The 288358-nt window shown below is 46.5% G+C and overlaps 2 protein-coding genes across 5 annotated transcripts; both read right to left on the bottom strand.

The window, feature by feature from the left end:
- Window positions 1-33867: 33867 nt before the first annotated feature.
- Window positions 33868-39638, bottom strand: CDKN2D (cyclin dependent kinase inhibitor 2D). Of its 3 annotated transcripts, none has more exons than XM_086961780.1 (3): window positions 39398-39638; window positions 36502-36685; window positions 33868-36098 (listed from the first exon to the last, which is right to left on the bottom strand). In XM_086961780.1, the coding sequence occupies exons 2-3, from the start codon at window positions 36643-36645 to the stop codon at window positions 35739-35741; spliced, it is 504 nt and encodes a 167-aa protein (XP_086817906.1). In that variant the 5' UTR covers window positions 36646-36685; window positions 39398-39638; the 3' UTR covers window positions 33868-35738. The 3 variants fall into 3 exon arrangements, with proteins under 3 accessions (XP_086817906.1, XP_086817914.1, XP_086817923.1); XM_086961788.1 differs by having other exon boundaries at window positions 39388-39559; XM_086961797.1 differs by having other exon boundaries at window positions 39403-39553.
- An 81519-nt stretch (window positions 39639-121157) lies between these two features.
- AP1M2 (adaptor related protein complex 1 subunit mu 2) lies at window positions 121158-224538 on the bottom strand. Of its 2 annotated transcripts, XR_015309342.1 has the most exons (13): window positions 223957-224110; window positions 183954-184110; window positions 180801-180868; window positions 179835-179965; window positions 179497-179644; window positions 175338-175464; window positions 172123-172265; window positions 171370-171441; window positions 168367-168525; window positions 131409-131534; window positions 128059-128134; window positions 124298-125883; window positions 121158-124033 (listed from the first exon to the last, which is right to left on the bottom strand). XR_015309342.1 is itself a non-coding variant. In XM_086961764.1 (12 exons), exons 1-12 carry the CDS (start codon window positions 223996-223998, stop codon window positions 125861-125863), a joined length of 1272 nt encoding a protein of 423 aa, XP_086817890.1. In that variant the 5' UTR covers window positions 223999-224538; the 3' UTR covers window positions 121158-125860. The 2 variants fall into 2 exon arrangements, 1 of the variants encoding a protein (XP_086817890.1); XM_086961764.1 differs by having other exon boundaries at window positions 121158-125883; window positions 223957-224538.
- Between the last annotated feature and the right edge of the window lie 63820 nt (window positions 224539-288358).

Genomic DNA, 288358 nt, shown 5'->3' with positions numbered 1-288358 from the left:
GGTCTCAATGCAGTCACTAAGACTGATGCCCATCCAATACCCAGAGCAGATGAGCCCATAGATAAGTTGGCCTCTGCCAAATTTCTGACCACATTTGATCTAACAGCTGGCTACTGGCAGATCAGACTAGCTAAGCCTGCAGAGCCAAAAACAGCATTTTCAACCCCTAGTGGACATTGTCAATTTGTGGTAATGCCCTTTGGTCTGAAAAATGCGCCTGCCACATTTCAAAGGTTGGTGAATACAGTCCTAACAGGCCTGGAAGACTAATGTGCAGCTTATCTTGATATTCCTGTCTTTAGCTCCACCTGGGAGGATCACCTGATCGACCTGAAAAATGTTTTGGGGGCCCTGCAAAAAGCAGGCCTAACTATGAAGGCTACTAAGTGCCTGATAGGGCAGAGTCAGGTTGTGTACCCGGTCCACCTAGTAGGTGGAGGGCAGGTTCAACCATTGCAGAGCAAAATCCAGACCATAATGGACTTGGTTGCTCCAACCACCTAGACTAACGTCAGAGCTTTCTTGGGCCTGACTGGGTACTATAGGAGATTTGTAAAGAGGTATGGTTCCATAGTGACACACCTGAATGACTTAACTTCTAAAAGAATGCCTAAGAAAGTTCAGTGGACAGTCCGCTGTAAAAAGGCATTTGATGACCTGAAGCAGGCCACGTGCACTGCACCAATTCTGCAAAGTCATAACTACTCCAAAGAATTAATTGTACAAACAGATGCTTCTGAGTTGGGGGTAGGGGCTGTGCTATCACAATTGAATGATGAAGGCCAGGACCAGCCAGTAGTTTTTATTAGCAGAAGGCTGACCACTAGAGAGAAATGTTGGTCAGCTATAGAGAGGGAGGCCTTTGCTGTGGTTTGGGCTCTGAAGATGCTGAGGCCATACTTGTTTGGTACTCACTTCACTGCTCGAACAGACCAAAAGCCCCTCTTATAGCTAAAACAGATGAAGGGTGAATATCTCAAACTTCTCACGTGGTCCATTTCCCTACAGGGGATGGACTATACAGTGGAACATAGACCTGGGAGTAACCATACCAATGCAGATGGACTTTCTAGATATTTCCACTGGGGGGGGATGGTTGTGTAGGAGAGTAGGGTCTGCTTCCTATGGTTACCCCCACTTTTTGCTGTGTTTCACTGGTTTTTCAACTTTAGTCTGGCTGTGGTCCTGCTAATCAGCACCACGGCCTAGCTGTTCTCTCTCTAAATTGATACCATGTACTTTAGGTACATATCAGATTGGTTACTGGGTCACCCTCATGAGTCCCTGTGTAGTGTAGTTCCTATTTTCCCTATAGGCCCTGCACATTGGAATAACATAAACAGTAGTATAGACGTAGAAGTGCGGTCTTCCAGGTCTCTACTGACTATGCTAAACTTAATTGGGTTTGTTACCAACTAGCTCAGAGGTCACTGGAAACTTTCTTGACTGAATAGGAAGTGATCAGCTTCCCTGGTACAGACAAGATGGGATTCAGTTTTCCAACAACCGCATAAACATGACAACTTTGCTTCTTAGAATAAGAGTCAATCTCTAGAGTCGTGTGAAACAATAAACAGTTATTTTACTCAGTCAGTTGTGCAGATTACTTTCACCAAGATGCAGAGAAAAGAGAGACAGGCGTTTTCAATAAAAGGTATCATTTATAGAACAGTCTTTCTTCTCATGCAAGAGAAATGAATTGCCACAATTGCAAGACTAGTTATTATAAAAAGTGCGTACAGTAAAAAGAGGATTGCGAAATAATACTGTAAAAGCATTGATATGGTTTCTTAGCCATACAATGGTTAAAATGAATAAAATATATACATTCATATATACATTTAGCTAACGTACTCAACTGGTGCTTCTAACTACGCCTACCCCAGTGTACCTGACCTAAGCCTAATACTTGGGAGGGAGTAAGTAAGTAGCAGTTTTAGTTAAGATGGTTTTGCCAAGGTTTGCTTCAAGAATTCTCTCTAAGGGTTTAGTCAACACCATACCTCTGGAATAGAATGTTGGAGGTCTTGTATCTCCTTCCAGGACTCGATATCCCAGTCACTCGCAAGAGTGGGCTGGAAACGCCGAAGCTGGATTTTCTCGGCAGGAGAAAAGACAGCGTCTCTCTCAGCGCGTCAAGGAGGAGGAGGGGCAGCGTCCGTGGGCTGCTTGCATCTGCTGGGCTCTGCAAGGGACAGCTGTTCTGCTCCTGTATTCACCACACCATCGCTATCATCGATGTCGAGTTTGCTTAAGGCAACGTTGGTAATATTTATACCTGAAAGGTGCCTTGTTTGACGTAAGTTTTTGGACATAAGATGTCAATAAAGATGTCACTAGGAAGTGATTGTCCTTTCAGTGCTCATTAGAGTTCTATTACTAATCAAAACATAGCAAGCGGGGCTTTCCCAGGTTGCTGAGTTTTATCTTGTTGAAGAACTCGGAGTGTAATCTAGGAATCTTAGATAGTGGCTTCTGCTGTGTCATGTACTGTAATGAGCTGCAGAGGCGAATTTCAGAAATATGGCTGAAATATGGCTGTGATCGTTTATGCCATTATAGGGGCATGAATGGATTATAGCCGTATGGGGGCATAAGGTCACAGTATTGATAGGGGTCCTAGATTAGAACACGACACCCACTCCACGGATTTATGTCCATCAAATTACTAAAAACTAAAGCAATAAGATGCATGTGTAACATTGCCCACCCCAAAATAAATATTTACATTTGAAATGGCGTATTTTGAAATACATGAAAATATAGGTACTGTACGTCTTTAAGCATAGAAATCATTCAAAAATTATAGCATATTTAATCAGTGAACGATTTTGCGAAAAAATTACACATGAAATATCTCTTTATACAGAAAAGAAGGGCGAGATAATTTCATCACATATAAATGCATTTGTTGTAACATGTGCTAGAGGCTGATGTAAAGTTATTTAGTCTCTAGATCTACCTAAAAATAGAAGTTCTGTTCTTTATGAATAGGTCTACTTTAAGCAAAGAATTTCGTGCCAGAAAAAAGGTAAATATTTTGAAAATGTGTTCAATTTGAAAAAAAAAAAATTCTTGGTGAACGGGGGAATAGAGTTCCAACGCTTTTCAGTAGTTTTTGTTGATCAAAACTGAAGGCCGAATTCAGAGTTCATGGGAACGCTGTGTGTCGGAATGCTTTTCAAAAGTTATTGTTTCTGTTCAGGGAGAACATCATATCAGACAGGCTCTCAAAAAATTGGTCTACAAAATCAGGTGACAGTTCGACCAAGTTCGATAACGCTGTAACTTGGCAGGTCTGAGAATGATTGCTATCATCAAAGTCTGGATCAGCAATGCTCACAGAGGGTCGTACCTGGATGATGTCGCTTTTATTTCTCGCTCCACTGTTACTACCTAGTCGTACCACAGGAGTCTCAACGAATGCCGTCATCAGGATTGGTAGCCGCTGGGGACAACACAATGCGTGAGCCGTTACAGGACTTAGCAAAGTATCGATATCCATTGGTACTGCTGATGGAAGTGCAAGACAGGTGTCTAACACGCATTCATCTCCGCATAGCATACATCGAAGCACAGGTAAGATGCAGGTCTGCCATATAGGTCTGAATGAAAGAAACCAGGTTATGTTCAGATCTCTCAGCCTGGCCAATCCAAGGACTCTAGTTATTCGGTCCAGGTAGCGTATTGCTAGGATCGTTTCTTCCATTCCTGCCGGAGTCATGTCTGTATTTTGGCTTGCCATATCGGAGCAGGAGAGTCAAAAATAAAATGCCTGCTACAAGTCCCAAAGTAGGGGTATGCCACTGTGGGCTGGTGGGGGTAGCAGACCGGAATAACAGGCGTGGAGGCCGTATGTAGTGGGCTATTTCGTAGCCGGTGTTTATTATTGTACAAAGGTGCAATGGTATAATACAGGGAAGTAGAGAGTTCCAAAAGGGTTGGGGTTTCCGGTTCCGAGGTAGGGAGTCGTCCGGGTGTGGTCTTCCAGGGACAGCCGTTGGTCTTGACGGTAGTCGGGCCAATCCTCGAGGTGTCAATAGGCTCAGCTCCCGGACGGTGGTTCCTCGGAGGGGGGGAAAAGGAGAGAGAAAATATGGCTGTTAGCTCTGTCGGTGGATCTAAGGACAAGATCCTGTTCCTTCACCGGAGTGTTGGGGCTAGAACGACTGTGAGGAAAGGGACGGGAAGGTAAGAGGGGTGGAGATATAGCGCGGACAGGGAATAGGGTGACGTTGGTGTCGGGACGTGCAAGGGTATTTATCTACAGTCGTGATAGTGCCACTCTCACACGTATATACAATCTATACACAGTGCACGGTGAATCGTGAGGAGGGAACTATTTTATACACGGGGATATGTACAGACTACTTATTTACACACTCTCGTAACGCCTAATATTTACACACACATGGAACTGGTACTCACTTGGCCCGCCGCAACTCCGTCCTTGAGTTGCGGCCGCTCTCCAGCGTCCTCCTCTGGACTCCACCAGTCCTCCGTCGAGACCTCGTCTCCTGGTTCCGGATCGTCTCTCTTCTCCGGGGGTTCTTCGCACGCCGTCTCCTGCCACGAGTCTTCCTGCTTGAACGCTGTGTTGTTGGTTCTTCCGACTTTTCTGTGATCCGCCTCCCGAAAGGGGGAGGGACTTCCGGGGTCGCGGGGATGTACTTCCGTTGTGTCCCGCGTTGGTACTGGTTCCTGTAGGGAAAAAGAAAGGGGTGGAGTCCGGGTTGTTTTGGTAGTCCGGGCAACAGGGGATTGTGGTGGTGATCGAGAGGGGTGACGTGATATCCGTGCTGAAGAGGCCGTGCTCCCATCACAGCCACCAAAGACTGAATGGACAAAATTGGGAATGATTCCCAGAATTGCTTTGAATGGTGTTAACAGTCCCATAAAAATCGTCTTAAATATGCCTGGGATACCTACGGCATCTGACATGTTTAGAATTTGGCTAAGAATTTCTGTGAAATGCACGGGGCAATTTGTTGATAAAAGGTCATGTATCTCCGAAGCCGTCCTTGCAACTTGGAGATCATACGTCTCTTTTGATGACGTGATGGGCACTGTTGTCTGCAAATGCACAGACTTCATTCTGCTTAAAGTATCAATTCGTATAGAAGAGACATTCAAACGAGGCCATATGGGAGTCTCGGAGTCTCCAGGGCCGTTTGGAAACAATGCTTGCATACAGCATTTGACCATGGAAGTTACTTGTACGAGATATGCTTTCCCTGGCAAAAGGCCACAACAGCTGTGATCCGTTATTAGAATGTAACTCCCGTACGAGAGTTGCTTAAACAAAGGTTCTATCTGCGTTGCAGGTGTGACATGTTGGTGGCATGAAAGGTTGTTTGAAGTTCCTTCACAGGCCCCGTGTAAATTAATACCCTGGCACAAAAGTATACCGCTTAGTGAATGTTTGGAGTTTTCACCACTGAGAAATAAATTTTTGTTGCTGTCACTATAGCATGTGTGTGTATATGGTAATTTCCATGTTGACTTAATGTACCCTTTACCCAAACGTTCATACTGGCCAGTCGGTATGTATTCAAGGCAATTTTTAAATCGGAAAGTTGTTATCGGAATTGTGATAATCCCGTGTATTATCCATTCAATGACAGGACTTTCTGACATTGTCAATGGTAATCTCTCAAGTTTTTCGATGCTCAGGATTGTATAGTCTGCTCCTTTCTGTGCCAAGCTGATTTGTTTATCAGTAAGGTTAAAGATGGAAAACAATGACGTTGTGTTGATTAAACGCCATGGCACATAGCCTGAACGAAGATTTTGCAGCGTCCAGCCTAACTGTACAATAGAACGCAATTGTGACTGGCCATGCTGTAACATTAGCAAGTCTTTGTCTATTATATCTATGGCAGATGATACAATACTGTCCAGTGAATATATTCTGGAGGACAGAGTCATTAACCCATTGTCCACTACAGAAAGTGATTTTTCCAAATTAATACGATCAATTTCTCGTATTTTTTCAGCTGTTTCAATTTGTGTGACTTTCCTAGCCTCGTTGTAAGCCGCATATATACTGGTTGCTATAAAACGTTTTTGACGCTGTTTGCGTGGTCCCAGAATGAAATCGCGCAAATCAGCACCATCTTTAAGTAAAGATAAGTGTTGCTTAATTTCTGCCAGTGTGGATGTTTCTAGCCATTCGAGGCACAGTTTCCCTACACTGTATGTTGTTACTATCCCTGGATGTTGTCTCTGGGAGTATCTAGGGTCTGGTCTGGTCATTGTTAACCCCTGTGTTTTATTCAGGAATCTATCTTGACAGTTATTCGTGTCAGAAGGCCAGATTAACCACTTTTTCCAATCAGGATGTGTTCTGTTTAGATGTAAAATTTTAGATACGTCTATTTCAATATCTGTGGTTGCATTATCAGGTATTGGCTTTGGAATAGACGGTTTGTTAAGGTCTTTAATCTTAGCTAGACCAAGACAGGTTGTTTGGTGAATTGTGTCATTTAACCACATCGATGCTCATGACGAGCTCAGCTCGTCATGAGGCACAGTGGAGCTGTGCTGATGACGAGCTGAGCTCGTCATGTATAATGGGAATGAAGACCCTTCAGCACAGCAGGGGAATTGTTGTAGCAGCGATGTGGTTAAGAACATTATTTGTTCTGGGATCATGCAGGCTCAAAATAATGCTTCTAGGCCTTGTACCTGCCAATCTTTTGTACCCCAGATGGTTTTTGTTTCAATGTTATTTCTCCAAAAATCAAAACCAAATGTCATCATTTTTTCATAAAATGCTTCTGAATATATCAATTTAGTATTTGTCAGCATTGTTTTCAACCCTGTTTTATCCAACAGTTTATAATAAAACGTTTCTGCATTACTGGTGTTAAACCCTGAGAAGTACTGGAATTTCTCATAGAATGTTTTAGAACTGCTTTTAGGTGGATAGCACAATGTTCCCATTGGTTATATTTAAAAACATTTCTAGGTTGTGCAGATTTATGTAAGTAATGGTCTCCGTAATGTGAGAAGCAATACATTTGTTCATAACTAGACGAACCTTGTAATTAATCATGTTCTGTAAATCTCGGTGACAACACTAAATCAGACATCATATTATTAATACTTTCAAAATCCCAATCATCAGAAAATGTACTTGGTTTTACAAAGTCACTTAAGGAAACCTTGAACTGGTGAGGATATTTCAGGATTTCGACCGGACCATATACTTCATAGTCAGTTTTGTCCCATACTACCTCGCCGGGTATTGGAATGGCTGTGACATTTACTGTTGATAGTTCTCTTTTCTTCACGTGGGATGATCTGTGTGGTTTGAGGACTAAGTTGATGTTCTGACTTGCTGTGTCCATTGACCTGTATTTTTCCTCAATGAATTTTCCCAAACAAAGTACCATGATGAGCCAAAGCAAGAGTAAAAATACACCTAGACCAAACCAAAACTCTAACCATGGAGAAACAAGGTAAATTTCCTTGAGTTGATGAAAGAGTTCTGTTGCTTTTTCTTTAAAAGTCTTTGTTTCTGGCATCACTTCGGGGTCGTTTTGATTTTCAGAAAAGGTGTCGAAATTGATGAAGTAGCCAGAGGCAGTTCTGTCAATTGCTGGAATTGTTTTCTCAATTTGTCTTTCGGTAGCACATTCTGATGCCACATCATTGTAGACTGGTGTTTCTTGACGAACTGTTTCAATCTGTGTTCCAAGTGGCACGAGTTCCATGGCATTATTGCATAGTCCCTCTCTTTGCACTGCAGGTTTATCAAATGTGATTACTCTTTCAGTTTGAACCTCTTGGATTGTTGCAAGATTGGGTATTCTGTTGTTTCTCGGGATTCCACTGGGCCTACTGTTGATTATAGGCCACATGCTTGTGGTTTTACCAGGTCGATTGATACAACTCTGTTCTCCTTTTTACCAGCAAGGGGCGGTAGCACTACTGATCTTGTTCCGTTGATTGCTAAGACAGGTACTGCTTTTCTGTAAGAAGGCCCAAATTCCTTCTTCACCGCTATTTTTTCTCTGACTAGATCCCCAATCTTTGGAATCCAGACAGGTCTTGCTGGGGCTGGTGGTGCCTCGTCAGTGGTAGCCGGCTGTTGCTTTAACTTTATGTTGCTTAAGGATTTTCTTGTTTCATTCAAGTCCTGTAAAACAGCCAAACGATCTTTGATGTCAAAGTCTCTATTCTTATCTTCTACCACTGATACCTGACTATCTAAGTACTGAATGTGCATTCTAGTTCCGAACAATAGTTCGTATGGGCTGAAACCTTTTAGAGAATTTCTTGGCAAATTGTTAAGACTGAGCTGGACACTTATTAAATGTTTGACCCACCCATCACCCAAACCTAATACCTTCGCTGTTATAGATTGCTTTATGCCCGGTTTTTCTTTCCACTACACTGTTCCCTTCGGGGTGTGATGGACAAGAGTATCGCAACCCAACGCCCATGCTGGCCATGGCCTCCTTATAAGCTCGAGAGCTGAAAGCAGGACCCTGGTCAGAATGGAACATGGCAATTGCCTATGTGCCGATAAAGACTCGCAGATCTTTTATAACCGTTCTGGCGTCAGCCGAGCGCTGGGGCCACATTTTTTTAAGTGAGTTTTAGTCTTAATAATTAATAGGATGCTGGATGGCATGTAGACAGCATTACCCTGTCTATAAACGGTAACTGGGCAACAGACTGGACCCGTTCATTACTGCGATCCCTGTCACAGTCGGGACAGTTCTTTACATATATTTGATGTTGCACGCTCATCCCCGGCCACCAGTATACTGATTGTAATTCAGTCAGAGATTCTTTGATCTTTTTGTGCCTCGGACCCAATCCCATGTGGGCGTCTGCTATTAAAAAGATTCTCCTGTTCATGTTTGGAATTACCCTATCCCCTACTCCAGGGATTCGAGCAAAAGGAACTGAGTTTTCATCAATTACGTACGCATAATTGAGTAGATAGTTCACGGGTAGTGCTGCACAGTCGCCTTTTAAGGACGTTTTTACTGCCAGCATAGTTTCCCCGTCTATGTATTTTTCTGAACGCTTTTTTGTGGCTACGGAAGCCGGTTTAGTTGCTTCCGCTATGGCTGTATTAGCCAATGAATTCCCTGCAACGTGAACGCCATCACGTTGATGACTCAGAGTGTGTATCATGTGAGTCTTTTGTAGTTCTTTCTGTAAAAGAACTACCTGTTTCCAAAGCATTTTATGCTTGATTGTGGCACCTGTGTCATCTTTGTAATCATTTTGAACCCAGCTCTGTATATTATTATTGTAAGAGTTGACGCAAAAATGCGAATCGCACACGATTAGTATCGGGAATTCACGTTCTGCATTTTCAAGCGCCATCTTTAAAGATCTAATTTCAGCTCTCTGAGACGAACATTTTCTCAACGATTCAGTTTTTGTTATTTTCGGTCTGAATTTACCGCACAGCCAACAACCTTTAACAATCGCACAGGCTGCATCATAGGATTTGTTTTCTACATTGTAGTGCTGTACAAATCTGTCTGTATAGATTATACAGGCGTAGTGTGGGAGAGGCAGAAGTTCGATTGGCAGAGGATATTCTTCTTCATAAGTCAAATCATTCAGTTTTTTGAATTGCGGAGCAAAATAGTATTTCACATCGTCCGCGGCAAGAGAATTTCCCCCACTGTATCCATTTCGGATCCAGTGACACTGTAGGCAGGTTTACTGGGCTGAATAGAGCCTCGAAGACGGATTCCGCTGTGAGGACATTGATCCTTTTGCCATGTGCTAGTTCTCGTTCATTTGCTATTGCAGTTTGTACTGCTTTTACAGTATTTTCTGTGAGACTGAATGTTTTTTCTGCTTGTGTGTACAAGTGAGATTTGTAAGCTATTGGTACCTTTTCTCCCTCATTAGAGGTTAGGTAAGTGAATCCGCATCTTCCTGGGATGACTCGGATTACAAGGTTGCGTGTGTTATCACGTGTTTCTAATTTTGTTTTTGCTAACATGTCTGTTTGCAGTGATTCCAAAATTTCTGTGTTTTTGAGTCCAGTTGATTGATTTAAAATCAGGTTTAAATAATTCGTAGAGAGGTTTAACCCTCTCCGCATAATTTAGAATGTAAGTTCTACCGAAATTCAGGAAGCCTAGAATCGATTGTAAGTTCTTCAGCGTTTTCGGTGCTTGGAGTACAGCGCACTTCTCTAAGAAGTTGTCCGCTAGGCTTTTTCCTTCACTTGATAATTCGTATCCTAAAAATAATACAGTCAGATGGGCAATTCTAGACTTTTTAAAGTTGAATTTGTAACCCTCTGCTGCGAACCCAAGTATAATGGTGTTCACTCTTTTCAAGTGAGTATCCAAGTCGTCGTCTGTTAGATATATTTCATCGACATAAGATAATGCCTCATCATCATACATTTGTAGTAACTCTGTTACTCTGGCTGAGAATAGTCCTGGGCTGTTCTTGAATCCCTGTGGGAGCCTACAGAAATTTTTCTGAGACCCCATTACTGAGAAAGCGGTCAAGTATCTGCTTTCTGGTGCAATATTTTGACAAAAGAAACCATTAGATATGTCTAATGTCGTTTTATATTTTTTTCCGAACTATGTTATTCATTAGTGCAGCACTATGCGAATTCTGTACTTCAAATGTTTTGCAACATGAGTTAAGGTGTCTGTAGTCCAAAACTAGACAATATGAATTGTCTGGTTTGGAGACAGGAAACAAAGGATTGTTCATTTGAGAGGTGCATGTTTCGATCACCCCCTGGTATTCAAGTTGATCTAAAATCTCCCTGACTTGTTTTTTAGCTTCTTGCTTAATGGGATACTGCCTTTGTACAGTTGGTTGACTTTTTAACTGGATTTTGTGAGGAGGAGAGTCCTCATCCCATCCTACATGATTTTTATATAATGCTGGTGCCTGGGCTACTGCCCATTTCCTTGCATATATATATTTAGTGTGAATCAGAATGTGATTCGAGAAGGCAGGCATAATAATTTCTTCGCCACGAGGGCACTCCCTGACAAACTCTGGGGGCCAATCTTTTTCAGCTAACAGGATGTCATAGCCTTTTGAGAGTTTATCCCAAAATAGACCCCTTATTTTCCTAGTCTTATCACCCTCTATACGCAGTGTTACTTCGTATATCTTATGAGGTTCGCTAACTCTGGTGTCGGCAGTTTCTACTTGAATGTATTCATTCGTGTCCACTGTCTCCAGATGACTCATCAGGATCTTGCGAGCTATGGTGATTTCTGCTGCACTGTCTAGCATTGTCTGTGCCCACTCCCCGTTTTTCAACTGTGTCCTCAGTATTCTCTGCATGTTCGATTATTCTAATACTGGCTACCTTCTTTCTTGGAAATTGTGATTTTTTACTTTGAGCAGGTTCCTTGTCTTTGGACTTGGTGTGCTCTCCTGGGTCTGACCGTCCTCTTCTTTCCGATTTCTGCGAAAAAGATTGAGAGGGACGTGTATCAATACTTTGATATCTGTCAGGCTTCTTCAAATTATCCCTATTTCTAAGGTTATATCTTTTCTCAGAGGGCTCCCTCTGGGGAGACTGGTGTTCTCGAGTCGGAGTTCTTTCCCACCGTCGAGGAGACCTTCCTCTGGACTGGAAAACTTTTTCTTTGGGAGTGGATTGTTTATTTCCATCCCAGCTCTTTTTAGGAGTGTTTGAATTATTTTTAATAAATAATTTATCAGGATTTTCGAGCAGTTGGGGCTTTACTGGTTTTCCACCCAAGCTGTCTCTACCTAGTTCTTCATAACATTTTTCTATAATTCTGGCAAGCTCAATTGGTTGATCTGTTATATCTGTTTCCTTCAACTTCTGGCGGTTCGTTTTATCCTCTATTGTCAATTGAACAAACTCTCTATATGCCTTTGTTAATTCTCTTATTTTAACTAAGAGTTCTTCACTTGACATTTTATCAATGTCTGGATGTGGTGTGTAGCTGGCTAGAACCGGCCACATTGCTCCTGGTCTACCTAGTGGACCGAGCCTGGTTATATGATCATTATGTTTTAGGGCGCCTTTAAACCAGAGCAGGTGCTCTTGGTTTTTTAATGGGATTTCAATCTCCTCAAAAGGAGCGTACTCTTCCGGTGGATTCCCTATTTTGTAATAGTGGAACTTGTGTGTTGCGGTGTTTGCCGCTGGAAATTTTATCCAAGAATAGAATACCTCTGTCTGCCGATATTCATGTGCCTCTATCACGAAGACGACTGTGCCACCTTGTGTGGTCAGTCCATTTTCTATAAGTTTTGACGTTATAGTTTTTCTTATGTTGACCGGGATGATTATTGCACCCGGTTCAATAGTCCCTGTACCATCGGGCCCCTGCTGAGTCGCTTTTACTGCGGCATCAACGGTTCCGTTTTCAGTGTCTGACATTTTATTGTCAGAAAGGTTTTTGCAGAGCAAGTCTCCAAGGAGACAAAGATTAGGTGCACAATATTTTGGAACACTGTATCCTTCAACATTGAATAAACCAGAGCTTTACATCGGAATCTCTTCCTACTAAGTTCGGGCAGATTTTAACCTTTCACCCACTCCAGACGTCTATTGGAGTATTTACGGGAGAAAGGGTCTGTGTGAAAAATGCACGACTGAGTTACTCTACCGTCTTGCGTTAGTTTTATCGCATTACCAAACGTTGGGCGCCATGTAGTGTAGTTCCTATTTTCCCTATAGGCCCTGCGCATTGGAATAACATAAACAGTAGTATAGACGTAGAAATGCGGTCTTCCAGGTCTCTACTGACTATGCTAAACTTAATTGGGTTTGTTACCAACTAGCTCAGAGGTCACTGGAAACTTTCTTGACTGAATAGGAAGTGATCAGCTTCCCTGGTACAGACAAGAAGGGATTCAGTTTTCCAACAACCGCATAAACATGACAACTTTGCTCCTTAGAATAAGAGTCAATCTCTAGAGTCGTGTGAAACAATAGACAGTTATTTTACTCAGTCAGTTGTGCAGATTACTTTCACCAAGATGCAGAGAATAGAGAGATGGGCGTTTTCAATAAAAGGTATTATTTATTGAACAGTCTTTCTTCTCATGCAAGAGAAATGAATTGCCACATTTGCTAGACTAGTTATTATAAAAAGTGCGTACAGTAAAAAGAGGATTGCAAAATAATACTGTAAAAGCATTGATATGGTTTCTTAGCCATACAATGGTTAAAATGAATAAAATATATACATTCATATATACATTTAGCTAACGTACTCAACTGGTGCTTCTAACTACGCCTACCCCAGTGTACCTGACCTAAGCCTAATACTTGGGAGGGAGTAAGTAAGTAGCAGTTTTAGTTAAGATGGTTTTGCCAAGGTTTGCTTCAAGAATTCTCTCTAAGGGTTTAGTCAACACCATACCTCTGGAATAGAATGTTGGAGGTCTTGTATCTCCTTCCAGGACTCGATATCCCAGTCACTCGCAAGAGGGCATAGGTACCCCAGAGGCCTACCAGGGGATGAAACATGTATTGTGCCACCCCTGGTTAGCCTTCCAAAATGGCACCACAGGTCTGCACTTGCAGCCTGGGTAAGGTGGTGTAAGCACTCCTTACTTATAGTATACCTATATCTACCTTTACATATAGACACATATTGACCTATGCGTCACTCCTACGGCAGGCCTTGACAATTATGAAGGCAGAATGCTTGGATTTGTGTGGGAGGGTGCCCTAGCATGAGCTGAGCGCCTCTGCAGCTTTTGGAACCATCTCCTCATAGCTGTCCTATGATATAGCCATACCATATACTCTTAAGTGCATTATAATCCTCGCGGTTAATGCTAACTTTGGTTTGGCTTTATCAAAACATGTTGTGTTTGGTGTCAAACACTTTGGAATACTACCCCCCCTGCCCCCTCCCCCCACCACCAGTTCTGGTGGTAGGGGTAGCGTAGCATTCCACCCTTTTAGAGGGAAAAGACATGTCCACACTGGTATGCCTGGTTAAAGTTAAACGGAGCTCCAGCATCACAAAATGGGTGCTGCTGCCACAGACACGAGTCTGCCCTCCTGCTGCTGGATGAAACTCCAGCAGGGAAGGCCTGGACAATAGGTTTCCTGTCCAGGGAGGTGCTAGCACCTCCCCAGACAGGTTTTAGTGTATTGGGGCAGGGTGGGTTGCATTCAGTGAATGCTTTTCAGACACTGCCTAGGGCACACAAGGTGCTCCATGCATTCCCCAGTTCAAACCGGTTGCTGGGGCACGCTCCCCCAGCTCTGGCGTGAAACTGGACAAAGGAGAAGGGGGTAACCACCCCCTCCCCAGGTCCTCCCATAGGTGGGACCCTAGAGTTAGTCCAACCCCTAAACTTACTATAAGAATAGGATCCCAGTCCCTAGGACTTAAGATTACCCTGAACGAATCTCTGCAACATATATCTTGGACCTTCGCCATTCCATATCGACTGGAAGACAGAAGAAATCCCCCTTGTGGTCAAGGAGTGACCACCCTGTTCAAACAGGCAACAAAAGCATCTTTGCCGGTCTGCATTTTCGAGGCTCTCGCCTGATCCCGAAGAATCTGCGACACAGGACATGGACTTCTAGACATCTCTGAAGCTGGCCCGAGATCCCAAGCTGAGACCCGTAGCTGAAATGAGAGACGTGGAACCGGAACTCTTGGACATCCTGCTTTTTTGTGACTGCACCTACTTCTCGAGGTATCCCGAAGTTGTGCATTGGGGTATTTGAAGCCCCTGCCCTGAGCACCTTTTGCACCGAAGTACAGAGGCCAGCACTCCACAAGTGACCATTAGTCCCCTTTCTTCTCCGAAGCTTGAGGCCCCTTCGCGGTTCCTAGCCTGTTGGCTAGTGAGCCCCCACGATGGCAAATCCTTTGTTTCTTAAGCGTTCCTGGTTGCTCTAGATGTGCTCCGACTCCGCTCCAAAGGAGGGGTCCCCCAGACCTTGCTGGTCTGAACCGAAGCCAATCTTATCATTTTTTGTGGGTTGCTGTTGCCAAGGCTTGTTGGGTCCAATCCAGAATCTGATGCTGGAGCATTCGACATCCTTCATGGGACAGCTCGAATCCAATTCCTGGTCATCGTTGACACCTCCTGGTCCTCGTGGCTGAAGAGTCAAGCTTCACCTCTTTCACCTGAAAACACCCGACATTGGTTGGCATTGTCCCATCGCCATCCTGGTCACTGCCTAGTGACCCAGACTCTGTCCCCTCTGCTTTCAGGTTCTTCACATCTCCGATCCACCCGGACACTTTTCCTCTGGTTGCCTGCAGCAGTTGCCTCGCAGCTCCCCATTGGAATCGGCGACGAAACCAGACACCAAAAGACACCTATGCACCTGGCTTCCCTGGATGAGGTAACACGAATACTCTGGTAGTCCTGTGGGTGTTGACTCTCGAAGTGTCTAAGTCTAAAAGGGTTCCATTGTAGTTCACCTCTAAGTACCGTTATTCTTGAAAATTGTAACTTGTTCGTTCTCCATAGAAAGTCAATGGTGATCCGCGGCTGTGTTTAGATACTGCACGCGACCCCCGTGGGCCTCCTGCATCCCTACCTTGGATGTTTCCTGCTTGCCCCCATGGTTCTACAGGCCCTAGGCCTGCTTTCTAACCCTCACGTTGTTCTTATACCACTATTTTAGTATATGGTTTGTGAGGCCCCTAGGGCAAACGAATACTGTGCAACTCATCGTATGCTAATTAAGTTCTTTGTATTGTACTTTTACCTCTGACCTCATAAAGAGTCCAGAGGGGTTATGTTATGTTTAGATTAAATACATGTATATTTGATAAATACCTTGTGTGGTGTGCTTTCATTTGGTTATTCAAGAGATTACAACTGGTAAAACAACTTGCTTAACTCGCTTCCAAGTCTTAGCCTGAAGGCTGCTCTCCACAGTTACCACTAGGATAGCTTTCTATAAAGGTTGACTTTAAATCTACCATCAATAAGGGTCGTTTGGACTGGTGCAAGGTGCCCACTAGAATATTGGACATCATATGCCAGGCCAACTTCTCACACCAGCTTCCTACAAACTGGTACTAATGAAGTGCACATTTACCCAGACAGTTTTAATAAGAGTACAAATAACAAAATAGTTCTGTCAGAATCTGCTACATTATGCTGCATACTTTGCTTTTTTAGGCACCTAGGCCTAGATGTATCAAGATTCCATTTTGCGAATCTTAAATAGCGATTTTTTGCGAATCGCCATTTAGAATTCGCAAAATGGAATGTATGTAAAAAATTGCATTTTTTTTGCGATTCCTTATTTTTCTTTATTTTCGAATTCGAATTTTGCGAATTCGCAAATAAGGAATAATTCCCCATGCATTCCTATGGGCCAGGAGGCACATAGGAATGATTGTGCAGTAATTCTCAAATTGCGAATTCGCAATTTGCTAATCGCAATTTGAGAATTATTTCAAGGGTGCAGGGGTGTCTCATGGACACCCTGCTACACCCCTGAAACTTACATGTGTGTGCATATGGCACACATACATGCCCTATGGGCATGTATGTGTGTCACATGCCACCTTCAAAATGGTCATATTTTGTTTTTTAAAAGGATTTCGCAAATTAACACGAACTTCAAATTGGTGTTAATTTGCGATTCCTTAACCCGAATTCGCAATTTTAAAAAGTTTCATACATGCCATTTAAGGAATCGCAAAATTGCGATTCCTTAAATGCATAAGCAAAATAAGGAATCGCATTTTTTTGCGATTCCTTATTTTGCTAATTTCTGATACATCCCAAAAGATGCTAAATGTCCGTTTGCGATTCCTTAAGGCCGAAATTCTGCGAATTTCGGCCTTAACGAATCGCAAAAGGCTTGATACATCTAGGCCTTAATGTTTCTAAGCCATCCACATATTTTGGTCCCCATTGCCAGATAACTCAATTGGCCCTGCTCTCAGATGTTTATGGAACCGATTCTGATAATTGTTGTCTGAAATCGAGATTTGTCAACAGTATGCATGCTTACAGCATCAGAAAGATGAACAAGACCATCAAGCCCCGTATAAGAAGGAGAGGACCAATCTTACCAGCAACTAGACAGAATGGGTATTGTATTGTAGCATTTGTATAGCCCTTTCTACCCCTATTTAGTGTGATAATGTGATTATCCAGAAAGAAAGTAAGCTACACCTTGTAGGGTTTGTGTTTGGGTGTTGTTTTCGTTTCGAGTCTATATTGGAAATGTTTTCATGTTGTGTGATGACAACGTTGCTCTTATTATGGGACACAGTGCCTGGCGGTGTGATGGGTGATGGTGAGAGACAGACACCAAAATAGTAATAAGGACTAAAATATACAGTCAGTTGCAACAGCATATCCATAGAGGCAGCGGGGGTGCTGTGTGTGTGTAAAATATAGGGGTAATTATATGGCATGCATATGGCAAACTGTGCCCAGCAGAGATGCTGTAGAAAGAGTAAAGCACTGCCAAGGGCAACAATAAGAGTAAGTTGTTATTGTTAAATTACTTTTGTATGGCACACAGCTACCCAAAAAGGGTTTCCCGGCGCCAGCCAGATTGGGAGTAAGTATGGAATTTATTGGTTAAATAGCCATGTTTTTCAATTCTAGCGAAAACTTGTGAAATTTGTTTCAAGCCGAAGGGATGCAGGCAAGGTGTTCCACAAAGTAGGACCAAGAAAGGCAAAAGATCGACCTCCCATCCGAGAGAGTCTAATCATGGGCACCAAAAATGTTCCCTGAGTAGTAGATCGCAGTTGCCGTGAAGGATAGTAAGGTTGAGCCAAGGCCTGCAGATACTGCGGAGCCGTGCTAGACTTGATCTTAAATAAAAAAGCTCATTGCTTTAAACTTAACACGACTTTCCACCTTTAGCCAGTGGAGATCGCGTAGGTATCTGGTGATGGAAGTGAATTTGGGAATACAGCATAGTAATCTCGCTGCCACGTTTTGCACTACCTGTAGCTTCCGCACTATGTCTTTGTTGGCCCCAAGATAGAGAACGTTGCCATAGTCCATTCTTGAGGTCACAAGTGCCTGGACCACTGTTTTCTGAGTGGAACAAGGAAGCATCCAACCCACTTTTCTCAACCACTTCAATACAGTGAAGCAGGTGGCTGCCACTTTTACAGCTTGCTGTCTCATGGTCAGCTGATCATCAACAATAAAACCCAAGTTGCGGGCTTGTTGAGTGGGATGGGGGACAGTACCCAATTCAGTAGGCCAGTGACAGGGACCCCAAAGTTCTTTGTTATTTCCAGAACTTCGGTCTTGTCACCATTGAGTTTAAGCATGTTCGTTTGCATCCATGCAGCAACTTTCCTTAAGCCATCTTGTAAAGCTGACGGACCGGATTCCTTCTCAGAGGAGAGGGAGAAGATGATCTGGGTATCATCTGCGTAAGAGAATAGAGATAGCCCAGCTTCTTCTACGCTGGTTGCCAATGGTTTAACATAAACATTAAAAAATAGTGGGCTAAGAATGGAGCCCTGAGGGACTCCACACTCAGATGAATAAACTTTAGATGTGGCCGCATCAGAAAATATTTGAAAAGTGCGGTTGGTCAAGAAAGATACCAGCCATTTCAGGGCTGCTCCTGAGATGCTGAGGGCTTGAAGGGATCGTATTAGCATGTTGTGAGACACCGTATCAAAAGCAGCGCTTAGATCAAGTAATATAAGGGCTGCTGTGTCCCCCATATCCAGGCGGTGTCTCAACATCTCAGTCACGCCTAGCAGTCGTCGTCTCTGTTGAGAAACCGGCTCTGAAACCGGACTGAGAGTCATGCAAAAATTTTGAGGATTCAATAAACTGTGACAATTGGTCATTTATATGCTTTTCCAAAATTTTAGAAACGACTGGGAGAAGAGAAATAGGTGTAAAGTTGGAATGCTGGGCAGGATCAGCGTTGGCTTTAGATCAGCCCCCTCTGCACTGCACTTAAAAACCCTGAAGAAAAAAAGAAACGCCTATTTCAGGAAAATTAAACGCTCAAAATCAGAGTTCTTCAGCCTTCAGCTTGACCAAGCAAAAAAACGTCAGAGGAAACTGTTTGAGCTAATCAGAACACAAGCCAAGGAGCAACCCCAACCACCTAGCACGGTGCGCGAAGCACCCTCCTGTGAAGACTTCTCCGCCTTTTTATCCAAAAAACTGATAACATAAAGAGCGATCTCCTCATTGATGCAAGCCTCTACCCCAGACCCCACTGCACAACATCAACTGAACCAAAAAACAATGCTTCATGGTCATCCTTTGACACCTACTCCGAAGAAGAAATCAGCAAACTACTCAGCACCTTGAAACCATCCAATCACCTCTCAGACCCCCTTCCAGCTGCCGCGGTAAAAGACTTTACCCCTCTGATTCTCCCACTCTGGACTAAAATTATCAACAGCTCACTACAACAAGGAATCATACCCGACTCCCTCAAAGTTGGACAAGTCACACCCTTACTTAAAAAACCTACAGCCGACCCATCTGATCTGAACAACTACCGCCCCATTACCAATATTCCCACTCTCGCTAAACTGCTGGAAAAATGCGCACAGCTACAATTGACTAAACACATTGATCAGTTTGAGCTACTCAACCCTCATCAATCAGGCTTCCGAGCTGGGCACAGCACAGAAACTGCTATGACTCACATAATTGACGACGCACTTCAAATCCTAGACCAAAACAACACCTGCCTCCTCATCCTGCTTGATCTCTTTTCAGCATTCAACACCGTTAAACATGAGAAGCTACTCGAACTTCTAAACACAAGAATGGGTATATCTGGAACTGTTCTCAAATGGTTCACGTCCTTCCTACACAACAGATCGCAGAAATTCAAGAGCAACAACATGATGTCCTCGCCAATACCTGTATCGCTAGGCGTCCTCCAAGGATCCTCTCTATCCCCGACTCTGTTTAACCTAGTTATGGAACCTCTCACCACGCTACTACAAGCATCCAATGTTCTCTTTCACATGTACGCCGACGACACCCAACTCTATCTCAAACTACAATCCCCCAAAGACATTTTGCTCCTGAACTCAACGATCAGAAGCACCCAATCCTGGCTTGCCGACAATCACCTCAAACTCAATGCTCTGAAAACAGAGTTCCTTTTGATCGCACCTCCAGAAAAGATCTCTACCACCCAAACTTGGCTTAAACACTTAACCGCACTCAATGTCCAACCCACCATCGTGGACTCAGCTAAATCTCTAGGCATAACACTTGACACTAATCTCAACATGCAGCAACATATCAGCAAGGCAACTAAGGGAGCGAACTTCCAAATCAATACCTTGAGGAAACTCAAGCCCTTCCTCCCAGCTAAAGACTTCCAAACTGCAGTACAAGCACTAGTCATCCCTCGAATAGAATATGGCAGCATCGCACTCTGCGGTCTCCCCCTTACCACTACGGCACCCCTAAGAGCTTCCCTAAACGCTGCAGCAAGACTCATCAAGGGGTCAAAAAAGCACTCTCATATCTCCCCTGACCTGAAATCCCTAAACTGGCTGCCTTTTGAAGACAGAATACACCTGAAAATTGCCTGCATGACACACAAGGCGGTTCACCTTAACTCCCCCGGCTACCTCACTCAGAAGCTTACAATCTCTGGTGGCTCTAGAAACACCAGAGGCACAAACAATCTTCTGCTGAAGCCTAGGAGATTCCGGAAGGAAAAAAACTTATAAACGCTCCTTCTCAGGAATGGCACCCAGAATCTGGAACTCACTCCCTCCTGAAATCAGGCTCATCTCCTCCACTATTCCCTTTAAGAAGGAAGTAAAAGCTATCCTCATGGCTAAATACACCTGAACTAACACTTTAGACTCTTAAAGAATCTGCACAGATCTCTTCTACCTGTTCGACCTCTTTGCTTTTTGTATTATTTGTTTTATTGCCTTACACCTATTTGTACTGTTAGCTCTACCGACTTACCTGTTTGGCTATGATCATGTACCCACCCTCTCTTTGTAAAGCGCTCTGATATCTGCAAAGATCTTGTTCGCGCTATATAAAACTTTCAAATAAATAAATAAAGCAGAAGGAACGCTTGCCTCCTAAATAGAGGCATTAAGCAGATTCATAATTAATTCAAGGACAGGTGTATCAAGTTGTTGCAGCACCCTAGAGGGTAAAATGTCCCGGGGTGAACCTGATTTTATACTGCCCAGATATTTAGTAAAATAACTCCTATCTAGTAGTCACCAAGATTCTAATTTATTAGTGGATTCGGTTCTGTTGACAGCCTCCAGTTCAAGGCTTTGTTTCATAGTTATGGCTGTTCGAGCGCTCCCCATCATAGTGTGAATGTTTTTAACTTTGTTCACAAAGAAGTTGGCAAGATCATTACATTGTGACTCACCCAAAGCAGGGGCCGTGGGTAGAGTATCTGAACCTGAAAGTTTTTTTACCATTGAGAACAGTGTTCACGGGCAATTCTGTGCCTTAGAGATGGTTTGTGCGACGTAGTTAGCACGCGTTTCTTTGCATAGTGCTTGATATTTTTTTAGGGCGTTTTTGTAATTTATTTTGGACTCAATGGTATAGTTCCTTCTCCAATGTCCTTCTAAGTTTTTACATTTACTCTTTTCTTCTTTTAGCTGCTCTGTGAAGCAAGGTGCAGGAGAGCAGTGATTATATGCTTTCTTCTTAGAATTCGGAAGGCAGTAGTCAAGTGCTTTAGTGATCCATCCTTGGATAATAGCTAGGGAGGAGGTAGAGACGTGGGGAATAGAAGGAAAACTGTGTGAAAGATGCTCATTAAGAGCTTCCATGTCCAATTTATTCCAATTTCTAGATTTCTGCTGCGAGACGGCGGTCATTAAGGGTGAGTTGTTTGGATCAGTGCACTGAAATGTAATTGCATAGTGATCTGACCAGCATAAGGTAAGAGGTGGAGAGCATTGAATATCAGACAGATTAGAAAAAAATAGAATCTAGTAAATGGCCTGCCTTGTGAGTAGGGCCTGTATTGCATAAGGGCAAATTAATTGCTGCAAGATCTGAGATCAGCATGCCGCTGGTAGAGCATGATGGGTTATCCAAATGTATGTTAAGGTCACCCAAGACCGTGATATTGGCCGCCTTAAAAATATGAGGAGAAATTAATTTGGGAAAAGAGGACACCCAAGAAGTAGGCGCTCCAGGGGATCAGTAAACAAGCAAGCCGGACAGAGTAAAATGAGGGGTCAACACAAGTTTAAAAAGGCCTGCTTGACAACCCTTATAAGCGAGTTCATCTAGTTTGCACGATAGGATTTTTTAAATATTATAGCAATTCCACCCCCTATCTTAGGTTCCCTGTCAACTCTAGCTATAGTATTCTTGAGGGGGAGGGCCAAGGCTATATCTGGAACGGAGCTCGGGTGTAGCCATGTTTCTGTTAGAAACATAGCATCAGGCTGTTCACTACTTAAAAAGTCAAACATATCCAGTTTGTGTTTGGAAAGAGAACAACAATTAATATTCCAAAAAGTAAAATTCAAAACAGTGGGTTTACTACAAGTGGAGTGGCGGTGTGTAAGGGGGTCATTTACACTGTACTCTCCATTGGAACATGATTTGTCAAATTGAAAACTACAACCATTGCATTTGGAAAATTCATCCAAAAGATCAAAGCACTCACATTTGGTTTGAGGGGGCCACAGTAATTTTCTAGCTGTGCAGACGTATATATTATTGGGGCAGTCTTTTGAAGAGTTTAGGCCAGGGATTAGGGCCCCTGGTCCCGTTTGGGTGCGGACAGGCGCAGACGGGCTTGCCTTAGGTGCGCCCTCTGCGCATTCTATGCTGCATCCGGTTTAATCGCGGGAGGTAGGGGCCACTAAAACACCAACCTCCTCGCGACCGGAAGTGGTGCAGAGTAAGCAAAGTCCCTCCACAACAATCGGGATATACCCACGGTGGACCGGGAACCAGCCTTTAGGCAAGTGCAAAATGGTGATGTACTTTTTAAAATTATGGCGAAGACACAGTCATTACAAAATAACAAAAACAATGCAGGCAAGACTATCGCTAGATAACAACAATTTTGACCCACTCAGGCTGAGAGCAGCGAGCACTTAAGTCTTTCCACTCGCAGTAACTGTGCACTAGGTAATATTATTATTATCTAAAGGCAGCGATATTGCCTACTCGTAAATAAATCCAACCCAGGTAGGACGTAAAAGTTCAATCAAGGATAGCAACCTGAGCAGAAACTGCACAGTCTTTAGAAGATACATATACCACCTACTCCTGCTAAAAGAACAATTTATGGACAGAATGCTGAACAATGTCAAACACTCACCCCAAGTCATAGATTTGGGCCCAAATCCATAGTTTTTGTGCTCACCACGCCATTCCAGTTTGGACTCACCCATATGCCTTGACCCAGCTTTCCATGGGAACAGTCTAGCCTGAACTGCCAGGCCAGGTCCTGCCTGGACCAGAAACAAGCATCTTAGGACTGGTTTCATGGTAATACCCGTCATCAGCCTGGATAGCTTGAATATGATAGCATGGCGAGCAGGACGGAATGCTGAACAATGTAAAACACTCACCCCCAGTCAGAGATCAGGGCCTAAAGCCTTCATTTGTTTTGCTCACAGCGCCATTACTGTTTTTACCAAGCCATATGTAGTTTAGCCTTGACCCTGCTCCCCATGGGAAAAAGAGTCCAGCCCAAACTTCCAAGCCACGTCCTCCATAGACCAAAAACAAGCATCCTAGGACTGGTTTCAGGATATCACCCCTCATCAGCTAGGATAGCTTGAACCCAGTGGCATGATGAGCATGAGACCCACGTCTGTGCATCCCTGTCCCACTTAGGATGAAAAATGCAAAAAGAACAATTGATGAACGGAATGCTGAACAATGTCAAACACTCACCCTAGACAGAGATCTGGGGCTTAATCCATTGTTTTTGCTCACTACGCCATTCCAGTGTTGGCTCAGCCATATGCTAAACAGTCTTGGCCCTGGCTCCCCGTGGAAATATCAGCCAGAACTGCCAGGCCAGGTACTCCCTGGACCAGAAACAAGCATCCTAGAACCGGTTTCAGGGTATCACCTCTCATGGGGATTAGGGTAAATGCTGATTTGCATTTGGCTGGGTCCAAACTAGAATGCCGTGGTGAGCTCAAAAACAATGAATTTAGACCCAGATCTCTGACTGGGGATGAGTGTTTGACTCTGTTCAACATTCCACCTATCAATTGTTCTGTAACGTGGTGGGTGCGCCTGCCATACATGACTGGTGGGACCCTCGCAATGCTGACCATCCACCGACTCCTTCTTTTCAGCCAGGTCAGCGGAACGAAGGACGGAGCTATCCGGAAGAAGAAGATAACATCAGCGGCTCCTTTAACTGGGCGTATGCTGAGAATAAGGAGGACCTGCCCCAGAGTGACGTAGGGGCGACGGGATTGGAGAAAAGCCGGGAAGTCCTGTTTGTCGGGTGTGCAAGCACCCCGGAGGAGGAGGAGAGAAAGGCGGAAGTGAGCGGAACGGAGGACGGAGGCGGCGAGGAGAAGAGCGAGGAGAAGAGCGTGAAGAAGCCCAGCCCAGACGACCAACCCGGAAAGGACGGAGAGAAGCCAGGAGGCCAACGACCCTGCGGACCGCCGTGCCACGCTCCCGAGGGAGGAGTGTGGCTGTCACAGGTACGGCGGCGTTGGGCGGCTTGGCTGGGGAGGCGAAGTGAGAACGTGTAGATCGTGTACAGCCCCAGTTCGTACCTACCCTGTGTTGTGTTCCTTCCCCTTCCGCGCATCCCTACCCACCCCTACTTCTACCTAATTTTCCCCTCCCCTTCACGAGCACCGAGAGCACTGTAGAGTGAAGCGGCACTGTACACTGGGTTTCCCTCACATCCCCCGGACCCCCCTGGTGCGACCTCATTGAGGATTGAACCCTAACGGCTCCCTTTTCTGTTGGTTCCCTTACATGCACCGGAGCCTGAAGCCACGGAGAACCGTCCATCTTCCGGAGCCACGGCAGAACCACCTTAACCCCTTCCACGACCAAGGAAAGGAGAAAACAGACCACCGCCACGGACCCCAGCGTGTTTGCCCGTGAAAGACTGACTCTGAGGAACAGAAAGACTTTAATGTCTAAACCTACCAGGGTGATAAAAATAAAGCCATCGTTAACCCCTCAACTTGGTGTCACGGTCGTCCCTAATCCCACGCCTACACTGGTGTCAGAAGTGGGATCTACCTCCACAGAACCGACCATGGCAATGGAACAAGTAATCCAGACCCTCATAGACGGGCAACAAAAACTGGAATGGGCAATAGGTCAGCAAATCAACACGGCGGATGCCGACAGAGAGTTGTTCAGAACGTCCATGACACAACAGATGGACAATCTCCATAAAGTTGTACAGGCCCCAAGCGCAGCGGTACCCCGACTAGGAGGACATCACCCCTCGGGAGTGGCCCTGCAGAAATATGTGACTGGGGAAGATCCGGACGCATTTCTACTGAACTTTGAGCGGGCGGCGAGGGCATGTGGGTGGCCTGAGGAGAAATGGCCGTTCTTCCTGGCTCCCTTGTTGACAGGAGAAGCCCAGGCCGCATATCAAGTGGCCAACCATTCCGGTACGACCTCATATGTCGACATCAAGGCAGTGATTTTAGACCATCTAGGCATGGATGCGGAGGCATACAGGCTCCGTTTCCGAAAAGAGAAAGGAATCACCGGTGAGAACCCCAAAACCATGTACCTGAGGGTGAAAATGGCGGCAGAGAAATGGCTGAGACCCGACATCCATACCAAGGAAGAAATAATGACCAGTGTTATCCTTGAACAGTTCATGGAGGTACTGCCATATGGCACCCAAAGATGGCTCAGACAGCATCCGGGATTAACGGCCGCACAAGCCATTGAGATGGCCTCCAATTACAATAGGGCAGCTCCCAGGTCTTTTACATGGGATATGGACAAGAGCGGCAAGCCGAACCCGAATACTGCCAAACCGGAGAAAAAGAAACCAGTCCCCGAACCTCCTAAACCCCGACAATATCGACAGGAAGGACCTTCCCCCATGAGAGGGCCCCAATGCTATGAGTGCGGAGAGTGGGGACACATAGCCAGAATGTGCTCCCATCGAAGAAACACCGAGGAACCTATGGAGGTCGGCTACATACCTAAAGCCGTGATGTACTCGGCCGAAATGGGTCCTTCATTTTACGTACAGGTATGGATAAATCACAAACAAGTAAAGGCCCTCCTAGATTCAGGGTGCCGGCAATCGGTAATACAGGGGAAATTGTTACGTCCTGACCAGATAGGCCGGAAGGACACCGTGCATATTAGATGCGTACACGGTGACGTTAAGTCGTATCCTCTAGCCCACATAACCATACACCCGATAGGTAGAGAGCCCTGTTTGGTGAAGGTGGGGGTGGTGGAGTCCTTGCCCGAAGAACTCATATTGGGAGTGGATAACCCTGATTTTTTGTCCCTTTTCAAACGGGAACTTGAAGACCACCCGGCCGAAGCATACCTGTCGGTCGAACCATGGGTTTTGGATAGGGGTTTTAAGTTTGCGCAATCTAACGACCCTACCCTACTGAATGCGTGGGAAGCGGCTCATGTCGCGCAAAGTACCCCTACCCAGGGGTTCCCCAGGTTCAGGATAGTGAACGACTTACTGTACCGAGAAGGGAAAGCGGGCGATCCATCCCAGCTAGTCGTACCAAAGGAGTTCAGGGAACAGATCCTGTTTTACGCCCACACTCACCTTACGGCCGGACACAGTGGGGCAGAAAAAACAACCCAGAACATAGTACGCTTATTCTTCTGGCCCGGGATATACAAAGAGGCGGAGACGTACTGCAAGCAGTGTGAAGTCTGTCAGAAAAAGAACCTGACACGACCCCCAGCGGTACCCCTACAACCTCTGCCGATTATCGGCAACCCATGGGATAGAGTAGGGATGGATCTCATCGGTCCATTACCCCGGACCACCAGAGGGCATACATACGCTCTGGTGGTGGTGGATTACAATACACGGTTCCCTGAGGCCTTTGCTCTCAGTGCACCGACCACAAAGAACGTAGCGGAAAAACTAGTAGAGCTGTTTTCCAGGGTGGGGTTTCCACGTGAGATCCTAACGGATCAAGGTACCCCATTTGTTTCTCGGATGATGGGGGAGGTGTGCAAGTTGCTGGACCTCCACCACATCAGAACGTCCGCCTACCATCCCCAAACGGACGACCTCGTTGAGAGGTACAATAGGACACTAAAAACCACTCTAAAAAAATTGTTGAGCGCGGAAAACAAGGATTGGGATAGGATGTTGCCCCTAGCCCTGTACGTAGTGAGAGCCCAAGTACAGAGCAGTCTAGGGTTTTCACCTTTTGAGCTCCTCTATGGACGGCAACCAAGATCCCTCCTTGAAATCACAAGGGAAGCCTGGGAGAGGGAGGAGGCGGCCGAACAAAGGAGTCTTCTGGAGTATACTCAACAACTGAGGTCCAGACTGGGAAAGCTCAGAGACTTAGCGTATTCAAACCTGGAAAAAACCCAGCGAGTCCAGAAGCAATATTATGACAAGGGCAAGAAGTGGAGAACCCTAGTAGTAGGGGACTGGGCCCTCGTACTCCTTCCTTCTTTAACACAAAAGTTTAAAAGTGAATGGAAGGGTCCCTACAAAGTTCTAGACACCTATGGGAAAACGACCTACCGGCTACAAATGTCTCCCTCTCGAAGACAAACTTTCCACATCAACCATCTTAAACGGTGGCTAGGACCACCTCCTAGAACCGCACATCTGGTGTTACCCTCCAGCGTCCCAACCACCACCTTGGGGGATCTCCCGGTAAACACCGAGCTGAAGGAAACAGAAAGAAAGGAACTGTTCCAAACGTTGAGCCCTTTTGCTGCTATATTCTCGGACACCCCGGGATGTACACATTTAGCAGAGCACCGGATCAAAACCAAGGAAGGACAGGTAGTGAAACAAAGGGCCTACCGCATACCGGCTGCAAAAAGGGCAGATGTGAGGAGGGAGGTACAGGACATGCTAAACCTGGGGGTAATAAGACCTTCCAGGAGCAACTGGGCTTCTCCCATTGTCATGGTCCCGAAACCTGACGGGTCCACCCGTTTTTGTATGGACTTCCGTGCTTTGAATGCTATCTCGTCCTTCGATGCGTTCCCCATACCCCGGGTGGACGAATTGATCGAACGGATAGGGGAGGCTCGTTTCATCACTACCCTTGACCTTACCAAGGGTTATTGGCAGGTCCCATTGAGGGAGGAGGACAGGCACAAAACCGCCTTCGCAACAGAGGATGGACTCTTTGAATTTAATGTACTCCCTTTTGGACTGCACGGTGCCCCTGCCACCTTTCAAAGGCTCATGAACAAGGTGTTAGCTCCCCATGTCCGATATAGTTCCGTATATCTGGATGATATAGTCATTTTTAGTACCACATGGGAGGAACACCTAGGACACCTGGCCAATGTTTTGAAGGCTCTACAGGAAGCGGGGTTGCACGTGAACGCACGAAAATCAAGAGCTGCTTTCCCCAAGGTGAAATACCTTGGATTCATGCTTGGGGAAGGAGTGATAGCCCCACAAGAGGAGAAAATGAAAGCCATCACCCAGACCCCCTTTCCATCTACAAAAAGGGAACTACGAGCGTTTCTAGGCCTAATTGGGTATTATCGACGCTTCGTTAAGGACTTTGCTGCCCTGTCCAGTCCCCTGACTGACCTACTCCAGAAAAACGTCAAAAACTCCCTACCGATGCCTCCCACCGAAATGGCCCAAACCGCCTTTCAGGCGCTAAAGACTGCTATGACTACCAGTCCGGTCCTCATACCCCCGAATTTCGAAAAAACATTTTCCCTTGCCACTGATGCATCCGATTGCGGTATTGGTGCAGTGTTGTCCCAGGAAGGTGAGGATGGTGTGGAACACCCCATACTGTTTGTGAGTCGGAAACTACACCCACGGGAACGTAAATATCCCACGGTGGAAAAGGAGTGCCTGGCCATCCGCTGGGCAGTCGACAAACTGCGTTACTACTTGGAAGGCAAGGCCTTCGTTCTCTTCTCAGACCATGCCCCACTGCAATGGATGCAGAAAAACAGGTCGCAGAATGCAAGGATCCTGAGGTGGTTTCTGTTTCTGCAACCATTCTCTTTCACAGTGATACACAGGAAAGGAAGGGACAATGGGAACGCAGACTTCCTTTCCCGGATGCCGATTCCCCCCAAACGGGAGAATCCAGGGGGGGGAGGAGTGTAACGTGGTGGGTGCGCCTGCCATACATGACTGGTGGGACCCTCGCAATGCTGACCATCCACCGACTCCTTCTTTTCAGCCAGGTCAGCGGAACGAAGGACGGAGCTATCCGGAAGAAGAAGATAACATCAGCGGCTCCTTTAACTGGGCGTATGCTGAGAATAAGGAGGACCTGCCCCAGAGTGACGTAGGGGCGACGGGATTGGAGAAAAGCCGGGAAGTCCTGTTTGTCGGGTGTGCAAGCACCCCGGAGGAGGAGGAGAGAAAGGCGGAAGTGAGCGGAACGGAGGACGGAGGCGGCGAGGAGAAGAGCGAGGAGAAGAGCGTGAAGAAGCCCAGCCCAGACGACCAACCCGGAAAGGACGGAGAGAAGCCAGGAGGCCAACGACCCTGCGGACCGCCGTGCCACGCTCCCGAGGGAGGAGTGTGGCTGTCACAGGTACGGCGACGTTGGGCGGCTTGGCTGGGGAGGCGAAGTGAGAACGTGTAGATCGTGTACAGCCCCAGTTCGTACCTACCCTGTGTTGTGTTCCTTCCCCTTCCGCGCATCCCTACCCACCCCTACTTCTACCTAATTTTCCCCTCCCCTTCACGAGCACCGAGAGCACTGTAGAGTGAAGCGGCACTGTACACTGGGTTTCCCTCACATCCCCCGGACCCCCCTGGTGCGACCTCATTGAGGATTGAACCCTAACGGCTCCCTTTTCTGTTGGTTCCCTTACATGCACCGGAGCCTGAAGCCACGGAGAACCGTCCATCTTCCGGAGCCACGGCAGAACCACCTTAACCCCTTCCACGACCAAGGAAAGGAGAAAACAGACCACCGCCACGGACCCCAGCGTGTTTGCCCGTGAAAGACGGACTCTGAGGAACAGAAAGACTTTAATGTCTAAACCTACCAGGGTGATAAAAATAAAGCCATCGTTAACCCCTCAACTTGGTGTCACAGTCGTCCCTAATCCCACGCCTACATGTTCCTATTGCATTTGTCACCTACTCCTGCTAAGCTGAAGGAAGGCAAAATTTTGACCAGGGTTTGTGCCCCAGTACCAGGGGTTAGCTTAGTTAATGGGATTCATGGGGGTGAATCTCAAATTTTCAAACTGAAAAAACAGTGGACTGAAGGGTGGAGGGGTGAGATGACGAATGTTCAGGATGGACAGTCATTACTTATTTGCATTTGGTGGGCCTAGGTTTAGAGCGGCACAGTGGGCGTAAACCACTAGGTTGAAATGCTACCCCAAGCAATTGCACTGGTTAGACTACTTTCAAGCATTCATCCTATCACCTGTTTGATTGCCAATACTACTCCTGGAAACTTGAGTGGCACAGCTTTCCACGCCTACTACTGCCAAGGTTTGTGAATTCCAAGAAAATTGTAAATATGCACCCATTCATGGAGCAGTTGTATGGGAGATTTACTACTTTTTAGGTAAGCTGGTATCTATTTATATTTCTGATGCACAAAATGAACAAGTTAAAGGTTCTTAGTGAAATGAGAACAAGAAAACCCGGCACAGACTAGCAGACCCGACTCGGAGCCCGCACACCTTACTATCAAGCTAAGAAAGCATTTGGGCAATGTCGGACTAAAAAAAAACCTCTAAAGCAATGTCCCCGTCTGTCACACCTAAGAATGGTAGTTCTCCCTGGTAATTCATGACTATGGTCACGCACAACACAACAACCTGGATACCCTGCCCTGGGATCACTTGCTTAAATGTATTTTTACAGCATCCATTCTTCTTCTTCACTACTGCAAGAAGCCTTGATGATTGAGTTGTTCAATCTGTGGTTGTGGATAGATCCCCATTGTTCCAGTCTTCTGACTTTGTAAATCATTTTACTGAGTGACTGACTGAATCATGTACTAACACCCTGCCATCCTGAGTCACAAATGTAGGAGGGCATGCCAGCAAATGAATGGGGCGAGCCAAGGGCCAGGACTTGGCTCCAAGAGTTGGTGCACGAGCCAAGCCATCAAAACATTTGACCTGTAGATCATGCAACAAACAATGTAAAATACGATAGGCTCTTCAAAATGTAAAAAAACACTTCAGCATTTCTCCTTAGTACATCATGTCACTGCATAGACAGACATTTATTAAAAGCGAGTTTTTAAACATGATCTTAGAAACAATAATGGCTAGTCTCAAACAATTCCATTAGTGAACTAAGCGGCAAGAGTGTAGTCATGTAACTCTCCACAAGGCCTACTTGCTTATTATGTAAGGAACAACATTACAGTATTCGGAGTTTCGGTCTCTCCTGTTGTCCATGAAAGGTCACTGTTTTGTCTTTTATTATTGTTACACAAAGCGGAAAATCGGGCTTAGAAATAGCAGACCAAATACCAAGCCCTAAATGCATTATTTGGGGGGTGGAGGGCAGTCACACCATACACCCCCCCTCCCCCCCCCCCCCCAAACAAAAAAGTTACATCCATGCCAAGTCCCTCTTGAGATCATGATGGCTTCCAATGGCAGATGATCATCATTCTGGCAAGCCTAAGTTGGGTCATGGCTCAGACCCTAGCCAGACTGCTTCCCTGCCATGTTATCTGTTCTATGTGCTGCAACCTCTCTTCCCGGGGAAAGGTGCACAGACTGTGGTTATCCACCATTGCTCCAACAGATTCTATGGCTTCATAGGGAAGCAGAGAATACTTCTGGGAGTTATTGGAGTGGCATAATCTTTGCATAAGCATGGTCACAGATTTGAGTGCTGCACTGTCATGTCTGGGTACAATGCTTTCACAAGCCAGTCGTCCAGTTGTGGACACAGGTCAATACTCTGATGATGCCAATGAGCTACTGCCACAGCCATCACCTGTGTCAACACTCTGGGGGTAGAGGAAAAGCCAAATGGCAGTGCAACAAACTGGTAGTGTTTACCCCTTGCCACAAATCTCAGATGCTGTCCGCTACCATGTATGGGTAAAAGCGTAGATATGGCTGCATCACAGGCTGAGACTGTTGGCACTGTTTGTGAGCCTGGTGACCATCACTGGTACAGAGATTACACTGGTAGCATGATTCCCACGCTGAACATGACAGGAGGGCCATACCCACACCGGCACAGCAGCCACTGGCAGACGATCCCTTGTGTGCCTGGTGGAAAGTGTGCCCTACAACAGGGACTACATGGACACAAGAGACCTGGAGCTCCAGAGGCCATGGAGATCCCCTTGCTGGAACAGGACAGCAGACCCATACCAGCACAGGTGCTAGGAGCACATTGGCTCAGGGGATATCATGTGCCAGGTCACATGGAGTGCACTGGCACGCAGGTGAGGCTCATGTACCAGGGAGATTCCTCCCCTCCACACACACAAACTAGACCTCATGGGGCTGGGAGATTCCACCATCGGGAGTACACTAACCCAGGAGGTCTGGCGTGCAGGAGTAGGGAGATTCTTCACAAGTAGTAGGTTGGCATTGGGGACAGGGAACCAGCATAACTCTAAGTAATGTGGGCGAATGACTGGGAGACTCCTGCACCGGGGCCGAAAAACATGCACACGGGTCCTTGAGAAGGCCGACTGGATGTGGTTAAGGAAGCTGATGCAAGGATAAGGAAAGCAACACTGGGACAGGAACAGCATTGGCGCAGAATCCGAAGGGACAATGACGCCATAGAGGCCTGGGAGAAACGGACTCACGCACATTTAACAACCAACACACCCGCGTGGGAGGGAGGAGGCAAGATCCGACCTCGCCGCTCGCCTAGAGCGCCCCACAGAGCCCTACATCTGATCCCAGGAGAACTTTAAACGCTCTAATGCTTCCGCGATATGATTTTGTGGAGATTTACGAAAAAACTTAAATAAAAAAAACACAACTGCTGACGCCTGTTTGCACGCCCCGCCGCCATCAGTGCCGAGAGCCCAAAGACTTCGCGCTCAGCCAGCTATGAAAACACGCACATCACAGCATTACGGCTTTCTGTGACATATTCGGGAACCCTCAAACCATCACCTTATGCCGCCTTTAAACGGGGTCTTGATGGCAAGTGTCAGTAAAACAACCATAAAAGAGACTAGCAATGTGCACAGGCAACTGTCGTGATGATCACGCGACGGGTATACATATGGAACCTCGAGGCACCTCCCCCCTTACTTGTCAATATCGTGATATTGTGCCGTACAAAGTTCTGCCATTGAGGCAGTAGATGCGCCCCAGATAATCTCTGCCTATATTCAAAGGTTAATGAGTCGTCCTCAATTCTTGGAAAGAACGTGGGTGACGGCGGGCAGAATCCACATTTTACTTTTGGGCAGTTTCATATCGGGGGAATCGTGGCCACGGACCTCGGAGAGCTTCATAACAGTCACATTTTCGGTTTTCTTATAACACTGGAACTTTCGCCGGGATTTAGATATCCAGTGCAGGCACGGGGTCGAACCCGATATCCGCGTTATATGGTTGGTATTTGTAGCCACATCGCCTAACGTGAAAGCTAGGCTCGTTTCGGGCTCGAAGTTCCAGAAAGTCCTCGCGCCAAGCCAGACCTAAACATTTGGCTCGAGCTTTCTGTGGCTCGCCCACCTCTATTAAACAATAAACACAATATGAGAACTTTCTATCCTTAAGTGAAATGTGGACTTTTTTTCCTGCAAAAGAAAGATAGGTCGGAGCGCACATTCAATAAAACAAACTTAGAAGCGTGTGTTAATCAGTACATATTAATTTAATGCTTTTAAAAACTTAAATTATGACATACAACATCCTTCAAAAGCATAATAAATAGACTTTAAAAAACTACTATGTACAGTCGAAATTAACAAGTTATGCAATTCATTTATGGGGAACGTTGGTGTGAGAAAGAACAATTAACAGGGACGAGTTACACCAACAGTACAACGACTATGCTTCACAAAGAGGGGAGTGCCATGTTTTGGGATTTGTGAGCCACACCTGCGGGGCACAGCTTGCCCAATCGCAACGTACCACACCCTAGCGCTTCGGAATTACTTGCCACCGAGGGAGAGGCAACACTTATGCAGCAGGTTTTCCCTGCCAAGCAAAACCAGGAACAGCGGCTGACTAGACAGGCAAGCACAGCTGGAGAAGCAACTCGCTGTCGCAACTTGTGTCCCCATAGTGGCAAGCTAGAGAGTTTCTATTTTTAAAGTATTCTCTGCCACAAAGCGATTTAGCAAGCTCTGCTGTTTAAATGCAGAAATTGGTTAATTGAAATCACTGACATGGTTATAAAGGGAAGTGATAAGGTTTTTCATCGCAAACTAAATGCACAGAAAAACTTTAATTGGCAAATATTCTATGCATTGCCCGAAAGCCGTTGACATATTGGCAGTGTTTCCTGTGGTGCATGCATTTGCAAGCATTTCGAGAACATGGCATCGAGTATAAGTGTGTGCTACAGTGGGGCAGCCATGTTGCTTTTGTTTTAGTCAATCTATGGAAGGCACAAGTGCTGCGACGGCAGGCTGCACAGGAGGGCAAGAGGCAGCGTTGTAAGTCAGGTAATTTCTTCCACGAGGACCGACCTTCAATCAGAGCGCCAGCTCCTTACGTCGGCAAAAAAGCGCATTGATAACTCAGCGAGCAGACAAGGATTACCTTCGAAGGTTAAAGGAAACTGTACCTTTTATAGGAATCAACTGAGTGCACTTCCTATTACAAGCACGTAACATCCAAAGTGCTCTTCATAAAACACAAACACCAAGATCACAGTGCAAGGTCCAGCCCTACCCTGTGGCCTTCCAAAGCCATCCTCGTCGTGGACTTCAAACCAAGTGACATGGCATCGGCCAGATCAGGACTAGGATAGAGCATCTTCTTGCCAGGAAGTACCTCACCGGCAGCTGCCCCCACTAAGTAAATACAACGTAGGAGGTAAAATCTAGACGAGCTCACGTGGCAAAAATGTTTATACATTGGCTGGAATTCATTTACACCAATGGGCTGTTGTACGAATAACTTATTTTAAGGCAACTGGGAGTGGGCCGTGTAGTTACACATATTTTAAAGGAAGTGTTGACTTAGAAAGCGGACACAAGGGAACTCGTGGTATCAGGGAAGTCAAGAATAATTTTGGAGACCAAGTTGGATGTAGGGTGAGGCAGAGAAATGGGCTAGCCTGATTGTATAAGTGCCATGCATGCAGAGCACTATTGAAACGTGGACACAAACTAGGCAACACATTTTGTTCAGCATATAATACAGCATCGTTGTAGCAGGCTGTAGGAAGTTGGAAGGCTGATATCACCTTTGTGGGTCACTGTAACGGTTAACATTAAAAAAACACAAACAACAAAAACATGAACATGGAAAAATACAAAGAAACAAGAACCAAAGGAGAGAAGGGAACCGTTAAACCAGGAGCTGAACCAAGCTAACCAATGCATGGGGTGGCGGGCCTACTGTGAAAACATAGCAGCAGATACCAAGACCTTCTTAATGCTCTGCCACCAAGTCCAGACACAGGCTTGTCTCCAAATGGTTATGCAATACAAGAGGAACATGAGAATAGAGGCCGTACAAAACACAAAGCTTCCCTAAACCCCACTCAACTTCCACTACGTTAGCAAAGAGAGGTGCTGCTCCAAAATGGCAACCACCCGGGGCCCAGCAAAACGTCTCGCTAGATCAAGTGCAGTCAGACCCTCAGTGTCCTGTTGCTGCAAGTTGGAGTCTGCTGACAGAAAAAGAACAACATCCTCGTGGCCTTCACGGACGGCCAAGTGGATGGGCAGTGAGCCATGACAATCTGGCACATTGATGTCGGCACCATGCTCCACCAGAAGCTGTAGTGTCTCAAGGAAGCCAGTACGCGCTGCATCGTGGGCTGGAGTGGTGCCATTGTAATCCTGGATGGTGACACTAGCCCCCTGTTTCAATAGTTCCCTGGCTACAGCAGGGCTGCCGAACATCATCACCTGGACATGAGAAGGAAAAAAGAGGGGTGATTAAAGGGGAATATCCAGTTTATATTGCGTAGTATAAATGCACTTGCAATCTTTGTGAGTGATGTAAGTGACACACAAAGACATACTTTGATTTTTCTAACATTTGATATTTCTTAGACTTTCACACCTAAAATAGTCTTCAGATTGAAGATGGAAATGATTTGTGCACATGAATAAACTAAAAAACAATGCTAAAGCTCTAGTCTGAATTCACTTCATTACATGCCTGTGCCATCCCCATCTCACCCAGACCAATGGCATCCGGTCTTCCTTGTATTTACTTCTGGCACCTACCTACACCCTGCCCTGATCCATCATAAACCACGCCACCAGAACCTACAACCCACATCAATGACCCACCCTGGCACCTTACCTGAAGAGCTGTCTTCCCAAAGCGGTTGATGGAGTCTGGATGCACCAGTTCGTCGTACAGCAGTCGACGAACCTCAGGGACATCACCCCGGGCAGCTGCACTGGTCAGCTGGTCACCAGCTGTAATCTCCCCGTCCAGCAGCATGGAGAGCTGTGGCCACCGGAGCCCAAGACCAAGAGAGAACCTGAGACGGAAGAGATGAGCAATGAGTGAACGACTGATCAGAACCACAAATTCAAAAATAATGGGCCAGGAGCTACATTTTCCTTCTCTGGCAATGCATCCTAAGTCCTAAGCATATGTACTGGACAGTAAGGCTGAGGGATCTCTGAAGATAGTTGAGAGGAGAAGTCATCTCCATCAGGATCCAAGATTACATTTCCCCAACTTTGGTATAAGGGACATCTTTAAAATGTATTAGATTCATACACCTTAAAACAAGACACTCAGTCCAAATAAGCGGCAGAAAATCCACATTTTGCAATTCATGCAGACCCTAAAACACATAATGACCAGAACTGGCAACTTTGGAAATGGGAAACCAGGTTTGAGTCCTGTGTCAGCTCTACATCCTGTGTTCTAGGCAAATCACTCCGTGTCTACCAAAAATGAATGTGTCCATCTGTAATGTAACTGGTGGTCATGTAATGCGATTCAATACCTTCAAGTCGAGTTTGTGCTATATTAAACTGCAAAAAGCAAAATATAAAAAATAAATATTACATCACACTACCCAAAACATTAACCTGCTCAACTTCCCACAATTAAACCAAAAGCCATACAAACTCTTCCCTGGCACGAACACATACACCAGTCATCGCTACCAAACAAGGCAGCCTGCCAGCCCTCGACTGGGCAATCAACTTTCCTCCACCTAGCACTCCAACCAGCTCTGTTTGGCAGCCGCTCCCCTGAACAAACCAACCAGCACTAACTCATTTGGCAAACAAACCACCTAGCTGCTCCGAACACCCTCCAACCAATACCCCTACAGGCAAATTAACCAGCTTCCAACAGGTAAGCCAAAACCTTACCTACCCTCAACAGACAACACAACTAGCTGCCCTCAATAAAACCAGCCAGCATCACCCCGTCCCAAATCGGCAAATGCATGCCAGCTCACAACTGTCAGTCCAACTAGCTAGCTGGCAAATAGCACCCTTGCTCCCTTCAATTATTCCCCACTGGCAAGTTAACCAGCTAAACATCAGACCACTAGTAAAATCAACCGGCCTTCTCATTGTAGGTCTGTCAAACTGTAAACCATCGTGCTCTCATATGGCAAACTAGTCAGCCACAGCCACACAAGGCAAACCAACAATCCAGTCCGAACCACCCGCGAAGTAAAGTGGCACATAAATGACAACAACACACCAGTCTTTTCGAAAGTCATTAAACGGAGTAACAATGTGCTATTTACAGAAACAAAGTGCAAACAAATGAGGCAACACACGAAGACTCGAAATTTGAAAAGTAAATTTTAAGAACGCCCCAGTCTCGGCTGTATATATATCAATGAATCCCTGCTACCGTCCAGTTTCAAGGCAAACGGTAATCGCCGCTGACGGGTAACTGCGGAGTGGTGGGCTTGAGGAGGAAATCCCACAGAGCGTTGTTTCGGGAAGAAGCTGTCACTATCGCCTGCAATGTGAATCACCCCACTGTGGCAATTGTCAGCTTATGCTGGGTGCGGCTTATTGGTGCCTTTAACCACCGAGGCATTCAGGCAACATGCGAACGGGATGTAAACGATCTCTATTCGGGTGGGAGTCCGCGAGGAACCCCTGCTAGGTACGGGAGGGGGAAAAGTTTTAAAGGGAAAGGGTCAGCCTATAGTGGGATATCGAGTCACTGACACAAGCTGGATGAGGTACCCGCATATCATCTGCTGGAGTGAGGGTGTGGGTCGGGTAAAGCCCTAATAAGGGGGTCCTCATTTATTTTTTGCCGTTTATGCTATATAAAACGAACTAGACCCGAATACATGAGCTCCAGTTACATTACACCAGGTCATATTCATTTTGTTTTTAGAGAGACGGGGATATGAAGTGATTTGCCCATAATTAGAGGGTGTTGAGCCGACGGCGAGACTCGAAGCCTAGTTCCCCAGTTCCAAAGTCCGTTGCTGTGGCCGTAACGACACATCCTTTCCTCATTTTGTTGGCGGTCTCATGCGACCCCCGTTTGGGGGAGGGGTTGGCGAAGAAAGGTTCTTGGTATCTACTGTTAGGGGCTGTCAGGAGAAAGCTCTGCTGGGGTTGTCCTCGCGTTAATCCCTGCTAAGAAGATATCGACTAAAGCAGGTTGGAAGCTCTTAAATTAAATGACCCCTTTGCTGGAAAGTTGAAGGGGACGGCGGGTCAAGAAGAATATCCTGGTGACCACTAAGGAGCGGTCTTCTAGACCCTGCTGGGTGGGGCTGGTAGGTGTGGTGGTATCTGCTCGGAATGGGTGTGGGGCGATCAGGAGGTATCCCACGGTAGATTTTTTTTTTTGGTGGGGGGGGGGGGAATATTCTTTGGGTTGTCAGAAGAAAGCACTGAGGAAAAGTCTCGGGTAAAGTCTCGGATTTACGCCTAGAAGCATGTCGTAAATAAATAAATAATTATTTCAAAAACTGTGGAGAGTTTCAGATGCATCCCCACCCCAGCACAATAGGGTTTCTGTCACAACATATCCAAATTGAGGAGTAAAAGAAGATCTGCACGGGGAGAACTCCCTAGGCTGTCAAGTGCATTTGTTGTGCGAGGCTATCACACAACTCCTGCTAGTAAGAGTGCGGGGGGGCTTGTTATTAACATCTGTAGAGGGTGGTACACCGGGAAGGGTCTCGGCGACTCCTCTAGTAATGCGATCATTCACTCAAGTCAGCCAGCGTCACCTCACCTCCCCTCACCTTACTTGCACTCCCTCGGAGCCCCGCCCCCTTCGTTGGGGGCTTCCAGAAGACGCCCGTTATCGCCAACGCCGCGGGTGTTCGAGGATTCCGACGGACGCTCGCCCCTTCGGCTCCAAGCCCCAAGGGTTGTCCGTGAAGTGCAGCCTCTTGTTGTCTGTCAGCGCGAGCGGAGCCGGCTTCTCGCCCTATTGACTCGGGCAGGGTGCCGCATCACGTGACCTGTCACACCCACGTGGGGGAGGGTTGACAGGTTCCCCGTGTGCCTTTTGTTATTTTACGAAACAGATACTAAGTAGCCCAATGGGAGGCCGACCTCGGGCCTCGAGGTGAAGGCGGGGACACACCATCCCCAGCAACCAATCGCAGGATGTCTCCATGGCTTGCTTGTTTTTCTGCGTTTAAAAGGCTTGGCGGGCAACATAAAAGAGGGACTGGGAAAGGCGGACTGATAGGCGGAAATGAATATAAGAGCCATCTTGGAATGTGCAATTCGCTTACGAATAGACAGGAGAATTGTGTACATATTAAACTATTTTGCAGCATTATTATCACAATAAGCTCTAATGAAATACTTAAAAAATATGTCACCATTTTAATGATTTAATTACATGTATTGTGACGCAAATGAAAGGATTAGAACCTACTTTTTGTTGTAACTAACCGGCGTCTGCTGAAAGAAATAGAGAGTTTGTTTCGCTTTCGGGAGAAAATCCGTGATCATTATTGGTCTTTACACTCGTGTTAAACTCGGAATACGTTTTTTCTTCGAGGTGGGCGCCGTCTGGCTCATTCAGTTGGTTATTGGACAGTGCACTAGCCAATAGTAAGTGGGACCGCGCAGGCAGCGTGATGGAGGTGGAGTTTGCAACGGTTTTTGAAAAAGGGAAAGAGCGGGAAGGAGGGCAAAGGGTTGAGGTGAGGTGTAGGCAGTGTTCAGGTCGTTTGGAGGCTCGCGCTCTATGCAGGCGGTTGAACCTCCGCTGACTTTGGAAACTACTCATTTTCTCCACGCAGAGAAAATGTGCCATATTGTCGCAACGTTTCGTTACCTGAGAAGGCCGTTAAGTTATTAATTTCAATTATGTTAGTACATATTTGATAGCAAGAACGGCTATTTCACTTAATTTTGAATTTTCCTTTCTTCTCTCCATACTCATATAATTCTACCCGTTCCATAATATGCTGCATGTCCCCCTACCAACCTGGCTCACATTTTGATGATCTTGCTTCATATTGTAATGTTCAGGTCAAAATTTAAGGACACTGACAAGGTAGATTTTCAGACAAATAGTGAATATTTAATTAACTATTGCTTCCCAGACGTTTTAGGACCATAACCCAATTATTAGAACAGCGAACTTTCGCTGCACATCTATCTTTAATGGGCAAGAGGTGAGGGGTATATTTGTAGGCCACTAAAGCACACTGCTTTAAATGGATATCTAGACGTGCACTAGTCACTCTTTAGAGTGCCTGTTTGCTCATACGAAGTGCTGGTGATCTGCCATTAAATGTCTTGTAGTAGTGCTGAGAAGTACAAGTACTCTCCCTCTCAAATGAAACAAGCATTTACAATGCAATGGTTTCGCCTTTGGAAAAGTTAGAGCTATTGGCACTGTAAATGACATTTGTATTTATGTGTTGGTTTTGAAAACATAAATAAATGGCATTGTCATTTACATTACTATATATGAGAACCGCTGCACTCCAAGGTAAATAGGATTAAACTGGGTGGGGTAGGTATTCTGTTAGATAGGTGCGCAGGAAGTCACCTTCCAGGTCCAAAAGGTGCGTTTGATATGAAAGCAGTATGAGCCTTACAGGGGGTAAGGACAAATCCTGGGCACTCTGGTAGGCACCTTGGTGCGTAGATATATTCAATAAAGTTCTGGATTCAATGATGAACACAACTTATGTTTGATTTATTTCAACAAATCTTATTCATGATAGTAGTTTGTTAATCATAGTTCAATGTTTCCATCGTCATATTCTGGTCATATGATCAATAAATTAAAGTTTCAGCATTCTTGCAGAATTATATATTCAACATAATCCCGATGCATTTCGTGCAAAGGTGCACTTCTTCAGGGGGAATCTAGAAGGTAAAAGGAAACATGTGTAGGGCGCTAATACAGGAGTCCTAAATACACAATATACATTAATGGGGAGTGAGTGATAAATAGAAAGTGATACCATGGTTTAAGGTGAACATAGCGATAATATAAGGAGTGTGGGGTCATCACCGGTCTGTGAAGTGGAACGCGAGCAATGGAAAATGAAACGTGATATAGGAGGGTCAAAATGCACTGAGAAAAGATAAGGTGTTCCAGGAAATCCAACCCGAGGTGAACATATGGGAATTGCAAAAACGGCGGTGCTCAAAGATAGGTAATAGATTGTGGTCGGCAGGAGCGTAAAGGAAAATCGTGCCTTCTTACCGAGTATGTGAAGATTAGACAACATTCTACGATGTGATCCAAGGAACCTCCGAGATAGTGTTCGTGAACCCGGAAGACGCCGAGCATGCGCGTTAGAGTGAACTATGAACGCGAGGAGCATGAAAAGTGAGGACAGACTGAGCTGTGGGGGCGGTGAAAAACGCGTGTGAGGCAAATGTGTAGGAACAGGGTGGAAAGTCCGAAAAAAGAATGGATATAAGGAATAAAGGATAAAATAAAGGATAAAATAAAGGATAAAATAAAGAGTAAAAAGAAGTGGTGAAACATATACAAGAAAAGTAAAAATAGGTAATCAAAATGAAGTGAACAGGGAACAACATGCATAAACAGAGGAAAGGTATACATGATAAGGCACCGTTTACCGCCAGTCCATGGTCTCCTGCCTGGCTGCTCTGTGGGGGCGTGTGAGGCTTCAGGGCTGCGAGCGTGAGGCTGAGTCACCTGGCCCCGCTCTCCCTGAACGCCCCGCCCCCACCTTCCTACAATCAAAAGGCACCTGGACTCTCCCCTCGTGGGACGCTGTTTTCTTGCTGGACCTGGCTGGAGCTGTTTGTTTGCTGCTAAGGGCTGCCTTGAACCCACGACTTGCGGAACCCGCTTCGCGGGTCCCGCTGCGGAATTAACCCACCGTTTACCGCCAGTCCGTGGTCTCCTGCCTGGCTGCTCTGTGGGGGCGTGTGAGGCTTCAGGGCTGCGAGCGTGAGGCTGAGTCACCTGGCCCCGCTCTCCCTGAACGCCCCGCCCCCACCTTCCTACAATCAAAAGGCACCTGGACTCTCCCCTCGTGGGACGCTGTTTTCTTGCTGGACCTGGCTGGAGCTGTTTGTTTGCTGCTAAGGGCTGCCTTGAACCCACGACTTGCGGAACCCGCTTCGCGGGTCCCGCTGCGGAATTAACCCACCGTTTACCGCCAGTCCGTGGTCTCCTGCCTGGCTGCTCTGTGGGGGCGTGTGAGGCTTCAGGGCTGCGAGCGTGAGGCTGAGTCACCTGGCCCCGCTCTCCCTGAACGCCCCGCCCCCACCTTCCTACATCACGCCCCATTGGTCTTGGCTCATAAATATCAGAGAGAGACGCTGCGCGGGATCGCGCGGGAGCGCGCGGGAGCGCCTGGGGCTAAGACCGGGCAAAGAGCGGGCCGTTTGAGGCCGTTCGAGGACTGAGTGGACTGGACTGGCCCATCCTCTTTCGCCCCTCATAATATCTTAAGCTCCAATCCAGGACTACTGCGACCCCTTTTTCCTTTCCACTCCTAGCACTACTGGTTTCCTCTTTTCTCCCAAGGTATGAGTTCCAGGATGACCAGGAGCAAAGCCTCCAAATGTGGCCATCCGATTAGTGGCCCTATGGATGACTTTATCACCCGCACCAACTTTGCTATAGATCAGGAAATATCGAAACTTCAAGCCCGGGTATCCCTAGAGTTGGGCGCTGCTAGAAGACTGTCGGAAATTATTGCTACTTCCAAAAAATCTTCCCTAGGCCCCATAGCTGCAGCTGTTACCCCAGAGCGAACTATCATTCCCAGATGCGTAGTCACACAGGTCGAGGTCCATCCGACCCCGCTCCCTCCCACTCCTACTCCACCCCCCGCCCAACTACCCAAACCAAATGAAGTGAGTGTACCCGCCACTTCTTGCACTCAGAATGCTATCACTAAATTTCCACCCCCGGTGACATTTAATGCCCCTAGCGCAATCTTACCTAAATGGAAACATCGTTCTCGTTCCGCTTACTCGCGGAAGAAGGCGAAGATTGCGGTCTCTCATGAATTGGTAAGACTAGATGGCGTAGCTAGCAGCACTCAAGGTGTACAGGTCCCTGTGGTACAGCCCGTAATGGAGGGGGGGGGGTCGGGTCTATCACCAAACCAGCCACTGAGCAGGCCAACTTGATTTCTGAAGATGAGGGCCTGCGGGTGGACGGGTTGGGCAATAACGATAGAGAATTCATTGATCTAGTGTGGGAATCTTTAAAAAAACTCCTCTCTCCTTTAGACCTCAGACTCTCACGGATCGAAAATAATCTACTTGAAATGGAAAAGAGCATTATTGCTCTTGCCACTCTCGGCCTGAGAAGTCTTGAGAATAAGGATGTCCCTGGCACTAATATAGCACCTTTAGTACCAACACCACAAGCCCATCAACCTCTCCCTATAATCCCTACCGCTCGCCCGGTCCCCAGACCAAGGACAGTGCCTGTGGATCAAATTTCAACTGTTACAATCCCCAAGGCCTCTAAACGTGCCCCTATACACCACCCTGCCAATTCCAAACCTGGAGTCACCCCCAAAATTCATCCCGGTGATAAGGGCTACCAGCCTACCCAGGAACCCCCAGTAAAGAGCAACTTTAGAGGGGGTTACATTGACCTTCCACCAGAGGCTAATGATTTTGTGGTTGTCCTGACGGGTGTTCCCCAGATTGGTAACGACCAATATGAGAATCACTGGTCCTTGAAAAATAAAATAATGCATTGGCTCAATGTCAATAGACCAATTCCCAATGGCCATAGAAGTAGAGTCTTGATGGTGCGCAGAACTCCATGGGTGGGCCCAACGAGGAAAAGCAACCCTGGGGATTGTATAGTTGTAACATTTGACGATCCTCACACAGCACAGCATATATGCTCGTGGCCCTGTAGTGAAGGATCCTCTGTTATCCCCAGGCCATTGTCCTTCTTTTATCCTCCACGCCCTACATATAACCAATCAAACAACTGGTCATTAGTTAACCACCAAGCTAGGAGAAGCCGCCCTAACAATCGTGTGGATCCCTACTCGCACTGGAATGGTTTCCCTACTTCAAATAGATTTGGAGGCCTTGAGGAAGTAGATTGACTCCCCAGGGACCCTGGTTTCCAAACACTGAGGAATGATCAACCACTGAAAGCTGAAGGGCCCTCTGATTCTCCTTGTGGCGGTAGGGATCCCTTAGTTACTGACCTCCCTTCTGACCTGGACAGAACATCAAGCAGCCCATCCCGGGAGGGTGGGCTGATAACTCCGAGCAAGGTAGTTCCAGCCGATCTGACTTTAGGTGATTCTTCCCCAGGTGGTAGGGAGGTCCAGTTGGCTCTCTCACATACCTCACCTATGCCTTCCACCCAGGCCACTCCAGCACTAAACCACTCGTTGGAGGATACTATGGCCTCTAACATCCTTCAAAATAAGCCCCTAGATAGTCTTCCTTTAGAGGCTGTGTTTTCCACACTCGAACCTGCCCACTCCGCTGTTCATTCTCCTATAGAGGTACCACTGTTAAAGATTGTAAGCTGGAATGTGGCAGGGCTTGTCCGTAACCTTGACAATCCAGAATGGAATGCGTTTCTTGAACCTTATAACATCTGTATCCTGCAAGAAACATGGTCATAGGAACCAAAACACAGGGTAGGCTTCGCAACCTATTTTGTTCCTGCTCTTCAGCAAAGTGGATCCAAGGGCCGTCCGTCGGGAGGCCTTTTAATATGGGTCAGCATTGCTCTGGGCCTAAAAGTAAGTTCTAGGCCCACTAAATCTTCTGACCTACAGAGAATCTCAATCCACTGCGAAGGGGGAAGGACGTTAGAGGTTTTTAACCTTTACCTGAGAGGCGCCAGAAATGGGTCATCAAATCTACCATCGACAGGCCTAAGTAACGACCTGGCTGCTTGCAAAATTGACTCCTATGTTCTCCTTGCAGGCGATTTCAACTGCTGTTTCGAACCATTGGCAAAGGAGGACATTTTGGATTCTTTCGATGAGGATACAAAAAGAGGAATCCCGATCTTGACTCTCGATCCAATCCCAAAATGGACGCAAAGTGCGATAGACATCAATGCACTTTGCATGGAGCACAATTTGCGCTCTACGAATGGTCGTTCCAAATCGGATCCTGGAGTTGCCCACACATACAACAGGACGGGCTACACCTCCAGAATTGATTTCATCATGCTGAACTACAATCTTTGGCCTCTCCATAAAGACATGGAGGTCATTGTGTCATCTGACAGCGACCACAATCCCCTCTCTCTAACCCTTACTTCCCCGTGGCAGACGAAGCAACAGGATAAGCCCCTTCATATCTGGAAATCATCCCACAATGTTGCACCGACAAACTGTAGCAGGCGCCTGAAGTGGGCTAAAGTCAAAGCAGACGAGGGTAGACTGATGCAAGCTGGGGCCATTCTGTCTGTGGTGGAGTCCCAGCTTGATGCTTTATGCTTATCCAGCCCAAACGTGTTACCTTTATTTACAGAGACCATAGCAGCGCTGAGCGAACTTTTTGTTATCCCTCAACCTAAGGTTAGGTCTGCTGCTAATAGTGTCCCTAAGGCTAAAGATAAATGGTATTCCGCCAAATGTAGAGCTGCGAAGGGGGAGCTCATCTCTGCAGTAAAAAATAGGGACCCAGCGACTATCAGTTCCGCAAGGAAATCTTATAAAAAAGCGGTGACTGAGGCGAAGGAGATCCACGAAAATCACTTTTGGCGGGAGCTAACTGAGGCAAGTAATAGGAAGGACTCAAAGGGGTTTTGGGATCTCTTGAGAGCAAGAAACAAGCCCATTGATCAGCAGTTAACCTGCAACATTCCCGGCGATGTTTGGTTTGTCCATTTCTCCAAATTATACTCTGTTACACCGGGGGAAACTCCTTGTTCAGGCTCCATGATCTGCCCAACAACTATTCCTCTAGTCATCGACGACCCTTTTACCACCCAGGAAGTCGAAAGGGCAATTGGAGGTATTGTTTCTAACAAGGCTCCAGGTCCTGACGGGATTCCCGGTGACCTCCTGAAATCCCACCCAGCAGTATGGGGGAGATTAATTGCCACACTCTTAAACGAGGTTCTACTGGGAGGCTCCTTTCCTGACTCTTGGAGAGGCGCTGAAGTAGTGCCAATCTTTAAGAAAGGCAGCAGGGATGATCCAGCCAATTATCGCCCCATCAGTTTGCTGGATTCAACCCAAAAGGTGGCAGGAAAGGTGGTACTGGGCAGGATTTTGCAGTGGGTTGACGAGGAAAAGATTCTGTCTGACTTCCAGGCAGGATTTAGATCAGGGACAGGCACCATCGAGCAAACATTCCGTCTCCTAATGCTATACTGGAAAGTGGTGGTGCTGGGAGGGGGCAGCCTGTATCTAGTCTTTATAGACTTGCGTACTGCCTTCGACCTGGTCCCACGGGCACTACTTTGGAATGTCCTCGATGGATTAGGCCTACCCCCCTACCTGCTGTCCCTGCTCAGAAAATTCCATGAGGATAATTTCGCCCAGATCAGATGGGGTGTCCAGGGAGAAAAAACACCTCGAATCCCAGTAGACAGGGGCGTCCGCCAAGGGTGCGTGCTCGCCCCCACTCTGTTCTCTCTTTATGTCAACGGAGTGGTGGAGCACCTGCTACAACATCCTGCAGATGCACCTACCCTGGCGGGCATAAAAGTTCCCACGCTCCTGTTTGCGGACGACACCCTTCTGATATCCAAATCACCTGCGGGCATCCAGAAACTGCTCACTTCCTTTAAATCCTTCTGTGACTCCAAGGGACTTGCAATAAACATAGGCAAGACTAAATTCCTTGTCCTCAACCCCCCCAAGAAATCTGTTACTCCTCCTATCTTAGACTCTATCCCTCTGGAAAGAGTCAAAGAATTCGACTACCTAGGAATACGTCTCAGCGATACCATGACCTGGAAAGCACACCACCAGAAGGTATTTCTGACTCACAAAAGGGCTACTGGAGCCTTGCTTAAAGAACAGCGAGCCTCATCTCTAAAACCAATCGGGGCACTGATTGACATCTATAGAGCAAGGGTTGTAAGTGCAGCCCTGTACGGGGCTGAACTTTGGGGTTTGCAGAGAGTGGATACCCTGGCCCATCTCGAAAACAACTTCCATAAAGATCTGATGAGGCTACCCCACAGTACCCCTACAATCCCTCTCTTGTTAGATACAGGCACACGTCCAATCTGTGAGCAAGCAAAATTGCGTCCCTTGCTACTCTGGTCTCGGATATGGAATGTCCCTGAACTGTGTAGCTACGCTGATGCCCTAAGAGACCTTCTGTCGCTTCCAGGTTGTAATAAGGTACCCTGGTTGAGGGAAGTCAAACTCCTGCTCTATGAGCTGGGTTTGGGAGATGCCTGGCTCAACAAAACTGCACCTCCCAAACAGCTACTTAAGAAGGTGTATTGGCTATGGGTAGATAATAAGCGAATGTCCAACCCCAATCACTGTAAATCTGTCGCCCAGTTTTTGCTAGTTAAGGAGTTCCCTTATAGGGAACCCTATCTGGACCTAATTCATAATTCTGGAGACAGATCGCTGTACTTTAAATTTAGGGTGGGTGTGCTCCCTTTAGGATTGTTTACTTCCTCTTGGAATCCTCCGCTCCAAACGCTTCCGTACTGCCCGTTCTGTGTTACAAAGGCTGAGTCTGTCGCCCACTTTTTGTTTGAGTGTAAAATTTATGCAGCGCCAAGATCGAAATGGCTAAAGCCCTTGTGTAAGACCCTGGGAACAAGATCACATGTTGAAGCCCTACGTATATTGCGATCAGATGCACGTCCGTTCTTTGCATGTTGCATGGCGAAATTCCTAGGTTGGGCTTGGCGCATAAGAACCTCAAGGATGTTGCTGCTCCAGTAAAGTTTCCCTTGATAAAACTGTATTTCAAGCTGGTGTACATATGAAGAAGGGTATCATTATCTGCACACTTGTTTTTTTCGCTTTTATTCTTCGAATCTTAAAGTACTATATTGTATATTCTGTACTGTTTTTAATTGATGTTGTATTGCTTTTATGATACGTACTGTATCGAAATAAAGTTATTATATATACATGATAAGGTGAAAAATACAATGGTAGGCATGGTGTATATTACAAAGGATAACATAAAAACAAGGAACAGTGAAATGACAGTGGTCACAAATAAGAAATGACAGTGGTCACAAATAAGAAATCTGAGACATATAAGGAACAAAGTATACACGCGTAAAGGGAATCAACCAAATTAGCAATTCAAGATACAAGTGGAATAATGTGGATGCCGGAACAATCCTTAAAGGTGACAACTGTATTCCAATCTATCATTTAGTCCTTTAGGGTGCATGGCCAGAAGGCGGTGTATCCAGTATAGTTCACGGCGTAGAAAGTTTTTATTGTTATCTGTGTGTGGATGTTTATCCACTACTTCCAAAATGAGGAAGCGAATTTGGCTGGGGTTGTGACCATGTTGGATGAAATGAGCTGCTACGCAGGATTTGAGATTTTTAGTACGTATGTTACTGCGGTGCTCCGTCAGTCTTACTTTGATTTTCCGTTCAGTTTTGCCTACGTATGGAAGGCCACACGGGCATTTCAACATGTATATCACGTTTGTAGAGTCGCAGGTGGCATTAACTCTAAGTCGTATTGGCGTCCCTTGAGTGGGGTGTGATACCCAATTTCCTGGGATGATGCTGCTACAGTGACCACAATTGTAGCATGGTATAGTGCCTTTGTAGGCAATTTGTTCTTTGGTGGGAGATTGTTTCAACATAGACGCAATATTTTTAGAGCGTTGGTGAGCAAAAATCGGTGGTTGGTCAAATATTTTGTTGAAATCCGTTTCAAGTTGTAGCATTTGCCAGTGCCTGCGAATAGATTGTTTTATTTTTGTGGATTGTGTTGAATATTTGGAGACAAATACAACACGGGTGTCTGATTCTGTAGGCTTTTCTCTGGGTTTTAGTAGTTCCTGTCTTGGTTTATTCAAAACTCTGATTTTAGCTGATTCTGTGAGTTCATCTGGGTAGCCCCGTTGTCTGAATTTAGTGATGATTGTGGTACTATTGTAGTCATAGTTCTCTGGTGTGGATGCAATTCTTTTGGTCCGCAAGAGTTGCGAGTATGGCAGATGTTGTTTCAGGCTAGGTTGGTGGAAACTCTTATAATGCAGGTAGTTGTTCCGGTCGGTGGCTTTGGTGTGTATTGAAGTAACAAATTGATTATTGGATAGTATGATTTGTACATCAAGGAAAGATATAGATTTAGAATCAAAACTGTAGGTGAATTGGATACGGTCATCCACGTGGTTGAGTCCACTGATGGCTTGATGAAGTTGATTCTCATTACCTATCCAAACAAGGAAAATATCATCGATGTATCGATAGTAAGCATGTATGTATGGTTGCCACATTTGATGATTCAATATATGTTTGGTCTCGAATGAGTGCATGAACAGATTTGCGTACGCAGGAGCTGCACAATTGCCCATGGCGACTCCTGATAACTGTTGGTAGAATTGGCCGGTAGAAGCTTTGAAATAACTGTGATGTAATGTATATTGCATAAGTTCCATGATGAAAACTTGTAAGTCCGTAGGTTTTTGGCTTTGTACCAGGGCGGTTTCTAATGCTTCCAATCCCAAGTTGTGAGGTATTGATGTATATAGAGAGTTAACATCGATGGTGCATAAGATCACAGGTTGGTTGGGTGGAATGTTGATATTTTGAAGCTTGATTAGAAAATCTGTGGTATCCTGTATGTAAGTGGGCATATTTGTCACGGATTTTTGCAAATGTTTATCAATGTACTTGCCGGTCGGTTCATGAATGGAATCACATGTACTCACTATAGGCCTGAAAGGTGGCTTGGTGGCATGCTTATGAATTTTGGGTACAAGATAAATGTATGGTATCTGAGGATGTTCTTTGACTAGGTATCTTTTGTCTTTTTCGGTGATAGTTCCACATGAGACAGCTTTGGTGACGATGGTAATCAGAACCTGTTTGTATTCGTAGGTGGGATCAGTGTTCAAGGGCATGTACAGGTCAGGGTTGTTCAAATGCATGTCTAGATTTTGGTTGTAGTAGCAGGTGTCTAAAGCTACTAGTGCTCCTCCTTTGTCTGCTTTGCAGATTTTTATGTTGCCATTAGAAGAAAGTTGTCGTAGTGCTTGAAATTCATTGGTAGATAAGTTGGAACGGTGTTTTGGAGAGGTTTTGAAGATGGTATGAATGTCTTGTTGCACTGCTATTTCAAACGTGTCCAACACTTTGTGACTTGTAGGCGGGATGAAGGAACTCTTTGGTCTTAGTCCCATTAGGGTGTTTGATTCTTGAGCGGTTTGTGGGGGACACACGTTGGTGAAAAAGTGTCTTAGACGCAAGGTTCTCATGAACTTATAGAAAGAGATGGTGGTATCAAGCTCATTGGTGTGGTACGTTGGTACGAAATTCATACCTTTCTGGAGTACTTGTTGTTGGATGTTAGTTAGTGGAGTTTGTGAGATATTTATTACTAAATTCTGTGACTCCTGGTGGATTTCGCCGGTGGTAAGTCGGTGGGTCCTGCGGGACCTCCTGGGTCTGTGGTTGATGCTTGGCCAACTTCTAAAAAAGAAGAAGGTGTTGTGTCTGTAAGGTTCCTGGGGTCACTTAGTGAACCTGAAGTTGACGGTTGGTCTGGTCTTGTGCGGTCAGATGCGCTAGGCCTTGGTCTTGGTTGGCCTCTGGTAGGTCCTGTTCTTGAGATGTCCTCGGATGATGAAGTGTCTCCGTCAGTTGATCTGTTGGTTTGTGCGCGTTTTTGTCGCCTGGACGCGTAGATTTCAGCCCAATTGTAAACTTCTCCCAGTTTATAGTCAACTGTGTCTCGTTTAAATTTTCTTATTTTCCTCTCGTTTATTTCTTTCACGTATTTGTCCAATTGGCTATTGATGTCTTCCAATGTTGAGGCAAGTTCCTCTGAGGTGAGTTTTGTGCTTAGATCGTGTTTTAGTTGTTTAACTTCGTTGTCAAGTTCTTCTAATAGTTTGGATAGTTCTTCGACTATGAGCAGTATTAGATCTAGGGAGCACTTATTGAGTATCCCGTACCACTTCTCTGTGAATCAGGGATTGTTTTTGCACAAGGTTGATTTCAATGGAATTCGCAAGCCTCTGGGAATGCGTTGTACCCGGTGGTATCTGATTAGAGTTGAAGCGTGCAGTCTTTGATTGATTTCCCTTTTAGCAGTATATAAAAGTTGTCGGATATTGGCTTGTGCAGATCCAGTACTGGAGGATATATAGTCTGGCTCCTGTATTAGTGCATATATGCGATCAGTATCGTTGGTGTTAAATTCAAAAGTGTCCGCTTTGTTTGTGGTTATTCCAGCAATGTCAGCATAAGACATGGTCAGTGGGTGCACAAGCGGTTTGGACCGGGAGGAAATAGATACTATATATGAGAACCGCTGCACTCCAAGGTAAATAGGATTAAACTGGGTGGGGTAGGTATTCTGTTAGATAGGTGCGCAGGAAGTCACCTTCCAGGTCCAAAAGGTGCGTTTGATATGAAAGCAGTATGAGCCTTACAGGGGGTAAGGACAAATCCTGGGCACTCTGGTAGGCACCTTGGTGCGTAGATATATTCAATAAAGTTCTGGATTCAATGATGAACACAACTTATGTTTGATTTATTTCAACAAATCTTATTCATTTTTTTTTTTAAGACCAACGGTCCCAAACTTTATTCAGTTTCACAAATAAGCCAGTAGTTAATCATACAGTGTCAGAACCACGGAGTATTGTTACAGACATTAACCCAGCAGATAGTACAGGTCGACATTTCAGGTATGCATGAGTGAAAACAAACAGTTGCTGGTGGAAGTGCATCAGTTCATAAATGACGGTGTCAGGAAATGTCACATGGTGCAGTGTCTACGGTTCATAGCACTGCAACAAAGAACCAGCGTGTCCAAAACGAAAAGCCCACAGTCATTGTTTGAAATGAAGTTCCCTGGTCATCGTAGCAGGGGATTAAGGCAGCATCATACCCTCCGGTGTCCAGTGGGTCGCTGGGTGCCCGCTCCCTAGTTCTGAGCACATCGAAGCAGCTTTACATAAGATGCAGACAAGGAAGGGTACTCGGGCGTTATCAAGAGTATAGTATGAACGGCCTCTGTGTCAACCAAAATAATTAACTGGGTAGCCGAAAACAAGGGGTGGGGGAGGAACATTGCAATAACTGTTAGACTAGTATTCGTGTGTGTGGTAGTGCATCTAGGTTTTCAGCTGTGTGTGGTGTATCCTATGTGGGCCGTGTGGGGGCAGAGACAATGGATGAGGCGGTGTCGCCGTGGCTGTGGGGCAATAGGGGGGGGAACTGAGCGGCGGGGGGGGGGCGGGAGTGGCAGGGGACATCTCCATCGCGCAAGACCCCTGTCGCCGGGAGGGGGGGGGGGGCTGGGGAGGTTGGTAAGCACGCGGGGTGGGGGGGGGGAGGGCGGGGGGGGGAAGGAGAGGAGGGGGGGGGGAAGAGGGGTGGTGGAGTCTGCGCCAGGTGTGGACAGCAGTCAGGTGGGCCCTCCCTGTTCTGTGTCGAGTCGGTACTCTATGCCAGCTTGGGTGCATGCGCGGTGATATGCAATTAGGGCAGCGTCCCAGTCTTGGGCGATCGGGTATTTCCGTAGACCCGCGGTTTCCTCTCTATGGAGCGACACACTCTCCGCACAGGCCCAGTTTGCAAAAGAGCGGCGCCAATCTGCAGGGCGCGGCGGAGTGGGACTCTTCCATCGTCGTGTAATGAGACGTTTGGCCGTAATTAGGCCCAAGTCCCAGAAGCGTGCCCGTAGCTTGGTCTGCTTGGTTCTCTTGTAGAGTCCCAGTAGGCATACTTCCCACGTCGTGGGGAGGGTTTCGCCCGTCGCCGCTGTCAGCATATCCGCGATCGCGGACCAGTACGGGGTAAGATGGGTGCAGCTCCAAAGTGCGTGTAGGAGGTCGGAGTCCAGGAGGCCGCATCTGGGACATGCTGATGAAGTGAGCCCGAAGTAGCGGTTCAGCTTGTCCGGAGACAGATATGCACGGTGGATGATATAGTATTGGATAATCTTGAAACGTGCATTACGGGGAATGACCCTTGCGCCTGCTAAGATGGCATTCCATTGTTTGTCCGTCCAGTCTGAGCCGTGGTCAGTCGCCCATTTTTCCCTCAGTGTCTGGGAAGAAAATTGCGTATGGCTGTGCAAGGCTTGTGCGAGCCAGTGCACAATGTGGGACCCGTCTCCCATCACATGCAGGTATTGGATGAGCAGGTGAGTGGATGGCTCGTGGCTAAGATCACCCCACGCTTTTGCCAGCTCACGAAGGAGTCTGGCGTGTGTCAGGAATTGACCAGCCGGTAGCTCTGTGGCCTCAGCCAAGGTCCCGAATGGTAGCAGCTCTCCGTCGCTGTACAGGCCGCCCAGGTCATCCAGGTCTGCTGCAGTCCAGCTGCGCAGCTCAGCTGTGGACAATATGCCCGCGCCCAGAGGTGTCCCTAGCAAGGGCAGGTTCGGAGCATAGGGCACCGTATGCCTGGTGAGCCGGAGGCTCCGTGCGAAGCATCGCTTTGCCACTGCTACATGAACCTGCGTGGGGGACCGGCCCACTGTCAGTGGGTGGAAGAGTGTGAGCGCCTGTACGGGGGATAGGATAGTATCGGCCGTGGCCGTGTCCGCCAGGTTCTTACCGCTCAACCAGTAGGCAACCCACTGTAGCTGTGCCGCTAAGTAATAAAGCTCCTGATTGGGAACCGCTAGGCCTCCAGCGTCTGTGGGTGCATACAGGGTCCTCAGCGCAACCCGGGGTCTCCCCTTATTCCAGATGAGGTGCCTGGTAAGGGTGTCCAGCTCCCTAAATATGCGCGCCGGTACATACACTGGTAAATTAGTATAATAATAGAGAAGCCGGGGTAGCATTATCATCTTGGTCAGGGCCACTCTGGCCGGCACATTTAAAGGGAGGGAGTTCCAGAATGTGACCTGGGCTGTGAGCGAGGAGATGGCCCTCACTAGGTTCCCCTCCAGGAGATCCGCAGGGTCCCGATACATTAAGATCCCTAGGTATCGAAATACCGTCGGGTGCCATCGGAGTGTCTCCCCCATCATACGCACATCGCACTGTGGCAACTCGCCATCGAAAGCGTAGGTCCCCGATTTGGCCCAGTTGACATGGAGGCCCGACATGTCTCCAAACGTCCGAAAGGTGTCCGAGAGCGCCTCAGGTATGCGCGTGAGGTCTCTGACAAATAATAACAAGTCATCGGCGTACAGAGACACCGAGTGGATGCCGTCCGCCAGTGGAATGCCCCAGGCGTCTCCGGAAGTGCGGAGCATCTCCGCTAGTGGCTCCATCGCCAGGGCGAATAAGATGGGGGAGAGGGGGCAGCCCTGTCTGGTGCCCCTCCCAATGCGGATCCTGTCCGAGAACAACCGTCCGGTCCGGACCCGGACCTCGGGTGTTTGATAGAGGAGCCCCACCATCTGGACGTAGGTGTCTCCCAGCTCGTACTTCTCAAGGACTCGGAGGAGATACGGCCATTCCACCGAGTCGAATGCCTTCTCTAAGTCAAGCACGATACATCCCGAGCGTGGCCAGGTCGGGGTCGCATAACGTTGGACCCTGAAAAACCGGCGTAGGTTGTGGGACGTGCTCCGTGTGGGTACGAAGCCATTCTGGTCAGTATGCACCAGAGTGGGGACCAGTGGTGCAAGCCTCCGGGCTAGGGCTGCTGCAAGTATCTTATAATCGGTATTGAGGAGCGCTAACGGCCGGTACGAGCCGAGTTCGTTCGCCTCTTTACCTGGTTTCAGCAGGGAGACCACGTTTGCTTCGTTCAGGGACGACGGGAGTTCGGCGTCTTCCAGCGCCGCCTTGTACATTTTCAGCATTTCCGGTATTAGCACCAGAGAGTAGGCCTTGTAGAACTCCGCCGGGAGCCCATCGGGGCCCGGCGCCTTGCAGTTGGAGAGGGAGAAAATCACCTCTCGCAGTTCCTCACCAGTGAGCGTGGCTCCCAGCTCTGCTTGTTGGGCAGCAGTAGCGGTCGGGAGCTGCAGTGTCGCCAGGTAGTCTGTAATCTCCGCTACCGTGGCTCGTAGTCGCGAGCTGTACAGGGATTTGTAATGCGATGTGAACGCATCATGGATTTGTTGCTGGGTATAGACCTCAACGCCCTGGGCTGTGCGGATAGATAGGACCGATGCGGATTGCGCGTCTTGTCGCACCAGCCACGACAGGAGTCTGCCAGGCTTATCTCCCGTGTTGTGGGTGCGTGCGGAGTGCGCTGCGAAGTTGATATTCTTGAGGCGTTCCATCAAGGTAGCGTGGTCCGCCCTGGCCGAGACAAGTTGGTGGTCATCGCCCCCCATTGCCCCTTGCTCTGCACCCAGTAGCGCCCTCTCCGCCTGTGCCAGATCTCGCTCCACTTGCCTACGCAGGCCCGCTTGTACACTGAGGCAACTTCCCCGGGTCACCGACTTAAAGGCGTCCCACTCGATTCTCGGGGAGGAGGTCGAGTCTGCATTGTCCTCGAAGTACTGTAGGATCTTCCCGGAGATTTCCTCTCGGAATGGGGTGTCGAGTAGGAGGTCCGGTTGTAGGCGCCATGTTGGTATTGGCGGGTGCGGGCGCTTCCATCCATATACCAGCGTGTGCGGGTTATGGTCCGAGTGGGTCCGACCGAGGTAGTCAGTGTCGGACACAGAGGGGAGCAGGTCACGGGACAGCATGAATCTGTCTAGCCTGACATGCAGTGAGTGGGCTCCCGAGTAGTAAGAATACACCCGGGCGGTGGGGTTCCTGACGCGCCAGGCATCCTGTAAGTTCCACTGTGTTGCCCAGTCAAGGAGGGCCTTGGAGGACGCCTGTACCGGGGCTATTGTCGCTGGGAGAGATGAGCGATCAAGGGAGGCATTCAACACGCAGTTATAATCCCCGCCCACCATCATGGGTACGTCCGGCCATGTCGCTATCGCTGTCGACAGTCGTGTGAAGAATTTCCCCTGTTCTACATTAGGCGCATATATGGAGGCTATGACCATCTGCTGCCCGTCAAGCCTGCCCTGTATGAAGACGTAGCGTCCCTCAGTGTCTATGTTGCTGTGTGTTAGCGCAAACGGGACCCCGGGCCGGACCCAGATCAGGGTCCCCCTCGCAAACGCCGAGAAGGCTGTGGCAAATATCTGTCCCCTCCATTTACGGCGCAGTGTGGCTACCTCCGTGGCAACTAGGTGTGTCTCCTGTAGCAGTGCAATCTGGATCTGATGCCTTTTAAGATAGGAATATACCTGGTATCTACGTGAGGGTGTGTGCATGCCCCTGACATTCCAGGTACAAAATTTAAACGTAGCCATCACAGTGGTGATTGCGGCCAAGTACCCACCTCCCCCCCCCCAGGGCCCCACCCGTCCCGCCCACACCCACACAGCAGCGGCGAATAATGAGCATTGTTACCTCACGCCCCTCCCCACAGACCCATAGATGCACACAATAGCAAGTCAGTACCAACACTAGTCTCAAAAGAAATAACTTGAACATAAACATAATACCAAAAGGGCAACAACAAGAACAAGTCGTCGCCCAAACGCTCTATCGAGCTCAATCAATCCGTGAGTTCAATGGGGGGTTGACTAAGTACAGCACTGAAAGTAAACAGGGTAGTTCGTTATGCCGAAAGAGCCGAAGCGGCTCCCCTCCACGGGCAGTGGGCCGGAGGAGCACCAAGAGCCAGTGATAGTGTCTGTGGCCAGTTTAGGGTTCCCAGTGTCACTTGACCCAGAACATTGGTCCCACGGCGGGGCCCCATCTTTCATTCCCCCGGAGGAGGGGCACTCACCTCTAGGGGTCCGTCCACCCCTCCAAAGTCAAGGTCCCGGTAATGTTCCAGCAGAGGAGCCCCGGCCCCCCACCTGGTGCCCCTGTAGTTCCGTGGCAAGCCGGAAAGCGGGGTTCGGCAGCTTCAACAAATCTTATTCATGATAGTAGTTTGTTAATCATAGTTCAATGTTTCCATCGTCATATTCTGGTCATATGATCAATAAATTAAAGTTTCAGCATTCTTGCAGAATTATATATTCAACATAATCCCCGATGTATTTCGTGCAAAGGTGCACTTCTTCAGGGGGAATCTAGAAGGTAAAAGGAAACATGTGTAGGGCGCTAATACAGGAGTCCTAAATACACAATATACATTAATGGGGAGTGAGTGATAAATAGAAAGTGATACCATGGTTTAAGGTGAACATAGCGATAATATAAGGAGTGTGGGGTCATCACCGGTCTGTGAAGTGGAACGCGAGCAATGGAAAATGAAACGTGATATAGGAGGGTCAAAATGCACTGAGAAAAGATAAGGTGTTCCAGGAAATCCAACCCGAGGTGAACATATGGGAATTGCAAAAACGGCGGTGCTCAAAGATAGGTAATAGATTGTGGTCGGCAGGAGCGTAAAGGAAAATCGTGCCTTCTTACCGAGTATGTGAAGATTAGACAACATTCTACGATGTGATCCAAGGAACCTCCGAGATAGTGTTCGTGAACCCGGAAGACGCCGAGCATGCGCGTTAGAGTGAACTATGAACGCGAGGAGCATGAAAAGTGAGGACAGACTGAGCTGTGGGGGCGGTGAAAAACGCGTGTGAGGCAAATGTGTAGGAACAGGGTGGAAAGTCCGAAAAAAGAATGGATATAAGGAATAAAGGATAAAATAAAGGATAAAATAAAGGATAAAATAAAGAGTAAAAAGAAGTGGTGAAACATATACAAGAAAAGTAAAAATAGGTAATCAAAATGAAGTGAACAGGGAACAACATGCATAAACAGAGGAAAGGTATACATGATAAGGTGAAAAATACAATGGTAGGCATGGTGTATATTACAAAGGATAACATAAAAACAAGGAACAGTGAAATGACAGTGGTCACAAATAAGAAATGACAGTGGTCACAAATAAGAAATCTGAGACATATAAGGAACAAAGTATACACGCGTAAAGGGAATCAACCAAATTAGCAATTCAAGATACAAGTGGAATAATGTGGATGCCGGAACAATCCTTAAAGGTGACAACTGTATTCCAATCTGTCATTTAGTCCTTTAGGGTGCATGGCCAGAAGGCGGTGTATCCAGTATAGTTCACGGCGTAGCAAGTTTTTATTGTTGTCTGTGTGTGGATGTTTATCCACTACTTCCAAAATGAGGAAGCGAATTTGGCTGGGGTTGTGACCATGTTGGATGAAATGAGCTGCTACGCAGGATTTGAGATTTTTAGTACGTATGTTACTGCGGTGCTCCGTCAGTCTTACTTTGATTTTCCGTTCAGTTTTGCCTACGTATGGAAGGCCACACGGGCATTTCAACATGTATATCACGTTTGTAGAGTCGCAGGTGGCATTAACTCTAAGTCGTATTGGCGTCCCTTGAGTGGGGTGTGATACCCAATTTCCTGGGATGATGCTCCTACAGTGACCACAATTGTAGCATGGTATAGTGCCTTTGTAGGCAATTTGTTCTTTGGTGGGAGATTGTTTCAACATAGACGCAATATTTTTAGAGCGTTGGTGAGCAAAAATCGGTGGTTGGTCAAATATTTTGTTGAAATCCGTTTCAAGTTGTAGCATTTGCCAGTGCCTGCGAATAGATTGTTTTATTTTTGTGGATTGTGTCGAATATTTGGAGACAAATACAACACGGGTGTCTGATTCTGTAGGCTTTTCTCTGGGTTTTAGTAGTTCCTGTCTTGGTTTATTCAAAACTCTGATTTTAGCTGATTCTGTGAGTTCATCTGGGTAGCCCCGTTGTCTGAATTTAGTGATGATTGTGGTACTATTGTAGTCATAGTTCTCTGGTTAATGCCACCTGCGACTCTACAAACGTGATATACATGTTGAAATGCCCGTGTGGCCTTCCATACGTAGGCAAAACTGAACGGAAAATCAAAGTAAGACTGACGGAGCACCGCAGTAACATACGTACTAAAAATCTCAAATCCTGCGTAGCAGCTCATTTCATCCAACATGGTCACAACCCCAGCCAAATTCGCTTCCTCATTTTGGAAGTAGTGGATAAACATCCACACACAGACAACAATAAAAACTTGCTACGCCGTGAACTATACTGGATACACCGCCTTCTGGCCATGCACCCTAAAGGACTAAATGATAGATTGGAATACAGTTGTCACCTTTAAGGATTGTTCCGGCATCCACATTATTCCACTTGTATCTTGAATTGCTAATTTGGTTGATTCCCTTTACGCGTGTATACTTTGTTCCTTATATGTCTCAGATTTCTTATTTGTGACCACTGTCATTTCTTATTTGTGACCACTGTCATTTCACTGTTCCTTGTTTTTATGTTATCCTTTGTAATATACACCATGCCTACCATTGTATTTTTCACCTTATCATGTATACCTTTCCTCTGTTTATGCATGTTGTTCCCTGTTCACTTCATTTTGATTACCTATTTTTACTTTTCTTGTATATGTTTCACCACTTCTTTTTACTCTTTATTTTATCCTTTATTTTATCCTTTATTTTATCCTTTATTCCTTATATCCATTCTTTTTTCGGACTTTCCACCCTGTTCCTACACATTTGCCTCACACGCGTTTTTCACCGCCCCCACAGCTCAGTCTGTCCTCACTTTTCATGCTCCTCGCGTTCATAGTTCACTCTAACGCGCATGCTCGGCGTCTTCCGGGTTCACGAACACTATCTCGGAGGTTCCTTGGATCACATCGTAGAATGTTGTCTAATCTTCACATACTCGGTAAGAAGGCATGATTTTCCTTTACGCTCCTGCCGACCACAATCTATTACCTATCTTTGAGCACCGCCATTTTTGCAATTCCCATATGTTCACCTCGGGTTGGATTTCCTGGAACACCTTATCTTTTCTCAGTGCATTTTGACCCTCCTATATCACGTTTCATTTTCCATTGCTCGCGTTCCACTTCACAGACCGGTGATGACCCCACACTCCTTATATTATCGCTATGTTCACCTTAAACCATGGTATCACTTTCTATTTATCACTCACTCCCCATTAATGTATATTGTGTATTTAGGACTCCTGTATTAGCGCCCTACACATGTTTCCTTTTACCTTCTAGATTCCCCCTGAAGAAGTGCACCTTTGCACGAAATGCATCGGGGATTATGTTGAATATATAATTCTGCAAGAATGCTGAAACTTTAATTTATTGATCATATGACCAGAATATGACGATGGAAACATTGAACTATGATTAACAAACTACTATCATGAATAAGATTTGTTGAAATAAATCAAACATAAGTTGTGTTCATCATTGAATCCAGAACTTTATTGAATATATCTACGCACCAAGGTGCCTACCAGAGTGCCCAGCATTTGTCCTTACCCCCTGTAAGGCTCATACTATTGTCATTTACATTGCCATTAGCTTAATCTCTCGCAAATGTGAGACCTATTGTACCCTACGGACGAGCTCAGCAGACAGCAATTACTACCACACACACACCCACCCAGAGCCACACACACCCACCCACCCAGAGCCACACACACCCACCCACCCAGACCCACACACACCCACCCACCCAGACCCACACACACCCACCCACCCAGACCCACACACACACCCCCACCCACCCAGACCCCCACACACACACACCCACCCCCACACACACCCACCCCCACACACACACACACACACCCAGACCCACACACACACACACACCCACCCAGACCCACACACCCACCCAGACCCACACACCCACCCAGACCCACACACACACACCCACCCACCCAGACCCACACACACACACACCCACCCAGACCCATACACACACACACCCACCCAGACCCACACACACACACACCCACCCAGACCCACACACACACACACCCACCCAGACCCACACACACACACACACACCCAGGCCCACACACACACACACCCACCCAGACCCACACACACACACACACACACACACCCAGACCCACACACACACACACACACCCACCCACACACACACCCAGACCCACACACACACACACACACACACCCACCCAGACCCACACACACACACACCCAGACCCACACCCACACACACCCACCCAGACCCACACACACACACACCCACCCAGACACACACACCCACCCAGACCCACACACACACACACACACACCCACCCAGACCCACACACACACACACCCACCCAGACCCACACACACACACACACACAGACCCACACACACACCCCCACCCAGACCCACACACACACACCCCCACCAAGACTCACACACACACACCCCCACCCAGACTCACACACACACACCCCCACCCAGACCCACACACACACACCCCCACCCAGACCCACACCCCCACACCCCCACCCAGACCCCCCCACACACACCCCCACCCAGACCTACACACACACACCCCCACCCAGACCCACATACACACACCCACCCAGACCCACATACACACACACACACACCCACCCCCACACAAACACCCACACCCACCCAGCCCCACACACACCCACCCAGACACTCACCCAGACCCACACACTCAGGGGCAGGGAAGCAAGCACAGCGAGGGGGCAGCCCCTGCTACTGAGCGGTTGCCAGAGATGGGACAAAGCCGGCCTCTGCCGCTGAATGGTAGCCAGAGAGATATCACGCTAGCCTTTGCTGCTTCGCAGTAGACCTCGGAACAGACTGGCGTATTGCACTGAGGGCGAGTTAGAGATGGCTTCTGCTGCTGAGCAGTGCACAGAGATGGGAACACACCAGTCTGCATGCGAGCGGTCACTAACTCCATTAAAGCATAGTACGTGTGGGTCCATTAATTCTGTTGTGTGGTAACCAATCCTTCTTTCGGTTCCAACGAGAGAGGGGGAGGGGCATAACAGCAAGTGGCTGACAACAACCTTCCAGTTGTAAAGCGAACTGTTCTGACACTGCCGTCAGGCAGTCCAACATATACAGTGCATGAATTGGACCGGCCATAGAAAGTTAAACAATCTCTCGATTACAGAGAACGGATGCGCCATTTTTTGCTGCGCATGGCAGTAGCAAGTGTTCAGACAGGAGCCTGTTTTTCAGTGGAAACCCGTTCTTTTTGATTATTATTTTAAAACAGTACGGCTCCAAAGCAAATGTTGAAGCGTTCACCAAGCACAGGACTTCAGAGCATGCTCCACAGCCTTCCTCGGCGGGCTTTACATGCTCTTCTGCAGGGAGGGCCCCTACGAACTCAAAAGGTGCACAGGGCCTGCACCTGCCCAAACATCTAGTCCGCACTGCTGTTCTGCAGTAACAGCTCCTAGGTTTTCGGAAAGGGTATGGCAGTCCCCCCGCTGTTGGGAGGTTACAACCCTCGCGTTCGTGTCTGCATCTAGTATTACATTGTAAGGAACCCACCATTTCACACAGCAGAAGTCTGTACTCCACACTCTCGGGCACTTGATATTACGTGGGAAACGAACGCCCAAAACAGATCTGTGAGGGGAGTAGTGCCTTTGTTCACTGTTCAGGTGAAGCCGGCCTGAGGAAGTGGGCATGTGCCTGGTGTTCAGTGATAGGTAGCAATCCCACCGTCCTGATCGGGTCTGAACCTGTTGAGTATATATTGACCTGAATCTGCTGCTCAGTGGTCGGCAATACCTCCTCTTGTACGGGACTGCATACTGACCCGAGGCTAACACTCAGCCCTGGGCAGACGCGTATATTTCAAACTGGGTCTGTGCTGAGTGCTAATCAGCAGGGGTACACGCTGGTCTGTGTCTAATCGTAACTCGACCCACCCTTACCTGCTCCTGCTCCTTCTCTCTTCTCTTCCGCTCTGAGTTCGACGCGTCTATGCGCAGCTCCGATGGCGTCCTGTGACCTCACAGTAGCTTGCCCCACCTACAACGCCCTGCTTTGCGCAATGATTGGCTCAACGGCCTTACTTACCAGCCATCGTTCGAGTATTTGCGCAGGTCACCGATTCTGCAAGCCTCCATTGCCTTTGCTGCCTGTCGATCACAGCCACGGAAACCCGCCTATTGGCCCTGTCAGGCTCCCACGTAACAAAAGGCCATCCTACAACCCAACCCTCAGCTTGACGACGTCACTGTTATGAGGCGGAAACAGCCTACCACCAGCAATCTTGAAGAAAGACTATACAAATAAAAACAAGCGCTAATAAAACAGGAAGAAAACCAGAAAGAAAAATTCTACCACATTCCTGTGATAAAATGTTGGCATGTTTGTTAACCGTAGCCATACTTGTTATCGACTCAGACACACATCACGAGGATGCACAGCTGCCAAATTTTAGGCTTGCACACATGCCAATAAACCCGATTAATGTGGGAGACTCCCGTCTTTGGAGGAAAAAGTGCTTGCTTTTCGTTGTTTCCCGCTTGAAATTGCCTCCTTCAATTGAAGTCAATGGTAACAAGTCAGGTCCCGGGCCGGCAGCCAATCACAGCGCGGCCCGGGAAATGACGTCACGGGGGTGTCCCGGGCCGGCAGCCAATCACAGCGCGGCCCGGGACAAAGGGGCGGGACTTAAAAAAAGCCAGAGAAACGCCCCCGAATCGCGTTTTCCCCGAGAAAGCGTGATTGACAGCCTCTGTCTCCCAATGGCTAGCCTCCATTTATGGAGCTAGCCAATGAGAGACAGAGGCGGGTCATCAAGCCGACATAGAACTCAAGAGGTTTTTTAGCGCATGCGCACTGCGTGCGCACTCGCAGGCAAAACCTAAAAAGTGCAGGTACTTAATACTGGACATTACCTGCCTATTTCAAGTACTGCTAAATCATCATTTGGTAGGGCATTGTCACTTACAGACAACATATTTTCCATAGAAATGGCCACTAAATTTGCACAGACATGGTTTTACTGATAACACATCACACACATAATAATGTGTGGAAATTGTGTTACTGTGAATATTTATAAGTTGAGCATCACCAAGTAATGTTTCTTGGTTTGTTTTTATCCTATTAAAATCTCCGTTTCCATCACACTTCAGAATTACAAAAAATGTACTTCTTTTTACTTTTCTAACTGCTGAATGCATACAGTTTATTTAAAGGTATTAACATTTTGTTGCATGTTGCCCATAAACCCCAACATCCTTTCCTTCCACACTCCCTGTGCGCCCGCAAGATCGTCACACAATTAACTTTAATATCTCCTCTCACTTTGCAGTAAGAGAAAGAAAAGTAAACACAAATCTCCATTTTATAGGAATAAGAAGCAACTTGTAAGAAAAGACATAACATTACATGTAACCTATGTCTTTGAAGCAATGACATATGTGACAAGGGAAACACAGCATTTAAATGCATCTTTATTTATAGCTCAGACTTTCCCAATCGACCACAAATAGGCTTGCGACCGACCCACAGCTTGGTAATCTCTGCTTTAGACTGATGGATATTTTTGAGCGGGAGAGTGTTAAACAGAGGAAACGTAACATTGGTAGTTTTCCTCCCAAATAGCAAAGTATGCACAATTTGCAACTCTTAATGCCTCGTATATATTTGCTGCTTATCTTAGTTTTATTTTTCTGATCTTTTTGTCATCTGGTAGTTCTGGTGAGCCGTTTCTACCTTCGGTAGAAAGACAGAGTTGCCATTCAATTATGTATTTGTAAAGCTTGTTATTAATGTTAGGGAGAGGACAAACAGGAGCAGTCACTATACAAAACAAGTTATTACCTCATAGATTGTTGTTTTCCTTTATACTTTGCTGCTCTCTCTGCCTCATATTTGATACTCTCCTGGCATGTTTTGTTGCTGTCATTCATATTCTTCTTCACAGTCAGCTATCAGCTCTCCCTCACTTATATTTTACAGCTCCCTGTTGCTCTTATATTTTACTGCTTTCACTCACTCATAATTATTTCAACCTATTAGCTCTCATATGTACTTCTCTTTCTTGTTTCATACACTCGGTTGCCTGTGTCTCTCATTTTGTTGTCCAGCCTCTCATATTATGAGGCTCTCCATGTTCTACACTTGCTTTTCTTCCTCCATCAGGTTTACTGTTCTGCTCTCAAGTGTTACTCCTCCCTTCCTTTGCTCCACAATGCCTCATATGATAATCAGATTCAAATTCTGCTTCTCTCTTGCACTCATATTGTTCTGCCACCCTTATCTCAGATGTTGCCGCTCACTTTGTGTACTATCCTCTCTCACATCTTGCTTGTTCAACCTGCCTTGTATTTTGCTGCTCTGGACCTCCTATAATGTATTGCTCTTCTTGCTTCACATTGTGCGGCTCTGCATCCTTCATATTTTGCTGCCATCCCTACCTGTTAGAGTGCTGCTTTTTTTTGCCTCACACCATGCTGCAGCCCCTCCCTCATTTTAGACTGCTTTAGTTCAGTGCTTCACATAAGCAAAATGCAAGCTTTAAAACTAAAATAGTTATGCCACATTTTCGTATGAGACTCTATTTTAATAGATTGGATGAAGATTTTCTATTCCACTTTCTGGTTCAACTTCTTCCTCACAATCTCTCCTTCTTTAAAATCATATCCCTGCAACCTAATACTGTCTAATCTAGACAAGTATATCTATCTCACCAACCATTCACCTGAAACTATGTAGCCTCACTTATGATCACATCTAATTGGTAATAATATGATCCATCACAAGGTAACTTGAGTAAATGCATATCATTTTCTGTTGAGCACACATCACAATGACCACTGGATTAGCCACTAACCTTGGGTTCCAGAGTAGTGTGCTACTCACAGTACAGCAGCTTCAATGCCTTGTAAGAGGTAGTAAGCACTATATAAATACAATTACAGTTAATTGGGCTGAGAGTTTGTCCTCCGGAGAATTTCTTTTTTGTTCAATGGCCACTCCCTGCACAAACAAGCACAATTGTTTCCTAAATGTTTTTAATGAATTGTCTTCCAGGTGGTCCTAAAGGAGAACTAGTGGGTCTTGATTACAAGTTGCATGGTACTGGTGGAAAATGTCTGCCGGAGTAGTGTGAGGTGGTGGAACCCAGGGAAGATGTCGCTTGATAGGGGGAGCTTTACATCATATGCTTCGGAACATGGTCAGGTTTGGGCAGGATACTGAGGCCAGTGTGAAATGCAGCCCATCCCTAAGATGATGGCACCAGCTGACATTTCTGGCTGGTAAGATTGGTTCTGGTGTTCCTGCACCCACGAAATTCAGGTTCAGGAACACTGGCCATTCTGTAATTGTGATGCATGGAATTCCATAGGTTAATTCTGCTCTACATAACTTGTAATCGAAGCTTAGAAATAACTTAGAAAAAAATTAAGTACTTCCAATATTTTATGGCTAGTCTACCCTTACGAGTAATGCTGCTCCATTCCTCTCTATTTATTCCCATTTCTTTCTTTCCAGCTGTTGCCTTTGTCTCTCTATACATTTTTTTTGTTTCCTATTTATCTTTACATTACACCACTTGCCTTTCACCCCAGTATTCATCTTTTTCGTTTCCCTGTCTCCATGCTGTATGTCTTTTGGCAGCCTTCAACCCCCACCTTAGTTCTGTCATAGCATTCCCCTCATCTATGGTTGATGATCTTCTGTTGGAAGAAGGCACATAAAGCACCAATTAGACATTCGGCGTGTCTCAGTCAGCTGGGTGGAACCCCCCTCCACCCTTAGTTTTACTTAGGCAGGAAATGTTCCCCCTCCCATCACCACTAAGCAGGATTTGTATCACATCTGTAGTTTTAGACCACAATAGCCCCCACCGACCTTTGGTCAGCCACACACAGTCCTTCAGAACTGTTCACTTAGTCCATCAGTTCACTGTCAGTATTATAGTCTTCCAGCATTGTGAGCTTCCTCAGGCAGTGTCCATCCATACTATAGCACTCCAGCACACTGATTGGACACCCTCGTGGGACACCTTGTGGGACACCCCCGCGCCGCACGGCCACCAGCTGCTGCGTGTGCCCCTTGCCTGCCCTCTGCCTCGCTGCCTGCCTCGTTGCCGGTTGCCGGCTGCCTCCGCTCTGGTTGTTTTTGCCTTTGTTTTTACTGTAATTTGTGCCTGTTTAGTATATTTTCTTCGTGCCTGTGTTTTGGTTGTTTTTTCCTTTGTTTTTACTGTAATTTGTGCCTGTTTTGTAAATTTTCTTCGTGCCCGTGTTTTGGTTTCCTTCCTTGTTGTCCGCCTACCTCGCCGCCCCCCGCTCTCCCTTCCCGCCACCGCCGCTTTTCCCCGCCCCTTTTTCTATTCTGTACCCTCCCCGCTCCCGCCTCCCAGCTGCTCCGCCCACCCGCGCACTTCGCCTTAAATGGCGACCGTGCGAACGCGCAGCGGTCACGCGCAGCGGGCGCGCCGATTGTGCGCCGAAGGCGCGCCAAAGGTAAGCCCGTCTGCTCCCGTCCGCGACCGGATCGCGACCAGCGCCAGGACCCCTGGCCCACGAAGACCCCGACCTACCCGCCTGAAGTACTCCGCCGCCTCCCTCATCGCACTCAACACCGGCCGACTCCCAGAATGCCACCAAGCCACACCACGACGCACCCACGGACCTTTCAGCTGCCACGCCTGCAAGTTCACCTGCATCCGGACCTGCCTCGCACCAGCACCCGCCAAGACGAACACCAGCAGCACCCACCTCAAGTGCATCCTGCTCAACACCCGCTCCGTCCACAGACACGCCATCGAACTCTGGAACCTTCTAGACGCCACAGCCCCTGACGTTGCCTTCCTCACGGAGACCTGGATGAACGCCTCTTCAGCTCCCGACATCGCCATCGCTATCCCAGAGGGCTACAAGATCGTCCGGAGGGACCGAAACGCCAACCAGATGGGAGGAGGCATCGCCATCATCCACAGGAACACCATCCGTCTCACGACCAGCACCGACAACACCCTGACCAGCGCCGAACACCTGCATTTCCAGATCCACACCAACCCGAACACCACCCTCAGAGGCACACTGATCTACCGACCCCCTGGACCACGCACACAATTCAGCGAGGACATCGCCGACTTCGTCAGCCCGCATGCCCTCCCCTCCGCTGACTACATCCTCCTGGGAGACCTCAACTTCCATCTGGAGAACAACAACGACCGCAACACCAGCACCCTGCTCGACAACCTCGCCTACCTTGGACTCAAGCAACTGGTGTCCACCCCCACCCACCTCGCCGGACACACACTCGACGCAGTCTTCTCTTCCAGCACAGACATCGACTTCAGCCACGCCACAGAGCTTCAATGGACGGACCACAGCTGCGTCCACTTCACCTTCAAGAGAATGACGACCCAGCAACAGGCCGCCCGCAGAAGCTGGAACAAGATCACAGCAGACCAGCTCGCCACCTCCCTGAGCCAGCACCCTCCTGCCAGCTCAGCGAACCCCAGCCAGGCCGCCGACAACCTCACGAAGTGGATCAGCAACTGCGCGGACGAACTCGCCCCACTGAGGACCCCGCCTAGCAGACCCTGCAGCAAGAAGGCCCCATGGTTCACCGACGAACTCAAGAGCTCCAAGAAGAACTGCCGAGCCCTCGAGAAAGTCTGGAGAAGGGAACCGACACCGAACAACCGGACCTCCTTCAAACTTGCCACCCGGAAACACCACCAGCTGATCCGCGCCGCCAAGAAAACAGCATTCAAGGACCGGTTGGACAACAACGCACACAACTGCAAGGAACTCTTCAACATCGTGAAAGAGCTTTCCAACCCCAGCGCAGGAAACAAAGACATCACCCCATCGCAAGACCTCTGCAACTCCCTCGCTTCATACTTCCACAACAAGATCGCGGACATACACAACAGCTTCAACAACCAACCAACGCACACCATGACCGAACAACCACCCCCCACCACCACCCTACACGCCTGGACCCCGATCAGCACCGAAGATACCATCCGCACGATGAACTCCATCCACTCCGGATCACCGACCGACCCCTGCCCTCACCACGTCTTCAACAAGGCCGACGCTGTCATCGCACCCCACCTACGAGACATCATCAACACATCCTTCGACACCACCATCTTCCCTGAGAGCTGGAAACACGCCGAACTCAGCGCTCTACTCAAGAAACCAACAGCGGACCCCACCGACCTCAAGAACTACCGCCCCATCTCGCTCCTCCCGTTTCCAGCCAAAGTCATCGAGAAGACCGTCAACAAGCAGATGGCCGCCTTCCTCGAGACGAACGGATCCCTCGACCCCTCACAGTCCGGCTTCCGAGCCAATCACAGCACCGAGACCGCCCTCATCGCCGCCACCGATGACATCCGAGCCCTGATGGACAATGGAGAAACAGCGGCCCTCATCCTCCTAGACCTCTCCGCGGCATTCGACACGGTCTGCCACCGCACCCTAGTACGGCGCCTCAGCAACATCGGAATCCAGGACAAGGCGCTGGAATGGATCATCTCCTTCCTCGACGGAAGAACACAGAGAGTCCGCCTACCACCGTACAAGTCAGAGGCCTCCGAAGTCATCTGCGGCGTCCCTCAAGGATCATCTCTGAGCCCCACCCTCTTCAACGTCTACATGAGCCCCCTCGCGGCCATCGTACGCAAACACAACCTCAGCATAATCTCCTACGCCGACGACACCCAGCTGATCCTCTCCCTGACCAACGACCCCGCCGCCGCCAGAGCCAACCTGCACGAAGGGATGAAAGAGGTAGCCGAGTGGATGACGACCAGCCGCCTGAAACTGAACTCAGACAAGACGGAGGTCCTCATCCTGGGCTCCTCACCCTCCGCCTGGGACGACTCCTGGTGGCCTCCCGCCCTGGGCACCGCACCCAAACCAACAGACCATGCACGCAACCTGGGCTTCATCCTGGACTCCTCCCTCTCCATGACCAGGCAAGTCAACAACGTCTCCTCGGCGTGCTTCAACATCCTACGCATGCTACGGAAGATCTTCTGGTGGATCCCCACCGAGACCAGGAAGACCGTCACCCAGGCCCTCGTCACCAGCCGACTGGACTACGGCAACGCCCTCTACGCCGGTACCACCGCCAAGCTCCAGAAGAGACTCCAGCGGATCCAGAACGCCTCAGCCAGACTCATCCTCAACATCCCACGAACCAGCCACATCTCCGGACATCTGAGAGACCTTCACTGGCTCCCCGTCAACAAAAGAATCACCTTCCGCCTCCTCACCCACGCACACAAAGCCCTACACGACCAAGGCCCGAGCTACCTCAACAGCCGAGTCAACTTCTACGCTCCCAAACGCCACCTCCGATCAGCCAACCACGCCCTCGCCGCCGTCCCCCGCATCCGAAGAGCGACTACAGGAGGAAGGTCCTTCTCCTACCTGGCCGCCAAGACCTGGAACTCCCTCCCGACCGACCTGCGCCTGACCCAAGACCACCTCTCCTTCAGGAAGAAGCTGAAGACCTGGCTGTTCGAGCGGTAGCGCCCCCCCCCCCCCCCCCCAGCGCCTTGAGACCCTACGGGTATGTAGCGCGCTTTACAAGTGTCACTGATTGATTGATTGATTGATTTCACAGGCAGTCAATACTGGACTAGGAACCCAAAGCAGCCCTGGAATCCAGAGAGAGAGAGAGAAAATATATATATATATATATATATATATATATATATATATATATATATATATATATATATATATATATATATTCGGCAGAAGGACGTCTCAGCAGCAATCAGCAGCATCAAAGACGAGGCAAACCCAGGTACCAGTGCTCAGAAGTTTATTTCGCTCTCCACCACACTGCCACTACGCGTTTTGGTCAAACAAGACCTTGATCACATGACACCGTTATGGGGCGGGCGTGCTCCTTTTAAAGTGATAACGCCAACCATAGCATTTATTTTGCAATAGACATAAAATACATACTGTCTAAAATCAGTTACTGCATAAATGCAGATCCGGACATTATTCAAAGTTAGTTCATGTCAAATCAGGTTCACAGAAGGTAAAGGGTAAATGCTTTACACAACTGTAACGTGTGAAAAAATAAGTACATAAATATTAATATAAATATATACATAAATATAGCAGCAAGAGGAAAAGCATTATACAAAACATATAAATAAATAAATCAATAAATATGTTTAAAATAGTCATGCTTTCCACATATGCAAATAACACAACCTGGTATGTGGCTTTACACCACTAGTTTAACCTGAACCAAGATTATGCCCACCAGCTCCCTAGTGGGCCCAGAAAGGCTTACTCTTTTCAAATGTGCAAAAATCGTATAAGTGCAAAATTTGGCAAGATGAATGTTGGTATAAATTAAAAGTGAGTGCTACCCTGTGTGTATATCAATATCTAAAAGTGAATTAAGAATTACAAAAATAAAAAGTTAAAAGTTGTAGGTTGAGACAGCTACTATGTTTCAGTGTGTACCAATGTCAATATCCTTGGTGATATTTATAAATAGGTATGACAGTCCTCCCCGCATTGAGACCATTCGGTGTCTTGGTGTCTAAACGGATAATATGTCTAGTCTCCAATCTCCATAACAACTGTTCGCGGTCACCTCCCCTCCTCTGAGGTGGAACGGTGTCAATTACATAATACCGCAAATCAGATGAATTCTTGTTGTGTACCTCCTCAAAGTGCCTCGCTACTGGGTACGCTGTGTCACCGTTGGTAATGGCCCTGAGGTGCTGGAGAATACGTTTATATACCTGTGGTCTCGTGCTGCCCACATAGCGTAGACCACAGGGACACTCCAGCACTGACACTGCGTACTCAGTGCAGCACGTCAGTTTATATTTGATGGAGGTCGGAGTCACACTGAAAGGGGTGGAGTATTCTGTCTTGCTGACTCCATTTTTGCATGCTTTACAGGAAGAGCATTTTATAACATTTTTACTAGAGTTTAACCATAAAACACTGGTCCTAATCTCTGGGCTGCTAGACACCAAGCTGTTGCTCATGGTCCTAGCTCGTTTATAGGCTATGCTAGGCATAGTAGTGATGAAGAACCGGGTTTTAGAACCCGGTGGCACCAGGGATAATGCCCGATGTCTTCGGATTCCCATGCCTCGGCAAACAGAGACACGGGACACTTCTTGATGACGTCAAAGACCAAGTTTATTGGCTGCAACCAGGAACAGAGGTCTACGAAGCACAACACGGGTGGTTCGCTAGAGACTGCACAAATTCAAGGAGCGGATCATGGTCTTTTATGCCAAAAATCACATTCCTGGCTAGCATCAATTACATACAAACTGACCAATAGAAACATGACATTTCAAACATAGCGCATGACGACAATCCCACTTTCCGTTGTCCAGCCCACCAGAAATGACCAAGCACATTCCAATATTCCTGTTCGATCAGGCCGGACAAACCCATCATAAAACCTCAACCCAAATCAGTGATTAAGCCATAAAGGAAGGAACAGAAACAGATGAGAAGCAAGATAGAAGGGTGTGTGCGTGTACCATAAACTCAGCAATGTCCTGCTCTTTGATCTTTATCTGACCAGCTGCTTAACAAGGAACTGGCTCAGCGAGGTCAGCCTCGGGCAAGGGAGTCAGTTCGACCAGGTCACGCAAGAGTCAGCTAAGGTGTACGTGTCCCAAGGACTCGTTCGGCCATAGTCATCGGCCTATGTGAGGGCAACCACACAAAATGGCTGCCGCACACAAAATGGAACCCGAGGGTTCAAACGAAATCCCTGAATACGTAGTGTTCTCATTGATAGATTATGACGAAAACGTTCGTACACACCGCACTCGTGATTTGCGGTCCGCTGATACCAAAATCGTCGACCTTTATTGAACGGGTTCAGAATCTACGAACCACAGATCCTCAAACTACGGAACCACAGACCCTCCTTTTGCTCTTACATAGGCAATAAACCCAAACCCATGTCAGTCTGAATCCAGGTCTATATTCATCAGATCATCAAGATGTTGCTGTAGCATCATCCTAGTACTTAGCAACTCTCTCTGGACAGGTCTCCTTGCACACGAAGTAGCACAAAGGCCACATATAGCCGGAGCACACTGCAAACAGAGACAGAACAGGAAAAGGATAGCTAAGATCATCCCAATGACCATCAGAATCTTCCATCTCCAAGTGGATATCAATCCCCAAAACCATCCCATCAACGACCAATCTCCCTCGTCTATATGTACAGACTCGGAGATCTTATGTAGCCTGGAAATGGCCTGGAAGACTGTCGGAGCGTTGTCTGGAATGAAAACGCAGCAGCTCGATTGAATCAATTTACACACTCGACCTCTATCTGCAAGTATGACATCAAGAGCAACTCTACTCTGAAGTGTCATAAGTCGATCCGACTGGAGCTCAGCAGTCAAGTTACTAAGGGCACCGGCAGTTTCGGACTATGGTGGACTCAACCACTCTCGTCAACTGGCGAATGTTTCTGCTGTTAGCCATCGGTCCCCAGAACGGCAGAAAACCCTTAAAGAAATCTCCCAACTCTTGCCCTGCAGTATCTTCCTTACTGAAGACATCTCTAGTCTTATGGTAATCTGCCGCAGCTGTAAAAGTGGGAGGCAACAGGAAAGAAACAAAACATGTGCCTGAGAAATCAGGGGGCAACCATGTATACGCTTTGTCGTAGCAGATGAAATTGATACCCTTAGCTGCTGGGGAAGTCTGAGACGCAAATACATAAGTCTCAGTGCAAACACTCTTCCCTAACTGAGCTCTCGTTAATGCAATCAACTCTGCTGCTTGCGCTGAATTATGTGGGATACGTGCAGCTTCAACAATCGTATGCAAAGTCGTAACAGCATATGCCGCAGTCGTATCATCATTCGGAAGCTTGAAGCACGAACCATCAACCCACAAGGTACCATCACATTCTGGAAGAGGAGTATCCTTAAGGTCTATTCTCCCTTTCGTTTCTTCCTCAGTTCTAAGGAAACAATCATGCTGTTCAGTGTCGTCTGACTCAATTGAAATCGGCAACAACGTGGCTGGATTCAAGCGTTGCATCTCTTAATATGCACATGACTCGCTAACAAGGTCAATTCGTAACCCGACAACCGAGCACTAGTTAAGTGCTGTGTTTTGGTACGATTCAACAAGGTATCAACTGCATGTGAAACCATCACAATCAGTGTATTGTCCATAACCAAGCCAGCAGTCTGTCGAATAGAAACAGCCGCTGCAGCTCTCAAACAACTCGGCAACGCTCTAGCTACCGGATCCAAAGTCGATGAAAAATAATCACATGGACGCTGCTTATCGCCAAACTGTTGAGTCAAAACTGACAATGCACATCCCTCTCTCTCGTGGACATACAATGTGAAAGGCTTACTGTAGTCGGGAATACCCAAAACAGGAGCCGAACACAACGCATTGCGTAATTCTGAAAAGCTCTTTCGACATTCGTCAGTCCAAGGAATAGGATTTGGAGTATCCTTAACAATAAGAGCAATCAAAGGCTTCGCGAGTAACGAAAAATTAGGGATCCACTGTCTACAGTACAACGTAATACCTAAGAAAGCACGTACATCTCTCTCTGTGTCGTAGGCACACTCATGTTTGCAATAGCTTGAATTCTTTCTGGGGTCAGTTTCCTTCCCTCCTTCGATAAGAGGTGACCTAAGTAGGTAACTTCTTGTCGACAATCTTGCAACTTCGAAAGAGAAACCTTGTGATGGAAATCAGACAAGTGACGTAACAGCGACAAAGTAGCCTCTCTACAAATTTCTTCATTGTCAGCAGCAACTAACAAGTCGTCAACGTACTGAATAAGAGCAGCACCATCAGGTAAAATCAACAAATCAAGTTGCGTCTTCAAAGCTTGGCTATAGATCGATGGACTCTCGCAATAGCCTTGAGGAGCGTGCTTAAAGCAGAAACTTCATCCTTCTAAAGAGAATCCAAAGATATCTCTACTCTCCACGGCAATGGGGATGCTGAAGAAAGCATTTTTCAAGTCAATCACCGAAAACCAAGTGGCTCTAGCCGGGATCAAAGTCAACAAAGTGGTGATATCAGGTACAACAGGAAATTGCGGAACAACTATCTTATTCACCTCACGAAGATCGATCACGAACCTATATACAGGAGGCTGTGAAGAATCTGTTCTCTTCAAGACAGGCAAAACCGGACTATTGCACACATTACCTCTCGTTTCCTCAATCACACCTTTCTCAATCAGATCATAAATGGTCGCCAAACGTGCTCTTTCACATCACTCGAGATACGGTATTGTGGAATGCGTGGCAATCTAGCATTCGCCTTCAACATCACAACATATGGCGGAATCTCCAAAAGGCCTACATCTTTCGGACCAGTAGCCCAAAGAGAATCAGGCAGAGAAGACAATTCAGATGGAAGTCAATCTTTAGATATATACATCGGAGAGATCACTCTCTTACCCAACGTAAGATGTACTCCCGAAGGAGAACAATATAGCGTCGCGTACAATCTCTTTAACAAGTCCAATCCCAACAAATTCTCACCACAACCAGTCGTCAGAATGAGGGGTGCTTCGAATTCACAAGGTCCAACAGAAATAGACAACGGACTAGAAATCGGATTCGTAACCGGGGCGCCAGAAAAACCTACTGAAACATTCTTTAAGCCAGACAAAGGTCCGCCAGGGAGTTTAGAGTGCATGATAGAACTCTTCGCAGCACCAGTATCCAACAGAAAAGGCTCTGACACACCTGATGCAATCACTTCAACATAGGGTCCACTCTGATCTACTGGAACTGAAACAACTCCCTCTCTTTGTCTATGGCTGTCCTAGCAATCATTACCATCCACTTCCTCACCTTCAACATAATAATCGTCCGCATAGTACTGTGCCGTCCTACCAGACGCACCATTCTGCTGATCAAAGCTATTCATAGAATTCTGTAGAGGCAAAGAACGCGCATTCTGACCTCTACCTCTAGGAGCTTGTTGAGCACCTCGACCTCTCACACCAGAAGCACCATTTGTGCGCTGCAACACAACCGGACAACTACTCTTGAAATGACCCTCTTCTTTACAAAACGCACACTGATTAGGACCAACGGGAAAATGCTGTTGAGAAGACTCGGACCTTTGCGAGTTTCTCTGACATTGCTGATTTTGCTGATAATCGCGCTGATTATTACGGGGCGGATAAGCTTGTTGTAGAAGAACTTTAGCCTTCAATTCCTTAGTCTTCTTATCTGCTTTCTCTATCTCATCCTCGTTCCTATTTTCATAGTACTGGGCAGTAGCCAAAATCTGAGCTGACGTAGGAACGGCCCAAGCACTCTCAGAATCCTTCAACCTATTGCACAATTCGGGAAGCAAATTATAAACAAATTTGTCGACGAACAATCTCTGACCACCTTCGGTACTCATGTCCTGACCACTGTGGTCTACAAAGGTCTCTTCGAACCGCGTGAAAAAGTCGGACACAGTTTCGTCTTTCTTCTGCTTGCATGCAGACAACTTGTCCCAATTAACACGCACTTCAGGCATTGAGTCTTCATATAATCAATAATTCTACCAGGAAGGACAGCAATCAAATCCTCAGGCTTAGCACCACCTGCTTGTCTATTATCTGCATCTCTAAGATTATTCCATGTCTCACCTAATTCCTGCGCATGATCCGAATGACGAATCTTACCCCAAATAGGCTGTGGAACAACATTCCCAAACAACATATCTATGTCTGCCAGATTCATGATACATGAACCTGCAGTCTGAATTAGCTCCTTATAAAACCCTGTTGGATTTTTGCGCGGATCAGGCAAAGACTGCTTAAGGGCTAAAACTTCAGCACGTTTCCAAGGAACATGCACCCAAATACGCTGAAAGTGTGGCGGAATAGCTGGATTAACAGCTGCATCGCCAGGTCTCCAAACTGGAGGAACCTCACGCATCGGATACTGACGCGCCTTTCTCCTAACTGACGAATCAGGCTCAAACAGTCGGTCAGAAGAAGATGCATTCCTAAATGACAACAACGTCGCAACTGCTTTCTCAATCTCGAGACCCACAACAGTCCCTTTCGCAAACTCAGAACGTATACGGTACAACTCAGGCGGAGTTTGACCTACCTCACTATCTTCCCATTGTTCACGAAGGAAAGAACACGTCATATCAAAAACGTATCGTTGTTTCGGTGCTTCCCATTGCTGGAAGATATCCATAACACCCTCAAGGTCATAGTGCGAAGGATATGAAACCCATTTACGCGCTAAGTGATCTAACACTGTTCGCTCATTAGCATCAGGCAACTAACTACGCGATTGCATATGCTCGACAACAGGAGACATACCCAATGAACCCAACAGAGGAGAAAAGATTCTAGCAACCGCATCAGTCATTCTCCGTCGAGCAGAAGGAGAAGGTGACAAAAGAACAGGAGACGAAGCAGAATGAGAGGAAACCAAAGACGAAACAGGAGGAGTATAAAAGACAGGCGTAGGAGTAGCAGACAAAGGAGGTAGCAAAGGCGGCGGCCCTTGAGAAGACTGTACCAAAGGAAGAGGAGCCAACGGAAGAAGAGCTGGCTGTTGAGCCCTAGTACAATCAAAACCAAATATCTTCCCAAGTCTGCTAAGACCAGGCATCTTCGCTCACTAGTCTAGCTTCAAACTTCAAGGGAAATCTCAAAACGATAGTCTCGCGGATACACGAGTCCCTGGGCTTTGGGGCCTGCAGGTACCAAATCAAAGCGATACCGAAGGATACCCAAACAAAACTAAGGACTGGGAGACGCTCCACTCATACTTAACTGAAATGCCGATGGCGTCACCAGAAGACCCGTCTATTGTCTCACTCTACAAATAGTCTAATGGCTCCAAGACAGGGCGACAGTCAGGGCAGCAGTCCTTCATAGCCGTCGGAAAGCGGGGAACCTCGCAGCAAAGACTTTCGGACCACGACGACATACAGGGGTCGATGAAGTGGCAGGCCTTCTTCCAGAATTTCCACACGAAGCTCCTCACGATCTTCGGGCTTGGACCGATACCGCTGAAGTCGCCCCATATCGGGCGACAACTGAAGAACCGGGTTTTAGAACCCAGCGGCGCCAGGGATAACGTCCAATGTCTTCGGATTCCCCTGCCTCGGCAAACAGAGACACGGGACACTTCTTGATGAAGTCAAAGACCAAGTTTATTGGCTGCAACCAGGAACAGAGGTCTACGAAGCACAACACGGGTGGTTCGCTAGAGACTGCACAAATTCAAGGAGCGGATCATGGTCTTTTATGCCAAAAATCACATTCCTGGCTAGCATCAATTACATACAAACTGACCAATAGAAACATGACATTTCAAACATAGCGCATGACGACAATCCCACTTTCCGTTGTCCAGCCCACCAGAACGATCAGGCCGGACAAACCCATCATAAAACCTCAACACAAATCAGTGATTAAGCCATAAAGGAAGAAACAGATGAGAAGCAAGATAGAAGGGTGTGTGCGTGTACCATAAACTCAGCAATGTCCTGCTCTTTGATCTTTATCTGACCAGCTGCTTAACAAGGAACTGGCTCAGCGAGGTCAGCCTCGGGCAAGGGAGTCAGTTCGGCCAGGTCACGCAAGAGTCAGCTAAGGTGTACGTGTCCCAAGGACTCATTCGGCCATAGTCATCGGCCTATGTGAGGGCAACCACACAAAATGGCGGCCGCACACAAAATGGAACCCGAGGGTTCAAACGAAATCCCTGAATACGTAGTATTCTCATTGATCGATTATGACGAAAACACTCGTACACACCGCACTCATGATTTGCGGTCCGCTGATACCAAAATTGTCTATATCCGACGACCTTTATTGAACGGGTTCAGAATCTACGAACCACAGATCCTCGAACTACGGAACTACAGAGACCTGCTTACTTAGGACCGGATCACTTGTGATAAGTACCCAGTTACGTTTGACTATATTTCTAATAGTCCGATGTTGATTGCTGAATGTCAAAATAAGCCTAGTTTCACTAGGAGTAATGCTGCCCGTGCCTTTCTTGCTCTGTCCTGTAATGGCGGATGGGGTACCTATATCGTGGATTGTGCTGGGTAATAGGGATGCTCTGTCTTGTGAGTTAGCTCTTATCCTGGCTTTCTCAAGTACCTCATTAGAGTAACCCCTTTGCATGAATCTGTTTCTGCATAAGATTTGCGCGTCTCTACAGTCAAACTCTGAGCTACAAATCCGCTTCATGCGGATCATTTCACCGTAAGGGATACTCTTTATAAGATGCGCTGGGTGATGACTACCCGCATGGAGGACACTGTTACCGGCAGTTGGTTTTCGGTAGAGTTTAGTTTCAAGTCTCTCCTCTCTGATGTAGATTTCTACATCTAAAAAGCAAACTGATTTGTCACTGATGTGGCTAGTGAACTGGAGGTTCAGAGTGTTTTTGGTCAGTTTGTCAATAAATTCAACTGCCTCATTCTCCAAGCCATCCCATATGATAAAAAGATAGTCTATATACCTTAACCATTTTACTATTTTGGTATTCATGGTATCCGCAAAGTAAGCCAGGAGGACCTGCTCCTCCCAGTATCCCATGTGCAAACAGGCATAACTGGGAGAGAAGCAGGCCCCCATTGCCACTCCCCTTATCTGTTGGAATAACTGATTCCCAAACAAGAAAAAGTTGTTATCCAGGCATAACTCGATCATATCTACTATCATGCGTGTGTGTTTATTGTAAATCACTGGTCGAGAACCAAGAAAGTATTGAACTGCTCTCAGCCCATCTTTATGGTAAATACTGGTGTATAATGCGGTGACATCTAGAGATATTAACAGATAGCTCTATTTCCACTCCACTCCACGAGAGAGAGTGAGAAAAAAAAAATATATATATATATATATATAATACAAATACAGCCTCTTATAGAGCGCTAACAGCTACCTCACTGGGAGGTGTCCCGGTGCTATGTGAGCAGAGTGAGACTAGAGCAGGAAAGTGAGGACCATGACTTAGCTCACCTTAGCGAATAACCACGTCTTCAACTGTTTCCTAAAACTGGTTTCGGAGGGTGCCATCAGGGGCGCCGTTGGCAAGGCATTCCATAGCAGTGCGGTATTTGCCGAAAAGGATCTGCCCCCCAGACGCGCCCTTCTGACTCGTAGAATGAGTAACTGGACACGACAGTTGGAGCGAAGGGAGCGGGCCTGCGTATATCTAGGCAGCCGAGATCTCAAGTAGTTCGGGCATGTGCCATGTAGGGCTCTAAAGGCAAGAGGGGGCGCCTTAAATTTTATCCGACACGCGACTGGTAGCCAATGTAGCGAGAGAAGATGCGGAGAGACATGGTGTTTAAATGGAATACGTTTTAACAGCCTCGCAGCCACATTTTGGACAATTTGCAGCCGCTGAGTTAAATATTACGGCAAACCCAGATAAAGGCCGTTGGCGTAATCCAGCCTGGAAGTGACCGTGGCATGGATAACCGTTTTTCGCCATCCCTCTAGTAGTAGCCAAAGGATTTTTCGCAAATTCCTCAGCTTACTCAGGCAGCTTACAACCACCTGCTGGATGTGGGGGGAGAAGGATAGGCTATCATCCCACCTGACCCCTAGGTTTTGTGCCTTTTGACTGGGCAGAGGTGCTGGACCCATCTCCGCAGGCCACAAAAACTCAGCCGGAGGGGGGGGGGGTAGGGGGGAGCCTTTTCTAAAGAAAATTACCTCAGTTTTTCCCGCATTTAGTTTTAATTTATTTTGTGTTCATCCAGCATGCCACATCGCGAAGGCAACCCTTGAAACTCACAAAGGCTGCCTCCGACACCACCGAGTACGGGAACACCAGTTGGGTGTCGTCCTCATATGAAACTGCGGAGACCCCCCAATTGGCAATTAGCGTACAGAGCGGTGCCAGATAGATATTAAATAAGAGCGGGCTGAGTGCCGAACCCTGAGGAACTCCGCAACTTAGTTTCCTCGGCCTTGAGGAGACGGCACCCAGCGCCACCTTCTGAGTTATATTGGACAGATACGAATGTAGCCACCCAAGCGCCTGATCCTGTAGACCGATCTCAGTCAGCCGCTGAAGTAGCCTGCTGTGGTCGACCGTATCAAAGGCGGCCGACCGATCCAGGAGCACCAGCATAGCTGAGTCCCCTGCATCCATCGACCACCTTACTGACTTGGCCACCTCAATCAGAGCGGTCTCGGTACTGAAACCAGATCTAAAGCCTGATTGAGTTTCGTGCAGAATCTTATTATCTTCTGTGAATTTATTCAGCTGCCGCTGGATCAGTTTCTCTAACATTTTGTCAGGGGCCGCCAATAAAGAAATTGGACGGAGATTGCTGAGGTCTTCAGGGTCCCCATTAGGTTTTTTTTCCAGGGGGAGGAGAGTGGCGTGCTTCCACCCCTCCGGGAGCACCCTGGTAGAAATGGAAGTATTCCAAATATGCTGGAGAGTAGGCGCAACAAAGTCCGCCATCAGGCTCCACAGCTTTGGAGGACAGGGGTCGTCTGGCGACCCTGATTTACAGCGCCTTAATTCCTGTGTGACCATGGCCAATGATATTGGCTGAAATTGGCCTAAGATCGCGCAGGAAGCACCGGTTTCTGATGTGTCCACCTTCGCCGTCGGCCTTGCCGGGCCAAAGGAATCATAGACTTTCTGTATTTTAGAGTAAAAAAATTCTGAAATGCTTTCACACAGTATTAGCGAAGGGGGGACCTCCCTCTCAATACACCTTGGTTTGAAGAAAGACTGCACTATCTTGAAGACTTCTTTGCTCGAATGCTCTGCTTACTGAATAGAGGCCGCAAAGAACATTTTTTTGGCCTTTCTGACTGATTTCCGCAATTTTCTAGAGGCTTCTCTATATAGGGCCCTTTCCTGGTCCCCATAGTTCGCCCTCCAAATCCTCTCCAACCTCTTACAGGCTGCTTTTTCCACTCTAAGCTCCAAAGAAAACCAAGGAGCCGGGGGAGATTCCCTCTTGGACATCGCTCGTTTTGCTGGTGCGATGTGCGACACCATATCCCCAATCCATTAATTCAACGCCTGCGCATCCTTGTTAGCGTTCAAAGTTAGGGTCGGAGTATTCTGAGCCAGATCAGGGCCCATAGTTTCAGGGATCAGTTTTTTCCATTGTCTACGCATGAACGAGCGTTTTCCCGCCACCGGCCCTCCCCCTAATAACACTATTTCAAAAGGAATTAACGTGTGATCCGACCAGATCAGCGGCTGTGATGCTTCAACTAACAGATCCCTGATGTTAGAAAAAATCAAATCAAGCATATGGCCTGCTTTGTGTGTGGGACCCGTAGTAGATAGTGTCAAGTTGGCGGCGCTCAGTGTGGCAATGAGTAGCTCCGCTAGTGAGCAGTCCGCCTTATCAACATGTATATTAAAATCCCCTACTACAAGGAAGAGTGGATGAAGGAGGGAGCTCTGGACAATAACGTCCATCAGTGCCACTAAGCTAGTTTCTGCACAAACAGGGGGGTGGTAAATAACTAACCCCGCAAGCGACTGATGGGGGTCAATTTGAAGGCAAAAATGCAGTCCCCTCCAAACCCGGGATCGTGGTCGGCAGAGAGGATGTCAGTGTGTACCGATCCTTAAAAATCAGGGCCACCCCTCCTCCTCTTCTGCCGTCATCCCGGTTTGAGAAACTCATTTTAAAGCCTAGTGGCACCGCTAAGGCGATAGCGGTCACATTGTCCACATTTAACCAAGTTTCTGTCAAAAACAAGGCGTCCCACTCTTGGCCCTCCAGCAGCAGCCAGATTACATCCGCGTGCCTTGCCAGGGACCTGCAGTTCAGGAGGCCAGCTCTGAAGCTACAGCTAAGCTGACGATTCGGCGTTGTGGTTTTAGCCTTGCGTTAGTGGAAAACGTTCCTCAGACACTTCCCACATTCACCGCATACCTGCGGCATGGTAACAAGCCCCAAATCCGGAGGCAGTGCCATACACGGTAGATCTGTGTTGAGCGCCAGCAGGTCTTGTTGCGACCACACAATCCTACACCCCTCTGCACCCACCCCACCAGCATGACTGGCCCCGGCCGCTGTCCGGTAGCGGACCAGCGCAGACAAGCTTGCCTTAGGCGCGCCCGCTGCGCGACCGGAAGCCCATCTCTCTATGTGCGGGGCCCAGGAGGTGACGTAACGAGGGGGAGGAGTCGCGTCCCTCCGTTCTAGCGGCACAGAGAGCCGTGACGGAACGGGGACCGACTGGGTAGGTACAGAGGGGAATACAGTGCAGATCAGAGTGTGCAAAGTTCTGTCAGCCAATTCACCCTCCAATTCATTAAAACACACAAAAATAGCTTCAAGTCGATACACAGGTACTTTTTAAAAAGGTTAAAAAGCCAGTCGGTTTTTGATTCAACCACACAGATGCCTGCAATATCGCTACAACACCACTCGCCACCAGATCCTAACTCGCGCTGCGCTCATTAACGCGGCTGTTGCAGCTGGTGCCTTTGTAGGCAACAAGGGGGAGGAGTCGCGTCCCTCTGTTCATGCGGCACAGATAGCCGTGACGGAACGGGGACCGACCGGGTAGGTACAGAGGGGAATACAATGCAGATCAGAGAGTGCAAAGTTCTGTCAGCCAATTCACCCTCCAAATCATTAAAACACACAAAAATAGCTTCAAGTCGATACACAGGTACTTTTTAAAAAGGTTAAAAAGCCAGTCGGTTTTTGATTCAACCACACAGATGCCTGCAATATCGCTACAACACCACTCGCCACCAGCGCCTAACTCGCGCTGCTCTCAATATATATATATATATATATATATATATATTATTTTTTTTTCTAAAACGGAGGCTCCCGAAGAAGTACGTATGATTACTGAATTCAGTACCAAATCGGGGGAAATAGTCAATATTTTCCGAAAACACTGGCATATACTCGCTGCAGACAAAGTCCTGAAAAAAGATCTGCCAAAGAGACCGCTGATAACCTATAGGAGATGTCCCTCTCTGGCAGATCATTTGGTCCATAGCCATTTTAAATCTCAGGCTAAATCCATCAAATTATCACAGTCAGTGAGGTTCTTCCCGTGTCTAAAATGCAAGGCATGTAAATTCAGCTGCAAAACAACAGAATACCCAAATCGCACAGGTGACAAGCCGAATATTAAGATCAAACAGTTGTTTAACTGTAACTCGGAGTATACAGCGTATTGTCTTACCTGTCCGTGTAAGCTGCGTTACATCGGCAGCACAATAAAACCGGTGAAACGTAGAGTTCTCGAACATATGCGGGCTATTACCAATAATGACAAATCTTATCCAGTAGCCCGCCACTTTGCTCAAGAACATCAGAGCAAGTGGGAGAAACTAAGTTTTTACTGTATAGATCAGGCCCCCAAATTGGAACGTGGAGGTGACAGAGACAAGTCTCTTAGGATTCTACAATCCAAACACATCATTGGCCTCAAAACCATCACCCCTTGGGGATTGAATAACAACGACGAACTTTGGGTACACTTGTAAATAGCTTTAATTATTGGGTAAAAATAGTGGACTAAAAAACTGTACAAAAGAACTCTGCCACTTTCCCAATCAGTGTGTCTTTAATTTTCATGCCTTTTTTAGGTTTTGCCTAGCGGAAGCTGCGCTCTGCGCAGCTTTTCCGCGCAGGCGAAATCCTGTTGAGAACTGTAGTGTGGCTTTTGTTCGGCCCTCGTCCTTGATTGGCTGGCTCCGTAAACGGAGCCTTGCCATTGGACGAGGGGCCTGTCCGTCAATGCCGGACCAGACACGGGGGCGTTCCCGACATTCTTTGGCTTTTGCCGACATCACAGGACGCCGGGAACGCCCCCGTGTCTGGTCCGGCATTGCCGGCACTACTGCGTCTCTTCTCCTCCGTCGCCGGCCTCCAGTCTCCTCCTCCCCGATTGCATTGCCCCGTGACTCGCCGGCCGGCCAATCCTAGCGCGGCTGGCCGGAAGTGCCCGCCCCCCCGCAGCCCGGGGAAGAAGGAGAGGAAGACGGCAAGCACTATGGCGGCGCCCGCGGGGAGACCGGAGAAGTGCCTCTCCAACCGTGAGATCCTCGGCAGTACCAGTAGAACTCTTTATTTTAGGTAAGTGCTAATACCTCTTGCCTGTTCCCGACCCCTGTGTGCCCGTACACGCCCCCCCCTCCCGCTGTCCGTGTGCCCCCCCCCCATCCATAATGCCGGCCGCGAGCTGGGCCCTGCCGGCGTATGCTGTTGCCGATAATGCACCGATGTACGTGTGTTGTGTCTATGCCACTGCTTGTTCTGTGTGCTCCCATGTGTGTGTCATTTGATCTTCAGATTGCTCGGTGTGTACCTAGTGTGTCTGTGCTGCTTGTTCCCGCGTGTGTATCAGACCTGCTGCTCTGTCCGTGTGCCTCCCCCCCGCCCCCGCCCCCGCCGTAATGCCGGCCGCGAGCTGGGCCCTGCCGGCGTACGCTGTTGTTGTGCTGGTGCCGATAATGCACCGATGTCCGCTCCACTGCATATGTCAGCCCTGGTCGAGCGCTAAGAGGCCCTGGGGGGTTCACACCTCACATGGGCCTCGCAGCACTTGTGTGGTGATGCGAGGCCCAGGGGAGGGGCCTGCAGTGATGGTGACTCAGACAACAAACGAGGCCCCCCATAGCTGCAGCGACAGTGTGGCTGCTGCCCCCCCATGACCCTCCCCGCAGGGTGTTAATGGTCGCCCCCACCTCCCCACACAATCTACCTTGCCCTGAGGAGTGCGAGGCCGAGCCACATCGGGCCCACAAACAGTGCATAGGGGGGGGGGGGGGCGGCAAGTGGGGCCCTCAGCATGGACAGAAACACGTGTGAAGCAGCTGGGGTCTGTGGCCCACTGAAGGGGCCCCATGTGGATAGGGTGAACGTCGGGCCCCGGGCAGCTGCTTCATTCAGTGGAGGACGCTAAGGGGGGCCAGCCCCGCCCCCTCGTTGCGCCATAGACCCATTGCCATAGACCCATCCAAACTGGTTTAGACACTATGGTGTCCCAGAGGCCTCGAGTGCAGAAATTGACCGTCAATGTACTCTGCCCGCAAATGATATGATATTGCATCCATCTAAAAGAGGCAAGGCTTGATGGTTTGGGGGGGACATCAGACCCCAAAGGCAACTGCGCCAAATCACGGCCCCAAACTCACCTCGCGCCGCAAGACTGAGTAAACTTTGTGGCACGACCAACGGACGGTGCCCGATGCCCCCAGAGGATGCCAGCTATGCCCGCAGGGGGTGACTGAGCACTGCAGGGGTCTGGGTAACACTGGTAGCGTCATCAGCGATGCCAGCCGTGCAGACAGGGGCACTGTGCAGGGTCTGGGGGGGTGGGGCGGGGGGGTGAGGGCAGCCCGGGCGATGGGCCCTTCTTTGGTAGGGGAGGGGCCGATGTGGATTGTGTCTGTGCCGCTCTGGCGCCGCCGCCGGCCCAGTGGGGGCTCGAGCGGCCTCTATTGCCTCCTTTTTACCACGGGGGGGGTCATTCTCGGTCTCTCCCTGGACCGCCCATTAATGGATGCAGCGTGGGCAGGGGGCCTCAAACTCAGGAAAGTCAAGAAATCTTGCCTCTCTTAGACACCCCCCTTCTCTTCTTTTCATAATACTTCAAGCACCGAAGCCGTGTTTTGCGTAAAGGCGCAGGGTGCAAATGTGGGCCACTTTTATTAAGGGTGTCTGGTATCCAATACAACCCGGATTGAAAGTTGGAAAGATCTGCATACTCTGCTAAGAGAGAACATGAAAGTACATTTACAGACTCGGGGCTGCTATTGGCCAAACACAGGGTTAGGATGGGAGAGAAATCCGTCATTGCGCCGGCAGCAAACACTGGTGCGCGCATGGAAGACTGGGCCATGCTGAAGTCATGCATCCAATGCATCCATGTACACTATTGTGCGCGCATTCTTCAGTGGTCCATGCTGAAGGCATGCATCCATGTGCACTGGTGCGCACGCATGTCACTGGGCCATGCTGAAGGCATGCATCCATGTGCACTGGTGCGCGCGCATGCTTCAGTGGGGCATGGTGAATGCATGCATCCATGTACACTGGTGAGCACGCATGCGTCACTGGGCCATGCTGAAGGCATGCATCCATGTGCACTAGTGCGCACGCATGCGTCACTGGGCCATGCTAAAGCCATCCATCCATGTACACTGGTGCGCGCGCATGCTTCAGTGGGCCATAGTGAATGCATACATCCATGTACACTGGTGAGCACGCATGCGTCACTGGGCCATGCTGAAGGCATGCATCCATGTGCATTGGTGCGCACGCATGCGTCACTGGGCCATGCTAAAGGCATGCATCCATGTAGACTGGTTCTGTGTGTACCTAATGTCTGTGTGTATGTGTTGTTACTGCTTGGTCTGTGTGCACCTAGTATGTGTGTGTCTGTGTACCTTGTGTGCGCTGCTTAATTTTTTTTTGGGGGGGGGCGTCTGTGCTGCTGCTTGTTCGGTGAGTAACCAGTGTGTGTTTGTGTGCATGTGTTGCTGCTTGTTCTTTGAGTGCAAAGTATGTGTACCTGGCTACTACTTCTTGTGTGTGTACATAGTGTACCAAGTCACAGTGTATGTTTGTGTGTGTTCTGCTGCTGCTTGTTCTTTGTGTACCTAGAATGTATCTCTGTGGGTGTGCGTGCCTTTGGAGCTGCTTGTTCTATGTGCACCTACTGCGTGTGTGTGCCTGTACTTATGATTGTTCTATATATGTATATACTGTGCGTGTGTTGTGTCTATGCCACTGCTTGTTCTGTGTGCTCCCATGTGTGTGTGCATGTGATCTTCAGATTGCTCGGTGTGTACCTAGTGTGTCTGTGCTGCTTGTTCTCGCGTGTGTATCAGACCTGCTGCTCGTTCTTGTGTGCCTAGTGTGTGTGCCTCTGCTTGTTCTTGTGTGCCTACTGAGTGTGCTGCTGCTTTTTCTGTTAGTAACTAGTGCATGCCTCGGTGTGCGTGCTGCTCCTTGTTCTGTGTGTGTACCTCTAGAGCATGATTGACCTGCTGAATGTGATGCTCGTAGGTCTGTTTGCCTATAAGGCGTGCACTCCGTGACCGCATTGTTTCTAGGAGCTTTATAGCTCGAGAGAACTGCGGTTGCATTGTTATGCAGTGTGCATAATCTACAGTATAAGCCCCAGGGAGGGGAACACGGAGACGAAGGTCCAGGCGACCTTATCATGGTAGAAGTGGCATCGTGTCTTCTAACAGGGCTTGGGATGTGTTCTGGGGTCAATGCAAGGGAGAGCCAGAATGAGGCTTGAACGGGACTTCCAAAACACGCAGGACTTTAGAAAATTAGAGGAAGCCCCAATGCGAGGGTAACAATCCATAACACTAGAGGATGCAAAAGGAAAAAGAATACCATGCTTACATATGGGGCTTAGGGAGTGTAATAAGCAGGGAAACTAGAGTAATGCAACAGGTTTAAAAGGGTAGCACCAATTTAAGTGGCACGGTTGACTTAATTATGTGGTAGGACAAAGCAAATTAGGTGCGAAATGAGGCACATTTTTAAACATTAATAGTTTACTATTTTTACACCTGTAAACACTGTATGGTCAGAAGCTTCGCCTCATTAATATGCGTTTAACATCTCAGTACAGCTATCAGCAATTGAAAGTGGACCTGTCTCTGAGTGACACAAGCCTGCCACTGCGCAACCTGTGGTGGCGTTTTTAGGTTTTGCCTGCAAGTGCGCACGTAGTGCGCATGCGCAGAAAAACCGTATGAGTATAATGTGGGATCGATGACCCCCCCGGCTCCCATTGGCTAGCTCCATAAATGGAGGCTAGCCATTGGAAGCCGGATCTGTCCGTCAAGGCCGGACCAGATTCGGGGGCGTTCCCGCGTTTTCTTCCCTGGGCCCTGCTATTGTAAATGACAATGCCATTTATTTATGTTAAAAAAAGAAAAAAAATAATAATGTCAAGAGCAATGCCAATAGCTCTAACTTTAACAAAGGCAAAACCATTGCATTGTAAATGCTTGTTCTGTCTTGCACTATGTTAAATTTGCCCATTCAGGGCTAAATAATGAAATTCAAAATAATGAACGAAAAATGAGCTAATGTAAATGCTTTATTTCTGTTTATTATAAATTTCACTGTGAATATGTAAATGATACACAAAATGAATAACAACGTTAATTGTTTTTAAATGAGCACTAAGCACTTTCACTTTACCACCTTGGTTAAGTCATGGTATTTGTGGTATTTGCACGTTACAAGATGGCGCCCACTACATTCTGAGAAAAAAGTGTCCTTTTTCTATTTTTTGTAAATGCAATTGACCAATGACTTTAAATGGTGGTTTTGATTCTGTCACTAACGTTGCACTGACGAAGCCTGCAAAGGCGAAACGCGTCTGCGAGGGGTGAAGGGGGGTTCTGGTAATTAAAATTTTGGAAAACGGATACCAGTGTGCCGGCCTTTCTTTTTTCTGACACCGCATGGAGGCAGAAAACGTGTAGCTATATATATATATATATATATATATATATATATATATATATGTATATAGATCAATAACTTGCGGGCGTAAATGGTGCATTCTACAACACATTTAACTATATTGCAATTCTATTACGTTTGAAAGCATAGTAAATGATGACCTTAGAGTGCACCTGGATACAACAGGCGTTGCTGGGGCCCTTCAATGATTCCCTCACTTTCACCCTTCAACAGTGCCCCTCATATCTTCATAGCCCCTCTCACATATATTTCATTTGTTATATAGCGCCTCTGATACCAGTGCAGGGTGTCAGAGCACTGTAGATCACACAGAAATACAGAGACAATCATATGTGTGTAAATCAGTGTATAGAAAATGTTGCATAAGACAAATGGGACTACATAGTGTAGGATTCATATTATCCATACTGGTAGGAATTTTGCGTATTTGCACAGTTAAATATTTGCACTGTTACAGTATTCATGCATTTGCACTTTAGAATTGAAATTTCCCTATATGAATGTACCCATTTCAATAATGTCGTTTTGATATTTACTAATTCTTATCACATTATGGATTGGACAGTAATAACAGCGTTTGATACACATTATCACCATTCCAATATGGCCGACCAAAATGTAAGGTGTATACTCACCTAGTGATCAATGCAGTCCTCTGTTTATGTCATTTGACCTTCGGTGGAGTTTTGGCGCGATGTAGCAATTAAACAATGTATTATTTAAACTGACACCTAACCGCTTACCCGCTGACAGTGAGCAAGGGCGTTCACGCCCGAAACGCGTCTGTTTGGCAGTGTGTTGCACCTCTGCACTTTAAAATGCAATAAAGGAAAAAGAATATCCAAGTAAGTCTGGCTGTGGATTCATTCACCTGTGTCTGCGCACTGGATTTCGTGCGAAGGCGCTGCACAAACTTTCTGGTTGGAGTTTATATTATACAGGACGTGGTCGGCTCCTGTACACGCAGACCCTTCTTTGAAAAGACGGCTGGTAAAAGACGGACCAATCGGAGTTTTTTGCTGGGAAGCAAAATATACCAGCCCCCTGCATCAGGGAGTATCTCACGGAACGTTCTATCCAGTGGCCGGGCTTTTGGGTGCCGAGGGAGCCGTCGGAAGTCGGAACCGTTTGGTACGGAAGCCCAGATCCGCTGTTGATTCACGGAAGTGGAACCCGGAAGCAGGTTGAAGAAGTGTCCGAGCAGCCAGCGGTAAGGGGGCGCACTGTGCATGTGTCGTCCCTATCTTTTGTTTCATATCTAACGTGCATAACTATTGAGGAGCAACCATGTCAGAGGAGCGGGAACGGGAGGAGGCGTTCGACCAGCTGTTTCAGAACTTACCCACAGTGAAACAGGGTGGCAATATGAGTAAAAATGCTACGGTGACGAAAGACAGTGATGTTAAAAAACTATTACGTGAGCTGGAGAAGCATATGAGAAGTGAACTCACGAAGTGGTGGGAGATCCGCTCACTAGAAAAATATCGGGAAGTGAATCGGGTCCCCCGGGGCCTAAGAATTATGCTGGTGCCCAGCTTTGAAAATCCGAACCCTTTATTATTGAAGGATTGGGCAGAGAGTAACCTGGAGGCATCCATGAGGTTATTATGTCTCCTAGTGAAGTATGCCAAAATAGATAGGGAAAAAGACCTAACGGAAATAACAAGGATTAATGAGGAATTATCCAAAGATATATTTTCAATGGACATTGCCCTTATCGAACAAACACGTAAAGAGATTAAAGATCGTTTAAGCAAACATGAAAATACCATCAAGCAAAGGAAAGTGTATAAATTTGCCCGGGATGAACAAGACTATAAACTGGGGCAGATTTACACGTTTGCTAGAAAATATGATCATTTACGTAAACAAAGATCTACAGGCAACAAACTGCCCAAACAAGCACCAGCACCTCCTCAAGTCCAACCTAGTGCATCGGAAACAACTGACCTTAATGCCTCAAGTTCAACAGAGAGCCTTGTTCCAAGCAGTGAGGAATCGGATGGAGGAGCCCAAGGTTCAGAGGAAGGGGATCTGGGTCAACTAACTCTGGACGAAGAAATGGAATTCGTGAAGATTCAACGCAAAAGCACTTTGCGCTCGAGAAACGTGAAAACAAGCGGCGCAGAAACACAAGACGGAGGGAACGCCGCAAATGCGCCAAAAAGCAAAGGGCGGCCACAAAGGAAGAAGAACTGGGTGAACAAGCAATAGCGATCGAAAAATCCATTGTGAATTTGACCAATGTGCAACTTGACCAAGCGGAAAAACAACTACTTGCTCTGGGGTTGTCATATTGCCCTGAGAGCAATTTCAACTATGGCAACACCCGAGTGGATGTATTCAAATTTATCAGGAAACTGAAATTGCGCAAATATTATGCTGTTAAGGGGGGTCTAACTCAGACCAAAAAAAACGGCTTAACAACAATCGACCCAGAAAGAAGTGGGCTACAGGCTAGGGATGTGCCCCTTTTGAAGACTATGCATTGTTTGCGCAATGATAACACATCCACCCCAAGCACTCAGGATGTGGCCTGTGTAGACAACATAGACATTGGCCAAAGTGAACCAAGTGGCTTTAAACCACCATCAACTTTCATCCCATCTATGCCCAAGGATGCCATAGACACTTATGCAGAGGTACTAACCGATGGCCTGAAAAAATTACATACCCAAGTCAGCAGACAGAAAAACACCATCAATCCAAGAACTAAACCTTATAATGATTTAATCAAGAAATTGCAATCCAACAATACTATCATTATAAATCAGTCTGACAAAGGGGGTAATGTGGTACTTTGGAGCAAATCAGAATACATGGATGAAGCATATCGCCACCTGAATGATACAGCTTGTTATGCACAATGTGATCTGAGAACAGCAAAGAACATCCAATCAGCGTACTGGAAGGAACTAAATGGGTGGAAAAGAGATGGCCTTTTAACAAAGGATGAAATGAAATATCTATACAAGGAGCATCCGGTAATACCGAATATTTATTTCATCCCAAAGGTTCACAAAGGGGTGAGACCGGTACCTGGAAGACCCATAGTATCTGCTATTCACAGCTTGTTCGAAAACACGTCAAAGTACATTGATCATTACTTGCAAGATTTTGTGACCACTCTGCCAGCATACATTAGAGATAGTACGGATTTTTTAAGAAATTTGGAACAGTGTGAGTGGTCTTCAGATTTTCTGTTGATCACCATGGACATTGCTAGCCTCTACACTAGTATTTCTCATCAGGATGGACTGAAAGCTTTGAAATATTTTTTAGACAAAAGACCGGTGGAACTGCACAAACATAATGTGATGCTTTTGTCTATGGTTGAACGATGCCTCAATAACAACATCTTTTTGTTTGACGATAAAGTGTTTAAACAATTGCGAGGGGTGGCTATGGGGGCATGCTTCTCTCCGACCTACGCGGGGCTCCACGTGGGGTGGTGGGAGGAGCATGTCCTCAGGACACAACACTCGAATATATGGCAAAACAACATTGTAAAGTATATGAGGTACATCGATGATATTTTCATCATTTGGAAAGGGAGCCAGGAAGAAGCAGAGAGTTTTGTCAAAACTATCAATGATAATGATTCCAACCTTATTTTCAGTGCTGATATTAGCAACACCAATATCAGCTTTTTAGATGTGCAAGTAACTGTAGTCAATGGCATTATAACAACAAGCCTGTACAGAAAAAGCACAGCGGGCAACACAATACTGCACGCACATAGCTTTCATCCGGGTCACACCATCAGATCCATACCATATGGGGAGTTCCTTAGAATCCATAGGACGTGCAGTTCACCAGAGCAAAGGGATTTCCACCAAAGGGAAGCTATGAAAAGGTTGGAAATTAGGGGCTACAAACCTAGTGCCCTTAAATTAGCTATGAATAAAGCTAACAAATTAGACAGAACAAGTCTCCTGCAGGCCCCATCCAATGTTGTCTCTACATCTGGAGATCGTAAAGAGAACAGCAATACCATGAGGTTGATAACTGGGTTCAGTCGGCAGGCCAATCAGATTTCCAAACTAGTGAGAGGACAGTGGTCTGTCATACTTACTGACCCCATTCTTAAGGACATCTTGCCCAAAAAACCTGAAGTGACCTATAGACGAGCTTATAGCATGAGAAATGCTTTAGTGTCCAGTTCACCAGAATCAACAAGCAATGATGATTGGTTGTCACCTCGGAAGGGCTTCTTCCAATGTATATCGTGTAGAGCGTGCAAATTTGGCACCAATACTAGAGCATACACGACACCATTCGACAGTAAACCAACCAAAATAAGAGGCCACTATACTTGCAAAACTGAGTTAGCAGTATATGTACTTACGTGCTCATGTAATCTGAGATACGTTGGCAGCACAAAACTACCAGTGCACCAACGAATCCTACAGCACTTAAGGGCGATAGTGAACTGTGACAAAAATTACCCGGTAGCTCGCCATTTTGATCAATTCCATAGCAGAAATCTATCCCATCTGAGCTATTTTGTAATAGATGCGGTTAGAACTAACAAGAAAGGTGGGGACTATGAAAAGCAGCTAAGACAGTTGGAGTCCCTGTACATTGTTCGCCTCAACACCAAGATCCCAGGAGGTTTGAACATGGGTGAAGATCTGTGCACTTTTCTTTGAAATATGACATCTGCATCATTCTATGGGTCGCCATTACATTTATCCATACTAGGGCAGGTTGACATCCGTACTTCCCCAGTTACATATGCATTAGTGAAGTAATCTTTTGTTAAGTAATATCTTTTTCCCTCTATTCCACTGTAACTCTTAACAACAAGGTATACCACCACATTTTCACACAATAGGGAAGTCGATGGTCTGTGGCAGGGACTTATGGCTTCACCATGTGTATTATTGACCATACCACCCTGGAACACATATGGGTAATATGAGATATATAAATTGATCTGGTACATTATGCGATTGCATATTTTAACATGGTTTTGATTTATCAATTTTTGTTTCCCATACCCCTCGATGTCTTTTCTTCATCTGAGCAGGACATCTTAACACTCCTTCACCTTTAGTTTATTGAATTTATTATTTGAGCGGATTGTTAATACATTGTTCCTGGATTGTCCAATATGAATTATGCCAACACATCATTCTCAAAATTGATATCCACGTGCTAATTTTTGGTTTCTTTAGAGGACCACATTACTTGGGATCATATTGTGTAAATTGTCTTGTAATGTGACATCTACTATAGATCTTCTTTTACAAATAAGAATTATGAAGATGGGTAACAACAATATATTTGAGGAAATTCATTTTAAGTTTGTGTATATAGATAAAATTAGAGTATCTGTTTACAAGCGTATTTGCACAGGTAAATTTTGCGTATTTGCACAGTTAAATATTTGCACTGTTACAGTATTCATGCATTTGCACTTTAGAATTGAAATTTCCCTATATGAATGTACCCATTTCAATAATGTCGTTTTGATATTTACTAATTCTTATCACATTATGGATTGGACAGTAATAACAGCGTTTGATACACATTATCACCATTCCAATATGGCCGACCAAAATGTAAGGTGTATACTCACCTAGTGATCAATGCAGTCCTCTGTTTATGTCATTTGACCTTCGGTGGAGTTTTGGCGCGATGTAGCAATTAAACAATGTATTATTTAAACTGACACCTAACCGCTTACCCGCTGACAGTGAGCAAGGGCGTTCACGCCCGAAACGCGTCTGTTTGGCAGTGTGTTGCACCTCTGCACTTTAAAATGCAATAAAGGAAAAAGAATATCCAAGTAAGTCTGGCTGTGGATTCATTCACCTGTGTCTGCGCACTGGATTTCGTGCGAAGGCGCTGCACGAACTTTCTGGTTGGAGTTTATATATATAAATATGTATATGTATATATATATATATATATATATATATATATATATATATATATATATATGTATATAGATCAATAACTTGCGGGCGTAAATGGTGTATTCTACAACACATTTAACTATATTGCAATTCTATTACGTTTGAAAGCATAGTAAATGATGACCTTAGAGTGCACCTGGACACAACAGGCGTTGCTGGGGCCCTTCAATGATTCCCTCACTTTCACCCTTCAACAGTGCCCCTCATATCTTCATAGCCCCTCTCACATATATTTCATTTGTTATATAGCGCCTCTGATACCAGTGCAGGGTGTCAGAGCACTGTAGATCACACAGAAATACAGAGACAATCATATGTGTGTAAATCAGTGTATAGAAAATGTTGCATAAGACAAATGGGACTACATAGTGTAGGATTCATATTATCCATACTGGTAGGAATTTTGTTTTTTTAAGACTTTTTGGCCTGGGGAAGCACACGCTCAGGATTCAGAACACAGTGCTAGGGGTTGGCTTTGCTAATAAGAATGTATTTCTACCCAAACAAATCCTTTTTTACCAATATTGGGATAATGGAAAAGTCATAGAAAAACATAACCTTCTAGCCTGCACCATGTAGTTTGCATGCAGGCCTTCAATGACACTTCCTAGCTCATCGTGCTAGATTATGATTGTAACTTATGAACTGCACAGTAACAAAAGTGTTTGTGACAAAAGCAGTGCCCCACTAAGCTATGCACATAAAATACTGTTCTGTGATCTGCATGGTACATGCCCTTTGCAGCAGGCATATTAACCTTCTGTGCTACCTTAGATGAGTCAAAACTGCCAATAGACAAAACTCTTATCTCTCTCTAGCAGGTGCATTAATCACAAGAATTATCTTGACACTTTTATTGTTGCCTGAATAGTACTGGATCTACAAGGAACTCTACAGTGGGTGCTTTCAAAACAGCTGCACTGCTACCCGCAAAAATGGCCCCAAGTAACAAATCCCCCCCCACCCCACTTTCAGCCTCCCAGGTAAACACCTGATGCCCGGTCCGGCCATGCCAAGAGGGCCTTTAAGTACTATAGTACTCCAGCTATGTGATCTTCTGCCAGGGGTTCCCCCTCATTATTACTCAAGTAGTGCTTTGAAGCGCCAGCAATGTGAGCTTCTCCAGCATTTCCCTTCAGTACTCAAGTACTCCAGCACTATGAGCTCTTTCCAGCTATGCCCAGCAGTACTATAATACTCTGGCAGTGCGAATGTCTTCCAGCAGTTCATACTCATAACTAAAATAGCCCAGCGATACTAGCATTCTCCAGCAGGGCTCTTTTTCCTGTGGGACCCCATCAGTGCCACAGCACTTCAGTACACTGCCTCCATCAGTAGTGCCCGTAAGTACTATTGTACTTCACCTATAAGACAGCCTCCCAGCAGTTCACTCTAATTGTTATAGAACTTAAGCAACGCCATAACACTCCAGCAGTGGGAGCTTCTACGACATTTCCCTTCAGCACTATAGTGCCCCAACACTATGAGCTGGCAGGCGAGCACAGAAGTTAGAGCATGAAAGAGATGGAGGAAGGCTTCATCTCCACCAGAGGGGTTTTCATCAGGGGACAGAGAGCGCCCCCTGTGGGCTGGATTATACCACTGTACATTATCACTTTGTGTAGGCCACAAGCCACTGCATAAAAGAAACATTTGCATGATGCATGCACCAGGTGTAGCTCCACTTATCGCCGTGAATTTTGAATGTTAGCATTGTCATGAATTACTCCTAAGCCTTTTAATGTGGAAAAGAATTAAAGACACGTCAATACCTTTGTTGTAAAACTGAGGATAGAAGAAGATACCCATCTAGTGGCTTAATTACACAACGCGAATGTAGGGAAACGGGGATTAATCATAGCTTCCCCACTTGACCAAATTGTGTGATGCTGAGCCAGTAACATATTAGTCTGTGCCTCGTTTTCACTTATCGCCACAATGAGAGCACCTTGAAATAGAAAAGATTAGCGTGCACTGTACAAAAACTTTTCTTCTAATAGACTTTAATATTGCTCCATCTAGAACAACAACTTCGGTTGCATATTAGGTCACATACTAGGGTCTCACTTCACTAGCAGGGAAACTGCTAGTGTCTCACTTCACTGGCAGTGGGGAAAGAGACGTGGATGTTTCTTTTTTTAAATCTTTAAATTTTTATTAGAGAGATGACAAACAAACAAGATCCATCAAACAAACAAAAATTATATAGTACAAAATACGTCATCCCTCAACTTTTGCATTTTACCCCTCAACCCACCCATTCCCTCCCCCCGGGGGTCGCTAAAGGAGGATCAGACAATGACGGAAAAAAAGAGACCAAAAAGGGTATACACAACGTAACAAATTTAAAGATGCAAGAAAAGATAAATTAGAGCATAGAGAAAACAAAACATCAAAGATTTGGAGTTTAGAAAGGGCATCCAAAAGCTTCACATAATCATATAGCAAGTTCATTTCATCAAGGACTCCTCCCCACAATTTCCGATTTTTAACTTTCTACGTTCATCCAATTGATTATAGGAGCCTACATCAATTCGCCATCTCTTCGCCTCCTTGGTCCCCTCCTCTTATGGACCGATAACTCCCACTTCCCAGTATTATGAATTTGGCCAGCCATTCATGCACTTTCGGGGGGGGAAGGATCTAACCACACCGTAGCTATACACAATCTCAAAGTTGCCATTGCTACAAAAAATAGCTTCCTCTCTCGTTCCGTCAAGTTCAGGTCAACTACCCCCAGTACAATAGCCTGAGATGATAATTGTATCCCAATTCCAAACACTATTTCTAAACTTTGCTCGATTTCATCAATAAATCGGGTCAGACTAGGGCATGGTGAAAATATGTGGATAATATCTACCGCCAGCTCCCCACATCTAGGGCATTTAATGCCCGCTACCCCGCCCCATTGTTGAATACGATGTGGTGTTATGTAGAGGTTAAACCATGTTTTGAAGCATTGGACCTGGAGGTTTGCAGCCATAGCAGCAGTACGACTAAGTTCAAGTGAATCTTCGCAAGCCTCCTGTCCAGCATGTAGTCCAATAAGCCATCGATTGAAGTGCTTGTAAAGATAGTCATTCCTTTTTTCATTCACCATTTCATAGATCGTAGAGATAGACGACTGCCCCCCCCTTTACTACTTCCACAAATGGGATACGAATCCATTCAACAGATTTCCTTGAAAAAAAAATCCAGAATCTGTAAAAATTTGAAAAAGTGGCGATTACTAATGCCAAATTTCTGTTTTATACCTTGAAAAGTAAGTACCCCTGTTTGCGAGACCACGTCTCCAATTACATTAACCCCATAGGTGGTCCATACTCTAAAATACCCATCCGCAAAAATTTCCGGCAGAAGACTATTTCCTGCAAGCGGGGTGTATAGATGCAATCTTCCAATATTAAACAATTTACGCACAGCGGTCCATACCTTGAAGGCCGCCAAAAGCACCTTGAACCTTACCCGTTTAAAATAAGCAAAATCAATATGCCTAAATAAAAGTCCCCTGGCCTCATCCCCATAAATCAAGCGATATGTAGAAATTTCAGACCCGTCCGGATCCTCCCCCTCCAATAGTTCAGTAATATGCCTCAATGTAATTGCCCAATAGTAGATTTGAAAAGTCGGTAGGGACAAACCCCCCCCCTCTCTGGGTAACGTCATATATTTCATGGCGCACCTGGGTCGTTTCCCTGCCCACACAAACCAGGAGATTATTTGTTCGATTTTTTTAAACCAAATCAAATCAAACACCAAAGGAATAGCTCTAAAGAGATACCAAATTTTGGGTAGAAAAATCATTTTAACAACATTGCATCTACCCATCATGGTTAGGTGCAAATTATTAATCAGGCGCGCATCTGTTTCAATTTTATTTAATAAAGGTTTTAGATTCTATGTCAGGACCGGAGGCTTCGGATTATGCTTTTCTTCCTTCGCTTTATTACATATATCAAAAACACAGCAGACTTAGAAAAGCTCCAATCCATTTTCAAACTGCAGAAAAAAATTAGGAACAAACGACTTTTTCAAAGTTTATCAGTCCAGGAACAAACTACAGCTCCCATGAGCCTTCGAACATTAGTCCTTCTGCTATCTCCACTCCAGGTATGTTAGTCAGTCCTTCCTCAAACTTCCTCCTTTTTCTTCGCTGCTCATGCAGCAGTCAGTTAAGTGAATTTTCACTTATTTATGTTTCTGGGCTGTGAAGAATGTATTGTCCCGTCTAAGGTCTGACGGTGTTGTTTTGGGCTCCGATACCGTTTATACATTGTTTTTTCTCTGCAGAGCCCCAGTCGCGGGAGCGTTCTCGCTCCTTTCGCGGCGTTCGTCCCAGCGGCGGTGCGGTGCTTGAAGCGCCCGCCAGAGGGCGCTCGTACGTCTCGCCGGCTCCTCGGCACGCTTCCCGTCACTCTGAGGAGCCGCGCTGAGGAGTCGGTCAGCAACGGAGCTTTGCCCTCTCCACCCCTATTACGCCCGGTGCTCCGGGTGTGTATTTGGCCCTGATTTTTTCACTTAACTCCCTGCGGGGTCTGTAATTGGTGACAGAGACCACAGTGAACGCCGATCGGCGAGTGCACGTTGTGAAAGTTTGTGTGGTTGAACGCGCATTGGGGGTGGTCAGACCCGGTCCCTGTGTGGAGGGTCAGCGCGTTTTGGGGGTTTGGAAGTGCAGCCCTACCTCGCCAGTTCTTGCTGGCCCAAAAAGTGATTGCAGTCCAAGTTGTCTGCCCATATCTTATTTCCTGACGCCCTCCGTGGGGAGGGTACGATTCATACCGCAGTTTTGCGAACCTTACGCATTGTTTAGCCTGACAGCCATGGAGCAGGGAGATTATTTTGAAGAGGAACCCCACTCCTATTTACAAGATGAGGAGTTTTATCAGGCAGTCGACAGCTCTATTTATCGCTGTGTGACTGAAGTGGTGGGTCCCATGGAGGACCGTTTGTCTGCGCGCATCGTCGAGGAATGCGTCAAACTAGCGCAGTCCCTTTTGGGAGCTCCTACTAGTCTCCGATGCCCCTCAGGTGAACGCCCTCCAGTGCCAAAGAAACCCTGCAGGGACGGAGCTCCGGAAGGGGGGTAAGGGGTGGGCAGAGGCGCCTTTGAGCATCTCAGAGACGCTTTTTTGGCCAAGGCGACTTCTGTTCCCCCTGCGCCACTTTCGGGCCCTGAACCTTCTGTGGTTTCGGAGACCGCACCTCCGTCTCCGGGGTTGGATTCCCCTGATACTGATGACGACGGGGAGTCGGTCCGCTCTTGGCGCCCCTCGGGCTCAGCCGCTGAGTTACCCCGGGACAGTTCCGGCATGTTGGACCCGGATGAGATTATGCACCCGCGGTCCGCTGCCTGGACGCCGGGGGACACGGTGGCAAGGTTCGTGGCAGGTCGCCTGCGTAAGCCCTTAGAAAAGGAAGCCAGGGGTTGCCTACGAGGGGAGTGTCCGAGGACCACCTTGGAAGGTAAGGTTGCCAAATTTATGAAAGACCCGCGTAAGGGCATCGACCGTTCCTGGCGGTCGTGTCAGGATAAGTTGTTGGACGCGGTGGGGCCCGCCACAAAGATCCTCGACATGGCGGAGGAGGCGAAAGCCAATGGAACGGTTATTTCCCCTGAGGTCCTGTCCAATTGGGCTCAGCGAGTAATCATTTTTTTGGGCAACGCAAACTGCGCCCTGTCCACCGAACGACGGAGATCCCTGCTTATCAAGCTGGATCCGAAGTTAGGTGATTTGGCTTCTTCGGAAGCAGGGGCGGTCGCCCAGGGCGGCCTCTTTGGAGAGCCGTTCATTAAAGAACTCGGCAAATTTGTGTCTACATTCACTTCGCTGGATAAGGCGCAGTCCAGCATTAAGCGCGTATTCCAGCAGCGTTTCTCCCAAGGGGCCGGTCGGGGCAGGGGCCGCCCGACCGGCTGAGCAGGCCAACATGCCAATGGTAGAGGGCAAGGCTCCGGCAGAGGCCAATACCAGACCTCAGCGAACTTCAATAACTTTTACCCCACAAGAGGGCAACGCTTCGGCGGGTGAGGCTACCGCAAGAACTCCGGACCCAATACTTCCAACGGTAAGTGTACGGTCTTCGGACCAGGTTCTCATGGGGGGCAGGTTAGCGGCCTTTTACGAGGAGTGGGCGTCGCGCACTGCAGACGCCTGGGTTTTGCAAACCGTGCGGGGGTTTCATATAGAATTCTACGACCAGCCATTTCAGGTGTGCCCTCCGTGGCCGATCATTTTTTCCAAGTCAGACGCGCGCTTGATAGACGAAGAGGTCTCTGAAATTACTCCAAAAAGGGGCCATTCGCCTATCAACGCGGCATCCCGCTGGTTTTCTCAGCAATGTCTTCCTGGTAGACAAGACGGATGGGGGCAAGCGTCCGGTGATCAATCTCAAAGAGTTCAAGAATTGGTTGGTCTACCGTCATTTCAAGATGGAGGGGATTCACCTCCTTCGGGATGTGCTCCTCCCACGGGATTGGATGGTGAGGCTGGATCTAAAAGACGCCTATTTGGTAGTGCCCATCCATCCTCCTTGTTAGAACTGGCTATTTCTGGTAGGCTAAGGCTGACGCCAAAGCCAGGCAGAAACCACCATTCTAGTCAGGACAAGGAAGTCACACGCCAAGATAACCCCTGCTTACCCCCTTGGTAGCTTGGCTCAAGCAGTAAGGCTAAACTCGGAGGCAATGTGTAAAGCATTTGCGCCAGCGCACAACAGCAACAACATACTAGGCACACCACGAAAGGAACTCCACACAAGGTTATTATAAAAATAACTTCTGTATTGTCAAAACATATCAGATAGAATCACACATGTACATTGTGCCAACTGGCACGGGCAATATTTACAAGGGATTATTCACGAGACAGGGCCACTGTCATAATCAGCACTTAGTAGAAATGAAATACTGTCAGAAATTAGAATAAAAGAATATAAAATCACTGTAGCACAAAGTAACAGTTAGAAATCACAACCAGTATCTACTGGTAACAGGTAAGTACCACCTACACAACCCTAAACACCTTAGGAGCCTGTCACGCAGGGGACCAGGACCTCACTAGGACCACCTGTGCTAAAAAGAACGACCACCTAAGTCTCACACAGCATTTAGGGGTCTAGGAAAGAACACATTACCCATGATGCATAAATATACATTCAGAGGAGTAATAACAGGAAACACATGATGCCTAAAACATTCAGAGGTGTTAAGAGTAAAGCACATGATGCAATAAAATACATTCAGGGGTGCAGCGCAAGAAGACACATGATGCATAAAAACATTCCGAGGCGCCAGAGCAATACAATAGCGCAAAAATCACATGATGTCTAAAAAACATTCAGAGGTGCAGGAATAACACCTGATGCAAGAGAACACATTCAGAGGTGCAATAACCATACAATTGCGCAAAAACTCACATAAGCCACTACCTGTGGCAGTCCCTAGGCCAACTGGCCTTGTTGGGGCTCAGACGCCCTGAGTCTCAATGTCAGAGCGCGCTGCCATGCAGCGCCAGTCCAAGAACAAGCCTAAACGTAGCAGCTGGCACTAAGTGCTGCGCAGCTGTGAAGGCCTGGCACCACTGTGCCCTCTCTGTCCCACACAGGGACTCTCTCCTGAAATTGCGCCTAAACGGTGCAGCTGCCCACTAATTGCTGGGCCGCTGGAGACATGAAAAGAAACTGCGACAGGGTCCTCACTGACCCTTGGGCGCAAACTGCACCACGCTGGAGCCACACAGGCTCTTACACCATTATAGGCCCCTGGCGCCCTCGAGGCTCTGAACACATCCCTCGCAGGCAGGAGAGGGCGAGCACCGGCAATGTGCCCCGACGCCCCCTCTTAACTAACATGGCCCCAAAGAGCCTCTCATGGCTCTAAATAACGATGGGCCCCCTAGAGCCTCCATGGCTCTCAAAATAAATATGGGCATTGGAGCCTCAGGCTCCGTTGAACCGTTGGGGCGGCCCACTGCCAGCTGGGGCCGCCCTACCTTCACTTTTGCCCATGTGCCGCTCTCCGGCACCAACAGCAGCCGCATGGAGCCCCCCCAGCCCTTTCACTCACCGGGCTGTTCTCGGCGGGGCTCCTCTCTGCCGGCTGGCGGCCTGGACTTGCGGCGGGGGCGGGCACCGGCAATGTGCCCCGCGCCCCCACCGCACTGCTCCACCGGCTCTCGTGGAAAGCGCCAGACTTCTTCGCTTTCCCCGGGGCTCTCCCTTCACTCAGGAGCCCCGGGGAACCGGGCAGCCAACTTCCTGTTCTCCTTCGTGCTCGGGGCTCCCTCAGCACACGGGAGCCCCGCAAGCACCACCAGCCTTCGTCCTTCGTGACGCGGCCAGCCTCTCCGGTCTCCTCGATGTGCGGTGGGGGCGGGCACCGGCAATGTGCCCCGTGCCCCCTCCGCTACTCAGTTCCTCCGGGGCTCCCTCAGCACAGGGGAGCCGCGCGACAGCCCGCACCGGCCGCTATCTCCCGGGCGCCTTCTTCCTCTCTTCCCGGGCTGCGGGGCGGGCCTTCCGGCCGGCCGCGCTGGAATTGGCCTGCCGGCCGGCCAACCACTTCCGGGTCGCTGCGGGCAGCGCAGCGGCCCTTCTCCTTAGGCAGGCAGGCGGGAGATCATGATCCGAGGGGTGGCCCCCTCGATAAAAATAATAAAAAGCGAATACGCGGCGTGGGCAGCCGCCGAAGGCCCTAACAGCGCTACCAGGCGCTTTAAAGAGGAAATGAAGCGCTCCCAGCGCTTAGCAGCGAAAGTAAAAGCGCTCCCAGCGCTAAAAGTGAAATTAAAGCGCTCCCAGCGCTAAAGCCACACAAAGTCCAGCCAAAAGTCTTTCAGGGGATACAGCAAAGTCCCTCCAGGGTGAAGCAAAGTCCCCCATCCTTCCAGGACAGGCAGAGGGGTCCCCCAGAAGTCCTCCAGGCATCCAGGGGCTGGGCAGCGCCCGCCCCTGGTAGATTCAATTCAGAAACAAGAACATTTTGGAAGGGGACACAGCCCCTTCTTATACACAGAAAAGTCTTTGAAGTCCTTTGAAGTCTTTGTGCAAGGGGGCCCTGAGCCCGGTCTAAACCAGTTCTGGGGGTTGCTGGAGCACTGGGGTGTTTCTGGTTTCCTTCTGCCTGTCAGTATCAGGGTCAGAGGTGACAGTTGGCCAGCAGGAGGGGGAGCCAGCAGAGTGGTCAGGCAGGCACAGCCCTGCACTATCAGATGCGATCTCCTCCCACTTCCCTGGCAGCAGATGCTGCCTTTCATCCACGGGCTGACTCAGACAACCTCCGGGGCTCTGCAGCCCCTGTCACCCTCAAATCAGACAGTTAATCCACAGCAGGCCCAGGCACTCTGGGCCAGGCACACCAGCCAATCACACGCCAGCACCAACTTACACAAATATGCCAACTTCTAAAAGTGGCGCTTCTAGACTAGACACAATCATGCCGCATATACCATTACGCAGCATTCACTCTCACGAGTTCGTACATATCAAACTCGCCCCTGCACTCCCCACACATCAGGAACTACCATGGCCATACATATTCCCCATTCATTCCTATGGGAGGGCAGGTCACTCACCACACATACACAGAGAGCTCAAGCACTTTACACTGTACCACAGTGGAAAAGTGCGCAGAGGCTAAAATCACCAACACCAGGTTCCATAAACAGGCTAGGAAAAAGCAAAAAAGTCTAGGGGTGAACCTGCCTAACGGGCCGGGTCCAACACTCCTCATCGGCGTTTCCTTAAGTTTTGCTGGAAGGACAGAGTGTTCGAGCTCACCGCCCTTCCCTTTGGTCTTTCCTCGGCCCCTTGGTGCTTCACGAAAGTGCTGCACCCGGTGGTAGAGTTCCTGCGGGGACAGGGGATTCGGATGATCGTCTACCTGGACGATATTCTTTTGATGGCCCAGTGCCCGGTGATCTTGAATGGTCAACTTCAGCAGGCAGTTCTGCTTCTCCAGAGGCTGGGTTTCATCATCAACGAATCCAAGTCAATTCTGGTTCCGTGTCAAAGCATTACATTTCTAGGTTTTGTTATTGACTCCGTCGGAGCCTCCCTCAGTCTTCCCTCAAGGAAGATAGCCAAGATCAGGCATACGCTACGGCAGACGATTTCCAAAGACCGGACGTCTCTGCGACAGGTGGCCAGAGTGGTAGGACTTCTGTCGTCCTCCATTCAGGCAATTTTCCCAGGGCCATTGCACTACAGAGCGCTCCAGCGCCTCAAGGCCCAGCACCTCCGAAGGGGCATGGCCTACGATCAGATGGTACCCCTCTCGGAGGAAGTGAAGGAGGAGATGTCCTGGTGGCTCTCTCACATGGAGGCCTGGAATGGCCGGGCGATCTTCGGGTCGGTTCCGGATCTGGTGATAGAGTCCGATGCCAGCAGGTCGGGCTGGGGTGCCCGTTGCGGGGAGTTCTCCACCGGCGGCGCTTGGTCATCCGACGAACAACAGTTGCATATAAACGGTTTAGAGCTTCTGGCAGGGTCCTTTGCGGTCTGCTGTTGGACCAAGGATTCCGTGAAGTCCTGCGTTCTTTTGAAGCTGAACAATGTCTCGGCGGTTCGATACGTCAACCACCTAGGAGGCCTGAGCTCCCGAACTCTGGCAGATTTGACGAAAGAGTTCTGGGACTATTGCCTTTCGCATCACATATTGGTGACGGCGGAATACCTACCAGGTCAGGCCAATCAGGTGGCGGACTGGCACTCCAGGCACCTGAGGGGATGCCAGTCAATGGATGTTGGACATCCCGGTCTTTCAATGGCTGAACGCCCGCTGGGGCCCGTTTTAGGTGGATCTGTTTGCGTCCCGTCTGGACCACCAACTCCCACGATTTTTCAGTTGGAGGCCGGACCCGCTCGTGGAGGCCACGGACGCTTTCCTCCAAGATTGGAGCCAAGAAAAACCTTATGCATTTCCCCCGTTCTCGATGATAGTACGGACGGCGGCCCAGGTGCGCCGTCAGGAGGTGGAGATGGTGTTGGTTACGGCGCTCTGGAGGTCTCAAGTCTGGTTTCCAGTTCTTCTGGAACTTTCTTGGGATTTTCAAATCCTACTCCCCCAGTTTCCTCACCTCTTGCTCAATCCGGATCGGGAGCCTCATCCTCTCATCATGCAGGGCTCTCTCCACCTCATGGCATGGAGGATTTCCGGAGACGTTGGTCACTCTCGGGCCTTTCGAGACCGGCTGAGGGCCTGCTCTCCAAAGCCTGGCTGACAGTACGGCGAAGCGCTACAAATCCGCTTGGCTTAAATGGATGCGTTGGTGTCTTCGAAGGGACCTGGATCCCGTGGTCGACGGACTCGTTCCAGTCTTAAATTTTTTGGCCGAATTGGCAACTAAGGGCCTAGCCTATAGGACCATTAACGCTATGCGTTCCGCAATCTCAGCGGGTCATCAACCTGTAGAGGGTTCCCCAGTGGGAGAACATCCCTTTGTTTGCAGGCTCTTGCAAGGTGTCCGTCTCTCTTTACCTCCGGAGCCCCGATATTCGGTCCTTTGGGACGTAAATGTGGTCTTGAACCTGTTCTTGTCCTGGCAAGCTAACGCTTGTCTTTGAAGGAGCTTTCAGCTAAATTAGCTATGCTTCTGTGTTTGGTCTCTTGACGACGTGTGTCGGATGTACGCGCCCTAGACGTGTCGGCGCAAGTTTTTTCCCCGGATGGGGTTACTTTTACGGTGGGACGTCGCACAAAGTCTGCGTCACGCACTATCTCGTACCCAGCCTTTGTGGATACTCCCAAGTTGTGTGTCGTGCAATGTTTGAAGGCTTATGATGACATGACATTGGATATCCTTCCTCTGGGCGAGTGACAATTGCTAATTGCCCTGCGAAAGCCACACAGAACAGTCTCTTCCCCCACCATTGCAAGGTGGGTGCGTTGGGTCATGCAGGAAGCAGGCATTGATACTAAACGTTTTGGAGCTCAGTCTGCCAGGGGAGCCATGGCTTCTAAGGCGTTTTCGGTGGGAGCTCGTTTGGAGGATTTAATGCGAGCAGCAGATTGGTCCTCGGACTCCACGTTTAAGAGGTTTTATTTTAAACCGGTAGTGGATTTAACTCAATTGGTGGTGAGTAAGCTTTAAACTAGCATAATCCGAAGCCTCCGGTCCTGACATAGAATCGAAATTTGCCTAGCTTACGTAACGGTAAGTTTCAATTCTATTAAGGACACGGAGGCAAGGATTATCCCACCCTGGAGTTCTTAGATTATGAACCCGCCCGTATGTCAGTAAGTAAATCGTTTTCCATCTACATTGTGCAGGTTCTGAAGGCAGTCTTGATGATGTCCTCAATTTGGTTGCTATCACCAGATTTTTGGTGCTTCTCTTAAGTTGTTGTTTTTCCGCTAGGAAATGACGGTTCCAAACAGGACCAGTGAGGAGTGTGCGTAACCAGCGAGAAGAAAGAGGAGGAAGTTTGAGGAAGGACTGACTAACATACCTGGAGTGGAGATAGCAGAAGGACTAATGTTTGAAGGCTCATGGGAGCTGTAGTTTGTTCCTGGACTGATAAACTTTGAAAAAGTCGTTTGTTCCTAATTTTTTTCTGCAGTTTGAAAATGGATTGGAGCTTTTCTAAGGCTGCTGTGTTTTTGATATATGTAATAAAGCGAAGGAAGAAAAGCATAATCCTCGCCTCCGTGTCCTTAATAGAATTGAAACTTACCGTTACGTAAGCTAGGCAAATTTCGATTCATCTCCACAATCTCCTCAGGTTTCGAGCTTATCTCTATCCCCAGATATTTAGCTTTACTAATAGCTCTAGGATCCGCCAGCAAAATTTTATCATTACATATTATTTGGGTTTTCGCATCATTCAAATGGTATCCGGACAGCCTACCAAACCTTGGTGTCATATTCTGAATTTCTAATAATGCAGACTGGGGAGAGTCTGTCAGAATGGCAAGGTCATCAGCATAGCCAAGAATTTTAGTATCTCCCCCTGTAGATCTAACCGGACAAATCAAAACATTAGAGAGAAATTTCTTAATTAGGGGGTCTATATAAATTGCAACTAATAAAGGGGAGCAGGGGCATCCCTGCCGCGTACCTCTAAGAATATTAATTGTCTCGGTCTGTATCCCCATAATTGAAATTTGAGCTAGTGGTAGTTTGTACAGGCTCTGAATTGCACGTATAAATTTAATGCCCAGGCCATAGTGACTTAATACCGCCCATAAAAAGGGCCAGGAGACCCTATCAAAGGCTTTTTCCATGTCTAGCAGAATTAGAGCCATAGGGTCTCCTGGCCCTTTGGTATAATCGAATAGCGCAATTGTCCGGCGTATATGGTTAATCGTTTCTCGGCCTGGAACAAATCCATGTTGTTGAGTGGACACAAGCTTTTTAATTACCCCTGATAGCCTCTTTGCGAAGATCTTAGCATATACTTTTATGTCGCTATTAATTAGCGTGATAGGGCGGTAGGCACCCATATCAGATGGACTTTTATCTTTCTTGAAAAATGTAACGATTCTAGCCCTTCACCATGACTCCGGGGGAGTATCGTCATTCTGGACCTTGCGGAACATTTCAAGCATAACAGGAGTCAATTGAAGTCTAAAGACCTTATAAAATTCACCCGGCAAGAAATCAGGGCCAACAGCTTTTCCGGCGGGGAGGGAATCTATAGCTTGCCACAATTCGTCATTTCTAATTCCAGCATCTAGTGTATCAAGCTTTTCCTGTGATAACGTCTCAACATTAATTTCATGCAGATATTCTTGGATTTCGACCTGCAATGTCTCATTGTCCCGAATATCCTCTGTATAAAGTTGTTGGTAGAACTTTTGAAAGGCAAAAGCTATTGCCCCTTCATCCGTTACCAACCCGACATCTGGATAATATATATTTTTAATGCATGTGGCAGACTCTCTTTTCTTGATTCTTACAGCCAGCATATGCCCCGCTCTTTCGCTTTTCTCAAACATTTTAGAGCGCCAAGCAATATATCTGCTAGCCGCTTTAGCCTGTGACAGTGCTGTTATAGCAGCTTTGGCAATAATAGTCTGTGTTTGAGCGACATCACAATCCCTACCCTTTATTTATTTATTTATTTATTTATTTATAGGTTTATAAAGCGCTATGAATAAACTCCCGAAGGAGTATCTCCGCACTGGTGACACCTGGTATAAAACATGAGATAGGCCACAGGAAATAGAAATTGTAGCAGGGGACTATTAAGATCCAACAGGATGGATATTAAAATGAGCTGAACATAAAGGTTTTCAAACATTTTCTGAACTTAAGATGATTCCTACATTGCTTCAAGAGGAGCGGGAGAGAGTTCCAGAGACTAGGACCTACCACAGACAGAGCCCTGCCTCCTAACCTAGCTTTAATTATTTTCGGAATATTTAGCAGCAGCTGATCACTAGACCTGAGGATACGGGTGGGAGCATATGGAACAAATTTAGTGGCCAGATACTCTGGTCCCAATTCATTAAGGCCTTTATGGATGATACAGCAAGCCTTAAACTTTACTCGTTGCCGTATAGGCAACCAGTGTAGTTTGTGCAGTAGTGGTTTAGAGGGGGACATAGGAGGTGCATTAAGCACCAACCTTGCTGCTGTATTTTGTACCACCTGTAGGCGGTCCAGAACCTCTTCGTTAGCTCCTATCAGGAGTCCATTACAGTAATCAAGACGGCTGATAACAAGAGCCTGAATTAAGGTTTTCCTATAAGAGTCAGGGAGGAAAGGAAAAATCCTCCGGAGGAGACCTATAACGTGGAAACATGTTCCTACAGTAGTGGTGACATGATGTTTCATGGTCAATTCCGGTTCCAATCTGACTCCTAGATTCTTGATTACTGTTTTGGGCTCAGGAACTGGGCCCAGATCGAGAGGCCACCAGTCAGGAGACCATTGGATCTTTGCTTCCCCGAAAAGCATCACCTCCGTTTTTCCAACGTTGCATTGGAGAAAATTGGAGGACATCCACCTTGCAACTGCCTTCATCCCATCGGAGAAAGATTGTATATTCTCCGGTGTAAGATGTTTAAAAGGGAAGAGCAGCTGCGTGTCATCAGCGTATGACACTGGATGGAATCCAAAAGCTCTAGTTTCATCTGCCAGGGGGGCCACATAGGTGTTAAATAGGGTCGGGCTTAGGCATGAGCCCTGCGGGACCCCCTTGGTGATGTTAATCTCCTCCTACCTAAAGTCACCCATGGTGACAGATTGGGTACGGTTGGAGAGAAAGCTTTTGATCCATTCCAGTGCTGTACCACCGATTCCACTCCCAGACAGGCGTTCGATAAGGATGTTATGAGAAATAGTATCGAACGCTGCCGATAAATCTAGCAGCACCAGGACCACAGAGTAACCTTTGTCCTGGTACAGCCGAAGATCGTCTGTTATCGACAGCAAGGCCGTTTCAGTACTGTATTTTGGCCTGAAGCCTGACTGTGATGGATCAAGGCTGCCAGATTGTTCCAGATAGGTGGATAGATGTTTATTGGAATGCTTTTCGGTGAGTTTCCCTAAGAATGGTAACAGGGAAATAGGTCCGAGATTAGACAAATTGGTCCAGGGAAGTGTTGTATTCTTCCTGATAGGTCTAACAAGAGCTTTTTTCTAGCATTGAGGAACTACTCCAGATGTAAGAGAGAGGTTCACTAGCCTCTGAACGTCAGGGCCCAGAGTGCTCCCTAGTGGATCCATAAGTCTGGCAGGTAGCAAGTCTGCGGGGCTTCCACTTTTAATATCCGTGAGTAGTCTTTGGACCTCACTCAGTGATATTTCCGGAAACTCATTAAAGGAATGAGAGTTTGTAGCTTTAGTAGATGCCATCTGCATCAAAGCAGAGTTCTCTTGACTGCTTTTATCAATGTTAGATGTCTCTATTTTCTTATAGATGGCATCAATTTTATCAGTAAAGAAGGTCGATATACTGTCACAAAGATGTTGTAAAGCCATATCAGCACTTTCGCAAGCTGTGGGCTTCAGAAAAGTATTGACAATCTGGTACAAGGTCTTAGAATCATTACCAGCTGCCTCTAACTGAGCGGTGATATGATTCTTGCGAGTAGAACGTATGGCTTTGTGATATGTATAGAGAGCCCTCTTATAGTTAGTTTTATCTCCTTCCAAGTGAGATTTTCTCCATGTCTTCTCGGACTTCCTAGCCATTCGTTTAAGGCTGCGCAAATCCTCCGAATACCAGACTTCATGTTTCTTAGTAAGACTCGTTTTAAAAGTCTTTATCGGGGCAATTTGTTGTACTACATCACTAATTGCTAAATCCCACTTAGAAAGAGCGCTATTTATGTCGTCTGTACATACAACAGGGGGGGAGAGATATTTTTGTTCAAAGATATAGTTAGTGATTTTATGCCACTGCCTTCGTTTAGATGGAATATGGACATGTGGAATGGGTCGAGGACCATTTATTGGCATGAAAAACTCAAGCATGAAATGATCTGTCCAGGGGTATTGTTTAGGTACATTGCATTCAGTGCCCGGGAAGTTGGTTATTATCATGTCCAAAGTGTGTCCTGCTTGATGTGTAGGTCCACTATTGTTTTGTTTTAGTCCCAGAAGAGAGATATCGGTCATGAAGGATTGTACCTCACTGTTATTTTTCTCCTCACTATGAATATTAAAATCCCCAAGTAATAAAAAGTCTTTATCTGGGCTTATATGTGGAGCAAGTGCTTCCACCAACAATTTGGGCATATTTTTTAAAGGGCCAGGAGGACGGTAAACCAGGGCTCCTTTCCTACTACATTTTGAAGAGGAGTCAATCCTAAATGTCAACATCTCAAAATCAGGACTGCAACGTTGATCTAAAACTGAAACAGAAATATCGTCTTTAAATACGATTGCTAGTCCTCCACCAGTTTTTTTTGGTCTATCCAATCTAACAATCTTATAACCCACCGGTATGCCAAGGGTAATAGCGGGGGTAGTGTGTGGTTTAAGCCAGGTTTCTGTTAGGAAACACATATCTGGTTTGTAAGTAGAGATAAGATCCCAGACCTCAGTAGAATGCTTAACGAAAGATCTAACATTACATAGTAGGTTGCTACCTCCAAGAGTTAAAGTAGTCGTGATGTAATCAGAGCGTTGTTGGAGAGAAACTTTATGCGTCGAAAATTGTGTATGACAAGACCTACACGAAAAAGGCCCTTCAAGGAGACAGTGAGATGATGGGGAGCAATTTGGCGATAGCAAATTAGGGCGTAAATATTGTAAAGTGTGAGAGGAGTATACCAACCTAGTAAGCGTAATGTCTCCAGGCGGTAGTGCCATAGCCCCTGGCCACGTCCAGTCACGGACGGGCGCAGAGTCCACGATTGAACGTTCCACATATCTGGTTTGTTCCTACAAGCTTGAATGTTGACCTCAAGCAGGAGTGGATTGTGGTCAGACATAACTCTCGGATATCGAGCCATATTAGCCCCTTGCAACAACGCAGGAGAAATAAGAAAGTAATCCAGCCTGGAGCAGATTTTATGGGGTGCAGAAAAAAAAGTGAATCCCGGATCATTCCGATTAAGAAGAGCCCAGGCATCCGTCAGGTTATGGAGGTCTACCATCTCTTGTAAGGCCCTATAAACATTTGGCTTTCTCCCCACATACACCCTCCCAGGTTGATTTATTACTTCGCAATCCATATTTATGTTGAAATCACCACATATTATAGATGGTGCAGGCCAACCCACAAGTTCCAGATTTAGCCATTTATATAATTCTGGATCATCAAGCACTGGGCCATATATAGAGCAGAGTGTGATATTTTTGTTTAGAAATTTACCATGCACGATGGCCCAGCGCCCAAACCTGTCAGCAGAAGAGTGAATTATGCTCACTTTTCCCCGTCGCACTAAGATAGCCACTCCTTTGGTCTTAGCCTCCAACTTGGTCCAGGCCACCAATTGGTATCCCTCTAATTCCAGAAGTTTATGCCGGCTAGCTTCAATATGCGTCTCTTGAAAGCAGATAACATCTGCCCGCAAGAATTGCAAATCTTCTCTAATCCGGCGTCACCTACGCGAATCATTAAGCCCACAAATATTGACAGAGGCTATTCGTAAATTAGCCGTATCTATGAGGAAATATTCCTAAGAAAAGAGCAACCCATAACAAGCCCTTTCTGTTCATCCTGTGCCCACCATTCTTTATGGGAGTTGTTGTTATCTTAGCCATATCTTGTGCAAGAGATTTTCCAGCAGAGAAAAAATAATTTTAAAAAAAACGCCTATGCCCAATATTATATGGTACTCTTAGCTCATCTAGCCTACTTCCGCCAAGGAATCCGGATTCAAAACTTGCCTTCCCCTGAAGTGATTCCCCCACCCCCGCCATGTAACCCCCCTCCCCCCCAACCCCAAAACAAGCAAAATAGGTCAAAGGACCCATGTGATGCCTCCCACTTCCAGAGTGTCCCAGGTCACCCCCTGTCTGTGTAACCTTCTGAAAAGGAGCAAGAAAAAACAAATATGGAAAGAGTATCCAAAAGTAAAGCAGAGAAGCCGACAAGAAAGGCCAAATAGCAATCCAAGCTGGGTAGTTCATAGATCCTTAGCCATCGGGGAGTTCCTTCAAATATTCCTCAGCTTGGATTTCTGATGAAAAAACCTGTGTTTTTAGCCACTGCAGATGACTTTTAATCGTGCGGGGTTCATAAGAAAGACCTCGCATCCCTTCTTTTGAAAAGGGGTGATCAGTAGGCAAAGACGCCACCTTCGATCCACTGTTGCGTGGCAAAAGTCAGGGCGCACAAAAAATGTGTGGCCCTCTGCAGTTCTTTTAGCATCCGGACGGACCTTTTCAAAAATCCCTTGCCTCAATAAGAAATTGCCGAAAAATAGCCCTTGGTCTTGTTTCGGAATTAGGATTCTTTTCAGCATAAGAGGGAAGCGGTGAACTCTCTGTATCTCAGTCTCACATGCCCAATGGGAGAGCTCAGGGAAAACTGCTTGAAGTAATATATCTTGGCCCTCGGCTTTCTCTTCAATCCCTAAGAGTCGCAGATTATTTCTACGGAGCCGATTTTCAGAATCCTCTAATTTCCACATGTCTGCCAGTCTCTCATCGTTAGATGTAGTTTTGCTCTCAGTCTGCTGCAGGCCGGTCTCTAATTCAACAACTCTCTCTTCAAGGGCAGCTGTTCTAGCTATGACCTCTGAGCATGCCTTTGTGTTCTTCCGAATTGCCCCTTGAATCTTCATTGTCGCTAGCTGAGCTTGTTTGTGCTCCTGGTGATCCTCACTTTGAATCGATTTTAGCATGGCGAAAATCTGGGTATTAGAGGGAGGTGAGTTCCGCTGGCCCCTTGAGCTCTTAGACTCTTCTTCTTCATGCCCCTTTGAGCCTGCCAAACTAATTGCGGCTGATGAATAGTCCCATTGGAGATTGCTACCAGTCTCAGAGCCTTCACTTTCACCAACCCTATGCCTCTGAATAGCCGTCAGCCTGTTTTTATTTAGGCGGGGAGTGGCTCTTTTCAAAGTGTCGGCTGTATTTGGGGGACTCCCACTCTCCTCAGCTGAGAGGTTTTCATTCAAGGAGTCTTCAGTGGACTCAAGATCCGATTTCTTCTGCCAGAGAATAGAAGTTTTCTCCATCTTGGGGGTCCGACACGCTAGCAGCCCCCAAATAGGAATTACCTCCCGCTGGGGTAGAATAAATAGAACTTTCCCCTTGCTCTAGTACCAAACTCTGCAGAGGTTTTCCTGATGAGTAATTATCACCCCCCCGTAGCCCCCGCGGCTCCCTCATTCTCGGAGTGAAGCGTAATTTGAACTTCGGGCAGTTCTGCTACCGACCCCCCACTCGCGGTGCCTTCCTCCAGCCCGGTTTACTCTGATTCTTGGTGATCTTTTCCACCGCGCAGGCGACTTTATCAATATTGGGAGTTGAGTCTGATATACCTAAAAGAGGCGCACTTGCCACCCCCCCTTCCCAGCAAACTTCTTCGGAACAGTCACTGTTTTCTCCCATCCGGTGCCAACCAATACTGCCCCACCAGTCACTGATTTCCCAGGGTCTGGCGTCTCACTAATAACCTCAATGCTGGATGCCAAGATTCCCTTAGCCAGCCCCAGTTTCTTTACATTTGCAGCACTCACCGCCATTAACCTGGTTGCCGTTTTCTCCTGTTTATCCAGCCTCACGTTTTTTTCAGGCTTCTCTGCTGCAGACGGTAATTTCTTATTTGATTCACCCGTAGCCCTGTTGTTTGCCGGCAGGGGGTTCCCATTCTTACGGGGGGCATCGTAGCAGTCAAAACGCTGTGTTCTCCCTCGGTCCTTTCGAGCCACACCCGCCAAGGACCCAGGTGCGCGCGGCTTCGGAGGGCGGTCACAATCAGCCGTGCAGACCGCAGCAGGAGCCTCTGAGCCTCCCAATCTATCAACATAGATATGGCGTTTTCTCCGGTAAGACGAGGGTTTCTCCTGGGCTTTTTCCTTACAATCGCGCTCCCACTTTGGCATTGTATTCGGCTTGAATACCCAATCCTTCACAATGATTATGCCTTCTCCTTCATGCTTTCCTGCTCCTTGCTTCTAACCAGTTCGTTGTAGCCGCCGCAGTCAGGGAGTGACGCTCACTCGACTCAAGCGGCCACCATCTTGCCCCTCCACAGCTCCACCACCAGAGACATGGATGTTTCTAATTTCAAATTTCACTTTTGCTGATAATTCTGTGCCTATAGACCTTCCCATTATACAACACATTTATTTGATATTGGGTGATTTGGCTTATTTTCCATTGCTGTTACTATTTAGGAGCTTCTTACCTGATGCTGCATATTTCAGACCACTATTTTAAGATATTGTTTGGTACGGACACTGTTTGTGGAAGCATTTTAATAGAATTTGAAAAAAGTATGTTTATGTACAGATTCTTTTTTTCCTATCGGCTAGGGCTTTACCTACTGTTTTGTGTGACGTAACTAGCCAAAGGTTAGATATGTCACAGTGATGGCTCCAGGCAGGGCCGGACTGAGAACAGAAAGCGGCCCTGGCAAACTGCTCAGCTGGCCCACCCTGTGGTCAGGGGAGTGCAGATGAGCAGTTCGCGACGGCCGGTTTCGGCCGATTTTGTTACCGGGGGCCGACATTGCCGACCCCCAGTAACAAAAAAGGCCCCCTGGGGGCCCAAAACCGGCCCCCGCCCTAGCAGCCTACCGGGGAAACGCCTGGTGCCCGCTATGGCCAGGCCAGCCCTGGCTCCAGGGTAAATCTCATGCGATGCCACTTCCTGTGATGTCACAAGGATGAAGGTCTAGTGATGCCACCATCTGGGTTGCCAAAGGGCATGTGGCATCACTTACGCTTGCCCTGGTATTTTGGTGAATCGAAGTCCATGGCTTTCTCCAGTATTGGCTTCTCAGTGCTATAATATTCCAGCAGTGATTGTCCTGTTAGCGCTATAGTACAACAGCAGTGAGGACTTTCTCCAGAAGTACAATCATAAGTAAATCATCTTACTGAAGAAGCCAGCACAGACACATTTTGGCACCTACATCGTCAGACTCTGTAAAAAGTATTCAATAACCCACCAGCACATTGATTTGATGGTCCCTTTTTAGGCCTGGCTTGACAGTGCAGTTGTAGACTGTATAAAAAAAAAAGAGCTTTAAGAAGCAGTACTGAGAGAAGGGCTTTGGTTCCTTCCTCGTTTTGCTCTCCCTCTCTACAAGTTTTGGTTAAGCAAGAGGTATTTGCTTCCAATGGAAAAGAGTGTTTGTACTGATCCTTTTGACTTTTGGGAACACTTATGTTAAAAACAGTTGGCCTAAATTGGTCACAATGACACGCCAAGTATTGCTGCTGATCTGTGTATTATGAAATGGTAATACAAATGCAGTAGGCGTCTTTAAATGTGACAGAATTGTTGTTACACTGTGCTAAAGCCCACAGATAGACATTTCTTTACATGGAAGCTCAGTTTACTGCATCACACAAGGGTTTCGGTGTTAGTTACCCATTGCGACAAACCCTTGGGGTCGAAGATTTCCACTGTGATTATCTTTGTTAACATATCTTGCTTTCCCAAATATCATTTTCTTCACAAATGTTACTGTAGGAATGAACTTCTTATGGATGCCTTGTGCTCAGTACAGTAGGTCTGAGGTGGGTATGGTGACCAGTCATTTCTAGACAGATTACATGGACAGAAAGTTATCGAAAGGCCTTGTTCTGCATTAACCTACTGACAGTCCACTAACCTTTAGTGGACTTGCTCCCTTCACGGCACAGCTCCGTCTGCTAGCTGCTGCTGACCTGGAGGTCAGGAGTTCTTCCACCCTCAGGGTCCTGTCTGTGCCTCATGCCTGAAGGTCTAGTGGCAAAGTATCACTGGTCTGCTGCCCTTCTGTCTCTCTTTTTCTGCTTTTCCCTTTCTAATTTTCTCCTGCTTCTGCCTTTTTTACTTTCATTTTCTTTTTTTCTTTTTCTGTGTTTCTTGCTTCTTTGTTGGCCCTGCCTCTGCGATCCCCCGTGGCCCCGTCCCACTTCTAGTGACCCTTCCCGCATTTTCCAGCCTCCCAGCTGTCCAGACACCCCCGCAGCACTAATGGCGGCCGCTGGTGCGCCAAAGGCAAGCCCATTTGTGCCAGTCTGTGCTTGGACCGCTGGCTCTCAGACCTTCTACCTCTACGACGCAAACACCCTCCTTGCCCTCAACTCAGGACTCCATGCCTCCTGCCACCTCGCATTTCTGAAGGAGTCCCACGTACTCTTCACCTGCTGGAACTGCAGCCACACATTCACTCACGCCAAAACGCCAGCTCCGTCCACCACCCAGTCAAACAACAGCGCACCCAACTGGCTCAACTGCATCCTCCTCAACGTGCAATCCCTCCCCAAACACGCCACAGAAATCTGGGACCTCCTCTGCGCAACAGCTTCCAATGTCACCTTCTTCACAGAAACCTGGTCCAACTCTAGTTCTGGACCGGATGTCGCCATCGCCAGCCTTGACAGCTACAAAATCACCTGCAAGGACCGCGCCGACCAACTAGGAGGAGGCATCGCTTTGGCTCACAAGAACACCTTCCGGCTGACCACTCACTCAAATGACCCAGCGACAACCATGGAACACCTCCACTTCCAGATCCAGACCAACCCGAACACCTCCCTCTGCTGCAACCTAGTCTACAGGCACCCCGGCCCCCACCCGCCCTTCACCAACGCCATTGTAGACCTCATCTCACCCCAGGCTCTTGTATCCACCGATTACATCCTACTCAGAGACCTCAACTTCCACCTGAATAATCCCAGCGACCAGAACACCACCTCCCTGCTGGAGAAACTCGCCAACATCGTTCTTAAGCAACATGCTAGACCCAGTCTTCTCCCCCAGCGGGAACATCAACTACAGCCATACCACCGAACTCCTCTGGACCAACCACCACTGCACATAGCTCACATTTGCCACAACCACCTTACACCACTGACCTCATTGCCCCCCTGTCATAGCTGGAACAAGGCCACCGAAGAACGTCTCGTCGACTTCCGGAGCACAACCACTCCGCCAACACTAACAGTCACCAGCACTGCAGTGCTCAACCTTCACCGGTGGATCTCTAACTGCACTGACACTCTGGCACTCCTGCTCTCCACGAGTCGAGAGGGACTTGCTGACGACTCAAGAAGAGATTGAGGAACAACAAAACCCCGGAAACCCTCGCAACATTCAAATCTGCCATCAACTCACACCACCACCTCCTCAAGACCACAAAGAAAATGGCCTTCCAAGACAGAATCAATTCCAATGCAAACAGCAGCAAAGAACTTGTTGCCATCGTCAAGGAGTTTGCCAGGTCTAACAGGGAGACCACAGACAGCACACCCTCCCAAGACTTCTGCAACAAACTCTGCATCTTCTTCCACCACAAAATCAGGCAGATCTATGACAGCTTCGCCACCCAAAACCCTGCCACCTCATTCACCACCACCTCAAGGGACCACGCCGCACCCCAACAGATCGTGCTCAACTGGACTCCGCTCACCACAGATAACAAGCTCAAGACCATGAAGATCATCCACTCAGGAGCCCCATCTGATCCTTGCCCATACTGCATCTTCAATAGAGCAGCCGCCTCCATCGCCCCCCAGCTATACTGTACCATCACCTGATCCATTGAAACACTTGCCTTCCCTGATGACTGGAAACACGCGGAGATCAAGCCCCTGCTAAAGAAACCGTCTGCCGACCCAACAGATCACAAGAACCCATCTCCCTCCTCTCCTTCCCAGCCAAGGTCATTGAGAAGGCCATCAATGCCCAACTCTCCGAATTCCTCAAAGAATACGACATCCTGGACACCTCCCAATTCGGCTTCCGAAGCAACCACAGCACAGGCTTTGACACTGTCTCCCACTGCACCCCAATCACGAAAGTCCATGACGCGGGCGTTAACAAAAAACACTAGACTGGATTCACTCCTTCCTGACCGGCCAAACACAGAGTCAGACTACCCCCGTTCTTCTCAGAGCCTACAGAGACCAGCTGTGGAGGACCCCAGGGCTCCTCCCTGAGCCCCACACTCTTCAAGGTCTACATGGCCCCTCTCGCAGCCATAATCAGAAACCATGGACTCAACATTGTCTGCTATGCTGATGACGACACCCAGGTGATTATCTCCCTCACCAATGAACCCACAGACGCCAGAATCAAATTTCACAATGGAATGAAGGCCGTCGCTAACTGGATGAAAGACAGCTGCCTCAAGCTCAACTCGGACAAGACAAAAGAACTCATCCTGGGACCCACCCCCTGAGTCTGGGATGACTCCTGATGGCCCGCCACACTAGAACACTTCGCACCCCTACAGACCACGCATGCAGCCTCAGCATCCTACTGGACTCCTCGCTCTCAATGAACCGCCAAATCAAAGCAGTATCTCATCCTTTTTCCACACACTCCGCCTGTTTCGAAAAACTTTCAGATGGCTCCCAACAGAATTAAGAAAGACGGTCACCCACACACTCATCACCAGCAGACTGGACTGCGGATACACACTCTATGCCAGCATCCCCCAGAAACAGCTCAGGAAACTACAGTCCAAAACGCCACAGCCAGACTGGTCCTCAACATCCCACACCGCAGCCACATGACAACACCTCTGACAACTCCACTGGCTCCCAATCAACAAGAGAATCACCTTCAAGCTCCTCACACACACACATACAAGGCTCCCCACAACCAGCCCTGCCCACAACGTAGGACCAGAATATCTGAACCACAGTCTCACTTTCCACACACCAGCCAGACAACTGCATTTTCAGAAAATAACTTAAGACTACACAAACCGGTGCATATTTAATTTATCAACAATAATAATAATATATAGATCTAATAAACAAAGCATGAGTGATGATTTGAGTTTTGGGATGCTACCTTCATGTCCTTGGGTCCCCATATCCATCCATGGGCCCGAGGGAGTCAGGTGGTATAATTCACAAAGTAGTCAGCTGACAAGATTATGATGATCCTACTGAAGCCCTCCTTCCTATGAAGGCAATTTTCATCCTGAGGCTTGATGCAATTCAGATGGAAAAGTCTGAATTTTTACATGTTGCAATAATGTACTAAATCAGTATTATTTACTATTTAACAACACATGGGTTCAGCATGACTTCCTGTACATTCTGAATTTTTTGCATTTTACAAACAAAATTCCCAAAACCCTTCTTAAAGCAGAAGTGCAATAGTCTGATCAGAAGTGGAATTCAGTTCTCAGCGCACCCAGATATTGGTGTTTTCACACTAATACAATTTAAAGTTATGGTATCTGCCATAATGTTTACTGGGCTACCAGATTCCTACAAAATGATTATGCATGATAGACATCTCGCTAGGATAACCGTTTGTACAACCCAACACCTTTTAATTAAAGCAATTTAAATAAAAATAAAATAGCAATTATTTTCTGATTGAGATAATATTTAGCCCTCTAGAATAAAAAAAAATGAACACCAAGTAAGCCATCCATCCTACCATCTTAAAAAATGGGCCACATAAAACAGCTAAACGTTATGCTAGTATGGACGCAGGTTTGTTTGCATTATATATCGAGGATGCTAAAATATTTCCTAGATAGTTCAGCACTTACTACTTCTAATTTTTTTTTATTGATGTACCTCAATATATGCTTTTCCTGCAAGCATTATTTGGCCTAAAGGGTGGGAAAAAAATTCAGTAAATACACTTTTCTTTCTCCAAAATAATTTACAGCTTACAACAATTAATGTTTTACATTCTGCCAGATTTAATAATCAAAACACGTTTCAATCTATCTCGCTCATATTTTTTTAAGTATTTTTATTAAATAGGCTGTCCTCCATGTTGTGAAGTGCCTGAGAGGCGGGCAGGAAGTGCAGTCTGCACACGAGTTAAGAGCATCAAAATTCCAAAGCAATAAGGTGCTATTTTCCATCAACAAGAAACCGGGTACTTCGCACCTTCTGCTACTGTAATGGATTGTCAGACTAAACTTCCCTCCCTGATCTGATGTCGCTTCCATTTCAGTAGTCTGGGAGGTTCAGCAATGCAGAGCAGGTTACATAAGAAAAATACATGCAATAAATGTTAAAGATCGATAGAATGCAGAGATCTCGATCTAGGAAGAGCAAATATTAATAGTAAGAAACAAGATTTTTTTTTAATATTAAAAAAGACATTTCCTTTGCGAGAAGGGTCTAAGAATCTGACAATTGTTTACATTAAAAAAAGACTTGAGGAATGAAATACATTAATAGAGATTACATTCCTAAAAAAAGCATATATTCCAACATATTTAAGGGAATGTTACAGCTCTCTTAGATTTCAAGCCGATGCAGCATATTTTCGTATGTGAGCTACATTATTTGTCAATTATGCATTTCTTCTTTTGTTATATAATATTCTGGCTTTTACAGGGATCGAATATGCCCCCTAGCAATATTACCAGTGGTATTTAATGTGTATTTCTAGATGACATATAGGACCAACAGGAAGGAAGACAGAGGAATTTTTAGTAAACTTTATTCATTTAGAATTGATTCCGGCCAAGAGAGGAACAGCAATGACCTACAGGTGGACACATTTAAAATAACGGACGGATGCTCGGTTATACCCCAACTGCCCTTTGGGAGAGGGTTATACTTACGTCACATTTTCCCACCAGGGTTTTTGAGGTACAAACTTTGGTTACCCTTTACTTTCTGTTCAATGGAAGAAGTGCCTTTTTTTGTGAAGTAAATTGAATGCGAAGAGGCTAATGTTTCATCCAGGATAAGAAAAACAGATTAAGGGGAAAAACAAATCTCTGCAGACAGTGCCTCACTGCCATGAGTGCCTTTTGTAGGTTTAAGTACAGTTGTATCCCTGTGTGGGAACCAAGAGGTTTTAGTCTGAGCAGATATGATCTCTGAAAGCACCAGGGCTCAATTTAAATTCACAGTGGGCCCAAGGGAGATGATCGTGGCTCATTATTGCCTTCTTGTGGCAAGCAAGCAAAGCACCAAGCCATTGTTAAAACAAATGCCCTACCTTATGTGGGAATTAGCTAGCAGACAGCACTGAAAACTGGCATCTCTCGCCAGGAGTACAGTTCATTCTTTATTTGTGTCCATAAATGTGAGCTGAATAGCACGCTCTATAAGTTTTTCATAAAAGTGGAACCTAGGACTCTGTCTTAATGAGGTCAGTATTTCAGTTCACAAGGGACAGCCTGGCTTAGAGCATCTGGAAACATGCAATGTAAGAAGATAGAAGAAGCTAAAATTCGGTCAACTAGAAACATTCACAACTCCAGAAATCATCATGAAGAAAAAACACTGATGGCTCTGTTCTAGGGATAATCTCCATCCAGAGTGGTCCTGCTGGTGACAATAGTGGGCTCAGTTTGCATGGACAAATCAGTACCTACTGAAAAGAGTTTCTCACGTTTCCCCTATGTTTAAGTTTTGCAATTAAAAATTACTACTGTCAAGAAGTCCAGTCCGTTTCTGCGTGTGCTTTTAATAAAGTACGCTCTAGTTCGTAACTCTTTTAAAAAAGGTTTAAGCCTTGGGGTGATTTGTGGGGAAAAAGGTGACTAACACCTGCACTCACAGAACTTTCCGATGTTCACTACAGTGGGCTTCCACTGTTTTCACCGTTGATTTTGTCGAATGGGCAACGGCATTAAGGGCGCAGCCAGCTTCTTAAAAATGGAAAGCTACCAAATGCTGAGAGACCATGGTCTCTATTAATGGTGAGAACGTCAGCCAATGGTAGAGTGTATACGTTGATAAAATACACTAATGGTGCAGGGGGGATGAATCAAATTGAGATGGGGTATATAGCAGAAAATGCATTACACCCGGCAAAGCTTGGCTGGACTCTGCTTGTTTGATCCAACAGCTTCTCTCACTGAATCAAAAAAGGAAACACTTTTTTTCAAGTATGGAATATATACATTTACAGGTATTCCTTTTGAACACCTGACAAGAGCAAAAGAGTATTCATAAGGTAATGAACATGCCTAGAGCTAGACTGGTATTTGTCCAATCTTTAGGATCCTCCCCTTCAGGCTGGTTCATCCAGCTGCTGAGAAGTTTTTCCCATAGTGCAGATGTCCGTCAACAAGAGTGTGTGGAAGAAGCTGGACCTACGACCACTCAGACTGACCGATTCTACCAGCAGTCTTTGCTGGCAATGGTGGAGCAAGACAGTCAAGGTAGAGGCGATCTAGCTGGCGCAAGAGTCTACTGGCTGTCAGACAAGTATGAAGCGCACCCTATGCAGTGTGGATAAAATAAGGAGCAGGGCATTTACAAAAAGAGTACCTAAAGTATATTATTAGGAAAGGCCTGATTTATATCTAGAATCACTTTACCATCTGAATTTAAACAATAATAATTTTTATAGTCCGTAATTCTCCTGAAAATCTGTATGACTTCAGGCCTCCCTATTGCTCATTTACACCCGACATGCTGCACAGCAGCTCACACACTGCACTGAAATTCAGTAACATATACTAAAACATAAAAAATAATGAATGATTAATCTCAGATTGTGTGAAGCTCCACGCTAATGCCCAGGACTGCCCACCGGGGAGTTTCTGGTCGTTAAAAACAGCAAAGACGAGAAAGGAGAAGGGTAGTAGATTGCTGCCAGGCCCTACCATGTGAGGGATCTAGGTCCAAGTTTAATAAAATGAGACTATAAGTAGGTGGACGCTAATAGTGCCACGGGTAGCGGCAAGCTCTGAGCACCTAGGAGTTTAGTCTCCACTCCCATGAGTACCAACTGGCACAGGCTCCGACTCCCACATCAAGAGAGTCTGGGATCAGGCTGCTGAAGCACCCCTCAAGAAGGCACCTTGCCCCCAGCAACCCTTCAAGCACCCTCACATGCAGGTACAAAACTACTTATAAAAACAATCTTTCCCTCTTGTGCAGGAAGTTGAAGTACCACATCACACAAAGGGGACATGCCAAAGACGAGACTAAATCCCAAAACTCACCCCCTGTCCCAAACACAACACAGAGGGCTTTTCTGTTGCTATCCTCTGCAACTCTTCCAGGCAGGCTTCTCATAACATTTAGCTCATAAAATGTGTCCAGAATGGAAGGCTACTTAGAGGTTTGACAGTCAAGAAGCAAAGACCACAAAGACATAACTTGGTGGAGGAAGTGGGCCTATGACACAGGCAAACCTGTCGTCTGTTTGCGCAATGCAAATTTGGTTCATATGGGAAAAGGGCAAACCGCTGCATTACCTGTTCTGTTTGAGCGCTGGATCACCAAAAAACTAACTGTGTGTGTGGTACTGAATTCATATAATCAAAGCATCCACCCAACACACAAAGATGCACATCCTATGAATAGGTCTTGGATGACACCAATATCCTGTAGAAAAATAACAACAAGCTCTTAGAAATGTGCATCGTATTCATATACAAAGATTTCTCTGGGTTGACAGTTCGTATGTAAAATTCACGCTGTAGAAGAGAAGTCGCCCCCTGGCTCGAGACTGGGCCACATTAGTTTGTTCGTAGCTGGTAATCTAGAAGAAGAAACAAGAGAGTTTGGGTTAGCCACAACATCGTTCAGTGACCCACCAACAGCACTCAGTGTGCTACAGTACAGAAGATACCATTCACCAAAAGAACGGCCAACATGTTTCACGTCACAAAGGCTTCATCAGGGGGGGGGGAGGGGGGAGGGGAGGAGAAGGGGGAGGGGAGCAGAAGGGGGGAGGGGAGGAGAAGGGGGGGAGGGGAGGAGAAGGGGGGGAGGGGAGGAGAAGGGGGGGAGGGAGGGAGGGAGAGAGGGAGGGAGCGACCGAACGACTACAACAGAGTTGTCTCCCACCGACTTCTACTGCAAAGATTATTAAAACAATAATCTACCACATTGATGAGGACCTATAAGTTTTGAATCATGCCAATTGCTTTTCCATACTGAACTTTTGCTGTGTGTTGCAAGACTTATTGTGGCCATACAAAGATCTATGGAGGCTTAGAGCAGTCAATTGTTTGGTTGGGTTTCCTTGTCACTCATTTGCCTGCTTCTTGTTCTTGTCTAAGCTTGTCGTTCTTGTGTTTGTCCCTCACATGGAGCATAACCTCTTCACCATCTCTTTTAATTGGCTGGCTTCTATGCTATCACTGCTTGCTTTTCAAGAACTACTTTTTTTTTTTTGGTTAAGAGGGCATGTGTTCTTCAGCCGTCTCCCTTGTGTACTTCTCTTCCCCTGCACTTCATGTTGCTCTCTGTTGCTTGTGAGCTTCTCCCCACCCCCTCTATGTTGCACTTAATGTAGTGTCCTGCCCCTGCTGCTTTCTCGATAGTATGATTCTCCCCCGTTCACTCCAGGCTGCCCTCTTGCCTACTGCTCAGCCTCCCCACCCTGGCCTTCCGTATTCCTTCCATCTGCCCATGTTACTTCCCCCATCCATTCCCTACTTAGGTCACCTGTTACTTCTTTCTCCCACATTACTTCCCCCCCACCCATGCCCCATCCACGTTCACCATGTCCACCACACCTGCACCCTCCATGTTGCTCTACTGCACGTGCTTAAAAAAAAGTGTTCGCGCACTTGGATCAGCCAATTACAAAAGCAAGACCGCTCAAAATGACACATGGGCTTTTTTGATAATTTAGCCTTACAGCACAGAATTGGGGATGCTGTACAGCATGACTTAAAACCATTGACAAAGCCAATAGGTTTCTAAGGTGAGACCCATTTGCTTTGCCATTTCTTGTTCTTTGTTTTGCTAAAAATAATAATAATGCAGAAATGGATGTACAAAGCCAGGCCCAGGCGACACAGACAGCAAGAAGCCAGAGTCCGTTTTCATGCCTTCGAGATGTGATTGCTTCTAGATGTCACTCTGCTAAAGAAAGAAACTAGTAACAACAGTTTGATAAGTTGGAAGTGCAGGTAATCGGGATGCAATGGAAGGTTTGCTTAGTGACTGGACAGGTCACTTGCGAGCCTAAAAAGCAGATTGGAATTTAAATAGAGAAATTATTGACATCACGGTGCCACTGGTCCCGAGAGGTAGCATTTTTTTTTCAATACACCTTTCTGTCCTCTGGGAAATGGAGAGGCAGGGATTTTTTTCAATGTTCCTTTTTATTGGGCGACATCAGATTGGATAACAGATAGTCACCTTTGAATCCAGGACGCAGTGGTGCTAGAACAATTTAATTTTCTAAATATGGAAGTTGGCCAATAATGTCACCTTACTAACAGCATAATAGATATGCGACAGTCTGTTTTTGAAAACACAAGAAATGCAGCCAGAAGAAAAGCACTGGCAGGGGGCCTTTATTGTTCATTCTCCATCGAAACTATTTCAGGATTTATGGGAGTTCTCTAGCACCTTCCGCTCCCCTACTTCCAGAGCCACTGCCAGGATGATTGTTGATAATGGGCTGACCCCCGGTCCTGGGCCCTAATGTCAGGTAGAAAATGGACCGCGTACCCCCAGTTTGAAAGTACATGCAGCTATAGTTTTAGGGCAGTGGACACTTCGGTGCCACTGCACCTCCTGCACTATTTGTAGCTACGTCCCATACTTGGTTACGTAAAGCTCTGTAAATTTGAGCACACAGTGCTGCACAGAAATCGGTCTATTCCTCATTATCCAGTCCACCCTGGCCCTACCCACCTTGGTCTCTCTGGTCACTAGGAGTTTTTGCCCTTTCCCTCAATGTGTCACTCAGACTCACCTCCGCTCTGCGTTATGTATCGCACCCAGGGCAAGGCTTGGTACCCGCTCTTTTCAATGATCTTCATGTACCGCACCTGGAACAGAGTCAAGGTATCAAAAATGTGCCCATTCCTTTTAAGTACGCCTGTCCTAAGGCAAGCACGTCCGCGCCTGGACTGTGACCAGCGCCACAAATCCTGGTCTGATTGCCCCACAACAATACTCTGCAGCACTCCTTCATTCCCTCGACCCAGGACGCCTCTCCTTCAACTGCTGCCACCCACGCTCACTAGGGACTTTCACCTGTGTTCACTTACCCTTCAGCTGCAGCAGCCTACCCATACATCCCATGCAAGCTCCAGCAATACCATAAACACACCCACCTAATACTACACGCTAGAGCAAACCCGTATCCAAACACTCACTCACATGCATGCCACTCAACACACGATCTCTCAGCAAACAAGTAACAGATCTGGGACCTTCTGAGCAGCGACGCTTTAGACCTCCTCTGCCTAACAGAAACCTGGCTCAACTCCACATCAGCACCCAACATTGCCGCAGCAATACCAGGGGGCTACAAGATCGCATGACAGGATCGCTTTCACAAACCAGGAGGAGGACTCGCAATCATCTACAAAAACTCCATCAAGTGCTCATCATAAAATGGGAATGCCCCCCCTTTTATGGAACATCTGCACTTCAAGCTGCAAATCTCTGAAAACTTCACCCTAAATAGAATCCTCATCTACTGAGCAGCCAGACTTTGAGTTACCTTCCCCAGCCTATTCATAGACTTAATCACCCCTCTCACCATCAATTCCAGAGACTTCATACTCCTCTGCGGCCTCAACTTCCACCTAGAAGACAGTGCTGACCCCTGCTTCACAACACTCCTTGAAAGCCTGAACAACGTTGGACTAACCCAGCTTGTCACAGAGCCAACACACATCGCAGGACACACACAATACCCCATCTTTACGATTATTGACAGCATTAAGTACAACTCTACTTCATCATTCACTTGGACCGACGACTCCATCCTCCACTTCCAAATCAACACATCGCAAGCAAATGCACCCACCAGCATCAACCTATCCAGCTGTTGCTTGGGCTAAATCTCGTAAGCAGATTTGATGAAAGCCCTCAGCTCTGATCAACCCAACTCCAAGCACAACCTCAACAAGGACATCAACTTCAACAACTAGATCAAGAACCGTGCAAACTCCCTCAGTCCCATCAAACCCAACAAGCAAAGAAGAACCAACTAGCAGGTAAGCTGGCACACAGAGGACCTCCGAGGCTCCAAATGACACTGCAAACAGCTAAAAAGCAAATGGACAGCCAGCCACAAAACCACTGATAGAACCATCTACAAGGCTTCACTCAGACACTACCAACAGCAACTAAGAGACACCTGGAAAAGAGCGCTAGCTGAACGCATTGAAGGCAGTTCCAACAGCTGCAAGTAGATCTCTATTGCCAAGGAAGTCACTACCCTTTCGGCGTCTATCAACAGCATTACCCCCACCCAAGAACTCTACGACGACCTATCAGACTTCTTGCGCAGCAAAATTAAAAAAATCTAGAGCAGCTTCGTACATCAGCCAAACCCTAGCGATCTCATCGCCTATCTGCCCTTCACCAACCAAGACTACCACCTGACCAAATAGAAAACTTTCACCAGAGAAGATACAGGGACGATCATGCACACCATTCACTTAGAGGCCCCAACAGATCCTTACTTCCCCTATGTCTACAACCCTGGAGTATCACTGATTAGCAATGCCCACACCCACATCATCAACTCTTCTATCACATTCGCCACATTCCCAGAAGACTGGAAGCATGAAGTGGTTGATGTCCTCCCCAAGAAACCGTTAGCTGACCAGAGCCAACTGAGCATCTTCCGACCAATCTCCCTGCTCCCCTACCGAGCCAAAGTGATCAGGAAGGCCATCAATAAGCATTTCACAACCACTTTTCGGAAAAAAAACACAGCAGAAACAGCACTCGTCACATCCATCGACAACATCCGCACCATCCTGAACAGAGGAGAAACAGTGGCCCTCATCTTGCTCGACCTCTCCGCAGCATTCAACAGTGCCCCACAACACTCATCAGGAGACCCATGAGACCAGCATGTAAAGGCCCACACTCGACTGGATCTGCTCCTTCCTCATAGGAAGAATACAAGGAGTCAGACTACCAACCCTCCACAACGGAGACCAAGAACCTGATTGCAGAGTCCCACAAGAATTGTCCCTCAGCCTGACCCTGTTCAACTTATACATGTCACTGCTCGCCAATAACATCTGATGCCAAGGTATCACCATTTTCTCCTATGCCAACACTCAACTCATCTTCTCCATGACGGGCAAGACAACCACCAGAACCAACTTCACCATCTGCATGACCATGGTAGTAGAATGGCTAAAGAACCAACTGCTTGAAGCTCAACTCCAACGAGATGGAAATACTGGTCTTAGTTAAAAAGATTTCCCAATGGGACACCACCTGGTGGCCAACAGAGCTAGGACCAACAACTACTAACCACGCCAGGAATCTGGGGATCATCTTGGATACCAAGCTCAACATGACAGCACAAGTTAACGTAGGGATGACTGCCTGCTTCCACATATGCTACGAAAGATCTTCAAGTGGCTGCCGCAGATCATCAGACAAACCCCTCACATTAGCACTCATCACAAGCAGACTAAACTATTGCAACACAATGTCACACAGAATCTCCAAGCAGCTCCTGCACAAACTTCAGACCATCCAGAACGCCACTGCAAGACTCATTCTCAACCTCCCATGCCGCACTCACATCTCACCTTCTCAGAAAGCTCCTCTGCTCCCCCATCTACAAATGCAGCCAATTCAAACACCTTACGCACACATGTAAAGCCTCGCACAACATTGGAGCAGGAGGTCACTTATTCTCCTACATGGCACATGGAACATGGATCAACTTCCCACAGCACGTTAGAGCCTCATCTTCACTTCTTTAGTTCTGCAAGAAGCAGACGACCTGGCTCTTTGAATAACTTTGCAGGGACCATACGCCTCCACACGTGCTCATTCCCCTGGATACCCTCACAAGCTATTAGCTCGCAATATACATCGACATAACAGACTATAAAACACTCCATTCTTAAGCCCCTTTTCCTAGACCACACCTTTCTCTCCTACACTACACTTTGCCTATATGCCAGTCCCATCTCTAGGTCACACTCGTTGCCACCACACCACACTCTACTCTACTGCCACACATAGTCTACTTTAACAGTAAATTTTGACTGCTGACATGTTCTTGTAAAACTTCTTGTATCTGTCATATTGACCCCTTCGCATCAGCTTACTCACCTGAATGCCAGAGACTGTGAAATAAGGAATTTCAAACTTCACAGAAATGGGGGGTTTCCCTTCGAGTTCCTCCTTCTCCACGCTGGGGAGGCAGAAGTGTGCTCTCATTAGATACTCCTTCCCGCCCTGTAGTGGAAACAAATCACACATCTCAAATAGAAGCAGGAAGGCCGGTGCCCGCCAATCACTTCTTTTAACACCTTCCGAGCGTCGAACGTTCAGCGCCCAGTGCTGAACGTTCGAATAACGAATGTTGACCCGTCGGCCAATGGTCGTGCGCAGCACTGGCAAGGTAGTGCTCGTGACGACCGTTGGCCGACGGCAGCACTTAAAGGGTTAATATTAGCATGACTGGACTGGAGAGATGGACAAGGGCGGATGACATGTGAGACAGGGGCAGATAGGGAAGGCAAGAAGAAACAAGAGTGTAGAAATGGGAGTGAAAGCACTAAGCGGGACTCAGAGAGCGAAAGAAAGCAAAGGAAAGAAGACAAGGAAAGAGAACTAAAGGAAGAAGGGAAGAGTGAGAGCCCATGGACTGACAAAGAAAGAGAAGTGGAGAAACAGAAAAAGAAAGCCAGACAAAAGGTTGGCTGTAGAGAGAAGGTGAGAAAGAAAAGACAGAAACAAGGAAAAATCGAATATAGTTATGTAGATACAGCTACAGACAATTGGGGGGGGGGGGGGGGAAGATGTGTGATGCAGTGGTGCAATACAGGCCCATGCAGCACAGGGGTGGCCTAATCTTTCAGGGATCCCCCAACCAGCTCAATACTAATAAATATCTGTGGGATATGGGAGACTGGGGCCCACTCTTCACACTCTGAAAGGGGGGGGGAGCATTATCATTTTGTGTTACACCACTGAACCACTGATGGGATGAGGTGCTTCCTTTTCCAGAAGACAAAAATGTGTATTTTTCACATTAGGAAGTTCAATCCCATTCCCTCCAAGGAAAGAGACACTTTGCAGCCCCAAACTCTCATCTGTGGTTCCTTATTCTAACAAGCATTGGTAAAGCTAACAGATCTCACCCACGGGCAAACTGCTGGTTTTGCATATCGGATAGTGATGAGACTAGGAGGGGCCAATGGGGCATGGGCGGGTTCTCTGTAATGGCAGGGAAGCATAGCCCCACTGGTCCGAGCCTGTCACAGAAAAATAAAACTATGTTAAACCAATATCATTTTATCTTCTGTGATGGGCTCTGGCTGACGTTGCGTGCGTGATGGGCCGGGCCATGACATGCAGGAATGGTGGTAATTTAGAAGTACGCATGTAAGTTTGGCCGACCGTCTTAGGCTGGCCAAACAGACATGTGCACTTCTATTTTTCCAACCCAGCTGTGTTCACAGTCAGGTTGGAAAAAATCCACAGGCTCCCAGGCTGTGTCTGAGCGGCAGACCAGGCTGCTCAGACCAATCCTGGCGCTGCTTCAATATCATAAGAACAGCGTCTGGATCGAGTGGGGAGTCTGTGCCTTCCCAGAGACTGCCAGGATTAAAGCACCGAGGTGGCCATCGGTGACAGGGCAGAGAGAAGTAGGTTTTTAAAAAATATATATTATTTTTACCCTCAATTCCCTGTTGTGTGCCCCCCCCCCCACTTTTGCTGTGCAGTGGCCGTCACTGCAAAGGGGGGGGTAGAGAACGGGAAGGCAGGTATTAGTTAAATGGATAGTTAATAGTGGATGGAACAAAAAATAAAAGCAACGAGAAAAAAGCTTTTCTGTGTTTTTTCTGCAGTTTTGGCTCTAAAGTTCTCTGAAGCAATGCAGCAGGCTCTTTGCCTCTGCCAGCCCTGTACATCGTTACAGAGTCATGTAACAGTTACTTTCAACTCGTCACTGTAGAACTTGAATTACTGGTGCGTAATGTTTACAACCTACACAGTGATAAAATACACAACTTGTTACATTAGCACACGTTGTCTACTGCACGTGCGACTCTATTAAAGTCTCCAGCACAGCACTAATCCTTTTCCAGTCTGAATCGTGATGCAAATCAAAACGTAATTTGTGTTCACATGAAGAATACATTTAGTTATCAGTTCCAGAAGTATGTGCTCGATGCACCCAGTAGGAACTAATACACAGTTAAATGTGCATTGTGTTGACAAAGCACAGATCTTACTCCTTAAAGCTTCCTGCACCCCCTGCTAAACACACTGGTAGCTTGTGTTAGGTCAATCTCTGCGAGCTCACTCTGCCGGGGTTTGGGGTCGGGGGGCAGGTTACTCAGAGTCTAGCACACCGCAGGCTGAATTTCATCGTCGCCATCTACAGTAAGAGAACCACTGTTCAGAAGCCGTAGAGGAATGGTCACTAAGCCCTTAGCTGAAGGCACGCAACCTCAAAAAGAAGACAAGCAACAATGATGGGAGTTGGGGCAATGGCAACGGGGGAAGCAACAATAACAAGCATTTGCAAAGCGAATAGGTCTCGGCAATGCCCAAACTATTGGCCTTGTCAATGTAAATGTCTTTTAGCTATGTTGTCTAGCAGCACATCTGCTGTCCAGCATGGCTGAAAGTCACTGAAAGCCCAGAATCACAGTATGTTGAGCCGATGCAGAGTCTCTTCGTCCACGATGTGAGTTTATTGTCCTTGCCCTCCTAACACAAAAAAGCGCTATGATGTGGCCTGCCCTGGCCGCATCATATTGCTTTTTTCAGTGACTTTCAGCCATTCTGAAAAGCAGATGTGCTGCTAGACAACATGGCTAAAGACATTCACATTGACAAGGCCAGTAGCTTGGGCATTGCCAAGATCTATTGGCTTTGCCAGTGTGTTGTAAACACAAATGAAGCTCCACGAAGAGGTACTTTCAGGAAACAGCTTTATTGCAGCACAGAGCAGGTAGGACCATCCCTCATCTGACCAGAGCTCCAACTGCCAACAAGGCGCAGGAGAACTCCAGAACTAGGAACCCCCACAGTAATCTAGAGTGCCAGCCCAAGAAGGGAGCTAAGCACTGTACAACATATCTTCCCCCCTTAACAAGAAAAGAAACAAAACATAAAAGGAAAAACAATATAGATCAATTTTAATTTAAATTTAAAGGGGTTTGTAGAGCGCATGGTGACGCCTCACGGCGTGTCCCCGCGCTGTGGAAGAGCAAAGACTAAGGAGAAAGGAGTAACATTGTGCCGTAAATAGATGGGTCTTTAGCCGCTTTCTGAAGAAGACCTCATTTGTCTCAAGCCTGATGTCCGTGGGAAGGAGGTTCCAGTGCCTGGATGCCATGGAGCGGAAGGATCTGCCTCCCATTCTGGCTTTTTTGGAGCGAGGTGTTCTGAGCAGGCCCATTCCCTGCGATCTTAGAGCTCTGTTCGGTTCATACAGAGATGCCAGATCTGACATATAGGCCGGCGCTTTTTGGTGGATTATCCTATGGCACCATAATAGAGCTTTGAAGACAATCCTCTTGCCAATAGGTAGCCAATGGAGGGATGCTAATGAGGGTCTCGAGACCTACATAGTCATCCAGATAGGTGGGTGGACGACGAGAGCGAGGACTTCTCAACCTGGCTTCAAATGGGGAAGAAGAAGAAGTGGTGGGAACAGAAGTGGTGGGGACAGAATCAACCAAAGAACCACCATGCATACACGAAGAAGTGGAAGCATCCCCACTACCCACCTCCCCCCGTACAGTAGGTTGAGAGGTGGAACAAGAGCTACTGTCAGAAGTCAACAAGTATCCATTGCACCCCCCAGAACCACCAGCCACTAAACCATCAGAGGAAAAATCCTTCTTCTTTTGGTAAAGAGCTACCCTCCTATAGTTCCAACTTTCCCCATTGGCCAGAACAACAAAATGTGGAAAGACTTTCTTAACTCTGTAGGGACCTCTAAATTTGCTAAGTCCCTTAGTACACCTACCAGGCTTTACTTTAACAAGATCACCCACAGAGATAGGTGAGGAAACATTGCTTTGGGATAAGAGCTTTTCATCTAAACATTTTAACCAGGCAGGAGTCAATCTTGTTACCGGTGCACGCCCACGCATTAGTTCAAAGGGAGATTTTTCTCCATTCTTATGAGGCGTTGACCGGTAAGCCCAGACGAGTTCTTGCACACGCGAAAAACAACCACCTTCTACAAACATTTGAATCACCCCCTTCACAAGACGATTCACTCTCTCGCAGAGACCATTTCCTTGCGGATTGTAAAGACTTGTCTTCTGATGCTTGATGCCACAGTCACGTACAAACGAAGCCATTTTCGACGACGTCAATTGAGTGCCATTATCAGAGATAAGGACAGATGGGTATCCCTCATTCAAAAAGACACCCTTCAGAAAGTTAATGGTGGTATCAGTATTTATCTCCCTCACAAACTGAACACAAAGCCACTTCGAGTAACAATCAATAACAACAATAGCATAACGTTGATTCAGAGGTAACTCACTCATAGGGCCTATAAAATCCAAACAGACACTGTGCCAAGGTACATTATCAAAACCAATTTTCTGTGGTGACTGAGATCCCACAATTTTCAAACGCTTCTCCCCTTCTTTGCAAAAACTACACCTCAACACACAATCCACTGCATCACTATCAACGGTAGGCCACCAAAAGTTTTCTTTAACACGACGTTGGGTGAGGCTTTGACCCAAATGGCCCTCATGAGCTAAGTCAAGAATCCTACTCCTCAATGAACCAGGAGGAACAAAGCGATCCCCCCGCATCAACACATCCTTCCCTTCCAAGGAAAGCTCATCCAAGACTTTCAAAAAGGGTCTAACCTGAGGCTCAACAGTGCTTTCTCTTCTTGCTCCTTTCGAGACAAGATTTATAACTGCCCTTAAAGTCTGATCCTCCTCCATACTTTTTGACCACTCATCATGAGAAAAAGAATCACCACCCAAAAACAAAACATCATCTGCTACAGCAACCGCTAAGTCATCTAAGACATCCTTAGAGGGACCGCCACATCCACTGGATCGCACAGGTAGACGCGACAAGCAATCTGGTTGAATGTTTTTCCAGCCATGAACAAACTCAATCTCACATTGGTAGTCTTGTAAACGAGAGGCCAATCTCGCTAACCTGGGAGACCCTTTTCCAGCACCACCCGGAGCTAAAACATTTAGAAGAGGTTTATGGTCCGTACGAAGAACAAACTTGTACCCCCACAAGTAGGTCCTAAAGTAACTCGTGCCCCAAGCAGCGGCAAGAGCCTCACGCTCTATGACTGAGTAATTTGATTCTGAGACAGACAAGGGCCTGGACGCAAAAGCGATGGTCTTCTCCTCCCCTCCATGCTTTTGCAAGAGGACTGCACCAAGACCTACCCCACTGGCATCAACCATCAAGATAGAGGACCGACCAGTATCAAAAGGGGTAAGAACATTAGCAGACTTAAGTTCCCCTTTGATCATATTGAAGCAAGACTCATGCTCAACAGTCCAATTAAATTTGACACCCTTTTTCAGCAAATATCTCAAGGGAGCGGTCTTGGAAGAGAAATCCCTCACGAATTTCGAGTAAAATTCCATCAATCCCATGAAGGATCGAAGTTGATCCTTGTCAACGGGGAAGGGAGCTAGTTCAATGGCCTCCAACAAGTTCTTCTTAGGCTTAATGCCCTCCTCAGACAGACAAAAACCCAAATACTCTATTTCCTTCAGAAGAAACGCACACTTTTCCCTTCTCAAAGTAAGACCTGCATCATCCACTCTTCGTAACACACTCTGCAGAATCCCATTGTGCTCCTCCAGAGAATCTCCATAGATCAAGATGTCATCTTGAAAGTATAATACTTTATCTAAACCCTTAAAGACCTCAGAAACTAATCTCTGGAATACACTAGCAGCAGAGACAAGTCCGAAGGGTAACCTCGTGAATTGGAAGGTCCCTTCGCTAGTGATGAATGCAGTCAAGTGCTTGGACTTATCATCTAAGCAAATTTGATGGTACGCATGCTTTAGATCCAATTTACTAAAAAACTTGGCCCCCTTGAGTGTCGACACTAACTCACTAATATTTGGTAGTGGAAACACATCAGCAACCACACATTTATTCAATGAACGCAGGTCCACACAGAACCTAATTTTATTGTCTGGTTTCTGCGAAATTACTACTGGTGAAACCCACGGGGACGCCTCAATGGGTTCAATGATGCCACCTTGAAGCATTTCCTCCAAAGTAGCCTTAACCTCTTTTCGCAAAGCGAAAGGAACTCTCCTCACCTTATGCTGGACAGGACAACTACCTTCCTTGAGGATTATATGGTGGGAATAACCTATGAGTTCCCCCAACTGATCCCTAAAAACATTTTTAAATCTATCTAGTATCTCATCCAAGGAAGAATTATCAACAATAGACACTGGATCATCAGACCTAGGATTAACTACAATATGCAAATCATACTGATGGAGACGTCCTAAGATGGCCGGTCCATCAGTTGAAATGTATACTTTACCAGACGCTGACCTGTTTTTAAACTCAATCTTTCCCTCGAAGTAGCCTAATAGATCAATTTTCTCGCCTTGATATCCAGACGGAAAAATGTCACACTCTTTCAAAACCTTTTCACCCCACACACTCCTCATCAAGGATACTGGGATAATGGTCCACTTGGAACCTGTGTCAACCATGAGACTGACATGCTTCTCCTCAATCTTAAAGTCAGCTTTGAGAACATTTCCCCTTCGATCCCTGCAAGAGCATACTGTGTCACACAGAACTAATATCTTGTTCATATCACGTTTCAACTCACCACACTCACTGACCACTGTCACTCTTGAGTTATTTCTATTTTTGCACATCTTTGCAAAATGCCCCGTCCTTCCACAACGTAGACACTCCTTATTATTCGCAAAACAGAACTTGGCATCTGAAGTATGCAAAAAACTGCCACACTGAACACATTTTTGGACCACTCGTTACTAGATGGTTGTTGCACATTCTTTTTTTGAAGAATATAGCCCTTTTTCCTAACAATAGCAACAGCCATCGCCTCCTCATCTCTATTATCACTATTCACACTCTTATTGGAAACCTTCGCAACTTTTGGTTCCAAACCACTCTTCTGTAACTCTTTCATGCATTTTTCGCTTTCTTCCACAACTTTAGCTAGATCTATAGCCACTTTTAAAGTCGGATTCTTCGCTGCCCATAATCGTTCTTGGACCTTCCTGTTGTTAGCCTGAACAATTAGTTGATCCCTAATTAGTTCATCAGCCATTTGACCAAAATTGCACTTCACGGATAGTTCACGTAACCGTACAACAAGTTTGTCAATGCTTTCATCTGCCAACTGTTTATTCTTGTAGAACTTATATCTCTGTAAGACAAGGTTTTCCTCTTTTCCAAATCTGGTTTCTAGTCTTGTTACCGCTTCCTTAAACTCATCTAACTCAGCTTGCGACCCAGAAGGTAATGCTTGCGGTAGATATTTAAAAAGACGCTGCCCCTCTTTGCCTAAAGTAGTCATCAAAAGAGCTTTCTTTCGTTTAGGTGAAAAGTCTTCTCCATCCAGAGCCTGAATATAATTGTTAAACATAATTATCCAGTCTTCCCACGCTATACACGGATTCCCTGGCTCCCTCAAGAATTGCGGTGGAAGAGCAACATTGATTGCTTGAGCCATGAGGTTAGTCTATCACAGTCCCGAAAGTTAGATGAAGATTATGATGCAAAGAGCACTTGTCACACGACAATATAAGGACACAGTTTAAGATTGAAATCACAAGGAAAACAATACGCGTATTTTTTTTTTTAAGTTTTAAAAACAAGCGCTTACTCCAAACAGGATATCCAAATTCCGCTGATACTCCACGCCGTTTCTGTCACAAACGGTGAAGTTCCCGGTGAGTCGCGTCTCCTAGGCGACCACCGACAGCCGATGCAGAAATTATTCAAAATGGCCGACTGCGTCGTACGTAAGCTCAGTCATACGTCTGACATCAGAGCTACAGCGTAGATAGGCGCGTGCAAGGAGAAATGCGCTCCAGCGATGCGGTTCAGGAAGAACTTGGTTGCTAAGCAACTCTCAAGATCACATTACGTTGACGTCAATGAAAAGACGTTGAAGAGGCTGCCATAGGCTGACGTCACTTACTTTGCCGACGGTGAAACCGGAAAGCAAAATCCTCTGGAAATACTTCTGAGACCGCGATCACACCCACGGTAGGGAGATTGTTCTACGCTGTTCACCACACGGGGTTCGAGGGAATTGGAACACTACTGCTCTGTGGTTTTCTTCTCGGCTGCAGAATCAAACGGGAAAGCTGTGGCCAGATGCATCGCCAGTCCAAGTCGCCAAATGTTGTAAACACAAATGAAGCTCCACGAAGAGGTACTTTCAGGAAACCGCTTTATTGCAGCACAGAGCAGGTAGGACCATCCCTCATCTGTCCAGAGCTCCAACTGCCAACAAGGCGCAGGAGAACTCCAGAACTAGGAACCCCCACAGTAATCTAGAGTGCCAGCCCAAGAAGGGAGCTAAGCACTGTACAACACAGTGCTTGTTTGGTGTTGAGGGGATCTTGCTGAACAAATGTTGAAGTGATAGTGAGAAACAGTTGAGGAGTTGAGGAGGTTTGAAGTGAAGCAGGGATGTGGTCTAACAGTCAGAGCTGCCAACAGGGGTACTGGGGAACCAGGTTAGAATCTCAGGGTTGGCTGAGCAATTTGTGATTCTGGGCAAATCACTACGTTTCCCCCGTGTACGGCAATACCATTGGCTGGTGTTAGCACTATCTATATCTATATCTATACTAATATAATAAAGAGAGAGCCCAAACCTTTGAGGCGGGTAATCTCAGGAACCACAGCACTAATCACAACACCCAATACAGCGTTGGAAAGGGCAGTTGCAGCAGAAGGACATAGGCTATGCAGACGCCCACCATATACATTTAAAAGGTAAAAGAACCGTGCCAGCAAAGTAGTCCCTTGTGGGCGTGTCTGCGTTGTGCTGGGGGCGTGACAAATGCTGCAGGCGTGTGGTACGTTCCGCCCTTCATGCCATGTCTCATATCGTGTGCTGTGGGAGTGTGCTGGGGTCGAGGGCGTGTGCGGGGCGCGGGATTACAAAAAAAAAGGCAAACGTTGTGCCCAATATTTCATCGATGTTTCTTCCCAGGTTCTGTACATTCCAGCTCCGGGTGTGCTTGCCCCGCGCTCCCAGTGACGTGCACCTGCATTACTGTATGGAGGTCAGGCATGGCGCTATTCCCAAGGGCCGGAAGGAGCGCAAACAGGGGCCATTGTGCAGGAAATCTAATCTCGTCTTATCTACCAGTGACGCCTGAAGCGCACACTGGAGATTTTCCACTTCTGTTGCGCACAGGCCTCGCGCCACGCACATCCGGACACAAGCCCCGCCTCCACGGAAATAGCAAGAAAGGGACTATCCCTCCCCTGGTAAGTACATTGGTGGCACGGCGGCCCACATCTCCAGCAACATACTCATATGTTTTAACCACCCATTTGAAAAATGCACAGGTCTCTCTCATTGATGACCAGCACCGACATGCACTTTTAGACACACCTCCCGCCAGAAGTTCTAGAATTGCAAAGTTTAGAGCTGGGGAACTACGTTCGAATCTCGGCATCAGCTCAACATCCTGTGATTCCAGGCAAATCGCTTTGTCTCCCCGTGCCTACCACAAATGAATGTGTTCTTCTGTAAAGTAAATTGTGCTCATGCCATGTTGTCGAGTTTGCTATATAAATATTGCAAGGAAAAATAAAGTAGGGAAACTCGAGTTCACACACTACTGAACGCGCACTCTTAAGTGCATCAGCAGTGCACTGTGAATCTGAGCGTTTCACAGACCTGTCACAGATGAGAAATGCTATCAAAACGAAATCCTACAAAACAATATACTGCTGGCCGGCAGCAATTCATACCTGGACAACGTCGGGACGGGCTGCTAGTAACTAAATAAAAGCAGCAGTGACGAGGGAGGTAGTGGGGGGGGGGGATGTCTCAAGCAGGGACACAGGAGGCGATGGGGAGATGGGCAAGCAATGACGGGAGATACCGGGAGGAAGCAACAATGAAGAGGGAAAGAACATGCCTTAATTGAAGCAGGATCAGCAGCAAAAATTAATGTGCCATTGTGAAATGTAACTGGTGAGCACTTAAGCACTCCAATACCATCAGCTCATGTTCGCGCTATGGCAAGACGGAGAATGGAGCGAGCGCTCCTATACCATCGGATTGTGCAAAAAAAAAAGTGCTGTTCTTGTTTTAACAACTTTTAAAGAAATGCATTTGTGTATGTGCACACACACATGCATTTTAGTGGTATGTGTGTATGTATACAACGGAGACTATGGAAAGAGCTCTCCAATATCATTGGCTCATCCCAAAAAAAAAGATAAAAGCAGCCGTGACGGGGAAGGTAGTGGGGGAATGGGTCAAGCTGGGAAGCAGGAGGGGATGGGGATATCGGCAAGCAATGATGAGAGAGGGCATGAGGAAGCAACAATGAAGGGTAAAAAAAAATACGTTAATTGAAGCAGGATCAGCCACAAAAATGAATGAGTCATTGTGGAATATATCTTGTGAGCACTTAAAGCACCCTAATACTATCATCTTGTGTTCATGCTATGGCAAAACAAAGGATGGAGCATGTGCTCCAATACCATCAGATCGTGCAAAAAAAAAAATATATATATATAAACAAGTGCTGTACGTGCTTTAAGAAATGCATTTGTTTATGTACATACGCATGCATTCAAGTAGTAAGTTCGTATGTGTACAAGGGAGACAACCTCAAAACACAAGTACTCCTAAGGAGTGCTTGAAAACAAAGAAAAAAATAGCTCCGCAAACCGGGAGCTGTATAAGGAGACATATACTTGATGTATGAGCTATGGAAGGGCCAAACACAAGAAGAGGGCATGATGCCCACATGCCATGACGAAGGGCATCAAAGAATATGAGAGCGACGCTGAAGTTTACCAATGGTAGAAGATGGGTGGCTTGTAAACCTACAAATAGAAACCAACACGTCTCTTCGAGACAGACCATGCACTGTCTAGCCAAGCAGCATATGCATTGTCTAGCTGAGACCTAAAAATATTGGGGAAAGGGATGGCAGTGAGGGGTGTGTGGATGTGTGGCAGCAACTCGGAGAAGTGGTGGCTGGGAGGGGAAAGAAGCAACACAGGCAAAAAAGTAAAAAACAAAGTACCACAATCACGGTGCGAACAGTGGAGAGACACTAATTAAGAAGAGTGCATCTATGCTTGATCCGTGCACCAGAGAAGAAACCGGAAGTGACACTTGGCCTACGCTGTCCAATTAGGAGGCAGCAAAGAAGAGTGATGCTGAATCCAACTAATGGTAAGCAATGGGAGGGTGCTAAGCCCTTTTTCTGAATAATAGTGTCATGCAAGTGTGCGCACATGCACTAGTGATGGGGAGGGTTGGGGGATAGGTGCCAGCAACTGGGATAATTGGTGGGTAAAAGTGGAAAGAAGCAACACGGGCAAACAAATAAAATATAATTAGTACCTGTATCACAGCGCGCGCAGCAATGCTGGGCTCCATGCCCTTTTTAGGTTTCGCTGGGGGGCGGAGCCGTTAGGCTCCTCCTCCAGAGAAATCTGTAGTTTCTAGTATGGGTGACTTGAACACGCCCCTCTGCTTCATTGGCTAGCTCCATAAATGGAGGCTAGCCATTGGAACAGAGAGGCGTCCGTCAATGCCGGACCAGACACGGGGGCGTTCCCGAGATTCTTTGGCTTTTGCCGACGTCACGCGACGCCGGGAACGCCCCCGAGTCTGTTCCGGCATTGCCGGCACCTCCCTTGCTCCCCTCCCGCTTGTTTTGGTGCCCGTCTTCTGCTCCGGCCGGCCGTCGATTTATTGTGATTTTAAATCAGCCGGTGCCCACCCGGCATTGCCCCTCGAAAATCACTGCCGCAGCCCAGGGGCATTGAATTCGTCGCCGGGCCGCTGCCTAGTGCGACCTGGAAGTGCCGCCTCTCCGTCCTCAGGGCCGCGCTGCTACTGGCTGCCCTCAGCAGCGCGACCCGGAAGTGCCCGCGGCTCGCCTGGTTGAAGGCGGGTCCTCGGGACCGGAGTGCGAGGGAGCCTTGGAGGCTCCAGAAGAAGACCGCCGTCGCAGCCTCCGTCCCCGCCGCCAGCCTGAGAAGAGAGAAGCCGGCACCAGTCCTGCGCGAGATACCGCAACAAAAGGTTAGCTCAAAAAAAGCAGTCAGATCCGAGGCGCCCCTCTCGAGGCCGCTAGCTTCATCGGAGAAAGGAAAACGTGAGAAAAACGAAAAAGAGAAATTAAGGCTGGCATCCCTCGCGTTTAAAAAACAAGAGCGGACCGAGAATAGGCAGACTGCCGCTGCCAGGTCACTCCAACGCGCAATCAACAGGTATTTTTAGAAGAGGGTAAATGTCAAGGATTTAAAATGTTAATGCTCATGCAAGTCTGACAGGAGGCCACAGCTGACACCCGCGGGTAACCTCGACATGCGGTGAGGGCAAACAACAGGTGGTGCCCTGATAAGACAGCATCACACGGGGCACCGCACTAATGACTGAGGCCGCGTCACCACATGAACCTCCAGGAAGCCTGCGCACGCGGGGAGCCCGAGCGTTGGGGGAATTAAATATTCATTTCGTTTTGTTTGACAAAATGTTATTATGGAGCGCAGAAATCTGACCCGATCCAATGCCATCCATCCTTGTACAACTAGGAAAAGCAGGATTCGTTCTTTGAACGCATTCCAGTTTCTCTTCGAGCTACATAAGCACAAAGGTATTGTACGGGCATTACAAAAAAAGTATTCAGTTATAGGAAGTCTGCACTTAAAATGCAGTGTAAGCAGGCTCTCTAACCTTACAGGATTAACCTGTGTCATGGGCTGGCAGGAATCCCTAACCCCGTGGCACTGTGAATCACGGTGAGCCCCCGTGCACTGCCCATGCCCCGCTGGGGTGGCGAACCGTTCCCTATTTTTTGTCCAGCCATGTGGGTGGTCTGTCCCGTCGTCCACGCTCTGCTAGCGAAGGACCCCAAATGTCACGCATTTTTGCCGGTCACAGCTATCTGCCTAAAGAAACCTCAAGCCACCGGGCAGGGGGTCCGTATCCCACTATGTCAGCATCTATGAAGGGTGAAAGAGGTGACGGTCTGTGACTTTGCGTGGGAAGGAGGGGTGTGGGTGAGGGGGGGGCAGGGGGAACAGGGGGGCAGCAGTAGCAGAGGAGGATTCCCACAATGCAGCTTTAATGACACGTCATCTTTAGAGATACTAATAAGGTTGCTTACCTACAGCTGCCATTCCCTAAATGGGCGAATGAAAACCATGCTCGGGGCAGTCCTGGGAATATACCCTTTATGTTTATTTCTCCCTGTAGGCCTCTTTTAAAGTGCACACATATAGGCAGATAAGGGGACAGAAGCCCTGTCTGCCTACCATCCCCCGATGTAATTTTTAATTCAGATTAATTTTTTTTACCACAAATCTGCTAACAGCTAAATTGATTCTAAATACACGCAATCTTAGAGAAAAACTGGGGACAGAGGAATAAATCCAAAAGTTGATTTCTCAAGACCACATAATTTAGCCGACTAGGGAGTCTGGGACTGAAAACTATATCCCTAATTCCACAGTTTGACTACTAGCCCACTAGACTACAGCTGGCGCAGCAGTGATTCTGATCATGGAAAGGCCAAGGGACTACCTTCACTGGGAAACGTCAATGTATTGTGGGCCCTAACCAGATTTAATCTTCAGAGCTTATTTCCAGCATATTTAGGTAAAGCCAGGATTAGATGTTAAATGTTAAATCAACTACAGTTGTCTTCCCACCCCAGTCAGTTGCACACCTTGCTCACTTAAGACTTGAGCCGTGGCAGGTGAGCAGGATGGCATGTTTGCTTGGCATATTCTCAGCTGTACTTGGTTTTTGGGAAATGCCTTATTTGTAGGCTTAGTTATAACTTTACACGTTTGCTTTACCGCCGGATTGGCTGAAATGTCCTCTAAACAAGTATATATTTTAGTAGTAGATGGCATTAACAGATCTGCAGGACGATTTAATAGCATTTGCTCCAGTTTTAGCAATAGTGCCTGTTTGGGGCTGAGCACAAATTGCCTTCTCCTGTACTGTGAACACGTACATGCCCCCAGGGGGTATCTGGTGCTAAGGGCATGCTCAAAAAGACAAGCAAACAAGCGAGCTCAAATAATCCACACATGCACTGTGCATTCATTGATTTATTTCTTATTTTGCATCTCGATGGCATAAGGAATCAGATCACGTGTTATGATATAGGCAGACAATTTCTGCTAGTGGTGGGCATGATTTGCTCCATTTGCAAAAGCCATTTGCACCACATTGGTGTTTGCTGCTCTTGTGGTTCCGAACGTGTTTGTACAAATGGCTGGAAGTTAAACTACATATATTCTGCATCACCTCTTTGTCTGTTTACCCTTCCCGTGCGCACACTGCCTGCCCTCGTGTCTTTAAGGTTGTTAAGCATTGCGCCCTAATCTTGTGGAGTTGCCCGGATCTTCTACCTACATATAAAACATGAGGGTCACAATATCCTGTGTCACCATGTGCTTTTAGTGTTGAGTTATGCTGAATAAGGCGAGGCTGAGGGAGTCCTCTTGATAATCCATCCTTTACTCTGCTCTGCAGTATATTGTGGAGGGGTGCACACTACTACCCCTCCACACTCCCCCCCCCCATCTCCACTCTGCCTAAGATCTTGCCTTAAGTGGAAGATTTTTTCTAAACAAACAAAATTTGAATTTGAATAATGTCAAGCAGAGGCAAACGATTCAAGGGTAACATTATGCTGGAGATGCGCCGCAGTTATTCCAGACCGGATCACTCTTGCTGGGCGACTATAATGTCAAGGATTTCTGTAGCATGGCGGGCTCCCATCATGCCAAGGGGTGTCTGGCATCATTTCGATCATCATCACGATCAAAGCAAGTCAAGGCCAATATTATGCCTGGGATTCACTACATGTTTTCCAGCTCCTTTCACACAGAAACTCATACTCGCACACACAAACCCATGCTTCACACGCACATACATGACAACTCATACATGCACACTTACACACATACACACAATGTCATGCGCCCTGCTCCGCCTTCTTAACCTGAAGGTGTGGTGGTGGTGCTATTTGAGAACTGCATGGTATGTGGTCCAGTCAGGGTAGGCGGAAGTAGGGGGTGTGTGTCCTCACTGATCAGCAGATCCTAGTTCTATGTGCCTCCCAATCTTGTGGGAGGGGGAGGGATGTCAGGAGCATGGGGGGCATGGGATAAGGTGTCTGGTAGCATAGTAGTGGCCAAGTCAAGAGATGAGCGAGAAAAGCTCTGAACAGGAAACAAGTTATGGAGAGTGGAGGAAGAACATAGAAAGAAACAGTGAGTGGGAACCAGACAAAGGAAAACATAGGGAGCAGAGGAGGCTGGGGAGGGACAAAGCTCCTGATTTACAGTTTGTATGACGGGTACTTCGGCACAATTATTGCAGATTTTAGGAATGATTTAGGATGTTATGCACGTGTAATTAGGTCAGGGCTGGCTTTAGGGAGGTGCTACCAGTGGGGTTGCACTTGGTGCTGACCTTGAAGGGTGGGGGGGGGGCTGTGTGGGCTGTGAGCTGTGTGAGCTGTGTGGGCTGTGGGCTGTGAGCTGTGTGGGCTGTGAGCTGTGTGCTGTGTGGGCTGTGAGCTGTGTGGGCTGTGAGCTGTGTGGGCTGTGAGCTGTGTGGGCTGTGAGCTGTGTGGGCTGTGAGCTGTGTGGGCTGTGTGGGCTGTGAGCTGTGTGGGCTGTGAGCTGTGTGGGCTGTGAGGGCTGTGAGGGCTGTGTGGGATGTGAGGGCTGTGAGAGCTGTGAGGGCTGTGAGAGCTGTGAGGGCTGTGAGAGCTGTGAGAGCTGTGTGGGCTGTGAGGGCTGTGTGGGCTGTGAGGGCTGTGTGGGCTGTGAGAGCTGTGAGGGCTGTGTGGGCTGTGAGAGCTGTTGGCAATGTAAATAACAATGCCATTTATTTATAAGTAAAAAAAACAAAAATGTTGTGAGCAATGCCAATAGCTCTAAATTTTCCAAAGGCGAAACCATTGCATTGTAAATGCTTGTTTAAACGATAGTGTCTCGTAAGTGAGAGTGCATGCACTAGCAGAGGGGAGGGGTGGGGGATGAGGGGACGAGACAGCAACACAGAGAAGTGGTGGGTGGGACAGGAAAGTAGCAACAGAGGCAAAAAAAACATGTTTAAGTGCCTTAATCATAGAGCAAGCGGCAGATAGACACTAATTAAGAATCAGTGTGTTTAGTCTATGCACCAGTAAAGAAACAGGTAGTGGCGCCTTGCCTGCTCTATCTAATTAAGAGGCAGCAAAGAAGAGTGACACTGAAGCCAATGAATGTTTAGCAATGGATGGGCTCCAAGCTCTTTTCATAAACAATAGTGTCTCACAAGCTAGAGTGCATCCGCTAGCGCATGCTACCTATGCAAACTGAACCCTAAAAAATAGACCTTAAAAAAAAAAGATACTCAATTAAAAGTAAAAATACACAAGAAAACAAGGTCCTTCGGTTCACTTCACATCTAACAGAAAAAAATAAACATTACTTTTTAAGTTGAAAGTTTGGAACACAAAAAATATTGTCAAATTGAATAAGGAACATTATAAACATAGACAAAGTTTAGGCCCAATAACACATCTTTGAACAGGTTTAAAATAATCTGTCTAAAAACAAATCTGTCAATAAAATTCAAACACTTAAATACTATGGACAGTTTACAGAATACCTACATAGTATATGCCTAAACTAAAATCACAGTTAAGAACTTCAGTCGGGCAGTCCTCCTGAACAAACCTTAAATGAGATTACAACTCCCCACCCTACAAATTCAAGGAAATAACTTCAAACATTTTTTGAAATAAGCATTGGCAGGTGTCTGGCTTATGGCTGAACATGCCTCTTCAGTCACTGATGAGTTTAGGAACTCAATAAGTCAACATACATGCTCTCTTTCACTCATTTTGTTTTTGTTAGATCTGTTTATTAAGTTTTTACATTGAATAGTACAATTAACAAAATAAAAATTTCCATATAGAACCAGTAAGTAGTCCACAAGATAGAGTGTCCAACAGAACACTGCAGGGACATGACGGCCCAGCTGACATCAGTTCAAACTCGGTAACAGCAGATATCCTACCACCAGGTTTCATGCACAAGTAAACTCTTTCTACATAACAGCTTGTCCTGGTTGCAATTCAGTATGAACATATTGCACATGCACAAATTGGTTGCAGTTGCACATTTCGTATGGCTTCAGTCTGCCATGTAAATGTAAATGTACAGGAATTTATATAGCGCAAATCACCGAGCGGTTTCTAAGCGCTTGCTTAGGGAACCCGTCCTGGTATTCCCGTGTGCGATAACCCCGGCAGGGTATCCTCAAGGTGAAAGCCAGGCATCCCGCCGCGAGGGGCCATTGTGGAGATTAAGCAAGCTATTGCCCAGAGTCGCAGAGTGTGAACCCGTGAATTGAGTAGGCACCGGAGCGAGAATTGTCGAGTCCATGGACATTTTAGGACTCAAGACCCCGCCGAGCCGGGAATTGAACCCTGGTCCCGGGCTGACCTCTGCTCCCAGGTCTGCCACCTCTAACCAGTGAGCCACACTTCTCCACACACTCCATGTCAGTTCAATTAGCCAAGCAATCAAACTATCTTTCAGATAACAAAAACCCAAGAACATAAAAAAAGGAGGGGCAAGGAAGGAAAGCAGGATCCCCACATAGGTGGGCAGAAAAGGAGTTTATCATAAATAAGTGCAGAAAATGCTGTTCATACAATCGTGCATTTGCATAGCGTAAACACCTGAAATCAGTAAACAACAAACAGTTTGGGGTAAATGGGGCACTCCATAGTGTTCAGTTCATGAGACAGGTCATGGTACAATACATACAGAAATCAATGCTAAATAGTGGTAGGAGTGTCGGGTGGGTCTACCGGAGTTAGCATCCCTTGTAGCGTGCACACCACTCCATTCCATGCCGTGGAGATAGGAAACATATGAAGACTCAACGTATCCTCTCTGAGTAATGAGACCGCCTCAGCCTTGACCCAGTTTAACAGAGTGAAACCACGCTTTCAGCGGCGGGGGTTCCTCCGCCTTACACCGGCGTGTTAGAAGCAGCTTGGCTACAACTAGACCTAGATCCAGAAACCTAGAAGAGGCTTTATGTTTTTTTGCTTCTTGGGAAAAATCACTGTTATGCATACCTCCCATGTCCGCGGCAACTCCCTATCGGTGCTAGCAGCCAAAGCACAGACCCCCCCCCCCATCCCAATAAGATTGCAATGCAGAGCGAGACCAGAGCATGTGTAACAGATCCGCATTCACTAGTGTGCAACAAGGACAGCATGCATCTAGTCTATTAAAATACTTAATAATCTTACCTGAGGATAGGTATGCCCTATAGACAACATAAAATTGAATAACTCTGAAGCGAGTGTTTCTAGGGATCAGCCTGGGGCTTTCCAAAACCGTGGACCAGTCTTTGTCCGAGTACGGTCTCTCCCGGTCCGCTTCCTATTTGGTACGTAGCAGTGTGAAGTCCACCATGGTGTGTTCCCGGATCGACTCTGCGAACCATTTCACCAGATGTCGGCCAATGCTTATCACCTGCACATATTGTATTAAGAGATGTGTTGGGGTTCCTATGGGGTTCCTGCGAAATGTCTCCCCACCAGCGGCGCACCATGACCGTCCAGGCGGCATGTGTCAGGAACTGGTCCAGAGGGACTCCTTCCTCTTCCGTTAAAGAGAGGAACGGCCATAGCGCGCCCTCTCCATACAAATCTCCCAATGTGGATATACCGGCCCCCAGGCAATCAGGGAGGTCCATTGCCTGGACTAGTCTCCTCACTGTTGGCATACCTAGTAGAGGCATAATGGGTGCATCCGGTGTGACGTGCCTGGTGAGGAGCAGTGCCATGTGAAAGAATTTCTGCACAATCAGGACCAGCAATGGTAACAGCTCGCAGGGTCTGTTCGTGGAATAAAATATGAAGAGGATCCTATCCTGGGAGTACGGGGCTCTTGTTGATCCGAGTCTGTCATGTGTAGTTCCTCCACCCATTTCACCACCCACGGTGTCTGGGACGCCAAAAAGTAGTTCTCTAGGTTGTTTCAAGCCAGCCCGTCCAGTGACATGGTAAGTACAACTTCTTCAATGCCACCCTGCACCACATGTTATTCCAGATAAAAGCCCTGATGATCCCTTCAAGGGATCAAAAGAAGGAATCAGGTAGATAAAGCAGGAGATTGGCGAAATAATAAAGAAGACGAGGCAGCATTACCCTCATGATCAATTCCACCCTGCCTATAACAGACAGGTTGAGCGTCTTCCAAAATTCGATTTGGGATTGGAGCGCTGTAACTGCTCTGGAGATGTTGCCTTCTAGAAGATCACGGTCATCATGATAGATGCGTATACCCAAGTATCGAAATGCCACTAGTTGCCAGTGGACCACAGTCCCATCCACCTCTAGGTGAGGATCTTTTATTCTGGGGTGAAGGGAAAAAGACAAGATTAACCCCAGAGCACACCCAGTCCAGATAGTAAAGCAAATGACTGTAGTGTGTCCGGGATCACCCGTGGGACCACCCGGAGATCTTTGACATAGAGCAGGATGTCATCCGCGTAGAGCGAGACTGCGTGCAGGCCGTCCCCAAGGCTTAGCCCCCAATCCGGCGCTGAGTTCCGTAGCACCATCGCCAGCGGTTTAATTGCCAAGGCAAAAATTAATGGGGAGAGTGGGCACCCCTGTCAGGTACCCCTTTCTATCAGTATAGACTCCAGATGCACCGGAACTGTGGGTGCACCATATAGCAACCCAATGAGGCTTAGTATGTATGGCCCAAAACCAAAGCGATTTAGTACGGCAAACAGACATCCAACTCAATTGTATTGACTTCGCCAAGTCGAACGTGACGCAACCCGCTGTAGGCTAGTCTACTGTGGCACAGCGCATCACCCGGAACAGCTGACGAATGTTAAGTGATGTGTTCCGAGCAGGCACAAACCAATTTTGGTCTCGATAAACCAATTGTGGGATTCCCGGTGATATTCTGCTTGCTAATATGCCCACAAAAATGTTGTAGTCCCTGTTCAGTAACACCAAGGGGCGGCATGCACTCGTAGATGTAGGAAGGGCTTGAGTGTGATCAGTGTAGCTTCCTCATTGAGGTTGGAAGGGAGAGGCTCTCTAGCTCCTCCATGTATACTTTAAGTAATTGCGGGCTTAGGGGGTCAGCATTGGATTTATAGAATTTGTTTGGGAACCATTCAGGTCCCAGCACCTTTCCAGAAGGCAGGGCCCTCATAGTGTCTCTAACCTCTTCCAGCGTGAGTGGGGTATCCCGCTCTATCCGCTGTTCCAGTGTCAGGGCCGGAAAAGAAGGGCTGTCTAGGAATTCCTGTATCGGTATTTCAGGAACCCTCCGGGCAGATCTGTATAATCGCGTGAAGTGTGAAGACAGCTCAGCTGTGAATTTGAGCACTCCACCCGAGATCAAAGAGCTGTAATGGGCCCAGACGACTGTTCCTGCATGATCAACAAGGCCAACAGCGGCCCGACCTCTATGCTTTGGCATGTACATTAGAGTGTTGAGGCAACATTGTCGGTCTAAGAGTTCTGTATGCTTCTTACACGACTCCAAAAGGGAGGACATTTCTGCATTGTGTGCAACAGCTCAAGACTCCAGCGCCAGTAATTTCTTTCTACCTCAATCAGATCCAATTCCACCTGCTTCTGCATCCCACATCCCAGTCCCAGACACTTCCCTCTCAGAGTGACCTTCATGGCTGCCCATTCTACAAAGAAGATGAAGCCGTCCCACGGTTAAGCGCAAAGTATTCCCCTATAGCCTCTCCGACTGCCTCCCGAAAGACCAAGACTTCCAGCAGTGCCAGTTGCAATCTCCAGGTGGGGATTCTGGAAACTCCACTCTCCCAGACCAGTGAGACACTGTGTGGATTGTGATCAGAATGTGTACGTTCCCAATACTCCGAATCGAAAACGTAAGGAAGTAGAGAGGAAGATCCAAAAAACCTATCTAGGCGGACATGCTGATTATGGGGCACTGAGAAGGAGTACACCCTCACACCAGGATTACGGTGTCTCCAGATGTCGATTAAACCCCAGCCATCAGCACTACAGAGTTGGCCGTGGCAGCCATGCCCCGAAGTGGGGGAAAGGATTTATCCACCCCTGTGTCTAGGACGCTGATAAAGTCCTGCGATAAAAGAAAAAGGGAGAAACTAACAAGGAGGAGAAAAAACACCACAACCCTGAGGTGTTGCCTAAACCTGATAGACAACAGCGCAACCGCTTGTCCTACCGGTTCCCAAGATATGGGAAAAGCAGAAGAGCGTGTAACCATGTAGGGTGTACCATTATGAATCCCCCAGTAACATCAAGTTAACCATCACAGTAAATTGCAACAGAGATGCAACCCCCAAGAGCACACAGATGCACCTCATGCACCATATCCCAAAATGTAACTCTTGTAGCTAACCACATACAAAGATTTTGCCCACGGCAGTGTAAGCAACATTACTTATATTGAGTATCCGGCCCAGTCCCTTTCATATGATACCATCCACCGTCTGAGGCGTGACATCTGGCATTCTCAGCGAGATCTTGTCTGTTGACGAGTCTGCCACTGATGACCCTCCAACCCTTGAGGAACGAGGCAAAGTGTCCGCTTTATCTTCCGGCTCTGCCGCCTCTGCCATTTGTTCCGTGATACACACCACCGCCTGCCATTCTCTGCAAATCTGGTTCGGATCAGGTGCCACCGATGAACCAAGAAATCGCCTCCCGGGTCGCTGCCGTCGGGGGCCTCCTCCACCTTCCCATCCGCCCACATAGCCTTGGTACCCGTAGGCTGTTGGACCGAGTATAGCAGAGTAGGAGGTATTCAGCTGCCGGAGCTGTTGCTTAACATGAAAGAGGGACCCCACCCTGGGGCTGGATTTTCATTGTGTAGTCAATAAAAAACAACACCTTAGTGTTCTTGAATTTGGTCTCGTCCAGCTTCCTCGTAAGATCACATCACGGTCTTTTAAGTGCAGCATTTTAAAAGATGAGTGGTCATGCTCTGTCGCCCGGGGCCAGCCTCTTCCCCGGGACCTGATGTGCTCTCTCAATAGTGAAGAACGGGAAAAGCTCAGTGCTTGGTAGTATCTTCTTGATCCAGCGCTCCATGAAGGTGACCGCATCCTGGCCTTTCGCCCCCTTACGGCAGTCCGATCAGTCGAATATTGTTCCTCCTGGAGCGGCCTTCCGCATCTTGCATCCTCTCCTCAAGGTATCAGATCTTGAACTAATGAGCGTTATTTTACTTTTCCTGAAATTCTGTGGCCGGCATCAGTTCCGCTATCCCTTGCGCCACAGCGGCGACCCTTTCTTTTACTTTCCGATTGTCGGCGTGAAGCAGGTTAAGATCCGAAGCCACTCTTTCCAGCGTGGCTTCCATCGATGCACGGGAACACTTGATAGTGTTCAGGATTGTGTCCAAATTGTCCTCTGAGGTCTTCTGTCCCTCCATGTGTTGCGAATGCTCCATGTAGGTAGTGCCCGCTGCCTGCGACGAGGCCCTTGAACCAGCGCCTCTAGTGCGCCTCATTGCTCCACCCAGCCTCTCCCAACTTGTCACAGGGGTCTCAGATCAGCCAGTGAGGTAGAGCAGTGCACCCAACCGGGCTCACGAAACTTCCCCTACGTGTAATACGAGGGGAGGCCACCACGAGTGGTCCCAACCGTTGTCTGGACACCAGCCTTTCAATGTGCAACCAACGCACGATGTATGGCGCAACTTCACAGCGCCTCTTGCTGGCCACGTGCGTGAACTAATCCCCAATATCCAACTAGTAGTCCCAATATCACACAGGCAGGGCCTGGGGTCTCCACGGTGTCAGGCTATTGTACATCGCAGTTTCTCCAGCAGACCTCTCCTATCCAAAGGGCGAGCGCTCGCATTCAGCCGCATTAAGGGCTACCACGCAGCCCCCAAGGGCTCACCAGCTCCTGCCATTTTCACACTGTGCCGCCTGTTGAAGTGGGCCGTGCACTACTTCCCTCTGCGTCTCCCCTCTTCGGCTAGCAGCCCGGGTCAGCGGCTCTCTGTTGCCAACTCGGGGGGCGCCGGGGTGTCACACAGCCCTCCCAGCCTGTCTCTCGCCTCTCACCTTCTACGTCACAGCAGGCCAGTGCACAATCATGCCCTCAGCATGGACCCATCCAGGTCCAGCCGACACTCTTTGTCTGCAGTACCACGTTCCGCTCTGCCCGTCCCCCACCAGGAGGCCCGAGAGTCCAGTGCCTTCTCCATCGTGTACCACTCTGCAGCCCAAACCGATTAGCAGGGCCCACCGGCTCCTCACCGCGCCTGCCCATTCTTGTGGGCCACGCTCCACTTTCCTATGCACTCTTTCACTCATTGTTGCACTCACATAGCCTTTTATCCACACACGAACTCATTTTAGCTTTCACCCGCTTACCCTTACACAATTAAAAATTCTAACTCAAGAAGCCTATGGAAGATACATTAAAAGAATAAAAGTAGATAAGAGAAAACATGCCACCACCTAAACTTGACAGGCACATGCTTTCAATACAAAAATAAAATGGAAAAAGCAGTAGGTGGGTGTCTTGCTATAGTATTGAACATAGTATATTGTTGTTTCAAAATTCCAATTGCACATTTTGAAGTGAAAAAACAATGATACAATGTACACAATACCATTCCATGATGAACGCTCGGTAAACATTTTGGTAGGCAGTGATCTTTGAATGCTAAAGTGTATAATGTATCATTAATTCAAGGTGGCTAAAGTAATACTTCTAAACAAGGTGGATATGTTGGAACAGTAAAACACCGCTACACTATGGTCAATACCATTCCAAGACTGGCACCAAGTTTAGAAATAGTGCCTGCAGATGTTGTTTTTAAACTTTAAACATTTAGACATGCACCATAAGCTAGCTTGGTGCTCCAGGGCCTATCAGAAGGAATGGCCAAAAAAAAAAAGATTCTCGAAGCCACTGTAAAAAAACCTAGCAGAATGGAAAGAGCCAAGTTTCCAGTCTTTTTCTGAATTTCATAAGAAAGCCTTCGGAGTGCTGAAAAAGAGTCAAGGAGTTCCAGTGCCTGGCAGCTGCCATATAAACAGCTCTGCATCTCAAAAGGAATTCAGTGGAACTTAGGAACTTTTAACTAAAAGGACCAAATGGAGAGATTTGAATATAACTCTGTTTCAGCAAGAGCCCAGGAATACATAGAGGCTAGAGCAGCAGAAATGAAGCCAACTCTGTTTAAGATGAAAGCAAGCAAGATCATGATAAATGGTGATACAGTAGGTCATTCTAGCTGCAATAAATGCATTAAGTATTTGGATTTTGTGGGAAAACAAATATATGTAAAATATTCTTTAGTGCCGGACGTATGGATAGACAAGAGCATTAATATGATCTGACAAGATCAAACAGGAGTCAGTTTTAACCATGAGGTTCCATGAGATGGATCAAGATAAACCTGAACAAAAAAAGGTTCTGAAACTAAGCGACCAGAGCCTTTGATTTCAAAGCCTTCCAAGCGCTTTAATAACAATCGATGGTCCAGCATGTCGATTGTTGCCGAAACATTTAATAAGATCAATGTTGCCGGCACTTCCTGATCAACACAACACGAAAGCATCATCCACATCACCAGTCTCAGTACTGCATGCAGAGTGAAGACCTGCTTGCACAGGCTGGCATATATTTTGAGACTTAAAAAATGGAGACATCTGTTTGTTCACAATGTGTTCGAGCAGCATGGCAGCTGAGAAACACACCTGTAATTGTAATTGGCCAAGTAATGAGGATCTACCTTGGGCTTCTTCCACAACAGACAATACAAGTTTGTTTTCATTCTTCTTGAATACAGCATCAAACAAGCATTGGCATTGCCAATAGGTCTCGCTTTTGGGACCTTATAAGTATTTAGTTATGCAGCACAATATCCTTGGTGCAACAACATCAACTGTTGCATGGCTAAACACTTATAAGGTCCCAAAGGCGAGACCTATTGGCTATGCCAAGGCTTGTTTTTTAATTAAACCAATTAGGCTCTGGCATCATGCACTGGCTCGCTTCCAGGGTAACTGCCTGCTCTGACCCAGATCATGCAGGAGAGAAATGTGAGGATCATTGTGTTTGAGGGATGTGTTATCTCTTCTGAAAGCATCACCGTCCACCAAAGTAACTGCGGTATTTTTTGCTGAACAAGAACACCCTGAAACCTGTTGGAAGCTGAGGCAGGAGTTGGTAAGAGCATCCATGACAAAACCCAGCTAGATGGAAGACAATTAAAGACACCAAAGATTAAAAGAATTGCCTGATGGAGGCTCACACCTAATCCTCCGGGGGGGGGGGGGCATGGGGGGGCGCGGTCCCGCCAAACCCATCTTGTCTTCTCGTAAGGGGGAGAGATTATGTAAGGTGTTAAAGAGCATAAAGAGCAGAGGAGGTGAGTGTTAGCCCGTATGCAGTTGTTATTTGAAGCCACTTACCCCCAAGAAGGATGAGCTCACTTTTCAACATACAGTGTGTCTGGAACACTACATCGGTGTCTTAAAGCAGCCTGTGTGTATGAAGAGTAGAGTCCTCTGTAAGAATGACTGTATGCAGGAGATCTTGTAAGCTTCCTAAATATGAGAACCCAAGGCAGCAACATCCCCTCCATCAAGGTCTCCAAGGGTCATGCAAACTCTGGCCAGGCCAGATTTGGAGGAGCCGCTCTAGCAAACCTCCAAGTAGCTGCTGTCCATGCCATGCAGTGCCATAACGGGCTGGATTGGATGAAGCAGATTTCAGGTGCGCGAGGTGATATGAAGAAGACTTGCCTCCAAACCCTTCTGCCATTGTGATGCATTGCATGCTGGGGCCATGAGAGGGTCCAGGGTGGGACTCTTTTGAACACTTCATAGACTAACTCCTGTTCCTGGAACGGATTAAAAATACATTTATTGACTGTTTAATATGGTCACCGGTGCACCAAGCTCCTGTATTAGGGGGTCTTCTGGCTCGCCAGGAGGTGTTTTATCTGGTGGTTATTCTTACAGTTGCCTGGTGATTGCTCATCTGGTTGGAAGATTACTGGTATTGTGTTAGTTCTTGTGGTAGGCCGACGTCTACCACTACCCACCTCTTTACCTTGAGTCGGTGGTCACTGGCGACCCCCTCTGCTTTCTGCAGTGCCTGGCTGTCTCTGAAGGGAATGCATAGATAGATGGATAATGAGGGGCTCAGCAGACACGAAGTGGGCATCTTGCACTGTGCTCACTGCTCTCCTAGAGGCTTGTTTATCTGATGGGGCGGCGTAAAACCAGCTTCACTGAGAATTAAGTTTGGCGTTAAAATTCTTGGAGAAAAGTGAGGGGAAGGAACATTTCTTCAGTAAATGGGTCCTCTGGGGGCTGTAGCGGCATCCCGCTTCATTACTCTGCATATTGGTTCATAGTTTTACTGTGTTCAACAACAAAAACTGTATAGAACACAAAGAGCGCAGGGAGGGTGGAGAAGAGAAGATGCAGAAGAAGCGACGGAATAGGGGAGAAGACGAGAGGAGTTTGGTGAAGCAGGGAGGGCGGATGAGTCACCAGTGAGGAGAGCTAGTGCAGAGGTGGAAAAGAGGGACAGGAGAAAGAAAAGAATGGACAGATGGGGGCGGCATAAGAGGGCAGTGGATAAACCGATAATGGCAAAGGTAGTGCGAAGAAATCAAGTGGAAAGAGGAGACGATGGGTGTAAGGACTGCAGAGAGAGGGGAGGAGAAAAAAAAAATAGTTAAAAGATCAGGGAACATGGGCAAAGAATGCATAGATGGGGATGCAGTGGGAGAGAGAGGCAGAGGGGTGCACCCGCGAGTGAAAAAAAAAAAGCCCACTTACATGAAAGAAGACACGCGGCCACTCGACAAGCTCTGTGGTGGGGGAGGGGTTGGGACGAGCAAGACACAGAGGAAGAGCAAGGCGCGCGCGCACGCTTGTGAGAGCAAGAGGAAAACCAGATGGCGCCTCTGCTCGTGCAGGTAACCGCCTTCAGTATGCCACACAAAAAGCTGTGGTAGGCTTTTTAAAGCCCACTCACTAAATGTCTCGCCAGAGCAGTGCATGCGCTTGCTCAGGCGAGACCTAAAAAGGGACACAATGATAATATGTTTCACCAGTGGCAGCCCGCAATGTGGATGAGAAGTGGAGCAGGAACACAAGTGCACAGTCACCCATCCGCTTGAAATTGCACGCACATACTAACACTCAGCAGTCCACATGCACTCTCACTCACACCTATCGATTCACAAGCACAAACACACCCATTCACAGCATGCATGCACAAATACATATGTATTTATAGATGTATACATGCACTCATACACACATGCATGCATCCAACATCCAGCAAACTCTTTATCAGGCCGTGGTGGTGCTAGTGGGAAGGAAAATGGCCTTGGAGATGCTGAAGGTTTCGTAGTGGGAATGCTGCATGGATGACTTTGCCTCCTGCTCTCATTGCAGACCTTGTCATGTCCTTGTCTCATGGCAGACCTTTTCACAGACCTTCCCTAGCTCTTAACAGAGCCGGGTGGAGATAGTGAAACTTGTTGACCCCCACCACACTCTGTGACAAGGCACCAATGATAGACAGTCAGCCCTGGACACTTCAGGGGATAAACCTGAAGTGCCCAGGTCTGATTCGGTCAGGGGTGCTCCCCCTCCATCATGATGGAGTTGTCCTCACAGAGCTTTCCTGGGCTGATGATGTCACACTCTCAGGACGGTAAAATCTTAAGTCTGGCAAAGCTTGGTTCAAGCCACCAGGTGCTGCTTATTAGTGCATTTAAAGAGCCTGGCTGCCTGCCCTCGACATGATGACCTCTGTTCAGCCTGAGAGGCATTCATCATGCTTTGGAAAAGGGAGGATAGCAGAGTCCCTGCACCCTTAATCACTGACTGCGACTGTCTTTCATATGGCTATGTACCCTCACTAGCAGGTTCTTGTAAAGTTTTTCTGAAAGTACACTGGCTCCAGAGCCAGATGGTTAACTATTCTTGTATGATGTAGCAATACCAATATCATTCCGAGGGATGAATTGAGAAACATGCTGTGAAGCAATTGGACAGGAAAATAAGTTTCAGTCCAGAAGCAGCCCTCCATTAAGTGTGAGGGCTACATCCCCCTACCTTTTCTAAAGCAAGATGAGTGTCTGTCAGACTCAGCAAAGGTCTGCCTGACAGACACTCATCTTGTCAGGGTCAAGTAGACAGGCACCTTAAATGACCTAACAAATGTGATCAGGCAAAATGTTGTTACCCATGGGCAACTGATCCAATAGAAGATATATATATGTGCATGGACAGAGTTTTCATCCTGAAGTGTTGAAAAAGAACATACCCTATGGGGAATTAATCAGGATGAAAAGGAACTGCTCAAATCAAAATGAAATGAACATCAAGTTCAAGGAGACTGCAGCCAGATTCAGCCAGAAAAAAGAGCCAGAGAAAAAAGTCGAAATGAAACATTGATTCCGAAAAAAGACCTGCAGGCAAAACCAGTTACAAGGGAACCGATCAGAATGATACTTACGTACACAAAAGAAAGCCACCAGATAAGAAAGACATTAGAAAAATACTGGCATATTGTGCAAAAAGATCCAGACATTGGCAAGGACCTTGGGAAACACCCACAAGTAACCTTTAAAAAAGCACCATCCTTGTCCGACAAATTGGTAAACAGCCATTTTGAGAATAAAAAGAAATCAAAAGACTGGCTGCAAAGGAGACAAAATGGCTGTACAAAATGCAGCCAATGTAAGGCGTGCCAAGTGGGAAGAAATCTATCAAAACTAAAAGACCCAAAGGGAAAGATCTTCAATGTGGAAAGCACAATCACATGTAAAACAACACATGTTGTATATCTATTGCAATGAGTCTGTGGCAAGAGATACATTGGAAGCACTATTTGCTCATTAAATAAAAGGATATTGGAACACATCCGAGCAATAGAAAACCGTGATCTCAAATATGCCATGGCCAAACACATGCTGACCCATGATAAAAAGACATGGAAAAACATAACTTACAGTGGGTTGGCAACAGTACCACTAAAAGAGAGAGGTGGGAATAGATTAATGACATTACGATGTTTAGAATCAAGACTAATCATTCGATTTAAAACAAAGATCCCATATGGATTAAACGGGGATGAAGAACTCTATGTGCACCTTTGATTTGAACTGTCTTCTTGAAAACTGGCTGATATTAATGAATATTGAATTTATTGGGCTACGTATAACTGTCAGAGATATAAGGCACTAAGTCCTAAAACATTGCTGTGTACAAGTGCATAAATTAGGAGCATAATTGAAGCAAGAGAAGGTGATATGTAAGGGTTGTATGCAATGATAGAACGGATGTTAGAAAGCATACTAAACTTTGATCTTGAATATATGTATATGACATACCAAGGGCACTGAGTCCCGTAAATAGCCTGCGAATACATAAAAAATATTTTGCCACATGGGTATAAATAATTGACACGCAAGGTAACAAAATATGTTAAAATGCATATATTGATCAGAGAAATGCTGAGAAATTCTTGCTTCAAGTGATAGTAGTGCCGCAATTGTGAATATCTTGGTTATAAATGAACTGTGACTAATATACGTTTCAAACATCTTGCCAGATATATGAAAATGTAATTAAGCACTACATCATGCCATGCGAAAAGTGAAAAAATAAAAAATTATTAAAAAAATAGAAATGTGGGTAAAAAGTAACTACCAGAACCATAATGCATCATAATCATGCTGATATGAATAGCTGGTATAAAAGTCTGAAAGAGAAGTAGGACAATTGTTTGTAACCGTGACCAAGATCTAGTGATCGAAATGCGTAGGTTGTTATGCTGTGTGCTGTGATGGCACCATGATAAAATAAAACCTGCTAATCTAACATTCCTGGACGAGTGCGAGTATAATTGTTTGGAGGCGAATATATATATGAAACAAAAGCTCCTCCTCAGCTTCGCTCTGCGCTCGCAGACACCGCCTCCACGCCAGCAGAAATGAGGAACGGACCAACAAAGTCAGCAAAAAGGTGTTTTTTATTTATCCAACAGAACCAGCGACGCGTTTTGAGCGAAAAGCCCTTGTTCACGCTGCAAACAATATATATAATTTATATAATATATAATTTTCTGATTACAAGGGACAGAAAACTACACTAGCCAGACCCTCCTAATGGGGTGTAGCAACGAGCATGACACTGCAAATCTTCTACTCTCAAGGTTTTTTAAAGGAAGTAACCAACAAAAAATACAAAACCTATACCCACTGTCTGCGACATTCCTTATAGCAAAATACCAATCAAGAAGCTTTAACACAGTGCAATCGCAACCCATCCTTGAAGGTCAACTTGCTTTGACATATGCTTTTCAAAATAAATGTGTGTTCTACTGCCTTTGCCATGCCTTCACATAATAAAAAGATCAGGCCTATAGTGTTGATCAGTGGCTTGTCACCATAACCAACTTAGCCCTGCTGTGTTGAGTACAGTGGCCGCAAGCATTTACAGAGGGTGGTGAGGCGGGTGACAAAAAAAACTAGACTTTCCTTCCTCCGCGATGCGACATCCTCTTCCTTCGGTCTTCTGGCAGGCTCTAACGCGGGACCCAGCAAACTCCCCTAACCAATTCTGGTGCTGCTCTCACCAGTATGAGAGTAGCACCAGGATTGGAGGAAGCAGCCTCACTCAGAGCTCTCTGGAGCACAGGAGGCCTGTGCTTTCTCTAACTCAGCTGTCTAAGACAGCTAGGTTTGAGAAGTTTAACCCCTTTGCCATGGCACAAATTTCGCCGCGGTGCAGGGGGGGGGGGGGGGGTGGCTAGGGGGTGGGCATGGTGCCGCGGTGCTCATGACTGCTCTCGGCCATCATAAATCACGGTATGTGTGTGCTCATGACAGCCGGGAGCCGTCCGAACTCCGCCCACTGATTAATTCCCCCACACAGGAAGGGAATTAACAGCGCGTGGGAGGAACGGCAACGTTCGGACGGCTCCCGGCTGTCATGAGCACACGCCCACCGTGGCTCATGACGGCCTGGTGCCGTCATGAGCACCGAAGGAGATAAAATGTGTATTATTATTATGATGCAATTGGTAATGCGTGCAGCCACCCTAGAGTGTTTGCCGGCATGTGTGGCTGGCAGTTGCAAGACGGCCGACTAAAGAGACATGCGCATTTTAAACTTAAGCCCAGAGCTCCCTGCTGCCACTCGGCAGCACTGGCCCCGACACTCAGCCCTGGGCCCCGACACTCAGCCCTGGGCCCCGACACTCAGCACTGGGCCCCGACACTCAGCACTGGGCCCCGACACTCAGCACTGGGCCCCGACACTCAGCACTGGGCCCCGACACTCAGCACTGGGCCCCGACACTCAGCACTGGGCCCCGACACTCAGCACTGGGGCCCGACACTCAGCACTGGGGCCCGACACTCAGCACTGGGGCCCGACACTCAGCACTGGGCCCCGACACTCAGCACTGGGCCCCGACACTCAGCACTGGGCCCGACACTCAGCACTGGGCCCCGACACTCAGCACTGGGCCCCGACACTCAGCACTGGGCCCCGACACTCAGCACTGGGCCCCGACACTCAGCACTGGGCCCCGACACTCAGCACTGGGCCCCGACACTCAGCACTGGGCCCCGACACTCAGCACTGGGCCCCGACACTCAGTTCAGTACGGGTTGGTTGCTATAAAATGGTAATAAATCAACTTTATTACATTTTATTTTTCAGCTATGGCCTGGGGCTTTTCTTAGTGGGGCAACTCTCTTCCGCTCAAACGGAGGAGCCGCCCCCTGGTTGAGTCAAGTTTCTCACAAGCAAAAAGTGCAATACAGAGCACTCTTTTTCAGCAGAGACATACATCTGCATAATTTTAATACATTATGAAGCTAATTACCATTTAGGTAAAGCCAAAGCGACTCTCAGTAGTGCTTTTTAGGGCTCTTTTTCTGTTATCACACAAGGCATGCCAATAGATGTACTTTCAAGTCACGCATAAAAAAACTGTTCAGTAACTTCATTGAAGACCACTGATTCAATGTGTCTGCCTCTGAAACAAGTGAAAAACACATTGGACACACTTTATCTACATTGAAATAGGAACCACAAAAAGAAGAATCGATATTAAAATAAACATTTTATCGTCTCACATTGAGTTGGAATAGGCAGTCATTCTAAAAGAGAACTTTAAGCCATATTAATAACAACAAAATAAATAAAAACAAAATCTAAATCCTCCACATTGTTGAAGATTCCACAAAAGATTAATTTTCAAAAAGCTAAAAAAAAATGTCCTTCAGTGCAGCTCTGGTTTACAAGTGTTACAGGTACCCCAACGTCAAGATATTTTATTCAATTGTTTTGCGCACGAACATAGTGTACCTAGATAAGCCGTAAATGGTTCCACTGTCCAGCACACAAAGTGTTTTGGTAAATAATATTTTATCTTCCAAAATATTATTATATCAGATCATTTTATCAATGTTTGATTCCTCAAAGTTTTTTTTTTCATTACACTCTTTTCGTCTTCCCCCACTGCCCACCACAACAAGAGAAAGAAAAAAATCAGCAAGGTTACCGGACATGTGAACTGAAACTATTAATTATATGGCTTACGTTAACTTTCCGAATTCACATATCCAGACGCTTGTGGGGTCATGCGCTCAAGAGAAGGTTGGGACTCTACGTTGCTCCCTCAAACTCCCTCATTACACCCTAAATGTGGGGGCAATTATTCAGATTTTCACAGAAACAAGCGATTTCGTAAATTTTTGCTTTTCTAGCAGAACTAAATACATTTTCCATGTTTAGGTCTGGCTTGACAGAGTGGCTTTTTGCCAGAGCTCAGGTAATCACAAAATATGTTTTAGAATCAGTGTAGAGAGAAGGGCTTTGACTCCACCCCTTTGCTGATCCTCCTTCCTTGCAGCATCCTGATTGGGCAGGAGTTGTGATAGTCATCCAAGCATTAACTTCCTAATAAGTAGTTCAGTTGCTGATAACTAATAGATATTATTAACACAGACACCCTGTGAAATATAGTAAGAAGGGGGTTTGTATGGCATAGTCCCGTCATAAACACTGTCGGAAGGGGTCTTGCAACTCTCCAGCAAACACCATAGCAATGGACTTTACATTATATAACACTAAGATATCCTCTTAGATCTCTAGTTCAGGGGGCTAGAGTGAGCTAGTTTTCATTATGTGGGTTTGTAAAGTTATATTTATTTGTGTGTGAATTAAATTGCTTTTCTTTTTAATAGTAAAAGCATAAGATCACCATAGATTTATTAATAGTTATAATGTGCTTTGCAGAACTCTGAATTTCCAGCAAGTGCGTACCAACAGAGAAAGCCATGGAGTACTCGGTCTTCCTACCCTGGGTGTCAAGTGGTAAAGGGGAATACTAGCTGCTCCGTTTGGCTCCAGAGTAAGGTGAACCCAAATCTTTGGCTACTTGCAACTAAGAAAACAACAACAGGCCTGCAAGCTCTATGGTCAGACAGGGGAGGTCACTCAGGACTCTGTTCATCGGTGTAACTGACGCTTGGTGATTGATGCTAGTAAACACAGGTGGGTTTGCACATGATGGGGTGGGTCAGTGAACAATGAATGGAGGTTGGTGGGTGGGTGGGCGCAGTCTGTCGCAGTCACTGGACAATGATCCTGAAAAGTAGACAAATGGGCAGCCTGGGCAATTGCTACAGCAGCTAAATCGTAGCTCACAAGCAGAGAAAGATGAATGAGCTTTCGACCTGTCCACCTCACAGCACCGCGCGGAGATACACCTTCGGGTGTGATGCCGGCGCGTAACAAGCCCATAAATAAATAAATAAATAAATAAATGTGCCTAGGAATAATTGCTGCAGCAGTATTCCATAAACAATATTGTGCATCCCGCACTTGATTGACTCAAGGCCTCAGTCATTTTCAAGTAATTCTTTTGGGACTCCTAAGCCCGACTTTGACAGATGGGTTTCTTTTGAGTGGACCATTTTCAATACACTTCCAGTAAGTCTGTGGTGCCCCTGTTGTGTCATTTATGACCTTTTTGTACCAAGCGCCATTTAGTTTGGCTGACGGACACCTTGTTCCCACAGGTCTCTTCTCACTCCTACAAAAGAGTACCCTTTCGAGAGCTACGGAGCCCTCCTTTCCTCCACAGTTGTCACATGAGAGACCCCACCATCCCCGCATTACTGGTAATGATAATTAACCTTGCCCACCTACTTGGGACAATTTTAAATCTCAATTATTATTTCTTTTTAACGTTATGATAGCTCACCCCTTTTTCTCTTTAGGTGCCCCTATCACTTAACACTTTCCACTTGTCCTGAGGAAGACCCCATGAGTAAGGTTCGAAATACCTACACATCAAATGGGGTCGAAACGTCGACACTTCAATGTTTGCCAATTTACAAAACAGTAAATGAATATACTGTGTAGTTCTGTGTTTTATGGCAATTGTATATAACATCTTGTGTACTTTGATGAAATTGTACTGGACTATTTGGCATATGAAGACTATATGCTAGAACTGTTTGTGATTATATGTCACCATCACTTATTTTCACTATCACTTCTCAATCACCCCCTCCCTTCTTTTCGGGCACTGCTATTTTCAAAGTTGCCATCCTTATATGTGACTTAAGATTTGTTCATTGCATAAATGCTTATTTTCAATTTGATTAAATAACATTGGGATAATATCAGCCTTGTTCATATAGATCTTGAATGTTGCTTTGAATAGTTTGCATCCCCCCATTTAACTTCTATGTTAGCACTGCACTGGGACCACTTATTATGTACTGTCAATTAAATTAGAGGAACTGTTAACGCCCGTTTGGTGGAGACACAAAGCATCCTAAATGCTGACAGCACTCTCACAGTTTTACAGTCAGACACCTATAGAAATACTGATACACACCTCAGTGTACAAGTCAAATGCTGTAGTAGCATTGTTACACTATCACATAATACCAGCCTTGCACTAGGGGCAGCATTGCCACGGCCATCAGAGTAGATTTAAAACACTAACAGGAGCCCTCTCACACCTCCTCACAGACTAGTGAGCTAGCCAGACCTAAAACGCTTGGGAAGAATCACCCCAAGCAGGCCGGGCAGGTATCTCTACTGTTAGGCAGTAGTCACAGCCCACAAAAGAGGCAGGCACTACTCAAGCTAATAGGCCTAACTTGCATTTTCAGCCATAAGCAAGGTCTATTGGCATTGCCAAGGTTTGTTTTTATATTGCACTTTGTGATGTCTTGAAAATTGATAATCTGGTAAGTCTCACCAAAAACGCAGAATCTTAGATTTTTCACATCAACTCTTTTTCTCTGTTTGTGCTTATATTTGGTTCAAACAATGATATACACTTCGTAATAAATTGTGTTTTGATTGTACTATTCACTCATTAGTCTGATGTTTTTAAGGTTCATTTCTGTAAAGAGTCTGGACCTTTGGTTTCCTCGCCACATTTAATGGTGGGGCAACCGCTAGATTAATGTCCGCAGAGTATCCACTGGGCCTGCCCATTGTAGCCTCTAACCCAGTGGCCCATCCACCAAAGGCAGCTGTGTCATTGTGGTGGTCACTCTGTGCCATTAACAGTGAGGTGACGGTCAGTCATGTTTTCTTTCTGTGACGGACCTGCAACGCATGGCAAAAATAAGAAAACTCTCTGCTTGTCAGGGCCATTTAGTTTTTGTTTAGAGAAAACAAATTTGTGCTTTTGAAGTCTATTTTCACTGAACAAAAGGGTTGCAGAGCAAGCTCTTTAAATATACTGAGTCCTTGGCAAGCCTTTAGAGCTAGTAAGGGAGCCAGGGGTGGCTGCTACCAAAATAAAGTGGTGAGGATGGGCAAAGAATAATTTTTAAAAAAGCACTTACCTCCGGCTGCCTCGGTGCTCCTCTCTTCCAGGAAGTCCATGGGCCAGCACAGGCTCCCAGAATACACACCCAATCCAGACAATGCTTTCATGCCATTACCCAGCATGAGAGCAGGACCAGGATTGGTCAGAGTGGCCTGGTTAGGCGCTCACTAAGGAACTGAGAGCCTGTGCATTTTTTGCACCCGGCTGTACAATACAGCTGGGTTGGAAGAATCCAAGTGTGCATGTCGGTTTGGCTGTCCTAAGACGGCCGGCAAAACCGACATGCGCACTTACAGTGCTGCGGTCTGTCCATAGAGAATAGCCTGGCAGTACCCTAGACTCTGCACCAGTGAAAAATAAAATAATAAAATTGTTTTATCATCGTTTTATTTTTAATCTGCAGTGGGGGGGGACGCTCAGCCATTACGGAGGAGCCGCCGCTGAAGGGAGCCACGGCAGCTCCCTTGCTAACACAGAGATCCCCCAATGTAGTCAAGATCTCGAAAGAGAGAGGATGGTCCACTGCCAGGGTGGCAAAAGGCATGGCCTCTTCACCCCTAGTGGATCCACTGACCACTTGCCAGGATCTATACGACCCTGTCTTTTCTTGCAAGAAGGAAATAAATTACAGCATCTCACTAGCTGCGGTAGGGGCTGACACTAAAGGAAGTGTGACTCCCACACTCAAAGTCAGAGAAAAAGAGAAAGCCACTAAAACAGCAGATAAAGTCTAATGGTGAAAGTCAAGTCAAAGTAAGAGATTGTGATATACACACACAGACTTAAAGTAAGGGCATGACTGAGACAAGGGAGAAAGGAGGATGAAGCACTGAGAATATGATAATCTTTGAAGCACCCTTTGCTCCAAAATAGGGGTGGAGGGTGTGCTCCTGGTCAGGGTGAAAGCCCCCCCCCCGCCCCCCCCCCATATCACTCACTGGGAAGGACTTGACAGTCCACACCACCATGTTCTTCTCCGGTAAGTATTTGGCGCTCCCAACGCTGGTCTTAAACTTAGGCGAGTCGGCATCACTGGGAACGGGGACAAAGATCTCCACATTGTTGGCCACCGACTGCTTCTTAAATTGTCCTTTCGCCTAGAAAATGGAAGAGAGCCAGGAGGTGAGAAACAGCCATGCATGCTCAAGTCAAGAGACATGATTTAAGGAATCATGGCACACGCTGGCCTGTAGATATGGAACGGATAAGGAACGGTTCCCTACAATCTTTCTCACACTGAACATGCCTGGCTGATGGTTCCTACTCAACATGCCTGGTGACTGCTTAACTTGGTACAGAATATGGCCGGTCAATCGAAATTCTAAGTACATATCTAGTCAGTGATCATTTAGAACACCCCTTCTCAATAATTAGCCACAAAAAATATACTGAGGGCCACTGGAATGTGCCAATCTACAGAAGTGACGTTTTACACATAATTATGGGTTTACCACATTTGCCACATAATCCACTATCTTGTGAATAATTTGCAGGCTTCAAAAATAGTTTTCAACTTAAACAGACAAAGTGTCACATGGATAATTAGATTTGGGCTGAGAAGGTGTGCATGACGGATCTGCATCGACGCCAGGTTGAGAAACGAAATGCATGAAAACCTTGACACAAGCTGCCCATTGTGAAGAAAAACTAAACAGGACAACATGCAAACCACCCACTTTGACCTGTCCTAATTTACTGACTCTTACTAAATGCCAGACCATTGAACAATTGATTGGACCGTGAAGTGTATTTTCTATATTGTTTTATTGATCGGTTTTATTCTCCTTAAGGTTTCTAAAAAAAATGTGTTCAATAAATAAATAAATAGTTAAATACATAAGTACAGCTCCACACTAAGGCTATGGAGTGGGAGACCCTTTGCAACTGTTGGTGCTTAATTTGAGCCGGTGGTTTCCAGTGCTCAGCACCAGCACTTAATTGCCAACACCGGCACTTACAACAGTGTGCTGTATGGTGGTGCTCTTTGCCTGATTTAGAGGCGAGCATAAAAACAGTTGTTTATTATTTCAATGCACTTTATAAATGACTAATAACTGCTGCCACAACCATTCTTATAGCTTTGGGGGGTCTGGAAGAGTCAGAATTGTCACAATTGTATGTGTGTGATGGTTAGTAGTTGTGTTATTCCCGTTAGAGGCAGTGCTGACAGCAGCAGTGGACGATGCAAGTGGAGGTGGCCTCCTGAAGAGGGTCCTGGCACTTCTATTTTCTACAAATTAAGCACTGCTGTTAACTGGTCACCTGCTAGTTGCAGATGGCTGTAGGCAGGTGTTAAATTGGTACTAAAGAGGCCAAACCGTTGCCCAGACACTATTGTGTGATAAAATGTCAAAATAGGGAAATATTGCCACACAATTCACCATATTTTGCCACATGATTTGCATGTTATTGCTACGTAATTTAGTCAACACTGTGGCATAATATATTCTTCCTTTACCGGCCAATTGTGGTGGCCCTGAACAGATCTGATCATTTTATCTGCAGAGATGTAAGTAAGCTCTGCAATTGTGCAGAGATTCAGGAGAACATCACTTAGAAAGCGGCCTTCTTGTGGAACTTCCCATCCCAAACATCCCAGTATGTTCTTTTGGCTTATCAAGAACACACTATTTTGTGGTTCTACTGACTAAGAAAGTGTCTGGCCTGCAGTTAGTTCTTTGCTAGCCCTGATTGGAGGAGAGATGGTCACCTTCCAGCTGCCTACTGGTTGTGCGGCAGTGTTGGCAAAATACCAGCCAATCAGCAACCAGGCCACACATGGGAAATTGCACTGGCACACACAAAACACAAAAATCGAACCTGTACCTTCACTGCTTTTTCCTCCTACAAATTTTATGGTGGTGTTGCACAGCCGCTTCTTACAGGGACAGCTTTTATGTCTCTTTTGTTTAGCTCTCCTCTTTACCAAACCTCTTGTGTTTAAAACAGTCTGGAAGCAGCGCATTTCTTTGAGACAATGCCTTCAGAAAGGGGTGCAGAGGCGACGTTATTCCCACTGCTCCGTATTCATGCAGCACTGTTTATTAATGACGAGGTATATAATATGGCTCATGCCAATGGATAGCAAACACAAGAAGATGAGGGGCGGAGCGCTGAAACTTTCCAGACATTCAGACATTCACAGATCTGGGTTAAATCCATCATCATTCTTTAGCGCACTTCCATGAATCATGGATTCAACCCAGATCTGCGACTGGGGGCGAGTGTCTGAAAAGCTTCAATGCTCAGTCCATCATCTCCTTTTGTTTGCTTTGTTCGGCCTAAGTTGGCAGGGTATGCCCAGATGTGGGTTCCTTGCTCACTTTGCCACTGGATTCAAGCTAGCCTGACTCATGAAGGGTGCTATCTCAAAACCGGTCCCAGGATGCTTGTTTCCAGTCCAGGGAAGACCTGGCTTGGCAGTTCGGGCTGGACTGTTCTCATGAGGTACAGGGTCAGACTGATTTGCATATGGCTGGGTCTGAACTGGGGTGGCGAAGTGAGCTAAATGATGATGGATTCAACCCAGATCTGTGACGGGGTGAGTGTCTGAAAAGTTTCAGCGCTCCATCCATTAATTTCCTTGTGTTTGATGCCACAGGATGGCACCAGTTGCTGGATCTGCCTAGTTTTAACCTGGAGTAAATGTTTTCATAATCTTGGTCCCCATTTTAGGCGGGACCCTGTAAAGTTGTTGCCAGAGGACCCACAAAAACCTCAGATGTGCCTGCTTTCAAGACTTAGAACCTGTGTCTTGGGTACCATTACCGCTTCTGCAGTCTTTCGTCCTTTCCTTGGGTATACTTGGCTGCTCAGTGTGCTAGGCTTTAAGCTCCTCTTAGGCCCAGGACTCCTAGGAGGGGTTGAAATGCTAGCAGCTGTTCTGTGGCTCAGCAGTGCTAGAACATGCCGGATCGGTGGTTCTGGTCCTACTGGCTCACCTTGATCATGATCTCCACCCGGCTGTGGGAGAACTTCTCAATGACGGATTCTATCCAGATGAGTGGCTTCACCTGCAGGGGAGACAGAGAGCGCTCAGAAGGACCCACAGCAGGAGAGAGGGTAACAGGAGGCATGGGGGAGTTGTGGGTAATGAGAAACAAAGAGGGGACAATGGCACAAAGAGGGCAAAGAGGAGTAAGTTGATGAGACTCAGATGTATGGAGATTGGAAAAATTTGAAGAAGATGAGAGGAGGAATGGGTGGCAGGGAGTGATAATAGATGGCCCAGAGGGGGATGGTTTGCAAGGTGGGGGTGATTGAAAGGTGATTAAATGGGTGGCAGGCATGAGAAATGGATGGGCGGGAAGGGCAATGAGAGTCAGGGGACTGGCAGGGAGTGGGGTGTCACTGGGAAGAAGATGGCATTTGAGGTAAATCAAGGGACTGGAGTAGTGCAGGAATGGGAGATGGGGGACCAGGAATGGATGGGATGTGGTGGTGGAAGGAGGGCACCAATGCTCCAGTCAGGATTACATTCCAATAGATCTCAGAGGACCAGATGTCTGCAGCCCTGGCCTCCTGGTAGCCAGCTGGTAGGATATGCATTCAAATGCCCCTTCGGTGGAAGGAAGGTGAGGAGCGGAGACTCGGAGCAGGGGTGGAATTTAGTGGTGTATGAAGGGCATCTGGGATTGTTGGGCCCCACCCTCACAACACTGTCAGAGGCTGAGAGATGAGTGGGTGAGGCCCACCTGCGTGTTTAGCCGGTACGACATGAGCTCGAAGTCCCCATCAGGCGGGATGAAAGAGATGGTCCGGTCGTTTTCGAAACGCGAGAGCCGCACGCACTGGTGGAACTTTACATCCTCCAGCTCTACAGACTTGTTCTTGTTCCCTGAGAAAAGTAGAGAGAAAGAGTCAGAACCCCTTTCCCACCAGAAGACCATGACCACTACAGCATGACATCGCTACGGAGACCTAAGCACATGCGTGTAATGCAGAGAGCTCTGGGTCTCCAAAGAAGGGGTATTCAAGATTGAATTATATGAATACAGGCTGTGCACAGATTCTGGGGTGCAATCTGCACCAACAAAGAAGAGGTTGAAGCCCCCCCTCCATTGGGAGCACAGGCAAACCATAACAACCCGTCCGGTGAGGGCTGAACACACCTGTAACATAAAGAACTAGAACAACTGACTGTGCATGAACTCTGGAGTGCACGGAGTGTTCACAAACTGGAGGTTAAGAGGATTGGCGTAAAGTCACCTAAATCTGAGGGTTGTGGAAGTGACATCACACACCATTTAGGCTCGCTATAGCTCCACAGGGTTAAACCACTGATACACTTACCTCAACCATATTAAATTAGGGTTTTCAACTACCCCTGCCCCCGTTCTCCTTCTAGATTTCAGATCTACCATGAGTTCAGGGCAATGTTGATCATATTCTGCTAAACCTAGGAGCAATGGCTTGTCTGTACTTGATTTAATCCCCAATATACTCCAAGGAAAACTCCATCATCCATCTAATCATGCCAATATTAGTCATTTAAAAATATATACTGCATAAGGCAATGTTGTAGTCTTTTATACAGTACAGGTACTGGTAACATCCAGATGGTGTCCGAATGGACCTCAGTTCCGGTTAGCGAATGATTACAAATAACTGGCCCTATTTACTGGATATCTTTCCTGGAAAGTACAATGACAGAAAAAATGGCAAGCAAATTTCAATCTTGGTAGCGTAACCTCCCTCAATGGGTAGTCAAAATATCATGTGATATGTGATGCAGAAATCTCTCCTTCTGATGCCATTTAGAATTGAATGAGTTTCCGGTGTCATATTTTTTAATTCTTACATTCAATAGAGAGGAAGAGCTTTTTAGCCATGCTGCAGAGCATCCACAATGAGCTGGGCTTTCCAAATATTAGCAATAGAGAGTATGACCAAATGGTAACAAGGTTACCAATTACTGTGGTCTTCACGATGCCTCTGTGCTATTTGCAGTTTGTGATACTTAACCAGGACATGAAGGAAATGCTCGACTTCAGATGTTTGGTGAGCATTGTGTTGCCAAAGCTAAAACTAACCCTGCTAGAGTCGTTAGGTTGGGTCTCACCAACTCACCCAAAAACCTCTGAACAGAGCTTCACGGTAGGTTTGGCCCATTGTGGATAAAGCCAATCCACGTGCCCTGTGGGAGGCACATTGTGGGCATTCAGCTGTACGTACATTCAAAAGTAGTTAATATCTGAAGTCTAAGTACTCAGTATCAAAGGAGAGTCCAAAAGGCATAAAGGTGCTTGGTGAGCGGAGAAGATAATCCAGAGGCACAGCATCTGAACACAAGGCCTTCATGTGTAAGGGGATTGGTAGTTGGAGGTGGTTTCAACATACAACCCAGACATACACTAACACTGACGTTTTTTAAAGCACCTTTAGGAGAAAGTATAAGTTCACAGGCCAGCCTTTATTTACAAGAAAGCCGCCTCTTTTCTTGGGAAGTCAGATCAGGCATGGTCCCGATTTGGAAACCCTCAATTGCCCTTGCACCACAGATAGAACTTTCAGCTGGCACCAAGAATAATGCAATGTTTCCCAGTCACAACTTGTCATCTATGGACCTGGGGAATAGGCAGCATTCTAAACTAAAAACTGCCAATCTGAAGGAGGTACATCTGAAGTTTAAATCAAGACAGACACGCCTTTTTGACAGTACGCAATGGACTCTGCTAAGAGGGGGAGTTAAGTATCTACCTGGCCGTATATGATCACTATCAACAGGAGCTGACCTTGGTGGGAGTCAATAGTTTTGGGCTCTCCTATCACTAGCAGACAAAGGGCAGGTAGACCTGGTGCCTCACCAAAGGCTTTTAAAGTATACCATAGTGAATGCTCTGGAAAATGTCCCCCCACCCTCCACAAACTCATTCATAACCTTGTCACCTATAAGCAAAGACTTTGTTTCACTCCAACACATTCTTCACTACAACTACACAGTATTGTAGCATTTTGAGGGCTAATGTACAACAAATTAGGCTTCTCTGTAACAAACACAGATTCATTGTAATGGTGGGGTGCCATGCTAATGGCATTCCCAAGTCAATTTAACACATCTATAACAAATGTCTAATAAGTATCCATAAATATCAAACTGCAACCAGTAGCTTACTGAAAATGTAACAGCAAGGCAGTTTCACATAACCAGTGAATCAAGAGGTTACTTGTTCCATTAGCAACAGTTACTGAAAAGAAGTTAGAGGCAGCACACTAGTCAGCACACCATTAAAATGCTCGGTGGATGAACAGTGACGTACACTCCATCCGAAACATGGTAAAAAAAAAAAGTTTGTGCGAACTCAACAGTGTCTTCTTGACTTCTTACAGAGCTTAAAAAAAGTATGTATGCTTGGTGGCATAGTCTAGCGATGAACAATGGCTATCATCCAGTGGATAATTGACCAAGAATTGTATTGTATGTGGACGCAATTGCCTTAATCTTTGGTGGATCATTTTTTTTAAAAAAAAGTGTGGCTGTTATCCCTTATCCATAGATGTGCCCGTGTACGGGCATATTTCCACCGCTTCTGCAGAAGTCTTGCCTTTCCCCACCCAACAACTTCCTGAGGAGTGTTCTAGAGGAAATGAAGACCACACGCTCCTTACGAGAGTGCTACTGTGAAAGGTAGCATGTCCTACAAAGGTTTAATACCTGGCTAAGCATTAGCTAAGTGACTGGGTTGCCACATCACCAAGTGATTTTGGTGGTAAAGCCTCTGATGCTTCTTTTCATGGTCAAGAAGACCCAGAGCACTGAATGCTAGACTCAGTTTGCTAATGAGGTCTACAGGACCATCAAAGATCTAGAAACAGAGTGAGACACACTAGAACATGGAGTCTATAAATACAACATACTTATAATGACTTCTTCTGTGATGAGGTAGATGGAGGTCTTTGTCATACTTACGTCCAGTCAACTCAAAGAGGACCTTTTCGTTGAGTCCAAGCCTCAGTTCTGGCATCCCTGAGAGGAAGACCTTGAGCTTCACGCTGCCAACGATCTCGCTCAAGAGAACACTTCCATTGGCATTCACCTAGAAGATAGTGGAGCAGAGAACAAAACTATTGAGATGAGACCAAGGCAGACAAGGGTAAAACATCCCTAACTAAACCCTTTTTACAACAGTCAAGTCAGGTATATCAGTAAAGTGATACCCATTTCTCATGATATGGTCTATGAGGACAGGTCATTGGCTTGTTTTACAAGCTATGAGCTTGAGGGTTATTTTCTTTTTCACTTTTTAAAGGCCCTAGGCATCTGCTAGCATCATCTAGGAAATGGTTTACAAAGACATTGGGTCAGCAAGTGTGGTATTCCTACATAACCGCAGGACGAGACCATTAAAGTGGTCAAGGAAGCGTTGGACCAAGCGGTGTGGAACTTCAACACCACCCGTGATTTTGTAGTTGATTGTGCCACCCTCGCCCTCAAACGAAATTTCTTTGAATACGGAGGCCAACTTTACCTACAAGCAACGGGAACTTCGATGGGCAGCACTTTTGCCCCATCGGTAGCAGGCCTCTACGATTATGATTTCGAGTCAAAACACGTCCTGAACCCTCTGAACCCATACGGCAACAACATCGTCGTATGGCGTCGATACATAGATGATGTGTTTATGATTTGGCAAGGAGATGAGCCCACCCTTTTTGAGTTCTATGCATGGATCAACATGTGCGATGACCATCTGAGGTTCACCCATGAACACTCTCGGGATGAACTCACGTTCTTAGACGTTACCATCAAGAGGGAAGGCAACCGACTGGAGACCAAAACCTTTCAAAAGCCGACAGCAAAAAACAACTTGCTGCATTTCACCAGTTACCACCCCCGGGCCCTACGCGAGAATCTTCCGTATGGGCAGTATCTGAGAATACGGCGAAATTGTAGCACTCTGTCTACATATAAACAACAAGCGAGTGCGCTGACTATCAAATTGGAGAAAAGGGGATACCCGAAGAGGAACCTGAATACAAGCCAAAAGAGAGCACGGAACCAACAAAGGGAGGCCCTGTTGGAAGATAACCCTCCTCCAGAAAGGAGTGAGATCCCTCTAACATGTGTCACAACATTCAACCCACTATCTAACGCAGTGAGCAAATGCATATCCAGGAATTGGAGAATTATCACCAGTAATAAGGCACATTGGCAAAAACCACTCTTCTCCTATAAAAGGGCTACCAGTTTGAAAGACTCCCTGGTCCGTACACGACCAAGAGAAGATAACAATCACAACCAAACACCTAGTGTTCTTAACGCATGGGGGCTACCACCAGTAACGGGACACCACCCTTGCGGCAATTGTAGTATCTGCCATCTGACTTCACATACCAAATTTCTGAATTTGACGGATGGCACACGCTGGGTCCAACGTAGCCACACCAATTGTAACACCACAAACGTGGTATATTTGATTACGTGCAGATGCAGATTACAATACATAGGGATGATATCCAGACGTGTCAAAACCAGAAAATGCGAGCATCGAAGCAACATCCGTTGCAAAAACATCAACAACGAAACTCACAGCACATTTCTTGCAAACCAATCACACACCCAATGACCTCGAATGGAAAATTCTTGAACATCTGGAGGGCAGTTCCAAGTCCTTGTTATTCGAGAAGGAACAGCGTTGGGTGTACCGCCTGGGTACTAATTCAAAGGGCCTCAACGATGAGATACCGTGGGGCAGTGTATTACGCTGATGGGTTTAAACACCCCCCCTTCCGGTCTCTCAAAACATGAGATTATAATTTCTGAATACCAGCTAGAGCTCACAGGCACCTAGTTAGGGACCCAGTTGATATCAGTTGGGAAGGGACCCGTGTAGGTCCGCAAACATATTCGCTATTCTGTGTGATGACCAACCTTTCCCCCCCCCCCCAAGGCTAACAATATTTGATCCCCCCTCTTTCTTTGGTATTACTTTTGATGAGCACAACATTGCACCATCTAAGTGAGGGACTAGGTTAGTATTTGACCCCTCTTTTTCACTGCTGGATTGAAACACCATCCATACGAGGGACTAATGCTAATGTTTGACTCTTTGCCTTGAGTGCAATACATCCTAACGAGGGGTCACGACTTGTTTTGAGCAAAACTTCACCATCCAAGCGAGGGACTCAAGCCATTGTTTACTTGTTTTTAAAAAAAATATATGCCTTAAATCTATTCACAACCCCGCAAATAATAATAAAAGACTCGGATCGTTATCACAATTTGGACTCAAACCCTTATCTTCATGGTTACGAGCACCAAAACGCTGGCTATGTCATGGTCCACCTGACACCATCATCCCACGTGGGATCACCGAACCAATCACGCTGGTCTTTATGCTTACTGAACCACCCCAATGCTGCCTGTCACTTTAAGACGCGGGGCGTGCGTTTGAGCCACCGACATCACACACCCACGAGGGCCGGCTGAACCAATCAGTGGCGTCAAGCATTTAAGCCGGCCTGTTTACCTTCTTCGCACTCCCGGAAGACAGCCGCTGACTGTGTAGGTACACGGTGGGGAGCCGCGGTCTTTGAAGTAAGTCAACCCTACTCTGCCATCGAGGCGAGCACTCGCACTCCGTACTAATTTCTTAGTGTCTCTCTCCTTTGTTATTTTTCTCAGAGTAACGCCGCGTGAAGATATCCCACGCTGTCGTCTCCGTAGGGGCGTAACCATGTCCCTTAGGAAGTGAGTCTTATCAAAAGCTTCCAGTAGACCCACTGTTGCCTGTAACTTCTCCCGCTTTGAGAGGGAGCTTTGTGTGTGGCTTCATGGCTCCTTCTAACATCCTAGGATATACTTGCAAATACCTTTTTAACACTGCGTGTTGTATATTAATTCTATCGCTCTTTGAGTAAAAAGCGAATTGCATATTGTTGGTTCTAATTGAGAGCCGAGCAATCACCTGATACCGACCTCATTATATGGACGGTGTTTGTGGCTAATTTAGATGCACCCAACTATGGAATCTAAGGTAGCACCCCAGTACTGGTGTCACATAAATCATGCATGACGCCTAGACCTACGCATTTTTGAAACCATCGTTAATCAAAATTTCGCACTGAAGAAAGTAATTCTCCTTCTTCATGTTTATGTGTTTGTGGTCTTGTTTGTCCCTTTTCCCTTACAGGTCTTTTTATACATCCCTACCAATTGTGTAGTGGGTAATTGACGGAAAGTATCTGCCTTTTTTCACTGTATATTTATTTTTCACACTTTGAGCCTCTCGGGAGGGTGCGCCTTAGCGCGCACACACCACCGGAGGACTTTTGATATAGGTCCTGATGAAAGCTGAGCTATACGCAACTAAACAGCTGAAACATGTCGACCAACTTCTGTTTTTGATTCAGGATTCCGGTTCCTTAAATAAGAACCTGGGGAGTCCGCTCACTCTGTTTTTAACCAATGCGGGCTGGCCATTATTAAAAAAAATTCTAAAGGCACAACCTTTGCATTTTTTAACATTTAACACATTTGCACAATCACATTTAGTCACCTCCTAATTTGGGCACTGTTGCACTCACCACATCCTGCTCCGCTGTAACCAGGCGTCGTAGCACGCTGGGGAGACATTCGGTCACTCCAGCGGGGACCCGATGATGAAGCATGTCACCAACTAGTGGTGAGTGAGGGTCCTTTAAATAAGTAAGGTTCTTTCCCTCTGCCTACTAAAGGGTGACCAGCAAGCTCCCCGACTTTCTTCTACTGAAGATAGTCTATTGGGCTCATACAGGGACTTTGAGATTGCCCCGCTGTGTGTACTGCACGTGTGTGAGCATTGATCACGCGTGCAGCACGCAGCGGAGTTAAACTTTTAACTGTCACTAGTTTTATTATATTTTGTATCACAGTCACTCCTTTGTTGTTTATATACATTTAACCGGGGTACAGGAGTGTCTATGCCCTACCTCTCTTGTTGATATTGAATATTCCTACATAAACTGCATGCTAGAGGTAGACAAGAGAAAAATAAAAGATATCTTTTAAAAAACATAGCGCCTGATAAAGGGAGCTTTGGTGTCGTGGCGCACTAAAGAATGATCACTCTCTGTTGGTTCTCGCTCACCAGCAGGTTTACAGACTCTATGACATCGATGAAGACCTCGTTCTTTTTGTACTTGAGACCCTCGGACCTCCAAGATACGGCATTGGTGACTGTGGTGGGAACACGGGACTTGGCCGTCTCCAGCTTATTCCCCTGTTGCGTGATGTACCTGTTGATGGAGCAGATGGAAAATTAACTACACTGATGGGGAATACCAGCCAATAAGTAGAAAATTGTAGCAACGCCCTCCCATTCCCGATTAAGGTCAGCAGAAGGAACATATTCTCAGTGGTTTGAAAATCTCACACCGCCTCCAAAATTGGGATCTGGACACAACCACAGTTTAGCAGGACACTCACTCTTGCAGAATTTTGCTTTCAGTGGTCTGTGGGAAACCAAAGTCCATCAACTCATCCAGTAGCTCGTACACAATGACAAAGTTATCCCGGATACTCTCTTCTTCCACTTCTTTGAAGTATTCAGTGAAGACCTAGAAGAAGCATCAAATCTTTGTTTCACTCATCCTAATCGAGGTGTGCCCCACCAGTATATATCTACACTCCCCTGCCAGAGAATGATCCAATGAATACAATTTTTTTTTTAAAACACACAACAAAGGATTCATGAACAGGCCACTGTAAAATACTACTATTAACTGCCTCTCAGAATTTCCTACTGCTATTACTTTGGTACCCAGTGGCACCTCAAAAACAGTGACCCACCCCAAAATACTTTCAGCTCATGGAAAGTTACTAAAAACCTTGCATTTCTGCTAGGGCACTTACTAATTTTCATCAATAGGCACTTGAAAAATTAGGAGCTACTCTACAATACTCTCAATCTATCAAATTTCATCAGAAATTGTGAACACGATAATAAATGCCAACTGAACTTGAAATACTCCCCAAAAACCAATGGTTGTCCGAGTATCGCTTCAATTTACTTAAAACGTTCGAGGCCCATCCAAAAGTCAATGTGAAGAAAATTCTAGATAGACAGGGAAATGCGAAATAGATGCAAATGTGTTAACTGCCTCCACTGGAATTACGTCCATATAAATGTTTACATTCTCAATGAAGTTTTAACCAAATGTGCCCACAAATCAAGTAATGTCCCCCCCCCCTCCAAAGTTTAACATTTCAATGCTGGTCTCCCCGATGGTTGCTCATTCAGAGACATCAATAGGTCCCATCTACACCTCTGTCCCCAGTATTTTTGATTCAAGACTCCAAGGAGACATAGTCAAGTGGGGGGCTGTCCTTACCAACCTAGGGCTCCAGCAGTGGGTTTCCACATGGAAATTGGACACACAGGCGCCTACTTACCTCAACCAACTTGTACAGGAAAGAGTACACCAGGGATGCGTTGGCATTCTTGTTGGTGGTCGCCACAACTGGCAGGGGGTCAAGGAAAATGCAACTTGGAGGTCAGTGCAGTAAACAGGGCACGGACTAGAAGTGGACTCAGGATCTCAAAGCTGAAATGCAAAAGTTGTGCTATAACTATGGCAACAAACCCAGTATCACAGCAACATCTGCGGCCTGGGGGCAATCACACCATACAGGCGAGGTGGCGGCTTTGATATCAAAAAGAGACAATGCTTCCCGATAATCCATCAGATGGATGGAAGCATTGTCACTTGGGGAACGTGGGACCACTGCTCATGAAGTGGGATAAGGGGAGCAGCAGCTGTGTCTCTGTGGCACTACGATCAGGGCAACATTTATTTATTTATTTTATTTATAAAGTTTTATATAGCGCGAACAAGATCCCAAAGGATATCAGAGCGCTTTACAGTAAGTTGGTAGGGAGGACAAAGTGAAATATACACAGTAATTAAAGGGAAAAAAACAACAACAACAAAAACTGTGCTAAACAGTAAACAATGCTACACATACAGGTATAATATTATGCAGATGATATGATCTGAGTTCTCTTTTTGCTAAGGATGATAGATGGGAGTATTGTAGAGAAGGGCTTTGTGCTTCAGGATTGCAATCTTTAGCTGGATTCGTGCTTCATAGGGTAGCCAGCTGAGAGATTTAAGGACTGGGGATATGTGCTCATTATGTTTGGAGCCTGTAATCAGTCTTGCTGCAGAGTTCAGCGAGGCTCTAAGTGGAGCCAGGGCATATTGAAAACTGAATTGTGCCTCTGTGATATCATCTGCTGCTTTCTTCTCATCTTCTGCATCATTGGCTTCTTCTGTGGAAGTATCTGTCGTGGTAGTGCAGAGCCTGCAGGAAAAGGGGGCGCAGGCTGGGTGCAGGGTAAGGGCAGTAAGTAGGAAACTTATTTTAAAGTCTGGGATTCAGTATTGGTTGGATCTGCTTAGGTGGCACTCTTTGGTTAGATCTGCTGCGGGGATTGCGGCACAATGTAAGGTCTCAGGCTGGAACTGGTGATCCTGCAATGAATGGCTGTAGTGTCCTCAAGAAGCACCAATGAATGCCTTCAGTGTCCTCAAGTGCACCAGTGATTGCCAGCAGTGTCATCAAGTGAACCAGTGAATGCCTGCAGTGTCATCAAGTGCACCAATGGATGCCTGCAGTGTCATCAAGTGCACCAATGGATGCCTGCAGTGTCCTCAAGTGCACCAGTGGATGTCTGCAGTGTCCTCAAGTGCACTAATGAATGCCTGCAGTGTCCTCAAGTGCACTAATGAATGCCTGCAGTGCCCTCAAGTGCACTAATGAATGCCTGCAGTGTCCCCAAGTGCACCAATAGATGCCTGCAGTGTCCTCAAGTGCACCAGTGATTGCCTGCAGTGTCCTCAAGTGCACTAATGAATGCCTGCAGTGCCCTCAAGTGCACTAATGAATGCCTGCAGTGCCCTCAAGTGCACTAATGAATGCCTGCAGTGTCCCCAAGTGCACCAATGGATGCCTGCAGTGTCCTCAAGTGAACCAGTGAATGCCTGCAGTGTCCTCAAGGTATTCAATCAATGCCTGCAGTGTCTTCAAGTGCACCAATGAATGCCTGCAGTGTCCCCAAGTGCACCAATGAATGCCTGCAGTGTCCCCAAGTGCACCAATGAATGCCTGCAGTGTCCCCAAGTGCACCAATGAATGCCTGCAGTGTCCCCAGGTGCACCAATGGATGCCTGCAGTGTCCTCAAGTGCACCAGTGATTGCCTGCAGTGTCCTCAAGTGAACCGGTGAATGCCTGCAGTGTCCTCAAGTGCATCAATGAATGCCTGCAGTGTCCTCAGGTTATTCAATCAATGCCTGCAGTGTCCTCAAGTTATTCAATCAATGAATGCCTGCAATGTCTTCAAGTGCACCAATGAATGCCTGCAGTGTCTTCAAGTGCACCAATGAATGCCCGCAGTGTCCTCAAGAGGACCAATTAATGCGTGCAGTGTCCCAAAGTGCCGCAATTAATGTGTGCAGTGTCCCAAAGTGCACCAATGAATGTCTGCAGTGTCCTCAAGTGCACCAATGAATGCCTGCAGTGCCCTCAAGTGCACTAATGAATGCCTGCAGTGTCCTCAAGTGCAGCAATCGATGCCTGCAGTGTCCTCAAGAGGACCAATGAATGCATGCAGTGTCCCAAAGTGCACCAATGAATGCCTGCAGTGTCATCAAGTGCACCAACGAATGCCTGCAGTGCCCTCAAGTGCCCTCATGAATGCCTGCAGTGTCCTCAAGTGCAGCAATCGATGCCTGCAGTGTCCTCAAGTGCACCAACGAATGCCTGCAGTGCCCTCAAGTGCACTAATCGATGCCTGCAGTGTCCTCAAGTGCAGCAATGGATGCCTGCAGTGTCCTCAAGTGCAGCAATGGATGCCTGCAGTGTCCCAAAGTGCACCAATGGATGCCTGCGGTGTCCTCAAGTGCACCAATGAATGCCTGCAGTGTCCTCAAGTGCACTAATGAATGCATGCAGTGTCCTCAAGTGCAGCAATGGATGCCTGCAGTGTCCTCAAGAGGACCAATGAATGCATGCAGTGTCCCAAAGTGCACCAATGAATGTCTGCAGTGTCCTCAAGTGCACCAACGAATGCCTGCAGTGTCCACAAGTGCACCAGCCATCCGATGCTCCAGGTGTATACTTTCTTCTAGGACCTTCAGCTTTCAAGAAAGAATGCACTGTTTGAGCGAGTCCTTCTCAGGGACTGCAGCGTAGGTTTGGGGCTCCGCCCTCCCAAATTTACGCACCAATACATCTCTGGCACTATGACCTTTCTTGTCCGCAGTCATATTTCTACCTCTGGACATATGATTTTATTCGCTTTTACTGGATATAATATTCCACTTTACTTTCTTCTTCTGGACATATTGTGTATGCTTGTATTCCCCTTTACAGTATATAGTATTGCACATTGAACAACAAATGAATGAATTAATGAATGTCAAGCAATGGGGTTTGTGGCCTCCTAAGTTTCTCTGTAACTTTCCAATATTGTCTGTGCAAAGTGCTGTGGCTCCCTTGGGTAATGCTTATGCAATACAATCTGGTAGCACATAAAAGGATACAGTAGAGGTTGCTGTGCTTGATCCACAGGAAGTGAACCTTGCCGTGGGTCAGCAGCGGGGTCATTGCGCCTTCCTCTTCCTTCTGCATCATGAGTGGCATGAAGTGGTCAATCTCCGCCATGCTGACATCCCCTTTGTAATTCCGGGAAATTAGGGGCTGTAAGAAAGGGACAACTCACTTGTGAACTTCTTCCCACCATATCCTTCCCATCTCCTGCGTTTCCGCAAGCTGGTTCTCTCAATTAAAAAGAGTTTTGGTAACACCCAGAGATAGCAAGCATCCCTTAAAAACTAGTAGGGAGAGCAAAAAGTACATATAACACAAAAAGTATTATCGAAGCTCCTCACTTTCCAGGAATACTCAACAAAATGCTCCAGCTAGGGCCTGGGAGCCTACAATCTGAGATTACACAAGTTCGTTCCAAAGGAAGGAAATACATGAGGTTCACTTTGGCAAACAATATACATGGAACTAAATCTTCTAAAATCTCTACTTAAAAGTTGTGAAATTAGTGGCATAAAGGACAGTGTCGAGGAAGGAAAACAACAAAGGAAACATATAGGCAGGATTTCAGAGGTGCAACAAGCCAATAAGTCTGGCTCCTAAATGAAAGTGCCTTCTCAGTCTATAATGGGGTTAGACATTCAGTAAGCCACCATACATGCACTGTCACTGTTGAAGGAGCATGTTCAGCCACTGCTGAACATTCTTCCTTTGTCCACCATAACCTTTTGTACTCGGGTATAATGCAAGTGGTTTTTGATTTTGAAATAGACTTGAATTTTCACCAAGAATGTTATGCTAAGCTACGGTCTTCGATGAAGTCCATCAGCCCCAACAACCTCAAACGGCGGAACACAAGTCAACAACTGAACTTCTCGACTTCTGTATTGAAACTGCATTTGTATAGCACTTATTTCCTAACAGTGCTTAATTTGAGCACGTGGTTTCAGGTGCTCAGCACCGGCACTTAATCATCTCCACTGGCACTTTTCATGAGCACCAGTTAAGGACACATTCATTTATGGGGAAATTAAGTGATTTGCCCAGAATCACAGGATGTTGAGCAGACACCGAGACTCCAACATGGTTCCCCAGCTCCGAAGTCGGCAGCTCTGGCCTTTACACCACATCCTCGCCCCACTTTCATTCTTAGTTCTATTTCAGGCGGCGCTAACAGGAAAAATGGGCTTGTGCAAGCTGCCTCCTGACGAGAACCCCAGCACTTATTTTTCTTACAAATTAAGCCCTGCAACAAGAAGCAAACTGTGAGAAGAATTACACCACATCAGAAATGTTGGAGACAAAAATGAATCTCAATGTTGTGCACTTGTTTTGTGTAGTGTATTGTAATTGCATTTATATAGCGCTTACTACCCTGACGAGGCGCCAAATCGCTTTTTTCGGTGAGTAGCACGCTACTCCAGAACCCATAAAGGATTAGTGGTGAATTAGTATAGTGAAAATTTGAAAGTAGTGAAACCAAGTTTAGGGCCAGGTATTCTCCGCTTCGGGCAAGGCGAATGCTGGAGAGTCATGATGTGACCAGAAGACACGTTCATTCTGTGGACCATGGAGTCGGGTCTGTGACACCTGGGGCTCGCCAGGGGATGGTGCAATGGGCAGCTCATCCCCACTCCCTTACTTTTAAAAAAGAAATTTTTTATTTAAGATTTTCAATCCATAACAAATATCTATTTAAATCCCTATATAAAGATACTTTGACACAAAACATAAGAAATCAAAATCAACTAAATACCTTACAGAGAACAATGGCTATCGATTCATAGTATACCACAAAACATAAGGATATTAAAAAAAGAAAGTAGAGGAGATGAGCAAAGCAACAAAGAAAGTAAAGATAGAGAAAGGAAAAAAAACAACATAACACCGACTCCATCCAAGGTATGGTACATCTTACTGGACACTTATTCATTTCATATGCTCTATCATGGGACCCCATATTTGTGTGCCCAGTTTGTGTCTCTCAGTTGTTTTAAGACAATACAGGCTAAACTCTAAATTAAAGATATTATAAAATGTAGCCCTCCACATCTCAAAGGAAGGAGACTCCAGCTGCAGCCAGAATGACGCAACACATAACCTAGACTCAGCTACGGCCATGAATATTAAATATCGGAATGGATACCCCGGGTGTCCTGTCCCCAACCCCTAGTATCATTACATCCATTGTTATGTGAATATCTACGCCTGTGATTTCAGACAGAAACCCTTCGATATGTCCCCTCCATTGTGTTAAATAGGTACACACATAAAAAATATGCCTGATATCAGCCTTCTCCATCCCATGCCTAAAACACTTCCCATCATTTGAGCCGCCTCATTTCAACATCCTAGCGGGTGTATGATACAAGCCAAATAGTCACTTAAAATGTTGGGCTTTAAATTTGGCAGATACCACAAAATGTTCTGCCACGTCTATTGAATGTTCCATATACAGCCCTTCCTGCCCTAGCCGAATACACCATTTACGATCTTGGGCTTCCAGATCATCCCGCTATGTATCCATTAGGGTGCCATATAGTACACCTATTTTAGCTGCCAGTTTTACTGCCTCAACCAGAGGACTGATTTTCATCCCGCCCTACTTGTGTTGTTTGCATAGGTAATCACGAATTTGCAAATATTAAAAAAAAAAAAAAAAAATTTTGCAAACTAAATCTATCCGACAAACTCGAAAAAGAGGAGAATCCATCATCAAATAAAACTCCTATTTGAGTTATACCCTTAGCCCTCCATTTATCCATTCTCAGTTCCCTGAAGACAGGGAGCAGGATTGTCGTAGAATTCAAAGGGGAATATAAACATGTGCCCCTAATCTGTAACATACTCCGTATTGTCTTCCACACCTTACATACTGCCACCAACACTTTGAAGCATGTTTTTTTTTTTTTAATAGATTGGCTCCAAAAACCTGAATAAACCATTTTTAGCTACTGAACCCATCAGCATCTGATATATTGATGGTGTTTCTGCCAGGGTGCCCACTTCCTCCCCCATTAACAAAATCTTCATATTTTGAAGGAGGCAGGCATAGTAATAAAATTAGTTAAGTTAGGGACTACCCAGCCCCCTAATTACGCGGTCGCATCATATATTTAAAAGCTCTCTGGGGTTTGCCTTAGCCCCATAGGAACCTATCACATATAGATTGCAATTTTTGCAACTGTGGTCGTGTCAATTCTAGTGGTACTGCTCTAAAGTAATACATAACCTTGGGTAAGATGTTCATTTTAAGAACATTGCACCTCCCCACCAGAGAGAGATGCAAACACTCCAGATGGTCCAATTGCTGTTTAATCCCATCCAAAATACCGACCCAGTTAACCTCTACTAGTTCTTGAAGGCACATCCTGCTTTTAATACACAAATACTTAGCTTCCTCAGTTACACGAGCTTCTCCTGGACAGACCACCTTTGTGCAGATAATTTGTGTTTTCTTTGGATTTAGCTTATACCCTGATACCACCCCGAATATATGGGCCAGTCCCGCTATCTCCGGAATAGCTACCGCTGGATCTAAGGTCACCAAAGCAATATCCTCCGCGTAGGCTAAAACCCAAGCCTGATACTGCCCACAGAGTGTAGAGCTGATCTTATTGCTCTCTTCCAACATTGTTAAGAAGGGATTAATGTACAGGGCAAATAACAGCAGGGAACATGGGCACCCCTGTCTTGTCCCCCTAGTTATATGACCTAGATGAGATTATTTGCCCATTATACAAATCCTAGAAGTCAGTGATTAATACATGGCTTGAATAGCTTGGGCCGAACCCCATTTTACGTAAAACCCCACTCCCTTCCACACTGGGTAATGAATGGATCATATAAGCTATGCACAGAATGTACTAATTGATTGTTGCAACAGGTTTATCCATTGCCTTGTAATACAGTTAGGTTAAGTTATGTGATGTTATACGTTTGTTTACATTTATAAATAAATACATAAATAAATAACATGTTTATAAGTAATTTGTATGGAGTAAAATGATTTGCATGCATAAAGTGTAGCAATATTTCTTAGTATTTAATTTACTATTGTAATGGGTACACACAAGTGTGCTTTCTGGGTTTGCAAGTATTTAATGACACAAAACAAGTGCACAACATTGGGATTCGTTCTGGATTCGAACCTTTCTGCCATGGTGCAGTTATACTCAGTTTGCTCCTCAAATGCAGATGTTCAGCTAATCTGTGAATTTCTTCATTTTCTTAGAAACTAAACAGACACCGGTACTTCGAGGAGTCGTCAATCTGGGGCGACGTATGTGTAATGTGACTCGGCTATTGTGCCGCTTACTAACAACTAGGATTTAACCAAGCTGACGGTCGTTTTTCTCTTTTTTAATAAGTGCATATTCAGGTCTGGCTAATTATGGTGTATGAACATGCTGCAGCTCTTTCTAAGAAAGATCTTTAGACAGACACACTTGCCTGTCTTCAGAGCCAGCTTTTGTGAGATCACTCCCTATGACGTTATTGTGTCATAATGCATGTGAAGTCACTTGCTATGGTGTTACTGTGGTGAAGGGTCATGTCAAGTCCTTTAGAGTCAGGGGTGCAACTAAACCTGAACTTTGAGAGGGGTGTGGGGTAGAACAGGTCAACCAATGGAGGCAGGGCTAACATTTTTAAACTATGGGCCAGAGCTATCCTTAGATACAGTACAAGATAATAGAGGGATACATTGTGCATTTCAAACCCAATACAATTACAAAAGAAATGTTTACCTGGATTTATGGTGTATGAACATGCTGCAGCTCTTTCTAAGAAAGATCTTTAGACAGACACACTTGCCTGTCTTCAGAGCCAGCTTTTGTGAGATCACTCCCTATGACGTTATTGTGTCATAATGCATGTGAAGTCACTTGCTATGGTGTTACTGTGGTGAAGGGTCATGTCAAGTCCTTTAGAGTCAGGGGTGCAACTAAACCTGAACTTTGAGAGGGGTGTGGGGTAGAACAGGTCAACCAATGGAGGCAGGGCTAACATTTTTAAACTATGGGCCAGAGCTATCCTTAGATACAGTACAAGATAATAGAGGGATACATTGTGCATTTCAAACCCAATACAATTACAAAAGAAATGTTTACCTGGATTTGACAGTGTTTATAGTCTACTGGTAAACCTTAATAGGCATTGGCAATGCTAATAGGTCAGGCCTATGAATGAAAATGCCTTTCATGCACTTGAAGCTTGTAGGCGCTTAATAAGTTCTTATATTGTATGTTATAGTCATTGCATTATTAAAGAGCCTACATCCCCTGACTAAACGTTGAAGTACTTTAAACGGGGGCATGCTGCCCTGGAACCCAAGTCCAGTGGTATATGTTACTGGGATTTGGCTTGTGCACTCAAGCAAACCATCTATTCATTCATTCCAGTTTCTTTGTGCTAGATTAACTTAAAAGGAGTTTGGTGAGATCATTAGTGGGAAAGGGGTTAGTGACTTCATGTCGATCTCTGAGGGTTCAATAGATGAGCTAGAGAAGAGTAGGTATTTCTAGGTTGCAGTGGCGTGACTTGAAGAGAAGGAGTGGCTGTGATCCTTAAAATGAGTTATTGGCAATTTGCAGAAATACATTAATAGACATTAAGCCGAAGGTGCACGTGACCTAGTGAGGCTGCCCTCAGAGAGAGGTGGCATATGCCAGAGACAGAAGGGAAGGAGAAGGCCATTTGAAAGGAAAGAAAGAAGAGGGGGCAATCAGAAGTATTATTTAAAAGTCACTTTTTCATCCAGGTTTTAGAAATATAGGGGATGCTTTTTTTAAAAATAGCACGCAACTTTAGGATGCAAGACTTTAGAAAGAAACAATATTGTTTTCACATGAAGACAGTGATGTAATAGGTTCTTTCCGTAGGCATCACGAATCAGGTGGACAGTCTGTCCACTGCAAGGCTACCTTTAGACCATCGATCAGCTGATCAGCTATGGGGTTGGAAGCATGAAGTAATGGCTAGATGCATACATTGGGAAATATCAAGAGTTGTGGGCTGTGCCTGAAGGAAACCGTAATCTCAAACGATCATAGCAATGTGAGATCATATATGGCTTACTAATAGAAATATTGAGAAAGAGGCTGCAAATACTGTGTGGATGTCTTGTGACGTTCGGCCTCATGTTTGGCTCACAGTATTAATCATTAAAACAAAATGGGATCCCTTTCGATGCCCTGGTTTATGGCACTGTGGAAAAAAATCAGTGTTTTTTCTGCATACACCCTTAAACAAACCTAAAGGGAAAATGTGTGGTCATGAAATGATTTAATGTCTTTAAATTATTTGGTGTCAAACTATTGTTCGCAGGCAGTATAGAAGATACATTAATTAATAAAACAGCAATGCATCTGGCTTTAGATGCATTATCATTAATGTATTCATACATTAAATGAATTGTTATCAAGACATGTCTGACAAAACAAGGAGCCACAGTGCAAGTTAAAGTGAACGGCACAGTGGTTAGTGTGGGGTATAATGTAAAGAAGAGTGAAGTACAAATATAACACCGCCTGTCCGTCACACTGTAATGAGCCTTGATCTTATCTGGCTTTAATATATGGGTGTAATGGTCCAATCAATGGGAGAAGGGACAATCCAATTCTAGAAATTGGCATCAACATTTTGACCCCTGCGTCAGTCTTGGCGGAGACATCCATAGGATGATGTCTGGAAAGCTTCTCTGGTAGCAATCTTGAGGGGAAAAAAGATAGAAATTGTTTAAGGAGAGACTTGTAACTCATTGTATGGATCTGAAATGTAAGGATCTTAAAAACTGCTCACCTAGTGAAGAATGGTCAACTGACCCAAAGAAAACCCAAACCATGGGCAACTGCATGGGATGAGTAACCTTACATGGTCTAAAGTGAAAACAGAACAGTCATGTGGATGTTTCATGGATTAGTTAAGTCATCAATAGAAAATGTAAGACCTGGTAATAGATTACCTTTTGTTGTATTAGGCTTACATTGATGCACCCGTCAGGAGGAAGCGCTAGTGACAAGGGTTGCTGGAGAGAATTGCTGCATCCCTGAAGTTAAACGAGGGACAGGGAGAATGCTCACCTTGCATAAACAAGTCCATAGACTGACTTTAGTAGTAGCAGATGGCATTGATAAGGATTCACGTATCCCCCCCCCCCCCCCAAACTATTCTGTATCCAGAAAGCCATGAGGACTACTGCATTAGGCCCATCAAGGCCAGGAGTGAAGTTGTGGAGATGCAATTGTCAGAAACAGGTCATCTGCATCTGGGGAGGTTTTACCAGCCCAGAGGAACTGAGGATAACTTTGATGTTGCTTGAAGTCCTGATTGCTGCTGTCAGGTTCTAGAGTATGAAGAATGTGAGAGGGGGTAATGGACAAGCGTGACACATTCCCTAGTTTACTGCAAGTGGTTGCAACTAATTTGGGCCGTACATGTTCATTTAACCTTCATATCTTGGAAATTAAAAGCTTGCCTACATCAAACAGTTCAAGTATTGTGACAAGGTAATTGCACTTGATGCGATCGAATGCCTTAATGGCCTTTAGGGAGGTAACTAGTACATCTTCAGAGAAGACTTTGGAATTCCACGATAGGTGACATGTAGTGATTGCATGTTTCTTTAAATGGAATTCCTCCTATGTATTGTAGAATGTTTTATTATGAATGTTCATTCCAATGTGTGCAATGAAAATGCTGTTGGGATTCATTCTTTGGATGAACCCACTTCCAGCTGCATCTATCTTTCTTTGCTTGAGAATAAATTCTACTTAACACAATATTTGGATTCATCTTCATTATTATACAATGACACTACAATATTGGCGACGAGGCAGGCTGCTGAAGTCCAGGGTTCACAGGCTCCTGACATTCATGTTTCACAGGTTCCTGACACTCTGAGTTCACAGCTTCATGTTTCTTTAGAATCTCCAAGTGAAACGCCACCACAGTCTAGTCCTCAACCTTCTGGTCAACTTACCAGTTTACCTTCGTTTGACAGTTCTAATCCACAAGGTAGTGTTACTTTGGAGGGGAGGCCTTTGCCTGTTAAATGTACCAGAACTGGGAGAGAGATTGTAGCTCCCAAGAAATTTGATGATTTTGTTTGCTCTTGATTTATTTATTTATTTATTTTTTGTTCAACTTTTGTCTTTTGTTTTTTTATTTTAGGAGGGGGGTGTGCAGTGATTGCATGTTTCTTTAAATGGAATTCCTCCTATGTATTGTAGAATGTTTTATTATGAATGTTCATTCCAATGTGTGCAATGAAAATGCTGTTGGGATTCATTCTTTGGATGAACCCACTTCCAGCTGCATCTATCTTTCTTTGCTTGAGAATAAATTCTACTCAACACAATATTTGGATTCATCATTATTATACAATGATACTACATGACACTAATCTCACATTTGTATTTTAGTTTTTTAGAGTTTTATATAGCGCGAACTAGACCCGAGAAATCGGGTATCAGAGCGCTTTATATGAGCACCAGTTTCATTACAGATGGACACATTAATTTTTTTGTTAGGCACTGGGAGATTAAGTGATTTGCCCAGAATCACAGGATGTTGAGCGTTGTTGCAGAGACTCAAACCCGGTTCCCCAGGTCCAAAGTCGACTGCTCTAGCTGTAAGGCTACAGCCTCTCTTGTTTTGAAAGGATTGTCTGGGCACAAACCCAATCTGCGAGTTGCGTACCAAGGAATGATCTTCTGGAGCCTGTTTGCTAGGGTCTTTGCTATGTTTTGAAGATCAATGTTGATTAGGGAGTTGGTGTAGTAGTTACTACAGTCACAAGTGTCTTTTCATTATTTTGAAATGCAATAGATGATAGATGGAAACAAGGCCTAGGAAGCCAGTGTCTTCATATTCCTTAAATACTGTGTGTAGGACAGTAGAAAGCAGGGTAATGTTTATATTATAGAATTCACCAGGAGGGCCTTCTACGCAAGAAAAATTAGATATCAGGAGGTATGATATAGTTTGTGCTAAATCTTCTATAGAGCTCAAACCCACCAAGTGGGCCTGACTCATTGGAGATGGAACAAATTAACAAACTCTATGAAGTGATCTTCGGTTAGGGAGTCCGCTACTGCTTCGGAATGGTATTATTTTTCGCAGTAAGAGGCATCTAGTGATGGACAACAGTCACTAGTCAGCTTCATTTATTCTACACCCTCCTAATGGCCCGAATGGAATTTTAACAACGTTTTCTTGGCTTTACAATCATAAAGTGAACTAAATGAGGGACTTCTCAGGGTATAATCATTTTCATAGGGCGTGGAAGATCGTTGTTTTCAGTAATACATGCATATAATAATGAAACTACACATTGCAGCATGTCATTTTGCACTGGTTCTACATAAAGTATATTGTTATTTTACAATTCCAGCATGGTCGCCATGTTTATAACCAATGGCTTGGTAATCTTAGAATGGTAAAACAATGATGTAATATAGGCAATAGCATTCCAAAATGGTCGCCTTGTTTAGAGGCAGTGGTAATGTGAGATGCAGCGCACTGCAGATGAGATGAGTGGCAAGAAAGTGGCCCGCTAGCACTGCCTGTGGAGCTGTACTATCCTCTAGAAAAAAGGAAAACAAAGAAAATAGTATAATTAAAAAAAGTTAACAAATTAATGAAATAGGGAGTACAATATGGAGAAACTGAAAATTCAATAACTGGCCAACCAGCTCGGACACTGAAGCACACTCATTTTATGGTTGATATGCACACTAGATCAGAAAATGCAGTCACTCATAGGGCAAGAGAGCTAGTGACTGATGTGAACTGAATCATTCCCTAAGCAGTATGATATTGTGGATGGAAGCAGAGTGTAAATGATACTCAGACAGCACAATTGCAGAAAAGGGCTGACCTAAAGGCCCTCTACTTATCTATAGGGATATATATTTATATTACTGTATTTATTCATTAAAAAAATATAGTACTAGATCCTGGCACAAAGCTAAGAAGAGATTTCAGCAGGATTTCTTGCAATGCAAATCTTCTACTCCTAGAGTTTGTCAAAGGGGTAACCAACACCAAATTCCTGCTCTACAAAGGTAGGCTATGAGATTTCATGTAACAAAATACAAGACTGCAGGATTTAAGACAGTGCAAAATCAATTCACCCTTAAAGGTCTAATAACTTTAAAATGTGTTACCAAGTAAATACTTTCCATAATAAAAATATCAAGCCCATGGCTGTTTTCATTGGCTTGCCTCCATAGCCAACACAGGCCTGCTGTAATGAGCTTAAACTTTTTCACCAGGCAACCATCAGGCATACAGCCACAAAAGTATACACAATTACGGTTGGCAAAGCAAAATACTGTCTTTCCTTGAAGGTCTATCGAGTACAGTGCAAATCTTTTAACACATGCTTTTCACAAAACGTATATCAGGCTTACTGGCTTTGTCATAATATTATATAACAAACAGTTACAACCTATGGAATCTGACAAAGATTTTGTCAATGAACCAATAAGGATATAGGCCTGGCTTGGCACCATAATCAACACAGGCCTATTAATTTGCATATAAATTGGCACCAATCAGGGTGCTTGGACTAGACAACATGACTCACCTCCTCCCATATATGTTGCTGCCTGAGAAAAACAAACATCATAAACTATCAACTTATCTAAGACACTTTAACAGCATTACAGTTAGGCCTGGGCAAAGCACTATGCTACGCTTGCATTGTTTGCGAAGTTTGAGCTACTTCGCACTACGCGAACTGCATGTAGCACAGTGCAAACACGCGTAGTGTAGTGCAGTGGTCATTTTTTGCTTTCTCGCGGTCCTCAACGTCAAGTTGACGACCGCGAGCAAGCAAAATGACATCCCGCCGAGACCTTCTCCTCGTTTGCGATCAGCAACATCAAGTTGCTGATCGCGAGCGTGGAAAATAAACCTCCCGGCGAGATTCTCAATGCGGGGAGTTCAGGTTTCTCATTGCGAGTGGTCGCGTATGCTCACGACCGTTCGCGATGAGAAACTACCAGTCCGCTTTGAGAAAGCTGCTGCTTGAGTAAAGATCTACTCGAGCGGCAGAAAACTACAGCTCGCACTGTGCAAGATGCCGTTTTCAATGATTGCACAGTGCGGACAAGCATCCGGCACTGTGCAATCATTGAAAACGGCATCTTGCACAGTGCGAACAGGGTACTACGCAGTTAGAGTATTGCGAAGTGCACTTTGCGTAGCTTCGCAAAATGCTACTTCGCAAACTACGCCCAGCCCTAATTACAGTACCAGGTGTGTGCCACTTAAAGGATGGCAGCTCCATATTATTTAAGTCTGATACTTTATCAGTGTTTGTGAGCCTTCTGTAGGGAGTCATACTACTAGCAGAAGGTTATCCAAACACAATAATCACATCTGCATAGAAGGGAAGTAATATTTCTGTGGAAGCCCACAACTTCTGCCCTATCAAAACATATACCTCTGTCCACCAACGTGTGGCAGAGATACAGCACATCTCTGTAGTACTTCTGAAACATCTAGGTTAATCAAATAAGGTCTAATGACAACTGCGCTGTTAAGCAGACCTAAAAAGGAAAAGGAGCGATTTGACAACTAAAAAGCAGCTTCTACAGATTTTAATACCACACACTTCAGAACCAGTTTTTGTAGAGTTGTTTCAAGAGGACAACCCTTTATAGGAATACTTCCAAAACTTCTTCTGTGACGTGACAATGAGCTCATGAAATATGTTTAATACCCTCTTCAGAATATGTACCTTACTGTTGACGAAAGGTATGTTTTTCTTCTGCTCATCAGAATGTTGCAACATACGCTTCTTTGAGGCCGCACACATGTACAGGTCCTAGAATTGCGACCTTAACAGGTTAATGCACTTGATTTCTGGATGTGTGACACAGCACAGAAATCCAGCCAGGCAGGGATCTCTAACTATGGCCGACACTCCTCTGCCTGAGTGGGCTAGTCATGAACTTATCCTCCCAGGCAGTTCTGCTGACTCTCCACCAGGTTCCAAATGACCCCCGAAGCATGGTCCCCACAGTTATAATAGGCAGGGCATTTGAGGTACCAGATGAGTCTGGTGTACTTTGACTATCATCAATAACTATGCATGATATGGATTATCTATATAAAGATACCCTGTATATGATGTTATCATAGTGAAACAGCAAAGACACCGCTTATGACTGGAGGAAAATGGAAAGACTAGATGGGTACTCTAACTTCTTCCACCCCCACACACATTTGCTCCCCACTCCCGCCCTCCTCTATGTATATGTAATTGTATTGTCATGGCAAAGACAAAGGAAAGTATTATTAAAGGCTACGAGGTTAAAGCAGGTAGAACATTGGGAAAAGTAGGTGGGCTTGGTGACCCCAAAATTAGACCAATAAATTGTAAGCTATATACCGGAATAGAGATCATCATAATAGAAGTTAAAAGAAAGATTTGGAGACTAAGACCATGGTTCCAGGGGAAAATTGGTGCACACTGCAATTACGGCTATCCTGGCGTGTGTATTAGTTGAGCAACATAATTAACTTCCGAGTTACCCAGCACAGAATGAAGCCTAACATTTGGAATCTGGGTTTCCCAGACAGATTACGGCATGGTTTGCATTTATGTGTCAACATGTTATCAATACATTTCCTCAGACTTTCTGGTGAAATCGGTTGGGAAAATTTTGAAGAATGTGATAATTGATGCATAACTCAGAACTCCATTCTGCGTGTAAACATCCATTTGCGCATAGATCAGAATTTATACTACTTTGAATCAGGATCCAAGTAAAGTCTGCACGTTTATAGAAGGCAGGAACAGGTTATGTCAACAGAGATTTGCCTCACTCTGTATTACCATTATTATGGCCTCACTGTGCTTTAAGGCTACAGTATGTTGTAGATCTGTGGTCCTTAACCTGTGGTCCAAGGGCCTATAGGGGATCATGAAGCCTACACAGGGGAACCACAACTGATTGGAAAACTGTATATAAATGAAGAAGCGAAATTTAAAGTTCATCCTTTAAAAACATTTTGTTAATGTGAAGGAATCTGAAACTGGAGTAAAAACAAAAATATGTTGGTATTCTCAGATTGATCTGTGGAGCAGTACAAGTGCATTGAACAGAATACATTATGGACAATGAATGGCCTAAATTGAACTTATAAAAGCTCTAACCTTCCCATTTAAATTAAAATTCTGATTCTTTTTATATTTGTTTGTTAAATAAAATATGTAATCATCTATGTATTTGTTTGATGAATGCTTGTTTTTGTATTGTTTCGTGTTTCAAATTTTCAAAAATGCTTATGACGGGGTTCCCTGTGTCACGATTCGCTCCCTGCACTCTCGTGCCCACCACCAGAGGGGTGCATAGTGTTACTTTCCTGTGTCCTGATAAGCTTCCAGATACTCCCCTGCATGCAAGCATATCCTGACTTCCATCCACTTGTTCACTATTTGGGAATGAACATCCATGCCTGGTTTTGTGAAAGCCAGCCTGCTCATGTTTGGAACTCCATTACCTAGAATTCCCTGCTCACTGCTTCGTCTCCACCCTTGCAGGCCAAGGATGGGTGGAGGAATTCAGTTCACCTGTGGCATCCTGCTGCTAGCCTGCTCACACCTGATTCATGTGATTACTTGGAGCTCTTTTAAGCCCCAGGTCCCTTCAGGCCAAGGTTGGGGATTGTAGCTGTGTACCGGTGAGACCGACCCTTGTTTCCAGTCTTTCCTTAACTTTTGATATCCCTGTTTCCAGTGGTTCCTGAGCTTTAGGTATTCCTTGTTCCCGAGCTGTTGCAGTTTCCCTTGGTCCTGAACTAGCAATGCCTGCAGTGCTACCTTGACTTTTGAGCTTTTGCTCAATTCTTGTTCCTGCTCTAGCACAGCCTTCTGTGCTATTTTGCTTTCTTGACTCCCGATTCAATACTATTCTCGTATACCCTTGTAACCTCCCCTTCTGTATATTCTTTTCCAGTCCCTGCTTTTCTTCCCATTTCGTTGGTTCCAGTTCATAGTTTACAGTCTTTCTATTCCTGCTGTCTTGCTTCTATTACCTTGTATATTTGTTACTTGCTTTCTGCCAAGTGTGCCCTGTGATCTCTTTCCTTTCCTGTTAAGCACTCATCCTTGCTAGCTCCTTGTATATTGTGCTTGTATTTACTTCTAACATTTGCTATTACTGCCTTGTGTGTTCTTGTTTGATCACCAGGGACCGTAGGCACAGCTGACAACCTTGGTGGTGTTTCTTTTTCTCTGTGAGTATGGTCTTTGAGTTACATTTGTAACATCACCATAGGTATCAGCTCCACAGACCCTGCCCATGCATGCATATCCTATATGTGGGTATTTGCAGTCCGTATCTGTAACTGCAATTGTGGATGAGGACCTTAAGGAGCTTCAGTCTTACCGTGTGGAGCTCCCGAGTGCCCTACTCCACATTCCCTTTATTGTTAATATTGTTGTGTGTCTGTATATATATTTCTCACCAAGTTCGTCCATACACGGAGGGCACACTTTGCACAGCTGGTGCAAGCAGCGGGGACGGACTTTCCCCGAGGGTAATCCCACACCAAAAAGAATATGCTTGCACTCGCCCAGTTCTAAACTTCAGGTTTATTTTAAGAGGCTATTGCGAGCACTCCCCACACCTATGCGTTTCGACCAGCAGTTCTTGGTCACAGTGTCAACAATTGTCCTCCTACAATTTCCATAATTTATACCAGTGGCCATTTAAGCTCATTATGATGCATTGTGGGTCTGGTAGTTAATGCTTCATATCACTTTTTTTCATATTTTACTTTTGTTATTTTCATTACATTTCATGGCAAATCGGCGCATAAAATTATTGTATGCATAGTTTTCACATTGCCACTTTGTATCCAATTAGAGTATTTGCTGCAATTATTGACTAAATCATTGATATCTCTCCCCATATATTTAATTTGTATTAGGACAACTATCCTCCTAAGTGGAGTTTCCTAATTTGTATTATAATTCGTTCAGGAATTGGTATTCCTTAATGATTGTATGGGGAATTGTCACGTTCTACTTGTTCTGGGCTCAGTGCCCTACTTTAGTTGATACTAAACTCAGTCCATTGGAGTTGATTCACGTTGGATACATGTGCAACTAGCAGTCCTTTTTTTGTTTTTTGATTACTTTTTTCAGCATTTATCAATTGATGTTCTTTTTCTTCTTTGTTTCTTCTCTTTTTGCATTTTCTCCTCACTCACAGGTTTCAGTCTTTCACGATTCCATCAATTTCAGTTCAAATGATGTACGTTATAAATGTATATACATCTCCTCATCACTGTTCAACCCAGACGGTGTTTTTGTTTTAAATCTGATAATGAGCCTTGATTCCAGGCGTCTCAGCCTGAGGATCCTGTTGCCTCCTCTTTCATTGATGGGTATAGTTGCTAGTCCACTGTAGGTAACATCCTGCCATGTTTTGTTCTCATGTTTTAGCATATGTTTTGCCATTGCAAAGATTTTCCTTTCTCCCATTCTGTTTGACATTAGTCATTTTCTCCAAATCCGTGCTTACTAAATCGTAAAATGTATCAATCCTATTCCCCGGATGTAATATGGGGCAAAATTTCAATTGTTTTCTATATTTAGTTCTTAAATTTTCATCTGTATTGTGGCCCATTTCATATAAGACTTGACTATCTGTAAGATCCTCCTCATTAGTTTCATTGACTAGAGCAAACGCTGTGCCCAGAACAAGTAGAACGTGACAATTCCCCATACAATCATTAAGGAATACCAATTCCTGAACGAATTATGATACAAATTAGGAAACTCCACTATGGAGGATTGTTTAGGACTGTCCTAATACTAATTAAATATATGGGGAGAGATATCAATGATTTAGTTGATAATTGCAGCAAATACTCTAATTGGATACAAAGTGGCAATGTGAAAACTATATGTATACAATAATTTTATGCGCCGATTTGCCATGAAATGTAATGCAAATAAGAAAGTAAAATATGAAAAAAAGTGATATGAAACTTATTATTAACTACCAGACCCACAATGCATCATAATGTGCTAAAATGGCTACCTGGTATAAATTATGGAAATTGTAGGAGGACAATTGTTGACACTGTGACCAAGACCTGCTGGTCGAAACGCGTAGGTGTGGGGAGTGCTGGTAATAGCCTCTTACAATAAACCTGAAGTTTTGAACTGGGCGAGTGCAAGCATATTCTTTTTTGGAGATATATATATATATATATATTCCTTCTCACTTGGCCATTCGCGGACCACGTAGTTCGTCAGCTGCAATCTTTATTTAAACTCCCAAAAGGGTGTAGCAGCCATGACTCGTTTCTTCGCTCAAAGGGGACTTGATCACATGAGACGCTGTTAGCCAAAGCAGTTCTTTAAGTTTCACTTTTTTTCATAGAAACCATGTGACTAGTTCCTTAAAGTGACCTGTGCAATTAAAACAAGCAGCAGCTATACGCAAGTATAAGAATAGTTATCTTACATGTTTAACATCTCGAAAGCAGCAATTATCGACATTCTTTGACCAGATGTTGGTTGTTTCAAATACAGTACATGATCAATATTAATATATGCATAAATGCTTTTTTTGAGCAGCAAAATGTATAGATAATTAAATATATAAATATATATCTACTATGTTACAATAAATATTAAAATGAATCATATTGTCTTGCTGGTTTTAATACCCGATACCCTCATAAATACATGTCTATAAACTGAAACAGATATTGCTTATGTATAGAGTAACTTTTCTTTTTTTAGCTTCTGTTGCCTGTTCACTATATCTAAAACGAGTGAAAAAAGTGACTTGTGCTGCACATCACACTATGTGCCAACTGCACATAACCAAACGAATAAAAGAAATATATACAAAGAGTGGGTTGGGGCACTTGACTATGTTCCAGTGATGTTTTTGGAGACTGTTATAGAAGATTATTTAAATGAATAAATATATAAATGTGTACAAGATTAAATGATCTATATGGAGTATAGTTAAATTCATGGTGCAACATTAGAATTGAATTAAAATTCAAATGTTCATTTTGTAATAGAAGAACCCAGGTGATTTAAATGTATAGACTGGCATGTATTTCTTTCGTGGCATTTAACCCTTTGGGGAGCTTGGTATCGAGATTTAAAATGTATAGCATCTCCAATTTGCGGAGTGCCTTTTCCCGATCTCCTCCCCTTTTGTTGATTGGAATACAGTCAATTAGATAGTATTGTAATTCCTTGGGGTAGCCAGCATGTCTGTCATTGAAATGGCGGGCTACCGGATATGCCGGATCATTGTTCTGGATGGCTCTTATGTGCTGGAGCACTCTTTTGTGGCCCTGTAAGATGGAACTGCCTACATATTTCAATTTACAAGGGCAGTCCAGCACATAGACCACATGATCAGTTTTACAGTTTAGCACCTTGTCTATCATGTCTTTGTCTCCAAATGAGTCTTCTACCTAGTCATGAATACACCATGTCGGAAAGCTTTACACGTTTTGCACCTATGAAATCCCAGTCTTTGTGATAACCATGTACCATGTACTTTTTGTTGGAGGGCCACATGGGTCATTTTTGACTAAAACATCCTTCATTGATGTATCCCTGCAGTATATTATGGCAGGTTGTTTTGGGACTATGGTGCCAATTATAGGGTCCTGTCTGATCAAATGCCAATTTTTCTTAATTATTTTTCTTATGGCACCCTCCTGTTGGTTACATTTCAGGATGAATCTAAATTTGTTAGGTGTATCTAAAATCTCCTTCCCATTAGTTTTTGGTTTAAGAAGGACTACTCTAGATACTTGATTACTTTTTATGAGGGCAGTTTCCAAACATTTTTTACTGTACCCGCTCTCCTTGAATCTCATTATGCATTCACCCTAAGCTTTATGTAGGTCCTGATCGTTGCTGTAAATTCGCTTGACACAACAGCTCGCCATACGGTATGCTTTGTACCAGGTGCCCGGGATGGGCACTGCTGGCATGTAAGATGGCATTGCCAGCTGTTGGTTTTCTATGAAGTTGTGTTTAGAGTTTATCATGCTCGATATAAACTTCTTTATCCAAGAAATTCACAGTTTTGTCACTTATGCAGGCACTGAAGTGTAGATCAAGTTGTTTTTTGTTGATTTGTTCAATAAATCTTTCTGCTTCCGATTGTGTACCGTGCCAGACCAGGAAGAGGTCATCAATGAACCTCCACCACATTATTACATGTTTGGTCATGGTCTCACTGGTTCTTTCATGAGAACCAGCTCCTCCCACCAGCCTATAAACAAACATGTTTGTATATATCTCTGCAGGTCGATCCTGGGTGTAGTTATTCTGAATGCCAAATTGCCTCTTCAGTGCCCATCCTTTGAGTCTTAGCCATCTTGTTCACTTGCACAGGTTTCCCCTTTGGATCCCCTTTTCTCCTCTGACTTCCTGGGCTGTGCTGTCCTCCTTTTTTCTGCTTCATTTTCTACCCATTAGCCAGTCTGTGCCCAATCCCAGACAGTCCGGACAGAATGAGAAACCTACATTTCAAGGGTCACTTGTGAGGTTTCTTTGCATTCAGTTAGCTACCATTTTTCTGTTAGATGTACATGTCAAATTATTGAAGGTGTGTCTTAATGAGAGGTTTAAGAAAGAAACACACCAGTGCATACTTTAGGTTTGTGCATGGCAGTTCACCAGTGCCCAACAATGAGAGGCATTTAGTGTCTACTTCACAATTTGAGAATGTTAACCCTAGTCCTGAAACAATAAATTCTCCAATGAGAAATGGACATTTACGGTCTGATTATTCTACTCATTGGCTCTCAAACACCTCTTTGCCAGATCCTGACCCAATCTTCTGTTCTGATCCAGGTTCAATGTCCGTGTCAGCATTGCAAAAGGAGAATGATACTTTACTCAGTTTACTGAACAAGAATTCTGGTTCTTGCATGTCTGCTAGAAGTAGTTATAAAATACAATACTCAACCACACAACCAAAGAAAGAGTAGATTCATTTCATAACCTCTGTTCTTCATTCAAATAATGCTACCCAGTCTTGTAGTCCAGTAAAGATCAGTCCCAGATACTAAAGGGACCTTGTTGAATACCACATAAAAAAATAATCAGTTTAACAAAAGAGTTAAAGGACCTAGTAGAACACAGACGACTAATAGCCAGTTTGAACAAAATCCAAGGTGAAGCTCTGTTGCTAAGTCTACCACTCTCCTTGTAGAGAAAGATCTGCAGTCTTCACAGGATAGAATTACATATAAGATTCTTAAATTACAACGAGAGAATAAAATGTGTTTTAGACGATTTTAAAAAACTATAACCCAGAGTTCAAGTGGGAATCTAAAACCCCTGTACAAGACAACTTTTCCACCTCTCTGTTAGCCTCCTTAGAAATGGAGAATGAAGCTTTGCGCACTGTTGAGCTCCCCTCAGAGCTGGTCCAGCGATTGTGTGAATAATACTGTAGCTGATCACTCAGATTCCACTCAGAAAAGCCATGGTACTTTGTCTCACAGTGCAGTTTATCAAAGTATGTGTTTGAAGTCTGAATTTTCTAACTCCTCTGATGTTTTGTCTTCTAGTTTTAAATTAAATCTAGGCGCTACATTTGAGATGTGTCCCTCCAGTTTTCAGGAACCCCAAAAGGCAGGCAAAACACAAGACATCTCCTTGCTTTCTTTTCCTGGCAGTGAGGTCAGTTCTATCTCAGAAATAACCCATAGGCAGGCCATTGACACACAGACAAAACCACAACCTGTGCCCCACATAATCTCTGATGTGACAATATCCTGTGATTAACCACACTCTTGATTTAACTGCTGTGACTGAAGCCAACCTCCTCATGGAGAACGAATAAAATCCTGACCCCTTGTTTGCTGTCTCGCTTTCAAGTACACCACATATTGAGAAGTCAGGGAATATTACTCTATGCTCGGATACATGTGTAACATCTTGTAATATAGAGGAAATTGAAAACATTTCCAAAGACCAAGTAATATCCGACCTATTTCCTCTGACTAAAACTGTGAACTGCCAAATGGTAAAGGGAGTATGGTCATCAGAGACTCTAAGATAAGCAGTATTCTTAGCCATCCCGAAGAGAGCGCTTCAGTGAGACCCTCCAGCTTTTCGCGATAAAATTGCGAAATCGGCTAACTAGCGCGATGGCCGCGATATTTGCAATATTTGCCGCGATATTTACAATAAAGTGTCTACCAGGAGACACCAAAACAAACCATGCCCTTTTATTGGCTGTGTGCACGCACGCCATTACGTGCCACCGTCCAATACCTGTTTCCTCCTGGCCAAGCTGTGAGAGGCAGACAAGAAGAAACGTTTCTGCACAGCTTTGCGCTTAGCAAAAGGCGTGTTTTAGTTGCCCACACCTGTCAAGTATCGGTTCTAAACCCAGCATCACCAAGACCCCGCGGCACGTCTTTCAGTAATGTCTGTTAATTGGAGCCATTTTCATTTTCCTGTGGCCGGAACATCTGGCACGTGAGCGGACCCTGCTCTCAGCCTTGCCTCCTGATAGACTGACAGCAGCAGGTGTGAGAAAGTCAGGAGGGAAGTCTAGATTACAGTGTCAAACAGGTATGGTATTTCTCTGCTGTAATTTTAGCCATGTTTGATGATTTTCTTCACCTACGCAGTTCGGCACGGGTGCTTCGAGAAGTTTTCACTGAACTCATGGCATTCTCTTGGTTAATGTCTCCAAGTTGGACATCTCTTTAATATGTACTGCCGAATATATTTGTAATTCACGGGTTCTGACATAGTGGAATAATCGTCTGTTCACTTAGGGGCAGATTGTTGATTGCTCTATTATTTCTGTCCAGTGTTTGTTTTATGTATTATTATTTTTTTTTTATGCAGTGAAAGCAACCTGCCCTAAGGCAGCATGCAACTTCCCAGCCATCCCTCTGCTAAACCTTGGAGCTTTTCTCTGTAATTGCCATGGGATTATCAACTCTGTCTACAATAAAAACAGGGGAGCCCCACCCGCCCCTCTCTCTTGGGAGGGAGATAAACCTATATGCCCTCCGCGTCTTACCATGAGCCCAAATGAACCTATTCAAAATTACCTCAATGCATTAAACCATCTGGCTTCGAATTATAAAGGGATGGTCCTAAAAAATAAAGGAATATGGGCAGAATCAACATCTTTATTACATTCGTACAGCCCACGAGGGATAGATGTAAATTGTTCATTCTCTCCAAATCGGTCTTTACCCTAGCTATTAGGGGAGCTATGTTATTCTCCACCATCATATCCAGATCTGCCAATATCCCCACCCCCAAATATACTGCCAAGCCCACGACCCTTAAGTCGTTACAACTTGAATACATATTTTCCACTATCTGGGTCTTGGTTCTGTTCAATCTATATCCAGAGGCCTGCCCAAACAACAGAGCCTCAGCTTCCACCTCCCTAATAGCCAAACACGGATTAGGTGTCAGAATGGCCACATAGTCCGCGTAAGCCAGGGTTTTTACTTCGCTGTCATTTATCCTCATTGGTTGGATATCGGGATTCCCTTCTAACCTTCGTAGGAAAGGATCCAAATACAGCGCAAACAGAAGGGGAGATGAGGGACAACCTTGCATGGTCCCCCTAAAGATCTTAACTGCTGTTGAGTGCCCTCTATTAACTCTGAACCTAGCTGTCGGTTCTTTATACAGGGTCTAAATAGCCTTTATGTAGCCTTCTCCTATGCCGCTCCACCTCATAGCAAGCCACAGGTACTCCCAGGCGACCCTATCGGAACGCTTTTTCCGCGTCTAGGAACAGCGCTGCCATAGGGTCTCCCAGGGTGCCTGCCGCATCAAACATTGTGACAACCTGCCTAACATGCTGCGTAGTACCTTTGCCAGGGACAAACCCATGTTGTGAGGGGCTTACCAAGCACTCAATGATCCTGGCTAATATTTTCGAATATATTTTCGCCTCAGCGTTCATTAATGTTATTGGTCTATATGAGCCCGGTGCCGTCGGGGTTTCCCTTTTTTTTAATATCACAAATATCCGCCCCCCACGAGTCAGGAATCGATTCCCCCTTTTGTGCCTGAAGCACTGTTCCAGGGATGGCATTGATTTACTGTTTGGTGCTTGTCACTTTGCAGTCTTCAGAATATACACACTCTACGAACATGGCCTACTTGTATGGTGTGCTTCTTTTTTTTAATTTGTAACCAAGCATTGCGAAAGCTAATTGGTCTGACCTTGGCCTGTGTCCAAATCAAGAACAGCCCTGGGACCAAGTCAATGTGAGGGTATCCTGGTGCCAGAGAAGAACTGCAAGTGCTTCAGAAGATGTGTACGAGTCCACAGGAAATGCATGCGATGTAAACCCCCTACACCACAGGACACTGTGGTCATCTGACAAGTTGGTGGAAATGGGGCGGAGTTTCCTACAACCAGAGAGCAGAGGTATGTGGAGGGTCTGCAGCATCACATCTGGTGCAAGCCACAGGAGGTCTGGGTTCTCAGGGGAGAAGCATTGGACAACGAAAACTGCCACTATGAGGCCTAGAGTCAGATGCTGGAATGCAGAGGAGCATCGTGGGAAGACATGAAAAAGACAGTCTTGACCGAGGATGAGGCTGTACATTGCTGAAAAACATATACTGCCTTCCCTAGCGCCTATTGACAAATCATACCCTCCAGCATTTTGCAATTCCAGGGCTTTATTGGGCCGGGTCTGGCCGGTGCTCAGCAGCAGTAGTTCTTAAAAGCAGGTGCAGAGACGGTTTACTATCGAGCTCTCCATTTTTACCCTTCGGGTGAAAAAAAAAACAAAAAACCTGCAGCTGTCACTGCTTTAGATGTAATTTTAAAGAAATGTGTTTTTCAGTTTTATGCAGTGCACCTTGGAGCTATTTACATGAGCATGTTTTGAATCATACAAAGGATGTTGAGCTGACATGAGGCTCGAACCACGCCGCAACCTCGCAAACAAGAACTGAAACTTTTTCAAACATATACAACGAAGTCATAGTAGTTGCTTCTTTCTCTTATGCCTATTTCACAGTGGAGTACTCTGCTAAATCAGTTTAACACTGAAAAGGAAAGATTACGAGTACAATAAACTGCCGCAATAATGCCGCTAAATTTCCATTTTTGTGCCGCTAAATTTCCATTTTTGTGCAGCTAAATTTGCAAATCAATACCGCAATATCCTGGGGGGTCTGTTCAGTGCGTTTTAATGAGCCAAGGAACTGTGAAAATTTCACTATTGACAACAGGAAATCTACTGTTCACGGGCTATCGCCATTCCCAGAATTTAAAGTCTGTCATCCATGTGCCTCTCTGCCATCAGCTTGTCTTCTTGCAGAGTCTCCCGAGTTCTCGGCTGGCCTGCTGCCTTCTTAACTTCAGCTCGCAGCCTGCATGCCATCGGAGCCCGAGCCTCCAGACTGCCAGCATTCAGAACCCAAGCCCTCCGCTCACCTGCCTACTAAGTTAGAGCCTCCAGCTGCCTGACTTCCGAGCCAGAGCTTCCAGCCCGCCTGACTTCCGAGCCAGGGCTTCCAGCCCGCCTGACTTCCGAGCCAGGGCTTCCAGCCCGCCTGACTTCCGAGCCAGGGCTTCCAGCCCGCCTGACTTCCGAGCCAGGGCTTCCAGCCCGCCTGACTTCCGAGCCAGGGCTTCCAGCCCGCCTGACTTCCGAGCCAGGGCTTCCAGCCCGCCTGACTTCCGAGCCAGGGCTTCCAGCCCGCCTGACTTCCGAGCCAGGGCTTCCAGCCCGCCTGACTTCCGAGCCAGGGCTTCCAGCCCGCCTGACTTCCGAGCCAGGGCTTCCAGCCCGCCTGACTTCCGAGCCAGGGCTTCCAGCCCGCCTGACTTCTGATCCAGGGCTTCCAGCCCGCCTGACTTCCGAGCCAGGGCTTCCAGCCCGCCTGACTTCCGAGCCAGGGCTTCCAGCCCGCCTGACTTCCGAGCCAGGGCTTCCAGCCCGTCTGACTTCCGAGCCAGGGCTTCCAGCCCGTCTGACTTCCGAGCCAGGGCTTCCAGCCCGCCTGACTTCCAGGCCAGAGCTTCCAGGCACCCGCAGCACGGACACACGACCAACAGAATGAAAAGACCAGCACCAAGCAATTAGTTTGGAAGATTGAACTTGGCTAGCAAGAACGATTAATCAGCAAAGTGAGGGCAATTGACTCAAAACAACTACCATCAGGTGATCATCACCTACGAATCTGCTCTTGGAATATAAATGGGTTGGGTAATAAAACATCAGATAGAGACCTTCTGGAATACTTGCAAGGCTTCTACCTCTTTCTACTACAAGAGACATGGCTAGAATAACCCTTCCATCTACTTGGAATCAAAACCCACCACACACCAGCAGTAAAAGGCTCTAAATGTGTGCACCTAAAAGGAGGTCTAACAATGTATTCATCAATAGAGATCATGTCGGCAACCAAAGATGTTGACGCTAACACAACTTCTACAAATGCAATTAAAGCACTCAGAGTGAATGTACAGGATGGCAACACCAAACAACAAATATTACTCCTAAACAATTACATACATCCACATGACAAAATCAAAGGAGTTAAAATGGTGGGATCAGAAATAACCAGAATGCTCTCCAAGAACCAACATCCAACCTACTGGTGACAGGCGACTTCAACATGCACCTACTTGCGCCACAGAAGAGCGATGAGCTTCTGGAGGACCAACATACGGCCTGGAACATTCCGTGCCAGGAGCAGAGTAACAAGTAGCAGCAATAAGCACTTGCTAGGAAGTTTTTAAAGGATCTGGAACATCTAAGCTTTGTGGCACTAAATGGGCTATCATAGCGCAGCCGCATGCATGCTAATAGATTACACCTTTGTAACTTTATCACTGTTCAGCAAGATTGCAGGCTTCCAGGTAGGGTCTCATGATCAACACGACCATCTGCCACAGGAAACATTCATAAGAACATAGAGACCATCATTAGATCAGGCTGTTGAGGATCCATAGTCCATACACACCGACAACTTCAAGAGGATCAAATACAAAATCAACTATCCAGAAGAATTGCTGGCTTCAGCAAAGTCACTATGGGAAAAATCGGGAAGAGACTGACCTAGATGTGAGAACACGCTTGGAATTATTCATCAAAACACCAGAAGAAAAGCAAACAGCAAGCGCTCATTCAGCTCCAACGTCCAATGATTCATCAGACCATCAAGAGAACCAATTTTATATCTCCAAAATTCTAATCCTTCGAAAGCTCAAGAAATTAATAAATCACACAATACGCAGACTTCGGCACACAGGACAGGATCCCATTATTCATAACGAGCTAACGCAATTAAAATCAAAAAAGAAAAAAGCAATCTGGCAGGTGACAAGGGCATCAGACGAAAATCAGTGGGCTAGACTCCTGAACGATTCAAAACTGAACAACAGCGCCAGATTCTGGGAAACAAACAGTCTAAACAACCCGAACGTACAAAGAGTTAACTCACACCTGACAGAATAAGCTTAGGCCTCACATCTGCTGCTTAATTTTAATTCACCACTGAAGCAGAGCTCCTACAAAATCTCTGAGACAACCCTTTCCGATCACTCTGTCCCAGTAGAACATGATCATCTTTCATTTACAACTCTTCTGATTAAGGTCAGGATAGCAAAAGGGAGGCTGGAGGGCGCACTGGGCCCTAACGGGATCCCACAGATGCAATTCACAAAAGATCCAGAGTACTGGGCCCTGCATTACTACCGCTGTTCGTACGTATCTCAGGAGGAAACAATATCCCGGACTCCTGGAGAGAGTCTATTACATCCCCAATATACAAGAAAGGGGACAAGAGCATAGCAAATAGCTACAGGCTTTTTGCCTTAATTGACATAGATGCCAAATACTATGCTGGGCTCCTTCTGGATAAGCTCACTGTAGGATTGCATGTGGTAGTCTAGTGGTTGGGGTGGAGCTAAGAGGGAGGAGCAGGAACGGGAGGAGCCAGGGACAGGAACCGAGTCAGTTAGAGTAGGGACAGGGACTAAGAAAGATGTAAGCAATAAAGCTCCTGTAAGAATAACATATTTGTATGTCTTCCTTGGACCAGGACATGACAACTGGCGACGAGGGTGGGATGGGAAAATAATCACCCTACACCCCAGAAGAAGCGTCCTGTCCCTGGGCACCACGAAGGAAAGAAATCGTGTTTGCAGGACACGTGTGCCCTGACGCCGCCGCCGCCGCCTATAGCATTAGGCCAGCGGTGAATGAATTGCTCCACGATCAGATGATCGTGTAGAGCCCCTCCAGGACAGCGTGAGAGTAGCGCTGCCTTCTCTGACACCCGACGCGATCCTTCGCGCCATACAAAAAAAAAAAAAAAAAGTCGCGAGTGCTCCTGGGCGATCGCGCCAAAATAGAGGGAACTGAGAGCCCACCTCAGCCCTCCTGAAGTGCCCTGAAGGAGTGGGGAGCGTCCGGAGGAGCGAGGAATCCCAGAGAGGGCGCCGGAAGAAAGCGCCGATTTTACCGGCATCGGGTCTCACCCCCGATGCGTGAGGAACGGCACGCAGCTGCCGGGAGGAACCGGAGCTCGCCCCTGACCTACCTGAGTGGCCTGGAAGTGAGCGCTGAGCTGCCTAATCCCTGCCGTGTGGAGAAGACATCCTCGGTGAGTGGTTGATGGAGCCGAGTGAGCTGCAGAATGAATGGAGCTTCAAACCTCGTGGGTGCTAGGTGGCGGCCATCTTAAAGTCAGGCGGCTACTAAGGACACCCCTATGAGATACATGAGCGGCCATCTTGAAGTCAGGCAGCTCCAGTGAAAAGAAAAAAAAAACAAGCATTGACAGATGAAAACAAGCTTTGGTAAATGCAAGTGAAAGAAAGCACTGAAAAGGAAAAACAAGCATTGGAAAGCCAAGACAAGCACTGACACATGCAAACAAGCATTGGCAAATGCAAGTGAAGAAGAAAAGCACCGGAAAGACAAAAAAAAACAAGCATTGGCGACTGTGGAAAAAAATAAACATTGGCAACTGTAAAAGAAACAAGCACTGGTAGATGGAAACAAACAAACACTGACAAGTATAAAGTTGCAGCAATCCAACAAGCACTGGCAAATGCAAGAGACAGATAAAGGCAATAGTAAAGCCACAACAGTGCAACAAGCACAAGCAAGTGCAAGAGTTCACAATAAATAATCACGAGCAAGTATAAAGAGAAAACAAGCACGAGCCAACGCAAGAAGCTAAACAAGTAAATAAGCACGAGTAAATGCAAGAAGTGCAATATGAAGACAAGCAGATGCTGGAAACACTAATGAAACAAGCATTAGTACGGGAAATAAAACAAGCATCGGTAACAGAAATGAAACGAGCATTGATACCTGCGAGTGAACAATAAGGGACCAGCCTTGGCAAGTTAGAGGAACAAACACTGGCAAATCTAAATGAACAGATATTGGCAAACGTGAAGGAGCAAACATTGATACACGGAAGCGAACAAGCCGTGGCAAAAGTAATAAAAGAGTATGCATCAGCCAGATGAAATGAGCATCAGCAAATGCCAGAGACAAGCAAAGTAAACGGGGAACACAAACACGCATTAATACAGGTGACAAGAAAAGGAGTGAACAGAAGTAACTGTTAGCAACGAACACTGGCACATGCACGATTCGTAGCGCGTCAGGCACAAGCCAATGTCGGAAATAAGCGAAGACTGCACTGCATATAACCAAGCACGGACGACCACAAGCTCCGAAATCAGCGAGTGTAACGAGCACGAGCAAAGACAAGCGCCTATCGAGATAGTTGCAAAACTTACCAACCTCAGAGGAAACAACCAGACGAAGGATCTCGGCAGAAGGTGGTCAGCAAATAAGACGGGAAGCAAAGTGAACAATCCGGCGACGGTAGCAGACGAAAACTTTCCTCCCTCATGGCGGTGGGTACAGCAACCCGTCGGTCCAGTCCCTGCATTGAAGTACCGCCCCCAGTGACACAGATTGACAGTCAGAGTTTGGGCCCCAGATGGTACCGGTGGCTGGAATCATTGGATGATTTCCTCGACGCAATTGGTGAACGAAGAGATAGAAAATGTCTGACACTACTTCTCCAGCTGATAGGTCATGAGGGCCGACGTTTAGTCAGAACATTCCCTGAAAAGGATACAGAGACCTATGAGAGACTCCAAAAGAAACTACGTACCCATTTCCATACACCGGTAGACGTGGATCATGCTCGCATCGCCTTCACCACCGCACGGCAGGAACCAGGAGAACCACTGCCAAAATTCATTGCCCGATTACAAGGATTGGTACCCTGCTGCTACTTCAATACATTTACGAATGAAGAAGCAGTTCGGCTCCAAATAATCGAAGGCTGTTCAAGCGCAGACACGAAGCGCAAGATTCTTCAGGAGCAGTGGTCGCTAAAGAGAATCATCAGAGGGGCCGAGGCTGGAGTGCGGGTAAAAGCAAAAGACTTATCGAAAGACGTGCACTCGAATGCAAGACACATGGATGTCTGGAAAGAGGCACCCCTTCTGTCTAGGGGCAAGGCCCAGGAAACAAACAAGGCTGAAAAGAGGGAGGGTGAATCAGAGCCAAGACGAAACAAGAGACAGAGCGTCATGGAACACTCCAAGTCACCACCACAAAAGACCTGGATGAATCAGGATTGCGAAAGCGGCACTGATACAACCTCATGGAGTTATTCAACCTCAAGGAGTCAGTCAACAGATGATGATACTGATACAACCTCACGGAGTTACTCAACCTCAAGGAGTCAGTCAACCGATGATGAAAATGATCATGAAGCAAATGAAGTGTCAAGTGGGACAGATTACACCCATGGACAAGATGGCAGATTACTCAACAAGAAGGCAAGAAAGACGAACTACGGAAGACGGGACCCATCCCGTCAACGCCGGAAATCAGCACACAAACAACCTCGGGCATCCTCCCGCTATGCACCAAAGTCTATAGATGAGTCTGAGGAAGCATCAAGCAGTGAGACACATCACCTCAATAGCACGGACGTTAACACAAACAACAAGCGAGAAGAAGAAACCAACCACATGAGGAGTGGCAAGCCACTCAGACACCGAAAAGGGAGGGGCATGGGCACTTCAGACAGTTGTGTCAACGAGAAAACGGAGAAGGGACAATTGATGTCCCGTGAAAAGGGTAAAGACCAAATGCTCCGAGACCAAACTAAAGAAGTAAACGACCCCTCCACCGCAACAACACAGAAGACACATAAAGAGACATACCCAAGGAAATACTCCATAGATAGCTCCGACTCCAGGAGCACGTCATCCCAGACTACCAACTCAATAAACTTATCAGTCACGACGCCCTCAAAAGAACGTTCTCAAAGGGAATCGGTAACCGACTCCTCCGAGTCGGAAAACATGTCTGTCCGATCATTCGGGTCAACAAAATCATGGCCCCGACCACGGCCATGGCATCAATCACCAGAACGCACAACAGAACCAAAGGACAACAAGTCACATCAATCATCGCCACATCAAGACATAAATAATATACCGTCACCCCTGAAGGGGTCAGAGAGGCTGACTCGAAGAACTGACGGAAGGAGAGCAAAGGACTGGGACAGTATCTACCAAGTGGTAAAGGATCATCCCGTCACCCCGCGGGGAGGATCGAACGTGGTGACAGAGATGAACAGTCACCGAATGAGAGACAAACAGGCACCTGACCGGGTGGTCAAGGGTTTCGCCAGTCTCAGACACGAGTGGGAAGAGAAGAAACAAACAGAGGCAGCAAACGAGTCCAAGAATCAAGACAGGACACTCATGTCAGATAATACACTTGTGTCTGGCATGCCTGACGGTGAACAGAAGAACAGTGCTGTTCCCAACCTGACCGATGGTGAACAGAAGAACAGTGCGGTCCCCAACCGGACGAGACAAAGAGAAACAACCTTACTGGTGGGAGCTCAGAAGACCACCAGCACACCGTCCGCTCCCGAAGGAGATAAATCGGCAATAGACCAAGAGTCACCAAGGAAGGCAGACTGCCACTGCCGAGCTGAGCCCATAGCAGTCACCCAACAAGAAAGAACCACGATAACTGCGAAACCGAATAATAAGCAGCCCGCATGCAATGGGTTGCAATCTCGAAAATGCATTCCCGCAGTTAAGGACGTCTTGGCTAAGACATCGGAAAGATTGATCAAAGTCAAGATCACCAAGGATTCGACATTACTGATGCTTGAAGAACAAGCTGTCCGTCCACCCGTGTGGTGGATTGAAGAATTGCAAACACTGTGGAAACTAAGTTCATTTTGTTAAGAAGGGGGGAGATGTAGGATTGCATGTGGTAGTCTAGTGGTTGGGGTGGAGCTAAGAGGGAGGAGCAGGAACGGGAGGAGCCAGGGACAGGAACCGAGTCAGTTAAAATAGGGACAGGGACTAAGAAAGATGTAAGCAATAAAGCTCCTGTAAGAATAACATATTTGTATGTCTTCCTTGGACCAGGACATGACACTCACCACCAGTGCAAAAGGCATGGGAACAACAAATATACTTGCCCTGTCCCAAATCAGCAAAATACCCTTTTTGTACGCAGATGACCTTGTACTGATTAACTGAACTCCCATCGGTCTTCAACACCTACTAGACACACCCAGTAGATACTCAGCAACCAACAGTCTAACCATCAACTATGATAAACTGAAGGCAATGCGATTATAGCAAACACAAGGAGATGACGGACGGCGCGCTGAAACTTTTCAGACACTCACCCCCAGTCACATATCTGGGTTGAATCCATCATCATTATTTAGCTCACTTCGCCACCTCAGTTCAGACCCAGCTATATGCAAATCAGTCTTGACCCTGTGCCTCATGGGAACAGTCCAGCCTGAACTGCCAAGCCAGGTCTTCCCTGAACCGGAAACAAGCATCCTGGGACCGGTTTCTGGGTAGCACCCTTCATCAGCCAGGCTAGCTTGAATCCAGTGGCAAAGTGAGCAAGGGACCCACGTCTGGGCATACCCTGCCAACTTAGGGCAAACAAAGCAAACACAATGAGATGAAGGACAGAGTGCTGAAACTTTTCAGACACTCACCCCCAGTCACAGAACTGGGGGTGAATCCATCATCATTCTTTAGCTCACTTCGTCACCTCAGTTCACTGGGGTAAATGTAGGACTTTGTTCTGCATTCTGTCCAATTTTTCTTTTTGTTAATGCCATTATATCCAAAAAAAGACAACCTCTAATCATCGCTGGCAACTGGCCGATACAACAATACAAGTAGTTGAAGACTACAAGTACTTGGGAGTGATAATAGACAACAAAAGCACATTTAATAAACAAAAAGAAGCCATCAAGAGAAGAGGTAACGCAATTGTGACAGCTTTAAAATCCATTAAATACAAAACTGCCGGTCTGAGCCTTATCCCACTACTACAAGTCTGGCATGGCAAGCAAAGCTCATTCCAGTTATAACCTTTGGGAGCGAGTGCCTGAGGGGATGTGACTCTGCCATTTTAGATAGAACTGTCTCAAGAGCAGCTAGGATGATTTTTAATCTACCCAAGTAAGCTTCGCCAGCCCAAATAAGGCTAGAATTCGGCCTGCAGAGCCAAGACATCGTCCGCAAAGGAGCCTATGTCAAGTGCTGGCATAAGATTAAAAAGGCTGAAGGAGGAACACTGAACTCCCATCTATGGAATGAAATCAACTTAAAGAAGGAATACCCAGCTACCTGGTAGCATCAATAGACCGTTTGGGCCTCGAGGGAACTCTGGGCGGCCTCAGCAACCCATCAATGTTTCAAACAACCAGTAAACAAGTTGGTGAAAAGACTATCCCTAGTAGAAGCAAAGCAGCACTCACAGAAAGGTTCCATGGATGGTTTGTTGTGCATAGCTACGATAAGTCTTCTCTGTAACCTTATCTAGGCGTGGGATTCAACAGGAGAAAGAAAGAAAAATACCATCATTATCGAATGGGCATTCTACCATCCCTGCTGCATCTCCCCCCATGGAAATGATCTCCGGCTCAGACTACATGCCGCTTATGGGGGGAAGCTGATGAGAGTGTATTACACTTATTGTGCATCTGCAGAGTACTACAAGTTGAACGGCGGCAGCTACTGAAGCCCACCTTCCTAAGTAGGGGGATAAGAACCTGCAGAGAAGCAGTGAAAGCAAGCCACAGAGGTGGCGACATACAGTTATTGTGTCGGTTTGTACAGATTGTGGAAGCGACAGGGGAAAAAGCTCTAGCATCAAGTGACCAGCAATCTTTATCACCACGATCAAAAGACTCTTATAGTTCCACCTTCCAGTGAATATTACTTATCCTCAACTTCAACCTCCATCCAGAAGATAGATGCCGGAGCACAACATTCATCTGTATAACATCACTTCTGCTGATTTTAATCCAACCGAACACTGTACTGTTGTCCCCTAACCAAGACCCAAACATTAACTTTTTCTAGTCTGTGATCCTTATCCCCTTTTTAACTCTTTCTTTAGGCAACTTAAGCGAAAGTATCGGTAAATCTTTTGGAAAGTCGTTTGTACAAAGGATGATTAAAAGACTTTGCCAATTCACGGTATCCGACAATAATTAGCGGTTACTGTACAAACTATTTTTTTACAATGAATGAATGTTTTAGGATATGCTTTTTAGATTTAATTATGAATTATACTGCTACTTACTGTTTTTGTAAAGGTTTTTTATTAACCAAACAATAAATTATTACATACTTACTTATTCTCTTTGAGCTGTACTTTGAAGGTGTTATCAGCTGAGTACTGGAGTGTGTCCTAATGGAAACTTATAAAAAAACATTTGCACTAGGTACAGTCTGATGGTACATTCATTAAAATATATATGTTTAACTTCCTTGTTTTATCTTAAACATTATGGGGCAGATTTACTAACGGAGATGATGCAGACCAGTGCAAAATATGTATTTGAAATGTACTTTGCACAGTTGAAAGGTTTCAGGATAGTAAAGCAAAGTAGTGCTTTGCATTACATGATTTGATTAAGGATTTATAGAGCGCGTAGCTACCCTCGGGCATCCCAGCGCTCATGGTCTCAAGAAGGTGTTCCATGTATGGCACAGGGATGTTCTCATGCAACAACCCATGGCTTTTTATGCAAAGCCCTATCTACTAACAATGGTTTAAAAAAAGCCCATTTGTGGCAGGTGTTAAAAGGAGAAATGTTTATATTTATTCAAACGTTTCGAGCTTTGCATGCGTGCTGCACTGTACAGTACAAATTCAAAGTGGGGAAAGTTCTAAAGTTTGTCTAGGTATGGTATTTTCTACTGAAAGAGTAGTCTGTTTTGAACGATTCTTATCTATCAGGGATACCTCAACCATACCGCTCAGGCAGCCTAAACCCATCGGCCCGTAGGAATACAGTTTTTATGTGCCTCCTAGGCCTGCAAACCACTGATCTTAACCAATGGGCCCCACATGGAGAGGAGAGAACCTGCAGACTATGCAAATATAAGACTGAATCATGGCTCCATCTCTTGTGCTGCTGTCCTTCTCTTGATGCCCCCAGAAGATCTCATCTGAAGCCACTCCGTGTAAAATAAGGGTCACCCCCGCATGCCTGGAGGCGTCAGCACTTTATTTTTCTCGAACAGACACTCAAACGCTAGTGAGGTGTGGCAAATATGTGAGAAACCTGGAAGATCTACTATTCCCTCACCCAGCCCTTTCCTATCTTGTCATGAGATATTAAGACGGCAAGCATTCGAATGAACTTCTTGTAAATAATGCACTATGGAACACATACAAAAATAAGACCGTATGAAGTTCAGCTTAGTCTGAATGAAACAAGTTGGCTGTTTTTATGAAAAAATAACAAAACTAAATTGTTGGAATAAAGGAGAAAATCTACATACAACAAATAATGCTATACCCTCTCTTGGTTGCACCATTCTGTGGTCAATGCATATGTATTTCTGTTTAACAGAAGTGTCAAGCAATGGCTGACACCTCGGATGTAGTGCACCACTTTGTAAAATGAAGGGAACAGTGTGGAGGTTCGGGTCCAGGCGTTCGCTGTTGCAAGTATTGACCATTCCCCTAACTGTTATCAGTCTTTTTTATTTTCTTGTAGATTTATATAGCACAAACTTGACCCAAAGGTATTGGAGCGCTTTACATGAGCACCGGTTCCGTTACACAAGGATGCATTCATTTTTAGGTCTCGCAGACCTGCGTAGCAGCGCGCATGTGCTGCTCGCTCTGCGATGCATATTGCAGTAGGGTAGGTTTTAGAAGTGGGGTTGAAGCCTCGCCCCTTGTTTTCATTGGCTGGCGGCATCGTCCATGCTAAATGCTGGCTTTCCATTGTACATGAGGCTTCTTAGTTCCTCCTTATTACCGCTCTGTCTCCTTTTGGAAAGGCCCATCCGGACTGGATCTTTACATGCGTGTTACACTGTCTCCTTTACCTAGTCGGTAAGCACTACATTTTTTTACCATTCGGCATTGCGCTTTTACTTTCACTTTAAGAATAGCTGCTGGCCCACCCCGTGAGTGCTGTATGGGCGGCAGCTATTGAAAAATGAAAGCAGCATGTCTGCCATGATCTGTATCGTTATTGAGGGCTCGCCAGATCCCAGATTTTAGGCGGCCCCTACACAGCTCTCATCCCCAGAGGAGCGCCAATCTCTGCTGTGCCTCTCCCAGGGCAGCCGATGCGCTCTCCAGGGCACTCCTGCACCTCAGTCTAAGCCCCTGCCCTCAGCCATGAGCAGCAGCCTGCAGCCGTGAGCAAATCACAGGAGAGGACCCAGCCCTCGCCAACAGGCATTAGAGGACCAGTCTGCCCGGATAGACCGCTGCAGTGGACCCAGCCCCACCAGCTTCTGTGCCCGCCTATCTGGACAGACTACAGCAGAGGACCCAGCCCTGCCAGCTCCTGTGTCCGCTACCCGAGCAGACCGCTGCAGCTGACCCAGCCCTGTAAGCGCTGCCTCTCTTGGCTTCCCCGATGCCACCCTCTCCGGGGTGATGGTCCCCGGTCTATCCATGTGCTCTTGGCGCTCCTGCTCAGCCTCCGCCACTCAACACCAGGGCAGAACCTGCCCACCAGCACCCCCGGGGTGAATGGATACAGCCTGCACCCTCCTTACTTCAACCTGGCCGAGGGCACCAGGATCTCAGCCTCAGCCACCTGCAGGGAGGAGGAGACGAGCAGGGCCATCCCGGACCTCTACTGCAAGTTGGTGGTGGTGGGGGGGGGGGGGGGAAGACCTGGTATCGGGGACCCAGCCAGACCATCTAGGTAACTGTGGGCGCTGCAAGGGCTGCTGCGCGCTTTCTATAGGGGACTGTGAACTGACCACCCAGGCGGACTTACATACTTTCAAACAGCCTCATACCCTCGTGGAGCCACTCCAGATAACCCTGCAATCCATAGTGGAAGGACCATAGTACCACTACACATCTATAGGGACCTGGGATACAGTATGTTATTTGTGGGGCCATTGTTAGCCCACCCATGTCACCCCCAATCCACTGAGGGACACTTTTACCTATAGGGGTATACAATCAATGATACCCTTTGTAGCTCTTTCAGATAACCCTAAGCGTGTAGAAGGCACTGCATGTATTTTATAGGGTGTCTGATGCTGCTGTACTTGCAGTCTTTAGGGAGCACCGAGTTATATAAAGGGGACCCAGTCACGGCAACATGGCCCAGCCACATTCTGTTATTCATGGTGTGGGTGCACCCAGGTAGCGTTGTGGTCCATAGGTGCTAATGCATGCTTCCTCCTATGGCGCTCGAGCTCTTGAAGCACTGCGCATTACTCATCGGGTCCATAGGGGTGGGAAGAGGGCACAGGCCAGACAGGCCACCGCATGCCCCTAAAGCAGGAACATCGAGGACACGTGATTGCCTATATTTGTCCTTAAAAGAGCGTCAAGGGTGCGCCAGGATCTGTAGGGGCTGTTGCTGGAAGATGGGGTGGGAGCTTTCAGGTGACCTTGCCAATTGTAGGGACAATTGCCTGAATGAACCCACTGGTGACGATTCTCCTATTGAGAGATGACTGACTCTTACTTGCTAATCGCTCTGTGGATAAGGAAGGGGGCTGCCCCTAGAAATAACACAGGTGTAGCCGCGCTGCACGCCCGTGGGCGACGCACCACTATGTGACGGCACAGGAAGCCTGCACATCTCAGGTCACTGTGTGCACAGTGGTGAGCGGGTATCCATGCACCAGGGCACCTCCAATGTGGCCTCATTAGGGTCGCAGTGACACGCGTACTGTCAGCGCACCGGCGTAGTGACAGCACCTCCGCAGAGCCACATTTCGCCTGTCTGGAGAGCTGTATGCCTGCCTGTAGAGAGCTGCACGCCTGCCTGCCTGCCTGTAGGGAGAGCACCACGCCTGCCTGCCTGCCTGTAGGCAGAGCACCACACCTGCCTGCCTGTAGGGAGAGCACCACACCTACCTGCCTGCCTGTAGGGAGAGCACCCTGCCTGCCTGCCTGCCTGTAGGGAGAGCACCACGCCTGCCTGCCTGCCTGTAGGGAGAGCACCACGCCTGCCTGCCTGCCTGTAGGGAGAGCACCACGCCTGCCTGCCTGCCTGTAGGGAGAGCACCACGCCTGCCTGCCTGCCTGTAGGGAGAGCACCACGCCTGCCTGCCTGCCTGTAGGGAGAGCACCACGCCTGCCTGCCTGCCTGTAGGGAGAGCACCACGCCTGCCTGCCTGCCTGCCTGTAGAGAGAGCAGCACGCCTGCCTGCCTGCCTGTAGGGAGAGCAGCACGCCTGCCTGCCTGCCTGTAGGGAGAGCAGCACGCCTGCCTGCCTGCCTGTCGGGAGAGCAGCACGCCTGCCTGCCTGCCTGTAGGGAGAGCAGCACGCCTGCCTGCCTGCCTGTAGGGAGAGCAGCACGCCTGCCTGCCTGCCTGTAGGGAGAGCAGCACGCCTGCCTGTAGGGAGAGCAGCACGCCTGCCTGCCTGTAGGGAGAGCAGCACGCCTGCCTGCCTGCCTGTAGGGAGAGCAGCACGCCTGCCTGCCTGTAGGGAGAGCAGCACGCCTGCCTGCCTGCCTGTAGGGAGAGCAGCACGCCTGCCTGCCTGCCTGTAGGGAGAGCAGCACGCCTGTCTGTGGGGAGAGCTGGTCGCTTGCCTGTAGGAAGTAGACCAGGAAGGAGGCCATAAATAAAAGACATTGTCATTTACAATGCGAATAGCTAAAACTCTCGCAAAAACGAGACCTATTGCATTGCAAATGCTTGTTTTGGTAGGCACAGGGAGATTAGGTGATTTGCCCAGAATCACAGGATGGAGACGCAACCCTGAGGCTCGGACCTTGGATCCCCAGCTCCAAAGTCTGCAATCTAGCCGCAGGGGCGGCTCTAGAGGTCATGGCGGCCCTGGGCAGGGAGCGTAGGTAGGGGGCCCCGGAAGAGGGGGTCCGGGCGGGGCGGAGCACGGAGGCCAGTGAAGAGGTGGAGGGGTCAGGGTGTTTGGAAGTGGAACAGAGCTGGAGGCCGCAAAATCGCCACACAAATATGTATCCATCCTCAGAGTATTATTATAATAAGGATCAGAGGCACAACTAGAGTAAAATTTCAGGGGGGGGGCTAAGAAAACATTTCGGGGGGCTGAATCTTTAGGCAATCGGCAGAGTCGAGCTGCAAGGGCTCTTAGAAGGTGTGAAACAACAAACCCCCATTAACATGCACAAGGTCTTTTAAAGACCTGTGAAGTGCTTGGTGCGGCTGTGAGTGGGCCCGGGAAGTGTCTCCTCCCGGGCTGCCACACACGACGGGGGTGGGGGAGCTGAAGCCCTTTGAGGCCAATGGGTGTTGCGCGCCTGATAAGGATATATATTGGCGTGGTGGCCCCTGGGGTTTGGTGGCCCTGTGCAGGTGCACAGCTTGCACATGCCTAAGGCCGCCCCTGCTAGCCGTCAGAGCACATCCTTTCCCCTTAAGGACGCACCCCCGAGGACTCCGGTGAGCGCCTCGGTGCGTGCAGCCTACCCAGAGGGTGAGGGTCACACAGTGCGAGGCAGCACCCTGCCCCCTAGAGAGACACTGCTCATAGATGCACCCCGCGGACTCCCACTAGAATAGCAGGGGTGGAGCCGCCACCCCCAGGGAGGGTTACAGAGAACGGATATTTAGCTGCAGATCTGACCCAGATTAAAGCCTCCGGCTGGGGCAGGGAGGGCACGTCTGGTATGCCGCTGGGCAGGGAGGTTACGCCACTTTGCTTAGGCGTTGTGTTCTAATCTCACCATGAGTGGACTCGAGAGACACTGCTGGCAGCTCAGATGTTACAATGTGAACACACACGCTGCGAACAGTGGACAGCACAGCTCATGCCCACGCAGGAGAGGGATTCCTACACATTCGCAAGTTTCTGACAACCTGAGAACTTTCTTAAATTTCCAATATTTCTCACCTTTAAAAAAAAAAAAATCACAATCGTCGAAGGCAAATTTTTGTGAGAAGGCGTGTTGATGAGAAGGCTACACAAACCATTTGTTGCAGCCAAGTAGCTTTACACATTGCATTTGGGCTCTCATAATCTCAGTGTCTTCTCTTTCGAACGGCTTCTTCCTGGATGATGGGTGAATTGATTCTAAGATTATGAATCTGAAGAATAATACCGAGCGCGAGACCTGTTGCTACGGGTAACTCCCTCCCTTCCACCACATGTTCTTCTTTTTTTCTGACTTTTGAATAGCTGCCCTGGTGACAGGGATACTAAAAAGACATTCTTGTAGGCCTCATACTGGAGACTACTGGTAGAGTGTCGTAACCCTAGCAGAAATTCCCTGCAATCGGTATGAATGTTCAGCAAGAGTAACGAAGGCGCTCCTGCAGAGCTACTGTTTTGCTGCATGAATCCTTTTCTAGATTCACATGCTGTGCATTATGCCGCCATCTAGTGGTTGGGTCCGGATAAAAAGAATCTCCTGCTACAGTCAGGCAGGCAGTTCCTTCAGCTGCCTCTCATAAGCACCCCCAGGAGACTAGGGAAATCGAGGAACACATCTCTGCCACAGCAGGTAAGTAACTCAGCTCTCTGGATCCATCTGACCCATATTTAAGCAATGATGCTTGAGAACCACACTTACAGTCCAACTGGGGCCTCCACAGACGCATGGCTTGAGAATACCTTCCCAGTGATCAGTGTGTGTATATATATATATATATATATATATATATATATATATATATATATATATATATATATTATTTTTCTTGGCATATAATCCTAACAGGATTTAGCACCCCGGACTACCTTTGCTGAGGTTCCGTGACCCACCTTAATTCCAGGGAAGATATTCAAAGTGTGTGACTCTCAGAAGGACACACATACTGTGACAGTTAACACACTAATTGTGCTGCAAGGGCATCTCATCCAACCTCATAACCTTAGATATATTACCACACATAAGGCATCTTCTTGCTGCGTGGGAGAAAGTATGCATGCAAGAGATGTATATCGGCGCAGTATTGTTTCAGGTTCATGGCTTTCTTCGAAGAGGAACACTTTTAGAAACTAGGACTATGTATGAATGATTCAAGTATATTATTATTTTAGGAAATTTAGGATAAAACCTCAAAACCACTGGTCCGGCTCTTGGACAGACTTCCGAGGCAACGTGGCCCTTACGGTTCGGGGTCAGCTACTGTCGACGGTGAGCATTACACACACAACTCGGCAGCCCGCTTACTACCACGCCCCGGTTTGAACCTGCCACCTGCAGGTTCCGGCAGTTCACCACAGCATGCGCGTTAGTCCACTAAGATATCTCCAAACAAGCGATCTGTGTATCCGATGCCGCTGGCGCGTTAAAGCCCGTCTTTCTTTATGACTGGTCTGCGCTCCGCTATTTGCAACAGGTACATTGACCCACTCTGTTACCTGTATAGCATTCAACATATGACCAGCAGGCTGCAGACAGATTTTCACACCTGATGCATCGGACAATAGGACTGGAAACTGACATGCTCGGCGCACCTCCCTGCACCGGCCCTCTGCTCACCTTGCCTTTGAGGTCCAAGATGAAGACGGCCGAGGATGACATGGCCGCGGGTTCAAGTGCTGCCTCTGCTCTCGGGTGTTCTGGCCGTGAGTCTCGGTCCCAGCCCCCAGAGCTCCCTGTCACTCTTCCTGCCCTTGCTCGGCTTCCTGCTTCCGGGTTGGGCTGTGGTGACGTCACCAGGCACAGGTACACTTGTTCCAGGTGGGCCAAGCCCTTAAAGGGGAAGGGACAGGTTTAATCTCCTCTGACAGGAATAGGTCCCCGTGTGTCTAGTTCCTAATGGCGTGGGGATTATGCCCTCCAATAAAAATATCAACGCGAGTTGATTTAAAGATAAATGAAGTGGATTAATGACCTTTGGCAGGTGGCGATCCAGAGGTGACCTGTTTGATAGCTTTGGGGGTCGTGTAGACGGGGTTGAGATCTTCTTCCTGGACACGTGCTAAGCGTGCACAATTTCAAAAGTTCTGAAACACCGAGTACCCGTGAAGTGCTTTATTGCAGCCCAACACGACCTCCATGCGCCGAGGGAGAGGCGGAGAATAAATATCAATTTCTGGCAAGTGACCTCATGACAAGTGTGACACAGTCAGCCATGCCTGGCTTTGAAGCCAATAGCATACTGCATTCTGGGATTCGTAGTTGCGCTTTTAACTCTGAGATTATTGACCACAAATATCACAATGCAAATTGCTGTTCATTAATGGCGGATGATTTCACACATGGTACGAAGCCGTGTAACAGCTACGTGAGTCAAAAAAGAAAAAAAACAATTTAAAGAAGTATCCAGGACGCCATTCCATTCGGAGCTTCATATTCCACTTCAGTTTTACCTTTTACAAGCTATTGCAATAGAGCACATTAGTACAATGTGTTCAATAAATGGGAACTGGACTACAATTCCCAGAATTCACTGGGTACTGTGCTGCTAAATAAATATTCAGTACTGAAACACAGTGTTCATGATGACAAGAAGACTTCAGGTAAAGTTATGTGGAGCTCTCAAAGTATTGTCTTTTCATTCTGGGACTTATTGTCCTGATTTAAGAAAGGATACACAGGACTAAGGGCCAGATGTATCAACAGGTTTTACCCATTCTGTGTCTATGGAAAAATGTGTTCATACATATGGCCCCAAACTCCCAGAATACAAAGGAAAAAGGCTGGATTGGCTGAGCTACTCACACATGGAAATTAGACTCTTGCAAAGTCTGTTTAGATTGAGAGTGAGGGACAATCCTTGTGGCTTGAATGAACTTCCCAAAAAGGTATGGGCCACAGTTACAAAGCATTTTGGCAGGTCGGAAACGGCTGATCAGGTCGTTTCTGAGCACAAAAATCCTTTTAAATATGTACAAAACACAAATTGCGATTTGGTAACGAGTTACCGAATCACAATTTGTGTTTGTGATTCGGTATTTGGAAGGGGCGTGTTTAGGGCACTCCTTTCAAAAACCTAATCTGAATGTGATGTATAAATGTTTTGCGACGTGTGCGTAAAAACAGGGTTACCCCTGACAACAGTTCCTGAATCAGGGAGAATAGCTGGGGTGTGAATATCACAATTTCAGGAACAATGAAAATAAATGTGGACCTAGACAATATCAAAGACATATACATGCAACCTCTGTTCAGTAGTATCAAAAATATATTTTGTTTATTGTTATTTTTTTAAATAAATTAGACTACACAAACAGTATGAAACATATCGTCCTCTGTATGTATGTTTGCACTGGGTTCAGAAAGTCAAAATACAGAATTCTTGCATTGACTAAATGGCATATATAATACACACAGTGTCTATCATTGATGCAGGGGAGATTATTGGCAGGATACAATGAATATCAACAACATACAAACACAATGATCATATTGATATATTCAGAGGACAGTCATTTCTGGCATGGCTCTAGTAAATCTGTGTCCTACGCACGTTTCGGCTGTGTGCCTTCATCAGGAAGCCATGTACAAAAAACTGAAACAGTTTTTGGAACTTGTAAGGGAAATCACTGAGGATAGTATGGGGCCTCAGGCTGGATAGATGGTTTGATCAATAATGAAAATGCAGCATTAGAGTGGAGCCTATGTAGGTAGATCCTCTGGTCCAGATAGAAGGATCTGGATAATAATGATGTAGTTTTTGCATCAATAGCGGCTGTGGTTCACTGTGCTGTGAGGCCGTGAATCAGTATATAGGTTGGGCCATCACTCTGATGTGTTTAGTATCTTGCGGTCAGCGTATGTGCACTTAAGTAATTTGCAGCGACTCACGGTATGGATCGCCTGAAACTGTCCATCAGTTGTAATATGGGAGAATAGTTGGCGTTAATGGAACCTCATTAGTTATGCTATGATGTCGATAATTATGAAGAAGGAGCTAGATCACTCGATAAAGGTCCATGCTGGGAGACGCCTCAATGGTTAAAATCCTGGTCTTTACTTCATGCTGCCCTGTGTATAGAGCGCTCCATAAACTGAGCTACAGCGAACTGATACAGTAGCAAAACATTCACACTTTACCACTGTGAGAAAGGACCCTTTGTTAGCCGCCATAATCATGAACTACACCGCCCAGAATGCCCTACCGGACAAAAGCGCCCTCATCCACAGCTGGGGAAAGGGAAAACAACAACCTCTCCTGTTTGTCCACAGAGGAGTCCAGAGCCAGAAGGAGGAGCTGAACCCGGAAGAAGACGCGGGAGGCCAATAAGAACTGGCGCGACCCAGGAAGAGGAGTCTTGGACCAGCGGGAAGGCGGAGCTGAGACCGGAAGAAGACGCGCGCGTGGAGAAGGACGCAGAGGATCGAATGCGGGAACAGAGAGCCGAGAGACAGGACAACGTTCCAGTTATCGAGGAAGCGGGGGAGACCGAAGAACCCTGGTCGGAGGAGTGGTGGTGTCCCCCGGAGGAAGCTGGAGAGCGAGCCGTGACTCTGGAGAGTTACGGCGGGGCCGGTGAGTAACACAGCACCTGGGGAAACTGTTGTGGGAGGTGGGAGGTACAGTCTTTATGCGGGTGAGGGGAGGGAGTGTAAGCGGGAGGATACAAAGTCTCGAATTGCATGTATGTACGGCAAACACCTTACTCAGCCATCCTATCATTATGTTCTTGTACTATTCGTATTAATCAGTGTGCACAACTCTTGACCTATGATAGTGGCATACTGTCACCCTCTGATATTGGCATACTGTCACCCTCTGATAGTGGCATACTGTCACCCTCTATTGGCATACTATCGCCCTCTGATTCTATCTCACGGATTTAAGGGAACAATTCCCGCCCCTTTCACACCCAGTCTTTATCTCCTCACTACCCCCACACTATCCTTTCAATTCCTTCCTGAGCACTACCGGGTGTAGGGGTCGGTTACATATTATTGACCCAGAACACTGACAGGCTCCATTCTTTCTCTCCTTCCGGTGAGCCTCTGGGTGAAACTACGCCACGGACGCATCAACACCCCAACAACCTCGTCTCTCAACCGAAGAGGGAAGACCAATGCTGGCATCGCCGCTTAACCCCTCCGGAAGCGAGAAGACCCCAGAGAAGAGACTTTTGACCCTATAGTAAAACCTAAATCTGTGTCAACTTACAATAAAGAAACTCCTATTCGTCAATACCTCCAGCCTCCGCGTCTGTATATCCGCCCTGCCCTCCCACAATCACCAACTCAAAGCTGGTGGTAACCCATTCGCAAATGGGCAGAGGACCCCGAGGGACCCCTTCCCCTCTGAGAATGGGAAACGGATATTTTTTAATACCATGCAGTGGTCCCACTGACCACTGCCTACTCTTAAAAATGCAAAAGAAAACTTTTCATTTTTTTAAACGCTTCCTACTTTCCTTTAGGGAAAATGATCTGTATTAAAAAAAAAAAAGATTACTTTTTTTCCGATTCCGAGCAATAATAGATATGGTGATCTGCTGACCCCAGCAGGCCACCCTCTCTGTGGTTTTTGTGATTTCTAATGGTCGCAAACTGAGACCTACCTCATTAATATTCATAAGTTAGTCAGTGGCGGCTCCTCCGCTAAAGCGGAGGAGTGTCAGCCCACTGCTTTTCAGAATTGTAAAAAAAGGAAAAATAAAATGATAACTTGAAGTTATTATCATTTTATTTGTTCCTGCTGCAGCAGTTTTGCGGGGCCGGGTGGGGCTACTCTTCTCACAGAGCAGGGGGAGGAGTGGTGGCACTCTGTAAGTTCGCACAAATGTTTGGCCAGCTGTCTTGAGCCGGCCAAACAGTCATGCACACTTTGCATGTTTTCCACCCAGGCTGCATCACAACCTGGGTGGAGAACATGCCCAGGCTCCCAGTCCCCATCTGAGCGCCGAACCAAGGTGCTCAGACCAATCGCAACACTGCGTTGCAGAGTTGTGATTGGCTTAGAGGAGCCTGGGTGCTTCCTGTTTCCGGCCAGATGGGAGAGACGATGGAGGAGAGACGTGGTGATAAGGTAAGATTGTTTTTATTTTTTTTCAACCCGCCACCCCGATCCGTGCCAGCCACCACTGGAGGTAGGCCTATTTGCGACGCACTAGGATTCGCAAAAAGTGTAAAACACACTTTAGTACATTAGTGTTTGTGATTACCAAACAGAGAATTGTAAAAATTCACTATTTGGTAATTGCAAGCACTAATGTTAGCACATCTGGTTATATATTCTCACTGGATGAGAAACAGTTCACTGCGTGTAATAGGCCTTAGGTGCCTGAACTGAGTGCTTTTCAGACAGTAGTGGTATGAATGGCCTAATTACACTTATTCCTATTCATTCATTACTTGTGAGGTGAATCCCACCTCTGAGACAGGAAGCACCAGGGGCTGAATTACATAAGTGCCAGGGGCGGTGGGTGACATTTGAAAGTGGTGGGCGCAAAGTGATTTGCATCCAGCACCATAGCGAGCGAGCGCAGCGAGCGAGCCCGAACCCCAAAAGGGGGATTTGGGGGTGTTACCCACCCCAAGAAAATTTTGAAAAAAAAGAAGAAAAATCGTGCATTTTCAAGCAAATTTGAGAAAGCAGGAAGGTTAATAAAGCAATTGTGAAAGTGCAGGTATTACATTAATAGATGGCATAACATAGGTAGCTGCTTATTCAGTATAACCACAGAGCTTCATACATTCTGTCCTATTATGCTCAGGTGCTGAATTCAGACTAAAAGACTTTCATGGAAATCTCAGCTTTTGTGCTGCCAGTTGAGATCTCATTCTAAACACACACACATTTTATAATATACACACACACACACACACTGGTGTTGTTGTAGACAACTGTTTCATGCAGACTTAAAAGCGAGATGCAGCAGTAGAACACAGCATCTTTACCATCTATACTTGCCGGAACTTTGCACGTTTCTCAGATGTTATAACAAACCAGGAATACAAATTCAGCCTAACCCCCAGACCACAAACCACAAGGCTTCTCCAGGGTGTGCCAAGACCCCATGTTAAAAAAATCCATAGCAAAGAGGTCTTAAAAAGACCAGCTTGGTGCTATTTGGAAAGTACGAAAGGTGATGTGTGCATTGTCACATGTCCAGCTCTTAAAACATAAATATGTATTATCGGGCCCACGCTCTGCCACTGCAGGTGCCTGGTATGCAAAGTGTGCACTGCACAGAGGACCTCCTCCAAACGCAACAGAAGGGTATGTCCAGTGATGATTGGTACACAGCTGTCATTGTGTTAGTCTAAAGCTGCATGCCCACCTGCTGTTTAAGACGTCATAAGATTATGAAAGTAGAAAGGATCATGTCAGACTAGGGCCGCACCATCACAGTGGAAGGACAACATGTCACACATTTCAACCTACATATCCAAATTTGAAGACAGCACTTCCACAGTCCAAGGTGTCTGTGATGCTCAAAACAAGTCTTCTGGAAAGAACTGAAAACTCACAATTTCAGGGCGTGCCAAAAAACGATCAATCCACTTATATCATCTATTTTTATGAACTGGGGTTGTACTGCTGTTTCCAGTCCTCTAGTAGCAGGCGAGATGCTCCATCGGCCATGTGGCTATGTCCGCGCTAAGCAAACATCATTTATCATTTTTGTACGTTCCTTACAAAATACCGAATGTGTTCTTACACTAAGTTGTTAACAAATTAGGCATTCTTAACAAATATGCCAAGTAGCTTGTCAAAAGACTTTAAAAGCACAGTTTCCTGAAAGGCGACAGGTAAAACGTTATAAAGCCGCTGCACCCTCCGCCCCCCTCAGGCAGTACACTGCCCAGTGTATTTTTCACATGGCTCAGTAGTGCCTAGAGTGCACCCTCGTATGCAGCAGCGCCCAGTCAGCCTCCGTGTAAAGAACAAGAATTCAACGAGAGCTTCCCTCCCAAAAAATGGACAGTCTCAGACATAGTAGCCCCCCTCCCCCTCCCCTTCAGAAGTACCTTGGTTGGTTCATACTTGTTGGCACATCAGTGGCCACGCTGGCGCTTAATATTATAACAACAACATGCCTTTGAAAGGCAGGTGGGGCTTGGCAGAGACACTCATGTTCAGCTCTGCCTGACATGGGGCCAGCTGACTCGAACTTTTACTTGTTCAAAATGTCTTTCAATCTCTCTATGCGAGAGTCGAGACATTTCCTAAATGTGTAACGCACGCATGTAACTATACTTTTCAGGAAACCTATTCACAGCACGGCAGCAACATTTACACTAAAACAACACGTTACTTGCCCTCAAACTGAAGAAAACCTCACACACACCTCTCAGTGCAGCAGAGTGGACAGAGGGGTGACTTTTTAACTGACTGAGGCTTATATGGTCGGTAACTGGTAACACCCTCCTGCCGAGAGTCCCGACCCTACCTCTTAACATGCTCCCGCTCTCCACTCCCTGCCATACTTCTACCGTGTTATGCTTCCTTCTGCCAGCCCCCCAATTAATAGCCTCTTGCCCGCCTCCCTCCATAAAATGATGTTTCCCGCCTCATTCTCCTTCACTCCCCCCCCTCTCCAGCTTCCTGCCAAGCTCCAGCCCCCCCTCAATACCCCACCAGGATCATGATTCCTCCCGCCAGCCCCCACCCGCTTTACTTCATCCATTCCCGATCCTGCCTCGTTTTCTTGTATCTTCTTTACCAAATTTGATCATTTCTTTTTTACCAACTTAGGTCAGGACAATGTTCCACCCTCCTTCACGTCCTCCCTCTGTTCATTCCCCCTCACCTCTGCCATGTCTCCGCTCAGACCTCTCTCTACCATACATTACCCTTCATTCATTTCCATTCTTTCTGTCACCATTTCTCTCCCCATCGCCTCTCTCAGCCCTTCTTCCTCACACGCCCCCCTCCCAATCACATTGTCACATTCCATCACTACTCGGCTCGGCTCAGCTCCTCAAGACAAACAGCCTAGCCCAGCCCTAGGCCTCTCTGGCTGCAGCACAAGGCCCAGCACGGCAGCGACGTCGTTCTCGACTTCAGATTATATTAGATAGAAGAACAACAAACAACAACTTAGTCTACTTATACTCTATATCAATCAGAATACAATATACTCACTAAAAAAAGAGACTCAGACACAAGTGCTGAACTACCGAAGTTGAAGTAGTGGTCATTTCACTGTGATGACGACGGGTTGCTACTGGAGAGCACAGGCTGGCTGATGCACACACCACGAGGCGAGAGTCAGACAGAGTATAGAGAACAACAGGATCAACGTCAGCAGCGCTGCGCACCGCATAATGGCCAATCACTGCATGACTCAATGAAGTCAGACACAGTGATTGGCCATTATCAGTGCGGCTGAGCCACCCACGCGTGGCATCCAATAATGGATTGCCCTGCCCTGCTGCGCGGTGACCGGCCAATCCTGGTGCTGCATGCAGCGCCAGGATTGGCTAGGGGGGCACACTGAGTGCTCGACCTGTCGTTCTTTCTATCGCCGGGGGCTGTCGCCTGGTTAAACCCAGCACCCCCCTGGCCACTCGCTATCAGAAGAACTACAATGCGCATCCTTGGGCTAGTTTCAGCCCCAAGCTTTACTTGCGCGCTAGAGCCTCTGTACACCTCTGCTGCTGCAGCTGAGTGACGTGGACTGTCACTCAACTCAAGCTGCACAGCAGTCCAGCCCCCCTGCGCGCAGAGCACTCCACTGACTCCCGGATACGCCGAGTGCTGCCCAGATTCCATTCCTGACGGCGTTCGTGTGATTCGAATAAAAGTAAATGACACAAATTATAATTTCCTTGCAGCCGCGGGTCCATGGGCTAGTGGGGCTATTCCCCTACGCCCCAATGGACGCACCGCGGCTGATGAGTGCCCCAGGGTGCAACAGGCGTTTGCGCCAGCTTTGCGTGTCCCTGGGACACTTTGGTATTACAGAAGGGGCCACAGACGTTTGTGCGGGCCCTTCTGTAATACTGATAGTGCTGGTGCACGTAAAGCACCAGTGCTATCATCTGGGGGCGTTTCCTGATTTGCATGGGAGCATTCCCAATGCAAATGAGGGATTCCCTTTGCCTCTGCGACTGCCATATTACAGACACAGGCGCAAAGGCAAAGAAGCCCTCAGGAGGCTCACTGACAGTGTGCCATCTAAAAGGTGGCACACTGTCAGTGATCCCCCTGATGGCAGCCCTCTGGAGGGGAGAAAGGGGGTCCTATGGACCCCCAGACATCCCCTTGCGGGCGGGTGCAGTCACTGACTGAACCCGCCTGCAAGGGGATCTCTAATGCCGCCCGCAATGTGAAAACACAGAGCGGCTTCAAAGCAGCTGCTCCGTTTTTCACAGGAGTGTGCTGTACTGGGGGGGGGGGGGGCGGCACGAGTTAGTGGTTGCTCTGGGGGCAGCGCATTCCATGTAATATGGCGCACTTTCCCTGTTTGTGCCTGGCGCACCTGTTTTAAGGTGCGCTGGGTGCTAACTGGGAAATTGCGCCCTTTACATAATAGGACCACAGGAGTGCTGAAAATTCAAGCCCCACCCACCCAGAGTTAGCACCATAACAGGGATGGTATTTCCAGGACCCTTCTGTAACTTTCCAAATCAAGTCAAAAGCCTGGGGGAAGGTTGGCGGGTCGTAATGTTTGGGATGAGTACAGGTAAGACTAAGAATAATGAATAATACTGGTAAATAATTGACAACTACTTCTAAGTTCCTTGTTCTTGTCCCTGTCATTAGTTGTGAGGTATACCTAAGCCAAAAGCCTTTAACAAGAGAAATGAGTAGAATCACTTGAATGCACAAACGTGGGAAATTTTAAGTAGCATAGTCAAACTAATCTATCAGTGAACATACAAAGCTCAATTGTGAAGAATCATGATAGAGTTGCTTTCTTGCAGAGCTAAGAACCCCTGAACAAAATTTCCATCAGTAGCCACGGTTGTCTGCACAAAATATTGTTTCACAAAGTTATGTTGAGGCCCGTGCCCCATTTCTCCATATCTCTAGTTCATAGTTTTTTATGAGTAACCATACTGTTTGTTTTTATCATTCATGAATTTGATAGTATTGTCTTTGATCTTCATTCTTTTATGGTGATTTTATTTGCTGAATAAAGATTTATATTGATTGATTGATACATATCTCTAGCTGTACGACCCCATGAAACTGCCCAAGAGGTAGAAGCTCCTCTTGTTCATTGTCCTTGAATACCATCCAGCATAGATTTCTCTTGTCCTGCATAAGCCAAAGGACAGGTTGCTTTAATTGATTGACCTATTTTCATTTTAGATGTCTCCTTACCTCTTCCTTTTAGGTCAAAAGTCACATATGATTTGACCTTCTTAACGCACTGGATCTGGTCATGATTAAATGAAAAATCTCCTTTAAAATTAAGAGAATGCAATAACTCCTCCTCTTCAGAAATAATAGAAGGAAAGAATGATGGGAGTGTAGTCTCCTGGGATACATGAGAGGAACAATAAACTTTAGGGATGCAAGATGGGTCTGATGTAAAAATCACCCCATCTTTGAAAAATATTTAAAAAAGGAGAACGGCACAACAGAGCTGAAACTTCACACACTCTGCAGGCCAACATGATAGTTACCAAGAAAGGAACATTGTAAGAGAAATTTCAATCCACAGAAATCAAAGGTTCTAAAGATGTGACTGAAGAGACCTAAACACCAATGGAAGATCCCAAGGAAGAGGAACAGAATGAAAAGATGGTGAAAAGAGCAACATTTGTTCAAGATTAGGAAGGTGCACCAGAAAGAAGTCCAATTCCAGGATGTATTTCAAAGTATCTCCTTTATTATTTTTCTTCCATATCAAAAGAATTAAAATCCAGCCAACACGTTTCGTTCCATATACTTCTGGAACTTCATCAGGGCTGAAAACAATCACATAGAGGATAAACTAAAAAATGACACTCAACAAGACATTACACAAACCTACAAAGTACATACATTCTACAAAAAGACTGACACACATATTTGTATATGGATAATTAATGACATCCAAAACGTGAGTTCCACGAACAATGTTCATATCATGGAACCACCTCCTATTACAAAGGCTGGCACATCGTCAGGAATATACTTCAATGGATAAATATATACAAATCCTACTGTACAAGGACAAAAAAAGAGAAAAAAAGTAAAATCATAAAAAACCATAATGAACAAAAAATTATAAACATGTACGATACACATACTGCATAAATAAGGACCTCCAAAAAACATCAAATGTGTGCACATGTTTGAACCTCAACAATTACAATGCCCATTACCGGCATACACATAGGAGAACTACACAGAATTTTATTTCAAACTAACTGCGAGTTTCACACTTGTAAACCTGCATTATCTTTAGAGAAAGACTCTCATCTCTAAATCGTGTGTGGCAAAGTATTTTTTAATAACTGTGTAAATTAATATTCCATCCATATAGCATAACATGGAAAGTCCTCCACATTAAATCTTCAGACTTTTTGGCCAGCTACTGATAATACCAAGAAAATGCATCAAGCCCCGTGTTTATTACCTATGCAAGGAAACACACTATAATTGAACTCAATTGTAGTAAACAGACCAATGTCCGGTAAGTAATTCCTGACCCACAGAGGATATAAATCCCCCCAAACTCTCAATCTGATGGTCGATTATATTAGAGAAGCGAGAGTCTCATTAGAGAACAGTCCGTCTACACGATAAAAAAGAAAAGTATCTCCTTCGTACCTACACAGAATATCTCTCCAGAGCGGGCGTCGGGGAGATTAACCCAACCAGAGTGTTGTCCACTCATTAATAAGGCAACATTTGTGAACAGTTTGGTGACCAGAACATCAGCATCCTGAAAGGACTCATCAAATTCGTAAAAATGTTTAGTCACAAACCACAGAGTCTTCAACAAAGTGGAGAGGCATAGATCAAGATGGAAACCACCCCACAAAAATTGTAAACCAGAAGCAAGTGATCATGATCTGGCAGACAATCAATGAGAGGAACACCATTTGAGAAAAGAAGCACATTGCCTTGAATAGGACTTCAAAGTAGGACGTCTTTTAGAGCTTTGTAAAGCATCTACCAGATGGGGAGGAAGGCTTTTATCTGTAGGTTTAACTTTTCAACCTTCAAGTTGACAGAGATCACTTGAGAAGCAGCAGACAGAGTAGAGGATCTGAGAGGAGATGGAACATGAAAGGATCCACATGGGAAGGCTAGCTGGAGTTTGAAGAAGAGCTCTGCATGATCAAAAAGGCCCTATCACCACCTCTTCTGCCTCCTGAATTTTGCAAAGGAGTCTTGGCTAGGGGGAAATGGAGGACACGCATATAATAATCTACTGGGCCTCTTCGCCCTTTGTGCATCCACTCCCAGGCTACCATCTCTGGAACCTGGGCAGATGAGCCTTTCTCCCCCAACTGAAAGATCCAGAAACGGTGTGCCGAACCATCTGCGTGCATTTTGAAATGTTTGTGGCGATAAATACAGGTTCTGAGAAGATGGGAACAACCCGCTCTGCTGGTCGGCATGCATATTGTCCAGCACTCTGATGTTGACCACTAATAAACTCAGAGAGTGAGTCTCTGGCCCAACACCCTGTTGAGCTGGCACAGACTTCAACGATTTCGAATTGAGTGTCCCCACGGTGGTGAAAATAAGCTGCTGTGACAGTATTGTGCCTTCTCACCTGGATGTTGTGATGATGTGTTTGTTGATGCAAATGTTGCAATGTTCTTAACACTGCGGTTAGCTCTCTCCATTTGGGGGACTTGTGTCTCTTCATTGCTGACCATCTCACTTGTCAGGCGGGGAGCCCAACAATGCCCCGTTCCCTATCCTAGAGACCTGTCATCCATGTGAAAATCAATGGAGATTGATCCTAGGTGCATCACAGCACCCTTGCAAAGATTGAATGGCGGCAGCCACCACTGAAGTAAGTCAATATACAACTTAAAATAAAATCTAGATAAAATAGCTTCTTGTGAACTAGGCACCGAAGGGAAGCAAAAGGATGATCACTTTTATGATTGTGATGATATAGTCTAGTTGCTAACTTGGGAACCTGGAGATCTGTGTTCGAACCCCTACTTAATCCCCCTCTGCTCAATAAAAAGAAGATAAAATATTGCACACATGGAAAAATGAGGGATACACATTTGAGAAGGCTCACTTGATGTTCATGATTTTGGATCATCCCCAGCACTTTCTACTCTCAATTGATGTACAATGCTCAGTTGCTCCCCGGAAGGGTTTGCACTTTATAAATATCAACTCACACTCAACGCGAGGAATGGATTTGCAGGGTGTTGAGACTGGAACGCCCCTTGCATATTATAAAGGCATGTACCCGAGCCCTCATTGCCAGACTGTATGTGAAACTAGTATCCAGATGTTTATTTTGGCCAGACCAGCATGATAAGCTAATGTGCCAAGGCAATTCCATGGTAAAGCCAGAACTGGATTGTGACATAGAACTTACCAAGTCATGGGTTGTTAATATAACGCAGGGGTGGGAGTACACTGGTTTTTGAGGATTCTGCTTTGGGCGGACATTTTTTTGTGTGTCTCAGAAGAGTGCAGGGTACCCCTTCACTCATACAGTGTTCTACTGCTGGGGTGTGACAACCCAACCCTTGCACTGTCATGTTCATTTGTGTCTTGAGTGTGTGTTTGCATAGTGATTCATGGGACTTTTGTTATAGCAGAACTCGGTGTGTAGAGTGAGTATGGCTGCTGTGATACTGGGGTCCATTGTTTATGCCCCTGGTTTAGCAGGCACAAGATGGAGGATGAGGATAGCCTTCCCAGACAGCGGAAGTGTGTTTCCTGTCTTCCTCTGACTGGAAGGCGGAGACTCAGGCACTGAAAGGAGGAATGATAGAGGCTAGGCCACCCCTGGAAATTCCATGAGGCATTTTAGCAAAGGATTGTTAACTAGATTTCCCAAACGTTGCAACTTGTTGGATGGTGGAGGAAAAGGGGTGAATCAGCATTCTGTGGTTACATTTGTGGCATGTTCTAGGCTTGGCCTCCCATTTTGCCTGTCCATGATTTTCAGTTCACAAAGGCTCGACACAACCAGATGTACAGATCTTACAATTAATTGTGGCTTTGTCTTGGACACTTCTGCTTGGAGCCAGCATCTTCACTACATGCTGTGACAACCATCACCTAGCACAAAGGCTGTGTCTGGACTACACTGAGAAAATTACATTTGAAAAAGAATCACCTCAAATCCGTTGTAGGTCTTGAGTCAATGGCTCTACATCCCCTGTCAGGAAGACGACCATAAATGTGTAATCCAAACCATCATACTTTGTTCCAGTTCCAAGTTCTACTTGACCAACGGAGCCAGTGCTCCACAGAATGCTCAAAGGACTGCTGGGTGACCAGGGCAGGTGTCTGTCAGTCAACCAGTCCATTCATTTATTTATTAGTTTGTTTATTTATTTATCTTTAAAGTGCATACATAGATTGCACTTAAAACCAAAAGCAATATTATATCAATATTATATCAATAAAATACATTAAAAAGTGTCTACTTGTAAGCAGTACAAATATGATTAAAACAAGCATAATACATTATAATTCGGGCTCCCGGTCTTATGGTGTTTATTTTTTTGACATTTCTGTCTGTATTTGTCCATATTTATTTCTTGCTAATTATGTCTGCACACATCCATCTTTTTTTAGGGATTTGTGAAAAAATGAAGTTGAAATGAGAATGTTTCCACATATATTTAACCAATAAATGTGCACTCGTGTTGAATGCCTCGTTACAACGACTTGCGTTGGAGGCCGCTGGACTTAGCAGTAGTATAATTTACTATTCCAACTCCAGTCTACATACAGTAGGGAAGGTGTTGGATAGTAAATTATACTATTCCTTGTCCTAGAGCGCCATCCAGCGCAAGTCGTTGTAACGACTTGCGTTCTAAAAACCGCGATGTAATGGCATCGCGATGTAACGACCGCTTTGTAAACGACGATTACCAATGACGCCATCATCAGCATATAAAAGGACTACACGAGGGGCGTCACATTGTTTTCCCAGCAGCACCTCCTGTAAACCATCACTATAAATGGCGAATAGAAGGGGTTCCATGATGCACCCCTGTCTGACGCCTCGAGTAATGGGGAAGCATTTGGTACATGAGCCATCCTCACCGAACCTTACAGACGCAGACATATGCTTATGAGTGTCGGCCAAACAGGATACCAGAGCTGGCTCAACACCAAGACACAACAAAATTGACCAGAGCTTGGAGCGACTCACCTGGTCAAATGCTGATGTGTGGTCCATAAGGTCCAAAAAGAGAGTACCCTTTTGTGTCTACCATGTATTTCTGGATTAATCAATGCAAATTCAAGCTTTGGTCGCTAGTACTCAGGCCAGGTCTAAACCCGTACTGTGAGCCAGAGATGATGTTGTTCTCCTCGTCCCATAAACTCAAACTTTCCAGAACCCCCTGACCCCGAACCTTAACAGTGGTGTCGATGAGGAATATAGGCCTGCAACATTTTGGATCAGCCCGGTCACCTTTTTTAAAAATGGGTACAATGATCTAATGGGACAATGAACCCGGAGGGCTTGTTCGCACAATGGCATTTGGACTTTTGGTCAGCAGGGGGGCCCAAATAACTACATCACTCCTAAAAAGGTATTTTGGGACGCTGTCAGGACCAGAGGCCTTATTACAAGCAAGGCACCTAATGGTGCAGTGATTTCTTCAATTGAGAAAGAAAGGCTGGGGTTACCCAGTGACTTTTGCCAATATTTAGGGTTGCAGAATCCATCCCATCCTCAAAAGAATACATTTGAGAAAAGCAGTTGTCAGTTGCTTTGCGTTTAACCATTGGAAATGAGAAAGGGTAGAAACATCCACAAGATGAAAATTCAACTTGGGCGACTAACAGAACCAAGAGGTGTGGCACTGCCCTGCCTCTTTCTGGTGCTGACGGGCACAGGATGACCTGCACGTGTCCTGTGCAGCAGGGCTGCGTCTGCACTTTTATAGTGCTTCAAAGGTGACCCCCCCTGCTCCTGTGAAGGGTTCTGGGACTTGTGGTCCCTCACGGCTCTCAGCGATTGCAGACAATGAAGAAATTTCCAGTAACTTTCCTGTGACTAGGGGCATGAAGCATTGATAAATTTCAGGGGGCATTTCATCCGGACCCGGCGTCTTATGACTCGGCCATTCCATAGCCCTAGAGTCTTACCCCAGTACTGCTCAAAGTAGACTGTCAGTCGATCCACCAACCCTGCTGGAAACTCAGCATTTTAGAAAGTCTCCAGTCTCCACCTCCACATGGGCACCAGGGCACTCCTCATTTCAGCATAGTCAATAATCACAGGTGAATGATCGGCCAGATATCTATAATGCTGCTGTCCCTTTTTAATTCTGTGCACAACTCTATCAGAGATCACTATGCGGTCTAATCTACTGTATGTATTATTCGTTGTAGAGTGACCCGAGTACTCCCTCACTTATGGATGAAGAACCCTCCATTTATCTACACAAACCAGGCTATCACCTCTCAAGCTACGTATCATGTTGGGTTTTGCATGAATGCGGCGAGGATACCGGTCCCGCTCCCCATCCAGTGCATAGTTAAAGTACCCAGAACAGATTATTGGTATAGTGAGGTATAGACTAAGCAGCTCCAGTATCACCCGGAAAAACTAGCCGTCATCTGTGTTCAGCACATAAGCATTAACAAAACAAATCTCCTGTCCTTGTAATAGGCCATGCACCAGTACATACCGCCCACTATATCTGCCTCTGAACCTCGGTGCTGAAAGGGAACCCTGGGAACTATCCACAAAGACACTTCTCTCGCATAAGACGAGAATGTGGAGGAGTACATCTGGCCTCTCCATTTCCTGTGCAGCTTGTCCGCCTCCCCATCTGTCAGGTGGGTTTCCTGCAGGAAAGCCACTCGTATCATCTGTCTTTTAAAGTAGGTGACCTCCCTGTAGCACCAGTGGCAGCTCCTCTGTTATGGTGGAGGAGCGTCGCCCCACTGCCTTGCTCAGAGCCAGCAAATTAAAAAATAAACGATGTTCTGCATTGTTGTATTTTTGCATTTGCGGGCTCTTAACCAGCACTTAACCAGCACTGTAGGGAGGGGTGGGGCCTAGGCATGGGAAGGGTAGGAGGAGTTCTATGTGCACTCCACTCCCTAAGTGCTCATGTGTGTATGGCCGGCTGTCTCAGGCCAACCAAAACACACATGCACACTTAGGTTTTCACCAGCCCGCTACATTGAGCAGCTGGGCTTGTGAAACCCCACAGGCTGGTGAAACCCCACAGACTCCCTGGCCTGAGCAGAGTGTCTTTCCTGCCTGCTCAGGCCAATTATAAGTATGGGCTGAAAATCCGTTCCCCTCGCGGAATTAGCAAATTTCTGACAACTTCGCTGTCCGCAAATCGCGCGAAATTGTCAAAGAATTCGCAATTCGCGAGTTGGCAGATTTTTTTTGCTTGGTCGCACTTCAAAAATACAATCTCGCGCGCGAGGCGTTGACTTACCGTGATTCGGAGTTCACCGATTTGTTTTCCTCCTGGTTTGCGCGCGCTGCGCCTTTTTCGATCTTGCTGCGTGATTTCGCGAGACTTTTCGACCGCGACTACGTTATAGCGTCCCGCCATCTTGCACTGCGAGACTTGTTGAACGTGAATATGTCATAAGGGCCTGCGATCACGCACCGCGAGAGAAAACAATTGCGAAGACGTAGGTGCGACGCGCAGCTGACATCCGGCGGGAGATTTGAACAGCTCGCTATCCCGAAATTGCAATTCTGCACAAGAAATGTATCGCTGGCAGCATAAACCTCCTGAAAATGATGATTTGGATCAGAATAACTCCTCAGATTGACATTTGGCTGCATTTTTTTGTGCAAGGATTCAATTTTGGGGGGGGGGGGTGGAAGGGAGGAAGTGCCCCACAGTCTCCAACTTCCTGTTCCTGTCCAGCGGGGTCCTCCCAGCGCTTTGTCCGTGTCCTGGTCACTTTTCATTTGGATCTGTAGCTGGAAGGATTACTCTTTGTGGCTGCTGCTGGATATTTGTATTTGAGGACTTTTTTTGGGATCAATTTTGGACTTGAGATTTTACAAGTAAGTTGGTGTTGTTTGTTTGGGGCATTGCAGTTGCTGCAACTGCAATTTATAAACTTTTTCACAACTTTAAAAAATATATATTGTGGGTACCCACAGTATCCAGTAGGCCCAGGGTTAGTCATGGGTGCATGATAAACTGTTTCTGTGAGTTTTGTTGAACTTAAATATCATTTATGGCATGTTATTGAGTAGCTCACTGTTATATGTGGACGTTTTTTTAAATGTTGGGGTGTGTGTTAAAGCCACACTAGCCAGTAGGCCCCAGGGGTAGTCAGTGGTACATGGACCAAGTCTTTCTGTGGGGTCTCTTGAATTTGAACATCATTTAGGGCATGGATGTCATTGGATTGAGGTGATTTTTGTCTGTATTTCGATTTTTGGGGGTGTTGTTGGGGCCTGGTCCAGGGCCTGGCCATGTGGGTGGGGGCCATTTTGAGGCCTGGTCCAGGGCCTGGCCATGTGAGTGGGGGTCTAGGGGCCATTTTGAAGCCAGCAGTGTGCTTTGTGCCATAGGCCTGCACCCAGTCTGTTTTGCTTTTATCCATTTTGCCCAGGGGTACTCAGTGGTGAAATGAAATTAAATGAAATGAAATATGTATTTGTAAAGCGCGATTGCTGCCCTGAGGTGTCCAAGCGCTAACAAGGAAACGGTTGCTTAAAAAGAAAGGGTGGATGAGGAGTTAAACAGGAGCATTAAATAGAAAGGTGTTCAGTTGTTTCCGAAAGGAGGACAAATTTGAGTTGGACCTGAGTTGAAGGGGTAATGAATTCCACAGCTTGGCGGCATTGTGTGCAAACAGCCTGCCGCCCATTCTTTCCTTTTTTATTCTTGGGGCTACAGCCATGAACGCCTGGCTGGAGCGAAGATTCCTACTGGGGTGATACTGAGTTGTTAGATCCCCGATGATGGCTGGTCCTGTGTCCCAAAAGGCTTGGTGCGAGATGCACATAGCCTTAAAAGCAATTCTTTGCCGTATCGGCAGCCAATGCAGACTGCTCAGTGCAACCTTGGCTGACTGTCTACGCGGCAGCTGGAGTAGTGTGCGTGCCGTGCAGTTTTGCACTATCTGCAGCTTGCGCAGTGTATATTCAGGGGCACCAAGATATAAAACGTTACTGAAGTCCAGGCGGGACTGAATTAGGCCTTGAATGGCCACCTGCTTTGCCTCCAAAGGCAGAAGAGAAAGAACTTTCCTCAACATCCTGAGCAGACCAAAGCAGGTGGCAGAGAGTTTTGTGGCCTGGATGTTAAATGATAGCGTTCTATCCAGCCAGACCCCCAGGCTTTTTATACTATCCTTGGGGGCTGGTGGGGTGCCTAGGCAAGGGGGCCACAAAGGATTGAAGGATGTGGGATTCATGGGACCCAGAAGCATCAGCTCTGTTTTATCCCCATTAAGTTTGAGGGAGGACGAGGTCATCCAGCCCTTTACCTCTTCTAAGCACCTCTTCAGCCCCACTGAAGCTGGACGGCCATCCTCCTGCGCCAAAGAAACCACTAGCTGGGTGTCATTCACGTAAGAAATGATTTTAATACCAAACGGACGGACAACCTCAGCTAGAGGCCTCATATAGATGTTAAAAAGCGCAGGACTAAGGGAGGATCCCTGTGGGACTCCACACCTCAGTGGCCTACTTGTAGATACCGTGTCTCCCTCAAAAATTTGGAAGGACCTATTGCTCAGAAAAGATTTGAGCCAGAGCCATGCTCCGCCTTTGATACCGACATCCGAAAGACGGCTCAGCAGAGTGTCATGGCTGACCGTATCGAATGCCGCGCTTAGATCAAGGAGGATCACTGCCACTGATCCCCCCTGATCCAAGATCTTTCTGGTTTCCTCAGTGACTGCCAGCAGAGCGGTCTCCATCCCATGTCTGGGGCGAAAGCCCGTCTGGGTGGCATCTAGCAGCTGGTTATTCTTGAGATAGTCCACCAGATGGTTATTGATGTGCTTCTCGAGAATCTTGCTCACCCAGGGGAGGAGAGAGATTGGGCGATAGCTGCTGAAGTCACTGGGGTCCAGATTGGTTTTTTTTAACAAAGCACGGACCATGGCCCGTTTCCAAGCAGAAGGAACGGTACTAGTAGTGATGGAGGCATTCAGGAGGTTCATGATGGTGGGGAGCACAACCCGAGCTGCCCGCAACATAACTTCTGGGGGTGCTGGATCTCTTGGCGACCCAGATTTTACTTTGCAGGCTGTGGATTCCAGAGAATCGGAATCCAACAGTGGGAAATGATCAAGAGTTATTGACGCTTGAGGTGTGGAATCCACCAGGTTTGTCTGTCCCTGAGCAGTGAGTGCTGGTGTAATGGAGGGAAAAGAGGAATAGATTTGGTTGACTTTAGAATGGAAATAGTCTGCCAAGTCATCACATTGAGCTGTGGTTTATCCCGAGTACATGTCCGGGGAAGGGAGCTTAGTGAGCCTTTTCACTATTTGGAATATTTCCTTGGGTTTAGACTTAGCTCGCAGGATTTTGTCCGAAAGGTAGGTGGACTGGGCAGATTTAACCTCGGTTTTATAGGATTTGATTGCCTCTCTATATAGGTTTTTCTCCTCCAGAGAGTATCCCAAGCGCCACCGTCTTTCTAATTTCCTGCAGTGGTGTTTCTTTTAGTCTCTGTGTACCAAGGGGCAGTTTTTTGCCAGCGTTTTGGGGTAAGTTTACGCAAGGGAAGGGTGGCCTCCAGGGTTTGTGTAATCCAATATTCATATTCCTGATTGGCCACACATGGGTCCTCGTTGAAAGAAGGCTGGGCAATCTCAAGTCTGTTAGACCAAGAATCCACTGAAAGTCGAGACCAGGTTCTAGTCTTTCTTGCAGTGGCACTAAGCAAGAGTGGCTTAGAAGTGGTCCAGATAAGAGGCACTAGTAGGTGGTCGGACCAGGGGATGGCCATTGGTGGCCCCACCGCCAACTCAGCACAATTGCTAAATACTGGGTCCAGTAGATGGCCCTTAGTGTGGGTGGGTGCCTCAACACGTTGCCTTAACTGTAGCGCCGCTAGATCATCTATCAGCGCCACGGCAGTATGATCCGTGGTAGCATCAAAATGAAAATTAAGGTCGCCTAGTACAGTATAATTTGAGGTAGTTGTGACTCGATTGGCTACTATAGATGGCAGAGATTTATGGAACTGTTTAGAGGGTACCGGGGGACGGTATACGAAAGTCCCTGAAAAGCAGATGTTCGGGGAAAATTCTATGCTGAATCCTAGGCTCTCGCATTCTGGGATTGGTTCAGAGGTTATTCGGCAGTGATACTGATTTTTATATACAATAGCTAGACCTCCTTCTCTCCCTTCAGGGCGGTCTTGCTGAGTAATTCTATAGCCTGGGGGAAGGGCTGTCACAATATCTGGGTCCGAGTCCTTCGTCAGCCATGTCTCTGTGAGAAATGCTTCATCGGGCAGCCTTTCTTCGAGCAGAAGAGCCAGGTCCATCCTGTGCTTTGGTACAGATCTGCAGTTTAAACATATTGAAGTCATGTTTTGAGTCACAAGATTGTGTGGGTTACGCGACCCCCAGCGCACTGTTTTTTAACCTTGGGTGTGGGTAGGACCTCAATAAACTTTTTTTCCACTCCCACAACCCAATATTAATTTTCTCACTATCACACGCTACAGCAAGCACTTTATGCACTGCTTATCTATATATTTCTTTGTGCCCCCTGATACCACCATATAGTTTATACCCATACACCTTATATTCCTTCACACTTTGATTAGGCCACAATCTACCTAATCCTAAGTGGTTCTTTCCACTTCCTTCGGGTGAAGGATCCCAAGTGATGTAGGACGGTACAGGACGGGTATCTGATGGGAACATATTTTTCACCAAGAATACTTTGGATTCAGGGATTGTGTTCTTTCAATACACACTCAGTCATTTAGATAGCTGCACTACTTTCTTGTTGACCCATTGTTACACTTTGTTTTTTCAGTCTTTTTTTGAGTAATTCTATAGCCTGGGGGAAGGGCTGTCACAATATCTGGGTCAGAGTCCTTCGTCAGCCATCTCTCTGTGAGAAATGCTTCATCGGGCAGCCTTTCTTCGAGCAGAAGAGCCAGGTCCATCCTGTGCTTTGGTACAGATCTGCAGTTTAAACATATTGAAGTCATGTTTTGAGTCACAAGATTGTGTGGGTTTGAGAGTCCGTTGACACCCCGGGCAAATCACAGGAAGATCTGTCACCTGGTAGGCATGTAAACATCCTTTCATTTCCACAGGCCTTATACTCAGGAGATATTCTGCACTGTACTGGAAGTAATTTGATGTAGATGATATAGAGGGGGTGGCCCTAGGCCCAGCGCGGATGGGAAATCATCTTCTTTTTATCCATTGTGGAGGAGGGTGGGAGGCGTCCTCCAACTGGAGCGCTACCCTTTCCTCCTACCAAGATGGCGTCCACCCTCTTTACCTTCCGGTGTCAGCACCTCAGTTGGCTGCGCCGGTAAAAAGATTGAGTGTAGGGAGCCTCGGTGCGACGTGAGTCTCACACCCAGAGGTCCGCAGTATAAGGTAAATAAAATGGCCAATTAAAATATTTACAAGCATAAAACGATTTACCAATATTTTTCGCAATAACAGGAGGGATAGAGAGAAGAGCCCCCGGCTTCCGCCTCAGGGGAAAGTAAGCAGTTTCTGAATACTGATGGTGAATGGCCCTTATGTATGCTGGGAGGGCAGGAGGCGTCCCCCAACTGTAGCGCTATCCTTTCCTCCCACCAAGATGGCGTCCACCCTCTTTACCTTCCGGTGTCAGCACCTCAGTCAGCTGCGCCGGTAGAAAGATCGAGTGTAGGGAGCCTCGGTGCGACGTGAGTCTCACACCCAGAGGTCCGCAGTATAAGGTAAATAAAACGGCCAATTAAAATATTTACAAGCATAAAAACGATTTACCAATATTTTTCGCAATAACAGGAGGATAGAGTGAAGAGCCCCCGGCTTCCGCCTCAGGGGAAAGTAAGCAGTTTCAGTGGTGCATGGGCCAAGTCTTTCTGCGGGGTCTCTTGAATGTAAACATCATTTAGGGCATGGATGGCATTGGATTGGAGTGATTTTTGTGTGTATTTCGATTTTTGGGGGTGTTGTTGGGGCCTGGTCCAGGGCCTGGCCATGTGGGTGGGGGTCATTTTGAGGCCTGGTCCAGGGCCTGGCCATGTGGGTGGGGGTCTAGGGGCCATTTTGAAGCCAACAGTATCATTTGTGCCATAGGCCTGCACCCAGTCTACCTTGCTTTCATCCATTATGCCCAGGAGTACTCAGTTGTGCATGTACCAAGTCTTTCTGTGGGGTCTCTTGAATGTAAACATCATTTAGGGCATGGATGGCATTGGAATGGGGTGATTTCTGTGTGTATTTCGAATTTTTTGGCTGTTGTTGGGGTCTGGTCCATGGCCTGGCCATGTGGGTGGGAGGGGGGGAATATTGAATCCAGGTAGTTTTAGTCGTAGGCCGGCAAGCTTGTGAGGCCACTAGGCCTAGGGTTATGATGAATGGGTGCAGGAAACAACTCTCTCTGTGTGGTGTCTCTTATTATTTAAACATCCATTTTTGATTAGAATTGGAATTTTCACTTTGGGTCTTTGTGTTTTTGGGTGTGTTGTGCTAATAATACTAATAAATGCCTAGTTGCAATAGTATTAATTGAAGCATGACATATACAACATTTATTTAACTGATGTTCCTCTGGCTTCTTTGCTTTTAGGTGCACAAATACTGAGAACCAGTAAGAATCCTCAACATCATCACTTGTTGTAGGGCCAGGAAGAAGTCCTGCTGTTGTGTGTGCACAAAGTCACGTGATGTCATGTGTGGCCACAGACAAATCTGCAACTCGTGCAACTTCGTCCTGCTGTTCTGACATCTGAAGAAGATGGGCCCAAAGAAAAGTAGCCGTAGCTCCTCTACCAAGAAAGTTGCCAGTGCCACTGCCAGTAAGAAGGAGCAGAAGAAGCAAGTGGCGCCACTTACCAAGGAGACTGGTGTGCCGACCGCCACTTTTTTAGTGGAAAAAAAACTATGCCTGCAGTAGCGGGGTCCGCCGGGGACCAAGCTGGGAGCAGCACCTCCGCTTCATTTGTCTCAGTGCCACCACGCCAAGTTAAGCCCAAGTCCATGAGTGCCGCAGAGGCAGCCAATTTAATTGCTCTTTCACCATCGACCAGTGATGTTGGCGTTGACTCATCGCAAAGTAGCATCCAATCAACGCAGGGTGTAACTCATCTGACGAGTGTTCAACCAGAGCCGCAACAACAACCACTGGTACAACAAGGAGAGGTGCAAGAAGAGACGCAAGTAGAGGTGCAAGGAGAGGCGCAAGTAGAGGTTCAAGGAGAGGCGCAAGAAGAGGTGCAAGGAGAGGCACAAGGAGAGGTGCAAGTAGAGGTGCAAGTAGAGGCGCATGGAGAGGCGGATGGAGAGGCGCAAGGAGCGGCACAAGGAGAGCCACAACTGCCCAAAATACTTATATCTCCAGAAGTAGCGGCACATCAGGAAATAGAGATTCATGCGGATGTATCAGCCGAGCAAGCCACTCCTGATGATCCATTGTCTTCCAGATCCCCAGCAAGGGAAAGGAGGGCTAATACATCTTCTTCTTCAATCCCCCTTCTTTCTGATGATCTAGATCTTGATTGGCACCCACCAACAATTCAGTCTGAGAGGGAGGCACGCTATGAGCCGACAAAGCTAGGTAAAAAGAAGGTTCCCGCAAGGCTTTCAGTTATGGGTGAATAAATAGTGGTGTCTTCTGCTGCTGATGAAGAGTCTGACGATGACAACCCAGTCATCACAGTCGTCACTCCAGCCCCAGCGGTCATGCAGCAGAAAGACATTTTTACCCTATCCCGAAATGCTGAGCGGGATCTCGGAGGCGTGGCACTGGTACCAACACAGGTAACTACTACACCAACACGACCTACAGCTTCCATATTTTCTGTTCAGAAGGGCTGGCATAGACCTCCATCAAGCTTAACCTCCATTACCTCAGGTAGTGGTGCTTTAAGTGCACAATAGAGTAAAATTCCGCCACACCCATCATCCACTTCATCTGGCATTGAAAGTAGCACCTCCACCACCACCACCAGAAATCTCAACTCCCCAGTTTGGGACTTCTTTAGTATTAGCAAAAGAGCGGAAAACCTAGTTATTTGTTCGATTTGTAAAGCAGCAATTAGTCAGGGTAAGCTTGGTACCAACTATGGTACCGGAGGCCAGAGAGGTCATCTTCGAAACACCACATCATCCAGTGGGAGGCGCACCTAAGTAACATCTGGAAAGCCAAAAGTACAAATCCAAATGTATCCATTGATATTGATTCTGATGACGATGAGCAGATCTTGCAGGGGGGAGGTGAAGATTCAGAAGCGAGCAACATTTTTTCTGGTACACACAGTAGCCCAGCCAGCATCACTGCAGTGGTAGCGCCCACTACCCTCTACCCCGGCAACATCTAGGTGGCATAGTAAGAGTGTGGGAGGGACACCAATGTGAAAAAGTACATAAATGAGCTGGAATGGGTCGACAAAGTCTGGATCATCATCACATATGAAAAAAACGGTCCAGACCACCATTAAAAGTATGTTTTGGTCGGAGGTGCCATTTGAACGCAACCACCCAACGGTACGTCTATATAATGCAATGCTGGCTAAAATGTTAGCGCTGGACCTTCTCCCTTTTTCTTTCGTGGAAGTGGTGGGTTTTCGAGAATTCATGGCAACTGTATGCCCTAAACGGAAGGTTCCTAGCCGGTCCTATTTTGTCAGAGTTGCGGTTCCAGCACTACATCAAGATGTGCTGGAAGTGATTGGGGCAGCTTTGCAGAAGAGTGCTGTTCACACTATCCACCTGACAACAGACATGGACCAGTTGCCAAGCGTTGATTACATGTGCATCACTGCACACTGGGTCTCTTTTGCGGGGCTTAGAGACAAGATAGCTGCAGGTGTTGACAGTGTCATCATTTTTCAAACTACTCGGAAACATGCAACAGTAGCCATGTTTGCCATGGAGAAATCTCACACTGCAGAAATTGGAGGAGTTTAACAGTAAGGTCTTTCAATGGCTGCATCCAAGAAGGCGCATGATTGGTTATAATTCCACGGATAATGGCAGTAATATAGTTAAGGCCATGCATGATGGTGGCTATTTCAGAGTGCCATGTTTGGCGCATAGCATTAACATTGTTGTTCAAGATTTCTTGAAAAAATAAAACAGTCAGCAAGTTACTGACCACCTGCCGAAGAATCTGCACACATTTCAGCTATTCATTTAAGGCCCGGAAGCAGCTGAGGATCATTCAATGTGCCCGTAGAGTGCCAGTCAGAGGACTCATCCAGGAGGTGACAACACGTTGGAACTCAACCTTCTACATGCTTGAGCATCTGTTTGAGCAGTACTTGGAAATCAATGAGTATGTCTTTTACGCACAGGGTGCTGCTTTAAAAGACATGAGGCTAGAGGTGGAGGAATGGGACCTAGTTAAAAGCCTGACAGACATGCTTCGTCCTTTTGAGGTCTTCACACGTGAAGCTAACAGGGAGGACTGTAGTTTGGACAAAGCTATCCCATTGTTGCGCATGCTAGAGCACCAACTGACGGCGGTGTCTTCAACGTTCCGAGGTGATGCTGAAAAACAAGAAGCATATCAGTGTGGTTCTGAACATTTTGGACCCTGCTATATTATGATACCGAAGCCCAACACTCGTGTCAGAAAATATCATCATACCATGACGAATTTGGTATTGGCAGACCGGTAATGATTAGGACATTATTACTGTGCATTTGCGTCACGATTGAGTGACGGGACAACCCCTAAATCGCACTTCCTGTGTTGAACCCTCGGGTTCCATTTTGTGAGCGGCATCCATCTTGTGGTTGCCCTTACATAGTCAATTGACCCAGGCCGAATTCGAGCTGAAAGGACACGTCCACCTTTCCTGACTTCTCTCTGACCTGGGCGAGCTGCCTTCACTGCCTCCAGCCAAACCTGTTCGGGCAGTCCCCAACCCAGTGGCCGAGCAAGATTAGCATCAAGGCACAACATGTCATAAACCATTTACCGCATACAAACCACACTTTATCATACACACACCTGTCCCTGTTTCTTCTTTATGGCTAGTTTTACAAGGAGGAGGTGCCCGATTTTATTGGGGTTTCATCGATATCTGATGGAAGTTCTGGGCCTGGCCAGGTAATCTATCACGAACTGGACAAACGAAAATATGGGCTTGCCATCATGACTTTGCTTTTTCTTTATTGTGAAAATATGTTTATGGTCGAATTGTAAAACCAAGAATTTTTGCCTGAAGTGTAATATCGTGTATAAAAAGAGATGGCCGGCTCTGTAAAAAGGAGCAGTCTCCTGAGAATATACACACCGTGTCGTTGTACTTCTAGGACGCCTGTTACTTGGTTGCAGCCAATAAATTCGATCTTTGACTTCACCTAGAAGACTCGTGTTTCTGTGGTCTGAATCCGGAAAGGACTCAAGGTCTTTGGGTGTTGCCCTGACACCGCTGGGTTACCGGATTAGTACCGGTTCTGAAAAACCCAGTACCTCAATTGGAACCCAACGTGGGGCGGTATCAGCGGTACCAGTCCAAGCCAGATGTTCGTGAGGAGCTTCGTGTGAAAATTCCGGAGGACGGCCAGCCACTTCAGCGACCCCTGTATGTCGACGTGGTTCCGAAGGTCTTTGCTGCGAGGTTCCCCGCGTCCCGACGGCTACGAAGGACTGCTGCCCTGACTATCGCCCTGATTTGGACCCTTGATGTTTGGTAGAGCGAAACGTTAGACGAGTCTTCTGGTGACATCATCGATACTTCAGTTAAGTATAAGTGGAGCGTCTCCCAGTCCTTAGTTTGTTTGGTGTCCCCTTTGTGGGACTGCTTTGATTTGGAACTTGCAAGCGCCAAAGCCGAAGGACTCGTGTATTCACGAGAAATATCGTAATCGATAATCCTTTGAAGTTTGAAGCTAGACTAGAGAGCGAAGATGCCTGGTCTTAGCAGACATGGAAACTTGTTTTGTCTTGGTTGTAGTAGGGACTCCCGATTGGAGGACTCGTGTCCGGTTCCCCCGATTGGAACTCCAACCTATGAATTATATGTAAAACATGGGGTAGGCCCCAACACATACAATGAAGTGTGGATGAAATACAACAGAAAAGATGGTGTTTTAAAATGGCCCCAATATGGTAGCTTTGATACTGAAATCCTAGATAATCTCGAAGTTAAACTCTTTAAGAAGAAAGCCCGGCCGGCAATGTTTGACTCTTTCTGCCTGTGGCGTAAGGAGGCCAAACAGAATGAAATTAAACTAGCGAAGAAAGATAAGAGAGAAAGGGGTATCTCTGTAATGCAAGATTCTATGCAGTATAAAGACAATAAAGAACAGATGAGTGAGCAGTTGCACAGGCAACGTAAAATGGTAATAGATAAATGCTACCCAGTTTTGCCGCCTCTTCAGCAAGAAGCAGCAAAAGAGCTTGAAAAAGATACCCTAATGTCGCATTTGTTAAGTTCACCACCACCCTACGCGCAAAACGCTACAGCACCTCCACAACCTTTAGTTGTGCAACCCATGGTTGTTATACCTCCGTTTCCTCCACAGCACCCACCAGCTACTCTTCAGCTGGCTCCTATTCCTCCGGTGCAGCTTTCCCAAGGGTCACCGGCCTTTACACCTGCTCTCCCTATACTTCCTGCAACTTTACCTACTGTATCGACTACCACTCCTGGTACTCCTCCTGACACTGCTTCTGCATCTGCCTCATCTCACCCTGCCTTCCCACTTGTCTTTTCATCGACTTCCCAGTCTGTCCGCCAGAGACTGGCAAGCACTGTTTCTAGTATTCTATATCCTTTGTTTGGAGCGGCAAGTCCGGCTCCTGCCTCTGGGCACACACAGTTGCGTAGCCACCTGCCTGATTCTAGGGAGAAAGAAGTATTGGATCGTTTGGCACATAGATGGGTGACTAACCCGACTATATATGATTTGGAATGTGTTTTCCATCAGTGGGAAGCATCAAAGCAGAGAAAATGTGTGTTTTTCTATGCGAAGACTTAGAAGAGAATGATTTGGACTCTTGTCCGCCCGAGTTGAGCCATGTACGGTTCGAATTTTCAAAAGGTACAATTGTGGGTTCAGATGTTAGGAAAGCCGTTGCGACGTTGTTATCACTTAGGACTGAAGGTGTTTCCAAATCGTTGTTTGATTATAGTTCTTCTACCAAGAAGAAAGGAAGACAATATCCCATGAGAGAGGTTCCCCCAGTATGGAGGGAGGGAGACGCAGCAGCTAACCCACCTATTCAGCCTCATTTTCAGCGTGTGTGGGTACATGTCCCATGGAAACGAGCTGAAGTATTAGCCCTTAAGCAGACATTGCCCGATCCCCGCAAAAATCCTGCAGGATATTACAAAGAATTATCACAGACTGCAGGCTCCTGTATCATGAATTTAGCTGATATCGATATGTTATTTGGGAATGTTGTTCCACAGCCTTTATGGGGAAAGTTTCGTCATACGGATCATGATCAAGAGCTAGGCGATACATGGGCAAATATTACTGCTGCTGATACTAGACAAGTTGGTGGTGCTAAACCTGAGCCTTTAATAGCAGAACTCCCTGGTAGAATTATTGCATATATGAAGACTTTGATGCCCGAATTGCGTGTAAATTGGGATAAGTTGTCTGCGTGTAAGCAAAAGAAAGATGAAACGGTGTCTGATTTCTTTACCAGGTTTGAAGAAACGTTTGTCGACCACAGTGGTCAAGATATGAGTACAGAAGGTGGTCAGCGGCTGTTCGTCGATAAATTTGTACACAATCTACTTCCGGAGTTGTGTAAAAAGTTGAAGGACTCAGAGAGATCGTGGGCAGTTTCTTCTTCAGCACAGATATTGGCTACTGCACAATATTATGAAAATAGAGACAAATATGAGAAAGACAGAGCAGAAAAGAAAACTAAAGAGTAAAAAACGAAGGTCCTGTTACAGCAAGCATACCCACCACGTGGTGGTAGTGGCCAGAATAATGGCGGTCAGAATAACTATCAGAATAATTATCAGCAACCTCAACAGTTTCAAAAGCCAAGAGTAGAGTATACTTAGTTAAGTCCCTACATTGGAACACATGGTGTAGGGTGCTACAAGGCGGTGAAAGGGGACTCTCTCAAGCTATCCCCTCCCGGAATGGATTAAAACAAGGATGTATATTGGCACCCACACTGTTCTCCCTGTATATGGCCGATTTGCCAACCGCTGTTGCTGATTGTGAGGGACTAGCCCCAAAAATTGGAGGAACTGCTATATCTATTCTAATGTATGCAGACGACATACTTGTTTTAGATCTGACCCCGAAAGGCCTCGCTAATCGTCTCCATACATTGAATGAATTCGCTGATGCACACTATATGAAAATCAATAGCTCAAAAAGCAAAATCATGTGCATCTTTGGTAAGAAGAAGTGCAGATCCAGGAGTTTTAACTGGACATTAAGTGGAGAAAAACTTGAGGTAGTTAACTCCTACAAGTTTTTGGGCAAAATAATATCTTCTAACCTTAGTGAGAAGCCCCACATCGAAAATAATTCTAGAAAAGCAATGGCCCATGGTAGGGGATTATGTTCCTTGTATAAAGCGACGGGGAGGAGGCACTTCTCCTTATGCTTGGAGGTATTTCGTGCAAAGATTCCTGCTACCCTTCTTTATGGAATGGAATTGGTGGATCTAAATCAATGGAATTTTATGCAAAAAATGGAGGGGAAGGTATTAAGGAAAATTTCCTCATTTAATTCAGCCTGCTCCACTTCTTCTTGCAGGCTGGAATTCGGACTGCGAAGTTGCTGGGCTCAAGGGTTGGCTGCTCTCGTAAGATGGGTAGCATGCTTGGCCCGAGGCAAACCAGGAACCTTACGAGAAATTTAAAAAAAGGAACTTTTGGGCAACTTTAATGAGTTCTCGCAGCTGGTAAAAAATTTTAGAAAAGCTGTTTCAATACTGGAACTGGATGAAAGTACGTTATTTTTACTTTCTCCATCAGAATTAAAGTTAAAGTTAAAAAGTATGTCCTGGGAACTATGTTATAAACTGGATATACTCGCCCAACAGAAGTATAAAGAAAGGGAAGCCCTGGTTTTAACTTATACACCTAAAATAGCCCAACAATACTTAACTTGGAACATTCCGCATGGTGTCCGTAGGATATGGTACCTTCTACGTCATAATTTGCTTCCACTTAATACACTACTTGCAAAATGGTATGGAGTGTCCCCCTTATGCAATTTATGTAATAATGCTGTTCAAGATCTCAACCATGTACTGCTTATTTGTCCGGTATTGCACCTATTGAGAAAAAAATGGATAAAACCAATTTGTTTACAACTGGGAATCATGAACGTAAAAATGTTCTTCCATGCTCTTTTTTGCCCCCCTAACGAAATGTTCTGTTTCAGAATTTTTAAATATTTTAAAGAATTTTTAGATATATATTAATGTGATTCCGGGAGATGCTGATGAGTGCAGTTCTTGTACATAACAAGTGGTCGTTTCTGTCGCTGTATGTAGCTTGTGTTTATTTTTGGTATGTTAATATGTATGTTATTTATGTGGCCCTCAATGAGAGCCAAACCATAATAAACTTTTGAACTTTGAACTTTGAGTATACTCAGCCACGCGTTCCTGTAGGTCCCAATCAGTGTTCGTATTGCAAGGAAGAAGGTCATTTTAAATATAGTTGCCCTATCTTGTTACAGCGTGCAAATGGTGTGTCAAACACAAGAGGTATAGGTGTTCAGCAAACACCTAGAGGTAGAGGACGTGGAAACGTCCCTCAGAATACACGCTCCTTTCCACCTCAAAATTCCATGAATATGTTTGATCAGCAGAATAACGCATCTGATAGGACAGCTCAGTACTACGCTGATGATTACTATACAGAAGACGAGTATATGGAAGGTAATGATTGCTAGGACAGCCATAGACAAAGAGAGGGAGTTGTTTCAGTTCCAGTAGATCAGAGTGGACCATACTTTGAGGTGATTACATCAGGTGTGTCAGAACCTTTTCTGTTGGATACTGGTGCTACAAAGAGTTCTATGATGCACTCAAAACTCCCTGGCGCACCTTTGTCTGGCGAAATGAATGTTTCTGTAGGTTTTTCTGGCGCCCCGGTTAGGAACCCGATTTCATGTCCTATGCCCCTGTCTGTTGGTCCTTGTGAATTCGAAGCACCCCTTATTCTGACAACAGGTTGTGGTGAGAACTTGTTGGGATTGGACCTGTTAAAAATATTGTATGCAACTTTGTATTGTTCTCCTTCGGGAGTACAACTTACACTAGGTAAGAAAGTGGTTTCTCCAATGTATTTGTCGAGGGATAAAATTCCGACAGAATTGTTGTCTCTCCCTGATATTCTTTGGGCTACTGGTCCTAACGATGTGGGTCTCTTAGAAATACCACCATATGTTGTGACATTAAAAGCTAATGTTAGGATGCCACGAATTCCCCAATACAAAATTTCTAGTGAAGGAGAAAAGGCGTTGTTAGCGATCATTTACGATCTGATTGAAAAAGATGTGATTGAAGAGACAAGAGGCAATGTTTGCAATAGTCCTGTTCTGCCTGTGTTGAAAAGAACTGACCCCTCTCAGCCACCTGTGTACAGATTTGTGATTGACCTTAGAGAGGTGAATAAAATAGTAGTGCCACAATTTCCTGTTGTTCCTGACATTACTTCTCTGTTGACTATGATCCCAGCCTCTGCAACCTGGTTTTCGGTAATTGACTTGAAAAATGCTTTCTTCAGCATCCCAATTGCTGAAGAAAGTAGGGATATTTTTGGCTTCAGTTTAGGAGGACGAAGTTTCCGCTTTAAACGCGCTCCCCAGGGCTACTGTGAAAGTCCATCAATATATAGTCAAGCTCTAAAAACACAGCTTAATACGATTGTTTTACCTGAAGGCGCTACACTCATTCAGTATGTTGATGATTTGCTTATTGCTGCAGATTCTGAAGAAATATGTAAAGAAGCCACGTTGTCATTGTTGCGTCATTTGTGTGATCTGCATCACAAAGTGTCCCTGTCTAAACTACAATATTGTCGACAAGAAGTGACCTACTTAGGTCATCTCTTATCGAAGGAGGGAAGGAAACTGACCCCAGAAAGAATCCAGGCAATAGCAAAATTAAGTGTGCCAAGAACACAGAGAGAATTGCGTGCTTTCTTGGGTATTACATCGTACTGTAGACAGTGGATTCCAAATTTTTCTTTACTGGCCAAACCATTGGTGGCATTAACATGTAAAGGTACACCCAATCCTGTCCCTTGGTCTGAAGAGTGTCAGAAAAGTTTTTCTGAATTACGCACAGCATTATGTTCAGCTCCTGTGTTGGGTACCCCCAAATACAGTAAGCCCTTTACATTGTATGTCCATGAGTGAGAAGGTTGTGCATTATCAGTGTTGACACAGTTGTTTGGAGACAAGCAGCGTCCATGTGCATATTTTTCGTCGACTTTGGATCCAGTAGCTAAAGCATTGCCAAGTTGTTTAAGAGCAACAGCAGCAGCAGCTGTTTCGATTCGACAGTCCGCTGGCTTAGTGATGAATAACACGTTAGTGGTCATGGTTCCACATGCAGTGGACACATTATTGAACAGAACCAAGACACAGCACTTAACTAGTGCTCGATTGTCAGGTTACGAACTAACTTTGTTAGCGAGCCGTGTGCACATCAAGCGATGCAGCACACTAAACCTAGCCACATTGTTGCCAATTCCGGTTGAGGCAGAGAGTGCTGAAGAACAACACAATTGTTTTCTTAGAACAGAAGAAGAAACAAAAGGGAGAATAGACCTCCAAGATACTCCTCTTGATGAATGTGATGGTACCTTATGGGTGGATGGTTCATGCTTCAAGCTCCCGAATGGTGACACGACTGCAGCATATGCTGTCACCACTTTGCATACAGTTGTTGAAACTGCACGTATTCCACATAACTCCGCTCAGGCAGCAGAATTGATTGCACTTACAAGGGCGTGTGTGTTGTCAAAAGGAATGAAAGTGAATGTGGACAGTCAGTATGCGTTTGGCGTGGCTCATAGTTTTGGTCGTTTGTGGCGTGAACGTGGGTTCGTGACTTCGCATGGTGCAAAGATACAACATGGTCAGCTAGTGAATGAGCTTCTTGAATCACTCTCCTTGCCTCTACAAGTTGCGATTGTAAAATGTAGTGCTCACAAGAAGGTGACTGATCATGTTGGTCTTAGAAATGCATTTGCGGATGAAGTTGCGAAAGAAACTGCAAGAAATATAATGAGTCGAATGTATGTTGCAGGCCCTGCGAGATGGATTGGTGATGTTGGTATGTGTGAAGACACGATTGAGAGTGTGAAGTCTATACAATCCGAGGCCACTGAGAAAGAGGTGAATGAATGGAGAGAAAGCAAGGGTAGATTGGATGCGAATGGCTGTTGGGTCGAATTATCAGAACATCAAAGATGGCTGCTACCCGATGCGTATGTGCTTGCAGTGGTTACAATGGCTCATGGAATGGCCCATATCAGCGTGAAAGGGATTTGCAAGTTGTTGGCTCCAGTATGGCAAAATGCTGGAATACCTAAATGTGCAGAGAATGTGGTCAAGAACTGCATGATGTGTTTGAAACACAACCCTAGTAGGGGAACCCCAACTCCAGCTGGTCATTTTGCACCTCCTACGTATCCGTTTGAGGTTTTGCAGCTAGATTTCATACACATGGAGAGGTGCAACAATTTAAAATACGTACTCGTTGTTGTCTGTGCCTTCTCAAGATGGGTAGAAGCATATCCCCTCAAGGACAATACTGCCTTGTCCACAGCAAAAGCCCTTGTCAAAGAATTCTTCCCCAGGTTCAGAATGCCTAGAATGGTCTGGAGTGATAATGGGAGTGAATTCGTGGGACGAGTGATGAAGAGAGTGTGTAAGAGTCTAGGCATACAACAGAAGTTCCACGCTGCAAACCACCCCCAATCAGCTGGATTAGTAGAATGCTACAATGGTACCCTAAAACTAAAATTGGCTAAGATTCAAGTGAGCACTGGTCTTAAATGGCCTGACGCTCTGCCTTTAGCACTTCTATCCACCAGAATGACCGTGCATTCGAGAGTGAAACTCAGTCCCTATGAAATTGTTTTCGGCCGCCCGGCCAACATATGGGGGGTGCCCAGACCCACCAGGCTCAGTGAAGTAGAGCACCCTGTTTTGCTTGACTACTTGTATGAATTGACGGCTAAATTGCGTGTTTTACACCAACAGGTCCACAACAGTCTACCTCAGGCCTCTGAAGCTTCGGGACATCCTATCGATCCTGGATCTTATGTGCTGATAAAAAACTTCCAGCGAACAAAGAACGAAAAGCCCAGGTGGACCGGACCACACCTCGTCCTTCTTTCCACTAGATCAGCCGTTCGTGTGGAAGGAAAGAAAAACTGGATCCACGGGACCCACTGCAAGAGAGTCCTGTTACCTCTGCCTTATGACCGGTGGGTCCAGGAAGGAATTGCTGACTCTGAAACAAAGAATGTGCCTCGTTTCTTGCCCTTCAGTGATGCACGGTTGAAAGGAACTACTACAGAGAAGGAGAGCGATAACATTCTGCAAGGATCTGTGCCACCATCAATGCAATTGGACACTACTGAGCCTGAACTTTTGTTTCAAGACAACACAGCACCGGGTCGAAACTGCTATAACTTGAGGCCAAGACCTGTGATTAAGGACAAATAAAAAGTTTTTTTTCCCCTCTTTTTGATTGTGCAGCTCCCTCATGTGGGATACTTGCTCATTTTTGATTTTCGAACCGCTATCCGGTTCTGCTGCTAGGGTCGCGGTTGCCACAGTCTTTGGAGTGCAGCTGGAGACGATTAGGTCGACAGTTCTGGTTGGTCTAAGGGAGTTACCCTGGACTGAACAGAAGCACTCCTTAGCAGAATCAATCTCCCACCGCGGGCAGCAACTTAGAGGATGGAGTTTCCTAAGATGGAGAGACCTGCTAGACCAGCGAACTTTGAAAAGACAATATGCACTGTGATGGCAAGAAAACAATTTTTGATAATATGCATTTTGATGTTGTGTAGCATAATGATGTTTTTGGTGGGCTATACTTTGTTCACCTTTCGAGTTACATTTGTACACAACACTCAGCCCACACCTCCTCCTACTGTTTCCCCACATTCCTTTCACCCTTTACCTGAACACGAGTCTGCCAGAAGATTAGAATTTGTAAACAACTCATTCGTTCAGCTCCTACACCAGCACCAGTCTGTAATGAACACAACGAATTGTTGGGTATGTGGACTTATGCCACACACGACAGACAAGGGTATCCCGTATTTTGTCCTGCCATTTAGTTACTATGGTTCTCTGTGGGCTTTCCAGACAATGTTCCTGTTTGCCATAGAACCGTATCCCCCGCGTCCCGCAGGAAGGAACTCAAGCACCAAGGCACTAGTGACAGGAATCAGAAATATGAATAGGGATATTGACACATATAGGACAATTCCCATAGACAAATTGGAGCCTTACAGTAGATGGAACATAACTAAGTATGGGATTTCCTTAACTGAGAGCCAGAAAGCAAAGAAATCCTCCCCAATCTGGATAGTACCCCATCAAGGTCACCTATGTCTGCAAGGAAATGGCAAAAACCCCAGAGCTCAGTTAGGAAAGAGTGTTTGTACTGAAACTTACGTTTTCTCGTCTCAGACCTCTCCCTCATTCTTAGCAGCTAAGGGTACCTACTTCGTCTGCCACGATAGAGCATATACATGGTTGCCCCCTGACTTTTCGGGCACATGTTTTATCTCGTTCCTGTTGCCACCCACCTACACGGCCGAGGCAGATTACCACAGGACAAGGACAGTTAGGGGTGTTGTGAGTAAAGACGACACTGCGGAACAGGAGTTTGGAGATTTCGCAAAAGGTTTTCTGCCGTTTTGGGGGCCTATGGTGAACAGCAGGAACATTCGCCAACTGACGAGAGTAGTTGAATCCGCCGTGATTGAAACGGCTGGTGCCCTTAGTAATTTGACTGCGGAGCTCCAGTCGGACCGCCTTATGACTCTCCAGAATAGGGTTGCCCTAGATGTCATACTTGCAGACCGTGGTGGGGTATGTAAAGTGATCCAATCCAGTTGCTGCATTTTCATCCCTGACAATGCTCCCACAGTATACCAGGCCATCTCCAAACTGCACAAGATCTCTGAGTCCATTCATGTGGACAAAGGAGACTGGTCCTTGCTGGGGTGGTTCTGGGAACTGATATCCGCCTGGGGATGGAAAATTCTGATATTCATTGGAATGGTCTTCGTCATCCTGTTTCTGTTCTGCCTGTGTGTGCAGTGCGCTCCTGCAATATGTGGCCTCTGTGCCACATCATGTGTAAGGAAGCCTGTGTCAAGGGACGAGCTAAGTAACAGGATGATGCTACAGCAGCATCTCCATGACTTCATGAATACAGATTTGGACTCAGATTAGCATGAGGTATTGCCTATATAAGGGCAAAAGAAGGGTCTGTGGTTCTGAAAATTTTGGACCCTGCTATATTATGATACCGAAGCCCAACACTCGTGTCAGAAAATATCATCATACCATGACGAATTTGGTATTGGCAGACCGGTAATGATTAGGACATTATTACTGTGCATTTGCGTCACGATTGAGTGACGGGAACACCCCTAAATCGCACTTCCTGTGTTGAACCCTCGGGTTCCATTTTGTGAGCGGCATCCATCTTGTGGTTGCCCTTACATAGTCAATTGACCCAGGCCGAATTCGAGTTGAAAGGACACGTCCACCTTTCCTGACTTCTCTCTGACCTGGGCGAGCTGCCTTCACTGCCTCAAGCCAAACCTGTTCGGGCAGTCCCCAACCCAGTGGCCGAGCAAGATTAGCATCAAGGCACAACATGTCATAAACCATTTACCGCATACAAACCACACTTTATCATACACACACCTGTCCCTGTTTCTTCTTTATGGCTAGTTTTACAAGGAGGAGGTGCCCGATTTTATTGGGGTTTCATCGATATCTGATGGAAGTTCTGGGCCTGGCCAGCTAATCTATCACAAACTGGACAAACGAAAATATGGGCTTGCCATCATGACTTTGCTTTTTCTTTATTGTGAAAATATGTTTATGGTCGAATTGTAAAACCAAGACTTTTTGCCCGAAGTGTAATATCGTGTATAAAAAGAGATGGCCGGCTCTGTAAAAAGGAGCAGTCTCCTGAGAATATACACACCGTGTTGTTGTACTTCTAGGACGCCTGTTACTTGGTTGCAGCCAATAAATCCGATCTTTGACTTCACCTAGAAAACTCGTGTTTCTGTGGTCTGAATCAGGAAAGGACTCGAGGTCTTTGGGTGTTGCCCTGACACCGCTGGGTTACCGAATTAGTACCGGTTCTGAAAAACCCAGTACCTCATCGGTTGGAGGACAGATTATTAAGCCGCCTGTTGAGAATGCAAGGCTTAAAGCAATATATGCAGAACAACATTACAACATTACATTTGTGCCACTATTCTGGATCCACGGTCCAAAAAGGCACTGGCCAGCAATACATTCATTCCTTTTTATGAAACAGATGTTTCCAAGTACAAACATTGGCTAGCTCTGTCAGCCATTTGCTTCGAAAAAGAGAGGCAGGAAATTGAAGGAACCACCACAAGTACTGCTGAAGCAGCAGGCAATCCGGCGTCAAATTCCACTTCTGTGGCAGAAGGCAGTCACTTTCCCTCAGAGCCGTTACCGACACCAGCAACCATATCATCACCTGCACCAGGCCCAGCCATAATATTGTCGGAAGCGGATTGGATAACTCATCAAGGGTTTGCTCGTTCCAGTGTTGATGTAAAGGCATTGGCAACAGATGGTACGCAAAGTACAGCACCCCTGGAGGACCTTGAGTTGATGTTGCAGGCCTATCTGGATGACCCAACAGAGGTCTTCTTTGATCAGAACTCATTGGTGTATTGGTATGGGGAAAGGACTCAATGGCCACTGATCACCAAGCTGGCTATAAATTATTTGGCTTGCCCACTCGCAAGCATGTCTCCTGAACATGTTTTCAGTGCTGCTGGTGCCATTGTAACTTCAAAAAGGACCCGCCTCTTGCCAAAAATTGTGGAGAGGTTAACATTGATCAAGATGAATCAGCATTTCATACCACCGAATTACAAAATATGTGAATCCACGCAGGAAGAAGAGGACACCGACTTAGGTGACGGAAGTTCTTCTCTGTTAGCTGACCTACTCCTGGTTCAATTCACAGAGTTTGAGGACGAGCTTTACTTCCCTGGCACCTAGGCTTGAAATACTAACTTTTATTTTTGTCCTTATTCACTTTTATTTCTGTGTGTCTTTCTTTGTTTTCCAACTGTTATCACAACAAAACTTTAATCACAACAAATCCATCAGCAGCACTTCATCTTATTTCCATGTTGAAGGTGCCGCTGTCTGCATTCCTGAAGTTCACAAGTTCACAACTCTGTCATGCTCCTCTAGTATATATCCTCTTCCTCCAGACTCCCCCTATCCATTTCCCTCAAGGCAGATGGCCGGATTACGCAGAATCAAGAAACTGTTGCTTCGTAGACAAGTCCCCTCAAAAGAAGTGGCACTGGAATGACTGACTATGCTGACTGTTACTTCTGAAATTGACATGAGAGGCTGCCCTGTGGCCCTTCACTTAAGAATAAGATGCTGACAAAAAGTGGAACAGGTAATGAATGATGAGATGGCAACACTGGCTGTCTTACTCTGATTAAAGCAATTGCTGTTTGTTTCTTGTGCATGAAATGAATCTTATGTGTTCTGTAATTATTTAATCTTTTACACACTAAATGTAACTCAAGTCTACTCTGTTTACCTTGTTTTATACAAATTGTACTTGTACTGCAGGGGCCACTACGTTGCATTTTTTAATATGGAAAATGTCCTTGGACTCACTGTGTGTAGACTGTGACTGCATGAACAATATTGAGTTTGCCATCACCATGATGATGATGATGATTCATGATGACCAAAGTTACATAATATCTTTACAGTCACTCAGTGGGATGGATGGATCATCCTCGTCGATTTACGGAAGAACTATGGCCATTTCGTGAGTGGCAAACAGGTAAACAAGTCAACAACAACCACAGCAGAACTACATGTCTGTCTAGTCTGTGTCAAAGAGGTATGCTACATGGAGGTTGGTTCACTCAGTGGTGCCTGCCTTGACAGTCTGCATGGCCCTGGCCTGCTGTGTGCTAATTCATATCCTGGAAACAGAGACTCAGAGTAGGCACTTTAGAAATGATGCATGTATGTAATACTGTTGCCTCTGAAAGTGAAAGTGTTATTTTTGAACTACACACCGTGCCTTATATTTTTCCTCTGGGGTGGCTTAATATCCCTTCCCTTTCTGTTTTTCCATCGACAAATACAGACCGGCACTTACCCTGTGCAATGGGAAACACATTACTTACCATAGCAATCCGCAATTCTGCATCCGCCAGGCAGGCAGTGGACAGTGTGGTCACCAAGATTGATCGACGGAGCGCTCAATGGAATGGAGGAGTACCTCGAATAAGAGGAATAGCCGGATGCATGCAACTACCAAATTTGACCAGGACAACTACAACATACAGTTACAGTATCCACTTCACTTGTCCTTATCTTTTAAATAATGTTATTGTTGCTTGTGAACTTCTATGAGTGTGCAACTCGGTGCATTTGCTCTCTGCATCAAATTCATCTCTACAGCTATTTGATAAGTTTCTTTGCTAATTGTAAAAGTAGTGTAATGTACTACTAAGTGTTTATTCTCTCTGAGGAGAGATATGCAAGTGAAATTGTGTCATTCTTGCAGCCCTGTACTGTCTAATTGTTTAGTACTAGTTAGTAAGTTGTAGTATAAGTAGTACTACTTTTCATTAACCTAACCGTCCACTTAGCAAACAACTTCATGGATGCACTTCCTTTAAGTCCCTTAAAAGATTTATGGATATGGTCGTATCGTAGATTTATTTTTCTTCATTTGTTGTTTCTCCATGCTGTGCTTTCTTTTCTCTCTCCAAAAAGCTTTCCCAAAAACTCCCATTCCCATCCATTTTTCAAACTCTAACCCTCTTCCCCCGGCCTGTGTGGTTTTCATTGAGGTGTGTGAGTAAATGACACCAATTATTCCACACGCTTGCTGGGGAGGATAAGGTCAAAGCAACAGAAAATCAATTTAAAGGCAGGTGAAGGAATCCGAGGATATATTCCTATTCTGCTTGACACACACCCATGAGTATTTGCAAATAATTTTAGAATTTTATGTCCGCCATTGAGTGGATTCATCAACAACAACATCCTCCTGCAAGTGGCAAAAGCTTACACTGCTGTGTCCTTCAGTACTAGTTCTTGTAGTAGCCATAATCCATGCACCTACAAGTTAACTTTTGATTGAATACTTTAGCATAGCTTAGGCTACAATTTAATTTATGGCACTGTTCTTGTGTACTGTACTATCGTATTGCTCTAATGCTCCTCTCAGGCCACTCAATGTCTAATTTCCTTTTTTTTCATATGCTGCTACTGCCAGTGTGTACCACTACTACTACCACCACAACGATTTCATCCGTCCAGGATTCCATAGCCAACCTTAATCGCCATTAGCCATGCAGCCAGCCCTGTACCTAGCCCTATTCTCACACACTAATGACAGGTAAGATAAGCATTTTGTGGGAGGAAGAATAATGGAGTAGGAGAAGAGGTGAGACTGACGGTAGTACTAGTAAAGTAGTAGGACAATTGAATTCACTAACTCTGTCAGTGGCACTTTTGTAGAAATTTGGGTGATTACTTAGACAATTAGAATCAAGCAGCCAGTTAAGTTTCAGGAAAACAAACGTACAGTTAACCGCACCCTGCCTCCCCCACAAAACATAAAACGCGTATGCTATGTTTAAGTAGAAAATAAATAATTATTTTGTCCCTAACAAAAATAAACTATCCCGCAAAACCCAACCCACCCCCTCCCTAACCACAACCAATGTCCATGAAATCAAAATGTCCAAAAGTCCAAAAACCCCAATGCCCAATTGCCCACCCCCCCAAAGTCTTTAAAAAAGGGGCAAGGGACAGTCTCTCTCCATCTACTTCCGCTGGCGGTGTGTCAGGATTCCACCGGCCGCTGGTAAATCACTGACTGCTATACGAATGTGTAAGGGCTTGAAAACTACATTTCCCATGAGCCTTCGTGCGGCGCGCTAGAATGACGCTGTGCGACCGGAAAGGATATCATGGCGTTTTCTCAAGGAAGCGCCGCCGATTATCCTACCCGGCGAGTAGTTTCTGCTCGTGTTTTCTGGAGATCTTGCTGGCATTTCTTGGAGGAGGGCTGCGGTAAGCTTGTCATCGCTTTACCGGATTTGCGGAGTATTTTGGTGGGGCTTAGGAAGCGTCCGCAGGGAGAACGGTCTATTGACGTTCTCCGTACCTGGTTTATGGATTACAGAGGTGGGGCTTAGGAAGCGCCTACAACGTGCACGGTTACCGGTGTTCTTTGCACCTGGATCTTGGATAACTGTGGTGGGGCTTAGGAAGCGCCCATATCAAGAGCGGAGAACGCTGTATCAGGTTTTCCTAAGTAACGAGTGGTGTGCTTGGGTTTATAAGTGCATTTCCTGTGGAGCATGGTGTTCGTTTATTTTCTCCAGAACTACCCACGTGGAGCGCGTTGCTCGTGTCATATCAGGACACCTGGGCTTAGGTGCCGATTGTACATTATATGAAAGTTACATTACTGTCTGCGCTTGCAGAGAAGAATCTGTATAGACGCTGTGTTTTGCTTTGCGCTGGGCATATTCTTTGTTACCTTTATACCAGGAACTTACTTGGTGAACAAACGATCTAGGGGATGTATGCATCATATTGGGGTTGATTCTTTTGCTTCCTGTCCTACCCCTTTAACATTCTACGCATACATTTCCTCGGAAGGGGAATCTTTAACAGTTAATAGGAAGATACCGAAAAAGAGTGTTATTGACAGGATTTATGTCTGGGGCAGTCTGGTTATTTTCATTCCCAGTTCCGGTAGGTGTACCCACATCTTCTCTGTCCATATGCTTTAGGTCACAGAAAGGAAGGGTAACTAGGGTTTCTTATGCTTTCTGTTATTGTGTCTTATAGTAGGAGAACCAGGGGATGATAGAAGAAGCCCATTATAACACTCCTTCATTCCTGCACCCCTGTAGGATATTGCAGGTGAGATATATGGGTAGTGTATTGAGCAGCCAGTATCCAATCTGAGGGTTATCATTCCACTCACCACTTGCTTTCTATATCTACAGGTTTTCGGTTCCAGTTGCCCAGCTGTTCCCCTCCGGACCTACATTTCCCCCCGCTTGATCTCCTTAACAGTCTGTGACCTTGACAGCCAGACTTGGGATGATCTAGAGTTGGGCCCCTTTCTAGCATCGATCCAATCCTGAGGAGCAACCACGAAAGACCTGACAGAATAATCGGCCCAAGAGTTCTGCTCCTCCCGGTTGGATTGATCCAAAGGATGGCCACCTTAGATGAGGTACTGGCTGCACTAGGCTTAGTGCAGGTGGAACTAGCCGCCTCCCGCCTGGAAACCGCTGCGTTGCAGGCACGGATGGATGCCTTACAACGGAACCCTTTTGATGCAGGGAACCCTGCCCCTCCGCCTGCCTCAGTAGTGGTGGAAATGCCCTCCCCTGTTCCTTTAGCTCCCCTGGAACGATTTCTAGGAGATAGAAAAAAGGTACAGGTATTCATGACCCAGGTGATGTTACACTTCACCTGTAAGCCCAAATGTTTTCTTACTAATCAATCCAGGGTTTCTTTTCTGATTTCCTATTTGGGTGGTGAGGCAGCTCAGTGGGCGGTCCCTATCGTCAAGAATAACGATGGGATCCTTTATGATTGGGACTTGTTTCGTACCGAATTTGAAAAAACTTTTGATAGGAGAGCAGAAACCTTTTCCGCTGATAAGGAGTTGCTTGTTCTCAAACAAGGCAATTCCGATTTAGTTACATACCTGAACCATTTTAGGAGATTAATTGCGGAAACTGATTGGCCTGAGGCCAAACAGATGGTTCTGTTCTACCAAGGACTCACAGACAACTTAAAAGATGTCATAGTCCAAGTTGAACCCCAGCCTACCACGTATGCTGCCTTTATTGATTTGGCCTTGCGTTTGGACCACAGGTTAAGGGAGAGAAAAGGAGAGCTTGGAAGAAAAGACAGACCACTGTTGTTAGGGGATAAACCAACCAGTGGGGATAAGTCCGAGGGAAAATCGGAACCCATGGACATTGGAGTAGTACGAGCGTCCCTCACATCGAGTGAACGAGAACACCGCCGCAAATTCGGGCTCTGTCTTTACTGTGGGAAAAAAGGACATTTCCTGTGTGAATGTCCTGTGAAGCCGAAGGGAGGACGATATCGTGCAGGACAAGGAGTAGTATCCACAGTTGACAAGGGATCGGAAAACTCCACCGCTTGAGTTCAAAGGAAGGGAGGAACTCGAGCGCACACTTCATCCCTTCAGTAACAGAGGAGGACTTAGTGGGAAACCAGCTGTTCTTTGTGGACATAGAATTATGGATTGACCAAAACCCCAAGAATATCCGAGCCATGGTGGACTCAGGAGCGACAGGTTGCTTTATGGATTTGGCAGAAGCCAAGCGACTGGGGGTAACTCCTGTCGCCAAAACCGTCCCTGAAGATGTGTTTGCTGTAGACGGTCATGTGTTGGAATCCGGTCCTATCACCCAACATACACCGGAGTACGAGTTATGGTATGGGGGTTACCACATGGAACATCTTTCGTTCAACCTCATTCAGGCCCCTACCTATGGAGTGATATTGGGACTCCCTTGGCTGAAGAAACATGAACCCTCAATTCAGTGGAAAGAGCAGACTTTGGAATTCTCCTCCCCTTATTGCCAAAACCACTGCATTAGAGAGGATCTACGACCCTCTAGGGTGCTGGCTGTTACTCATATGGTTTCTACCGCCGCGGAAAAGGAGGTGGTATTACCCAGTTGTTACCAGGAATATGGGGAGGTTTTCAGTAAAGTGAAAGCAGAAGTGCTCCCTCCCCATAGGGAATACGACTGCCGTATCGACTTAATACCTGGGGCTGTCATTCCATGTGGCTGAATATATGCTTTGTCTCAACCCGAAACAAAACATCTCCGGGAATATTTGGATAACCTCCTTGCTTTGGGATTCATTAGACCTTCTAGGTCTCCAGCAGCTTCCCCGCTTTTCTTCATTCCAAAGGCCAATGGAGAATTACGCTGCTGTATTGACTATAGGGCGTTAAATGCCATAACAACAAAGAATCAATACCCACTCCCATTGATACCGGTATTACTGGAGCAAGTGAGATCGGCCAAGATCTATACGAAATTGGACCTAAGAGGAGCATACCATTTAGTGAGGATACGATCCGGCGATGAATGGAAGACCGCATTTAAGACGAGGTATGGGCTCTTTGAGTACCTGGTGATGCCCTTTGGACTCTGCAACGCCCCTGCCTCCTTCCAATTTTTCCTCAATGAGGTGTTGAGAGACTTCCTAGATATCTTCGTAGTGGTCTACATAGACGACATTTTGATATATTCCAATGATGAACCGGAACATCGAAAACATGTGTGTCAGGTGCTTGAGGCCCTAAAGCAAAATCAACTGTACTGCAAGCTAACAAAATGTGAGTTTCACGTTACTACTGTTGAATTCTTAGGAGTCATGCTCACAACATCAGGGCAGATAATGGCAGAAAGGAAGGTACGTGCCATTGTGGAATGGCCTAGACCCAACAGTGTTAAAGACATCCAAAAACTCCTTGGGTTTGCAAACTTTTATCGGAGGTTCATCTCGCACTTTTCGGACATGGTAACCCCACTTACAAAATTGACCCGGAAGAACACCCCCTTTGTGTGGGGCGTCAACGAACAGAATGCCTTTGATCGATTGAAAACCGCTTTCACGTCGGCACCGATCTTAATCCATGCTGATCCGAAACTCCCCTTCGTGGTAGAGGCTGACGCATCAGAACTAGCAGTGGGGGCTGTTCTCTCGCAAAGGAGTGAGAGTACAGGTCATCTCCATCCCATCGCGTTTATGTCTCGCAAACTAAATACCGCAGAACGCAACTATACGATTGCTGAGAAGGAGCTGTTAGCAATCAAGGACGCCTTCACGGAATGGAGGCATTGGCTGATGGGCGCCTCTCAACAAATCACTGTATACACCGACCACCGAAATTTGCAGTTTATGCGAGCAGCTCGCCATCTCACCCCCAGACAACTGGGATGGATGCTTTTCTTTTCCGAATTTCACTTCATGGTTACCTTTCGTCCGGGATGTGACAACCGGAAGGCGGATGCTCTCACGCGCCAGGAAAATCACCCAGCTTTGATGGCATCACCAGAGGCCAGCATCATTGAACCCCAAAAAGTAGTCGGAGTGATACACACAGAGGAATTTCTCCACAAAGTCAAGAGGGGTATTCAAACCTTTGCTTGGAAAACATGGATCCGTCTACACCCAGAATGGAGACTCCGTCAGGGGTTGCCAAGAAAAGGGTCTCAGTTGCTTCTCCCCACACTAGCCTTGAGACAACAAGCCTTCAAATGGTGTCACGATCTACCATGTGCTGGGCACACTGGAGGGAAGAAAACCTTGGAGAAATTGCTTCGCACCTATTGGTGGCCAACCATCCGGCCTGATGTGTTTGCTTGGGTTCAACGATGTGAGACCTGTTCACAGGCTAAGAGCGATCATCTACCTGCACAAGGGCTGTTGCAAACCATGCCCACTCCTGTGAGTCCTTGGGAGAGCTTTTCGGTAGACTTCGTGGTGGGTCTCCCTAAAGATCACGGGATGACAGCTATAGTGGTAGTTGTGGATTACTTAACCAAGATGGGTCACTTCATAGCCTGTAAAGGGGTTCCCACAGCTAGCCAGCTCGCCCATTTCCTACTCCTTCATGTGATCAGGTTGCATGGCCTTCCCAAGGTTATAGTTTCAGATAGGGGATCACAATTCACTGCTAAATTTTGGAAGGTCTGGTGTGACCGGTTAGGCATCGCCTCTTCCTTGTCCACCAGCTTTCATCCCCAAACGGATGGGCAGACCGAAAGGTTAAACCAGACCCTTAAACAATACCTGAGGTGTTTTGTAGACACCACTACTGAGGCATGGGTGGACTGGTTGTGGTCGGCTGAAGTAGCCTATAATGATGCAGTCCATTCCTCTACTTTGTACACCCCATTCTTCTGTACTTATGGGTTTCATCCCAGATTTTCGCTGAAGTTCAGATTCCGCAGTTACAGTCCAGATTAGTGCAGTTGCGAAAAACGGTACTGCAAGCTAGACGGAATCTTGAGAAAGCAAAACAGAAGTACAAGACGCAGCATGATAAACACCGTAGGTGTTTATCATGGGTACAAGAAGGGGGATTGGGTGTGGTTGTCTACTCGAAATATCCGTTTCAGAAGGTATAGTGTCTTCAACCCCAGGTTCATAGGCCCTTACCAGGTGATTCGCCACGTCAACCCTGTAGCAGTGAAATTGAGACTTCCATCGCATTTCCGGATTCACCCGGTGTTCCATGTCTCGCTGCTCAAGCCTGCTCGGGGTCCTTGTTCTAAAGCCCCTGCGCCTGTGCGGGTACAACAGGATGTGGAATACGAGGTACGATGCATTTTGGACGCTCGGAGAGTGAGAGGTAGACTCCAGTACTTGGTATCTTGGAAGGGCTATGGGCCGGAGGAGGACTCTTGGGAACCTGTTGGCTCTATACATGCGCCCAGACTGGTGCGAAAGTTCCATTTGTCTCATCCTGGTAAACCTGGTGGCAGTCAGTGAATGTTGTGGGGGGGTGTACTGTCAGGATTCCCCCGGCCGCTGGTAAATCACTGACTGCTATACGAATGTGTAAGGGCTTGAAAACTACATTTCCCATGAGCCTTCGCGCGGCGCGCTAGAATGACGCTGTGCGATCGGAAAGGATATCATGGCGTTTTCTCAAGGAAGCGCCGCCGATTATCCTACCCGGCGAGTAGTTTCTGCTCGTGTTTTCTGGAGATCTTGCTGGCGTTTCTTGGAGGAGGGCTGCGGTAAGCTTGTCATCGCTTTACTGGATTTGCGGAGTATTTTGGTGGGGCTTAGGAAGCGCCCTCAGGGAGAATGGTCTATTGACGTTCTCTGTACCTGGTTTATGGATTACAGAGGTGGGGCTTAGGAAGCGCCTACAACGTGCACGGTTACCGGTGTTCTTTGCACCTGGATCTTGGATTACTGTGGTGGGGCTTAGGAAGCGCCCATATCAAGAGCGGAGAACGCTGTATCAGGTTTTCCTAAGTAACGAGTGGTGTGCTTGGGTTTATAAGTGCATTTCCTGTGGAGCGTGGTGTTCGTTTATTTGCTCCAGAACTACCCACGTGGAGCGCGTTGCTCGTGTCATATCAGGACACCTGGGCTTAGGTGCCGATTGTACATTATATGAAAGTTACATTACTGTCTGCGCTTGCAGAGAAGAATCTGTATAGACGCTGTGTTTTGCTTTGCGCTGGGCATATTCTTTGTTACCTTTATACCAGGAACTTACTTGGTGAACAAACGATCTAGGGGATGTATGCATCATATTGGGGTTGATTCTTTTGCTTCCTGTGCTACCCCTTTAACATTCTACGCATACATTTCCTCGGAAGGGGAATCTTTAACAGTTAATAGGAAGATACCGAAAAAGAGTTTTATTGACAGGATTTATGTCTGGGGCAGTCTGGTTATTTTCATTCCCAGTTCCGGTAGGTGTACCCACATCTCTGTCCATATGCTTTAGGTCACAGAAAGGAAGGGTAACTAGGGTTTCTTATGCTTTCTGTTATTGTGTCTTATAGTAGGAGAACCAGGGGATGATAGAAGAAGCCCATTATAACACTCCTTCATTCCTGCACCCCTGTAGGATATTGCAGGTGAGATATACGGGTAGTATATTGAGCAGCCAGTATCCAATCTGAGGGTTATCATTCCACTCACCCCTTGCTTTCTATATCTACAGGTTTTCGGTTCCAGTTGCCCAGCTGTTCCCCTCCGGACCTACATTTTCCCCCACTTGATCTCCTTAACAGTCTGTGACCTTGACAGCCAGACTTGGGATGATCTAGAGGTGGGCCCCTTTCTAGCATCGATCCAATCCTGAGGAGCTACCACGAAAGACCTGACACGGTGTCCTGTGGCCAGGTGGTCGCGCAGCTCTCTACGGAGGGCCTAGAGGAGGGCTTTCTGCCTCGACAGTTGGACCACCTGCTGCTCAAGGTAGGCCACTCGCAGGGACAATCGGTGCATCCTAGCCTTGCAGGCACTGTGGGGGTCAGCTGTTGTTTTCGCCGCTCGGGGCGGTGGGTGGCTGCCGGACCACGGCGCCATACCGCTGGAGGATTGTGCTGACCGTATGACCCAGGGGCAGCGGAGGAGGATGCAGCTGTTGTCGATGTTGACTGCGATTCGTCCTCCTCCTAGGCCACCAGCCGCCGATATTCGGTGACAATTGCCTCCAGCTTCCGGTGCCTGGCCCGGATAGCCAATTCCTTCCAAGATAGTTTAGGAGGAGTATCTAGATGAAGAAAGAGAAAAATACTGTAACCAAGTCCAATACTCTTTAATATTAACACAAAATAATTCAACAGAAAGTTGTGTCACAGTAGCTCTAGCAAGCACAGTACATAACATTTGTGTGGCATGTATCTATCGAACCTCCAACTTCGTCGGTCTCTGCTCTAACATTAGTGGGAGTTTCAGGAATTTTGCTAGCACTATATGTTATGTTATGTTATGTTACTGTGACTTTTATAGCGCACAGCTGCCCCAGCGAAGGGGCGTCCCGGCGCTTCAGCTGGCAGAAGAAGAACACAACAGAACAGAGCAAAGGGGGAGAGATCAGGGAACTATAGTGGGCCAGGAGGAAAAAGGAATGTTTTGATGGCCCTCCTAAAAGGGTACAAGTCCTCAAGGGCACGGATCTTAGCTGGTAGTGAGTTCCAGAGTTTGGCCGCGAGGTAGCGGAAAGACCGACCTCCAGCCCGAGAGCGTTTGACCCGTGGAACTGTCACCAGATTTTGGCCCGATGACCTTAAGGAACAGGAGGGAACATAGGTGGTAAGAAGATGTGCCAGAATCAGGGGGGACGACAATTTGAGAATTTTAAAAGAAAGGCAGAGAGTCTTGAACTCAATCCTTTGAGCCATAGGGAGCCAATGGAGCTTATAAATGGTTGCTTTCGCGGAGCAGACCTAGGTAGGCCCACCTGGGCTCTAGCTACAGCGTTCTGTACGTGTTGCAACCGGATGACTTCTCCCTGATTGGCCCCCTACAAGAGTGAACTCGCATAATCTAATTACGAGAGTATGGTGGCCTGAATTATCAATTGTCTGGTCGGGGCATCAAAAAATTTCAAGGCTGTCCTAAGCTCACGCAATATGCCAAAGCAGGTAGCAGCTACTTTTTTGGTGTGTCCGCAGAAACTAAGAGTGGGATCCAGCCAGACACCCACATTTTTCACCTCAGACACTGGAATGGGGGTTGGACCCAGCTCAGAGGGCCACCACTGATCGCCCCAGAGGTTGCTGTGTTTACCCGTGATTAAAACCTCTGTTTTCTTTGCACGGTTCTAAGATGTTCTCTCAATGTGTTAAGCTTTATTAAAACAATTTAAAACAAAAGGCAATATTCCACTTATAATCTTCAATTTGCCTCACAGTTAAATACACTAAACATAATCTTCCCATAACTTATTTACAAAACTTTAAAATATTGCCACTATACATTACAATAACTTTTAATTAATTATTAATTATTAATAAAAATAAAAACAATTCAAATTTATAATATTGATACTTCTAAATCATATAAATACAAAACATATTGCATTACAATGCTATAAGTCTCACTTTTGCAAAAGTTTAAAATATTGCCATTGAAAATAACAAAGCTTAAAATTTCCCGACTTTCAATACAGACACATAAATAAAATATATAACATTTGCAATACCAATACCTCTAACTTTCCTAATGCGAGACCTATTGCATTGCAAATGCTTGTTTTAAAGCCCCCAGCCATGCATCCGTGCTTGACTTGCATTTGAATTTGCACCAAAGGATATATTGCTCACACATACAGTTTCTGTTTCACCCACCCAGGCAGTCCTCTTTTCTTTCTCCTTCCACCCATCCTTGCTTCAGCCTTCAACCGGCCATGCATCAGATTCCCAGCCAACTGTGCCTGCATTCAAAAACACGTATCATTCTTTGATAGTCATTAATTTAACTCGCTCGTCCTTCCTTACACCCTTCTTTCCCTTTTCGTTCATCCCATCCATCAAGTTCATCTCTGATCTGACTTAGCTTCTCGATAAAACTTTCACAGCTGAGTTGAAGTCAAATTTAGAGGAGGCCATTGGTTACTCGTCAAATCCTGCCGCTAATGCTATTGCTAATGCGAAGTCACGGGTGACTGTCTTCTACCTGGTTGACAAAAAACTTAGTTCTAAATTTGTAAGTCTTCTTAACAGTAAAGTGTACTTACTGTTACTGTACAACATATACTACACCCCTGCAGTGAGCCTGCTCTGCAATCTCAACAAGGAAGGAATAATATAATAGCTTACCACTGCCTGCCACCACTGTGGCATCCCCCACAGCAGTTCCTGCTGGCACCGCATCTGCCCCTGGAGTGACCGCCTCTGTGCTGGCCCCGGCACTGGTGGTGGGCTGTGCCGATGGTGTTACGCGTAGAAAATACTTTTGATATTTTTAGATGCCATACACCACTCCCTATTTTGTCTAGGAATTAAAAAATATGTTACTACATAAACAAATTTAATTATTTGTGACCAATGTTCCCTCTAATTTGTTTCCTCTGTGTGCGGCAGTGTAAGGTCTATGTGCTCTGCAACCAAGGCTATGTGCGCCAGTGACCAGGCGTGCATGTGGGTGCAGCGCCAAATATCACTCAAAACTTTTGCTTAAAAAAGTGAAAAGTGGAGGAGGAGCTTCGCGTCGAGCATGATGGCCACTTAGGACCTCGGCTCAGCGTAGCTAGCCCCCCAGCTTGGCGATCCTGCGGAATATCCTGGTGTTGAGGAGCGCCACTTGCTTGCGGTGGCGCCGTAGGGGTCCCGACCGTTTCTCCGGTCCCGCTGCGGTGACGGGGGCTGGAGTCGCGACGTGCAGAAGCAGCGGCCGAGGGGCGGACGAGCCCGGGGACCCGAGTGGAGTTGGTGGCCGACCCTAGTGTCACAACAGCAGTGCTGGCGACCGGAAGTGCCCGGGCCGGCCGGCGAGTGTAGGAGACGAGCGGATTTACTGCCTGCTAAAGTGCCGCCCGCAGGCCGTGAACTGCTGGAGATCCTGTATGATTGTCCGGTCCTGCAGTGGCGATGGGGACCGGAGGTAAGTGTAATGGCTGGATTTTCTGAGTAGGTGGGATCAACCCCTAGGGGCCCCTCCAACCCAGCCAGAACGTACTCACCTTCCCTCCTCAGGACTAACTATCCAGGCACCTGGTACCTACCTGAGGATGGGGAACTCGCAATATACAAGCTCATATTATTAAAAACACCACTAAATCTATAGGGATACTAAGAATACTCACTGATTACTAGGGATATCCATACCCTACACCACACTTATTCACATCAGTTGGTCTCGCGGCCACCCTGACCCAGACCGTTCTACCCTAGGGCAGATATGACACACAATCCGGTGCGTCTACACATGGGCCTGCAGAACCCAATGCTCCCTTTTCCAAACTGTTCGCAATCCTGCGAAACTACACACTAGTTCGACCTCCTAGTGTTCTCACTTATTCAAGCCACAATCCAGTGGGTATAAGCGTTGGTCTCCCACCCAACGTTCTCACTAACGCCGCATATCAACGACGACCACATTCCTATGAACACCTATACATATATATATATATATTGGGAAGTCTCTTCACTAAGGGTCTGCTACTACAATATTAGGAGTTAGCCAATTAATATCGTGTGTTCCCTATTCTCGGCATCATAGGTCCACTCACTCCCTATTTATGTGATCACCACTTACCTGATTGGGATTACTCATCCATTCACGTACCTAGTAACTACCTAGGAGCTTTGTTCACCTGGATTGAACAAGAATACAAGGGGACACGTGCCAGTTTTCTACAAACTGGGGGTTGTTTTATTACAACAATATAAACATTTACACAGATCTGACAAAGACTATAGGTAGAACACACCGCTGAAAGAGAAAAGATTAAACATAACAATAGCCTAGGGAATAAGGACAAGATTAAGATGCAAGTGTAAAGTAAACTAATGTGATGAAAACAATATCACCTGATTAGTGTGAAGTCTTGTTCTAGCTGTCATCTGGGTTCCTCTCTCGTCTGTGCCTTGGCTCATCTCAGACTCCCTCTCTCTCCTGCACTCTTGGGTACACCTCTGCGCTGATCGCTCTGTCTCTGGACTCCTCTCCCCCACACGAACTGTCTCCACCTTCTATCTTCAATCTTAATGGTTCCTGCCGCTCTGATCACCGTTCATTCCACTAGCTTATTCACTCTGTCTCTGCGCCAATGTCCAATTAACTCCATCTGCTCCCATAGGTTAGTCCACGATCTCTCCTCCGTCTCTTCTAAAAGGCATTACTTCAGACTCCAGCTATTCACACCTCCTCCTGATAAGCAACTGCTTCTGACTGCTTCCTTCAGTTCCAGCTCACTATTCAACTCAGCTCTTCTCCAGCTTGAACCCTCTCTCTCTCTCTGCCAACTCCACTCCACTGCTCGACTCTCTGCTGGACTCCCTCTGCTCGACTCCCACTCTGCTTGACTCTCTGGCTGACTGACTGACTCCGCCTCTGCACTTCACTGATATAGAATGCTGTTTCCTCATGGAAAGTTCCAGCCAGCAGCTTCCTCCCACCAATCCCATGCACCAGGCTCCTTGCGCTAGACGCTCCCACAGTGACCAGTCTGCTTGTTTCGTCTAGAGACCTGAGCCCGGGAACAATTCCTGATTAGATTCAGCTCTGGCCGGTTCTCTCCGGTCCGCTTAGGGCGAACAACAGTTATAACTATAAACTTTGCCTTTGCCCTGAAAAGCCTCTCAGCTTCATCAAGATGGAGTCCCTCTAGCTCTAGGCCTGTAGGCCTGAAAGGGGTGAAATGCTCCTTAGCTCTGTCAGAATACCTACATAAACCATACCAATGTGTCTAATATGTCAAAGCCAATAGGCAATAGACAGGTTAAAGTCAAGAATAAAGGCATATTAAGCAGCTATCCTCTTCTAGGTCTGGAAAAAGGGCTTAAAAGGGCCAACACAGGCTAAGAATACCTATACTAGATGCGAGCAAGACTAATGATCTATATCACTGCTAAATAAAGCCAAAAACTCTGCCATTACAGTAAGCTAAAGTGTGGAGCGGTGCCCAGGGGGTGAAAAGTACGGGACTAAGTTTGCACCATTTTGAGACTGTGGGTCAGCTGCGTAGCTGGCGGTCAGGGGGTATTTGGACCGGCCCGCGGCCGATTTGACATTGCGGCTGTCGGAGGAGGGGGTTCTCTTTCCCCTTCCCCCCCAGAAGTGAGGCGGGCCTTTCAAAAGTGGCCGAGGGCGCAGCACCGGAGGCGGTACCAGTGACCGAAGATTCCCAGGCCGGCCCGCGAGAAGTGCTCTATTGTTGTATCCCACTGGTCGTAGTGCTGCTGGGGGTCCCGATTGAGACGCCGGTCCTGCAGTGGTGACGGGGACCGGAGCTGTGCCAAAGTGTGTGGGACTCGGTGGAGAGCCGGTGACTGGGAGATCGAGGTTCTGTGGCGGTTGGAGACATCCGGACTGGCTCTCGGCCGGGCTGTGCTTGGGGCCATCGGAGGTGAGGGTACTCGATATCACCTTTCCCCCCCCCCTGTCTGATGGAGGCCTGTTGACGGTGGCCGAGTGCACTGCTCCGGGGGCGATGCCTGTGACCGGGGATTCCCGAGATAGGTGGCTAAGGGGTCATCATTGACGTTGAGGTGTTGCCATCTGCTGGCCGAGGTGTGGCTGGAGACCTGCGCAGCTCTCTGGTCCCGTGGAGCCGTGGTGAGAGGGAGCGGCGCACTGGTGGGGGTGTATCGCTGCTAGGGGCAGTTAAACTTGGTGGCGGCCCGAAGTGTACGGAGACGGCCGCGCACAGTGAGCCGGTTGTTTGTGTTTGAACGCTATGGCGGCCAAGGGAGATAACGACAGGTCTACACCCAGATCATCGAGGGGTCCTAAACCGATCCAGTCCAACAAACTGGACCGGTATACCATGCCTAAGGGATCACTGATGGAAGCCAAAAGGCCCCAAATGGCTAGTGGAGACTCCTCAGACGCGCCAATGGACCTAACTTTGGCGGACGTGATGGCAGCTATCGAGGGGGTCCGGACAACATTGGGACAGAAAATGGAATCTCTTGACGGCAAGTTAGACACGGTGACCATAGAAGTCAACCTCATCAGCGCAGATCTTACAAAAGCCAATGAAAAGGTCAAAACACTCGACATAAAGACTGCCAGCCTGATCGAGGATGTGACGCAGCTTCAGCAGGAGGTACGTGACCTTACAGCCTCTCGGGCCCAAATGGATAGGAAGCTGGATGATTTCGAAGGGAGGGCAAGAAGGAATAACGTGTGCATTCTTGGTTTCCCTGAGAAAGCAGAGAATCCGGCCCCGGATCTGTTTGGTTTGTTGAAGATATAATTCTCAACCATCTAAAGCCCAAGGGTCTGGGAATTTTTTTTACGATTGAGCGGGCGCACAGAGTACCAGGGAACAAGCCCAGGCCTGGTGCTCCCCCCCGCCTGAAGATAGCAAGGGTCCTGAATTTCAGGGACCGAGATGTGATTCTGCAGGCGGCCCGCATGGGAGGACCCCTCCAGTATGAAAATGCCTCTCTCTCCTTCTTTCCAGACTTTACGCAACTTGTTGCAGAAACAACGTCAGAGCTTCCTGTCGGTAAAGAAGAAACTGAGGGACAAGGGCTTGCGTTATGGAATGATGTTCCCTGTGAAACTGAGAGTGGAGGCGAGGGGAAAAACATGTTTTTTTGATAACCCTGAGGTGGCGGCGGATTGGATAGACTGCTTTCACCCGACTGAGTCAGAGAGTCATGGTCAGGAGAGAGAGGGTGAACAGCAGGAGGCTGAATGATACCGACGGATGACATCGAGCCGCTGAGACTATGGTTAACTAAGGGCTGTATCTGCTGTAGTATGCAGGCATGGGGCTGGGGGGGCGGAGGAGCCTCTAAAACACCAAAGTATTGTTTGCTATTGAGCTGGGGGGGCGTGGTACATCGATTCTCCTCCCCGTTACTATATTTAGTTAGAAGTGTGAGTTAGAGTGTGGGGCGATAGGCACCCCGCCAGTTGGGGATGGGCGTATGCCTTAGGCAGGGGTGCAGGGAGGGTGTAGGGGATCCAGGGTTGACTAATTTTGTTGGGGTGAAACAGACACAGTTCCGAGGTTTGTTATGTTTCTGTTTTTTTGCATCAGGTGACAGCAGTGAAATCTAACGCTAGCGGTGTGGGGTGAATGTCGCGTATTAGTCAGGGATCGGTTATTGGGGGTGTTGAATTGGAATGTGAATGGACTGGGTGACAAGATAAAGAGAAGTATGGTGAATCAGCTAATTAGAAGACATTCCCCAGAAGTCGCACTGTTACAGGAGATGCATCTTGTCGGGAATCGGTGTATGGCCCTCCATAAAGGAGGGTATAAATTGATGGCACACGCTGGGTTCCCATCTGGTTCTAGGGGAGTTGGTATCCTAACTAAGAATTCCTTTCCTTTCGACATACAGGCTACGTGGTCAGACCAGAGAGGTAGATATGTGGGCGTCTCGGGCGGCTGGGAGGTAAGACAGTTACATTCCTATCAATCTATGTCCCACCTGGCCTTCACTCCGATACGTTCAAAGATTTGAGTGCTGTTTTTTTTACATTACCTATGGGGCTTCTGGTATGTAAATGAACAGGAATTTATATAGCGCAAATCACCAACCGGTTTCTAAGCGCTTGCTTAGGGAACCCGTCCTGGTATTCCCCTGTGAGATAACCCCGGCAGGGTATCCGCAAGGTGAAAGTCAGGCATCCCGCCGCGAGGGGCCGTTGTGGAGATTAAGCAAGCTATTGCCCAGAGTCGCAGAGTGTGAACCCGTGTATCGAGTAGGCACCGGAGCGAGAATTGTCGAGTCCATGGACATTTTAGGACTCAAGACCCCGCCGAGCCAGGAATTGAACCCTGGTCCCGGGCTGACCTCTGCTTCCAGGTCTGCCTCCTCTAACCAGTGAGCCACACTTCTCCTGGTATTAGGTGGAGATTTCAATGCGGTACTCGACGGGGGGCTGGATCGGCATCCGGCACGAGTATGCGCCCCGTCGCAGAGGTGGCTTCCTGAATTCCTAGGGACACTGGGGCTGGTTGATGGTTGGAGGGTCCGCAATCCGACTCAGAGATACTTTACTCATCAGTCTGCTGCGCACAAAAGTATGTCCAGGTTGGACTACATATTGTTACCGGCTGCCATGGCGGACACAGTTAGGGACGCATGGTATCTTGGCAGGGGCATTTCAGACCATTCTCCGCTGTGTCTGCAGATCGAACTCGGACAACCAGCGGTTGGGAGAGTAGCTCTGAATAATGCTTGGCAGCTGAAAAACCCAGGCACTAAGAAAGAGATACTCCCGGTTTCGGACCGCTATTTTCGTAAGAATGTTGGCACGGTTGACTCGGCGCAGTCGCTGTGGGAAGCATATAAGGTGGTTTTGAGGGGTGAAATCCTCTCCTTGGTTGCTGGCAGGAGGAAGAAACAACAAGAGGAGGTGACTAGGGTAGAGGAGGAAGTGATAAGTTTAGAGGAGCGGGTGGCTGATTCTGCTGTCCCAGGATACCTCCACTTGTTGAAGTTAAAACAAGAGGAATATCAGGGCTTATCTAAGGAGAGGGCAATTTCATATAACCAGGCCCTGCAAAGTCGAATTTACGAGCATGGAGACAAGGCCGGCAAGCTGATTGCTTGGTTGGAGCGTGGTGAAATGGCCTCTAGGCTGGTGTCAGAGATAGAGGGGCCGGGACCGGAAAAAATCACAGACCCACAGGCGATGGCAGATGTATTCTCTGAATATTTTAAAGAAGTGTATACCTCGATGGGTGGTTTCGGGGAGGCCGAAAATGCGGAAATGATCAAAGATATCAGCATGCCAAGTCTATCCGAGGACAATAGGAAGTATCTAGACTCCTCCTTCACAGATGATGAAGTTGCCCAGGCGATTAGAAGCATAAAGTCTGGGAAGGCGTCGGGTCCAAACGGGATACCAATGGAACTATACAAGCTAAATGCCATAAGGTTGCCCCACACATGCGAGCCATGTTTTTAGAGAGTAGGGAGCTGGGCCAGCTTCGATACGACCAATGGGTGGCAAACATTTTGGTCATTCATAAGACAGGCAGGATTAAGACATCTCCTTCCTCGTATAGGCCTATTTCACTCCTCAATGCCGAGCCCAAGATTTTGGCGAAATTACTCGCCACAAGACTGGTCAAGGTCATTACAACTCTGATACACCCCGATCAGTCGGGCTTTATGCCACGTCGGAACACGGCCCTGAACTTGCGGAGGCTGTATGGTATTCTTGGTGGCTCCCATAAGATATTGGAGCCGGTAGACTTTGTGTCCTTGGATGCCACCATGGCATTCGACAGGGTTGAATGGGCCTATTTATTTGCTGTTTTGGACAAATTGGCTTTGGCCCGGTGTTTATCGGATGGGTTCGATTGCTGTGCGCCTCCCCGTTGCTCAGAGTGATTGTGAACAATTGTAAATCGGCGGATTTTTGCCTCGGACGAGGCACAAGGCAGGGATGAACGTTATTCCCACTTCTCTTCACGTTGGCGTTGGAGCCTTTGGCAGTGTGGGTCAAATGGAACCGGTCGATACGTGGCCTGCGGTGGACGCCCGATTGGGAAGACAAGATATCGCTGTATGGAGATGATGTTTTGGTGTACCTCACTAACCCCAGGGCGTCCTTGAGTAACTTTTTAGACGTCCTGGTGATTTTTGGCAGATACTCTGGGTTTGCCATTGACTAGTCGAAATCTGTATTGTTCGTTTTGTCGGGGGTGCCGCCAGTGATCCCACAGTCATGCCAGATTAAGATTGAATCAGTCGGATTTAAATATCTTGGTATCTATATATCCCTAGACCCAAAGATGAGATATGTTAATAATCTGAAGCCCCCTTTGGATCGGTTTGTAAAGCATGTGGAGCGCTTGAGGGCTCTCCCCCTCTCATTGTTAGGGAGGGCGGCATTATTCAAAATGATGGCCTTACCTCGGTTTTTATACATGCTCCAAAATACAATGGATCCTGTGCCGCCCTCATATTTTAAGAAAATTGAGATGCTGCAGCAGCAGCTTCTCTGGGAAGGCAGACCCCAAATAGCGTTCGCCAAGTTAACTCTTCCGTGGTACGATGGAGGCATTGGTCTCCCAGACATGAGGAAATATTATTGGGCCTCACACCTGGCGGCGGTGAATCATATGATATACGGGCCCCCTGGGGACCTGGGCTATGTTATGGATCGTGGACAGGCGCCAAGTGGTGACATCACGAAAGCCCTGTATGCCAAACCAGGGAGGTTCAAGCTGTTGGGCCCGACGGCACATGCGGTGCACGTTTGGCATGCGCTGCGAATAGAAGTTTGGGGTGGGAGGGAAGATTGACATTGGCCACCCCGCTGTTCTGTTCCGGAAAGCTAGGGAGCTTGTGGTGGTCTAAGGGATTCGATAAATGGGGCCTCATTGGGATTAGTCAGATTAAGGATGTGTGGGGGAAGAGCGGTGTGCAGACATTTGAATCTTTGCAAGAACAGTATAAGTTGCACAATAATGAACATTTTCGGTACCGACAGATCAGACACGCTCTTAACACCCACATACCCGGAGATGCGGATCTCCCGGAGGCTTCTCCGCTTGAGGACCGGGTGTTGGATAGCCATATCCCAGTCAAGACTATCTCCTTAATCTATAAGAAGCTTTTTAACAATATGAAGGACCCGATGGGGAATATCCGGGAAGCGTGTGGAGCAGATGGCCTGGAGTTAGATGATGAGGACTGGGTAGAGGCAGCCTCCTCCCCCAAAGTTGATGCAATCCAGATGAGGCTCCGGCTGGTGCAGCTTAAGATCTTGCATAGGTCATATATTATGGGGCCTAGGTTAGTGCATATGGGGCGGGTGATGAATGGAGAATGTAGGAGAGGCTATGGGGAACTCAGCACTTTTATGCATATACTATGGCACTGTGAGGAGATACAAACCTTCTGGGCAGCGGTGCATAATGAGATCAAAGGAGTATTGGGGGTTGAGATACGACCAGAGGCCCGAAGGTGTGTCTTGAATGTGTGGGAGCCTACGGATTTGAACGGACATCTGAAGCAGTGGGTAACGCTGGCATGTATGGTGGCCAAGCGTAATATTGCTCAGATGTGGGGTGCTAGCAGACCACTCAGGATTGTTACATGGGCCGAGAAGCTAGATTGGTGCATGTTCAGAGAAAGGGCGGTGTATGTGCCAGGGGTTGTCCGGAAAAGTGCTGCCTCTGTCATTCCATCCAGACATATAATACAACAAGTAACATTATACCTACAACAAGCCAGGACTATTGACTTTGTCAATGGTTGTTAGTTGCAGTAGGTAAATAGGCAACAACTACGGCTTCATTGAATATAATATTGAAAATGCCTCAGTTCTGAAATGATCAGATGTGAAAAAACTATAAAAAGTCCTCTGAAGTTACACCAAAGGCTTTGAGCAGTTGCACTGCTGCAGAGTTGAGATTTTTTTTACCCTGAAGGTGAGGGCAAAAATGAAGAGCCTGATTGGGACCTGTCTCAGCACCAGCTTTTAAAAACTCAATATCGGAAGGACCCAGCCCACTTAAATCCCTGGGCTTGCTGCATGCTTTTTGTTAATAGAGCGTGGCTGCTGGCAGATTGTGTGCATTTTTGAAAGTATTCATGTTAATTGCAGCAATTAACATGAATACCTTAAAAATGTACACAATCTTCCTGCAGCCACACTCTATTAATAAGAGGCATGCAGCAAGTCCAGGAGCAGGACGTGTGCTTTCAGAATCCCTAACATTTATTAGTGATTGTAAAAGAACATTGTAGTGAAGAAGGTCCACTCAGGAAGGTAGTATTTCAAGATAGTTTTATTCATGAAGATAACAGGTTGGAAGGTACAGGACATCATGTAGATATGTGGTAGATCAGAGCCCCACCAGGAGCTGCCTGTCAGCTGCTCAGCCCATGACCAACTGTCACTCTGCCTCCCTCAGTCCCAACATTCCGAGGCATCATCAGACTCCAACATTCTAATGAGTCAGAGTACAGGCACTGGCAGAGCAGGGCTGGTAAAACACCTTACAGTATAATATGCAGGATACTACAAACATGTTATGTTTTTAGGCTTGCTGCATGCCTTTTGTTAATAGGGGGTGGCAGATTGCATACCTTTTTGAAAGTTTTCATGTAAATTGCAGAGCCCGACATACTAATGCACGGAGCTGCATTTAACATGAACATTTTCAAAAAGGCAAACGATCTGTGGCGCTGTAATGACCAGATTCTCAGACCAGATAGAACCAGCTCACTGAGCAACACCAACCTGGCCAAAACGCAACCACCTCCCTCCTCAGGACCATCTATCCAGGCACCTGGGTACCTACCTGAGGATGGGGAACTCGCAATATACAAGCTCATATCATCAGAAACAACACTAAATCTATAGGGATACTAAGAATACTCACTGATTACTAAGGACATCTATGCCCTACACCACACTCATACCTTATAGTCTCGCGACCACATGGGTCCAGACTATTCTACCCTGGGGCAGTTCTGATTATCTACCATTACACACCAGTATCCTCCCTGGTGTTCTCATTACACACATGGGTCTGCAGCCCCAGTGCTCTCATTTATATCTGGTCTACAATCCGGCAGACCTCCACGCTGGTAATCCCCCCAGCGCTCTCACTTACACACGGCCCGCAATCTGGCAGACCTCCACACCGTCTCCTTCCGGTGCTCTCACTTAACACAAGCCACAATCCTGTGGGTATACACACTGACCACAATCAGTGCTCTCACTAACGCCACTTACCAATGACGACCACTTTCCTATGAATACCTTCAGCTCTCTGTCTCTCTATGTTGGGAAGTATCTCTCTCTATTCACTAAGGGTTTGCTACTACACTAATAGAAATTGGTATAAACTTTATCCCTTAGTTGCAGGTTTCCTATCTCCCTAATTACTCACTATCACTTACCTGATCAGGGGTAACATCTGTTCAGACAGTAATACCTGGCTAGGAAAACGAAGCTACCCCCACTGTATGGGGACAAAGGATATACACCACACTAGTTCACTAATTAAATGGGGTCATTTATTGTAACAATAATAAAGTACACATACACAAAACTATGGGGTCTCTATAACTAGCAGTAACTTTAACACACCGCTGAAAGAAAAGGATTAGACATACAATTTATCTGCGGGGTAACAGGAACTTTTAACACACCGCTGAAAGGGAAAAGATTAGACATACAATAGCCTAGGGAATAAGAACAAGATTAAGGTGTAATTGTAAAGGGGACTAGTTCAAACTACCTCACCTATTAGAAGGAAGATTTCTCTCTGACTCTGGTGGGATCAGGGCTCTCTCTGTCTCTCCCTCCGTCACCACATCACCACGCCTCTGGTTCAATTGCTCCAGCTGACAGCCTTCTTTGATGCTCTCTGCACTGCTCTCTCTCTCCTCATCTTCATCAATCTTCTGCCTTCTTTCTCCATTCCAGAACTGCACTCTATTCTGCAGCTCCAGCAGACATCCTGTTCTCTCTCTCCAAGCTGAACTGACCTCCAAGCTGAACTGAGCTCCAAGCTGAACTGAGCTCCAAGCTGAACTGCACACAAGCTGGAATGAACACTCCTCCTCTCCTGTAGCTCGCTAATATGGATTCCTCTCCCCTCATGGAAATTTCCACCAGAGGGCTGCCTCCTACCGAATTCCTGTGCCAGCTCCCAGGCTTCCACGCAACCGCAGTGCGCATCTGCATGTTACGTCTGGGCCCAAGAGAAAAACACATTCCTCGGATAAGAAGCAGTCCTAACCGGTCTTCCTCTAGCACACAAACAGCCTTACTGTGAACTTTACCTTTACCCTGAAAGCCTCTCAGCACCATCAAGATGGAGTCCCTCTAGTTCTAGGCCTGTAGGCCTGAAAGGGATGAAATACCCCTTAGCTCTGTCAGAATACCTACATAAACCATACCAATGTGTAATATAAAGTCAGGACCACAGGATCCAACCTCTACTATAAGAAATAATAACAGGCCAAAGCCAATAGGCAATAGATGGCCTCTTCTAGGTCTGGAAGAAAGGGCTTAAAAGGGCCAACACAAGCTAAGAATACCTATCCTAGATGTGAGCAAGATTAAAGTCTATATCACTGCTAAATAGAGCCAAAAACCCTGCCAAGACAAGCGCTCTAGTAGCAAAAGGTGTGCAGCATGCCTAAAAACACGATGTGTGCTTTACACATCGTTCGTTTGTGCTTGTTGCATTTATTTTCTTAATAGAGCACGGCTGCAAGCTGATTGTGGGCCATTGTGAAAATATTCCTGTTAAATGCAGCACCGTCATGTGCTGCAATTAACATAAATATTTTCACAATGGCCCACAATCAGCCAGCAGCCGTTCTCCATTAAGAGAAGACATGCATCAAGTCCAAAAGAACGACATGTAAAGAACACATTGTGCTTTTGGACTTGCTGCATTTCTTCTCTTAAAGGAGACCGGCTGCGGGATGATTGTGGGCCATTGTGAAAATATTTACATTTATTGCAGCGCATTATGGTGCTGCAATTAACTAATATTTTCACAAAAGCCCACAAACCCCGGTCCGCCCCGGCAGTGTGCCGTTTGTGCGGAGGGTCCCTGCACGTGCGCCACTTCCTGGTTCTGCACCACTTCCGCCCTGCCTCTCCACCGTGCAGGTGAGCGGTCTAGTGGTTCACGTTGGCCAGCATAAATGACGGTCTGGAGGAAGCGCAGCGGACGAGCGCAGCGGGAGCGCCGACTTCGCGCCGAAGTCGCGCATAAGTCAAGCCCGTCTGCGCCCGTCCGCGGCCGACCGAGGCCAGGGGCCATGCTTGCTGCTCAACGTATTACCTATACCTCCCCGGAACTTCATTCATATTTTTCCCGTGCTCCTCCTTCCCCTCACACGATCGCCATTGCTCGGAACCATGGTATTTTTTCCCCTCTCTCATCTAGCGTCCCCCCGGCTCCTTCCTCTACTACCCTGCCCCCCGACTCTGCCACTCTCATATCTTCCAGGCCTAGCTCCTCTGGTATGCGCTCCATCTCTGTAGTATACCTGAACACACGCTCTCTCCCCAAACACCAGCTTGAGGTCTTTCAACTGCTTGAGCCCGGTACTATTGACATCTTGCTCCTCGTTGAAACCTGGCTACATGCGGACTCCTATCCTGACATCTTGGCCGCTATACCCTCGGGCTACTATATCCTCCATTCCAACAGGACCTCTGGTAGACCGGGTGGGGGAGTTGCTGCCATCATTCGCTCCAATCTACAACTCACTTCTTTAACTACCACCCCTCTTTTGAACTCCGATATTCTTATGTTGAAATTCTCCTCTCCCAAACACT

This window comes from Lissotriton vulgaris, chromosome 1_1 (genome assembly GCF_964263255.1).
Source record: "Lissotriton vulgaris chromosome 1_1, aLisVul1.2, whole genome shotgun sequence".
NCBI lineage: Eukaryota > Metazoa > Chordata > Amphibia > Caudata > Salamandridae > Lissotriton > Lissotriton vulgaris.
The sequence above is the reverse complement of the archived record's forward strand: the minus strand, read 5'-3'. Positions and strand labels throughout refer to the sequence as shown.

Excerpts from the sequence above, each read along its gene's own strand:
- AP1M2 (XM_086961764.1), bottom strand. The coding sequence starts at position 223,998 with ATGTCATCCTCGGCCGTCTTCATCTTGGACCTCAAAGGCAAG. Across the intron at positions 175,465-179,496 it reads TAGAGTCTGTAAACCTGCTG|GTGAATGCCAATGGAAGTGT; the intron begins GTGAGCGAGAAC and ends ACTATCTTCTAG. Across the intron at positions 131,535-168,366 it reads GGACTGTCAAGTCCTTCCCA|GGCGGGAAGGAGTATCTAAT; the intron begins GTGAGTGATATG and ends TTTCCACTACAG.
- CDKN2D (XM_086961780.1), bottom strand. The coding sequence starts at position 36,645 with ATGCTGCTGGACGGGGAGATTACAGCTGGTGACCAGCTGACCAGTGCA. Across the intron at positions 36,099-36,501 it reads TTGGGAAGACAGCTCTTCAG|GTGATGATGTTCGGCAGCCC; the intron begins GTAAGGTGCCAG and ends TCTCATGTCCAG.